The sequence below is a fragment of the Dendrobates tinctorius genome, unplaced genomic scaffold, assembly GCF_039654945.1.
Source record: "Dendrobates tinctorius isolate UK_male_01 unplaced genomic scaffold, ASM3965494v1 ptg000152l, whole genome shotgun sequence".
NCBI lineage: Eukaryota > Metazoa > Chordata > Amphibia > Anura > Dendrobatidae > Dendrobates > Dendrobates tinctorius.
Window position 1 is genome coordinate 113,335 of NW_027361819.1, and position 229,661 is coordinate 342,995.

A 229,661-nucleotide genomic window follows, 5' to 3' on the forward strand; every position below is an offset into this window, starting at 1 on the left:
TCATGCCACATAAAAACATTCATAAATAACATTTCCCACATGTCTGCTTTACATCAGCACCAGTTTTAAAACTCTAGTTTGCTTTGTTAGCCTTTTAGGAGGTTTAAAAATGTAGCAGTAATTTTTCATTTTTGTCAGGGAAATTTACAAAATGTATTTTTTTGAGGGGCCTATCCAGGTTTGAACGGACTTTGGGGGTCCTATATATTGTAGAACCCCAAACGTGATACCATTTTAAAAACAGCGCCCCCTGACATACTGAAAACTGCTGTCAGATAGTTTATTAACCCTTCAGGTGATTTTCAGGAATTAATTCAAAGTGGTATAGCCGGAATGAAAAAGTGTTTTGTTTTTTTTTACCACCTAAATGTCGGTAACTTCTGAACTGACCGCTAGAGACGGGAGACTCTAAAGCAGTGGTCCCCAACCTTTTTTGCACCAGGGACCGGCTTGAACCAAGACCATTCTTCCATGGCCCGGCAGGGCGGGGATGGAGGTGTGACAGGGGCGGGGCTTTGGTCATAAGGGGGCGGGGCTATGGACGCGGTTGTAGTTTAGCAGTGCATATTTATCATTTAATTATAACATTTTTAATGTGACTCAACTCACCATAGGTTTTGAATGAGTGGGAGCACCTGGCTTGTTTCTCTGTTTCAGTGGGAGCACTGGGCTACTTCTACTGATGACCGTCACTGCTAATGATGATTGGAACCTACAAGGAAATGGAGCATTGAGCACTTAAGAACAATTGTACTGGAGTACTGTACATGCTGATTATTTTCTAATCATCAGAAAATGTATGTGTGGTTCCCCCCGTCCAGCTCTGTGTGGCTCCCCCTGTTGTATGCATGGCTCCCCTGTCCCATCCTGTATACATGGCTCTGCTCCCACTCTCCCATCCTGTATACATGGCTCCGCTCCCATCCTGTATGCATGGCTCTGCTCCCACTCTTCTATCCTGTATACATGGCTCCCCTGTCCCATCCTGTATGCATGGCTCCGCTCCCACTCTCCCTCCCTTGTATATATGGCTCCGCTCCCACTCTCCCTCCCCTGTATATATGGCTCCGCTCCCACTCTCCCTCCCTTGTATATATGGCTCCGCTCCCACTCTCCCTCCCCTGTATATATGGCTCCACTCCCACTCTCCCTCCCCTGTATATGGCTCCGCTCCCATTCTCCCTCCCCTGTATATATGGCTCCGCTCCCATTCTCCCTCCCTAGTATATATGGCTCCACTCCCACTCTCCCTCCCTTGTATATATGGCTCCACTCCCAATCTCCCTCCCCTGTATATATGGCTCCGCTCCCACTCTCCCTCCCCTGTGTATATGGCTCTGCTCCCACTCTCCCTCCCCAGTATATATGGCTCCGCTCCCATTCTCCCTCCCTAGTATATATGGCTCCACTCCCACTCTCCCTCCCTTGTATATATGGCTCCACTCCCAATCTCCCTCCCCTGTATATATGGCTCCGCTCCCACTCTCCCTCCCCTGTGTATATGGCTCTGCTCCCACTCTCCCTCCCCAGTATATATGGCTCCGCTCCCATTCTCCCTCCCTAGTATATATGGCTCCGCTCCCACTCTCCCTCCCCTGTGTATATGGCTCTGCTCCCACTCTCCCTCCCCAGTATATATGGCTCCGCTCCCATTCTCCCTCCCTTGTATATATGGCTCCACTCCCAGTCTCCCTCCCCTGTATATATGGCTCCGCTCCCACTCTCCCTCCCCTGTGTATATGGCTCTGCTCCCACTCTCCCTCCCCAGTATATATGGCTCCGCTCCCACTCTCCCTCCCCTGTATATATGGCTCCGCTCCCACTCTCCCTCCCCTGTATATATGGCTCCGCTCCCATTCTCCCTCCCCTGTATATATGGCTCCGCTCCCACTCTCCCTCCCCTGTATATATGGCTCCGCTCCCACTCTCCCTCCCCTGTATATATGGCTCCGCTCCCATTCTCCCTCCCTTATGGCTCCGCTCCCACTCTCCCTCCCCTGTATATATGGTTCCGCTCCCACTCTCCCTCCCCTGTATATATGGCTCCGCTCCCACTCTCCCTCCCCTGTGTATATGGCTCTGCTCCCACTCTCCCTCCCCAGTATATATGGCTCCGCTCCCACTCTCCCTCCCCTGTATATATGGCTCCGCTCCCACTCTCCCTCCCCTGTATATATGGCTCCGCTCCCATTCTCCCTCCCCTGTATATATGGCTCCGCTCCCACTCTCCCTCCCCTGTATATATGGCTCCGCTCCCACTCTCCCTCCCCTGTATATATGGCTCCGCTCCCACTCTCCCTCCCCTGTATATATGGCTCCGCTCCCACTCTCCCTCCCCTGTATATATGGCTCCGCTCCCACTCTCCCTCCCCTGTATATATGGCTCCGCTCCCATTCTCCCTCCCCTGTGTATATGGCTCCGCTCCCACTCTCCCTCCCCTGTATATATGGCTCCACTCCCACTCTCCCTCCCCTGTATATATGGCTCCGCTCCCACTCTCCCTCCCCTGTATATATGGCTCCGCTCCCACTCTCCCTCCCCTATGTATATGGCTCTGCTCCCACTCTCCCTCCCCAGTATATATGGCTCCGCTCCCACTCTCCCTCCCCTGTATATATGGCTCCGCTCCCACTCTCCCTCCCCTGTATATATGGCTCCGCTCCCATTCTCCCTCCCCTGTATATATGGCTCCGCTCCCACTCTCCCTCCCCTGTATATATGGCTCCGCTCCCACTCTCCCTCCCCTGTATATATGGCTCCGCTCCCACTCTCCCTCCCCTGTATATATGGCTCCGCTCCCACTCTCCCTCCCCTGTATATATGGCTCCGCTCCCACTCTCCCTCCCCTGTATATATGGCTCCGCTCCCACTCTCCCTCCCCTGTATATATGGCTCCGCTCCCATTCTCCCTCCCCTGTGTATATGGCTCCGCTCCCATTCTCCCTCCCTTATGGCTCCGCTAGGCTCCCCCATCCTCCCCATCATACTTACCCTCACGTCGCTGAACTTCCTTCCCGTCGCTGCACGTCCCTGCATCTCGCGGCGCTTCAGCTTCTTCCTGTGCGGAGCGGTCACGTGATACCGCTCATTAAGGTCCATGAATATGGACGCCACGCCTATGGGAGATGAGTGGCGTCCATATTCATGACCTTAAATGAGCGGTAGCACGTGACCGCTCAGCGCTGGATGAAGCCGCTGCTGGATGCAGGGTGAGTATCAGCTGCTGCACCGCCCCCCGGCTCCCCTTGTGTCCGCGGACCGGCAAGGGCACTGCAACGGCCCGGTGCTGGGCCGCGGACCGGCGGTTGGGGACCCCTGCTCTAAAGGACCTGTCACACTAAGCGATATCGCTATAACTTGTGTCGTAGCAGCGATATTGCTAGCGATATCGCTGTGTGTGATACTTACCTACGACCGGCTCCCCCGCTGGTTATCGCTGATCGCGTGGGAACGTCCTGGACCGTTTCTCGTCGTCAGCTTCCTGCGGCGCTTCCTGTGGAGAGACGAGCGACGCGTGGAGCCGGGCGGGAGGACGTCAGAATCGCCTAGTGTGACAGGTAAGTAGCGACCCCCGACCCCTGCGATGTCGCTGGTGAGATCTGCCTGTGTGGCAGCTCACTAGCGACCACTTAGTGATGTACCAGCGATCCTGACCGCGTCATATCGCTGGTCGGGATCGCTGGTACATCGCTAAGTGTGACACTACCTTATGGCCGCTATTTGGCCATGAACTGCTATGGCAAAAATCAGGACCACACAATCATAGTCCCAGTGTGTCAATTAGATTAAAGTGGAAGCCCCCACAATCTATTAACCATTTATTTGATGTAGTCACTTTTGACAGCAGCAACCAAGGGGTTAAGCAGATATGGACGGTGCCAACACTGATCGCTTGTGATACAGCAAGTTGTCAGCTATAGTGGACAGCCGACAGCTGCTGGATTGTCACCTGTATGGGGATGACATTCTCATATATATTAGGTCAGTAAAAAGACATATTAGCGGTCATTAAGGGGATACAATACGCGCCTTTAGGCCGGGGTCACACTAACCGATGCAAAATACGGTCCGTAGTTTACAGGTGTAAAACGGATGAATGGCCCCTAAACAGTGCTCCGTATGTCATCCGTAATCAAGGTGTGGTCGCGTATTTTGCGCATGTAAGCATCCGTATGTAATCCGTATGTAATCCGTATGGCGAGATTTTCTCGCTGGCTTGCAATATGGACATATAATGGAGCCCTATGACAGGGTTTATAACAGAAACCAAAGAATAGATATAGACACATAGAATGCATATATATAGATATATATATATACACTCACTGGCCACTTTATTAGGTACACCTGTCCAACTGTGTGTTAAGACTTAATTTCTAATCTGCCAATCACATGGCGGCAACTCAGTGCATTTAGGCATGTAGACATGGTCAAGACAATCTCCTGCAGTTCAAACCGAGCATCAGTATGGGGAAGAAAGGTGATTTGAGTGCCTTTGAACGTGGCATGATTGTTGGTGCCAGAAGGGCTGGTCTGAGTATTTCAGAAACTGCTGATCTACTGGGATTTTCACGCACAACCAGCTCTAGGGTTTACAGAGAATGGTCCGAAAAAGAAAAAAAATCCAGTGAGCGGCAGTTCTGTGGCCGGAAATGCCTTGTTGATGCCAGAGGTCAGAGGAGAATGGGCATACTGGTTCGAGCTGATAGAAAGGCAACAGTGACTCAAATTGCCACCCGTTACAACCAAGGTAGGCAGAAGAGCATCTCTGAACGCACAGTGCGTCGAACTTTGAGGCAGATGGGCTACAGCAGCAGAAGACCACACCGGGTACCACTCCTCTCAGCTAAGAACAGGAAACTGAGGCTACAATTTGCACAAGCTCATCGAAATTGGACAGTAGAAGATTGGAAAAACATTGCCTGGTCTGATGAGTCTCGATTTCTGCTGCGACATTCGGATGGTAGGGTCAGAATTTGGCGTAAACAACATGAAAGCATGGATCCATCCTGCCTTGTATCAACGGTTCAGGCTGGTGGTGGTGGTGTCATGGTGTGGGGAATTTTTTCTTGGCACTCTTTGGGCCCCTTGGTACCAATTGAGCATCGTTGCAACGCCACAGCCTACCTGAGTATTGTTGCTGACCATGTCCATCCCTTTATGACCACAATGTACCCAACATCTGATGGCTACTTTCAGCAGGATAATGCGCCATGTCATAAAGCTCGAATCATCTCAGATTGGTTTCTTGAACATGACAATGAGTTCACTGTACTCAAATGGCCTCCTCAGTCACCAGATCTCAATCCAATAGAGCATCTTTGGGATGTGGTGGAACGGGAGATTCGCATCAGGGATGTGCAGCCGACAAATCTGCGCCAACTGTGTGATGCCATCATGTCAATATGGTCCAAAATCTCTGAGGAATGCTTCCAGCACCTTGTTGAATCTCTGCCACGAAGAATTGAGGCAGTTCTGAAGGCAAAAGGGGGTCCAACCCGTTACTAGCATGGTGTACCTAATAAAGTGGCCAGTGAGTGTATATGTACACACACAAGTCATTGATATATATATATATATTTATTTCTCAGAGTTCTTCATAGCAGAATAGCCGCTAATTAATTTGCCGGCTTCTATCAAATCATTCCCCAACCCGACATGAAATGACACATGGTTACATTCAGTAAAGCATTTCATTTCATGTTTTGTTATAAGTCCCTGAGTAATAATTAGATGCGGGTTTGTGTGCAAAATGTGGGAGTTGTAGTTGTTATTTTAAGGGGTTAATTCGTTGTTAAAAAATGCCTGGGCTTCCCATTGCCCTATAGTGGTGGCGAATGGGTTAATCTAACAAAGGGTTAATGTCACCTTACATTCGAATGGTGACATTAACCCTTTGTTAGATTAACCCACTCGCCACCACTATAGGGCAATGGGAAGCACACGCATTTTTTAACAACGAATTAACCCCTTAAAATAACAACTACAACGCCCACATTTTGCACACAAACCCGCATCTAATTATTACTCAGGGACTTATAACAAAACATGAAATGAAATGCTTTACTGAATGTAACCATGTGTCATTTCATGTCGGGTTGGGGAAGGATTTGATAGAAGCTATTGAATTAGCAGCTATTCTGCTATGAAGAACTCTGCGAAATATAAACATATATATATATGTTTGTCACAATGACATGTAAGTATATATATATATATATATATATGTATTCTATGTGTCTATATCTATTCTTTCGTTTCTTTATTAAACCTGTCAGTGTGAGTTTACTGTATCGTGCACTGAATTTCCGGCTTTTCTAAAAGACACCGGGTGCGTATTTCTCGCAAGTCACACGTCTGGTCCGTGTGTAATCCGTATTTTTTGCGCACCCATAGACTTGCATTGGCGTACTACGGCCGTAGTACACTGACAATCGCAGCATGCTGCGATTGGCACGGACCGTAGAATACGGATGAGAAATATACGGCTGCTGGGAGCTGCCCCATAGAGAATCATTGGTCCGTGTCTAATGCGTGCTTTTAGCGCCTCTCACTCGCCCGTATTCCTCGCCAGTGTGACCCCGGCCTTACTTGCTCCCTGTGGGTTTTTTCTACTTGACCATAAGCACTTTATGTTCCTGTCACGGAGCGCCACCTGGTGGTTTAAGAAGGATGTTGATGGATGTAATAAGGCTGGCTAGTAACTTTCTACTCACCTGATGTATTCAAGATTCTTGTTTTCAGAATATGTGCCATTGTCTTCATTTATTGGATACAATTTTTTTTATTTATGGTGAATGATAACCTTGTACAGAAGTCTGTATGACAGGCTGTTACTGTTGGTGGTGTTTCTGTACGCACAAGCACTTTATATTATTATTATTATTATTATGTGCCATTTGGTAACCTTAGCTATAAATGACGGCTCTGTAGCAGGCATATAACCCCCATTTTTATGTATCCTTAAGTATATAACCTTGCAGCGATGTATACCCTTTAAGAGTTACTCAAGCCTCCCTTTTCTCCTGTACCTATTCATGATTTTTATTTGATACTTTTTTTTAATCCATATATCAATAAAATATACTAAATTTTATTTAATTCTATACGTCACTTCTATTTGTTTGCTTTCATGTACCCAGTATGGGGTTTATGGCAAATAATCTTTTGTGGTCGTCTATGCTAATATAGAAGTGCTGCTCATTTATGAGCAAGTGCTGAGGATGACTTTGTTATATACTAATTGCATATTTTATTGCATTTTTAGTACTTTTTTTCATCATTCGTCATTCTTTCTGCTATAATCATTATCTCTTTGGTTACTTTGATAAAACATTTTTTGATGAAGTTATCCTGGAATATTCATAATCTCTAAAGACCTTTTAAGACTGGTTCACGCAACTGCTGGAGTGTTCAGCAAATATAGCGCCTTGCTAACACATGCTTTAGCACCAGCTGTCTTACCTTGCACTAGAGTCAGCTCCATCTAATTACCTTCCAAGCAAATCCTGTCTGCTTTCTAATCATCAACTATTACTGACAAACTCAGACCAGTGATTCTCGTTGCTATGTGTCTCTCAGCTCTGTTGTGTCAAGCCACAAGTTGCACCTTCATCTATATCAGATGTTGTTCACACCTTTGTCTCTGCCAGCAAGGTGCCCATTTATATTATTCTATGGTGTCCACACTTGTAACTCTTCTGTTTCTGTGAATCTCTACTGAAATATACCCGATTGCCTTACATCTTCCTCAGGAAGAAGTATTATACACTTCGAAACGCGTTGGGAATTAAATAGTTAAACTTCTCATGTCTTGTTAAATTGAACTTTGTCAAGCAGCGCACAGTAAGTCCGAGAAAATCATTTTATCCATAAGGATTCACTGTCCAGTCATAAAAAGGCCGTGTCATAGGGAGGAAAAACTAGACATCGACAGTTCTGACTGAAAAAAGGCACCCATTGAGGTCAGAACTCTGCAAGCAAGGTTACGTGAGACTTGTCTATCGTGACCATGTTGACAACAACTAACTGTCCTTCCGATCAGTAGTAGTAGGTCTTCAGTCTTCGACTACTCCAGTGATGCCCTCACTCTGATGACGATACCTGTCTTCTCTCCTAACATTTTACTAACAGAAAGTCCCACGAGGGAGGCGTGATCACAGGAGACTGAGAAAGTCTTGTGCTAACCTCTATCTGTCTCATGTGACAATACCTCCAGCTTGGGACTTCCTCTTAGTAAAGGGGTTAGGAGAAGTGGTGGACAGCAGCATTAGATTGAGGAGCATTGTAGGAGCAACTGAGGACTGAAGAGCTATTACATGTGGTACTAATATGGAGGAACAGTGGTGTGGTCACATGACTATGCTTGCACAGTTCTGACCACAGTGGGCAAATTAATGTGGCTGTCCACTTCTTACCACCCACCTTTCGTGTCTACCTCTTTCCTCATAGACTGTAAGCTTGCGAGCAGGGCCCTCACTCCTCTTGGTATTTGTTATAATCTACTGTATGTGATTATTGTTATGCTGTAATGTCTATTGTCTGTACAAATCCCCTCTGAAATGTAAAGTGCTGCGGAATATGTCGGCGCTATAAAAATAAAATTTATTATTATTATTATTACTACCCATCCTGCTTTATTATGATTGGAAAGTATTATAGTGGGAAGGGAGTACACTCACAAAGCTGAACAGCATCAAACAGTTGAGTGATAAAAATAGTGATCGGTCGCCAGTAGTTTTAGTATTCTGTATCTCCACAATGGGGCAGAGAAAAAAAATGTTTTAATGTATATTCCTGAAACATTTTGCAGAAATGTACAGCTTATAACACTAAAATTGTTGAAAGATCCTCGTTAAAGACGAAATTTAACCACATTTTTTCAAGTTGACCTGGAGACACAATGTAATAAAGGCCAAAGAGTGCAATACAGTTTTTATTTTTTTTTTTAATTTAGCCTCCCCATTTCAGAAATATTAGCAAACAACATATTTGTCTCCCAATGAGTTAATTTTTGAAATGTCCATGTGAGCATTATCAAATAATTGTTATTGGAGGTGTGTCCTTTTACTCCTGAATTATGTTGCACAGTCATATGCAGCCAGCAACACACAGGAGAAAAAAAGAACACGCCCCCACCACAGCTTAGAGCAGGTTTCTCAGTGCGTGAGATGTAATTATACAGCCCTGATGTCCTTGTAGAAAACCACCGGTGTAATTACAGACAAAAAGAGTCCAACACACCACCAAAGAACCAAGATGAAAAAGGTCCGTTAAAATTTTTTTTAAACTTTATTGACATAAATATCCTTTATATAAAATGAACCAATTATTCCAGGAAATAAGCAGAACACAGTGCCTAAATACAAAAAAGGACGTATAAGCACTGAATAGTGCATAAAAATAGAAAAAACATACTGCAAAACACAAATGTTGCTAAATAACATATCAGGCAGATTGCATATGGGGATCAGGTTAAATATTCAAACAGAGCGTAAATGTAGGGGAAGAGTAAATTCTCCTAAAAATCTCCCATGCAGCTGTTTAACATAAATAAATACTTATGATCAACCATAATACATATTACCTCGATAATTCAGTTAGAAGTTGCAATAGTGTCCTACAAATTCATAAAGTGCAGCAGTGCCGATAACGTCCTTGTACCCCGACGTACGTTTCGTCAGCTCTTCCTCAGGGGGCATGTGTGAGTTTGAAAAGTTACCTAGTTTATATAGAGGCAGATGGCCAATAGCGCATCGCTTTGAAAATTGTATACTATGCACAGCTGTGAATAGATGACCAATAGCGTGTCATTCTAAAAGGATTGCATATTGTGCGCAGCTGTGAGTGAAGCAGTTGTCCAGATCTAAGTAGCGCACCACTCACCCTGCGCATAACCGCATCATGTGAATAGATGACCAATGGCGTGTCATTCTAAAAGAATTGCATGTTGTGCGCAGCTGTGAGAAAACAGTTGTCCGGATCTAAGTAGCGCGCCACTCACCCTGCGCATGACCGAATCATGGACCCTCCGTCCTCGGTAATTGGCATGAAGAAAACCAGCGCCATCAGTCTAATGATGGCGGTGCGTTCCAACGGCCATGGAACCGGGAGCCGTTGGATCCCAGTCACCGCTAGACGAGCAGCGCGCAAAGAGCAGGACAAGTGTTAGTAAAATGATTCAATGAGGCAATTGCCTATCATATTTATATAGTCTGCGGATTGCATTGCAAACAAAAAAAAGGAAGTCGCTCCATGGAGCAAACTTATCCATTATATACCCCTTTAGTCTACAAATTAAATTGCAGATCAAATGGGATCGCAGAAAAACGTTTCATATGCACACAGATCTAATAGCGCACAAATTAGCATCTCCATGTTAAGGAGTATTTCAGAGCGATTTCACCAATAAGAGATAGAAGCAATAATAAAAAGCTCCACTAATACAAACCTAATTAGATCACAAAAACGCGCTCCTTGTGCATATGGCCAATAGAATTAAAATTGAAAGTAGCCCAAAGAAAGAAAACCAATTTTATATTAAGGGCAACTAAAACAATTTTCAAGCGGCCAAATATATTAAAATTCTACTTTGGATATTAAATACATAGTATATAACAATATATTTCAATGTGCCACCATAGTGTAAAATTACAAAATACCATAAATATAATTACAAAACAAAAAATAAATAAGAAATTATACACAAAAAATTATACATATAGTGTAAAATATCAGAAACTCATAATAAGTTGTATCGTAAAAATGAATATGATATAGTGCATAAAAATAATAAAAAACGTGAAGGCAGTAATATAAAGAACAGAAACTACACAGCAACCACATATGTGAAGATATCCAAGGAGAGAATAATTTGCTTGTAGTGTCTTCAGTTTCATGGTCATGTACCATCTAGCCCTTGAAGTATGGTTCAGAATATCAACACATTTTAAAGAACGATGTGTATCTATAAATTATGAAAAGACAAAATGTCAAAATAAATAAAACCAAAACCAAACCCACCCATAAAAATACCACTGGAAGGAACAACATAAAATAACATAAAATAAGAACATATGCACATAAATACCTCTATATAAACTAGGTAACTTTTCAAACTCACACATGCCCCCTGAGGAAGAGCTGACGAAACGTACGTCGGGGTACAAGGAAGTTATCGGCACTGCTGCACTGTATGAATTTGTAGGACACTATTGCAACTTCTAACTGAATTATCGAGGTAATATGTATTATGGTTGATCATAAGTATTTATTTATGTTAAACAGCTGCATGGGAGATTTTTAGGAGAATTTGTACTCTTCCCCTACATTTACGCTCTGTTTGAATATTTAACCTGATCCCCATATGCAATCTGCCTGATATGTTATTTAGCAACATTTGTGTTTTGCAGTATGTTTTTTCTATTTTTATGCACTATTCAGTGCTTATACGTCCTTTTTTGTATTTAGGCACTGTGTTCTGCTTATTTCCTGGAATAATTGGTTCATTTTATATAAAGGATATTTATGTCAATAAAGTTTAAAAAAAATTTTAACGGACCTTTTTCATCTTGGTTCTTTGGTGGTGTGTTGGACTCTTTTTGTCTGTAATTACACCGGTGGTTTTCTACATGTAAATTATTGAACCTCTAATTTATGGACTTTTTCTATTGATACTTAGCCCTGATGTCCTTGTCTAACCTCTTGCATGATTAGAAATTGCTGGCAGGAGAGCACAGATGAGGAGCACCTTCCGGAATAGAATCTGGCAGTCAATGTTTGATATATTATATCAAAGGTTTATAGTATTATTGGTGAACCTCAACTGGACCAGGACCTTAGTGTGAGGCAGTAAACTCAAAGCATTTAGATAGTAACTCATACTATTATATGCCATCAACACAAAACTACATTTATAATAGAAACTGCAACACCATAAAGGAAAAATTGTGGAATTATAGAAGTCACAAGATTTTCTAAATATCTGGATTTATTCAGAATCGGCTGCTATCAGTGAGGTCATTAATGGTCGTCTGAGGAAGGCTCTCCCACTGTAAAAACTTTGACAAATCATCAAAATCCGCTGCTGGCAGCTCCTCTGTAATCACCTATCAATGACGTCCCCGATGTGCTCGATGGGAGACAAGTCCGGAGACGCTGCAGGTCATGGGAGCATGTAGCACGAGCGACATGCGGCCTGCTCTGGGTCACAACAATGAAAATGGATTTTACATTGGAACATTGTCCAATCTCACAGTTCACATGGTAAATATGTAAAAATGCAAGAAGGGTAGTAAATGAAAGCGGAAAGAGGGAAAATGGCTCGGTCACAGTGCAACCCTCACTACTATGGTGCAGCACTCTACACCTCCATAAGTGCCATTGTGTTGGGAACTAATCACTTGCATTAGATAGACCGTGCCCAAAAATGGGTGAAAATCTTCTTTATTCTACCATGAACTGCAACGCTTCGACCAACCACAGGTCTTTTTAAAGCACAAGAAATCTCTTCTGTTTTACTTTTCTCCTGTTACAGAAATTTGAAAAAGTTAAAATTTAAAGAAGTCAAAGATACAGAAATGCAACTAAAAATGATAAAACGAACATTCCCTGGGAGAAATATGGTATTCCTTATGGGAGAAGTGTCTTTTATCTACAGAAATAATAGCGGTTAGAGGTCCTGCAATGGATATTCACCACTGTCCACAGGATACGTGACCAATATCTGACTGATGGGATCCGATCTCTAGGGCAGGTGCACTGCTCGGCTTTCCATCGACCACATAGAGTAGAGTAGCCAGACACACGCGCGACCACCGCTATCCTTCCCACTGTGGTCGTGCCAGGCCTCCCTCCCGCTTGGAACCCCCAGTATTGTGATTAGTGGGAGTCCTGGCTTTCAGGTCCCTCATAAACAAAGCTTTATTGAGTATCTTGTTGATCATTTTCCATTGTTGGAGAAATCTTCTAAATTTTCCAGCATTCTCTCTTGTATTGAAAGAAGTGCAAATTCTCTTATGTCCCATCCCCGGTATCAGTGTTGCCCGTTTGATTCTTTTCTGGACAATTTACTCAAAAATCATAGACACGCCAACATATTTTACTGACACATTATTATCATCATTATGGGGCCATTTTTCATAGATGGATATGACGGATAATGGTTGTAAAAACAAGCACATTAGCAGTTTGCGGCTTATTACACTTTGCAGCTGGTCTTGAGATATTATCACTTTTCTTTGTGTTTGCAGTTCATTGCCCAGGAGACCGACCACCGCTGCCGTCTCACTGTCCTGGCCAGCTTCAAAACAGCGCTTACTAGCTTTATAGAAAAGGTCTTGGTGGCACCGGGTATGTTAGCAGTGGTGGTCGGTGTCCAAGGCAACGGGATGTGAGCAAAAGTATTAATATCTCAGGTATGAACGAAAAAATTGCAAAATTGCTTCTATTTACAAGTACTATCCAACAATACTATACTATTATTAGGGCTGTGGAGTCGGTAAGCCAAACCTGCGACTCCGACTCCGACATTTCCCTTACACCGACTCCGACTCCCACATATATTGCTTATATTTAAGTGAAAAATTTATTGTAGTACATACATACAATAATCAAGATATTTAGATATTATGTTCTATCTATTTATTGGAATACAACTTTAGAACACAAAAAACTGTAATAAATTGTAAATATGTAATACACTATGTAATATCGATTACATACATACGGTACAGACCAAAAGTTTGGACACACCTTCTCATTCAAAGAGTTTTCTTTATTTTCATGACTATGAAAATTGTAGATTCACTCTGAAGGCATCAAAACTATGAATTAACACATGTGGAATTATATAATTAACAAAAAAAGTGTGAAACAACTGAAAATATGTCTTATATTCTAGGTTCTTCAAAGTAGCCACCTTTTGCTTTGATTACTGCTTTGCACACTCTTGGCATTCTCTTGATGAGCTTCAAGAGGTAGTTACTGGAAATGCTCTTCCAACAGTCTTGAAGTAGTTCCCAGAGATGCTTAGCAGTTGTTGGCCCTTTTGCCTTCACTCTGCTGTCCAGCTCACCCCAAACCATCTCGATTGGGTTCAGGTCTGGTGACTGTGGAGGCCAGGTCATCTGGCGTAGCACCCCATCACTCTCCTTCTTGGTCAAATAGCCCTTACACAGCCTGGAGGTGTGTTTGAGGTCATTGTCCTGTTGAAAAATAAATGATGGTCCAACTAAACGCAAACTGGATGGAATAGCATGCCGCTGCAAGATGCTGTGGTAGCCATGCTGGTTCAGTATGCCTTCAATTTTGAATAAATCCCCAACAGTGTCACCAGCAAAGTACCCCCACACCATCACTCCGCCTCCTCCATGCTTCACGGTGGGAACCAGGCATGTAGAGTCCATCTGTTCACCTTTTCTGCATTGCACAAAGACACGGTGGTTGGAACCAAAGATCTCAAATTTGGACTCATCAGACCAAAGCACAGATTTCCACTGGTCTAATGTCCTTTCCTTGTGTTCTTTAGCCCAAACAAGTCTCTTCTGCTTGTTGCCTGTCCTTAGCAGTGGTTTCCTAGCAGCTATTTTACCATGAAGGCCTGCTGCACAAAGTCTCCTCTTAGCAGTTGTTGAACTCTGTGTGGCATTGACCTGGTCTCTATTCTGAGCTGCTGTTAACCTGCGATTTCTGAGGCTGGTGACTCGGATTAACTTATCCTCCGCAGCAGAGGTGACTCTTGGTCTTCCTTTCCTGGGGCGGTCCTCATGTGAGCCAATTTCTTTGTAGCGCTTGATGGCTTTTGCCAATGCACTTGGGGACACTTTGAAAGTTTTCCCAATTTTTCAGACTGACTGACCTTCATTTCTTAAAGTAATGATGGCCACTCGTTTTTCTTTACTTAGCTTCTTTTTTTTTGCCATAATACAAATTCTAACAGTCTATTCAGTAGGACTATCAGATGTGTATCCACGAGACTTCTGCACAACACAACTGATGGTCCCAACCCCATTTATAAGGCAAGAAATCTCACTTATTAAACCTGACAGGGCACACCGGTGAAGTGAAAACGATTTCCGGTGACTACCTCTTGAAGCTCATCAAGAGAATGCCAAGAGTGTGCAAAGCAGTAATCAAAGCAAAAGGTGGCTACTTTGAAGAACCTAGAATATAAGACATATTTTCAGTTGTTTCACACTTTTTTGTTAATTATATAATTCCACATGTGCTAATTCATAGTTTTGATGCCTTCAGAGAGAATCTACAATTTTCATAGTCAAGAAAATAAAGAAAACGCTTTGATTGAGAAGGTGTGTCCAAACTTTTGGTCTGTACTGTGTATATATATATATATATATATATATATATATATATATATATTGTGGTGTAACAGGTGATCACGTGGTTAATGGGAGATATGTCACATGGAGGGATGCTCCCTGTGATGCAACCCGGAGTATTTTGCCTATAGTGTACATGAGCACTAAAGATGTCATTTAGTGCACTGGGTGCGGAATGTTCTCCGTTTTGCCTGAAGATATGTGTATATTCAGGACCTGTGCTGAGGTCCTGACCATGTGACCAGCTCATGTGATCCATACCTCACCTATGGGTGTGGTTACAGGGCTATGTAATTGAGGTGTTTAGCACATGTGAGAGAGACTGTGAGGGAGTCTGTCAGAGTGTGGACAGACTTCCATGTGTCCAGGTGGGACACTACAGAAAGTGGTCTGTGTTCCAAGGAAGGAGAAGCCTTCCTGTGTCTGCGGCTGCAGATAGAGCGCTGCTCTGGACATTGCCCTGGCCTGTGTGCACAGGACCTGAGGGAACGCAGCCCAGCTAAGGACTGTTTATGTGCTGTCTATGGTTTATGGAGTAATAAACCCTGTGAAATTTTAAAGGAACGTGCCTCATGTTTGTCTCCCGCTTCACCTAAGCGAGTTGAATCCTTACAATTGGTGAAAGACTGCGGGCAGCGATTCCCAGGAGCACAGACGGTATGGAAAATCGTAATACTGACCGAGGTCAGAGGAAATGACTGTATGGAGATTTGTGGGATGCCTATGAGGAGAAGAGGTACCCGAGAACCTGTGTGGCTGACTCCAGCAGGTAACGGACAGGAATCCATGTTGCACTGACCAGAATCAGTGAGAGACTGTGAATGTGTTTTTTCTTTTCCTCTGCAAAACCTGAAGGTGCTTGCTGTGGCTCAGTGGGGTCACGAAGATCTCGCAGCACAGGGACCTGGTGTTTTCTTTTTTGGATCTGCCCTGGGAGCATTGGTAGCAGACGCTGTCTGTCTACGCCATCCTGCTGCAGCTTTATGGCATGTGGCTAAGCGGATACAGTAGTTGTGGCTTTACACAACTATTGAGGGTGAGTACCCTGCATTATTGCTTCATAACCCATTATACCTGCACTGGTAAGGCCCTATGGGCGCGCTTTTGTGGTTTTTTTGTCTTTGAGGGTGACAAGCGGCTTCTGGTAACCTGGCGGGGTTACGAAGGGGACAAGCGGCTTCCGGTGGATCAGCAGGTCCATGAAGACGGCGCAGCAGGAGCTGCAGTGACACCAGCCGCTGTGTGTGTGAACAGCAGCCGGAGGTGCCGATGGTTTGTGACAGCTGGAGCTGTGCCAGTGCCAGAAGGAACTGGTGTGGTGTTGTGCTTAAAGGGCCAGTACCAGCCTGCAGAAAAAAAAAAAAAACTGTACTGTGTGAACTGTGGCAAAAGAAGCTCTGTAGAACGGTCATGGGGAAATCCCGAAAAGGGGGTGGTGGCCCAAAAGGGGGTGGAGTCCCAAAAGGGGGCGGTGACCCAAATTGGAATGGTAACCCAAAAGGGGGTGGAGTCCCAAAAGGGGGCGGTAACCCAAATTAGCATGGTGGGAAAAAAAGAGGCGGCGGCGAAGGCGCCATTGGACTGTAGCCGGGAGCAGCGAAGTTCCTGCTGTACTGTGAGTAGCTCGGTCAGTGAACCGACACTACAGTGCCCCTTCTGGCTGGATGGAGAACGGGTGATGGGATTGTTAGACCCTGGGAGTCCGGTATCTGTGCTAAGAACCACTCCTGGACGTTCTGTGTCGCCTGGGTCGGTGACAAGAGTGAATGGCTTTGGTGGGGACGATAAAGAACTTTTGACAGCATACCTCTACATTGACATGACTGAGAGTTCCACGTACCATGTAGTGACAGTAGACCCAGACTTGCAGTATACTATGGTAATAGGGAGGGACTTAGAAGCCCTGTGGGACTGGTGGACAAAAGGAGAAGTGTCTGTTGATATAATGTGTATGAGAGGTAATGGTGTGAAAAGTCCGCCTCCTAAAGTTGACAGGCCTAAGTTAAGCATGACCAGAGAGAACAGTGCGTCGGCCCCACTTACGGACATGATGTCACCTGACGGGTACCACAGGGGGACTGATAGTGGTGTGGTAATTAAAAAGAGTGGACCTGACACCCGAACAGAGAGCAACATGAGCGTTTCCCATACGGTGGGGTGTGACACAGGTACCAGGAGTGACTGTAATATGTTATTGCCAGTAGCAACCACTAGGGCTGAAGACAGTGTTTGTCAGACAGAAGCACAAACCCAGTGTAATGACAGTTTGCACCAGGTAGAAGTGCACCTACGAGACTTGGAGCAAGGGCGCGAAGAGATGTGTCAGCAGCTGGCGATGGAGTGTCTGAAGGTGGCGAGTCTGGAAGTCGCCAACTCCGCGCAGGTGGAGTGGTTGCACCACCTAGAGTCCGAGCTCTTGGCAGGAAAAGCACTGAGACAAGTGACTGAGCACAGAGTGGATGAGCTGGAGAAGGAAGTCTCTGAGCTCAGAGGTCAACTGTCAGCGGGTAAAACCATGAACAAGACCCTGTTGGAAGATATGGAGGTGCTCAGAGAGGCCCAAGAGAAGCATCAACAGGAGATTCTCAGGAGAGAGGATGAGCATCGCTACCTGGCAGAGGAGCGAGATAAAGTTCTGCAAGAACTCAGTGGAGTAGTAAAAGGTCTTCTGCAGGAGAAGTGGATGGGCGAAGACATACAGCGGCCGTGCCCGACTGATAGCAAGGCAGAACTGCCGAAGCCCATCTTGGAAAAGGGTCCTGAAGACTGTAAATCTCAGGAAGATGGTGAGCCAAGGGCTGCACAAGACAGTCATCCGATCGTGACAGATATCTTGAGGGAAGTGTCCGTAGGGAACCCAGAGCCATCTGTTCAGGATGAGAGCAAGTCCACGACCTTCAAGGTTGTAATTGATGTACCAGAAGACATGCAGGAAGCCTGTGCTGAGGAAGGTGTGCATGAGGCCTTTAGGAAGGCTATAGAAGCATGTAGTGTGATCTGGGCACCAGAGACGAAGCAGCTGGTCATACTGTCATCTAAGGAAAAAAAATTTTTGTCAGCTCACCAAACCGTAGCAGAAAGAAAAACAAGAGATGATTATTTGGAAATAAAATCAAAATTTAGTAATTTTCAGGAGAAACCAGTTTTTATTACTAAATATAGTGATAAATTTAATCAAATAACGGAAATTATTAAATCAAATCTACCTATTTTACGGGTGGATCCAACTTTGAGAACTATATTGGATAAAGGCTGCAATTTTATTCCTAAAAAAGGAACTACAATTGCGAATATTTTGTCCCCCAGTGATCACACTTTGCGTCTTTCATCAGAAAATAATTCAAGCTGGTTATCTGTCTCTGGTAGCTATCGTTGTGGAATAAGATCATGCGGTTTATGTAAATACATGTATAATACGTCTACATTTAAATCCACAGTTACAAAAAATGAATATGTTATAAATATGTTTGCCAACTGTAGTTCCACATATGTTGTTTATCTAATAACATGTGAAACATGCTGTATTCAATATGTGGGCAACACCACACGTTCTCTCCGCAAAAGGATTTCTGAACATCTTTATGATTCACGTAATAAAACTACAAGGAGTCCCTCGGGAGCCTCTCAGCATTTTATTTCTGTACATGGAGGAGATGTCAGTACTTGTAGGGTTAATATAATAGAAACTGTCCCAAACCCCAAGAGGGGGGGTGATAGAAAAAAGGAATTGCAGCGTAAAGAAGCAATGTGGATTTTTAAGTTAAAAACACGATATCCCGCAGGCATGAATTTAAAATCTGATCATTTATATATATATGATTAAGATGATGTGGTGATTTCCTCCATGTTCAGATACAATGCTTTATGGTATGGTGGAGAAAATCCTCCCTTCCTGCTATTGTGGACCTCCGCCCATTTTATTTCCCTCCCACTTTACCTCAGCCAGCAAGTGTATATAGGTACATGTTTATTTGTAAGATGTTAAGCTATGAGTAAGGACCCTCTAGTCCGAAACGCGTAAGCGTCTGTCACATTGGTGAACCATATGTTTTTTATGCACCTAGCTTGTTTTTAATCATTTTTTTGGAATAAAGTCTTTTGATTTTAACTATCCTTTGGTCGAAGTTGCTGGAACATCTCCTAAGTATTGTGTCATCTAAGGAAGTCACAAGGAAGCGGGTTACTATCCTGAGGGATATGCATCTACAATGCCTCCGCACAAGGCAGATGATCCTGTTGGAAAAAAAAGAAGCCGCTCGATGTCTAGAGTGTGCGAGGAAAGTTCAAAGTCAGCAGGGCATTTCAGAAGACATCATTCAAGTGCCCGGAGGTCTGGTGAGGAAAGTCATCGGAAGGTTTGGGAAAGTGATGCAGGACATGGTGAACAGGTCTGGCGTGATGAGAGTGAGGATTCCGGCTGATGACGAAGCCCAGGACAAGGGTGAAGATGGGATGGTTCCATTCCTCGTTGTCGGGTCCATGGAGAGCCTTGGGAATATCCGGATGCTCCTGGAGTATCGCGTGTCATACCTGAAAGAAGTAGAGCAGCTAAGACTTGAGAGGAAGCAGATCAGTAGAGAGCTGGAGGAAATAGAAAGAAGATGGCCGCCTCCTTCAGCTCGTGGTATAGAAAGGCAAAGAGGTTCACTTAAGACTGGAAGTCCTCAAGCTGGAGATAAGAGAGTACACAGAGATAAATGGAAGGGCTGCTCTCGGGACCTTATAGACCTTAGGAGAAATGGCCAGCAGAGAGAGGACAGTAGGTGGCCTGATGGAAGAGGAAGTAGTGATGGCTCAGTTAGCTCAGAGCTGAGTGACCTAGGTGGGAGACCCTGTAGAAGACGTGGTGACAAAGAGTAAGTCCAGACAAGAGGTATGGGGGCAAGGGAGTCGCAACACCATACTGACCGCCGGGGATGCGGGTGGTCTGACATGGGCCCATCTTTATCAAAGAACAAGACAGAGTCGGATAATGGACGCCTACTGAAGGGTTCACAAGCAGGGCCTGACATTGATAGACGATTTGACTGGCAGAGACGACCGAGAAGGATCTCTGGTCGAGTAATAGAAAGTGCCAAGCCCCACGGCTTTAGGCAGAGGAGGGGGATATGTGGTGTAACAGGTGATCGCGTGGTTAATGGGAGATATGTCACATGGAGGGATGCTCCCTGTGATGCAACCCGGAGTATTTTGCCTATAGTGTACATGAGCACTAAAGATGTCATTTAGTGCACTGGGTGCGGACTGTACTCCGTTTTGCCTGAAGATATGTGTATGTACAGGACCTGTGGTGAAGTCCTGACCATGTGACCAGCTCATGTGATCCATACCTCACCTATGGGTGTGGTTACAGGGCTATGTAATTGAGGTGTTTAGCACATGTGAGAGAGACTGTGAGGGAGTCTGTCAGAGTGTGGACAGACTTCCATGTGTCCAGGTGGGACACTACAGAAAGTGGTCTGTGTTCCAAGGAAGGAGAAGCCTTCCTGTGTCTGCGGCTGCAGATAGAGCGCTGCTCTGGACATTGCCCTGGCCTGTGTGCACAGGACCTGAGGGAACACAGCCCAGCTAAGGACTGTTTATGTGCTGTCTATGGTTTATGGAGTAATAAACCCTGTGAAATTTTAAAGGAACGTGCCTCATGTTTGACTCCCGCTGCACCTAAGCGAGTCGAATCCTTACAATATATATATACACATACACACACACACTATGACTTATCTCGGCTAAGATAAAGCCTAGATCCTCAGGCTACATTCACACTATGGGCGTAGCCAGGATCAAACCTGGGGGGGGGGGGCAGACCCTCATACTGTTCCGCAGAATTTTATACTGCACACCTCAGCTGCTGCAGAGCCTCATACTTCACACCCCTACACTTGAAAATAAAGCCTGCACCTTAAGAAGATGTGGTGATGAATGCAGTGTATTTATTCCAACTATCAATTGATGTTGATGTTACTGAAGACGAGCAATGCCTGTCCTGGGCGTCCTTTTGGGCAGCTATGAGGTATACCTGACTGGTGCTAAAAAAAAGGAGTGTTAGTCTGTGTGCTATCCGGCTTTCATTCTTTTTGGTACAGATATGATATGGATAGACAGATATGGATAAATGGATATATAGATAGAGCAGATTTCTAATCTGCTTTTGCTATTGAAAACATTATCTATGAGCTCAAAAATCTTTCAGGTGATGCGGTTTTTTAAAAAGCTGATCTGCTTTTGCAACTGAAAAACGTATCCTCAAAAAACGCAGGAAAAACGCTGTGTGTGAATGTAGCCTTAGATCAGGAATAGAATAGTCATTTATAGGACGTTTCATAACTTTCCCAAGTTCCTATGAAAAAATATTCAGCACATTCTGCATTGAATTACTGTACCCAATTTATTACATATTTTAGGAATCGGAGTCGGTCCATTTTATACCGACTCCAACTCTGACTCCACCAAAATGAGCAACAACTCCAACACCACAACTCCGACTCCGACTCCACAGCCCTGGGGAAAAGAATAATAATAAAATTGTAAATGATATTTGTCTGCAGCCTATAAATCTGAGAGCATACTCTGATGACTTGCACCATCTGTCGTTGCTACACCCGGGACCCACCCCAGGGGACAGTGTCCTCATATGCCCCATACTGGGGAGTTGTTGTAATGTAACTGGCTATTTGTTATATATTTCTACCACATAACTCACTCACCGATGGGTAGGGGTCCGGTGCTCCGCTCTATGGGACGCTCCTCGCTGGGATGCTCCACTCTGCAGAGGATTTCTGATCCTTGGTGTGAACTTATTTTGGGGGTAAAAGTCAATGACGCTTCACGGGAATAAGTGTTATCTTTCTGTCTCGTCTTTATCTCTGACATCTTGTAAGTTCTGTTTATATGAAATGATGATTGTCTGGGCAGTTCCGTCACATTTCCGTCTTTCTTTGTGAACCACCTAACAGATAGAAGATCCGGGAAATATCCGGAGATATCACAGGTCAGGGTGGCTGATTTACCATCTTCCAGCTCGGAGACATTGATAGATCCGACATGTGGACGCCAGGGAAGATCTGTATAAAATTATTAAGATGATTTTGACATATAATTGACATTAGATAAAAAAGGAAATAGATAATAGATAAATAACAGATAGATAATAGATAGATAGATACATACAGGGCCGACATCAGGGCATTACTCACCTGACTGGGGCCCCCATCGGGCCCGTCTCTTCTCATCGGGGCCCCAGTGGCAGGCTTCCGCTGGTCGGCAGCATTCTGCCGATGCAGTAACTGAACCTGCGTCTGAGACGCTGCTAAACAGCCTGAATACATGTGGGATCTGCCTGTTTGTTAGGAAATCCTAACATGTATTCAGGCTGTCTAGCAGCCACAAATCATGCAGTTTTGGGGACTCAAACTGAATTTCCAAGCATGCCAAAAATACTCAGAGACCACCCGAGCATGTTCACTCATTACTAGTGGTAATATGTGGTCTGGTCATGATGTGGTGGTATTTGTTCCTTGCATATGGTATTATTGGTCACCATGTGGTGGTAATATGGTTACTGGTCATGGTGCGATAGTATTTGTCCCTTGTATGTGATATTATTGGTCATTTTAAAAATTGAAAAATAAATACAAATATACCTAAATTGTATTGGATATTTTAACAAATGATTAATGGTAGATCTCATCTCCTGAGATCTTGGTGCTGAGATCTCCATTTGCGCATGCGCTCCACCCGACACCCATTTTCCCAGAGTTCACTGCATAGGAAATCATTTAACTACGGGGGGTCTGGCATTTCACAAAATGTAGGCAGAGCCCCAACAAAGGACACCTGCAGCATTGGAGACCCGCAACACCGGAAACCTGCTGTGGCATGCCACACATCGGAACACCCCCTCATCCCAGCCTGTGGCCTGCAGAAACGCTCCACTCTTGCCTGCGCCAGCAGCGACTCTGGGTCCCCGCTTCACCGAAGTCACCACCCCCGGTAAGCAATAAGACCGTTTTATTAAAAAAAAAGGTTTTTTTCCTATTTTTCTCCTTAAAATTTGGGCTGCGTCTTATAATCCGGAACTTCATATAATCCGCAAAATAAGGTAGATAAATAGATAGATAATAGAAAGATGGATAGATACTGTAGATACATAGATATATCATGATGGATAGATAATAGACAGATATCCTCTTTACCTCTGACTCTCAGTGATCTCCTCTCTGACGTCTCTGTCCTCTTGTGGATCCACTCTACAATGATTTTCATCTTTGGATCTTTGAATTGATAACCAGGAATCTGGACGGCACTGGTGACCTCATATGTCAGATCCTCGTCCTGTGCACTGATTGTCTCCACAGCTGATAATCCATATTTACCAGACTGATCTTCCCAGCTCCAGGAGATTTTTATATCTTCAGGGTAAAACTTCTGTAGATTCAGAGAGAACCGAACACGAGATTTATCTGCCGTAGTGATCTCTATAGGGGCCGACATCTGGGGTTTACCTGGAGGAGAATAGTAAAAGATCTGATGTAATAGTTGCTGTGAAAATAGTCATATAAAGTAAATGTATACATTAGATACAGGAGCTTCTCATAAAATCAGAATATCATCAGAAAGTGAATTTATTTCAGTTCTTCAATACAGACAGCGCCTCTCCTCTATTCTATAGAGTCATTACACACAGAGAGATCTATGTCACGGGTTTATTTCTGGTAATGATGATGATTACGGCTTACAGCCAATGAGAACCCAAAAGTCATTATCTCAGTAATTAGAATACTTTATAACACCAGCTGGAAAAATGATTGTAAAATCTGAAATGTCGTCCTACTGGAATGTGTGATCAGTAAATGCACTCAGTACTTGGTCGGGGCTCCATGTGCATCAATTACAGCATCAATGCGGCGTGGCATGGAGGCGATGCAAAAATGAGTACACCCCACATCAAAATCTACTTGTCTAGTATTTTGTGTGACCTCAATGATTTTTAAGGACAGCACCAAGTCTTCTACAGCCTGGACATCTCTGTGATATAGCTGCAGTTTCGTTGCTGCGTGGACTTTAGGAGAGTCTCTCTTCTCCCCCATGAATGCCATTTCTCTGCAGTGCACGCCGTATTGTGTCACGGGAAACACTCACTCTGGTTCAGCTTTCTACTACTTTAGATAACTGCAGTGAATTTGCATGTCGATTTTCTTCAACCCTTCTCATCAGACAGTCCTTATGTTTGGGTGGTAACTTCCATGAGCGGCCTGGATCTTTGTTACATTTTTGCATCACTTTTCCTCCAGTATCTGACTGATAAGTAAAACTTCACTGATGCTCTTGTAGCCTTTACCTTTCTTGTGTAAAGAAATTATTTTCCTTCTCAGGTCTTGGGACATTTCTCTTCCACATGGTGCCATTGCTGACAGCATGAAATGGGAAGGGGTGTTCTTTGCGTCTGCTGGACACCTGTGCAACATATAATTAGACTTACCTGTGGTTGAATTCTTATTAGTTAGAATTTTATAGTCTAAACTTTTACTTTGCTCCTAAGACTTTCATTGGAGTGTACTCATTTTTACAATGTGGTCCTGAATTAATGTATTAGGAAAATTACTTTTTGGGCTGTGCAAAATAACAAATCTTGTTTGCAATCAATGGCACACATTTCTGGGAGTATTTTGTAGTATGGAATCCCATAGAAAATGGTGATTCTGAAAGAAATGTAAAGGTTTTCTAACAAACCTGTTGGGGTGTACTCATTTATGCGGGGCACTGTATATATACATATGTGTGTATATTTTAATTGTATGTTTCGTTTTAAGTGAAAAAAGCTGTACAAAAATGATTCATACACTCACCATAGACTTGTAGCCGCCCCGTTCTTCTCTCTATGGGTGTCTTCAGGGAGGGGTGCTCCACCAGACATATATATTCTGCCCCCTGATGTGTCCGCAGGTCGGGGGTGATGGTCAGACTGGCTGTACGGCTGTAGGTGTTATCGGCCGCTCTCCTGGATGTTATCCTCTGGTTATCGTCAGTCTCTTCATGTATCTGATCTCCATCACATCTCATCCATTTCACAGTGACGGCATCCGGGAAATACTCCGAGATATTACACTGCAGGACGGCCGGGGAGCCGAGAAGGAGACGGGGGATCTGAATCTCTTCTACAATGGGAGTCCAGGGATAATCTACAGAACAAGAACATGGCATTAGGATGTATACTGTACATATATTTTTCTTTTCACCAGAGTCTCCCAACTGTAGTCGCCCTGTACTGGCTGGAGCAGAGCTGCTGAATCTCTCACTTTAGAGAAACAGTAACTTGTTCACCAAGCGCTAGACTTTGATCCCGACACAAGGATATTCCTCCATCAGCTCATCCATGTGTGTCTGCTACTAAAGACTAAAAATAGGAATCTTTTGAGGACATGCACACATTTGTCATAACCCTCGGCTTTCAGCAATTTTAAAGAAGTATTTCTGTCTCATAATACATAATAGCATATTACTAGGATATGCCATTGGTTTATGATCAGAGGAAATCCAGAGTTACCCACTTTTGGAAGGCATGAAGAAAAAAACAAAAATGGAAAAAGGAGTTAAACTCATCCACTTCTACATGCCCTTCCACAACGGTGTGTTACAATAAAACCTCCTGAGTCAGGGAAGCTTGAATAACCCCATATATCTCTCCTCTCACCTGAGTCTCTGATAGACGGCTCCGGGATTCTTATATATCCCCATATATCTCTCCTCTCACCTGAGTCTCTGATAGACGGCTCCGGGATTATTATATAACCTCCATATATCTCTCCTCTCACCTGAGTCTCTGATAGACGGCTCCAGGATTCTTATATAACCCCATCTATCTCTCCTGTCACCTGAGTCTCTGATAGACGGCTCCAGGATTCCTATATAACCCCCATATCTCTCTCCTCTCACCTGAGTGTCTAATAGATGGCTCCAGGATTATTATATAACCCCCATATATCTCTCCTCTCACCTGAGTCTCTGATAGATGGCTCCAGGATTGTTATATAACCCCAATATAGCTCTCCTCTCACCTGTGTCTCTGATAGATGCTCCAGGATTCTTATATAACCCCTAAATATCTCTCCTGTCACCTGAGTGTCTGATAGATGGCTCCATGATTCTTATATAACCCCCATATATATCTCTTCTCACCTGAGTGTCTGATAGATGGCTCCATGATTCTTATATAACCCCCATATATCTCTCCTCTCACCCGAGTCTCTGATAGAAGGCTCCATGATTCTTATATAACCCCCATATATATCTCTTCTCACCTGAGTCTCTGATAGAAGGCTCCAGGATTCTTATATAACCCCCATATATCTCTCCTCTCACCTGAGTCTCTGATAGACGGCTCCAGGATTGTTATATAACCCCATATATCTCTCCTCTCACCTGAGTCTCTGATAGATGGCTCCAGGATTGTTATATAACCTCCATATATCTCTCCTCTCACCTGAGTCTCTGATAGATGCTCCAGGATTCTTATATAACCTCCATATATCTCTCCTCTCACCTGAGTCTCTGATAGACGGCTCCAGGATTCTTATATAACCCCCATATATCTCTTCTCTCACCTGAGTCTCTGATAGACGGCTCCAGGATTCTTATATAACCCCATATATCTTTCTTCTCACCTGAGTCTCTGATAGATGGCTCCAGGATTCTTATATAACCCCATATATATACACAGTTGTGGCCAAAAGTATTGACACCCCTGCAATTTTGTCAAATACTACTCAGTTTCTTCCTGAAAATGATTGCAAACACAAATTTCTTGGTATTATTATCTTCATTTAATTTGTCTTAAATGAAAAAACACAAAAAGAATTGTCCTAAAGCCAAATTGGATATAATTCCACACCAAACATAAAAATGAGGGTGGACAAAAGTATTGGCACTGTTCGAAAAATCATGTGATGCTCCTCTAATTTGTGTAATTAACAGCACCTGTAACTTACCTGTGGCACCTAACAGGTGTTGGCAATAACGAAATCACACTTGCAGCCAGTTGACATGGATTAAAGTTGACTCAACCTCTGTCCTGTGTCCTTGTGTGTACCACATTGAGCATGGAGAAAAGAAAGAAGACTAAAGAACTGTCTGAGGACTTGAGAAACCAAATTGTGAGGAAGCATGAGCAATCTCAAGGCTACAAGTCCATCTCCAAAGACCTGAATGTTCCTGTGTCTACCGTGCGCAGTGTCATCAAGAAGTTTAAAGCCCATGGCACTGTGGCTAACCTCCCTAGATGTGGACGGAAAAGAAAAATTGACAAGAGATTTCAACGCAAGATTGTACGGATGTTGGATAAAGAACCTCGACTAACATCCAAACAAGTTAAAGCTGCCCTGCAGTCCGAAGGTACAACAGTGTCAACCCGTACTATCCGTCAGCGTCTGAATGAAAAGGGACTGTATGGTAGGAGACCCAGGAAGACCCCACTTCTTACCCCGAGACATAAAAAAGCCAGGCTGGAGTTTGCCAAAACTTACCTGAAAAAGCCTAAAACGTTTTGGAAGAATGTTCTCTGGTCAGATGAGACAAAAGTAGAGCTTTTTGGGCAAAGGCATCAACATAGAGTTTACAGGAGAAAAAAAAGAGGCATTCAAAGAAAAGAACACGGTCCCTACAGTCAAACATGGCAGAGGTTCCCTGATGTTTTGGGGTTGCTTTGCTGCCTCTGGCACTGGACTGCTTGACCGTGTGCATGGCATTATGAAGTCTGAAGACTACCAACAAATTTTGCAGCATAATGTAGGGCCCAGTGTGGGAAAGCTGGGTCTCCCTCAGAGGTCATGGGTCTTCCAGCAGGACAATGACCCAAAACACACTTCAAAAAGCACTAGAAAATGGTTTGAGAGAAAGCACTGGAGACTTCTAAGGTGGCCAGCAATGAGTCCAGACCTGAATCCCATAGAACACCTGTGGAGAGATCTAAAAATGGCAGTTTGGAGAAGGCACCCTTCTAATATCAGGGACCTGGAGCAGTTTGCCAAAGAAGAATGGTCTAAAATTCCAGCAGAGCATTGTAAGAAACTCATTGATGGTTACCGGAAGTGGTTGGTCGCAGTTATTTTGGCTAAAGGTTGTGCAACCAAGTATTAGGCTGAGGGTGCCAATACTTTTGTCTGTCCCATTTTTGGAGTTTTGTGTTAAATGATCAATGTTTTGCTTTTTGCTTCATTGTTTTTTTGTCAGGAACACCGCACTGTACTTGCTCACTGAGCCAGTGCACGTGTCCTGAGTGTCAGGATCCTGTCAGCGCCGACATGCAGCCTCCGCTGAGCAGGGACTCACCAGCAATGTAGGGATACCGGGGTCAGGTACAGCCAGAAAGTACCGATGCACAGGACCTGTGGATGCTGAAGTTTAGCAAGCCGGCATAGGACCTATGGTCATGTGAACGGTAATGTGACTGCAAGGGGGCGGGGCTTAGCGTCCTGCTTTCAGAGAAGGAAGAGAACTCAGAGTCAGACAAAGCAGCGGTCATGCACAGTACAGGCAAGCGAGGTACAGGAGGGACAAACAGACGGAAGGTCAGACAAAGCCAAAGGTCATACACAGGATCACAGTACAGTACCAGGGATGAGACAGAGCGGATAATCAGGGCCAAGCAGAGATCAAAACCAAACAGACATAGAAGGTACCAGGCAGAATCCAAAGCGATATCCAGAGAACAGACCGAGTCATACACAGAGAATCAAGCAACCAGAACACAGCACTAACACACTCAGGGGTCACCACACAATGCCAAGGGCAAGAGTATAACTGACGGGGGATGGGAGCGTCCTGAGGCTATAAGAAGCCTCCCCCAGAACCAGGGAGAGGCCACAATCATAGCCCCAGGTGTGCAGGTAAGCCTGCACCGGGATCACAACCTTTAACCCCAGAAATGCCAGTCATCAGCACTGGTTCCAGACATTAACCCCACGTGTGCGAGTCAAACCCGCACTGAGATCATGACACTTTTGTGTTTTTCCATTTAAGACAAATTAACCCCTTAACGACCAGGGGTATTTTCGGTTTTACATTTTCATTTTTCCCTCCCCTTCTTTCCAGAGCCATAACTTTTTTATTTTTCCATTTATATGGCCATGTGAGGGATTATTTTTTGCGGGACGAGTTGTACTTTTAAATGACATCATTGGTTTTACCATATCGTGTACTCGAAAATGGGAAAAAAATTCCAAGTGTGGTGAAATTGCAAAAAAAGTGCAATCCCACACTTGTTTTTTGCTTGGCTTTTTTGTTAGGTTCACTAGATGCTAAATCTGACCTGCCATTATGATTCTCCAGGTCATTACGAGTTCATAGACACCAAACATGTCTATGTCCTCTTTTATGTAAGTGGTGAAAAAAAATTCCAAAGTTTGCTACAAAAAAAAAAAAAAATTTGCGCAATTTTCCGAGACCCGTAGCGTCTCCATTTTTCATGATCTGGGGTCGGGTGAGGGCTTATTTTTTCCGTGCCGGACTGACGTTTTTAATGATACCACTTTTGTGCAGATATGTTCTTTTGATCGCCCGTTATTGCATTTTAATGCAATGTCTTGGTGACCAAAAAAACGTAATTCTGGGGTTTTGAATTTTTTTCTCGCTACGCCGTTTAGCGATCGGGTTAATGCTTTTTTTTTTATTGATAGATCGGGCGATTCTGAACGCGGCGATACCTTATATGTGTATGTGGGATTTTTTTTTTACTGTTTTATTTTGATTGGGGCGAAAGGGGGGTGATTTGAACTTTTAGGTTTTTTAAATTTTTTTTATTTTTAAACATTTTTTTTTTTTTTACTTTTGGCATGCTTCAATAGCCTCCATAGGAGGCTAGAAGCTTGCGCAACCCGATCGGCTCTGCTACATATGGGCGATGAGCAGATCGCCCATATGTAGCAGATTTACTGCTGTGCTTTCACTGCCGACCACCGGGTGGCGCTGAAAGCCATATGCCTGGAACAACCATAGAGGTCTCATAGAGACCTCTGGTTGTCCAGGCAACGTGACACCGATCACGTGACGGGGTCGGCGATGACGTCATTTCCGGCCCGGTGGCCGGAAATGCTATTTTAATGCCCGCTGTCAGCTTTGACAGCGACATTTAACTAGTTAATAGGCGCGGGTGGACGGCGATTCCACTCGCGCCTATTGCGGGCACATGTCAGCTGTTCATAACAGCTGACATGTCCCGGCTTTGATGCGGGCTCAGCGCCGGAGCCCTCATCAAAGCAGGGGAAATGTCTGATGACGGACTGTGTCCGTCATTGGACATTAAGGGGCTAAATGAAGATAATAATACCAAAGAATTTGTGTTTGCAATCATTTTGAGGAAGAAACTGAGTATTATCTGACAGAATTGCAGGGGTGTCAATACTTTTGGCTACAACTGTATCCTCTCACCTGAGTCTCTGATATACAGCTCTAGAATTCTTCTATAACCCCCATATATCTCTCCTCTCACCTGAGTCTCTGATAGACGGCTCCAGGATTCTTATATAACCCCATATATCTCTCCTCTCACCTGAGTCTCTGATAGATGGCTCCAAGATTCTTATATAACCCCCATATATCTCTCCTCTCACCTGAGTCTCTGATAGACGGCTCCAGGATTCTTATATAACCCCATATATCTCTCCTCTCACCTGAGTCTCTGATAGACGCTCCAGGATTCTTATATAATCCACATATATCTCTCCTCTCACCTGAATCTCTGATAGACGCTCCAGGATTCTTCTATAACCCCCATATATCTCTCCTCTCACCTGAATCTCTGATAGACGCTCCAGGATTCTTATATAACCCCCATATATCTCTCCTCTCACCTGAGTCTCTGATAGACGCTCCAGGATTCTTATATAATCCCCATATATCTCTCCTCTCACCTGAATCTCTGATAGACGCTCCAGGATTCTTATATAACCCCCATATATCTCTCCTCTCACCTGAGTTTCTGATAGATGGCTCCAGGATTCTTATATAACCCCCATATATCTCTCCTCTCACCTGAGTCTCTGATAGACGCTCCAGGATTCTTATATAACCCCCATATATCTCTCCTCTCACCTGAATCTCTGATAGACGCTCCAGGATTCTTATATAACCCCCATATATCTCTCCTCTCACCTGAGTTTCTGATAGATGGCTCCAGGATTCTTATATAACCCCATATATCTCTCCTCTCACCTGAGTTTCTCATAGATGGCTCCGGGATTCTTATATAACCCCATATATCTCTCCTCTCACCTGAGTGTCTGATATACAGCTCCAGGATTCTTATATAATCCTCATATATCGCTCATCTCACCTGAGTCTCTGATATTCAGCTCCTGGGATTCTGATTTCTCCAGAGATTCATGTTCCCAGGTCACTCGTACTCTGAATCCTGGATCCTTGTGTTGCTCCTCGGGAATGTCAAGCTCACTGGAGACGCTGTAGGTTTTGTCAGGATTCTCTGATACTTTGGTTGATGCCGCTTTTTCTGTCATTTTTGCTCCACACTTCCAGACGATCTTGATATTTTTAGGATTGAAATGATCCAAGCTGAGCAAATACGTCATCATTCCTGGTTTTGATAGAATTCTATTTTTTGTCTTTGACACCTTGGGTTTTACTGAGAAACAACAAAAATAATGAGTTCTGACGTCTTCACAGCTAAGCTGAAGCGACGCCATGTTCCTTCATAACATTCCCTTATTTTTAAGATTTTGTTTCAGCAAACTTCTTGAATGGTGTGTATAAAAGTTTTCTAAATATATATTTAAAGCTCGTGCACATAAAGTTCAAATATAGATCGGTATGGTGCTACAGTATGAGAACATAGACACATTGAGAGATGGGATCTCTGTAATAAGCCGTGTTCTTCTCTAGTAGCAATATTTGTCGGGAAGAGTGTAGCATGCCATGTGTAAAACCATACACAGATAGAGATCCACCATAGGCCACAGAAGTCTACCACATGCCTCTCAATAGTTAACACTCTTATTGCAAGACTGTTTAAGTCCTGCCCCTGTCCCCACAATGCCTTCCCAAAATGTCCTCTTTTTGCACATGTGCAGAAGCTCAGGCCTTTCTAGGATCCTTTCCACTGAGCACTTCAATGACAAAGCGGACTGTTGGGATGTTCCGTAATTGGTATCCTGTTTAACCTCTATTTTATCCCAAGCCCAGCTCTGTGTATTTGGCCTTATGTTCCTGACTACAGTTTGCTTCTGCTCCCATTTTTATGTTATTTTCTATTAATTTCTACAAACTGGTGATTACTTTCTGTTCAGTGGGGTCTGAACTTCGGGACCTTCTCTCATCCCCCCAAACAATAGGCTCTGAAATTTGCTGTCATAATGGACCTCCATTTATTATCTATGGGACGTCCAGAGATATCTGAGTCCTATACAGAATAAATGGAGGAAAAGTTAGATGCCAGGAACAATTTTGTACACACATCTGCCTCCTGTCCCTGAGGATTTTTCCAATCTTGGTTTATATACATTGTAGCAAGAAAACTAATAAAGCTCTACAACATTTTATTCAAGTCAAATATGTGAAACGTAGGGAGAATATTCATCCTTCATTAGTCATCTATTCTATTATTTCTAAACACTTTTTCGGTGATTCATTTGTACCCCCGTTCATACTGCACCCCCATACACAAATAATACACCATTTGAAAGGTAAACTTGCCCCCTTCAGCAAGAAAATAGCCAAACAAGCCACAAATCCATAATTTGATCACAAAATACAGTTTAAACATTAATTTTCTTAAACCTGCAGTAAGGAAAAATGACCTGCAGGTGGCACCACAGTACCCCAAAGCACACTACCAACACATTTGCAAACATGCACTGGTTTTTCGCTGACTATTTCGCCCCACACACACACACGATACACCATTTGAAAGGCAAACTTGCTCCGTTCAGCAAGAAACCAGCCAAACAAACCACAAATCAACGATTTTATCACTAAATACAGTTTAAGCATTACTTTTCATAAACATGCAGAAAGACACAATGACCTGCAGGTGGCACCTCAACTGGAAAACATTTTTTGGCCTCTACTTATCAGAACAATTTATTGTATTACCAATCTACATACAGTATATACTCGCGTTTAAGCCGACCCCCCTAATTTTGCCACAAAAAACTGGGAAAACTGACTCATGTATAAGCCAAGGGTGGTGCTGCACAAGGGTTAATGGTAGCCCAAGTAGATGATCCATACCTAAATACCCCCCATATGCTGCACAAGGGTTAATGGTGGCCCAAGTAGATGCTCCATACATAAATACCCCCGATATGCTGCATAAGGGTTAATGGTGGCCCAAGTAGAAGCTCCATACATAAATACCCCCCATATGCTGCACAAGGGTTAATGGTGACCCAAGTAGAAGCTCCATACATAAAATAACCCTCATATGCTGCTGCCACTGCTGCTATATATATATATATACACTCACTGGCCACTTTATTAGGTACACCATGCTAGTAACGGGTTGGACCCCCTTTTGCCTTCAGAACTGCCTCAATTCTTCGTGGCAGAGATTCAACAAGGTGCTGGAAGCATTCCTCAGAGATTTTGGACCATATTGACATGATGGCATCACACAGTTGGCGCAGATTTGTCGGCTGCACATCCCTGATGCGAATCTCCCGTTCCACCACATCCCAAAGATGCTCTATTGGATTGAGATCTGGTGACTGAGGAGGCCATTTGAGTACAGTGAACTCATTGTCATGTTCAAGAAACCAATCTGAGATGATTCGAGCTTTATGACATGGCGCATTATCCTGCTGAAAGTAGCCATCAGATGCCTGTTCTTAGCTGAGAGGAGTGGTACCCAGTGTGGTCTTCTGCTGCTGTAGCCCATCTGCCTCAAAGTTCGACGCACTGTGCGTTCAGAGATGCTCTTCTGCCTACCTTGGTTGTAACGGGTGGCAATTTGAGTCACTGTTGCCTTTCTATCAGCTCGAACCAGTATGCCCATTCTCCTCTGACCTCTGGCATCAACAAGGCATTTCCGGCCACAGAACTGCCGCTCACTGGATTTTTTTTCTTTTTCGGACCATTCTCTGTAAACCCTAGAGATGGTTGTGCGTGAAAATCCCAGTAGATCAGCAGTTTCTGAAATACTCAGACCAGCCCTTCTGGCACCAACAATCATGCCACGTTCAAAGGCACTCAAATCACCTTTCTTCCCCATACTGATGCTCGGTTTGAACTGCAGGAGATTGTCTTGACCATGTCTACATGCCTAAATGCACTGAGTTGCCGCCATGTGATTGGCTGATTAGAAATTAAGTCTTAACACACAGTTGGACAGGTGTACCTAATAAAGTGGCCAGTGAGTGTATATATATATATATAAAAAAAAAAATGTATTCACCTTGCTGTTGCTGGGGGCAAGGTGCCGGTGTAGCCGCTGGCTCAGGCCCCCGGCACTGGCTATATTTACCGTTCCCCGCTCCATCTCTTTCTCCCGGGTCCTGTGCAGTGACGTTAGCAGAGGGCACGCACTGACTATGTCATCGCGTCCTCCGCTGGAGACAGCGATGGAACGGGGACCAGTAAATATTGCTCTGCTCCCCGTCCTCCCCCGTCATACTCACCCCCCTCCTGGAGCATGGTCTCTTCAGCCCCTGCTTTCCGCATGATCTCGGCGTCCCAGCTGTTCCTGCATTCAGCGGTCATGTGGTACCGCTCATTAAATATGTGTGGCGCCCCTGAGGCTCAGTCGCCACAGAGGTACTGTACCTCCTCCTGAGGTGTGGTACCCCACCATCCAGGTAAGGTGGGAACTCTTGACCACGCTCCAACACTCGCACCCCACACAACAGGGTAGTTCAGCAAAGCCACATTGCGGCTCTTGCTTAGAGTGTAGCAGAGCACCTTTGGTGGCTCCCTGCTTGGAACGCGAAACGTGCTGGGAGATGGGTGGAGTTGAGAATAAATAAAAGAGTGGGAAGGTTTAGGATAACAGGTCAGTCAGTCAGTAGGAGAGTCGGAGAGAGGAGGTCACTCAGCGAGGAGTGAGGGAAGGAGATCCCTGGAAGAGGGATGGAGGAAGGAGTGCTGCAGCTGCCTCAGTGATCTGAGCCAGCTGGCACGGGAAAGGAAAGAAGGAGAAAGACGTTGAACTGAAGCCTGAGCTTCCATAGGAAAGAGGGACAAGTACGGAACATAGGAGAAAAAGGGAACACAGAGGTCGTGGGTTAGAGGAAGAACCCTGCCTAGAAGTTCTAAGCGTAAGGCCGGGGCCCGGTCCCCGAGGTTGTATGGACACTAACGGTTCTGCAGCAGACACCGGTGGAGTAGTGGGCTGTAAATGCACTACTCCCATCTAAGACTTGGGGGCACAACAGCAACACGGATAGAGAGTCAGGACTCAGGAGTAAGGAGTCCCCGAAGTAGGCTACAGCTGTCTGCCGTACAAGTAGAGTTCTTGGGAACATCTGTTAGGAGGAACTCCAGAGTAACTCAGTACTAGGAGATCTTCACACAAAAAGGCGCTATAAGAGGAGACGTTCAGAAAGGCACATGTTGGCGGAGCGTTGGAAGGGAGCCTTCCATCTTGCCTGGAGGTTGACTGAGTCCCTGACCCGGAGGACACGGCACGGAAGCCGGCACCTGTGTGTACTACAGACTGTGAGTAAAGCTTTGGAACTACAGGCCCTGGTGTCCTCCATTGATTCTTGCGTCAACACACTCAGCACCGCTACATCTGGGTACCAGCTTCTACACCGCCTGCGCCTCTCCTCTCCCCCTACATCTACACTGCCCTGGGGCTACAGCTCCACCTGTGGGGAGCTTCACCATCTTGGCTGCAACACACCACCAGCCTCAGAGGATCTGCATGCAGCGTTGGCCTAACATCTCACTTGACGAACACCACAGGTGGCGTCACAAACTTTTCCATTCACTACATCCTACCATTCAATTTCCCCCATTAATTGGGCGCCCAGGGCCACGGACCGGGTCACCGCTGCTGTGACACATCCCGCCGACACCGGTCCGGTACCAAGTACCCTACGGCCCTGGGAGGGCGACCCAATTGCGCATATTCATGAGTTTAATGAGCGGTACAACATAACCGCTGAATGCAGGAACAGCTGGGACGCTGAGATCATGGGGGAAGCAGGGGCTGAAGAGACCGTGCCAGGAGGGGGTGAGTATGGTCTCTGACACCCCTCAATCCCCCTACCCCTCCGACCCCTGTGGTGTAGTAACCACTGTGTCCACTAGGGGGTGCTGTGTGGATGTCCCAAGAGAGAGGATGAGTGGCAGAATCCTGAAGGACGCTTGTGTATCTCAAGGTGGGTGGCCTTGAGATGGAGACTTATGTGTGTGTGCTGATCAGCAATGATATTGCTGAGGTGTTGCTTTAATGTGTCAGGGAGAAGTCTCCAGGTAACTAGGGAGATGGGCGGCCCTAGTTACCTACAAACCACCCAAGGGGTGTGTTTAAAGAACACTGTTGTAAAGAGTGTGTAAATGCTTGAAGGACCTGTGATGAGGTCAGAGTCATGTGACCCGGTGGGCATGGCTATGAACCATATAATGTGGCCAGGGTGAGTCACATGTGGTGAATGCTGGGACCTGGTTGGTCTAGTGTGGAAGGTCCCGTCTGAGAGAGATGGGGCTGCCTTCTGACAGCAAGTGAACGCTGTGTGTAATGGCTGCATGTGCCTGGTAATTCCCTGGAGGGAATGGACGTCTGCCGCATGATGGTGAAGGAACAATGAGTGACGCTGACGTGGGTGAGATAACGTTGAGGCTGAAGAGCCTGTGTAATGGACATTTGCTTGACCTGTGTGATATAAGGATAACCAGAGTGAAGCTATAATGGACGCTATGCTGTATATGAACTTTATGTTGCTTCTATGGGTTTATGCTGCTGAATAAACCGCATGGACTATGTTATGTTGTATGGAAAACACGGTGCCAGATGTGTTTTGTTCGCTGCCTAGCGAGGATCCATTAACTGAATGACAGCGCTACCTCACACCCCGTATATGACTCGCGTATAAGTAGAGAGGGGGACTTTCAGCCCCCAAAAATGGGCTGAAAATCTCGGCTTATACACAAGTACATACGGTATATAAATACCTGTCTGTGTTCATCAGCTCATGAAATACATTTACATTTGACCAGCTTGCTTTTTTGAAATTGCCTGCGCCCCTGACAACCAATGTGCGAAAATTTTGCACGGGCCAAGCTAGTAAGTTCACAATGTATTTTATAACTTTATGTATTTTAGGTCATATAATAGAAATATCTCACCATAAATAATCTTGTAGTTAAACGTCTTCTCTGTCTTATGATGACCGGAGACCCCTCTACAGATGAAGGTCACGTCTTTATGTCTCTCCATATGGGGTATGAAGCTCAGTGATGATGAATACTGACGTCCCACCACTTGTGATTTGATCACATAGGATGTATCCAGTAAACTCTCCTCCTCTTCTTCTGAATGTTCTCTCTTCTGAGACGTCTGGATCTCCTGCTCCTGTCCAGCTCTTCTTATCAGCCAGGTCACACACAGGTCCTCGGGGGCGTTATCCACGGTGCAGTGCAGAGTGGCCTCCTCTCCATCGATCAGCTTAGGAGGACCCACAATGTCTCCTACTGTGAGTGGTGCTGTCAGAAGAGCATAAAAGTATGAAACTTTACATTTAAGGTAAAACAACAGAAGGTTGCAATTTTATTTTATTTTCCATCTCTTTAATATGGCTACATTATTATTATTATTTATTTATATAGCACCATTGATTCCATGGTGCTGTACATGAGAAGGGGTTACATACAAATTACAGTTATCACTTACAGTAAACTAACAATGACAGACTGATACAGAGGGGAGAGAGGACCCTGCCCTTTCGGGCTTACATGCTACAGGATGGTGGGGAGGGAGACAGTAGGTTGGTGGGTTGCAGCAGTTCCGGTGTTGGTTGAGGTGATATCACCGGTAGTGGTGAGAGAGAAGGAGGTAGCGGGGTCATTGCAGGCTGTAGGCTTTCTTGAAGAGGTGGGTTTTCAGGTTCCGTCTGAAGTATCCAAATGTGGTTGATAGTTGGACTTGTTGGGACAAACAATTCCAGAGGATGGGGGCTATTCGGGAGAAGTCTTGGAGGCGGTTGGGTGAGGAGCGAATAAGTGTGGAGGAGAGAAGGAGGTCTTGGGAGGACCGGAGATTACGTGAGGGAAGGTATCGGGAGAGTAGTTCAGAGACATATTGGGGAGACAGGTTATAGATGGCCTTGTAGGTCAGTGTTAGTAATTTGAACTGGATACGCTGAGGGAATGGGAGCCAGTGAAGAGATTTGCAGAGGGGAGAAGCGGAGGAGTAGCGAGGAGAGAGATGAATTAGTCGGGCGGCAGAGTTAAGGATGGACTGGAGAGGTGCGAGGGTGTTAGCAGGGAGACCACAGAAAAGGATGTTGCAGTAGTCGAGGCGGGAGATGATGAGGGCATGCACAAGCATTTTAGTAAATTGAGGGTTGAGGAAAGGACGGATTCTGGAAATATAACAGGAGGTAGAAAGAGCTTGGATGTGCGGTTTGAAGGACAGGGCAGAGTCAAAGGTTACTCCGAGGCAGCGGACTTCTGGTACTGGGGAAAGTGTGATGTCATTAATTGTTATAGCTAGGTTGGGTAAGGAAGATCTGTGAAATGGAGGAAAGATGATGAGTTCAGATTTGTCTACATTGAGTTTGAGGAAGCGAAAGGAGAAGAAGGAGGATATGGCTGATCATAATGTGATTGTAATCTCTGTACATTACCTTTACTCTTCGGTTTTAGTTTCCACCACAGAGCACCAAGGATGATAATTATCAGTATAACCACAAGGACAGAACAGGCAGCGATGAGCCCGACCGAGATTCTGTCTGCAGAAATGGAACCAGAAATGAAAGTATTCCAATCATTAATTGTCATGACATAATGATTTAGTATCCAAAAAATAATAAAGCACCAAAACGTTTGGGATACAGCTAATAATTAAAGCATTTGCAGCTGAGGATCTCTAAGTTCTTCCCACCCTTCACAGTCACACAGCATCCTTGGAACATAATTCATTTAGTCTCAAATATTCACTTTATTTTAACATTCAAGTAAATGCAAAATGAGAATATTCTTTGATGTCATCAATAGTGCAATCTCTGAGGTACTAGTCTATCCTAAAAGTCCATAAATACAAAAGCTGAAATCTAAATGCAGTCTCTGTAAAAAAGAAGTGGACTGAAGTTGACCGCATGCCTAAGGGTCCCGTCACACACAGCGATCTCGCTAGCGAACTTTTTTGTTGAGTTACCTTGTGCCTTGGCGTTTCTCACCAGCTCTCTCAGCTGCAATCATCTCGGAAAACTCCTCTTTGTTTCTACAATCTGCAGACACTTTCCCCCTAAAACCTGTCACAAACTCTTCTCTGGACTTGTTCACACTAGAAACAATGCTTCAAGTCCTGTGCTGTCTATAAATCTTCAAATCCTTTTTGTGTTACTACTGGCTCTATGTCTTCTGGATTTCCGTGCTCTGCTTGTTTGTCTGCTGTCCTGGTCCTCATTGTTTCCAGTGCCATCCGGCAAATCCTGCCTACTGTCCCATCATCTTTGGTCTCTGTTGCAGCTTAGAAAATTTGCCCCACTGCGTGAGCTCATAACATTATCATGTATTATTAGTGCTGCCCACCTTTGATAATATTAGGTCAATAACTTTACTTATGTTTTTCATTATTATTGGGAGATAATCTTATTGCATGACTTACATTACATTTTTTTCCATTTCTATATGTTGCAACAGCACCAGTTAGCGTGAACTCCCACGCGCCAATTTGGTCTAAGGTTTTTTTCATTTTTTTTTACATATTTCAACTAAATCATGGCAGAGGAGAAGACAGCCATGTTAATGTAAAGTCAACAGGGGAGTTTTCGCGGTGACCTATGGATAACCAGTGTTGACAGCAGCATAAAAACAGACTACGAAGGTTACCTTCATACACCAGACGGAAGTCATTCTGGAGGGGTTGATGTAGAAAGTCATGATAGACTCTACATGAGAAGATCCGCTCTCTGTCATCTTCAGTGGGTGTAATGGTCACGGTGCTGTTCACACTGTAGGTTTTATCCAGGTTCCTCTGGGGATGATCCATAGTAACATCACTCAGCCTCTCTGTGTCCTTGAACCATTTAACATCAATGTCCACGGGGTAGAATCCAGTGATGGAGCAGCGCAGGACACTCTCTGCCTTCACTACAGCCATCTTATCTGTGACTGTCACCTGCGGAGGAGCTAAAAGTTTTTGTGTAAAACATCATTGACAAAAAAATCTAAAAAACAAATCTACAGGTAGACCTAAAGTTGTATAATTACATGTGTACCCTGATTCTAATAATCTTTGCGCAATAGGGAGGAGAGTACTGGGAACTTTGTGGTTAGTCTCTTTTATGGCTTATGGAAATGTTAACAGTATAAAAAACTCATTAAGGGATAACACTGAAGAAAATAGTCGAAGTCTACCTCTGTTAGGAGAGCAGAGAGAGGGGTGTGCAGCACTGAGGAGAACAAGGTGCTACTGGAAGATGTAGTTTTAGCTGATAAGCATAGGACCACCCATTCAGACATAAGAAGCTGGAAGCACAAAAGGGCAAAGGGAGATGAAAAAAGACAGAGGTAAAAGAAAGAATTTTCATGTTGGGCTTGTACTGTGTATTACCAATAATGATGCGGATTCTGTTCTTTGTAAAAGATAATGTGATAGTGGTAATAACCCTTTAAGCAATTCGTCTGTGTTGAGTGACATGTGAATGACCATAGCAGCATGCAAATAGGAGAGAGGATAGGGAAAAAGAATTGTTATCTGAGCTAGCAGGATTGTAGTGACCATGACCGTTGACTGGACTTGTGTTTTTAATGGGACAGACCACTGCTCCCTTAAGCTAGTGAACAAATAAGGAGAGATCTGCAGCACAGACAGCTGGAGTTTGATTTGAAAGGTGTCAGGAACACCGCACTGAACTTGCTCACTGAGCCAGTGCGCGTATCCTGAGTAAAGCGAACTGTGCCCAAAGATACCTGTGGAGCGGGCAGCAGCCGAGTAGATGCGTACTTCAGAACAGCAGGACCTGAAGCATGTGACTGCTAGGGGCGTGGCCTAAACTCCAGAGAGCTAGGAGCTGCAAGAGAACTCCTAGCAGGGAAACTGTGAGACAAAGTTACCAAGGGACTTAGAATGGGAGGATAGTCAGGATGTAGCCAATGAGTCATACATAGAGATAGCTGCAAGGTACAAGAGGGGCGAGCAGAGAGTAGTCAGATCACAGGCAATGAGTCATACACAGAGAGGATAGCGCAGTACAGAATCAACAGGCAAACTCACAACGGGGAACAGAACCGGGTCAGAACCATATAAACAAGCTATAGCAACAAACAGGCACACGGGGGTCAGCACACTAGGCCAAAGGCAAAAGTATAACTGGCAGGGATTGGAGCTTCCCAGGGGTTTAAGAAGCTCTCCCAGAACCAGAAAGAGGCCACCATCATTAACCCCTTAATGACCAGGGGTATTTTTGGTTTTACATTTTCATTTTTCCCTCCCCTTCTTTCCAGAGCCATAACTTTTTTATTTTTCCGTTTATATGGCCATGTGAGGGCTTATTTTTTGCGGGACGAGTTGTACTTTTAAATGACATCATTGGTTTTACCATATCGTGTACTCGAAAATGGGAAAAAAATTCCAAGTGCGGTGAAATTGCAAAAAAAGTGCAATCCCACACTTGTTTTTTGCTTGGCTTTTTTGTTAGGTTCACTAGATGCTAAAGCTGACCTGCCATTATGATTCTCCAGGTCATTACGAGTTCATAGACACCAAACATGTCTATGTCCTCTTTTATCTAAGTGGTGAAAAAAAATTCCAAAGTTTGCTAAAAAAAAAAAATGTGCGCAATTTTCCAAGACCCGTAGCGTCTCCATTTTTCATGATCTGGGGTCGGGTGAGGGCTTATTTTTTCCGTGCCGGACTGACGTTTTTAATGATACCACTTTTGTGCAGATATGTTCTTTTGATCGCCCGTTATTGCATTTTAATGCAATGTCTTGGTGACCAAAAAAACGTAATTCTGGCGTTTTTAATTTTTTTCTCGCTACGCTGTTTAGCGATCGGGTTAATGCTTTTTTTTTATTGATAGATCGGGCAATTTTGAACGCGGCGATACCTAATATGTGTATGTGGGATTTTTTTTTTACTGTTTTATTTTGATTGGGGCGAAAGGGGGGTGATTTGAACTTTTAGGTTTTTTTAATTTTTTTTTATTTTTAAACATTTTTTTTTTTTTACTTTTGGCATGCTTCAATAGCCTCCATAGGAGGCTAGAAGCTTGCGCAACCCGATCGGCTCTGCTACATATGGGCGATGAGCAGATCGCCCATATGTAGCAGATTTACTGCTGTGCTTTCAGCGCCGACCACCGGGTGGCGCTGAAAGCCATATGCCTGGAACAACCATAGAGGTCTCATAGAGACCTCTGGTTGTCCAGGCAACATGACGCCGACCCCCGATCATGTGACGGGGGTCGGTAATGACGTCATTTCTGGCCCGGCGGCCGGAAATGCTATTTAAATGCCCGCTGTCAGCATTGACAGCGGCATTTAACTAGTTAATAGGTGCGGGCGGACGGCGATTCCGCTCACGCCTATTGCGGGCACATGTCAGCTGTTCATAACAGCTGACATGTCCCGGCTTTGATGCGGGCTCAGCGCCGGAGCCCTCATCAAAGCAGGGGAGATGTCTGATGACGGACTGTGTCCGTCATTGGACATTAAGGGGTTAACCCCATGTGTGCAGGTCAAAACCTGCACTGAGCTCCAGACATTAACCCCTGCCATGCAACTCAAAAACCTGCACTGGGATCATGACAAAAGGCTTCATAAAGGTTCAGCAAATGAGGATCTAAGAGCAGTCAGGAATTCAAAGCATGCTTAAATATGTGTTATGTGTGCATTGTCTTCCATCAACAAAATCGATAAGAGAGAGGATTACCTACACCCTGGAAAGACCATGGATTAAAGGTGTTTTCCAGTACTACATATTCATGGCCTGTCATCAATATCAGATGAGTGAGGATGTGCCACCCAGCAGCCCTTCTGTTCCCGGTGTCGGCAGCTGCCAAAAGTGATCAGTTGCTGAGTGGAACAGCACAGATCTGTCAACTGTATAGTGGTTGTGCCACGTAATACAACCCTAGTCAAATGAGTAGGGGTGGATCTGTGGTACCCGCTGTGGCCACTATATAGTTGACTGAATTGTGCTGCTCAGCCCCACAACTGATCACTTCTGGCTACCACTGGCACAAGGAACAGTTGGGAGTGTAGGGTATTGCTCCTCCACTGATTAGATATTGATGACCTATATGAAGGACAGGTCATCAATATGTATAATTGGACAGCCCCTTTAGGCTATGTGCACATGTTGTGGATTGGGCTGCGAATTTGGCAAAATCCGCAGGTAAATCCGCAGGTGAAAAGACCTGCGGATTAGCCTGCGGTTTAGCCCTGCGGTTTAGCCCTTCGGTTTCACACCTCTACAATGTTAAAGGTGTGAAACCGCTGCAGATTCCGCACAAACAATTGACATGGTGCGGACTGTAATTCACGGCAAATCCGCGTGAAAAAAACCCAGCGTGGGCACAGCGGAGTTTAAAATCCATAGGCTGACATGGTACTGTACCATGTCAGCAGAACTGCTGCGGATCCGCAGGGCCAAATCCGCTGCGTATCCGCAGCAGAATCCGCAACGTGTGCACACAGCCTTAAGGTCCTTTTACTAACTTGTTTACATAATTCAAGGGTACCACTGCCGATAATATTTTACATCTGAAATTTTGATTGGTGTGGATCTTCATCCTGAGACCCCCGTCATGATGACCAAAACAGAGTGTGCATGTGCTGTGTCCCATTTTTTCTGATAAGGTCTACTCTGTTCTTCGAGGAGAGCCAACTGAATAGTGTACAGATCGATCAGAAATTAAGGACCTTGTGCCTCACTGAGTATTTCTGTCCCTTTAAATAACTTACCAGAATCTCAGAACCTGGACCTCACTGATCAATACTTTCAGCATGCTACTAGCTATTATGACAACATTGAAAGTAATAGGCACCTCTGAACATTAGTGTTATTGGTTATTGTGGCTAATTTATGGTAATGGAAATCATAGACTCACCTCCGATATCCAACCTGACCTCCTTCTCCTTCATCCCCGATCTGTAGACCACTGAGCACTTGTACATCCCACCATCAGGTATTTGTATGTTAGAAATAGTCAGATTAGCAATTCCCATTCCTAATAGTCCTGCGCTCAGGGAATATCTAGGAGATGTTGTCCTCACAGAGTTATCATAGCTCAGGATTTCCTTATCTTGAAAATACCAGAGTATTGTGAGATGATTGGGATCTACAGGAGGATTGTCCACTGTGAATGGGCAAGGAACCCGAGTGTCAGATCCCAGCCTGGCAGCGTGTACGGGGGGTCCGGTCAGCTCCAGTGACGACACTGTGGACAATAACAGATTTAGCGTCTTTATGTGCCATTTAGCATTGGGGTCAAAAGCTTAAATCCAGACAGGGGCAACAGCTACAGACTGTACCTGACCTTTGTATATTATCCCCATGATAAAATGGGTTTTCTGTAGTTTCTTTAGTTTTTATTTTGTCTCAACTTACTCCAAATACATATTTACAGGATAACTGACTTATCACCAAACACAGTCCTTTTGTAACAAAACCACCTCAATTCAAGTAATTTAAAAATTCCTGGTTAACCAGACCACCCGGGCGTAACCCCCCCCCCCCCGACATAATTGCCCCTGTTTGAGGAAGCCGGTCAGGCGAAACAGTGCTGTCCGGGGTACGCCCGGGTGGTCTGGTTAACCAGGAATTTTTCACTGTAATACATTTGGATCAGTTTGTGATATATAATGATTGCTGGATCAAGCATTTTTGTCTGGTAGCTTTTTGGAGCAGTGCACCGAGCACCTTCATTTTTATCATGCCATTTTTGTTATATGCAGTATGATACATTTTGGCCAGGAAATTACAAGGAATGGTGTACTATACACTGCATTTCACTAACTGGCCCTCATATAGCGCAGTGGCACGGTGCACTTTATATTGCTTATTTTGATTGCAAAAAAACTTTTTCAAAAAAATTTTTTTTTTTATATTTTTTGTACTGATTATTATGTGGCACAACTGCACGGTGCACTTTTTATTGTTCTGTTAATTACATAATATATGTTCATATATATGTCTTTTTTGCTATGTGTGAAACTATATATCTCATGACATTATAGCTTTCCTGGTATTTCTATACCTCCGGTTTTTTACCTATGAGGATTCCTTGTTTAGGTGTCATTATTTCAACATATTTGAATAAAGTTATTTTACTACTGTGTCAATGCCTCTATATCCCCGTTCATGTTTGGGGATGTTGTTTAAATTAGGATAATTGACTCGCTGTAAAACGCACTGAACGCATCTGAAATTAGGGAGGAAACGGTGTCCCTCAATTGTCCTTTCTGCAACAGCAAACTTCTAAATGCCCACTTAGTCAGAATTATTTTGACCCATTATTGAGCAGGGATTTATAAGTCAATCAGTGATTGTTTCCTAATTGCTTTTTTTTGTGTGAGTACTGGTTCGTACAGACAGCCATAAAAATATTATCTCAAGATACCCAAGATCGCAGCCTAGTTATGGAGTCAGAAACTGCTCGCTTACGTCCTGAGCATACCGCGTGTGCTCGGGAATTGCAAACAAACTTAAAGATGAGGAACCTCATACACAGAAGCTGGGGAAGTGAGGAGATCGCTAGGTCTATTGTACATTGCAGCTGTAATAGGAGCACTGGACATCACATGCAGGGGTGCTAGCCGAAATAATTAGTTACAAAAATAGTTAGGCTTGTATAATAGAATGGACACAATGGATCCCCGCAGCGGTTCCGGGCACATGTCAGTTGTTCAAAACAGCTGACATGTGCGGGGAAAGATTTGGGCTCTGGCGGAGGGAGTCATACTATTACGCCTGATGTCGGAAAGGGGTTAAAGTCTAAAATCTTTAATAAGTTTGACCTTGTACGCTCTAAAAGAATCCAGAGCCTTTAAGAGGGTGTGAGACCATTTTTGATTGTCTGACAGTAATATATTTTGGGGACTCATCACCCCGTGTATTTGATGAGTGGTGGTAGTGATACGGTAAGTGATCGGGGTGTGCTGAGTGTCGGGGTGCTCACGTTATAGCCTAAAACAGAGGTTGAGTGCTGGATTGAGTGAGAGGAGATAAATTAACCCCTGCAGGCGCAGTCCACGTCATGTATTTTATTTTTGTTAGTCATTAAAATGTATCATAACTACAAGATTATCTTGTTCTAGATGAATTTACATATAAATGTTTCTGTTCTTTTCCTCACTGCGGGGAGAACGTCTTAATGGGTTCTCAGGGTTTAGGGTAGCGAAGGCTTTAACGTTTGCGTCCGTGGACGTCTCTGGCAGTAAAGCGTTAATGTGTTAGAATTGATATCCGGTCCTGTCCGGTGTCAGGAGACCAAACACTTATTGATTTCTAATTTACTTTCTGGGTGTAACTGAAATGTCTCCAAGCATTCAATAATTATATACTGGACAGTAGGAAAGACGACTATGGAGATGGCGGGGGGCAGGTGGTAAGTCTGCGAAGGCGAAGCAGCTGCTCAATCTAGGCCCAAACTATGACAAACAAGGGTCTTCTAGAAGAGCAGGTCCTCCAGGTCACCAGCATTGTCCTCCTATTCAGGGCCGCTCCCTATGCAATCATGACTTACCTGAATGACGCAGAACCAGGCAGAAGAGGATCGTCCCCACAGCCTCCATTATTTCTAAAAGGGCAGAATATTTCCTTCTCTTGGAATCTCTTCTACTTTCACTTTCTTATTCTCAGAGTCTGAGATCAGGGGAGTTACCCTATCCCTTACATGTTGCAGATCTCTCTCCATAATCCTAAAATATTGTCTCTAACTATTCAGAATTTCACTGTGTATCTTTATGTGTAAAGTATATATATATATATATATATATATATATATGTGCCAGCACCACCATTATTAGATATATCTGTCCGGTGCACTCATTGGGCAGAAGACATTGAAGGGAATCTGTCACCTATTTTTGGCCTATAAGCTGCAGCCACCGCCATCAGGGGCTTATCTACAGCATTCTGTAATGCATTCTGTAATGCAGTAGATAAGCCCCCGATGTAAGCTGAAAGAGAAGAAAAACGAGTTATATTAGATTCACCCGGGGGAGGTCCGATCCGATGGGTGTCGCGGTCTGGTCCGGCGCCTCCCATCTTCTAGAGATGCCGTCCTCCTTCTTACTTCTGCCGCGGCTCCTGTGCAGGCGTACTTTATCTGCCCTGTTGAGGACAGAGCAGAATACTGCAGTGTGCAGGCGCCGGACCTCTCTGACCATTCCCGGCGCCTGCACACTGCAGCACTCTGCTCTGCCCTCAACAGGGCAGATAAAGTACGCCTGCACAGGAGCCGCGGCAGAAGTAATCGCTAGAAGATGGGAATTGCCGGACCAGACCGCGACACCCACCTCCCCCGCGCCCCTGGTGAGTATAATCTAACTCATTTTTCTTCTCTTTCAGGTTGCATCAGGGGCTTATCTACAGCATTACAGAATGCATTACAGGATGCTGTAGATAAGCCCCTGATGGCGGTACCGGCAGCTGATAGTCAAAAAAATTGGTGACAGATTTCATTTAAAGCAGAGGCGTAGCTAGGGTTTTGGTTCAGGGGGGCGAAACTTCTGAGTGGGCCCCCTACCAGGTAACTTTGATTACAACTCGGTGACGAACCTCAGCAGAGGACAGCGCTGTTGCTGAATATAATTTCTAAATAAAGACCAATATTGATATTACCGCCATATAGTGAGTGGTAGATACCCGTCCTACACAACATACCGTATAAGAGATCACAGCACAGTTACAGATGGTAATTTACAGCTGACGTTCTTTCTGATGGAATCGTTCACTTTTCCATCTGGCCCAGACCAACATGACAACTTCTTCCAGCCAGGACTCGTCTGCAGAGATTACAACAATGATACATTTCATGTCTCATATTTTCAGCACTGTCACCAATGGGACTACTCCCTACCTGCACAAACTCCTTACCCTGCTGATACCCCAATGCTGAGCCGCTGCTGCCGTAGGTGTCCCTATTACTGCACCTGCTGTGTGGTTCTCTGTGCCCTCTAAATTCTAAAGCAACTCTCGAAAACAGTGCCCATATTTTGTCCCCTAGAAAGTAATAGCGCCATTTGTGCCCCTTTGACAGTCACAGTTACCCGAGTTCCCTATAACAATAAGTGCCCACTTTACATTTAATAATGTCATGAGTCTCCCCCCCGTACAGCTCCCCTATACACTGTATGATGCTCCCCTATACACAGTATGATGCTCTCTTATACACAGTCTAATCCCCCCTCACTGTATATACAGTGACCGCTTATTATTCCCCAAATTGTTTGATAGCTCCAACACTGTAATCTCCACACTGTATGATGGCCCACTAGATAGCCTCCATATAGTATAATGCACCAGACAAGTTCACTATAGTCCTCAATATAGTATAATGCACTCCCCATAGGCAGACCCTATAGAATAATGCAGCCCTTTATATAATGCACCCCATAGGCAGCCTCATAAAAAATAAATCCAAAACTCACCTTTCCTCCTGGCTTCTTCACTGCTGCGAGCTCCCGCACATCTCCGGACTGTAGGCTCCGAGTAGTGACGTCATTGCGACCCCCTGTCAGTGTTGGCATTAGTGACATCAGAAGCTGATGAGAGGGGGATGACGGGAGAGGGAGCGTAATGCTCCTTCTCTCATCAATGTAGTCAGCTGAAATGGCATCCAACCAACACAGTTGATTTTGCAATGACAGGTGGGGACCCACTGCTGGCGCAGGGCCCTAGCGCCTGCTCACGGGCCCCATAGCGGCTGGGTGACAGAGCAGGGAGATCGATTCTGCCTGATCTGCCGCAGAATGTAACACTATCGGCGTGCTGCGGGTGGGTCCCCTCAGAGCGCTGGTCCCGGGGTGACCTTCCTCCCCCTGTAGCTCACCACATTGTAGGATTCACTCCAACAATAAGTCACCTGCATTACTGATACTAATATATTATATCACACTAGTAACATGTCCATGCCACTAACAATCGCTGTATAGATAAACACTATTCCACAGCTATTTGTCATCAAGCACTAACTGCTGCTGTGGCACTACAAGTGCCAGACTTAACTTCCCAGTAGGAGCTCTACTCTGGGAGCAGCAAACACTAGTAAGGCTACGTGCACACGCTGCAGAATGTGGTGCAGATTTGGCCGCGCGGATTTTGTAAAATCCGCGGGTAAATCTGCAGGTCAAAAGACCTGCGGTTTTGCCCTGCGGTTTTTCATCTCCACAATGGAGGAGATGGCAAACCGCAGCAGAATCCGCAGAAAGAATTGACATGTCAATTCTTTCTGCGGATTGAAAACCGCAGATAATCCGCGCGGAAAATTCCGCACCGTCTGCACTGCGATTTTTTATTCCCATAGGGAATCATTGTACTGTACACCGCAGCAAAAACTGCTGCGGACCCGCAGTGGCCAAATCCGCTGCGGAACCGCAGCAGAATCTGCAGCGTGTGCAAACACTAGTTAGGCTGTGTGCACACGTTGCGGATTCTGCTTCGGATCCGCAGTGGATTTGGTCCTGCGGATCCGCAGCAGTTACTGCTGCGTTGTACAGTACAGTCTATGAGAAATGAAAAACACAGTGCACATGCTGCGGATTTTCTGCAGATTTAAATCCGCAGTATGTCAATTCTTTGTGCGGATTCCGCAGCGTTTTGACACCTGCTCCATTATAGGAATCTGCAGGTGTAAAAACACAGGCGAAATCCGCACAAAACCTGCACTAAATCCGCAGGTAAAACGCAGGGCATTTAACCTGCGGATTTACCTGTGGATTTGGCCAAATCTGCGCAGAAAAATCCGCAGAGTAATCCACACCGTGTGCACATACCCTAATCCTCTAGGACTCACTGTCAGCCTGGTAACGGGTAGGTTAATAATTACATGCCAGCACAAACAGCGAGATAAGGTGATACACTGGGTTAACCCTCTGCCTGTCAGGGAGGATGCGCCGCTTTCTCTGCACAGCTCAATGACTGCAGCCAGCAGTGCGATCTCTAGTTTGCACTTTTCCTGGTTTTCTCTCAGTCCCAAAGTGCAGTAAATTCCCAGGCCAAGACAAAGCATCGCCATATAGCGCATCAGTGACCACTGCAAAGTGCCTGAAAACTATGTAACACGTAAGGAGAGCATCATGTAATGAATATTACACCCAAATAGCAGTAAGTTGTATGTATATATTCAAAGCAACAGACTAGACACTTCAAATAGTAATTAACATAGATACTCATCAATCCCCATGCTGTGTGCAGTGTCCACTGGTCCTGGAGCAGCAGCTCCTCGGCTTTCAGGCTCCTCTCAGTGAGAAGCAATCAAGTAATACAAAAAATCTCCAAATCATAATACCTAATTAATAGTGGAAAAATTCCACCATGTTCAAACATGAACATATAAGCAACGCCTCTGAATACAATTAGAACAAGACAGAAAAGATTGAGTCTAAGCTAATATACAAAAATAGCAAATTTTATTTAATAAAAAGGCTGACATGTACAGACATGGGTACAAGCAACATAGAATAACAGACATGAGCAGAACAGATAAAGAAGGGTCAAGGATCAATCCTCAATGTAGTGACCTATATACCCTAGATCGTAGCAAATACCCTACCCATGGTAGAAGTACATGTAAGACGGAAAAAATGCCAGTGAATCATATCAGCTGTCTATATGCGGAGAAAGTATAATACAAAGAGTGTATCACCCAAATAGTAGACCGCATCTTCCAAACAAGCCTGATGATAAAAATAAATACCTAAAGGCAAGAATAAGAATAATTACCCGTCATAATGTAGTTCCCAGGGGCAGGAAAGAAGACCCCAACGCACGTTTCGGTGTGGATGTCCTTCTTCAGGGGGCATGGCTTTAATGAGCCCACATTCCCATTTAAATACCCACTAAATATGCTGTTTAGCCAATCAGCGCATAGATAACCGGTGACACTGCTACATCGTCATTAGTAAGTGTCCCATATATCTGTGTTGACCAATGGTATTATACAAATGTCGACATGTCCTCCAATATCGTGCTAAAGCCTCATTAGCCACTTCCCAGGAAGTCAACGAGAGGGAGGGCAATGACTTCTATTGCCAGCTAAACACCACAACGTCACTTCCGCCCACACTGGGGCGGAAGGGCGTCACTATCACCCGGGAAACCCGATAACATACGGCAGCCAAAGCATGATAATGATGGAACAGGAAGACCATTACTCCTGCTGCCAGCTTAGTGCCGTAACGTCACTTCCGCCCATTGGAGGGCGGGAGGAGGCGATGTCAGAAGGAGGGAATAACATGTCCTCCAATGGCAGATCAGCGCGCACCTACCACCCGAGGAAACCAAGTCACATGGAGCGGCCGGCGCCTGGCCGTAACCAGGCAACATGGCAAACAAAGGTAGCAGGCGCGCGCCGGAAATGCCCGGCAGAGATACTCTGAATCTAATAGAATCAGGCAATGAAAAGAAAGGGGAGGCAAGGTAAAACAGGCAGCAGGGGTAATCAGCATATATATATCAATGCATCTTTCTATAAAAGAGCAGGCAGGATGAAGAATCTCTATACATAATATAATAAGTAATGGACTAAGTGAATATAAATAATTCTAACTGCAATTCTATAGATGCATAAATCAAAATGGAAGTTAATCAGATTTGATGATATATTATCACTTCATTGGATTAGTTGTTAATGCATATATATCTATATACAAAATAAATCCAAGGAAAAGTACAAACATCTAATAGGTTCATGCTACACAATGTATTTAGACAGAGAATATAATATACAAAACATCCAAAGACATATTATATAGATGGCACTAAGACATAGTGCTCAATCTGAGTCCAATTTTAGAAAGTGTGTATGAGAGAGCCTGTTCAGAGATGCCAAAACTTGATAAGATGTCCACAGACTTTTGATAGCAGCAACTGATAGCTCGTGAGAAGATCATCAATGGGATAAGGGGTAAGATGAAGATTTGTCACTGAGGAAAATATAAATAAACAAGTAAACCACATATAAACATCAACATAGAATTAAAAGCCAGATTAAAACTCAGGTAAGGTAATTTATGGATAAGTATAAGATCATAGTGGAACACGGGACTGAGGCACAGATGGTTCACAGGAATGAAGCAAAACCCTGTGATTCATTTAAACCTTGTGGACACATGGTTCCCAAGATAGTAATCCATCTGCATTCTTTCTGCGCTAGTAGGCGCTGTATATCCCCACCTCGTATTCCACTATGAACGTGTTGGATACCCCTAACCAGAAATGATTTTGGGTTGCATTGGTGGAATGCTTTGTAATGTTTTGGTATGGTCTTAAGAGTCGAGAGGTCTGTGACGGTAGCTGCTGCCATAATGTCCCGTACATGCTCCCGTGTACGGGTTCGAAGTTGGCGTGAAGTTAAACCAATATAGATTTTATTACATCCGCAGGTGGCATAGTATATCACGTGTGTCGTACTGCAGGTAATATATTGTCTGATTGAAAATTGTTGAAGACCATCAGATGACACAAAATTATTAGTGCGTATGATATTTTTACAGGACATGCAATTTCCACAGGGAAAACATCCCTGTGGTGGGCCTTTAGAGTTAAAAATATTTTTTATCCGCGGGACGTAATGGCTATGTACCAGTATATCAGACAAGTTATTACCTCTCCTGGCTGTCATAGAGGGCCTTTCTGGTAAAACGGTAGCTAGAGATGGATCAATCTTTAAAATATTCCAGTGCCGTTGCAGACACTCCCTCATGGTTGACCATTCACTATTATATGTCGAGATGAACCTAATGTGACTCTCAGTTTGTTTACTTTTTCTGTTCTTTGAATACAGGAGGGAGGTCCGATAACTCCTCTTAGCCCTCTCATATCCAAACTTAATGTTCCTATTGCTATAACCCCTCATTTGAAATCTAGATTTAAGATCCTTGGCCTGATTCTCAAATCTTTGGTCCGATGAACAGACCCTCCTTAATCTGAGAAATTGTCCCGTAGGAATGGCCCTGATGGTAGCCTCTGGATGGCAGGAGCTGGCATGGAGTAATGAGTTTACTGATGTAGGTTTCCGATATATATCTGTTTGTAGTTGAAAATGTTCATCGACTAAGATTTTAATATCAAGAAAATCTACCTCGGTCTTACTGACCATATAGGTAAGTTTAATATTGAGATTATTATGATTTAGTCTCTCCATAAATCCATGCAAATCTGGTTCAGTCCCCTGCCAGACGATAAATACGTCATCTATGTATCTCAGCCAGCACTGCACATGGTCAGCGGCCTGGGCGCCCTCCCCCCCAAAAACCTCCCTCTCCCAGAGACCCAGAAAGAGGTTAGCGAAGGAGGGCGCACAGGCCGCACCCATTGCAGTGCCGCATCTCTGTAGATAAAAACATTCCTTGAAAACAAAGAAGTTTCGAGTCAGAATGAATTCAAGTAATTCCAGAATCAGATCACAGAGGGGACCATCAGGGCCACTACTAGTCAGAAAAAATCGACAGGCTTCAAGGCCATCCTGATGGCGAATGGATGTGTAAAGAGCCTCAATATCAGCAGTCACCAGGATCATATCATGTTCCAAAGTCATGCCATCGATCCTAGCCAGGACATCCATTGTGTCTCGGGCATAGGAGGGCAAGGCTCCGACCAGGAGCTTAAGATAATAGTCAATAAATTTACATATAGGTTCGCATAGCCCCCCTATGCCCGACACAATTGGGCGTCCCGGCGGATCGGCGGCATTCTTATGAATTTTGGGTACAAAGTATATCGTTGGTATTTTTGGAAATTTAGTCAGTAAACCCTCTAATATCTTTTTAGGAATGATGCCTTTTTCAAAGGCTTGATTTAAAATGATTTCAAGTTCTACTGAGAAGGCCTTTAGAGGACTATGATCAAGTTTGAGGTAAGTGTTTTTATCTTTAAGCTGTCTGTATGCCTCCTTTTCATACATATCCTGCGGCCAAAGCACTATGTTTCCCCCCTTGTCTGCTGGTTTGATGATTATATCATCTAAAGAACGTAATTCTCTCAAAGCCCCACGTTGTGTATTCGTGAGATTGTCTTTCTTACGTTTATGAGAGATTTTCTTAAAATCTTCTATAACCAGTCTCGTAAAAATGTCCACTGAGGGACATAAAGACAAGGGGGGAAACCTAGTGGAGCATGGACAGAATGATTGGGGGAACATACCTTCAGGCAGCATGTCTTGTTCTTTAAGTAGTTCTTCTAAAGCCTGTAAGGCCTCTTCCTCCACACCCATCAATTGCTTTTGATCAACATTTCCTTTTGCGTGTAACTTCTTAAGGACCAATTTTCTTGAAAATAAGTATAAGTCCTTTATTGCTGTAAAGGAGTCATAAGGGTTAGTAGGAGAGAACGTAAGGCCTTTGGATAATACCTCAAGTTGAGCCATAGTAAGAACATGTTTAGATAAATTTATTACCTCCAAATTATTCTTCATATCTCTCTTGTCTTGTTTATTTGGAAGTGTAAATTTCCTTTTTGTTGCCCGCATATCTCTAATAGGGAGTGAGGCAACAGATTGGTCTTTGGCTGACATGGATTTGGAAGATCCCTCACTAGAGGCATAAGATGTATAGGAGGTAGATCTCTTCCTAGGTGGATTCCTGGGCCGACGTGGTCTCCTATTCCACCTATACATAGTATTAGATTGTCTGTCACTGGTATCTCTTTGGAACTTTGAGGTTTTATTAGCATAAATTTCTTTCTCCCACTTTTTAAATTCATTGTCAATCTCTTGGTTTATTGCCTCCAGATCACCATCGGAGATTTCCTGTTTGAGTTTCTTTTGAATACCCTCTATCTCTTGATCTAGGACGTCAATTATTTCCTGATTTTGGACCGCCAGGAGCTCCATAAAGCCTTTCGAACAATTGTTCGCCAGGTCCTCCCATTTATGACGAAACACTATATCCTCCACTTCGAATGAAGGAAACACCTGGACATGCAGACCTCTCGGTACCAGACCTCTCTCAATATACTTAATTAAAAAAGCTCGATTCCACCAAATGCGTGTCCGTTTATTCAAGAGGTTTTTAAGCCTCTTGATCAAATCCTTTGTATCCTTACCACCATTTGCTACTGATACTGTGGGTTGGTCACTAAAGACCTCATTAATACGTGTCAACCACGTCTGCTCACGCGTCTTAAAGTTCATTGAATTTTTGGAGACAGTAGCTGTGAAAAACACAGAAAATACAGATAATACAAAAAATCTCCAAATCATAATACCTAATTAATAGTGGAAAAATTCCACCATGTTCAAACATGAACATATAAGCAACAACTCTGAATACAATTAGAACAAGACAGAAAAGATTGAGTCTAAGCTAATATACAAAAATAGCAAATTTTATTTAATAAAAAGGCTGACATGTACAGACATGGGTACAAGCAACATAGAATAACAGACATGAGCAGAACAGATAAAGAAGGGTCAAGGATCAATCCTCAATGTAGTGACCTATATACCCTAGATCGTAGCAAATACCCTACCCATGGTAGAAGTACATGTAAGACGGAAAAAATGCCAGTGAATCATATCAACTGTCTATATGCGGAGAAAGTATAATACAAAGAGTGTATCACCCAAATAGTAGACCGCATCTTCCAAACAAGCCTGATGATAAAAATAAATACCTAAAGGCAAGAATAAGAATAATTACCCGTCATAATGTAGTTCCCAGGGGCAGGAAAGAAGACCCCGACGCACGTTTCGGTGTGGATGTCCTTCTTCAGGGGGCATGGCTTTAATGAGCCCACATTCCCATTTAAATACCCACTAAATATGGTGTTTAGCCAATCAGCGCATAGATAACCGGCGACACTGCTACATCGTCATTAGTAAGTGTCCCATATATCTGTGTTGACCAATGGTATTATACAAATGTCGACATGTCCTCCAATATCGTGCTAAAGCCTCATTAGCCACTTCCCAGGAAGTCAACGAGAGGGAGGGCAATGACTTCTATTGCCAGCTAAACACCACAACGTCACTTCCGCCCACACTGGGGCGGAAGGGCGTCACTATCACCCAGGAAACCCGATAACATACGGCAGCCAAAGCATGATAATGATGGAACAGGAAGACCATTACTCCTGCTGCCAGCTTAGTGCCGTAACGTCACTTCCGCCCATTGGAGGGCGGGAGGAGGCGATGTCAGAAGGAGGGAATAACATGTCCTCCAATGGCAGATCTGCGCGCACCTACCACCCGAGGAAACCAAGTCACATGGAGCGGCCGGCGCCTGGCCGTAACCAGGCAACATGGCAAACAAAGGTAGCAGGCGCGCGCCGGAAATGCCCGGCAGAGATACTCTGAATCTAATAGAATCAGGCAATGAAAAGAAAGGGGAGGCAAGGTAAAACAGGCAGCAGGGGTAATCAGCATATATATATCAATGCATCTTTCTATAAAAGAGCAGGCAGGATGAAGAATCTCTATACATAATATAATAAGTAATGGACTAAGTGAATATAAATAATTCTAACTGCAATTCTATAGATGCATAAATCAAAATGGAAGTTAATCAGATTTGATGATATATTATCACTTCATTGGATTAGTTGTTAATGCATATATATCTATATACAAAATAAATCCAAGGAAAAGTACAAACATCTAATAGGTTCATGCTACACAATGTATTTAGACAGAGAATATAATATACAAAACATCCAAAGACATATTATATAGATGGCACTAAGACATAGTGCTCAATCTGAGTCCAATTTTAGAAAGTGTGTATGAGAGAGCCTGTTCAGAGATGCCAAAACTTGATAAGATGTCCACAGACTTTTGATAGCAGCAACTGATAGCTCGTGAGAAGATCATCAATGGGATAAGGGGTAAGATGAAGATTTGTCACTGAGGAAAATATAAATAAACAAGTAAACCACATATAAACATCAACATAGAATTAAAAGCCAGATTAAAACTCAGGTAAGGTAATTTATGGATAAGTATAAGATCATAGTGGAACACGGGACTGAGGCACAGATGGTTCACAGGAATGAAGCAAAACCCTGTGATTCATTTAAACCTTGTGGACACATGGTTCCCAAGATAGTAATCCATCTGCATTCTTTCTGCGCTAGTAGGCGCTGTATATCCCCACCTCGTATTCCACTATGAACGTGTTGGATACCCCTAAAAATTGTTGGCTGAGATACATAGACGACGTATTTATCGTCTGGCAGGGGACTGAACCAGATTTGCATGGATTTATGGAGAGACTAAATCATAATAATCTCAATATTAAACTTACCTATATGGTCAGTAAGACCGAGGTAGATTTTCTTGATATTAAAATCTTAGTCGATGAACATTTTCAACTACAAACAGATATATATCGTAAACCTACATCAGTAAACTCATTACTCCATGCCAGCTCCTGCCATCCAGAGGCTACCATCAGGGCCATTCCTACGGGACAATTTCTCAGATTAATGAGGGTCTGTTCATCGGACCAAAGATTTGAGAATCAGGCCAAGGATCTTAAATCTAGATTTCAAATGAGGGGTTATAGCAATAGGAACATTAAGTTTGGATATGAGAGGGCTAAGAGGAGTTATCGGACCTCCCTCCTGTATTCAAAGAACAGAAAAAGTAAACAAACTGAGAGTCACATTAGGTTCATCTCGACATATAATAGTGAATGGTCAACCATGAGGGAGTGTCTGCAACGGCACTGGAATATTTTAAAGATTGATCCATCTCTAGCTACCGTTTTACCAGAAAGGCCCTCTATGACAGCCAGGAGAGGTAATAACTTGTCTGATATACTGGTACATAGCCATTACGTCCCGCGGATAAAAAATATTTTTAACTCTAAAGGCCCACCACAGGGATGTTTTCCCTGTGGAAATTGCATGTCCTGTAAAAATATCATACGCACTAATAATTTTGTGTCATCTGATGGTCTTCAACAATTTTCAATCAGACAATATATTACCTGCAGTACGACACACGTGATATACTATGCCACCTGCGGATGTAATAAAATCTATATTGGTTTAACTTCACGCCAACTTCGAACCCGTACACGGGAGCATGTACGGGACATTATGGCAGCAGCTACCGTCACAGACCTCTCGACTCTTAAGACCATACCAAAACATTACAAAGCATTCCACCAATGCAACCCAAAATCATTTCTGGTTAGGGGTATCCAACACGTTCATAGTGGAATACGAGGTGGGGATATACAGCGCCTACTAGCGCAGAAAGAATGCAGATGGATTACTATCTTGGGAACCATGTGTCCACAAGGTTTAAATGAATCACAGGGTTTTGCTTCATTCCTGTGAACCATCTGTGCCTCAGTCCCGTGTTCCACTATGATCTTATACTTATCCATAAATTACCTTACCTGAGTTTTAATCTGGCTTTTAATTCTATGTTGATGTTTATATGTGGTTTACTTGTTTATTTATATTTTCCTCAGTGACAAATCTTCATCTTACCCCTTATCCCATTGATGATCTTCTCATAAGGCAATCAGTTGCTGCTATCAAAAGTCTGTGGACATCTTATCAAGTTTTGGCATCTCTGAACAGGCTCTCTCATACACACTTTCTAAAATTGGACTCAGATTGAGCACTATGTCTTAGTGCCATCTATATAATATGTCTTTGGATGTTTTGTATATTATATTCTCTGTCTAAATACATTGTGTAGCATGAACCTATTAGATGTTTGTACTTTTCCTTGGATTTATTTTGTATATAGATATATATGCATTAACAACTAATCCAATGAAGTGATAATATATCATCAAATCTGATTAACTTCCATTTTGATTTATGCATCTATAGAATTGCAGTTAGAATTATTTATATTCACTTAGTCCATTACTTATTATATTATGTATAGAGATTCTTCATCCTGCCTGCTCTTTTATAGAAAGATGCATTGATATATATATGCTGATTACCCCTGCTGCCTGTTTTACCTTGCCTCCCCTTTCTTTTCATTGCCTGATTCTATTAGATTCAGAGTATCTCTGCCGGGCATTTCCGGCGCGCGCCTACTACCTTTGTTTGCCATGTTGCCTGGTTACGGCCAGGCGCCGGCCGCTCCATGTGACTTGGTTTCCTCGGGTGGTAGGTGCGCGCTGATCTGCCATTGGAGGACATGTTATTCCCTCCTTCTGACATCGCCTCCTCCCGCCCTCCAATGGGCGGAAGTGACGTTACGGCACTAAGCTGGCAGCAGGAGTAATGGTCTTCCTGTTCCATCATTATCATGCTTTGGCTGCCGTATGTTATCGGGTTTCCCGGGTGATAGTGACGCCCTTCCGCCCCAGTGTGGGCGGAAGTGACGTTGTGGTGTTTAGCTGGCAATAGAAGTCATTGCCCTCCCTCTCGTTGACTTCCTGGGAAGTGGCTAATGAGGCTTTAGCACGATATTGGAGGACATGTCGACATTTGTATAATACCATTGGTCAACACAGATATATGGGACACTTACTAATGACGATGTAGCAGTGTCACCGGTTATCTATGCGCTGATTAGCTAAACAGCATATTTAGTGGGTATTTAAATGGGAATGTGGGCTCATTAAAGCCATGCCCCCTGAAGAAGGACATCCACACCGAAACGTGCGTCGGGGTCTTCTTTCCTGCCCCTGGGAACTACATTATGACGGGTAATTATTCTTATTCTTGCCTTTAGGTATTTATTTTTATCATCAGGCTTGTTTGGAAGATGCGGTCTACTATTTGGGTGATACAATCTTTGTATTATACTTTCTCCGCATATAGACAGCTGATATGATTCACTGGCATTTTTTCCGTCTTACATGTACTTCTACCATGGGTAGGGTATTTGCTACGATCTAGGGTATATAGGTCACTACATTGAGGATTGATCCTTGACCCTTCTTTATCTGTTCTGCTCATGTCTGTTATTCTATGTTGCTTGTACCCATGTCTGTACATGTCAGCCTTTTTATTAAATAAAATTTGCTATTTTTGTATATTAGCTTAGACTCAATCTTTTCTGTCTTGTTCTAGAAGCAATCAAGTGCAGAGCAGACAGTGAACTCGGCTCACAGGCAGAGACCCCTGCGTCCAGGCTGCTGCTGGAGCTGATGACTTTTCTGCAGCAGGGAGCTTTCAAGGAGAGCGCGCTCAGCCAGGATTGGGTGAGTGACCTCCCCTCTCCTCTGCAGAAGAGCGGTCACATGACTCACTCCCTGCTGCAGCATGTAGTTGTATCGGCGCGATCTGCACGCCGATATAGTTACATAGCATAGCTCGGGTGGGCCCCATCAGAGTGCGTGGCCCGGGGCCACCACCACTCTGCCCCCTGGGTAGCTACGCTACTGATTTAAAGGGATCCTGTCAGCAGGATTGTGCACAGTAACCTACACCCAGTGTCAGGACGGCGCCGTTATACTGAGTACAATGATACAAGAAAAAATTGGATCAACTTGCTGATTATATAAAAAAAAAATCACTTTTTTATTTCACACTATTTAAAAAAAGAGAACAACTGTGTCCAAGTGAATATAAAAATGTGATCTCTGTATTTATATTCACTTGGACACAATTGTTCTCTTTTTTATATGGTGTGAAATAAAGAAGTGATATTTTTGTATAGTATACCGTATTCAGCAAGTTGATCCCATTTTTTCTTGTACCTATATCCGATGATCAGACGGACTATGGATCTTTGCTGCAGCATTCCAGGCTACCAAGCACTGATTACACGGTGAGGCAAGTTCCCCTTTTTCTCTTTTTCATTTCTGTTGATTACACTGATACCTGGTGATGAAATCCGTCTTGTGGTTGTTGTGGAATCTTTATTGTCAGTTTTGAGTTAATGATATCCTCGTGCTCCGGGGCGGCCTGTGGGGGGGTCTTCACGTGGTCTATGATTAGGTATTCATCTGTTTGGCTCCTGACAGGTCACTGATCCCTGACTGCCCCCTAGTTTACATAATGAATATTATATCTATATCTTGGAAAAAGAAAAACCCCTCTGCAGGCAGGTACCAGCCGTGGCTCCTGCGCAGCATCATTACTGCATGTTTAGTGTCCAAGTAATCACTGTTCTTCATGTTATTGATCAAGTACAAAAAAAAAATCAGTTTGAAAATGGTGACTGCCATGCCTGCGCTGTAGCAGCTATTGGAGAACAACCAACCACAAGACAGATTTCATCACCAGGTATCAGTGTAATCAGTATAACAGCGCTGACCTGACACTGTGTGTAGTAACTGAGCACATTCCTGCTCACAGGTTCCCTTTAAAGTCTCCAAAAATTGTCCCCAATCCACTGAGTAGGGGATAATTTTTAGATCTGTGTGGGTCTGTGACCACCATAATAGGGGAAATATAATATATAGTCAATCGCTCCTGCCCCCTGCATGTCTATGGCAATGATGAAGATATCCGATTTATGGGCTCTCGTCACTCACATAGATATTTAATTGAGAAGCCAGTTAAAAGAGAGGGGTCAGATCCACTCTTCTGCTTTTATATCTGCCATCTCATTCTTAAAAATATGTTTACAGCCTGAAAGTGCTCTCTTCTTCTTGACCTGCCCATGTAGCAATCTGACAATTGCCCAACAATTAGCAAAATGCTTAGCCTTCATGTGAGATTTATAAAACTGATTTAAAAATCATCGTACTTGGCAGCACATCATCTTGTGTAAACAGTAATGTGCTGCCGAGAGCCTATGTGCATAGAACAATATATTACAGATCGTTCCGTCCACATGAGACGTGCCGTCAGCCTCTATAATCTGTCTATTAAATGACTGTTGGTGGACAAACATAAGGCCGATCACCGTTAAATGAGCTGTGTAAACCTGGTATTAGAATACGAGTCAAACTGTTTGGCTTCAACCCGGATAAGAACATGAAATACGTATCTGAGAAATGTAGATGACCACAGTCCTGGCAATACAGACCCTTCAGGAGTGAAAGTTGTGAGCGATCCATGGAGTCTTTACCAAGAAAGACACTAGGCCCATAGAGGTACAAGAGGTTGATCACTTTTGTTGTTGATTAGGGGGCTATGTTGGGGCTCGTGTTGTATGTAGGGGGCTATTTGGTGGGTTATATTGTATTTATTTACCTATTGGCAATGACTGATAACACCTCTATATACAGTAGATAACACTGATGGGTCGAGTTATATATATATATATAACATAGAGGTGACCCAACCGTGATGATCAACTGGCTTCTGAAAGAAGACAGAAAGTTTGAGTCTAATATAGGTCCAGTGGTCAGCATGACAAGCCAATCTTGTGAGATCACCTCTCCCTGTAGTAAAAAGTAGGGCGTAGTCAGCTTCTGGTACACAATGAAGACTCAATAGGCTGCAATCTGTTTAGATTGGGGGTCTCAAACACGTTGGCCATATGTGGATCATGAGGCTACATTCTGAGGCCCACATGGCACCGGAGTCTAAAGACAGAACCATAACCAGGAAGGAGGCCACTGATGCCAGTGACTTCTCTAGATGGATATGTCCTCCGATGAACATTCAGCTAAAAACATATTGGAGGAGCAAAGAGCCGGTGGCTCTCTGCACTGCAATCATTACACACGACGCCGGCAAATCAGATGCCAGCAGCTGACATCAGCATGTGTGTTGCTGATGGTGCTTGATGCCACTGGCTATAAAGCAGGATGAGGACACCGCACGTTGTAGGGGTGAAGAGAGGTAAAATGGGTCAGTTATTTATTTTTTATGTATGTGTAGATTGGCAGGGTGGGGACATAAGGACATTATAACAGGATGGGGGTGAGGAAGGGTAACATTAATACAGGAAGGGAAGCGAGGATGGGATATAATTACAGGATGGGGCCATGATGGGAAACATTATTATTTGGGCCTATATTATTGTTTTAGTGACACTATATTTGCCATAGTAATACCCTTTGAGTCATCCAGTCACAGTGGTCTGTAAGGCCCTGCAATAAGTAGAATCAAACAGAAGTGTCAGTGTAAGGCCATGTTCACAATATCAGTATTTGGTCAGTATTTTACATCAGTATTTGTAACCTGGAGAGGAACAATCAGAGGAAAATTATAATAGGAACACGTCACCACTTCTGCATTTATCACCCACTGCTGGTTTTGCCTTACAAATACTGATGTAAAATACTGACCAAATACTGATGTGTGAACATGGCCTAAAACTCACAAATCTAATATCTTGCGGTACAGAAGTATTGAAATTGTATTAGCAATCAGGCAAGTAAAAAAGTTAAAATCCCATATAGTGACTAAGTAAGAAGCTTAAAAAATGCCAAAATAAAATCAATGGGCATTAGAAATATTGTTTTATGTAAAAGGCTAAAGTAAACAAAAAAAATACAGCTACGTGATATAGTCACATACGGAAGGACTCAAGATATACAACTGCACCATAACCCGTGTCATCAGCACCATATAACACATTCTGACACAGAAAAAATAGAACAAAAAGCCGTATAGAAAAAATAAATGATATCACTGAAAAAAATCATCGTGTGTCGGCCAAGTGTGAGAACCCTGGTTTAGACCAAGCGGTTTGGAAGTTTATCCCACAAGTTGCAAAACACAGAAAAATAAAATACTGATTACACTAAATAAAACCAGTCCCTGTGTTTGGATAAGGCCGAGCTAATCCCAGCCCTTTTTAGTATTAACTTTTATTAGTCACAGTCTCCATAGTGGCCTTGAATGTGTGATCATTTGACCCCTTGTACTATATATCTATTATATATAGTGCAATATCACAGTATCGCAGTGTATCGTTCTAATCAGGTTTTATATGAAGCTCAGCCTTTCTGGGCTTCATAGGTTTACCAACATGGAGGTTATTCCTCAGGCCTCAAGCTGACATGGCAACCCATAGGCACCATGTGATAACGTCACGAGGGGCCGATGTTGTTTAGCCAAAATGTTTGTGAAACTATAGATACTAGAATATTTATTACTTCTCCAAGGAACTTGAACATGTGATCCTTTGTTCCTGTAGGCGATGCACTGCACTACACAAGTGCAGAAGTAGTGCAGTGTATCACCTGTTCCTGTCTGTGCTATAAATGCCATTGGAAGGGACTGATAGCCAAAGGTGCACAGTAGACAAGAGGGCATTGTTAGGCCTCCAATTTGTAAGAGAATGGTCAGCTATAATATACTGATCTGCCATTATCAACCAGGCAGCCATCTTGTGAAAGTTAGGAAAGAATATATTCAACTTTTACAATAGAACTAATAAGATGTACTTTGGAAAGCAGATGGAGGATGTAAAATGAGATCATGCCCATTAACAAAATTAGCAGACGTGCATGCAGGTAAATTGGATCAGCCTCAGGGCAATGAAAAAATAGAACCAATGAATATATGGTCAATATATGTATTTATGATAGTGTTAGTAGAAAACAGACTTCTACAATTGGCAAATGTATAAATTTATGGGTTTAGTCTAGGAGGAGTAATAAAAATAATGTCAGTAGCTAGAGAGAATATTGAATTCATGGGTTCCCGTCTTGAACCCTGTTTTGTGCCTGCATGCTTCAACTTCACTGACTAATCCGCACCTGTTCTGCCGTGTATCTCTTAATAATCTTCGACCTCAGCTTGATAAGAGGATTGTCTATGACCTTTTTCCCGGCTCTTCCAGCTCTCAGTAGGACTTTTTCTTACACAATTGCCACAGCAACCCAAAATGGGAGGCCGATGGGTTGACAGAGGGAGTGCTCGCGATCGCTCAGATTTCTGGCATCGCTGTCACTATTGGCTCTGCTGGGAGAACCATAGATGATAAACCAAAGAGTGAACTAAAAGGACAGCCGGGGGTGCTACAGCGTATAATATCTGCACGCAGAAACAGGATTTGTAATGGTTTCTACTGAGAATTGTATTTTTTTTCCAGGGCTAATCCATCATAAAAATAGTGACATGTAAGACATTATAAGTAAAACATCTTATTTCTATACGTTCCCATCAGCTAAAGGCGCAGTGCGGAGACCAGATAACCGAATCATTATCTTCCATCGTCTTCCTCCTCGTATCTTCGCAGTAACATCTTTTGTTGCTCCAATATCTTACATGAAAATTCAGAATATATATCATTTTATACCTTTTTCTAAAGCCATGATGGACGATCTTCCTTGACATGTCAGGGTTATTCTGTATATAGATGTCAGAAGAAATGTGCAAATAAAGGTAATTGAACATTTCATTATTTTGCACAAAATTCATGAACCATCTGCACCATTTTAAAGAATTTGGTGCAAAAAAAAAACGGCAACAATAAACACAAGACATAAAGCAAAAGTGACTTTTAAAAACTTAAATGATAAATCAGGGCCAATATCTTAAGCAAAACAAAACAAAAGCTCAACTAAAGGTTGTAATATTCTTCTATCTTATGGTCTTATATGTGAAAGATGTGAGAAAGGACACAGCCAATCTTCACCACCGGCTCTTCAAATCCATCTAATATTAGAGGGTGGAAGGCATTGTAACAGGATGGGGGCCAGTACCGAGGACATTATTACAGGATGAGGGTCTGGACAGAGGACATTATTACAGGATAGTGGCCAGGAATTGGGACTTTATGAAAGAAAGGAGCCAGGAAGGAGGACATTATTACAGGATGGGCCAGGATGAAGGACACTATTATAGTGTCACTGTCCATCTGACCAACATGATCTTGGGCGCTAATGTCAAAATTTTGCACCGATGTCCATAGAACTGTAGTTACGCTCCTGGTTAAACTAGTGGCAAATATACACTTAAAGAGCTTCTCCGGGGAAATAAAAGTTAGAATGGATTGTCATATTCAACCACTACTTCCATCCATTCCCTATGTGGCTGTTGAGCACTGCCCTTGGCATTTCCTGGAAGCCCCAAAGAGGATGAGGTTCAGTTTTAGGACCCCTGTTCTTCTCCATCTACACCTTGAGACTGGGACAACTCATGAAGTCTCATGGCTTTCAGTATCACCTCTATGCCGATGACACACAGATCTACCTCTCTAGACCTGATATCACCTTCATTAACCAGAATCCGACAATTTCAGTCCTCTATTTCATCTTTCTTCTCTGCTAGATTTCTAACACTTAACATGGTTAAAACCAAATTCATCATCTTTCCACCATTTCATTCAACCCTCCAATTGACCTATCCATCAAAATCAATGGTTTGACTCTGATCTCCTCTTCCTGATGAGTTGAACTCAAAAATATCTCCCGAATCTGCAGATTCCTCAACCATGAATCTGCAAAAGCACTAATGCATAAACTCATCATCTCCCGCCTCGACTACTGCAACCTCCTGCTCGGTGGCCTCCCTTGTAACACTATCGCACCCATCCAATCTATCCTAAAATTTGCTGCCCAACTAATCCACCTGTCACCCTGCTATTCCCTGGCTTCTCCCCTCTTTCAATTCCTTCACTGGCTCCCCAATACCCAGAGACTCCTGCTCAAAACCCTAACTTTGGCATACAAAGCCATCCACAACCTGTCTTCATGCAACCTCCGATCATCACAAGATGTCCTTCTCTACTCCTCTTTTATCTCCTCTTCCCACAGTCGCATACTAGATTTCTCCAGTGGTTTCCCTCTACTCTGGAACTGTGTACCCCAACATATCAGACTCTCGCCTACCATGGGAACCTTCAAAAAGGAACATGAAGAAATACCTCTTCCGACAAGCTTACAACCTACACTAAAAATCTCTCCACCATACAGATGCTCAAGCATCTCTACCCTCACCTACTGTATCTTCACCTATCCTTTGTAAACTGTGATCCCTGGTGAGCAGGGTCTTCTCTCCTCCAGTAGCAGTTGGTGATTTGTGTTTTTTAAAGATTATTGTACTTAATTTTATGCATACCCTTTTCACATAAATGGCGCTTTAATAATAAATAATAATAATACTGCTGTGCAGCTGTGAGCAGGTTTCGGAATGCAGTGATAGAAAAGAGACAGAGCAAGGGTTAACACTTTTAATTAACACAGGGATACTCCACGCAGGGAGATAAACAGTTAAATGAGGGGAAAACAACCAGTTCAGATGTAAAGGATATACTTATACTGATTGAAGGAACAACGGATATAGTAGTAGTAATAGTTCTGGAAGGCTTAACTTATCCAGTCAGTCGGTTTTCCGGCAGTGGGATTCACAAAGCAAGCGATGGTGCCAACAACGGCTGGCACGGGGTTGGTCTGGTGAAGTCCTGGAAATAACGATGATCCGTTAGTCTCTGATACCTTCCGCTGAGCCCTTAGTCCATATGTTGATGTGGCAGGAAGGGTATGGGCCACAGCACTGTCTGAGCCCAACGTGGCTCGGCAAATATACAACGGGGGGTCAGGGAGCAGTTCACGGTCACACACCCAGTCTCTCTTAGGCGGCACACGCACAGCACTCATGGGCCCAGGGCGTTTGGCACCTTGCTCTGCGCGGGCCAACTGGCACATGGCACGTCTCTGCTCAGTCTTTGCGGGTGGCAACGGGGATGCTCGAGCATGGGCCTGCGCTGCTATGGTGCTCGAGGGATGGCGCACTCACTTCTCCCTTCTGCAAGCTGTCTGTTCCCGCCAAGTCTGACTGCTTCCGCGCACACTGAGACTTCATCAACTTTGCCAAAGCCCCTGCTTCCAGATGCAAAGGTCGGTCCGGTCCCTAAACTTCCCCCCGGCAGTTCCAGACCCGGTGCAGAGCAGGTACCCATGGCCTGGTCCTTCTTCCTCCACAGCTGGAAAAGAAAGGGAGTCGAGTAGACCATAGAGCATTTGAAGTTTTAAAAAAGTGCGCAATTATATTTCTACTCTGGGAAATTGATGACATTGCTTGTCAATAATTTGGGGAAATGTTTGTACTCCAAGTTGGGTCTCTTTCATGTGTGTTGCCTGTAGCAGTATGGCTCCCACACCGGCAGGCCTGCACTTACTTTCAGTGAACTACCAGTGTTACTATCCTTACATTTTTATAACATTTGTGGTCTACCAAGCTGATATCTGTGCCACCTGAGTGTGGCTGATCAAAAATCACGTTTAAGATGTTGCATGAGGTATCAGGGCTCCCAGCACAGCCGGGCTACACTCTCACCCCCCTTGTCTTAATGTAAACTTAAATTCCAAGCTTTAAATGCTGGTCAGACCTTGATACCTTGTGCATGTCCCATGGCTGACTGCTGTTGTGCCATTATCAAATTTGTACTATGGGTCAATTGATGGCACTTTTCAGGTGTCTGCCCCTAATTCAAGCTTTTTACCCACCCTGAAGGTGCTGTCTATGCGTTTGGTTTTGCCTCCCATTGAATTCAAAGAGGTTCGGATAAGTTCGACGAACATCGGTCTGTTTGCGGAATCCAAACCTTAAAAGATTCTCTCATCTCAACTTGTTAGGAGGGGCCTACGTCCATCTTTTTTCTGCGAGTGGAATACTGGAAAATTCCTGCTCAAGTGCTCTGATCATAGGGCACTTTAACCCTTTTTGCGTAGACACATCCACATCTCCAGCAGCGTTTAATGGCACAGATGATGAGTTTGAGGTGTGGGATATCAGTGGTCAGGGGGGGTCTTTACACGACCAAGACAATGTGACCAAGCAGTATGCAGACATGGACTTCCCACTGTCAGGGTCACACGCCATCCTCAGGCGATCATTGGTAAATGACTACACCAATGGCTCAAGGTGAGTGATGAGGTATGGAGACTGGTGGTGGTGGATGGACACCCTGGGTAATCCTAGAAGGGTAAATAAAGCCGCTCTGCCAGGCTCTCGTGTGAAATCAGTATAAGACAAGGAGCCGCTGAGTGGGGACATATAGACAGCTGTGACATCTCCGCCCACATGCAATGACTGACAGGTGCCCCCTCCGTATCTTGCCAGAGGAGGCTTGGAAAAAACATCTCTCCATCCTATGCTGCCATCAAATACATATAGTCATATGTTAAAGTTTGGGCACCCCTATTAATGTTAACCTTTTTTCTTTATAACAATTTTGGTTTTTGCAACAGCTATTTCAGTTTCATATATCTAATAACTGATGGACTCAGTTATATTTCTGGATTCAAATGAGGTTTATTGTACTAACAGAAAATGTGCAATCTGCATTTAAACAAAATTTGACCGGTGCAAGAGTATGGGCACCCTTATCATTTTCTTGATTTGAACACTCCTAACTACTTTTTACTGACTTCCTGAAGCACTAAATTGGTTTTGTAACCTCATTGAGCTTTGAACTTCATAGCCAGATGTATCAAATCAGGAGAAAAGGTATTTAAGGTGGCCACTTGCAAGTAGTTCTCCTATTTGATTCTCCTATGAAGAGTGGCATCATGGGCTCCTCAAAACAACTCTCAAATGATCTGAAAACAAAGATTATTCAACATAGCTTTTCAGGGGAAGGATACAAAAAGTTGTCTCAGAGATTTAACCTGTCAGTGTCCACTGTGAGGAACATAGTAAGGAAATGGAAGAACACAGGTACAGTTCTTGTTAAGTCCAGAAGTGGCAGGCCAAGAAAAATACCAGAAAGGCAAAGAAGAATGGTGAGAACAGTCACGGACAGTCCACAGACCACCTCCAAAGACCGGCAGCCTCATCTTGCTGCAGATGGTGTCACTGTGCATCGGTCAACAATACAGCGCACTTTACACAAGGAGAAGCGGTATGGGAGAGTGATGCGAAAGAAGCTGTTTCTGCCAGCACGCCACAAGCAGAGGCGCCTGAGGTCTGCAAAAGCACATTTGGACAAGCCAGTTACATTTTGGAAGAAGGTCCTGTGGACTGTTGAAGCAAAGATTGAGTTGTTTGGTCATACAAAAAGGCGTTATGCATGGAGGCTAAAAAACACAGCATTCCAAGAAAAACACTTGCTACCCACAGTAACATTTGGTGGAGGTTCCATCATGCTTTGGGGCTGTGTGGCCAATGCCGGCACCAGGAATCTTGTTAAAGTTGAGGGTCGCATGAATTCAACTCAGTAACAGCAGATTCTTGACAATAATGTGCAAGAATCAGTGACGAAGTTGAAGTTACGCAGGGGATGGATATTTCAGCAAGACAATGATCCAAAACACCGCTCCAAATCTACTCCGGCATTCATGCAGAGGAGCAATGACAATGTTCTGGAATAGGCATCCCAGTCCCCAGACCTGAAGATCATTGACCATCTGTGGGATGAATGAAGCGGGCTGTCCATGCTCGGCGACCATCAAACTTAACTGAACTGGAATTGTTTTGTAAACAGGAATGGTCACAAATACCTTCATCCAGGATCCAGGAACTCGTTATTAGCTACAGGAAGCGACTAGAGGCTGTTATTTTTGCAAAAGGAGGATCTACGAAATATTAATGTCACTTTTATGTTGAGGTGCCCATACTTTTGTACCGGTCAAATTTTGTTTAAATGCAGATTGCACATTTTCTGTTAGTACAATAAACCGCATTTGAATCCAGAAATATAACCGAGTCCATCAGTTATTAGATATATGAAACTGAAATAGCTGTTGCAAAAACCAAAATTGTTATAAAGAAAAAAGGTTAACATTAATAGGGGTGCCCAAACTTTAACGTATGACTGTAATGTGTCAGCAACGTGAAAGGGGTTCTCCATCTGTACAAGTGTTTACCACTGAAATATATCCAATTACTAACTTACCTCCATTGTCAAACCTCCATCCAAGTCCACTGTCAGCGCCAATCTCGGAAGCTTCACTTACCATGTCTGAGGAGAGTGCTTACTATATAGATAGGTGACCAGTGCAGTATTTGAAGGGGGCTGTATCTAAGCCTGCCCCCTTCCCTGACTATGAATCAGAAGGGAAAAAGGGTTGGTCCAACTCCAAGACGGGAGGTGTACTCTGCAGTGTACATATACACACACACACATACATATGTATATACACATATACATATTTTGCGGGGGTTTCGGCTCTCTGGCAGCCCCTAGGATATACACAGCCACATTGTTGATTTCTGCCGCACTAGGGTGTGGCCCGTCTTAATTGTCTGTGGCCAAATTGGATCTTTGGTAAAGATTGTACGTGCACGTAGAAAAGAATACACAAGACAAGATGTATCGTGTCAGTATGATTCTTCTCTGTCTTTAATCCAAAAATGAACAGCTTTTATACAGAGTTTGTGTTATTACATCATGGGTACATTTCTAAGTTATTATTTACCGTTCCCATGCCGCTACATATCACTATGTACGTTTCTGAGTTACTGTTTACTATTCTCATATGCTACATAATCACCGTGTACATAAGTATTGTTCTTTAGCCCGATCCACCCTTATCCACCCAATATTGCGGTATTACATGAAGCCTAGGTGGGTCCTATACAGAAATAATTCAGCAGAAAATCAGAAATATCTTAAAGCAACTTGATCCTAAAAGCGTCTATATAGTGGTACAGTTTTGATTCTTGTATATATTCATATGCCATATATTTTCCCCTTAACAGTCCCTCCTTTGGAGATATGCAAAATCAAAATCCTAATCTCGTCGAACCTATCGATCTGTCCTCCCGGCCTACCTATCTCAACAGTGCTGGAACCTAACTAACTAATCTTCACCGTATATACGAGACGACCCATCTCTAGTAGATGGACCCCCTCCTAACGGACTTTGCACTGGAGGAAGTCAGATCCTGGACTTTCCCTCGTTGGCTTGCTTCAGGCAGGCATATTCCGGAGGTGGTGCTTGCATGTTTTCATCGGGACATTTTTCATACAGGGGATCTTCGAAATCGGCATGCATGGTCATCACTGTGGTTTCCATAGTTTTCATCGTCATCATTTTCTTAAGGCATGGAGCTATGCAGCATAGAATTAAAGAAGATATGATCAAAGAACATAAAATAACTTTTGCAAACTTAATGGGTCAATAATTGCCTTTATGACATCCCCAGTATATTTTATAAACCGTTGTTGATTATTGTATAAATAGTTTATCCGCTTTGCATTCTTATTTACGGGGATGGTGGGTTTAAACACAACTATTGTCTCGTTCTCGACTTTGAATTTGTCAGGTGCTCCCTGTGTGCCCCCACTGGTATCTATGCTTCTTAGCCAAAATTTACCTTTTGTGTCACCATTTTCCCTCCCAAGTTTAGTACTTGAGCCTAGTACATATAACCCTTGCTCATACTCTGAAGGGTTGTCAATAGTAAGGTACAGAACTATGCATCCCTCCTTGGGGCAGTAAGCGGTAGTGACGGGGAGTATTGAATCTGGAAGGCCACTCTGACCCTTAAAATGGGCTTTGGACAGGGTCATGCGACTTAATAGGCTTGTTCCCCATTTGTCCCTTCGCTGTAGGGCCTGGGCTGGTTGATGTCTCCAGTCACTTTCACCAGTGTGCCACCCAACAAGAGACTAATCCTCCCAGTTTGACCCTTCCCCTATTTCAGCAGTAGTGACACAGATGAATTGTGTATTAAACCTGATATGAAACTGTGCCATGGGGCCTGGACATTCTTATTGTGAGACAGTAGTCAAATTGATATGTTACTCTTGGGGTGGAGACATTATACCAGAAAGTCAGTATGCCCTTCTCATGAGTGACTACCCCTTGGTGACTGACTACCCCTTGAGCTAGGAGAAGGATAAGTGCAGACGGATGAAGAGTGGCAGCCGCTACTGGACTCTGGATCCGGCATCTCCTTGCAGTGGGAAGCGAGGACCCATGGACTGCTGCGATAGTTGACAGGACTTGGAACAGGCTGTCATCTCTAAGTTCAAGGGTACGTCTGTTGGACCTCTTGGTGATGAGGACTCAGTCACCGGGCAGGATCTGGTGGGCTCCTATGTCCTCAGGATCTGGGATGGATGAAAAGACTCGAAAATGCATTTTAGTCACATGTTTTTAAACTTAGTCTACATATAGGCAATTATACTTGTGCGTGTATGTGACCCAAGGGAAAGCCTAAACTCTTATGCTATGACCCCTGTTTCCTGTATAGCATCAAGTATGTAGAGTTTTGTTCGAGGCCTTAAATTTTCCTTGTTCATCCTTTGGCGTATTTCATCCTGTATAACTTCATCTTAGGTCCATTTCTTCTTTTCTTCCTTGGATACTTGTTTCTGGAGTGTTATTCCTTTTCCTCTGTTTCCGTGTCAACCGGTATTACTGCTGCTTCTTTTGCTGTTACCTCAGCTAGCCTGTTGCCCACTGCTTCCCTTGAAGTGTCTCCAGTGTGTGTGCTTTTACTTTTACCACCGCAACTCTTCCTGGCATCAACAAGGACTCCATTAATTCTTGCATGGCTTTGTGGTGTCTGACCGGCGTTCTGTTAGCCGTGATGAAGTCTCTTTCCTTCCAGATTGATCTTGACAGCTTCATGTTGAGTGGACCTCTCGTATGCTTCTGTCGAGGCCTGCGGTCCTGCCTTTTGGATATAGGCAGTGGTTTTGCTGGCAGCATGTATCTTCTGTGGCTCCTGCTATACCAGTGTGCAAACCAAACGGCCTTCTTGGTCTGCATACCTTGGTCTATCCACAAAGAGCATCAGGTCAGGATCTTCCAGGTGTTCTCTTGCCTCATGACAGCAAGACAATTGCGTTCAGCCATTTCAGAGTCGACTACCTCTTCCACTAATGTGTCAGAGATGTGGTTTTCATCCTCCATCTTCCTCCCCCCTTTGGCAGAGGTAGAAGAGTAGCTGGATTATGGACAGCACATCTGGAGATGGTGACGTTGTCCGGGAGCAGAGTAGGGCATTGCAGACAGGTGCTTTGGGCCAGGATCTTCAACTGGTGACCCATAAAAAATATCAGAAGCTTTGTCCAGCACAGGTGGGTTGCAAACACGGTTCTCATGCAGGTTTGGACTTCACGAGTCACTTGGTCAAGTCTTGGAGAGGAGAAGCCAGGAGGGCATTGTCTTCCTCCGTGAAGCTGTGTTAGGACTCCATTTACATGGTCAGGCTTCTTCATGACAAACAGACAAAACAGTTCGGTATAGCCTGACAGTCCTAGAGCTGTGAAAATGTGATTGCAATTTAGTATATAAAACGCATTGATGCCTTCTTTGGTTAACCTTAAAATAGTTATAAAAAGGTTGCATGTGTAGAAGAGCAGTATTGTCTTGGCTGTCTTCAGTCAGGGTCAGAGGTCATCCATATGTATTGTAAAACGAAGTGGCTGTGGGATGTATCCTCTTCCAGGGCTCCTGGACCGTGGTCATGGCTCGGGTGAACATAGAGAGGCTATACTGTGCCCCTTGAGGCATCATAGTCCAAATATATTGCTGGCCCTCGTGTGAAAACAAACAGGTACTGGCTTGCAGCATGTAGTAATAAACTGAAGAAAGCATTGGCCAGGTCAATCACCGTGAACCATAGAAAAATAAATAGAATTGTTTCAAAAAAAAAAAACATAGTGTGTGGGTTTGGTACCATAGATGTGTTCAGTACTATAACTTCATTGACAGCACATAAGTCATGTATTATCCATAACTTCATAGAAATAATTACAAATTATGAAATGGAGGGTGAATATTGCAATTTCCTTGGCAGCTGGGCTACTGGCTTCGGCCCCACCTTTACAAACTGAATTTTCAGCCTGCCAATATTGAGTCTGGGATCAGTGCCATTAGTTCAACGCCCACATGATCTACAGATGTGTCCTGTAAAAAAAGAAAAGACTACATACTTCTTCAGCAAGTAGATCAATGTCCCTGATCACTCTTCTGATTGCATCGGGACCCACCAGGAATTTGAGAGGAGTATCCTCAACCTCTGTCTGGGTGAGAGATGTTGTTTCTCTATTGTATTTTTGTGGGGGGGGTCTGCAAGAGTATACATACTTTCATGGGTTGTGGAATCAGTATGCCAATACCCTATTAAAATCTGGAGCTCGGTATTGGTGGGTGTCAAGCTTCTTCCAAATGGGGACTAATTTGCATTTCAAATCTGAGATCCAGAAACTTTTTGTTACATCGGTGGAAGAAACTATCCACAGGTTCTCCTTTTCCCTGCATGACATCCTGGAGAATGGGGGTCTGGCAAGCTGCTTACTAGAGTATCTGTCTCCTGGTATTTCCAGGAGTCCTTGCGTAGAGTAGATTGTGTACAAAAGTATGAGCTTTGAGGCTTAAAAGATGATGATGATAATTATGTCCCCTCACCATATAACGATAAATACTGTAGATTATCAGTCTGAGCTATTTATTTCCTGTCTCCTCCGGTTCTGTTTACTTATATACCTCCATGTCATATTCATCTTTTTCTTCATTATTCTTTTCATAAACGACATTAATTAATAAACCTATAATGGATGCTGGACAGGATGTAGCATAAGACGTGCCGTCTATATAAATAATTGGAAAGAAGGTACGGCTCTTTGGGTTGGTCATCTGACAGTCAGAACAAGTCTCACGATATTCTGCATTCTGTGTTTGACAGCTGGCACACGTCCAGTCATCGGGAATGTATATAAGAAGTATGAATGAATGTAATGCAGATATTGCAACTGACATCTTCCTGTGTAAATATTTGTTTTGCACAAAATTCAGCAATCTTGTTATATTCCTCTCCTCATCCCTTTTTTCCTAACTTCCTCTGCCATCTTATAAAATGCTTCAGGGTCCTGTAACACCTCATAATACCTGAGGCTGGGACGCTGCTCTCCACTCATTAACACATTCTTCTATCCCTTATCTAATGCTCCTCCCCTCGTGATCGGAGGGTTTCTTAACGTACATTTTCTTTCTCACTCCACTATGGGTCATATCTGTCTTATAGATATTGACTGACTGCTCCCACCCATTCTATCATCTGAATTCTGAGTATATCTGAAAAACATATGTATGTGTGCGTCTTAAAACAAATTCTCACGGGGTTATGAACAGTGGGATATGTGACTGTAAAAGCTGTATGTACTCCTTATGTCCGAGTAAAGGGGTCTTCAGTGAACATAGTGATGTCTAGCTATCTTGAACACAGTAATATAGGGAATTAACCAACAACTAACACCAGAGTATTTCACAAATCTTGTGTATCCAGAAACTGCGTAGTATAAAAATACCTTATAAATTGTTAAAATTTCTGTTTCCTCAAAACTTTCGCTGTAAAACATTGCAAAGAAAACATCTCACAGAGAAATGTAGTGACATTAGTAAAACAATAACTAAAAAGTAACAATAGACCTCGGATCTCACAGAGATATCTGTACAAATCAAGCAATTACCATTCAAGTAATTCTCTTTCTACCTGAACAAATTTTTTTAACAACGAACCTTATAATTATAGTATGCAGAACAAAACTAGTTTATCCAGTTCTCTAATTTCACAACATATATATATGTATACACACATAGAATGCATTCAAAAATTTTAACCACATGCTAGTACGCCTCCTGCCGGCAAATCATACACACTACAAAAGACAAAAGACAATGAATTTAAAACTGGTACTGACATCAAATACTGCGAATCCTTGACACCAAAACAATTCACAATTTACCTATCCATATGTCAGCCTGATTTGTAGAGGTGAAAAAAATCTACACCTGGGCAAACCATACTTTTCAGGGAGAGAGCAATCACTCAGTCACATCAACACAGTAATTGAAATTACCTTTCCACCCATATAACTTATGAACCTATGCTGCAGCTAAAACACCATCACCTTAGCCAGGTGATGTCCGGTGGGAACCCCGCAAGAAGTCATCAACCACTTAGAGGTTGGAAAATCACTGAGAGTAATCAAGCCCCTACTCCCACTTGCCCACTGGGAGAGACACAGTTCAGACTTCTGCGATCATCGGTCAAGCCGAGAGCAGGACCGGAACCAGAGTGACAGTGAATTTGCTCAGTACGTCTCCCTATCTATATTTTTTCCTTTTCAGGCTGGCTGAGGTAACAATCACGTATGCAAACAACCAAAACAGCAAAGCAGAGAGGCAAAGCAGATAAGGCAGACAATTAAACTTTTAGATTACCGTAATTATAAATATGCTTGAAGGGTTACTGTGTGTATACTATAAAACAACTTATTACACTCTATATTTTATATCCTCCGGACTGAATACAGATAATGTAGCGGGATTGTTAAACACTTTGGATTCAGGAAATGCAGCTGAAATAGCAGTCTAACCAGTATGGCAGTATATCCAATATGAGAGCTGCGGACAGGCGTGTCACAACAATGCATCAATACTTCAAAACATAAAAACTATTATGTATTCCTTATCCCTTTCACTGTTCTTTGTTACCAAGGCAACTAGGGCTGGGCTTTTTGTCACTTTAGGTATAGTAAATAGTGGTAATCACCTCTAGATAGGTGGTTGATATTTCAGCAGAGGGGGGAAAAATTAGTAATCACCTCTTTCCTTAAAAACTACCGTGTCATTCACGTCACCGGGCCCAGTTTATACTGTGGGCGTATGGCCGGACGTGAGCACCTATATGTGTATATATATAATATATATATAACTTCTTCGACCGTCTAAGGTCGGAACCAGGGTGATAACCCAGTGTGAACACCCCCTTTGTACTCTGCTCTGTTTTGTTTCTAGTAGCGCTAGTGCAGTATGAAATAGTTTTTATCAGATACTTGACAGATTCTAGACACACCCTCTGAATTGGTTAGACCGGACAATACACACAGACAATTAAGGAATTATATACCTGACCGGGTCCGTAGGCTCAGGACTTTCAAACGTCAGTTTAAGGGTTCAGAGAAGACAGCCAACTATCTCCTCCCAGCCGGACGTGAATACAGAAGGGTAGGTATGATGATATATTTTCTCACCAGGTCTCGAGCTGCAGCCTCGTCCTGCTGGAAAGACGTCCGTCCTGGGGGAGATTTTGTTGCGGCTGTGATCGTCTGGTATCGTCCTGAGCCCCACGTTGGGCGCCAACTGTTGATTTCTGCCGCACTAGGGTGTGGCCCGTCTTAATTGTCTGTGGCCAAATTGGATCTTTGGTAGAGATTGTACGTGCACGTAGAAAAGAATACACAAGACAAGATGTATCGTGTCAGTATGATTCTTCTCTGTCTTTAATCCAAAAATGAACAGCTTTTATACAGAGTTTGTGTTATTACATCATGGGTACATTTCTAAGTTATTATTTACCGTTCCCATGCCGCTACATATCACTATGTACGTTTCTGAGTTACTGTTTACTATTCTCATATGCTACATAATCACCGTGTACATAAGTATTGTTCTTTAGCCCGATCCACCCTTATCCACCCAATATTGCGGTATTACATGAAGCCTAGGTGGGTCCTATACAGAAATAATTCAGCAGAAAATCAGAAATATCTTAAAGCAACATGATCCTAAAAGCATCTATATAGTGGTACAGTTTTGATTCTTGTATATATTCATATGCCATATATTTTCCCCTTAACAACATGATTTTTGTTTACAAGAAAGACTAAGGTTTATTGTCCTTTACTTTACAGCTCCAAAGACAAACGCAGCCTTTCTTCAGCACAAATGAATAACAAAACAGTCCTTTCTCTGGGTAAGTGTTAACGTATTTTGTATATTTATTTATTCAGGACTCTTTACCAGATGTGATACTCTAAAGAAAATGTCACAATGTTTCTTATAAAATATGTAGTGGTTTATTGGATTGTCAACCGAAAAGAATCATTGCACGAAAACACAAAATAGGTGAAGTAGTTAAGATTGTCCATTTGTCCATATCAAAGTTTGTTCCCCATCTTTGCTGTGATCCTGAATGGTAGGTTGTGTCTGGCTTTGCCAATAGCATGGCTGAATGAAGAAGCACATGGTTAACTTACATATGAGCTGTTCGGCGTCGTATAACCTCCGCCTGGTGCCCGTGTAAAGTGTGCGCCCCTTCCTGTGGGTCACGTGGTTAAATATGTCGCATATAGCTCGTGTTTCCTATATATGGCGTTACCATCTGCCCTGAGCTAAATAGACAGGAATAACACATGTAATGTCAGCTAAACCTTCCATGAGGCAATGTGTTCAGTACAGAATTGAGAATAAGAACAATGCATTCCCAGAATTAATATATATCTGAGCTGTCTTTTGTATAAATATAGGATTAATGGTCACCGCACACTCAAGTGGAATAACTTGCATAAAGAATTCATTTATTGTGATACAAATATTAAGCCAGGGAGCAGATTTACAAATGCGATTGTAAGTGACGTTTCGACCCTGCCAGGGTCTTAATCATATATCGCTGTAAGAAAATAAAACAAATATAAATAAAAATAAAACACAATACACCAGAAGTTGATTAGATATACAGAAAAAGAATCACCCGGGTACATAGTCAAGCAAAAAACAGAGTAGATGATATATACAGTATATACAATATATACAAAATGAGCACAGCTCTAATTAATCAATAAATTTGAACAGTTCATAGCATAACAAAGCATAAGGTCCAATGCACGGAGCAGGTCAGAGACATGAAAAAAGAGGTATATATTACCTTAAATTATAGTGCATACATGAGTTAGAGCACAGTGGAGCAGTGAGGGTATAAAGCGATCCCACAGGCTGCAATGAATCATAACATAATGAGGATTTGAATTAGAATGAAACCATAATGAGGAATAGAAAATGTAGAAAAAATGTAAAAGCTGGATACCTAATGAAATTAGGATGGTGCCAAAGTAGCCCTATTAAAGCACTAAGCTGGTTATTGGGCGCTTTGTGTACTGCAGGACCTAAAAAAGTCATGGAAATGGTCACTAATGTTGCCTATGTGACAGGTATAAAGTAAGGCAGTATGCAGCAGAGGTAGTACCTTAGTCCCAATATGTGGCTGAGCGGCGCTCCCGCGCCTGGCTGTGGCAGTGTGCATCTGTGTGGAATAACCCACTGTTTTTTGCTTGACTATGTACCCGGGGTGATTCTTTTTCTGTATATCTAATCAATTTCTGGTGTATTGTGTTTTATTTATATTTGTTTTATTTTCTTACAGCGATATATGATTAAGACCCTGGCAGGGTCGAAACGTCACTGACAATCGCATTTGTAAATCTGCTCCCTGGCTTAATATTTGTATCACAATAAATGAATTCTTTATGCGAGTTATTCCACTTGAGTGTGCGGTGACCATTAATCCTATTGACACGGGGCCTTTGGTCCGTTACACCAGCACCTCAGAAATTCACACAGTGTGCACGCTAAACCAGTTATCTGTTTTGTATAAATATGTTATCCTTCACATTTTGTATTAGTCTAGCCTGATGAAGAGACCTGCGTAGTCTCAACAGCTTGCAACTTGTTACCATCGTTTCAGTTCGCCATTAAAAGGTATCAACCACTGAGGACTCTCAATCCTGAATATTCTTCTACCCAGAATTAATATTTAGCAATAAAGCAGAGTAAATCAAATGGCCTCACCAACTTAGTATTACCAGCACTTCTCAGTCTCTAGCACAGACTTTCTCCAGCCCCAACACATCACATGCATGCTTTGAGCTAATCCAGTTGCCTGATATTAGGAATGTAACACCCGGACTGGAGAATGGGAGCGACCGTTCCCACAAAGGCTCTTTTGGTCATTCCTAAATCCCGAACCCAATACACAGTTACTGTAAAATAAAAACCATCTCAGTCACACATACTGTATATATCATATGGTGCACTTTACATCTCAGCACAAATCAGACATTAAACTAAGTAACACTGAGAACAGTGGAGGTTAATGTTTATTAATGCTATCTTTGTGTTTTCAACTCTGCAAGCTTATATCTGGTAACCAGCTTTTCCAATCTCTGCTCTGAATCCACTCCTGTGTCTCCATTCAATGTCAGCAAGCAGTTAATCCTGAATGCTATCTCTGTGTTTTCAACTCTGCAAGCTTATATCTGGTATATAGTTTTTTTTCAACTTACTCTGCTTGTCCCCTTATGTTGTGAGGTCAAGAAACTTTTCAAAGTGCTTTATGATCCATGTAGTGCTGGACATGTGTTTATTTGACCACAACATTTTATTGGGTCCTGGTGTCTCAATTTAGTGTGATTGATTAACGAGAAGAGAGAGCCAACAAAAAAGAAAAAAAAAAAAAACTTAGCCTTAACCTCCTATATATTCAGACCTAGCTAGGGGGAGCATTTATGCACATGTAATCGAAGTACATGTATCAAAGTACTACTGGCAGTTATAACATGGCAGTGAGACATTTATATACATCTACTCCCTGTACATTTGGAGTACAACAAATATGTACCATATGCATTTGTGTAATTTTAATCCTGGCCGCTGCATTCACACACATCCACTGCCCTGGCATTAACTCTCTACACTCCATCCATATTGGCCCCTCGCTTCTTTCCTCTCCTATGTATAGCACTCACGCTCTTTTCTCGTTGTTAAATTGCACAGATCCAGTCAGTCCCACCATTCAACATCAGAGACACTCTCACAAATCACTTAACCATCTGCTCACTCTTTCTATCCTCCTTCTCCTAGTCGCAGGAGACATTGCTCCCAACCCTGGTCCCCCATGTTATAGAAAGTCAAACCCCCCGACTGCTACACTTAGAAACCACAAGCAAAAAGGCAGCAACACTTACCTGCCCAGGTCTAGAACAAATGCACTGCAGGGTGCAGCCAGCCCATATAGCAAGATGTCAGCAACACAGGTGCAAAATACCAGATTAACAGCCACTCTCCACATACCCATTCCTGGAGGGGGTGACTGCCCAGTATACAATTGCACAATGAGGGTCCGCATAGGGTACCGTTCACACAAGGGAACTTCATGGTGTCTGGTTCACAGCCTATTAGTAACGCCCCTACTATTCGATTAGGCGGGCTGGCCAGCACCCTCTCAATGCATCCCAGTGTGAACACCCCTCATACGAGACCAAACGTGTCTGGGCTCGGCTGCACCCCGAATAATATAGTGCAAAAAATTTTTTTACCAATTAGTGAGGTATTAGCTGATATTTTGGCCAAAATACTTGAGCCCGTAAACTGCGCCAAAGTTCCTCACGCTTACGGGTCCCTACACTAAACTAAACTAAATAGCAAAGCCATTGAAGAAGACTCAGGTTTTCAAAAATTCATTTATAACAACAAGCAAAAAGGCAGCAACACTTACCTGCCCAGGTCTAGAACAAATGCACTGCAGGGTGCAGCCAGCCCATATAGCAAGATGTCAGCAACACAGGTGCAAAATACCAGATTAACAGCCACTCTCCACATACCCATTCCTGGAGGGGGTGACTGCCCAGTATACAATTGCACAATGAGGGTCCGCATAGGGTACCGTTCACACAAGGGAACTGCATGGTGTCTGGTTCACAGCCTATTAGTAACGCCCCTACTATTCGATTAGGCGGGCTGGCCAGCACCCTCTCAATGCATCCCAGTGTGAACACCCCTCATACGAGACCAAACGTGTCTGGGCTCGGCTGCACCCCGAATAATATAGTGCAAAAAATTTTTTTGCACTATATTATTCGGGGTGCAGCCGAGCCCAGACACGTTTGGTCTCGTATGAGGGGTGTTCACACTGGGATGCATTGAGAGGGTGCTGGCCAGCCCGCCTAATCGAATAGTAGGGGCGTTACTAATAGGCTGTGAACCAGACACCATGCAGTTCCCTTGTGTGAACGGTACCCTATGCGGACCCTCATTGTGCAATTGTATACTGGGCAGTCACCCCCTCCAGGAATGGGTATGTGGAGAGTGGCTGTTAATCTGGTATTTTGCACCTGTGTTGCTGACATCTTGCTATATGGGCTGGCTGCACCCTGCAGTGCATTTGTTCTAGACCTGGGCAGGTAAGTGTTGCTGCCTTTTTGCTTGTTGTTATAAATGAATTTTTGAAGACCTGAGTCTTCTTCAATGGCTTTGCTATTTAGTTTACACTTAGAAACCCCCTAATCTGATTAATATTCCCTGCCTGCCATCTGTCTCTCTTAATTGTGCACTTTGGAATTCTCGCTCAGTGTGTAACAAACTCTCCTTCATCCATGACTTCTTCCTTTCTAATTCTCTTAACCTCCTGGCACTTACTGAAACCTGGATCCAGCAGACACTACCGCTGCGGCTGCTCTTTCATACGGGGGGCTACACTTCTCTCATACCCCAAGATCAGACAATAGAGCAGGTGGAGGCGTTGGTCTGCTCCTATCATCAAAATGTACCTTTCAGGTTATCCCTCAAGTACCCTCACTTGTCTTCCCTTCTTTTGAGGCCCATGCCGTCAGACTCTACACCCCCCTCTCCATGCGAGTGGCGGTGGTGTTTCGTCCTCCCGGCCCCTCCCATCAGTTCCTGGATCATTTTGGCACTTGGCTTCCACATTTTCTCTCCTGTGACATCCCTACCCTCCTCATGGGAGATTTCAACATCCCCATTGCTCTTCCCCTCTCACCATCTGCTACTCACCTTTTATCTCTAACCTCCTCATTTGGCCTTTCGCAGCTTACTAATTCTCCAACGCATGAAGACGGAAACTCCCTCGACTTGGTCTTCTCTCGGCTTTGTGCAGTGGATGATTTTGCAAACTCCCCTCTCCCGCTCTCTGAGCACAATCTTCTTTCATTCTCTATAAAGAACTGCCAGGCTGCTCAGGTCACCCCCACTGTCCAGACTTATAGAAACATACAGGCCATTAACACCCAGAAACTTATGAAGAACTTGCAGTCTTCATTGGCCCCTATCTCCTCCCTCTCATGTCCTGATTCTGCATTGAAGCATTACAATGAAACACTTCAAAGTGCCCTGGATGAATTTGCACCCCTTATAAATAGAACACCACAACGCAGACAGCGACAACCCTGGCACACGGTGCAAACACGTTTCCTGCAGCGGTGCTCCACGTGCGCCGAACGTCTGTGGAGAAAATCCAATCTACACGAAGATTTCATCCATTTTAAGTTTATGCTTAGATCATACAACACTGCCCTTCACCTCTCCAAACAAACCTATTTCAAACACCCTCATCACTTCACTGTCAAATAACCCGAAACGTCTCTTTGACACTTTTCATTCTCTACTCAATCCAAGAGTACAGGCCCCAACCACAGAGCTCAGAGCTGACGATCTGGCCAATTACTTCAAAGAAAAAATTGACCAGATTCGACAGGAAATTATCTCCCAATCACCTCATACCACGCACTGTCCTCCCTCCCCCACTGCATCTAGCTCACTCTCTGATTTTGAACCAGTCACAGAAGAAGTAAGCAGGCTCCCTGCATCTTCTCGCCCAACTACTTGCACCAGTGACCCATTTCCGTCACATCTCCTCCAGTCCCTTTCCCCTGCTGTCACCCCTCACCTAACTAAAATATTTAACCTCTCTCTCTCTTCTGGTATTTTTCCCTCCTCATTTAAGCATGCCATCATACATCCACTACTTAAAAAACCATCCCTCGACCAAAACTGTGCCGCTAACTATAGACCTGTCTCTAATCTTCCCTTCATCTCTAAACTCCTGGAACGCCTGGTCCACTCCCGTCTTATCCGCTATCTCTCAGAAAACTCTGTTCTCGACCCTCTCCAATCCGGTTTCCGCTCTTTACACTCCACTGAAACTGCCCTCACTAAAGTCTCTAATGATCTCCTAACAGCTAAATCAAATGGTCATTACTCCATGCTAATTCTCTTGGATCTCTCAGCAGCATTCGACACTGTGGATCATCAGCTCCTCCTCACTATGCTCCGTTCCATTGGCCTCAAGGACACCGTTCTCTCCTGGTTCTCCTCCTATCTCTCTGACCGCTCCTTTACTGTATCTTTTGCCGGTTCCTCCTCCTCTCACCTTCCTCTTACTGTTGGGGTCCCCCAAGGATCGGTTCTAGGCCCCCTCCTCTTCTCCTTGTACACTGCCCCTATTGGTCAAACAATCAGTAGATTTGGGTTCCAGTACCATCTCTATGCTGATGACACCCAATTATACGCTTCTTCTCCTGACATCACGCCAGCCTTTCTAGAAAACACCGGCGATTGTCTAAACGCTGTGTGTAACATCATGTCTTCACTATATCTGAAACTGAACCTGTCAAAAACTGAACTCCTGGTGTTTCCTCCCTCTACTAATGTACCTATACCCGACATTGCTATTTCTGTGGGTGGCTCCACTATTACTCCCCAGCAACAGACCCGCTGTCTTGGGGTCATACTTGATTCCGAGCTTTCCTTTGCCCCCCACATTCGATCACTGGCTCGCTCTTGTCATCTGCACCTCAAAAACATTTCTAGAATTCCACCTTTTCTTACTTTTGACTCTGCAAAAACTCTTTCTGTTTCTCTTATTCATTCTCTTCTCGACTATTGTAACTCTCTTCTAATCGGTCTCCCTCTTACCAAACTCTCCCCTCTCCAATCTGTCTTGAATGCTGCAGCCAGGATCATATTCCTCACCAATCGTTACACCGATGTCTCTACCTTGTGCCAGTCATTACACTGGCTACCCATCCACTCCAGAATTCAGTATAAACTTATTACCCTCACCCACAAAGCCCTCCATGGCTCAGCACCACCCTACATCTCCTCCCTTGTTTCAGTATACCACCCTACCCGCGCCCTCCGTTCTGCTGATGACCTGAGGTTAGTATCCTCAATAGTCAGAACCTCCCACTCCTGTCTCCAAGACTTTACACGTGCCGCTTTGGAATGCACTTCCCAGGTCAATACGATTAGTCCCCAATCCCCACAATTTTAAGCGTGCCCTCAAAACGCATTTATTCAGACTGGCCTATCGCCTCAACACATTAACCTAATCTATCCCTGTGTGGCACAGCCAAAAGTTTTACCATAACCAGGTTCCCCGCATCATGTTCCCACATGCTTTATGCATCCATTAGCCCTCTGTGTCTGTACTGTCACACACTTAACATTATGGCTGGTCCATACAATCAGGGCAACTGTTACCACCCACCTTTCGTGTCTACCTCTTTCCTCATAGACTGTAAGCTTGCGAGCAGGGCCCTCATTCCTCTTGGTATTTGTTATAATCTACTGTATGTGATTATTGTTATGCTGTAATGTCTATTGTCTGTACAAATCCCCTCTGAATTGTAAAGTGCTGCGGAATATGTCGGCGCTATAAAAATAAAATGTATTATTATTATTATTAATGAGAGCTTACAACCTACGAGGACACAGAGGTAAATGTTCTGTATAATGGCTCAGGTTGGTACATAAAGCTGCAGGAGCCGCCATCAGTACAGTCTGTGTGTGCAGATATGGAGGGACAGGAGAAGACACATAGTGGGGGGAAGTGATAGAAAGGAGATCAGATAATTCTTCATCTTCATTTTTCTGACTTCACACTTTCCTGCCGTCCCCACAATACCGTGCAAGGCTCTTATTATGGGTAACTCTCCGCTTCTTTCACAAGGACCTCAGTGTATAAAGACCGTGGCTGCAGAATGGATCCACATATCATCCAACGCTCAGCTCGGCCCTGACACATCGTCAATATAACACCTATATCTGTGGGGAGTGATAACAGGAGACAGTCGCTGCTTTCTGTATAACCCCAGATATAGAAATACAGGGACCACAGTAACGTCCTCCATCCTTCTCATGAGTCAGGATTTTCCCCTTGAGGTTCTGCTCCTAATTTGACTCCCAGATTGTGGACCCTTAAGGCAAAGGTAGGAACCTGGAATAAATTGCACCTGTCGGTAGTGGGCCAAGTCAACCTTATTAAAATGATTCGGATGCCCAAAATACTGTGTGTCTTACATAATACGCCTATATGGATTCCTCAGGAGAAATTTATACAAATAAATTCTCTGTTTAGAGACCTGGTGTGGGGGGAAAAAGTATCCCCAGAATTAAGTTAGAGACCCTTCAATGACCCAAGGATGATGGGGAACTGGCTTTGCCTAATCCTGAAGTATATTTCCTTGTGGCCCAGTGTCAACATCTAAGGGGCTGGGCGTATGAGGCGATTGCCAGCACGGTACAACTTATATTAGAAAAACTGATGAATAGACGTCCTGTGGTTCAATGCTTGGAGGATGGTTCTCTAGGGACACTTGGGAAAACATACCCTACACTGTCTCTGATATATAAAGTATGGGGGAAGGTTAAATATATTCGTGGGGTTACCTGCATGACTCGGTTCTCGCCAATATGGAATAATAATAATCTTCCAGAATTCAGGGTCTTGGGGGGTTTGACGGAATGGCTGGCTAAAGGGATTCAGTATATTTACCAGGTGATGGATCAGCAGGGGTTGAAAGCTTTTCCTCAGTTACAGTCAGAATTTGGGGTTTGCACCTCAGGGAGCTTCCAGTATACACAAATGAAACATGCATTTAGGGCTCAGAGTAGGGCTGGGCATCTCACTATTCAGGGGGACATTGTGCTGGATTATATACAGTATGTGGGAATGGGTCCACTAGTGGGTTAATATCCTCCTTATATGGGGATTTGCTACATACCTTTTTTCTTAAATTTCCAATAAAAGCCATGGCTAAGTGGGAGAGAGAGATGTTCTGGGCTAATGGGGTTGTTCTCTGGAAATTGATTGTATTTTGTCAGATTGTGTTATGCTTTATTTATCTTTAATAAAAATCTATTTGAAGAGGTTCTGCTCCTGTGTCCTCAGTGGTTTCTTGTCCAATCTCCTTGTGCTTGGAACCTGTATTCAATGGTTTTTTCATGCTGCAAAACAAAACAGAGACTATTTATTTCTGTTCTTAAAATCCCAAACCATAAAAGCTCCAAATGTTGTTCCTCATCATGCCAAGGTTCTTTACACAGAAATCTGTCTGTGGTTCAGTTAATTAGAGTGACTTGAATTTAAGATACACAGATCCTATAGAAATCTAGGGTCACAAAGGAAACGAGAGAAAAGTAATAGTTCAGCTCACACGCTTAGTAGACGAGCAAAAAAGCTCAAAGCAGAAAGTAAAGGAAGAGACGAGCCCTCGCTTTATTCTACGTTCTCACTATCAATATTTGGTCACTATTTCAGATCAGTATTTGTGTCCAAAACCAAGAGTGGGCGATAAATACAGAAATGGTGACGTGATTTTGGCTGATAAATACTGATGTAAAATACTGACCAAAAACTGAGTGTGTGAACATGGCCTTAAGATAAAGTCAGGAACAATTCACACAGCAGTACCCCATGAGTCAAAGAGGGAAACCATAAAGATAAGGCAGTGATTAAAGGGAATCTGTCACCTATTTTTTCAACTATCAGTTGCCGGCGCAGCCATCAGGGGCTTATCTACAGCATTCTGTAATGCATTCTGTAATGCTGTAGATAAGCCCCCGATACACCCTGAAAGAGAAGAAAAACGAGTTATATTATACTCACTCAGGGGCCGTCCGGATCCGATGGGTGTCGCAGTCTGGTCCGGCGCCTCCCATCTTCTAGCGATGGTGTCCTTTTCTTTGCTTCCCGTCGCTGCTTCTGTGCAGGCGCACTTTATCTGCCCTGTTGACGGCAGAGCAGAGTACTGCAGTGCACAGGCTCTGAGAAAGGTCAGAGAGGTCCATCGTCTGCGCACTGCAGGACTCTGTTCTGTCCTCAACAGGGCAGATAAAGTGCGCATGCGCAGAAGCAGCGACAGGAAGCAAAGAAGAGGACATCATCGCTAGAAGATGTGAGGCGCTGGACCAGACCGCGACACCCATCAGATCCGGACTGCCCCTGGGTGAGTATAATCTAACTTGTTTTTCTTCTCTTCAGGTTGCATCGGGGGCCTATCTACAGCATTACAGAATGCATTACAGAATGCTGTAGATAAGCCCCTGATAGCGGTGGCCGCAGCTTGAGGTAGAAAAAAAAGTGACAGATTCTCTTTAAGGACCACATAGGTCACAAACACCTTGCCTTATCTTTATGGTTTCCCTGTATCCTTCATATAGTACTGCTCTATGAATTGTTCCTGATTTTATCTTTATTGGAATAAAAAGCCATTTTATGGATGAAGTGAGTGCTGGTGTCTTCCTGCACATACACAAAGGAGACTCCATGGCCATCAGGGACCGAACTCAGGAGATAACCAAGAAAGGTGGACAATCCACCTTGTAGGGAGAACAGTCAGTGTGTATACCGGGAAATACCGAGGCGGCAGAAATCACTGGGGACAAAGGGAGAAAATGGATAATACATGGTGTAGTGATAATAGTAATAAGCTGTATAAATGACACCAACATGATCACCGCTCCTCAGAATCAGACAGGAACATCTGGAATATGGAACCAAAGTAGAGGAGGACCCGATCCTAAGAGTTTACAGTCTAAAGTAGATGATATACAGTAAATATTATATGCATATGGAAACATGATGGTATCCTCGTAGTGAGATCACCATTTCATGAACCCCTTAAACAGCTAACATAGAAAAAATTCAAAAAAACTCACACAGCAAGATATGGCCTTACCAAAACCCTGTCTGATGACAAATGCACATATAGCAGGATGCAGCGGGCCTCCACTAATAGAGGCAAGGGGCAGCTCAGGTGCAAACTACTGATAAAAACAACCACCCCACACCTACCAAACCATGGAGAGGTTGGCTGCCTAGTAGGAAAAATGCACAAGCCTTATCTATGTGCATTTTTCCTACTAGGCAGCCAACCGCACCATGGTCTGGTAGGTGTGGGGTGGTTGTTTTTATCAGTAGTTTGCACCTGAGCTGCCCCTTGCCTCTATTAGTGGAGGCCCGCTGCATCCTGCTATATGTGCATTTGTCATCAGACAGGGTTTTGGGAAGGCCATATCTTGTTGTGTGAGTTTTCATGAACCCCATAGACCCCATAGATGTCAGACACAATCCTCACACTACAGAATGTCTGATATCAGTGTAGAGATGTCTCAGCGATCACTGACTGTCTCCTCACCGGCCGTCACCGGTAACACTGATCACACGCCGTCATTTACTGCACGATGTCAGGAGTGATAGGAACTTACAATAGCGAAAGCATCCCCTTATTTCTTTTTTTTTTCATCTGAAATGGAATAAGATAAAATTTATCATCAGATGGGGACGGACGTGTCCTCGCTGTACGAGGCTGCAGATCTCACGTCTCCACCACTGGTCTCGCATACCGCCATTATCATTATGTAGGATTGTGCCCCCCTTTATCATCAGATGGGACGGACGTGTCCTCGTTGTACGAGGCTGCAGATCTCACGTCTCCACCACTGGTCTCACATACCGCCATTATCATTATGTAGGATTGTGCCCCCCTTTATCATCAGATGGGGACAGACGTGTCCTCGCTGTACGAGGCTGCAGATCTCACGTCTCCACCACTGGTCTCACATACCGCCATTATCATTATGTAGGATTGTGTCCCCCATTATCATCAGATGGGGACGGACGTGTCCTCGCTGTACGAGGCTGCAGATCTCACGTCTCCACCACTGGTATCACATACCGCCATTATCATTATGTAGGATTGTGCCCCCATTATCATCAGATGGGGACGGACGTGTCCTCGCTGTACGAGGCTGCAGATCTCACGTCTCCAACACTGGTCTCACATACCGCCATTATCATTATGTAGGATTGTGCCCCCCTTTATCATCAGATGGGACGGACGTGTCCTCGCTGTACGAGGCTGCAGATCTCACATCTCCACCACTGGTCTCACATACCGCCATTATCATTATGTAGGATTGTGCCCCCCTTTATCATCAGATGGGGACGGACGTGTCCTCGCTGTACGAGGCTGCAGATCTCACGTCTCCACCACTGGTCTTGCATACCGCCATTATCATTATGTAGGATTGTGCCCCCCCTTTATCATCAGATGGGACGGACGTGTCCTCGTTGTACGAGGCTGCAGATCTCACGTCTCCACCACTGGTCTCACATACCGCCATTATCATTATGTAGGATTGTGTCCCCCTTTATCATCAGATGGGACGGACGTGTCCTCGTTGTACGAGGCTGCAGATCTCACGTCTCCACCACTGGTCTCACATACCGCCATTATCATTATGTAGGATTGTGTCCCCCATTATCATCAGATGGGGACGGACGTGTCCTCGCTGTACGAGGCTGCAGATCTCATGTCTCCACCACTGGTCTCACATACCGCCATTATCATTATGTAGGATTGTGTCCCCCTTTATCATCAGATGGGACAGACGTGTCCTCGCTGTACGAGGCTGCAAATCTCATGTCTCCACCACTGGTCTCACATACCGCCATTATCATTATGTAGGATTGTGCCCCCATTATCATCAGATGGGGACGGACGTGTCCTCGCTGTACGAGGCTGCAGATCTCACGTCTCCACCACTGGTCTCACATACCGCCATTATCATTATGTAGGATTGTGTCCCCCTTTATCATCAGATGGGACAGACGTGTCCTCGCTGTACGAGGCTGCAAATCTCATGTCTCCACCACTGGTCTCACATACCGCCATTATCATTATGTAGGATTGTGCCCCCATTATCATCAGATGGGGACGGACGTGTCCTCGCTGTACGAGGCTGCAGATCTCATATCTCCACCACTGGTCTCACATACCGCCATTATCATTATGTAGGATTGTGTCCCCCTTTATCATCAGATGGGGACGGACGTGTCCTCGCTGTACGAGGCTGCAGATCTCACGTCTCCACCACTGGTCTCACATACCGCCATTATCATTATGTAGGATTGTGCCCCCATTATCATCAGATGGGGATGGACGTGTCCTCGCTGTACGAGGCTTCAGATCTCATGTCTCCATCACTTGTCTCACATACCGGCATTATCATTATGTAGGATTGCGTCCCCCGTTATCATCAGATGGGACGGACGTGACCCCGCTGTACGAGGCTGCAGATCTCACGTCTCCACCACTGGTCTCACATACCGCCATTATCATTATGTAGGATTGTGCCCCCCATTATCATCAGATGGGGACAGACGTGTCCTCGCTGTACGAGGCTGCAGATCTCACGTCTCCATCACTGGTCTCACATACCGCCATTATCATTATGTAGGATTGAGTCCCCCTTTATTATCAGATGGGGACGGACGTGTCCTCGCTGTACGAGGCTGCAGATCTCACGTCTCCACCACTGGTCTCACATACCGCCATTATCATTATGTAGGATTGTGCCCCCCATTATCATCAGATGGGGACGGACGTGACCCCGCTGTACGAGGCTACAGATCCCACGTCTCCACCACTGGTCTCACACACCGCCATTATCATTATGTAGGATTGTGTCCCCCTTTATCGTCAGATGGAGACAGACGTGTCCTCGCTGTACGAGGCTGCAGATCTCACATCTCCACCACTGGTCTCACATACCGCCATTATCATTATGTAGGATTGTGCCCCCAATAATCATCAGATGGGGACGGACGTGTCCTCGCTGTACGAGGCTGCAGATCTCACGTCTCCACCACTGGTATCACATACCGCCATTATCATTATGTAGGATTGTGCCCCCCATTATCATTAGATGGGGACGGACGTGTCCTCGCTGTACGAGGCTGCAGATCTCACGTCTCCACCACTGGTCTCACACACCGCCATTATCATTATGTAGGATTGTGTCCCCCTTTATTATCAGATGGGGACGGACGTGTCCTCGCTGTACAAGGCTACAGATCCCACGTCTCCACTACTGGTCTCACATACCGCTATTATCACTATGTAGGATTGTGTCCCCTTTATCATCAGATGGGGACGGACGTGTCCTCGCTGTACGAGGCTGCAGATCTCACGTCTCCACCACTGGACTCACATACCGCCATTATCATTATGTAGGATTGTGTCCCCCTTTATTATCAGATGGGGACGGACGTGTCCTCGCTGTACGAGGCTGCAGATCTCATGTCTCCACCACTGGTCTCACATACCACCATTATCATTATGTAGGATTGTGTCCCCTTTTATCATCAGATGTGGACGGACGTGTCCTCGCTGTACGAGGCTGCAGATCTCACGTCTCCACCACTGGTCTCACATACCGCCATTATCATTATGTAGGATTGTGTCCCCCTTTATTATCAGATGGGGACGGACGTGTCCTCGCTGTACGAGGCTGCAGATCTCACGTCTCCACTACTGGTCTCACATACCGCCATTATCATTATGTAGGATTGTGTCCCCCTTTATCATCAGATGTGGACGGACGTGTCCTCGCTGTACGAGGCTGCAGATCTCATGTCTCCACCACTGGTCTCACATACCGCCATTATCATTATGTAGGATTGTGTCCCCCTTTATCATCAGATGTGGACGGACCTGTCCTCGCTGTACGAGGCTGCAGATCTCATGTCTCCACCACTGGTCTCACATACCGCCATTATCATTATCTAGGATTGTGTCCCCCTTTATTATCAGATGGGGACGGACGTGTCCTCGCTGTACGAGGCTGCAGATCTCACGTCTCCACTACTGGTCTCACATACCGCCATTATCATTATGTAGGATTGTGTCCCCCTTTATCATCAGATGTGGACGGACGTGTCCTCGCTGTACGAGGCTGCAGATCTCATGTCTCCACCACTGGTCTCACATACCGCCATTATCATTATGTAGGATTGTGTCCCCCGTTATCATCAGATGGGGATGGACGTGACCTCGCTGTAAGAGGCTGCAGATCTCACGTCTCCACCACTGGTCTCACATACCGTCATTATCATTATGTAGGATTGTGTCCCCATTATCATCAGATGGGGACGGACGTGTCCTCGCTGTACGAGGCTGCAGATCTCACGTCTCCACCACTGGTCTCACATACCGCCATTATCATTATGTAGGATTGTGCCCCCTTTATCATCAGATGGGGACGGACGTGTCCTCTCTGTACGAGGCTGCAGATCTCACGTCTCCACCACTGGTCTCACATACCGCCATTATCATTATGTAGGATTGTGCCCCCTTTATCATCAGATGTGGACGGACGTGACCTCTCTGTACGAGGCTGCAGATCTCACGTCTCCACCACTGGTCTCACATACCGCCATTATCATTATGTAGGATTGTGTCCCCTTTATCATCAGATGGGGACGGACGTGTCCTCGCTGTACGAGGCTGCAGATCTCACGTCTCCACCACTGGTCTCACATACGGCCATTATCATTATGTAGGATTGTGCCCCCCATTATCATCAGATGGGGACGGACGTGTCCTCGCTGTACGAGGCTGCAGATCTCACGTCTCCACCACTGGTCTCACATACCGCCATTATCATTATGTAGGATTGTGTCCCCTTTATCATCAGATGTGGACGGACGTGTCCTCGCTGTACGAGGCTGCAGATCTCACGTCTCCATCACTGGTCTCACATACCGCCATTATCATTATGTAGGATTGAGTCCCCCTTTATTATCAGATGGGGACGGACGTGTCCTCGCTGTACGAGGCTGCTCATCTCACGTCTCCACCACTGGTCTCACATACCGCCATTATCATTATGTAGGATTGTGCCCCCCATTATCATCAGATGGGGACGGACGTGACCCCGCTGTACGAGGCTACAGATCCCACGTCTCCACCACTGGTCTCACACACCGCCATTATCATTATGTAGGATTGTGTCCCCCTTTATCGTCATATGGGGACAGACGTGTCCTCGCTGTACGAGGCTGCAGATCTCACGTCTCCACCACTGGTCTCACATACCGACATTATCATTATGTAGGATTGTGCCCCCAATTATCATCAGATGGGGACGGACGTGTCCTCGCTGTACGAGGCTGCAGATCTCACGTCTCCACCACTGGTATCACATACCGCCATTATCATTATGTAGGATTGTGCCCCCCATTATCATCAGATGGGGACGGACGTGTCCTCGCTGTACGAGGCTGCAGATCTCACGTCTCCACTACTGGTCTCACATACCGCCATTATAATTATGTAGGATTGTGTCCCCCTTTATCATCAGATGTGGACGGACGTGTCCTCGCTGTACGAGGCTGCAGATCTCATGTCTCCACCACTGGTCTCACATACCGCCATTATCATTATCTAGGATTGTGTCCCCCTTTATTATCAGATGGGGATGGACGTGTCCTCGCTGTACGAGGCTGCAGATCTCACGTCTCCACCACTGGTCTCACATACCGCCATTATCATTATGTAGGATTGTGTTCCCCTTTATTATCAGATGGGGACTGACTTGTCCTCGCTGTACGAGGCTGCAGATCTCACGTCTCCACCACTGGTCTCACATACCGCCACTATCATTATGTAGGATTGTGTCCCCTTTATCATCAGATGTGGACAGACGTGTCCCCGCTGTACGAGGCTGCAGATCTCACGTCTCCACCACTGGTCTCACATACCGCCATTATCATTATGTAGGATTGTGTCCCCCTTTATCATCAGATGTGGACGGACGTGTCCTCGCTGTACGAGACTGCAGATCTCACGTCTCCACCACTGGTCTCACATACCACCATTATCATTATGTAGGATTGTGTCCCCTTTATCATGAGATGGGGACGGATGTGTCCTCGCTGTTCGAGGCTGCAGATCTCACGTCTCCATCACTGGTCTCACTTACCGCCATTATCATTATGTAGGATTGTGTCCCCCATTTTCATCAGATGGGACGGACGTGTCCTCGCTGTACGAGGCTGCAGATCTCACGTCTCCACCACTGGTCTCACATACCACCATTATCATTATGTAGGATTGTGTCCCCCTTTATCATCAGATGGGGACGGACGTGTCCTCGTTGTACGAGGCTGCAGATCTCATATCTCCACCACTGGTCTCACATACCGCCATTATCATTATGTAGGATTGTGTCCCCCATTTTCATCAGATGGGACGGACGTGTCCTCGCTGTACGAGGCTGCAGATCTCACGTCTCCACCACTGGTCTCACATACCGACATTATCATTATGTAGGATTGTGCCCCCAATTATCATCAGATGGGGACGGACGTGTCCTCGCTGTACGAGGCTGCAGATCTCACGTCTCCACCACTGGTATCACATACCGCCATTATCATTATGTAGGATTGTGCCCCCCATTATCATCAGATGGGGACGGACGTGTCCTCGCTGTACGAGGCTGCAGATCTCACGTCTCCACTACTGGTCTCACATACCGCCATTATAATTATGTAGGATTGTGTCCCCCTTTATCATCAGATGTGGACGGACGTGTCCTCGCTGTACGAGGCTGCAGATCTCATGTCTCCACCACTGGTCTCACATACCGCCATTATCATTATCTAGGATTGTGTCCCCCTTTATTATCAGATGGGGACGGACGTGTCCTCGCTGTACGAGGCTGCAGATCTCACGTCTCCACCACTGGTCTCACATACCGCCATTATCATTATGTAGGATTGTGTTCCCCTTTATTATCAGATGGGGACGGACGTGTCCTCGCTGTACGAGGCTGCAGATCTTACGTCTCCACCACTGGTCTCACATACCGCCACTATCATTATGTAGGATTGTGTCCCCTTTATCATCAGATGTGGACGGACGTGTCCCCGCTGTACGAGGCTGCAGATCTCACGTCTCCACCACTGGTCTCACATACCGCCATTATCATTATGTAGGATTGTGCCCCCCTTTATCATCAGATGTGGACGGACGTGTCCTCGCTGTACGAGACTGCAGATCTCACGTCTCCACCACTGGTCTCACATACCACCATTATCATTATGTAGGATTGTGTCCCCTTTATCATGAGATGGGGACGGATGTGTCCTCGCTGTTCGAGGCTGCAGATCTCACGTCTCCATCACTGGTCTCACTTACCGCCATTATCATTATGTAGGATTGTGTCCCCCATTTTCATCAGATGGGACGGACGTGTCCTCGCTGTACGAGGCTGCAGATCTCACGTCTCCACCACTGGTCTCACATACCGGCATTATCATTATGTAGGATTGTGTCCCCCTTTATCATCAGATGGGGACGGACGTGTCCTCGTTGTACGAGGCTGCAGATCTCACGTCTCCACCACTGGTCTCACATACCGCCATTATCATTATGTAGGATTGTGTCCCCCATTTTCATCAGATGGGACGGACGTGTCCTCGCTGTACGAGGCTGCAGATCTCACGTCTCCACCACTGGTCTCACATACCGACATTATCATTATGTAGGATTGTGCCCCCAATTATCATCAGATGGGGACGGACGTGTCCTCGCTGTACGAGGCTGCAGATCTCACGTCTCCACCACTGGTATCACATACCGCCATTATCATTATGTAGGATTGTGCCCCCCATTATCATCAGATGGGGACGGACGTGTCCTCGCTGTACGAGGCTGCAGATCTCACGTCTCCACTACTGGTCTCACATACCGCCATTATAATTATGTAGGATTGTGTCCCCCTTTATCATCAGATGTGGACGGACGTGTCCTCGCTGTACGAGGCTGCAGATCTCATGTCTCCACCACTGGTCTCACATACCGCCATTATCATTATCTAGGATTGTGTCCCCCTTTATTATCAGATGGGGACGGACGTGTCCTCGCTGTACGAGGCTGCAGATCTCACGTATCCACCACTGGTCTCACATACCGCCATTATCATTATGTAGGATTGTGTTCCCCTTTATTATCAGATGGGGACGGACGTGTCCTCGCTGTACGAGGCTGCAGATCTCACGTCTCCACCACTGGTCTCACATACCGCCATTATCATTATGTAGGATTGTGTCCCCCTTTATCATCAGATGGGGACAGACGTGTCCTCGCTGTACGAGGCTGCAGATCTCACGTCTCCACCACTGGTCTCACATACCGCCACTATCATTATGTAGGATTGTGTCCCCTTTATCATCAGATGTGGACGGACGTGTCCCCGCTGTACGAGGCTGCAGATCTCACGTCTCCACCACTGGTCTCACATACCGCCATTATCATTATGTAGGATTGTGCCCCCCTTTATCATCAGATGTGGACGGACGTGTCCTCGCTGTACGAGGCTGCAGATCTCACGTCTCCACCACTGGTCTCACATACCGCCATTATCATTATGTAGGATTGTGTCCCCTTTATCATGAGATGGGGACGGATGTGTCCTCGCTGTTCGAGGCTGCAGATCTCACGTCTCCACCACTGGTCTCACATACCACCATTATCATTATGTAGGATTGTGTCCCCTTTATCATGAGATGGGGACGGATGTGTCCTCGCTGTTCGAGGCTGCAGATCTCACGTCTCCATCACTGGTCTCACTTACCGCCATTATCATTATGTAGGATTGTGTCCCCCATTTTCATCAGATGGGACGGACGTGTCCTCGCTGTACGAGGCTGCAGATCTCACGTCTCCACCACTGGTCTCACTTACCGCCATTATCATTATGTAGGATTGTGTCCCCCTTTATCATCAGATGGGGACGAACGTGACCCCGCTGTACGAGGCTGCAGATCTCACGTCTCCACCACTGGTCTCACATACCGCCATTATCATTATGTAGGATTGTGTCCCCTTTATCATGAGATGGGGACGGATGTGTCCTCGCTGTTCGAGGCTGCAGATCTCACGTCTCCATCACTGGTCTCACTTACCGCCATTATCATTATGTAGGATTGTGTCCCCCATTTTCATCAGATGGGACGGACGTGTCCTCGCTGTACGAGGCTGCAGATCTCACGTCTCCACCACTGGTCTCACTTACCGCCATTATCATTATCTAGGATTGTGCCCCCATTATCATCAGATGGGGACGGACGTGTCCCCGCTGTACGAGGCTGCAGATCTCACGTCTCCACCGCTGGTCTCACATACCGCCATTATCATTATGTAGGATTGTGCCCCAATTATCATCAGATGGGGACGGACGTGTCCTCGCTGTACGAAGTTGCAGATCTCACGTCTCCACCACTCGTCTAACATACCGGCATTATCATTATGTAGGATTGTGTCCCCATTATCATCAGATGGGGACGGACGTGTCCTCGCTGTACGAGGCTGCAGATCTCACGTCTCCACCACTGGTCTCACATACCGCCATTATCATTATGTAGGATTGTGTCCCCAATTATCATCAGATGTGGACGGACGTGACCTCGCTGTACGAGGCTGCAGATCTCACGTCTCCACCACTGGTCTCACATACCGCCATTATCATTATGTAGGATTGTGTCCCCCTTTATCGTCAGATGGGGACGGACGTGTCCTCGCTGTACGAGGTTGCAGATCTCATATCTCCACCACTGGTCTCACATACCGCCATTATCATTATGTAGGATTGTGCCCCCATTTTCATCAGATGGGGACGGACGTGTCCTCACTGTACGAGGCTGCAGATCTCACGTCTCCACCGCTGGTCTCACATACCGCCATTATCATTATGTAGGATTGTGCCCCAATTATCATCAGATGGGGACGGACGTGTCCTCGCTGTACGAAGCTGCAGATCTCACGTCTCCACCACTCGTCTAACATACCGGCATTATCATTATGTAGGATTGTGTCCCCATTATCATCAGATGGGGACGGACGTGTCCTCGCTGTACGAGGCTGCAGATCTCACGTCTCCACCACTGGTCTCACATACCGCCATTATCATTATGTAGGATTGTGTCCCCAATTATCATCAGATGTGGACGGACGTGACCTCGCTGTACGAGGCTGCAGATCTCACGTCTCCACCACTGGTCTCACATACCGCCATTATCATTATGTAGGATTGTGTCCCCAATTATCATCAGATGTGGACGGACGTGTTCTCGCTGTACGAGGCTGCAGATCTCACGTCTCCACCACTGGTCTCACATACCGCCATTATCATTATGTAGGATTGTGCCCCAATTATCATCAGATGGGGACGGACGTGTCCTCGCTGTACGAGGCTGCAGATCTCACGTCTCCACCACTGGTCTCACATACCGCTATTATCATTATGTAGGATTGTGTCCCCCATTATCATCAGATGTGGACGGACGTGACCTCTCTGTACGAGGCTGCAGATCTCACGTCTCCACCACTGGTCTCACATACCGCCATTATCATTATGTAGGATTGTGTCCCCCATTATCATCAGATGTGGACGGACGTGACCTCTCTGTACGAGGCTGCAGATCTCACGTCTCCACCACTGGTCTCACATACCGGCATTATCATTACGTAGGATTGTGCCCCCATTATCATCAGATGGGACGGACGTGACCTCGCTGTACGAGGCTGCAGATCTCACGTCTCCACCACTGGTCTCACATACCGCCATTATCATTATGTAGGATTGTGTCCCCCATTATCATCAGATGGGGACGGACGTGTCCTCGCTGTACGAGGCTGCAGATCTCACGTCTCCACCACTGGTCTCACATACCGCTATTATCATTATGTAGGATTGTGTCCCCCATTATCATCAGATGTGGACGGACGTGACCTCTCTGTACGAGGCTGCAGATCTCACGTCTCCACCACTGGTCTCACATACCGCCATTATCATTATGTAGGATTGTGTCCCCCATTATCATCAGATGTGGACGGACGTGACCTCTCTGTACGAGGCTGCAGATCTCACGTCTCCACCACTGGTCTCACATACCGGCATTATCATTATGTAGGATTGTGTCCCCATTATCATCAGATGGGGACGGACGTGTCCTCGCTGTACGAGGCTGCAGATCTCACGTCTCCACCACTGGTCTCACATACCGCCATTATCATTATGTAGGATTGTGTCCCCCATTATCATCAGATGTGGACGGACGTGACCTCGCTGTACGAGGTTGCAGATCTCACGTCTCCACCACTGGTCTCACATACCGCCATTATCATTATGTAGGATTGTGTCCCCCTTTATCATCAGATGGGGACGGACGTGTCCTCGCTGTACGAGGATGCAGATCTCACGTCTCCACCACTGGTCTCACATACCGCCATTATCATTATGTAGGATTGTGCCCCCCATTATCATCAGATGGGGACGGACGTGTCCTCGCTGTACGAGGATGCAGATCTCACGTCTCCACCACTGGTCTCACATACCACCATTATCATTATGTAGGATTGTGCCCCAATTATCATCAGATGGGGACGGACGTGTCCTCGCTGTACGAGGCTGCAGATCTCACGTCTCCACCACTCGTCTAACATACCGGCATTATCATTATGTAGGATTGTGTCCCCATTATCATCAGATGGGGACGGACGTGTCCTCGCTGTACGAGGCTGCAGATCTCACGTCTCCACCACTGGTCTCACATACCGCCATTATCATTATGTAGGATTGTGTCCCCCATTATCATCAGATGTGGACGGACGTGTCCTCGCTGTACGAGGCTGCAGATCTCACGTCTCCACCACTGGTCTCACATACCGCCATTATCATTATGTAGGATTGTGTCCCCCATTATCATCAGATGGGGATGGACGTGTCCTCGCTGTAGGAGGCTGCAGATCTCAAGTCTCCACCACTGGTCTCACATACCGCCATTATCATTATGTAGGATTGTGTCCCCCTTTATCATCAGATGGGGACGGACATGTCCTCTCTGTACGAGGCTGCAGATCTCACGTCTCCACCACTGGTCTCACATACCGCCTTTATCATTATGTAGGATTGTGTCCCCCTTTTTCATCAGATGGGGACGGACGTGTCCTCTCTGTTCGAGGCTGCAGATCTCACGTCTCCACCACTGGTCTCACATACCGCCATTATCATTATGTAGGATTGTGTCCCCCATTATCATCAGATGTGGACGGACGTGACCTCTCTGTACGAGGCTGCAGATCTCACGTCTCCACCACTGGTCTCACATACCGCCATTATCATTATGTAGGATTGTGTCCCCCTTTATCATCAGATGTGGACGGACGTGACCTCGCAGTACGAGGCTTCAGATCTCATGTCTCCATCACTGGTCTCACATACCGCCATTATCATTATGTAGGATTGTGTCCCCCATTATCATCAGATGTGGACGGACGTGACCTCTCTGTACGAGGCTGCAAATCTCACGTCTCCACCACTGGTCTCACATACCGCCATTATCATTATGTAGGATTGTGTCCCCCATTATCATCAGATGGGGACAGACATGTCCTCGCTGTACGAGGCTGCAGATCTCACGTCTCCACCACTGGTCTCACATACCGCCATTATCATTATGTAGGATTGTGTCCCCCATTATCATCAGATGGGGACAGACGTGTCCCCACAGTACGAAGCTGCAGATCCCACGTCTCCACCACTGGTCTCACATACCGCCATTATCATTATGTAGGATTGTGTCCCCCTTTATCATCAGATGTGGACGGACGTGTCCTCGCTGTACGAGACTGCAGATCTCACGTCTCCACCACTGGTCTCACATACCGGCATTATCATTATGTAGGATTGTGTCCCCCATTATCATCAGATGGGGACAGACATGTCCTCGCTGTACGAGGCTGCAGATCTCACGTCTCCACCACTGGTCTCACATACCGCCATTATCATTATGTAGGATTGTGTCCCCCATTATCATCAGATGGGGACAGACGTGTCCCCACAGTACGAAGCTGCAGATCCCACGTCTCCACCACTGGTCTCACATACCGCCATTATCATTATGTAGGATTGTGTCCCCCTTTATCATCAGATGTGGACGGACGTGTCCTCGCTGTACGAGACTGCAGATCTCACGTCTCCACCACTGGTCTCACATACCGGCATTATCATTATGTAGGATTGTGTCCCCTTTTATCATCAGATGGGGACGGACGTGTCCTCGCTGTACGAGGCTGCAGATCTCACGTCTCCACCACTGGTCTCACATACCGGCATTATCATTATGTAGGATTGTGTCCCGTTTTATCATCAGATGGGGACGGACGTGTCCTCGCTGTACGAGGCTGCAGATCTCACGTCTCCACCACTGGTCTCACATACCGCCATTATCATTATGTAGGATTGTGCCCCCCTTTATCATCAGATGGGGACGGACGTGTCCTCGCTGTACGAGGCTGCAGATCTCACGTCTCCACCACTGGTATCACATACCGCCATTATCATTATGTAGGATTGTGCCCCCTTTATTATCGGATAATGGGAATATTAGACGTTCGGCCCCATTCACACAATCTGGCTCCTGGTCGGTGCGCTGCTCCCGTCCACAATGAGCGGCACACGGACCCCAATAGTCAGTGGAGAGCGGCCGATGAGCGATTGTGAGATAAAGACACGCGGCCGCCCATGTATAATCAGATCCGACCTATGACCGATGAAGGCGAAAGACACAACAGCGGGAGCGCTGCGGACAGGATTACAGGACACGGCCTGCAGGAGCGTCCACTCCCCAGAGGTGACAAGGACAATCCGTCACATGGTCGGGTATCATTGATTATATCCCGAATGTCGCGGCTGCTGCAATGTAACAAGAGCTATAAACGGATTTCACTTCTGACATTTCTTCTCTCTCCGTCGTCGTCGTCGCTATTTCTATGACATTTACAGAACATTGATTATTACAGAACTGGAGATAAATGTGAGATTACTGAGAGTCCAACGACTGGGACCCTTGGCTATTTACTAGAAGTAAGTACTCCCTGCCCTCCCAGAATAACTCTATATAATGGACTGGATTCATTTTTTTTCCCAAAATCAGGATTTGGAAATCCACATGTAAGTCTGGGGCACTCACCGATATGTAGGGGTCGGGTGCTCCGCTCTATGGGGCGCTCCTCGCTGGGATGCTCCACTCTGCAGAGGATTTCTGATCCTTGGTGTGAAATTATTTTTGGGGTAAAAGTCACTGACGCTTCACAGGAATAAGTGTAATCTGCATGTTTCGTCTCCTTCTGTGACATCTTGTAAGTTCTGTCCATATATGATGATGATGTTCTTGGCAGTTCGGTCACATCTCCGTCCTTCTTTGTGAACCAGCTAACAGATAGAAGATCCGGGAAATATCCGGAGATATCACAGGTCAGGGTGGCTTCTTCACCATCTTCCAGCCTGGGGACACTGATAGATCCGACGTGTGGACGCCAGGGAAAATCTGTAACATGTGGAAGAAGATGAGGAATTTACACTGAGTCCTGTATAAATGTCACAGACACAGACTCGATAATATCCAAAAAGAGTAGTGGAAGCAGCGCTCCAGAAGAACATCTCACACACAATATTTACATCCAGAATGCATCTTGAATTTGAAACATAGAGTTTATGATGTTATTTTGGAGAGCTGCCTCCAGTTTTTTTTTTGCATTCATATTTAGGTGGATACATTGGAGTCCACCAGGCAGGACCCATTAAGCTTTTGATATTGGGAGTGATGTGAATATTATATAATAGATGTAAAATAACAAAATCAAATATTACGAGATGCTGAGCTGAGCGGTGATGTGCCATGCACACATTTGTCTCTGCTGCATCTATAGACCTGCATTTCTGGAGACCTGAGTATAAATCCATCTTCGGTTACAAGGAAGGAAGGAAGGAAGGACGGACGGTGGAAGGAAGGACGGACGGTGGAAGGAAGGACACCATATCGGAAGCTTCTGCTGTCCAAGAAAACCATTGCTGGAGTCCTTCTGAGACCCCCGAGATGTCCCTCAATGCTTCTGGGAATATTCTATGGACTAAGGTTAGGTATGGAGTAAAAATCCTGCTCTACACCAATACAGACATAGAGGAGAAGGCACCATGGATCCCGGGTGTTTGATGTCGGGCCTGGATGTCTTGTGATCATTGAGGAAGCAATTAATTCACAAAAGAGTAAAAAACCAGGAGAATTGAGGACAGTGCGCACAACCTGCAGCCGAGCAAGACAATGATCAGAAGCAGGGAGACAAAGAATGAGACAAAAAGAAGGTTGGAGAGTGGTCACGGCCTAATGTGAAGCGGCTTCTGTCACCATGAAACTGAGATTGTACAATATAGACCTTTATAGAGGAGACTTAGCCCCTATAACAATCATACTGGCACTGTAGAGTTTACTGAATATGTTTTATAGAAAAACAGAATCTAATAGAAAGACAGAGGTTAGAGGATAGAGATAGATAAATAATAGATAGATGATAAATCGATATCGTCTTTACCTCTGACACTCAGTGATCTCCTCTCTGATGTCTCCATGCTCTCGTGTTCCCACTCTACAATGAATTTCTTTTCTGGATTTCTGAATGAATAATTAGAAATCTTGATGACACTGGTGACATCGTATGTGAGGTCATCATTCTGTGTACTTTTTGTTTCCACATCTGGTCGTTTCCCATAATTATCATTTGTATTTTCCCAGCGGCAGGAGATTTTTATATCTTCAGGGTAAAACTTCTGTAGATTCAGAGAGAACTGAACACGAGATGAATTGGCTATAGTGATCGCTATAGGGGCCGACATCTGGGGTTTACCTGGAACAAGGAGCAGAAGTTTGTCTCATTGTCTGCCCTCGGGGTCATGTAATGTCTTATACATCGTCCAATTCTCCCTCAGAACCAGGAATCATCCTCCGGTCATTACACCCCCCAGTATGGAGGAGAACGGTCACCTTCTACAGGAAAGAAACCAAATCCAAAGAAATGACAGCCATTATTATTATCGTTAGTGTATAATGATCTCCCTGTACACAGTGGAGGCAGCGGCACATTATGGCCGGGCGATCTCAGGGTCGGTGCGTTAGGATTGGAGGAGGCTGATGTGGTACCAATATATAAGAAAGGTAAGAAGGTGGATCCAGGTAACTACTGTCCGGTAAGTCTGACATCAGTAGTGTGACATATATGAGGGCGTTATAAGAGATGACCTGCAGAGATATATTGTAGAGAATAATATAATAACTGACAACCAGCACAGATCCATGAAGGATAAGTCGTGTCTGACATGTTGGATTTCTATGAGGCGGTAAGTGCAAATCTGGATGATGGTAATGTAGCTGATGGGATTTATCTGGACTTTATAAAGGTAATTGATCCTATTCCACATAGCAGCCTTATATTGAAGCTACTGAAGCAAGGTTGATGTGTGGATGACGCGTCCCTGCATCATCCACACAGTCTGCTCGGCATTGCGCTCCTGCGCAGGTGTACTTATCTGTCCTGTCTTATCTTATCCTGTTTGCTTCGAGCCAGGACCAGATCCACATGGTTGCCACGCCACCAAATTTCTTTAACCTACTCCCTAGGAAAGGGAAGGGTTGGCTCAAAATTGTGAGTACTTCCACACTTTAGTGTGCTTCAACAGAGAGCCAATCTGTGAAGGTCCCTCCATCAGTGTAATATTTCTTGGACTACACATAAAACTTCCTCTAATAGCAAGTGAACAGCACTCTGCTCCAGCCGCCATAACCTCGCTTGTCTCATGAGGAGAGAACCAATACTTTCATACGTACAATATACTGTGAACTTTACCTTTAACAGAGAGAGACTGTACCCCATTACCTCTTTCAGTAAAATTGTTATGTTTACAAGTTCACCTGCATGTCTGGCTGCTTGAGATTGCACGAACACCATGGGTGCTCCAAACCTGCATCCAGACACAACTACGGTGAGTCCCCGTTGGGTCCTATATATACCATCTACAAGTGCCACCTCCCACTATTGACAATTGTGGACACGAGGGAAGTGTTGAGGGGTCCAGCGACCCACTTCAGCTACCGTGACATCATTATCTGCTGCCAGTGAGACTACATGCCCCAGCTGGCCCTTCTGCAACATCTGGCGCCTCCCCAGTGGCCCACCACAATTTTTGATGTCACCAACAGGATTCATCTGTCTGCCTATATCAGAGACTCTGTCCGATTGTGAGCAGTCACCTCAGCATCTACATAATGAGTGAACTCAGCGACAACAGCCAAGCTGGTGCTAGCAGCCCTTTTCTGCTCATCGTGTGCAACATGTCATTCTCTGTCCCATTTTATCCGAAAGCTCCCTGGTTGCCACGCTACAAAGGGGAGCCACACACCTTCAGGGGCTTCCATGACAAGTTGCTAGCTCTCTTTCTGTTTTACCCCCTTGCTGCAGAACAGCAGGTGCAGATCCTGCTGGGTCAGCTTCAGGGAGCTGCTTCCAGGGAAGTTCGATCCTGGCCCCCTTCAGAGAGTAGAGCGTCTGAACAAATCCTTGCAAAACTGAAGGATGCCTTTAAAGTTACATCCATCTCTGAGGTGCCAGTTCGACTGACTAACTTAAGTGACGCACCTGTTAACCTCCACAAATTTTATCCAGTAGCACAGTTATCTCAACTCTCACCAGAAAACATCATGTCAAGTGAGGTAACAGTTAATCAACATTCCACCCAAGCTGACCAAGGCAATAAGAAGGCTACTTCAGACCCCTGGTGCACCAAGCTGAATTTGGGAGATGCCACTACTCCAACAGAGAGAATCAATGGAGTTCTGAACCTTGCCAAGCGTCATCATCAAGCATTCAGAAAGCTCCCGTTGGATTTTGGTAAGACTACTCTGATTCAGCATTGAATCCTCACAGGTAATCATCCTCCCATCAAGGAGCGACATCGTCCTGTATCAGCCTGTCAAGAAAATGCTTCAAGACATGAAAGAGGCTGATGTCATACGTGAAAGTGAAAGCCCTTGGGCTGCACCGCTGGTCCTTGTGAAAAAAATAAATGGTTCCATACGTTTCTATGTGGATTACCGCAAATTGAACATCACACACAAAGAAGCCTACCCCTTGCCACGAATTGAAGAGTCCCTGATTGCTCTCGGATCTGCATCCTACTTCTCTACCCTTGACTTAACCTGCGAGTACTGGCAAGTTCCCGTAGCGCCAGAGGACAGAGAGAAGACTGCCTTTACCACATCAATGGGGCTCTTTGAATTTAACTTCATGCCTTTCGAACTTAGCAATGCTCCTGCTACATTCCAACGGCTAATGGAGAAATTTCCTGAGTGTCATCCTTTACCTTGATGATGTCATTGTCTATTCAAGGACATATGAAGACCAGATTCATCATCTGTTCGAAGTCTTCAAGGTACTAAGCCAACATGGCCTCGAAGTCAAACCCTCCAAATGCCACTTGCTAAAACCATGAGTCAACTACCTTGGACATGCGGTAAGCATGGAAGGGGTACAACCTGATCCCGACAAAATTGCTGTAGTTTAAAACTGGAGAACGCCAACTATCGTCAAAGAAGTCGGAAACTTTTTGAGATGTGCAGGATACTATCGCCGCTTTATTCCTCACTTTGCTCAAGTGTCTAAACCACTTATTGAGTTGCTACAGGGATGTGCCAAGGAAAACTACAACCGAAGGCTTCCAGTAAACTGGACAAGATCACCAAGATCTCGCCACCAAGATCTCAGGAAATGAGATCTCAGCTGGTGGACTCCGGGAAAATGGCTGCCTGGGGGCGAAGCATGCGCAGATGGAGTTCTCGGCTGAGATCTCATCTCCCGAGAACTCCATATGTGCATCTGCCACCCCCTGGTGGCCATTTTCCTGGAGTCCACCCCACAGGAAACCATGGAACTTCCGGAGGCTCTGGCCTTTCACAAAATGTTGGCAAAGCCCCCCGCAGCATCGCCACTGGACACAGGGCAGTGGCAGCATGGGACACAGGGCAGCGGCAGCATGGGACACAGGGCAATGGCAGCATGGGAAACAGTGCAGTGGCAGCACCGGACACCCGCAGCGGTGCGCCGATAAGGTATATCCACATTATAAGACGCACCCCCATTTTCCCCCTAAATTTGGGGGGGGAGTGCGGCTTATAATCTGAAAAATACGGTACTTTTCTTCCACCTGAAGAGACCACAGAACCTGAACTGATCTCCAGTCATTGGACAGTACCTTTGAGACGCTCTGAGCGGAGTACACAAGGTATCCTACCTGCTCGGTACAGGGACTAGGTACCTCACCATATATCCTTCTTGAATCATATGCCCTCTTGGCATTTATATACTCAGATTTACCAGATTAATATGTGTTCTTTTTCTAGTTCATATAACAGGTCAAGAACTGTGTCTGGCTCACAAAGCCAAGAAATCCTAAACTTCATTAACCCCATTTACAAGTATTAGTATTATAGTTATTACTAAGAATGTTGTACATACTCATGTTTATCTACTATTGTATTTTTCTAGGCATGGACATTTACATCAAATGTCTAGAGACTATATCCCAACAATGTTCTGAATATTTCTCATATTCACATCCTGTGTTGGTTTTACTAGTAATTATTCCATTCTGCTCTGCAGTTGTGTATAGCACTTCTTCCTCTGTATCTCTAAATTTGTCATTTGTACAAGGCTTCAGCATCCAACTGTACGCCGAGGATGGCTTTTCTTAAGAGGGGGAGTTTGTGGTATCCCAGAACCCGTTCTACTGCTGCTGAATGAAACAGTTGTTGTGTGGCAGTAGATTTGTTCCAGTGTGTCAGGATTAGTTTGGGTGCTGTGAGTTAGGAGATGTAATACAGTGCATAGTAAACCAACGATTCATAAATGTGCTTTGCTGACATCTACTGGCGATTTTTACCACCAGAAGCGGAAAATCACTATTTCCTCCATATACAGATCCTCGCTGTACGTCGACAGATAGAGAACTTATATACGGTAACTGTGACTGTAAATTGATGGAGGAAATATAAAGACGAGTGCAGGACTTTATATCTAGAAATAAAATAATTACACAGAGACGGAGGAAACTTCATATTTCTCCAGAATATATAACCACTCACCATAGACTTGTAGTGGCTCCGTGCTTCTCTGTATGGGTCTCTCCAGGGAGGGGTGCTCCACCAGACATACATATTCTGCCCCCTGATGTGTCCGCAGGTCGGGGGTGATGGTCAGACTGGCTGTACAGCTGTAGGTGTTATCGGCCGCTCTCCTGGATGTTATCCTCTGGTTATTGTCAGTCTCTTCATGTATCTGATCTCCATCACGTCTCATCCATTTCACAGTGATGGCATCTGGGAAATACTCTGAGATATTACACTGCAGGACGGCCGGAGAGCCGAGAAGGAGACGAGGGGTCTGAATCTCTTCTACAACCGGAGTCCATCTGTAATCTACAGAACGAGACGTGACATCACATATAATATCGTCACATATATAATGCACATGGATTTATTACTAAATTTGAAGAATGGAAGAAATGAGGGAGATCAGACAGTAAAATAACCGAGGGGTTCACCGAGACGAGAAACCGTTACCAGAGTCATTATTAGATAAATAGAGGATATACAGAAGACCAGCCAGCCGATATATTGTATCCTGTGAGGTCCTACATGATTACTATTCCCAGCTATATTGTGTATAAGGACAAAGTTATATGCCTGCAGACATCTCAGAGATTCTTATATAACCCCTTATATCTCTCCTCTCACCTGAGTCTCTGAAAGACGGCTCCAGGATTCTTATATAACCCCATATATCTCTCCTCTCACCTGAGTCTCTGATAGACGGCTCTGAGATTCTTATATAACCCCTTATATCTCTCCTCTCACCTGAGTCTCTGAAAGACGGCTCCAGGATTCTTATATAACCCCATATATCTCTCCTCTCACCTGAGTCTCTGATAGATGGCTCCAGGATTCTTATATAACCCCCATATATCTCTCCTCTCACCTGAGTCTCTGATAGACGGCTCCAGGATTCTTATATAAACCCATATATCTCTCCTCTCACCTGAGTCTCCGATAGACGGCTCCAGGATTCTTATATAACCCCATATATCTCTCCTCTCACCTGAGTCTCTGATAGACGGCGCCAGGATTCTTATATAACCCCATATATCTCTTCTCTCACCTGAGTCTCTGATAGACGGCTCCAGGATTCTTATATAACCCCCATATATCTCTCCTCTCACCTGAGTCTCTGATAGACGGCTCCAGGATTCTTATATAACCCCATATATCTCTTCTCTCACCTGAGTCTCTGATAGACGGCTCCAGGATTCTTATATAAACCCATATATCTCTCCTCTCACCTGAGTCTCCAATAGACGGCTCCAGGATTCTTATATAACCCCATATATCTCTCCTCTCACCTGAGTCTCTGATAGACGGCGCCAGGATTCTTATATAACCCCATATATCTCTTCTCTCACCTGAGTCTCTGATAGACGGCTCCAGGATTCTTATATAACCCCCATATATCTCTCCTCTCACCTGAGTCTCTGATAGACGGCGCCAGGATTCTTATATAACCCCATATATCTCTTCTCTCACCTGAGTCTCTGATAGACGGCTCCAGGATTCTTATATAACCACCATATATCTCTCCTCTCACCTGAGTCTCTGATAGACGGCTCCAGGATTCTTATATAACCCCATATATCTCTCCTCTCACCTGAGTCTCTGATAGACGGCTCCAGGATTCTTATATAACCCCATATATCTCTCCTCTCACCTGAGTCTCTGATAGATGGCTCTGAGATTCTTCTACAACCCCAAACAGGGTCGGACTGGCCCACCAGAGAATTCTCTGGTGGGCCCTGGCACCTGCTGGCATGCAGGGCCAGCAGTTGGCTAGGGCCTCGTTGCTCCAGGGGGCCCCAGCCAGTGGCGTGTCGCTAATAGCGGCACTCCACGTAGCTGCTATGGGGGCCCCATGCCAGCGGAGCAGCAGCGGGTGACAGGAGGCAGAAGCCCATTCCCGCTGCTAAAGAGAAATGAATATTCTCTGCTCCCCACGCTCAGATGGGCGTGGAGAGGGGTGAATATCATTTCACTTTAATAGCAGTCTCCGGTCAGTGACAGTGCACACTATCTGGGCGGGGAGACCAGGGCCCCCCCCGCCCCCAGGGGCTCCCAGCCCACGTGGCCGCTATGCGGCAGTAAGTCAGGGCTGCTCTCCGTGCGCGCCGCCCTCAATTGTAATGGAAGAGAGAGCGTCTGATGACGCTCCCTCTCCCATCAGTCCCCTCTGCTTCTGACACACAGCCGGTGCGCAATGACGTCACTTCATCGCACACCCACTGTGTGTCTGGCAGACGGCAGCGCAGCTCCTGACACCAAAGCAGAGCCGCCGCCGGAATCAGCGTGGGAGCGAGGAGATGTGAGTATTGTGTTTTGTTTTTTTATATCTCTATCTATATCTATCTATCTATCTATCTCTATCTATCTATCTATCAATCTATACCTATCTATCCATCTATCTATATATCATATTTCTATCTATCTCTATTATCTATATCTATATCTAGCTATCTGTCTATATATATATATATATACCGTACCCTATGGGGGGCAGCATTATAGCCTGTGGGGGGCAGCATTATACCCTATGGGGGGCAGCATCATACTATCAGGATCCTGACAGCGCCGGCGTACAGCCTCCGCTGAGCAGGGACTCACCCGCACTGTAGGGACCCCTGGGGACCAGAATAGCCAGAAAGTATAGGTGCACGGGACCTTAGTGGTGAAGTTTAGCAAGCCGGCACGGGACCTACGGTCATGTGACTGCAATGGGGGCGGGGCTTAGTGTCCTGCTTTCACAGAAGACAGCAAACTCAGAGTCAGGCAAAACGGAGGTCGTTCACAGTACGGACAGCGATGTACGGAAGGGGTAAACAGACGGGAGGTCAGACAAAGCCAAAGGTCATACACAAGAGGGCGACGCGGTACCAAGGGGACGAGCAGAGAGAAGTCGGGTCACAAGCAGAAAGTCATACATGAGAGGTAGCGCAGTACAAGAGGGACAGGCAGAACTCGTAACAGGGACAGAACCGAATGAAAACCAAACAAGCAGGCAAGATATCAGGCACAAGGCACACGTACGCACAAGGTCAACTAACTCAGCCGAGGGCAGGAGTATAACTGACACTGGATCTAGGTTCAGTGAGCATTAAATAGCCGCCCTCTGCCAGGGAGAGGCGGAATAATTAACCCCCAATCAGACCAGGACGGGCCAAAGCGAAACCCCGTCCTGGATCATGACACATACCCTATGAGGGGGGCAGCATTATACCCTATGAGGAGGCTACATTATATTCTATGGTGGACCAATTTATATTCTATGAGGGGGGATACATTATATTCTAAGAGGGTGCTGCATTATACTAGATGAGGGCTGCATTATACTCTATGGAGAGCTATATTATATTCTATGAGGGGGCTATATTATATTCTATGAGGGGGCTGCATTATATTCTATGAGGAGGCTACATTATATTTTATAGTGGACAACTTATATTCTATGAGGGGAGCTACATTATATTCTAAGAGGGTGCTGCATTATATTATTTGAGGGCTGCATTATATTTTGGGGAGGGCTGCATTATTTTCTATGAGGGGGCTGCATTATATTCTATGAAGGGGCTGCACTATATTCTATGAGGGGTCTACATTATATTCTATGAGGGGGCTGCTTTATATTTTATGAGGGGGTCTACATTATATTCTGTGAGGGGGCTACGTTATATTCTATGAGGGGGCTGTTTTATATTCTATGAGGGGGGCTGCCCCAACTCCTGCTACATAATTAAGACATGTACTACCTTATACCCGGATATTAGCGTGATTTACCACACAATTGGTGGTCTTGTATTTATTTCTATGTAGCTACATAGTGGGCCCCAAGAATGATTTTCTCTGGTGGGCCCAAGGTGCTCCAGTTTGACGCAGACCCCATATATCTCTCCTCTCACCTGAGTCTCTGATAGACGGCTCCAGGATTCTTATATAACCCCATATATCTCTTCTCTCACCTGAGTCTCTGATAGACGGCTCCAGGATTCTTATATAACCCCATATATCTCTTCTCTCACCTGAGTCTCTGATAGACGGCTCCAGGATTCTTATATAATCCCCATATATCTCTCCTCTCACCTGAGTCTCTGATAGACGGCTCCAGGATTTTTATATAACCCCATATATCTCTCCTCTCACCTGAGTCTCTGATAGACAGCTCCAATATTCTTATATAACCCCCATATATTTCTCCTCTCACCTGAGTCTCTGATAGACGGCTCCAGGATTCTTATATAACCCCATATATCTCTTCTCTCACCTGAGTCTCTGATAGACAGCTCCAATATTCTTATATAACCCCCATATATTTCTCCTCTCACCTGAGTCTCTGATAGACGGCTCCAGGATTCTTATATAACCCCATATATCTCTTCTCTCACCTGAGTCTCTGATAGACGGCTCCAGGATTCTTATATAACCCCATATATCTCTCCTCTCACCTGAGTCTCTGATAGACGGCTCCAGGATTCTTATATAACCCCATATATCTCTCCTCTCGCCTGAGTCTCTGATAGACAGCTCCAATATTCTTATATAACCCCCATATATTTCTCCTCTCACCTGAGTCTCTGATAGACGGCTCCAGGATTCTTATATAACCCCATATATCTCTTCTCTCACCTGAGTCTCTGATAGACAGCTCCAATATTCTTATATAACCCCCATATATTTCTCCTCTCACCTGAGTCTCTGATAGACGGCTCCAGGATTCTTATATAACCCCATATATCTCTTCTCTCACCTGAGTCTCTGATAGATGGCTCCAGGATTCTTATATAACCCCATATATCTCTCCTCTCACCTGAGTCTCTGATAGACGGCTCCAGGATTCTTATATAACCCCATATATCTCTTCTCTCACCTGAGTCTCTGATAGACGGCTCCAGGATTCTTATATAACCCCATATATCTCTCCTCTCACCTGAGTCTCTGATAGACAGCTCCAATATTCTTATATAACCCCCATATATCTCTCCTCTCACCTGAGTCTCTGATAGACGGCTCCAGGATTCTTATATAACCCCATATATCTCTCCTCTCACCTGAGTCTCTGATAGACGGCTCCAGGATTCTTATATAACCCCATATATCTCTCCTCTCACCTGAGTCTCTGATAGACGGCTCCAGGATTCTTATATAACCCCATATATCTCTTCTCTCACCTGAGTCTCTGATAGATGGCTCCAGGATTCTTATATAACCCCATATATCTCTCCTCTCACCTGAGTCTCTGATAGACAGCTCCAATATTCTTATATAACCCCCATATATCTCTCCTCTCACCTGAGTCTCTGATAGACGGCTCCAGGATTCTTATATAACCCCATATATCTCTCCTCTCACCTGAGTCTCTGATAGACGGCGCCGAGATTCTTATATAACCCCATATATCTCTCCTCTCACCTGAGTCTCTGATAGACGGCTCCAGGATTCTTATATAACCCCCATATATCTCTCCTCTCACCTGAGTCTCTGATAGATGGCTCCAATATTCTTATATAACCCCATATATCTATCCTCTCACCTGCGTCTCTGATAGTCGGCTCCAAGATTCTTAGATAATCCCCATATATCTCTCCTCTCACCTGAGTCTCTGATAGATGCTCCAGGATTCTTATATAACCCCATATATCTCTCCTCTCACCTGAGTCTCTGATATACAGCTCACTGGATTCTGGTTTCTCCATAGAATCATGTTCCCAGGTCACTCGCACTCTGAATCCTGGATCCTTGTGTTGATCCTCAGGAATATTGATCTCACTGGAGACATTGTAGGATCTGTCAGGATTCTCTGATATGGAGTCAGTGGATGATACGACTTCTACTTTTCCTTTCTCTCCACACGTCCAGGTAATCTTGATGCTTTTAGGATAAAATTTCTCCAACTTGAGTAAATACTTCATCTCCCCGCAGTCAGACAGACTTCTCGATACTTTCTGTGACATCTTGGGCTTTACTGAAATGTGATGCAATAAGCAGATATAATGTGAGTTATAGTAATTACTGGAAGCAGAACGTATTACAGACGCAGCTATTGGAGAACATTCAGACATTTATAAAGTCTTCTGTGCAGTACAGTTGGTTTTATATCAAACTTATTACATCACATGTTGTTCTTGTCCCTGTCTTTGATGAGGGCTCAGGAATTGATCCTGCATCTTTCACAGCAGATAATGGCTGCGTAATACCTCCATCATCTGCCTCTAACAGCCATAGGTGGAGCCAAGTACATCTTGTTGCCCCTCCCACGTGAAGCGCCAGTCAATCTCTGACAGCGGTATTTACTGATGTGCCGATGGGTTGCTATCACAGCCTGGGACCTACTGAAGACCCCCATGCCTGTCATTATGGTATGATGTTAAAGTCTAGCCTGTGCTTCATAGGAGACCATGATTCTTACTAAAGACTGCAAAACTGTAAAAATTAAAAAAGATTTTAAAATATGAAAAAAAAAATGTTTGAATCATCTCCCATTTCTCCCATTAAAAATAGAATAAAAAAGCATACACATATTTGGTATTACTGCGAGCATAAAAGTCCAGTCTATCAAAACATAAATTAACCCAATGAATGTTGTGAAGGAAAAAAAGAATTGAAACAGAATGAGAATTGCAATTTTTCGGTCGTCTCAAAATCTTAAACAAGTCTAAAATGTGGTATCTTCCTTAAAATGGTATCAATAAATTGTTAACTCGCAAAATACAAGCCCTCGCACAGCTCCATCCCCAAAAAATGAAAATGTTATGGATGTTGGAAAATGGCAACACAACAAAAAGTGTTTGGTTTTTTAATTTTTTTCACCATTTAAATAAAAGTATCTAGAACAAAAAACTTAGCAAATTTGGTATCCCTGAAAATGCACTGACCTGAGGAATCATAGTCCCAGGAGGTAATTTTTGCAGCACAGTGAACATCACAAAAATAACACCCAAAAAAACAATTGTGGAATTGAGGCTGCAATTTGAATTTGGAGTTTATTTTCTCGTTTTTCAGTAAATAGAATGCTAAGATGAAAGGCGCCATCAAAAGTCAACTCCTCCCACAAAAAAAGCATACAGCAATAAATAATGTAATATAAAAGTCATATCTCACCATAAATCGTCTCACAGGGAAACGTCCTCTCGCCCTTGCGTTTACCAGAGACCTCTCTACAGATGAAGGTCACGTCTTTATGTCTCTCCATATGGGGTATGAAGCTCAGTGATGATGAATACTGACGTCCCACCACTTGTGATTTGATCACATAGGAAGTATCCAGTAAACTCTCCTCCTCTTCTTCTGAACGTTCTCTCATCTGGGGCGTCTGGATCTCCTGCTCCTGTCCAGCTCTTCTTATCAGCCAGGTCACACACAGGTCCTCGGGGGCGTTATCCACTGTGCAGTGCAGCGCGGTCTCCTCTCCATCAATCAGCTTAGGAGGACCCACAATGTCTCCTACTATGAGCGGTGCTGTCAGAAGAGCATAAAATGATGAAACTTTACATTTTACAGCAAAATAACATAAATCATCAGTCCGGATTTATAATTTAAAGGGCTTGGACATGGACTTATCTGAACGTTCTCCTAATGTCACTACATTACCTTTTCTTCTCCGTTTTAGTCTCCACCACAGAACACCAGTGATGATAATTATCAGCATAACCACAGGAATAAAACAGCCAACGATGATCCCGGCCGAGCTTCTGTCTGCAGAAATGAAAGAAGAAATGGAACTGTAGGCAGAAAGATCCTACAGAGTCACCATCACCTGATCCTGACTTGTGGCCGCTCTCATCTCTTTACAGATCTGTCTTTCTAGGTTTAAGAGGAGAAATGGATGACACCTAACAAGGAATTTCTACTGTAGACCCCACTTTAGCTGAGGATCTTTCTGACCTGGTGATTTTACAAGGCAGATCAATTAAAGAAATACCTGAACCTATAGACGCTACAAAAGTAAGGTAACCTGCCTTGTATATAATGAGGGGGACTCGTTAGAGAACCGTGGCACCTTCATACAGCTGACTGGCGTGAGTGCAGGGAGTCAGATAAGCAAATGTAAAATGCCAGGGGACCCCAATAATAATAATAATATTACCTTCATATGTGGTGCTAGCAGCAGGTACGCAGGATGCAGTGACGAGTCGCAAGACAATTTGGTGCTTACTAAGATAACGTTTATACGGCCAGAGGGGTCTTTCCTCAGTCCCGGCCTGTTCACCAGAAAAGGGGGTAACACAGGTTGCCCTCGCAGGGGCTCTACACAAGCAAACACACAACGATAGAACACGACTACTTCCGGCAGTTGCCGGTCACTATAAGGCCGTGGTATGGCCGACTACAGGTCCGTATTATATAGCCACTTAGCTGTCCAGACGTCCCACGCCGGTCGGGATGGTGGTCCTTCGGCGTAGTAGTTGCTGGGCCCAGTTGCTGAGGCGTTGACAAAAGCTTCGCGCGTTCCGGCGCGCTGATGACACGGGGGCCCCTCAGGCCTCGGCGGAGTCCTTGGCTGGATAAGCCGCAGCCCCCGGACTGGGGCAAGCGGCGGCGGTGAGGGGTGGCGAATGGCAGGCCACCTGCGCAGCTAACGGCTGCGAAGGGGAGTTCGTGACCAGCAGAGGACCGACCCCTGCTGTGGACCGGGGTGGGGCAGTGGCCGCCAACAGCACTGTACCAGCTGTGGCCACTGGTGGGAGCGGGGCAGCTGCGGCGGGCTGGAGCGTGGAGGCAGCGGCCGCGGGTGACCGCGGGTAGGCTGCAGCCGCTGGCTGAAGTGTGGAGGCGGCAGCAGCCACGGGCTGGAGCGGGGCGACAGGTCTCGGCTGCTCGTCTTGGTGCCGTCCCCCTGAAGTCCTCGGTAAGCGTCTTGTCTCGCCCTGGTAATCTACACTTACTGACAGTCGCTCCCACCGTCTCCAGCTGCCTAGTGTAGGTCTGCTGACTCATTGTCCCGGGAATTCCCCTCCTGGGTTCCTATCTCTAAGTTGCTGTTGAGTCCTGAACTACTCCCCCTGCCATCTTGTGGTTATTTCTAGGTACTGCACTCTCTTGTCTATCTTTCCCAGCTATCACCCTTCTGTCCTTGACAATCTCCATCCCTAGTGCACCAACCACCGATCCGGACACTCAACGGTGACCCTCTCTCCCACACTCCCCCACCCTGTATGCTCGCCAGTCCTCGGGCGAGGGCTTTCGTAGACCCGAGCTAGTCTTTGGAGATGACAGTTCTTGTCGCCACACGAACTGGTCCTGTTGGTAACGTTCAGGGGGTTTGCCAGCTGTTGACCGCTCGGAGCGTCTAATTTCGGTCGCGGTGGTGCTTTCTGTGGTGGTGGATGATGGTGGATTGGTCGATTCTGGCAGGCTGACTGGATCTGCTGTAATGTCACTACTTGGAGGGCCTGCGGATGTGGCTGGGAAGTCTTCTTCGTCGTCCAGGTCCCAGACTGCTGGCGGGGGGTCGGGAGCCTGAGTGATCAGCTTGGGTCGCATGGGATCAGTGGACGCACAGGTGCGCAACATATTTCGGTGCACAGTACGAGTGAGAGGTGTACCGTCTCTTTCCGATTGTATTTCGTACACAGGCCCGTCGGGGCTTATCCGGCGCAACACTTTGTACGTGGTCTCCTCCCACCATGATTCTAATTTGTTTTGGGGGCACTGATCTAGTACGAGTACCCGATCTCCAGCTTGGAAGTCAATTGGTGGGGGCAGTGCTGCCCCCCGGTGTTCTAGATCCTGGAGCTTTGTATGGACGATTCGGTGGAGGGTCTGCAGCCGGTGCCGGTGGTTTCGGACCCACGAGGATACTCCGGTCCAGGGTAGAGGTTCCTCCGGGTTTAACTCCACTTCTGTGATTTCTTTGCCTTCCCGTCCAAACAGCAATGAGTAGGGGGTGTAACCAGTCACTCGGTGCACCCGGTTATTATATACCCACACCAGCTCAGGGACATATTCAGGCCAGCGGGCCTTGCGGTCGCTCTCCAGGGTGCGCAGCATTTGGATTAGCGTTCGATTGAATCGTTCGCAGGCTCCGTTTCCCTGTGGGTGCTATGGCGTAGTCCGTGATTTATCAATGTCTTAAAGATGACGTAGTTCTTCCATGACTCTTCCTAGGAAGCACGCCCCTTGGTCTGAATGTATTCGTTGTGAACAACCGTACACTTGAATAAAGTTCTTGCAAATTGCATAGGCGGCTGACTCTGCTGTTTGGTCTCGAGTGGGGGTCACTACGGCAAACTTGGTGAAGCGGTCCACCATAACAAGGCAATGTTCATACCCCTGATAGGCAGGACCTATGGTTAGATAGTCCACAGTAAGAAGCTCCAGAGGGGCTGATGTTACAATAGTTTGCACCGGGGCCCGCTGTGCGGGGGTTTAGACAACTCGCACGGGCGGCAGGTTCAACAAACTTCCTCTACCGCAGCGTGTAATCGTGGGTGCAGCCATCTGCTGCAGCCATTGTAAAGTCTTTTGTGCACCAAAATGAGCCCCCTTCTCATGGGCTTCCCGGGCCAGTTGGTCGAGATGGGCCCCGGGGACGATCACCTGCCATATTGTAGCTGACATGGTTCGCGACAAGGCTTTTCGATATAAGAGTCCCTTTTTGATGGTTAGCTTTTCCCAATGGCGTAACATTAGCAACATATCTTGGGTTAAAGTCTGCCTTTGTGAGCCCGTGGGCAATTTGCCGGTGGCCACCCATCGGTGCAGGATTCCAATTTCCGTATCCTCCTGTTGCTGCTGGATCCAGTTGTCACGGGGATGTTCCAGCATCCCTCCTAGGGGTCCTGGATGAGGCGCTTCTTGCGTGCGGACTGCCGGTGCGGTGGTGGGGAGGGCGAACGGCGTCTCATCTGCTTCCAACTCGTCGTCTCGACTTCTCCCTGGGATAGTGTGTCAGATTCTGGAGAGCGCGTCGGCGTGCACGTTTTCAGCTCCCCGTTTGTAAATGATCTTATAATTGAATTTGGCCATCCGAGCTACCCACCGTTGCTCGAGGGCCCCCAGTTTGGCATTTTCCAGATGAGCTAGCGGGTTGTTATCGGTCCACACTACCACCTCGGAGCCCGCCAGGTACTCTGCGAACCGCTCCGTCATTGCCCACACTATCGCAAGGAGCTCGAGCTTAAAGGAGCTGTAATTGTCCAGGTTGCGTTCTGAGTCGTGCAGCGACTGGCTACCGTAGGCGATCACTTTCTCGCGGCCATTCTGCACCTGTGACAACACAGCTCCTAGTCCCTGGAGGCTCCCGTCGGTATATAGGATGAACGGCAGCAAAAAATCCGCATATGCCAATACTGGGGTGTCCGAGAGAGCAGCCTTGAGATCTTGAAATGCTTCCTCTTGCGGTTGCTGCCACTGGATCTTTCGTCCATTCGCCCCAGCGGGAGCCCCCTTCAACAGGTCTTGCAGGGCTCAAGTTCGGCGTGTAAAGTTCTTCACGAACCGACGGTAGTAGCCGGCCAACCCCAAGAAGGTCCGCACGTCCTTCACCGTCTCGGGGGTGGGCCACCCCTGGATGGCAGCAACCTTTCCCAGAGAGGGTCGGACACCCTCCGCCGAGAAGGTGTGCCCCAGGTACTCGATCTGGGTGTGGCACAGGTGGCACTTCTGGGGCTTCACCTTTAACCCGTACTTTTGCAGCTGGCCGAGCACCTGTCCCAACCGCTTCAGGTGGTCCTCAAACGTGGCGGAATAGATGATAATATCGTCTAGGTAGATCAATGTGGCTTCAAAGTTGAGGTCTCCTAGACACCACTCCATCAGCCGCTGGAAAGTTCTGGGGGCGTTGGCCAGCCCAAACGACATCCGATTGAACTCGAACAGTCCCATGGGAAGGATGAACGCCGTCTTGGCCCTATCTTCTTCCGACATCGGCACCTGCCAGTACCCACTGGCCAGGTCAAGGGTTGAAAAGTACGTTGCGTTCCCCAGAGCGGACAGAGACTCTTCGATGCGGGGCAGTGGATACGAATCCTTGATGGTGCAGGCGTTTAACTTCCGGTAGTCCACGTAAAAACGCAGCTTGCCATCTTTCTTCCGAACCAGGACTATAGGGGCCGCCCAGGGGCTTTGGCTCTCTCGTATGACCCCCTTCCGGAGCATTTGGGCTAATAGAGTCTTTACTTCCTGATATAGCTGTGGTGGTATTTGCCGATACCGCTCCCGGATGGGGGCCGCTCCTGCCGTGGGGATCCCGTGCGTGATGGCTGTGGTACATCCGAAGTCGTCCTCGTGGCCGGCAAAGACGCTGTAAAATTGCCCAAGAAGTGTCTCTACTTGGAGAAGCTGGGCCGGCGCCAGGCCGGAGAGTTCGGCCCGCATTCTTTCCAGGATGACCCGACCTTTTTCTTGGGCCGAGGGTGTGGCAGCTTGTTGGATCCGCACCGCTACTGTCCAGGGGTCTTCGGGTTGCGCCCTCAGCTGGACAGCAGGGTCCGGCAGCATCTCCTCCAATGTCCTCACCAGCTTGGCCATTTCGGCCCAGGGCTTCAGGGTGACATCTTGATCTTCCAGGTTGACACAACGTACCAAGACAGTGCCTTCCTGCACGGTGGCCAGGGAGCGAGCCACCAGGATGCCAGGGTGTAGGCGCTCCGAGTAACATGGCTCTACCGGCACCTCCACGCCCTCCAGTGGTTTCAGAGTGCGGATCGGCAGAGCCACCACTGTCTGCCCCGGAGGGAGCGAAAGCGGAGGTGCCGCCGGTGCGATGACCTTGCCCAGCGCCTCACCCTCCTGACACTCCTGGAGCACTCGCTCCTCCCGCACCAACCGCTGGAAGACCTGCCCCTGGGCCATGCGAGAACCCCACTGACTTAGGGTCTCCTGTGTGGAATCGTTGAGGAGCAGATTGCCGAACTCCCGCAGTACGTTCATGCCCAAGATGACCGGATGACGGTCGTTAGTCTCTCCTTGGGTCAGGACCACTCCCCGGCAGCCGAGGGGTTTACCACATAAGGTCATTTGCAGCCACACCACTCCAGCGACAGGTACCGGCAGTTGGTGTGCGGCCACTAGTCGTATCATGGGCCCCCACTGGGGCCTGGCCGCTTCCTGGAAATGCTGCCGGAAGTACGCTGCCGGCATGGTCGTCACCTGCGACCCCATGTCCACCAGGCATCGCACCGCACAACCCTCAACTTCGGTCCATACTATTGGGCACATAGCGACCAGTTCTTTGGGACTTCCACCACCCCTTGTTGCGGCTTCTGGCTCCGAACGGCGTCCCCCATGCCCGGAGCCCTCTAGTTTAATGCCCGCTGAGGTGGGTATTTCCCTCGCCGCGGACACTCCCGGGCGAAGTGACCCAATTCCCCGCACTCATAGCACCGGGGAAGGGAGGCTCGGCCACCCCGGGTATTACGTGACCCCCAGGGCCTGGGATTGTAGCTGGGCCGACCGGGTGCGGGCTCCGTTCTCTTCTTTACTTCGGCCAGCTCGCCCCGGATGCTTTTCAGCTCTTGTCTCATTTCCGCAATCCATTGGGGTTCTTCGACAACACTTACGGAAGACTCAATGCTCCGGACCTTCCCCACAGGAGCCGTCATCCCCTGCTCTTGCTCTCGCACCCGGGCCTGACTCCCCACCTCAGAGAAGGCTAAACGTGGGTTCACTCGGATCTGCTCCCGCAACGCCTGCTTGATTAGCGGGTCCCGGAGTCCAGTCACTAGCAGGTCACGCAGGGTAATGTCGATGGGCCCCACCCCCATTCCGTCCTTCCTTTCTATGGCGGTGTGTAACTCCTGGAGGGTGTTCATATACTGGGTGATGGTCTCCCCCTCCCCCTGCATCCGACTAAACAACCGGGTCCTCAACTCCCCCACGTCTGTTTGGTCCCCGTGGGTCTCTTCCAGAATCTGCAAGACCCTGGTGAAGGTATTAAGACGCCCCGGGGGTCTCAACATTACCAACTTCTGGGCTTCTCCATGCAGCGCCATAAGGGCTACCTCAGCCTCTAAATCAGGGGTCATGGGGTGCATGCGGAAAAGGCCCCGCATCCGTTCTGTCCAGCTCCACAACAGCGCATCGGTGCCAGAAAACCGGGGCAGGTTACTTAGCATGGCCCCCAGAGAGATACTGGAGTGGGGACCCCCATCATCGGCAGCGGCCGCAACCCCACTCTGATCAGGAGCACCGCCGTCTGCGCTCGGAGACTGCATCCTGCCGACTATGCCAAATGTGGTGCTAGCAGGTACGCAGGATGCAGTGACGAGTCGCAAGACAATTTGGTGCTTACTAAGATAACGTTTATACGGCCAAAGGGGACTTTCCTCAGCCCTGGCCTGTTCACCAGAAAAGGGGGTAACACAGGTTGCCCTCGCAGGGGCTCTACACAAGCAAACACACAACGATAGAACACGACTACTTCCGGGAATTGCCGGTCACTATAGGGCCGCGGTATGGCCGACTACGGGTCCGTATTATATAGCCACTTAGCTGTCCAGACGTCCCACACCAGTCGGGATGGTGGTCCTTCGGGCCCAGTAGTTGCTGGGCCCAGTTGCTGAGGCGTTGATGAAAGCTTTGCGCGTTCCGGCGCACTGATGACACGGGGGCCCCGCAGGCCTCGGCGGAGTCCTTGGCTGGATAGGCCGCAGCCCCCAGACTGGGGCAAGCGGCGGCAGTGAGGGGTGGTGAAAGGCAGGCCACCTGCGCAGCTAACGGCTGCGACAGGGAGTTTGCAACCTGCAGAGGACCGACCCCTGCTGTGGACCGGGGCGGGGCAGTGGCCGCCAACAGCACTGTACCAGATGCGGCCACTGGTGGGAGCGGGGCGGCTCCGGCGGGCTGGAGCGTGGAGGTAGCGGCCGCGGGTGACCGCGGGTAGGCTGCAGCCGCTGGCTGAAGTGTGGAGGCGGCAGCGGCCACAGGCTGGAGCGGGGCGACAGGTCTCAGCTGCTCGTCTTGATGCCGTCCCCCTGAAGTCCTCGGTATGCGTCTTGTCTCGCCCTGGTAATCTACACTTGCTGACAGTCGCTCCCACCGTCTCCAGCTGCCTCCGTGTCCGTCTGCTGACTCATTGTCCTGGGAATTCCCCTCCTGGGTTCCTATCTCTAAGTTGCTGTTGAGTCCTGAACTACTCCCCCCTGCCATCTTGTGGTTATTTCTAGGTACTGCACTCTCTTGTCTATCCCAGCTATCACCCTTCGGTCCTAGACAATCTCCATCCCTAGTGCACCAACCGCCGACCCGGACACTCGACGGGGACCCTCTCCCACACATACACCAGTCTGAAGTCTTCTTGGAGTGGTACCCGTAGAGAGTTATGATGGACTCTACAAGAGAAGTTCTGCTCTCGGTCCTCCTCAGTGGGTGTGATGGTCACGGTGCTGATCACACTGTAGGTTCCGTTTGGGTTTCTCCAGGGATCACCAAGAAAATTGCTATCCTCAAGTTTTTCTCCATCTCTGATCCATTTAATATCAATGTCCGGAGGGAAGAATCCAGTGGTGGAGCAGCGCAGGACACTCTTTGCATTCAGTACAACCTTCTTATCTGTGATTGTCACCTGCGGAGGAGCTGATAACAAGTGAAATGTTTAATATGAAGATGGATATACATTATAAAGTGGGTAAAGTACCGTAACATTTGTCAGTCATATGAAGAGGGAACGGAGCTAAAATATTCCCTAGTTTTAGGTCCATTCCCTCTTGATGTATCTGACTGGCAGAGATTACATAACTAGGAATCTTAAAGGAAAACTGTCCAGGGCAAAAACACGATTTACCTGCAGATATAGGGTTAATTTGCAGGTAAATAGCAGTAAATCCTGCCTGGCAACCTTACTGAAAGCTGCAGAGTGTAAATTAACTTATTTGCTCCTGGGAGCTGCTGGTTATGAGTCAGAGGTGCAGGCATGAAGTGGCTACCGTCACTATAGTGTGAACGTGGCTGTAATCACTCCTCTGTACATTGATTGACTGCCTGCCCCGCAGCGAATGTTCAGCACATCTGTGTAGAGCGGATCATCAATCATTGTGCTGGAGAGTTGTTACAGACTGATCCGCTCACAGTAAAGTGGGTGATGACTGTTATCACTCCATGTGTAGGGAAGTGGACTGACCCATGGACCTGTCTGAAGAAAAGTGAATGTAAAGATGTGCAGTAAATATACTTGACATGAATTTGTATATACGTGTGGGGAAACAGCTGGAATCAGGAAGAGATGGTGTAGGACCGGGTTTTGGCCACTAGGGGGAGACAAAGAATAGCAGGAAAAGGAGACAATGCAGTACTGAGGTTTGGCCACTAGAGGGAGACAAAAGAAACCAGGGAAAGGACAAAACAGCAGCTAATGCTTAATAAACCGCAGTCATGGTGGGCGGAGTTTCAGAGACTCGGGAGGGGAATTCCCAAGCAGGGGAATAAAAAGAGAGAGTCTGGAGGAGGAATCCAGTCCAGGAGGAGTTCAGCACAGCTCAGCTCAGGAGGATACTGAAGAAGGGCGAGCTCCGGAAGGGACTGGAAGAAGAGACAGTCAGGGGAGGTGGCCCTGACAGGATAGCCACAGGACAGAGGACGCCCGGGGTACCAGATAGACAGACTCGGCCAGGGGAAGCACTGTGGTGGTGGGCCTAAGGCAGCCACAGTGAAAGAACCATGAGGGACGTCGCTTTAGGGAAGAGGGGGAGGTGAAAGGTACCTGGGCCTGTGCGTAGGAGCTGTTGTGGTGCTGTGGTCGTCGAGAGGACGGCCAATAAAGAGGACCTGTTTGAACGCACGTTGGTTTCTGTCTCCAATCTGTTCGTTGCCGAAAGGGACCACCCCCAGTCGGCACACGTACCTAGAAGTGGTGTAGTTGGCAGGATCATCACTGCCAATACACCAACGTCAGCGCTGAGACCGCGTCGAAGATTTAAAGGACCTTAGCTGAAACAGGTTGAAGATGGTGCCTGAGTGGAATACAAATTGGGACTGTGATTGGAACTATCGGAAGAGAACCCGAAAGACACTTTGCGCCTCTCCAGCGCTGGTGACTGTCGGGAAGGAGGAAGTTGGCATTAAATTGGACTATCAGGGGCAGCTATGCCGAGCCCGCCCCTGGGGACAGCAGTGTATATCAAGTGACAGTCGCCCCTTCCCACTGAATGCTGGAAAATGGGTGGAGAGGCCGGCCCATGCCCCACCCTGGAACGGGAGTGACCCTGGTGTAAAGGCTGGGTGCAGCTGTCTAGCGCCATTGAGCTCCGGGACATCGGACACGATGAGACGCTGCAGCTGCCGAGGCCTTGGACGGATGGAGTGGCAATGGCGGCGGGAGATCGAGGGCCGCCGAGTAACCTGCGCCTGGGAGTCACTGCCGGTGTACTGGACACTCACCCTGGAGGAAGACCGACCTGGGACCCCACTGAAGCTGCCGACGGTTGGACCTGCGGAGCCGGAGGTGATGGTGTGCTCGCAGGCGGCACAGGCCATGCCAGGGCAGCCGCTGGAGGAACCATTGCCGACTCTCCCTACGGAACCATCGGGCCTGGAGGCTAGTCCTGCCGGACAGCGGATGAAGAGCAGCGGGAGCAATGGAGGAGCGATGGAGACCAGCGACACTTCGGACCCTACGGTCGCACAGATGCACCGATTCCTGGAGGAACTGCGGGACGGCCTGAAGGAAGCCACAGCATCGGGGAAGGTGAGCGTCCCCCCTGCCCAGCCGGCAGCACTGCAGGCAGTCCCCACCCCCACGCCCCATACACAAGCTAAGCCCAAGAGCCCCGACACCGGCTCTCAGCCTCCCCGCTCAGCCTCCCCTCGTCCAGCGTCCCCGGCTCCCGATGGATCCGCGGCCCGTGCAGGGCCGACCGATGTCCGCGCCATCAACCCCGAGCTGCTCCAACCTGCAGCACGCCGTCCCACGTCTCTGGTGCAGAGCGGATCCGCGGCCTGCTCACCGAGACCCGTGGACACCTCTGCCGAGCTCCATACCACGGCTGTGGCCTAGCCATCGAGGCCCGCTGTCGCTCCGGCCCCACTCCAGATCGTGGCTGCGGCCAGGTCGCCAAGCTCCATGGGCAATACCGGGCCCTCTGGATTGCTGGCGTCATTTCGCAGAAGAAGGCCAAGGAGCGGGAGGTCTGGGCGCTGCTGCCCGAGAAGGGGGAGGCAGCCATGTCTGTCCCTCGGAGTACCGGGTGTCACGGTCCTGTTAGGGTCGGCGTGCAGCCACCGCTGAGCAAGAACTCACCCACGCTGCGGAGGGGCCTGGGGTCAGACACGGCCGGACTGCTCAGTCAAACAGGACCTGGAGGAGCTGAAGTCAGTAAGCAGTGAAGGACCTACGGTCATGTGACTGAAAGGGGGTGGGGCTTAGCGTCCTGCTGCCAGAGATGGCAGGACACTAATACAGGAGTACTCAAAGTCAGACAAAACCGGGTCATACACAGAGATAGCAATAAAGTACCAGGGATGAGACAGAACGGAGAGTCAGGGACAGGCAGTGGTCAGAGCCAAACAGACATAGAAGGTACCAAGCAGAATCCAACAAGCAGTATCCAGAGAACAGACCGAGTCATACACAAAGTATCGGGCAAACAAGAACACAGCACAAACACACTCGGGGGTCAACACAACTCTGCCAAGGGCGAAAGTATAACTGACAGGGATGGGAGCGTCCTGAGGTTATAAGAAGCCTTCCCAGACCAAGGGAGAGGCCACAACAATAAGCCCCAGGTGTGCAGGTAAGCCTGCACTGGAATCATAACATTTAACCCCAGAAGTGCCAGTCATCAGCACTGGTTCCAGACATTAACCCCACATGTGCGAGATAAACCCGCACTGAGATCATGACAGTACCCTCCTCTCAACTGGGGGTCTCTGGACCCCCAGGCTTGCCCGGGTACTTAGCATGGAAAGCCCGCACCAGGCGATCCGCATGCATCAACCGGGCCGGCACCCAGGACCTGTCTTCTGGTCCATACCCCTAACAATGAACCAGGTACTGTACCGACCGCCGTACCAACATGGAATCTACGATATGACCAATCTCGTACTCCACCTGCCCCTCGACCAAAACCGGAGGAGCAGCGGACTCGGAGTCTCCCCGGACTGCTTCAAAAGATTTCAGTAGAGATTTATGGAAGTCGTTAGGGATTTTGAAAGAAGGTGGAAGGCACAGCCTGTACGCCACTGGATTGATTTTTTCCACAATCTTGTAAATGCCAATGAATTTGGGCCCCAACTTGGCTGAAGGAACCTTCAACTTAATGTTACGCGTGGAGAGCCAAACTTTCTCTCCAACCTGAAACGTGGGACCTGGTGTTCGTTTCCTGTCCGCGAAAAACTTACACCTGCCCTGAGACCTAGATATATTCTGCTGGACTTCTGCCCACGTATTCTTTCATTGCTGAACAGAGCCCTCAGCCCCGGGACACCCCGAGTCCAGACGAGAAAACTCACCAAAATGAGGACTGAATCCATAATTGATCAAGAAAGGAGTCATACCCGTGGACTGACTCACCCGACTACTGAAGGCAAATTCAGCCAACAGCAGTGCATCGCACCAGTCATTCTGTCTAGCAGAAGTTAGACACCTGAGGATCTGTTCCAGGGACTGATTAGTGCGTTCCGTCTGACCATTGCTCTCAGGATGGTATGCAGACGAAAAGGACAGAGACATCCCTAATTTTTTGCAGAAAGCACGCCAAAACTTAGCCACAAACTGCACACCACGATCAGACACCACATTCAGGGGTACCCCATGCAACCGGATCACATGCTGCGCAAACAAATTGGATAAAGTCTCAGCTGACGGTAGTGCGGACAGGGGTACAAAATGAGCCTGTTTAGAAAATCTGTCTACCACTACCCATACCACCGTATTACCCTTAGATGGAGGGAGATTGGTAACAAAATCCATGGACAAGTGAGTCCATGGTCTCTCGGGCACTGCCAAGGGCATCAGCTCCCCTGCCGGCTGGCTATGAGAGCTTTTAGAACGAGCGCAGATCCCACAACCAGAAATGAATTTTTTTATGTCAGAACTAAGGGTAGGCCACCAAAAGATCCTAGCCACCGCTAGACGCATGACTGATATACCAGGGTGAGCACTCAGCTTGGATTCATGGAACTCCTGCAAGAGTTTCAGGCAAAGTTGCTCTGGGACAAACAATTAACCCCCCGGCTTGGCTGCCGGAGCCAGCGACTGGGCCCCGTGAATCTCCCATTCCAATTCAGACGAGACCCCTGCTAACACAACCCCAGGGTGAAGAATGGAGGACGGTGGCTCAGGGGGAGACACCGGCTGAAAACTGCGAGATAAGGCGTCAGCCTTGACATTCTTAGACCCTGGCCGAAATGTAATAGTAAACTGAAAACGGGAAAAAAAAGTGACCAACGGGCCTGTCTGGGCATTAGTCTTTTAGCAGATTCAATGTATGACAAATTTTTGTGATTGGTGATCACAGAAACCGGATGACTGGCCCCCTCCAAAAAGTGCCTCCATTCTTCAAACGCCAATTTGACCGCAAGAAGCTCTCTATTGCCAACGTCGTAATTTCTTTCCGCAGCAGAGAACTTCTTGGAAAAGAAAGCACATGGCCTGAGGTTGGTTAGAGTGGCAGGCCCTTGGGACACCACCGCCCCCACCTCGGAGGCGTCCACTTCCTCAACGAATGGTTTGGACGGATCTGGCTGTACTAACACAGGAGCAGACATAAAGTATCTTTTCAGAGTCGCAAACGCCTCTTTTGCGATCAATGACCAATTTCTCATATCCGCACCTTTACATGTAAAATCTGTGAGTGGTTTAACCACCTGTGAAAACCTCCAAATAAATCTGCGGAAATAATTGGCGAACCCCAAGAAGCGCTGAAGACCCTTAAGTTCTTGGGGTTGCACCCAATCCGCAATGGCCTGCACCTTCTTAGGATCCATGCGAAAACCCTCACAGGACACAATCCCAAAAAAGACAAGTCTTGAACAAAATACACACATTTCTCCAATTTGTCATACAGATGATTTTCCCTCAGTCTTTGGAGAACGGTTCGTACATGATTCAGATGAGACTGACTGTCGGGAGAATATATCAAAATATCTTCTAAGTAAATGACAACAAAACGACCAATGAGATCCGAGAATACCACATTGATGAAATTCTGAAATATGGCGGGGGCATTGGTAAGACCAAACGGCATGACTAAATTTTCAAACAGTCCCTCGGTCGTGAGGAACGCGGTTTTCCATTCATCCCCCTCCCGGACCCTTATCAAAATATATGCCCCCCGAAGATCCAGTTTGGAGAACCATTTTGCCCCTGAAAGTTGGTTGCACAAATCGGGAATCAACGGAAGGGGGTACGTATTCCGTACAGTAATCTAATTGAGCTCACGAAAATCGAGGCAGGGACGTAAACCGCGATCTTTTTTCTTTACAAAAAAAACCCTGCCGCCACAAGTGAGACTGAGGGACGTATGTGTCCTTTGCGAAGACTCTCAGCAATGTAATCTTTCATGGCCCAGCGCTCAGGGCCAGATAAATTAAACAGATGGGCTTTAGGCAATTTAGCCCCCGGGACTAACTCGGTCGCGCAGTCAAAGGGTCAATGTGGCGGCAACGTTTCGGCCTCGCTTTCAGAGAATACATCTTCGAATTCTTTCAGGTACTCCGGAATACCTTCGAGCTCGACAGATGACACAGATACAGATTTAACAGGTTCGACCAGTAGTGCAGATTTATCACATAACATCGAATCATTAAACCTCCATTGAACAATCTCCCCCGTTTTCCAGTTAATAACTGGGTTATGGCGTTGTAACCAGGGCATGCCCAACACCAATCCTGCTGGCAGATTGTCCAGAACCAAACAACTTAAGTTTTCCACATGGGTAGCACCCACTCTGAGTGAAAACAAGTCAGACATGAAGAGAATTCCCTCTTTAGTGAGGGGGGAGGAGTCAATGGCCACCACCTTGATCGGAACCTTGAGTCTAACTGTCCCTATCTTACAGCGTGTGACCAATTGGGAGTCAATAAGATTGATGGATGATCCGCAGTCCACGAAGGCTGTAGAGGGAAAAAAACAACTGTCCACTGACAGTTCCACATGAAGCAACACCTTAGAAAACGAGGAAAAGGGTACATGAGGGTCTGAGTAGTCTCCCCGCTGACTACCCAGACCTAGTCGTTTCCCGCGAATCGGGTCGAGGATGGACAATCAGGAAACTTTTTCCAAGTTCCCGTTTTACCACAGTAGAAGCATAACTGCTTTTCTCTCCGGCGTTGTCTCTCCTTTTCCTTCAGAGAGAGAGCCCCTACGTCCATGGGCACAGAAACAGTCTCTTTTCCACTAGGGAACAATGGAGTTTCCACCTGCATCACCCCCCTGGCCCGCAACCTGCGGTCCATCCAGACGGCCTGGGTCATGACGTCCTCGAGTGAGTTAGGTGGGGGATGTAATGCCAAGGCATCCAGTAGCCGCTCGGACAAGCCTCTGCCAAAGAGTCCTCGGAGTGCGGCGGCGGCGTCCCAAGAGACCTCTGCGGCCCATTGGCGGAAGTCCGTACAAAACCACTCAGCCGAGTGTTTCCCCTGTCAGACACTCATCACCATGTCCTCTGCCAATCGCACTCGGTCCGAGTTCATCATATATGTGCCCAAGGGCCTCAACAATGCATTCACAGACACTCTCTCAGGGGCAGTGGGAGGAAGGGAGAAAGCCCAAGCTTGGGAGGACCCTCTTAATAAAGACAAAATGACCCCTACCTTCTGACTTTCGTCCCCAGAGGAACATGGCCTCAAACTAAAGAAGAGTTTGCACCCCTCCATGAAGATCCTGAACTCCTTTTTGCTCCCAGAAAAGAAGTCAGGCAGTTTAACAGGTGGAATGGAATCATGAGCAATAAATAAAATGTAAGAATTTTTTATTAACCTCAAATGAGATAAAAACAGTATATAGATACAAAAATAACAATAAATACATGTAAAGGGAATCAGCAACATCTATTTACCACATACAGATATTGGTCATGAAGTTAATAATATTTGCTCAAATAAAGGCAGATAACAATTAAGCAGTAAATTTTGAGCGTTTCGCTTCTTGCTTCATCGGGGGGGCGTGATGTCAGAGTCTGAAATACTGGTTTTTATATGCTGGTAATCTGTCGGGGTAGCGGGAGTGCGGCGCCGATGAAGCAAGAAGCGAAACGCGCGTAGAGGTCCTCCTTCCACTTTGCAGATAGGTTGGTATTATTATCTTGTTATCTCCAGGCATGTATTTATTCATCTTGGCTTATTTATGCCTGCAGTTCTATTTGGTTCCATCTATACTACCTTATTAGCCTTTTTTATCGCTGGTCTTGTGACCTTCACTTGAATATAACTAAACACTTTATGCACTATGCACTTTCCTGTGGGTTGTTACAGATCATTATATTTTAAGGCTGAAAGGGAAGAAATTTACTGCTTTATTGTTATCTGCCTTTATTTGAGCAAATATTATTAACGTCATGACCTATATCTGTATGTGGTAAATAGATGTTGCTGATTCCCTTTACATGTATTTATTGTTATTTTTGTATCTATATACTGTTTTTATCTCATTTGAGGTTAATAAAAAATTCTTACATTTTATTTATTGCTCATGATTCCATTCCTTTTTTGGCTTTTTATGACTTAGATGGTTGAGCTTTAATGATAGCCATTTTTTGGTAGTTTAACAGGTGGTTCTGGAGACACCAAAACAACATCACTCGCCCCAGCTCCCAGAGACCCAGCAGCTAAAGCCCCCCCGCACTGTCTCAGAAACCTTCTGCTGAGAACGAGAAAGAGCTTGCTGCTCCAGAGATAAACCCTGAAACATCTGACTCAGATTTTGCATCTGTTCAGCCAGAGATTGTATGGGATCCATAGTTCTCAGCAGAGAAAAAAAAAAGCCCAAAAACTTAAAGGTCAGTTATAATGTCACGGTCCTGTTAGGGTCGGCGTGCAGCTACCGCTGAGCAAGGACTCACCACGCTGCGGAGGGGCCCAGGGTCAGACACGGCCGGACTGTTCAGTCAAACAGGTCCTGGAGGAGCTGAAGTCAGTAAGCAGTGAAGGACCTACGGTCATGTGACTGCAAGGGGGTGGGGCTTAGGGTCCTGCTGCCAGAGATTGCAGGACACTAATACAGGAATGCTCAAAGTCAGACAAAACCGGGTCAAACACAGAGATAACAATAAAGTACCAGGGATGAGACAGAATGGAGAGTCGGGGACAGGCAGTGGTCAGAGCCAAACAGACATAGAAGGTACCAAGCAAAATCCAACAAGCAGTATCCAGAGAACAGACCGAGTCGTACACAAAGTATCGGGCAAACAAGAACACAGCACAAACACACTCAGGGGTCACCACAACTCTGCCAAGAGAGAACGTATAACTGACAGTGATGGGAGCGTTCTGAGGCTATAAGAAGCCTTCCCAGAACCAGGGAGAGGCCACAACAATAAGCCCCAGGTGTGCAGGTAAGCCTGCACTGGAATCATAACATTTAACCCCAGAAGTGCCAGTCATCAGCACTGGTTCCAGACATTAACCCCACATGTGCGAGATAAACCTGCACTGAGATCATGACACCGGGCAGCTTGTGTACATGAATGTTGAGAGGGGCTATGGCTTCATCAGAGAAACGGAGACTGGCCACAAGGTGTACCTGAATGCGGTCTCCATTAAGCATGGGAGGGCCCTGCGGATGGGAGATCAGGTATTCTTTTACAAGGAATACTGTCCCTGCGGCTACTATGCCGTGGCAGTTATTGTGTACCCTGAGGAATGCGGGACCCTATGAAGGGGAGGTGGACTCCTGGGTCTCGGGCACTAAGGACACTCGGAGCCCAGGAACAGTCAATACATCCCGGGGGCTCCACGGCTGCGGAGTTCCTTGCTGCTGGCGGAACATCGGCCATCAGGAGACAGCCCGGAGTACCGCTGAGATCGGACTACCGGGACTGCTGTGCGCTGTTGCGCAGTATGGGGACTGTTCCACGTCCCCTCGGGGTAAGAGACCCTATCTCCTAACATGGCAGGGATGTGTGGGGGTACTTCCTACAAAGGAAGGGGGTGCACCACTGTTTATAAATGTTGTTGACAAATGTTTGAAATGTTGCATCATGAAGAGTTTAATAATGATGTACAGCTTAATAAGGATGTCTAATGGTTAATCGATGAGTAAGGTTGTAGAAATGGTGCCCGTGATATTAAAAAGCGGAGATAGTGACTAGTTTAAATGTTGTCTATAATAAAATGAAAAAAATGTTCAACAGGTCCTAGGTACTAAATTAGAGGAAAATGCTTGCCATGACAACCACGTAAAGAAGGTGTATAACGATTTGTGGTATGGGACAGAAAATACTTGGTGAACAATACCCCAAATGCAAAAGCATCCAGTAGTGTAAGATACCTGGGGGAGAGCACCCGTTGAAGAGTCCGGGTGGTCCAACCCCAATGAAGGAAAGTCGTCATAGAGGTGCAAGCGCCTGCGAGTAGCTGTCAGCTACTGGGAGCTTAATAGTTCCCAGCCCCGCCCAGCACCCCGTGTTGAGCTAGGAAGCTCTGGGCTCTGCTCAGCAACCGGCCTCGCAGACAAAAGCAAGTGGGGAAGTACCCAAAAAAAAAAACATGAAGGTCACGGGATTGTCAGGGACGACAATGGTAAAAGGAAGGGGGTATGTAGGGAAGTGGACTGACCCATGGACCTGTCTGAAGAAGAAAAGTGAATGTAAAGATGTGCAGTAAATATACTTGACGTGAATTTGTATATACGTGTTGGGAAACAGCTGAAATCAGGAAGAGATGATGTAGGACTGGGTTTTGGCCACTAGAGGGAGACAAAGAATAGCAGGAAAAGGAGACTGTGCAGTACTGAGGTTTTGCCACTAGAGGGAGACAAAAGAATCCAGGGAAAGGACATAACAGCAGCTAATGCTTAAGAAACTGCAAAGTCATGGTGGACGGAGTTACGGGGACTTGGGAGGGGAATCCCCAGGCAGGGGAATAAAAAGAGAGAGAGAGAGTCCCGGGGAGGAATCCAGTCCAGGAGGAGTTCAGCGCAGCTCAGCTCAGGAAGAGACTGAAGAAGGACGAGCTCCGGAAGGGACTGGAAGGAGAGACAGTCGGGGGGGTGGCCCTGACAGGATAACCGCAGGACAAAGGACGCCCGGGGTAACAGACAGATGGACTCGGCCAGGGGAAGCGCTATGGTGGTGGGCCTAAGGCAGCCGCAGTGAAAGAACCGCGAGGGACGTCGCTTTAGGGGAGAGGAGGAGGTGAAAGGTACCCGGGCCTGTGCGTAGGAGCTGTCACGGTGCAGTGGTCGTCGAGAGGATGGCCAATAAAGAGGACCTGTTTGAACGCACGTTGGTTTCTGTCTCCAGTCTGTTAGAGGCCGAAAGGGACCACCTCCAGTCGGCACACGTACCTACACATGCACTCCCTTATGACTGAAAGCCAGCAGCTCCTGGGAGGATATAAACTAATTTCCTCCCTGTAGCTTACAGTGTGACGGTCAGGTGCTAATTTAATGCTATTTATCTGCAGATTTACTCTAAATCTACAGGTAAAATTCATTTTTGGGTATTGCAGACTCCCTTTAAATAGGACACCTAGGCTCCTGATTAGCTTCCCGGTAAGCCCTCTAATTAATCTGCTGACCATGTTCCTTAATTAGCTGTTTACTTAGATCGTTGCCTCACCAAGGCTGTTGGATCCCTACGTGGATGGTTGAGCTATCCTTTACATTTTGCAAGGTTTAGCTCTTTCCAAGTCTGGAATTTGCAAGTATAGCTACATATCCACCCACGCTTATTACATGACACCCATCCATCACTTATATCGCAGCTTTACACCTTTATAGTTGTTCACAGTCTTCTCAGGTAGATTCAGTGAGAAGTGGAGACATAGCTCCCATTCCTTTTTTTATACATTCTCGTTAAATATTAAGTTTATGGAAATAATATCAAATCAGAGGACCTGTGACCAGGGCAGACATGGACACTCTTCACTCTTTTTATTTCTGTTGCTCCACTGTGTATTACATTCTATAAATATGCCATATGCCTTATAAATATGCCATACTGTCCCTCGGGGGAGTGTCTTCTGGCTGTTCTGCATTATCACAGTGTGAACAACCAGGTATGGACTGGGGCTGAAATTCAGCACTGGCATTTGCAATCACACAGGCCCATGTTGTCCCCGTCCCCAAGCACCAGATGGGATATATAACTAATATTACACTGGATTGGAGGAAAGGAAGATTTTCTACAAGACCAGTATTTCTAATGATACACGTGGCCTGCTGGGGTAAGTGACGGAGTCAGCGACTTTGTGCTTCGTCACAACTCTCAACAGTATGGATGTCTTAAGAACACTGGTTCTGTTAAAAACGTAGCAGACAAGGCAGCCCACGACCAGACAGGCCCTTCTGGCATTTGCCAGATGGCCAGTCCGGCCCTGAGAACAATGCCCCCTTGGTAAAAATCAGCACCTAAATAAAAAATGCCCATATCTTTGGAACCGAATGGTTTACTAAAAAAACAAAAATTGGATTCCTCAGGGAAGCAAAGGAATGAAATAAGAGCAAAAACAAAATGTTACCACTATTAACCTGGTGACGGATCTTTTTTAAAATAAGATCTACTGTGGGAAATTCTGAGATAATCTTCGATCTCTATGGTGGGTTAGAATAAGATAACTGTGGGATAGAGATCCAAACGAAGAATAACTAAAGCTGAAACTAGAATTAAGAGCTACTGTATATTAATAAGTTATTCCAACTTTAGATATTTAAGTGGAATCTTTTACATCATATTTACAGATTACAAACAGCCATGTGGAGTGGCCATGGAATCCATTTTACGTCTAGACAAATTTAATCTAAGAATGAGTGACGTGGACCCCGTTTTTTTTCTTATTTCTTCCCTAATGGTTCCATAGGTGAGAGCACTACCCATCAGTCCTTCATGGCAAATCTTGTGGAATTGTAATATATAACTAAGATGGAGAAGTGATAATTTTTTAACTGAAATAATGTTAAAAATCATAGTTTGGAATAAAAATATTCAGGATTGAGAGTCCTCAGTAGTTGATACCTTTTAATGGCTAACTGAAAAGATGGTAACACATTGCAAGCTTTCGAGACTACTCAGGTCTCTTCATCAGGCTAGATGGAGAAATAATTCTGAAAACCACTAACAATAAAAAGTGTCTAAAAAACACAAAAGGAAGGTCAATAAAACACCCAATATTGATATGTGGAGAAAGAGATAGTATAGTAGCTTACCCATATATATGAGCTGGAAGTGTACCTGGAGAGGATCAGTAAGATAAAAATGTCGGACTCTACATGAGAAGTTCTGCTCTCGGTCCTCCTCAGTGGGAGTGATGGTCACGGTGCTGTTCACACTGTAGGTTCTGTCCGGGTTCCTCTGTGGCTGATCCATAGTAACATCACTCAGCCTCTCTGAGCCCCTGAACCATTTAACTTCAATATCTATGGGGAAGAAGCCAGTGGCGGAGCAGCGCAGGACACTCTCCTCGTTCACTACAACTGTTCTCTCTGTGATTGTCACCAGTGGAGGAGCTGAAAAATGCAAGAATAAAACATCAATAATGTATCAACATATGTGACTGTATATGAAGAATCAAGTCCAAATGTTGGATGGATGATGGAAAAGATGGCTCTGGTGTTTGTTTGATTTATAATCAAGTGTAACAAAAATCCTGAGCAAATTTTTTAACCGACAGTCCACATCTACCTTCTTTTTTTAGATAAGATTATTTTTATTAAACAGTTTTAACTTACAAAATTGAGACAAGGCACACACAGTTTTAACATACAGATTTGAGACATACCTCTTATACACAACCCAACCCCCCCATTATCAAATTATAACTAATGTAACCGTGGGTCCCTTAGAATGTGACCTATAAATGTATATCAAACAGATATTCAAAACGAACATAGTTGTCACATGTGGCCAGGAATTGGTTAGAGACCAATAAAGTTCCCCCATCCAGTGTGCGGACAAACAGGTAAATGTGGAGTACTCCCAACAACATGCAAGCAGAAGGAAAATGGAGTAACCATAAACCACAAGAAGAAGTTTATAAATTGCATAGAAAATAAATCTTTATTATAACATGTTAAAATTTATCAAACATTCATAAATGTATATGAGGTAGATTGGAGGAGCAATCCAGAAAAAAACAACAAGCGAGGAGTCACCATTATAAATAAAGTATAGGACAAAAAACAATGATATAGGTGAAACTACAGCGCATTTCGCCATGGCTTTATCAAGACGCCTCACTGTAACCCCTTGATAAAGCCGTGGTGAAACGCGCGTCGGGGTTACAGTGAGGCGTCCCCCTTCTTATACTGACAGCATGGTTAAGTGGCAATAAGCATACATGATATTGTGGGTATTATCCCTTGGGGCCTTACATGGTGACTATTTGCACATGGTGTAACTGCAATGTGTATGTGGTGATTCTTTGATTTTGGCACCTTTGTGTAGCGCTTTATTGTTACAATTCGGGCATGTTGTAATATTTTCGCAAGATTTTGCACACTAGGGTCTGCTTTGTAGTTGCACCTATATCATTGCTTTTTGTCCTATCCTTTATTTATAATGGTGACTCCTCGCTTGTTTTTTTTTTCTGGATTTCTCCTCCAATCTACCCCATATACATTTATGAATGTTTGATAAATTTTAACATATTATAATAAAGATTTATTTTCTATGCAATTTATAAACTTATTGTGGTTTATGGTTACTCCATTTTCCTTCTGCTTGCCTATAAATGTATAGTAGAAAAAAAAACAAAAAAAAAACATTCTTAAGGGGGACAATATGAAACAAGATAGGACTTGTACAGCATAGAACTACGAACAGTCAGGCACATAGTACAAAATGAGCAATAGACATATTCATGAAACCTATTCATAAAGCAAGAGATCATATGGAACCAAGAGGGAATAAGGGGAACCATAATTAACGAAGCATAGGGAACAGATTCTCCAGCAGCAAAATTTGGGATGGCAAACCCGGGGTGTTAAGCCAGGGGCTCCAGATTTTATCAAATTTTCCGATAGCTTTTCTTTTTATATACACTCCTTTTTCCAGCCTTATAGAACTTTTGACTTTATTAATAAACTCCTCCACCGTCGGGGGTGCAGATTGCTTCCAGTGCGAGGCAATAGTTTTCCGTGCTATATATAAAATTCTAGCCATACCGATCGCCAGCGGGTCTTCCACAGGAACATCCAGTACAATACCCAGCACACAGACCTTTGAATCAGGGAGCAATCTTGTACCATAAACTCTTGCCAATGTATTCAGAACATTATTCCAGAACTGTCCAAGCCGAGGACACTCCCAGAACATATGCATAAGGTGTGCATCAGGTAGGCTACATCGGCGGCAGCACGAGTCACTCCTTATCGCGATCTTGTGCAAGAACGCAGGCGTTTTATATTTCCTATGTATTAGATACACCTGCGATAATCTCTGGGCCTCCCATAACGAAAGACAGGGCACTGAACAAAACACATAGTCCCACTGATCATCTGAGAGCTGGCCAACATCCTCCTCCCATCTAGTTTTGGTGCAAAGAGGGTACTTATCGTGGAATGCATTGAGAAGTATTCTATAGATGGAGGAAATCAGTCCTCTTCTGGAGCCCAAGCCCCCCACCAACATTGTCAAGGGATTAGGGTCTATACTAAGATCTCTAGTTTTGATTTGAGCTGCCAACGCATGTTGGAGCTGTAAAAATCTGTAGGAAAACCTATGAGGAATGTCAAATTCAGTGCGCAGTTGTTCAAACTGTTTTAATGTATTAGACTGAATGTGTGCCACCATCATCACCCCCTTCGCCTCCCAATCAGAGCACCCTTCTAAAGTTCCAGAAGACTAGGATTATGCCACAATGGTATAAACAAAGAGCCATCAGAACCACCCAACAGGTGCTTTCCTCTATCCCAAACCTTATAGATCATGGCCAGAGTTGGAGCTTGAGATAATTTGTTTCCCCCTCCCCAGGCGTCTACCATATACATTGGTACTCTCCAGGGGCTATTCTGAATTGCCAGTCGCCCATTTTTCTCCAGTGCACCACACTGATCCCAACCCTTCAGTTGCTGAATCTGAGCCGCCAGATAGTAGATGCAAGCATTCGGGATAGCCAGCCCCCCATTTGTTTTTTCTCTTTGTAGGTACTCCAGACGGATTCGAGCCTGCTTTTTTTCCCAAAGTAATTGTCTGAATAACCTATGAGCCCACTGAAAGCACCATGCCGGGATCCACACCGGGGAGTTGTGAAGTATATAGAGCAGTTGGGGCAATAAAACCATTTTGATGAGATTTCCTCTCCCAACAACTGATAGGGGAAGTCTACACCATGCATCAATTTTAGTTACAAATCTATCTAACAGGGGTGTCAGATTAAGAGGCACATAGTAAACAAGGTTTAGCTGTAACATTGGTCCCCAGATACTTAAATTCTGTTACCAGTTTAATATTGGTTTCCTCCAACCTCTGCGTGTCTACACACAGGTCTATAGGCATAAGTACCGATTTGTTCCAAATTATAAGGAGGCCCGACCACTTACCAAATTCCTCAAGGATAACCATAACTGGTCTAATAGAGGAAGAGGCATCCCCCAGATACAGAAGCATGTTGTCTGCATAGAGCGAGATGCGTTCCTCCAGGTCCCCCCCCCTAAATCCATGCACTTCCTTAGAGGCCCTAATAATACATGCTAAGGGTTCAATAGCGATGGCAAATAGGAAGGGCGATAGAGGACATCCCTGTCTTGTTCCCCTCCCCATCGCCACCACCCCAGACAACTCACCATTGACCCTAATCCTAGCTGACGGACCATTATAGAGTAGCTTAATGAGGGCCAAGAACTTAGAGCCAAACCCCATTCTTTCTAAAATCTTCCAAAGATAACTCCACTCAACCGTATCAAAGGCCTTAGCTGCGTCGAGCGATAGCACCGCCCTGGCCCCCGCCTCAGGAGAACTTAACTGCATATTGAGGAACAACCAACACAAATTAATGGCAGTAGACTTCCCCGGCATGAACCCCGACTGATCCTCATGAATGAGCCCACCAATAACCTTAGCCAGTCTGACCGAGAGAACTTTGGCAAGAATTTTAACATCCGTCTGGAGTAGTGATTTGGGCCTGTAAGATTCAGGATGGAGAGGATCCTTACCCTGCTTAAGGATGACCACTATAATAGCCTCTAGCATGAACGGAGGGAGCTGACCCTTATCACTTGCAGATTGAAGACTTTTAGCAGCAGAGGCAGTAAAACACTACTGAAGCGTTTGTAAAATTCACCAGGAAACCGTTCGACCCTAGGGCCTTCTCATTCGGAAACCGTGAAACCGCATAATCCAGCTCCTCAATCGTCAGGGGCCTATCCAACTCCTCAACTGCCTGCTTAGAAAGTTTAGGAAGTTTTATCTTAGACAGATATGTGTCCATTTCGCCCTCGCAAGGCGGGGCCCTAGAAGCATACAGTTCAGAATAGTACTTTTTAAACTCTGCTAAGATGTCCTTATTATCTGTGATAGTTACCCCCTCTGTATTATGTAAACTCGATATATGGGCCAAGCCCTCCTGTGCCTTAATAACAGAAGCCAATAGGTGTCCCGTACTTTCTCCCGCCTCAAAGAACTTCTGCTTACAGAAAAAACGTTTATGCTCAGCTTTGTCAAGTAAATGGTCCGAGTATACTTTCTGAGCCTCCTCCCACTGCCTCCTACTGGAGTCTGATAGTGTATTAGTAAATTCAAGTTCATATTTATCTACCTCTTCACGGAGGAAGGATGTCAACCTTCTGGATTTGGACTTAAATTGGTAAATTTCTCTTGAAAGAACCCCTCTACAAAAAGCCTTAAGAGCATCCCAGACAATGTTTAGCGGGGCGGTGTCAATATTATGATGTAGATATTCCTTAATACACCCTTCTATAGTATTCCCATTAATCAGAAGAAGCCAATTTGGGTTTAGCCACCATGGGGCCCAACTCCTCACTCTGTCAGCTCCCCATCTCAGCTGCACTCTAATGGGTGAGTGGTCCGAAACACTTCTTGTTAAGTATTCGACCTCGGCCACCAGAGTCAGCATCGAATCAGAACCTATCGCCAAGTCAATTCTTGACAATGTGTGGTGGGATGAGGAGTAACAGGAATAGACTTTAAGTTTAGGATTTTTTAACCGCCAAATATCATGAAGACTCAACTGAGTAAGTGCAGCAGCCATTTTCATGGGGGGGAGAGCTCTGATATATTGCCTGAGTGGAATTTATCCCAGAAGGGATGGAGGTAGTTGTTAAAGTCCCCCAACATTAGGACTGGGGCAGGAGGGCTTTTGGTAATAAAAAGAGATATTTTCCTAAGAACTTCACCAGAGTAGGGGGGTGGGATGTACATATGAATACCATAAACAGAACAGACCAGATGAACATATCTTCCATCTGCATCAATAGAAGAGCTGTCACACACAAACGGGATGGAGCGATGAATTAGAATGCTAACCCCTCGAGCATGCGCGGAATACACTGAGTGGAATGACGCACCCACCCAGGGGTTTCTAAGTGTCTGGAGATTGTCCCTGACTAAAAGTGCTTCTGTCAAGCAAACAATAGCTGGGTGATATTTACGGATGGATTAAAAAATTGCATACCTTTTATTGGCGTTCCGCAACCCTCTTACGTTTCAGGCCAATAGGTTCACGTTTTGAGCCATATCATATTTATATAATTGTTTACCAAAATATCCAAATTATCTAAGTTGAATATGCCTGCATAATATAACTGAAACCTGGGCCCCCTAGGGAGCATCTGTTCCATACTGAAACCCCCACACACAAACTCAAAACAATATCCACACAACAAAACATTTCTCTCTAGAAGAGAGATTAGGGGCCTTTCAGAAAACTAGGCCAACACCGCAGTTAAGGCAGTGTGTCATGCACATAGGCAGGTACAAAAATGTCCACACAGGGAGACCCGCCATCCGGCGGGATTAGCTGGCACTCAGCCCCTCCTCAAGTTCAAGTCAACCAAAAATCTGCGCAAGTTTTGGTGTGGTAGGACAAACAATTTAAGGCAATCCCGCATATCATCCAGATCCACAGCTGCAAGGATGAAAAAATCCAAGTGCAAGTGGATATGAGAGCCACCGGCTTAGCAACAGATGCCGTACAAGTTGCCAGAACGTGCTGGTGTCAATGTATGCGCCTCCGTAAGTCTTTCTCGTTATCATCAATCCAGTCCAGGGCGGGTTTTGGAGAGTCAAAAAAATGAGTAGTCCCCTTGGCCACCACACGTAGCTTGGCTGAGCAGAGCATAGCATAGGGAATTTGGATATTCCTCAGACGTTTCTTGATATCTAGAAATTGCGCCCTCTTTTTCTGCACCTCCAGGGAAAAGTCTGGATATATAGAAACCCTATTGCCATCAATGGTGAGTTACTGAAGTTCTCTAGCCCACCTGAGGATGGCATCTCTATCTTTGTAATGCAGGAGTTTCAGGAGAATGGGCCGTGGGGGTGTCCCAGGTGGGGGAGGTCAAGCCGGGACCCTATGCGCCCTCTCTATGGAAAAAAACAGGGAGAGAATGTCCTTTCCCATGGCACCTGTCAGCCATGTCTCCAGAAAGGCAGCTGGATTTTGGCCTTCCGCTCTCTCCGAGACCCCCGCCAGGCGCAGGTTGCCTCTGCGAGAGCGATTTTCCAAATCATCAACTTTGCTGATCAATACAGATATATTGTGGATAGCTCTACCCAGGTCTCGAGTCACAGGGGTCAATTTATCTTCAGTTACGCCCACTCGTCTCTCCAACTCACCCACTCTCTCATTCACTGTGTGTAGATCATGCTTTATACAGTATATGTCCGCTTTCATCTCTGCCATCTGAGTGGTTACATCCTTCAGAGTGGAATTACAGGCATTGATTGCTGCTAGGATCTCACTCAGCGTGGGTTCAGACATCGAGGAGTTAACCTGTGAACTGTCTTTCTTGGCCTCTGCATTCTTCCTGCTAGTCTTATCAGCCTGCTTTGTGGAGCTAACAGGGACTTTGGTACTCACAGTCTCTGCAGATAATTAACCCCTTAAGCCCCAAGGGTGGTTTGCACGTTAATGACCGGGCCAATTTTTACAATTCTGACCACTGTCCCTTTATGAGGTAATAACTCTGAAACGCTTCCATGGATCCCGGTGATTCTGACAGTGTTTTCTCGTGACATATTGTACTTCATGTTAGTGGTAAAATTTCATTCATATAACTTGCGTTTATTTGTGAAAAAAATGGAAATTTGGCAAAAATTTTGAAAATTTTGCAATTTTCCAAATTTGAATTTTTATGCCCTTAAATCACAGAGATCTGGCACACAAAAAACTTGATAAGTAACATTTCCCACATGTTTACTTTACATCAGCACAATTTTGAAGCCAAAATTTTTTTTGTTAGGAAGTTATAAGGGTTAAAAATTGACCAGCGATTTCTCATTTTTCCAACACCATTTTATTTTTACGGACCACATCACATTTGAAGCCACTTTGAGGGGTCTATATGATAGAAAATACCCAAAAGTGACACCATTCTAAAAACTGCACCCCTTAAGGTGCTCAAAACCACATTCAAGAAGTTTATTAACCCTTTAGGTGCGTCACAGGAATTTTTTGAATATTTTAAAAAAATGAACATTTAACTTTTTTTCACTAAAAAAATACTTCAGGTTCAATTTTTTTTATATTGCCAAGGGTAACAGGAGAAGTTGGACTGCAAAAGTTATTGTGCAATTTGTCCTGAGTACGCTGATACCTGATATGTGATCCCTGTTTCGGCGCATGGCAGAGCTCAGCAGGGAGGAGCGCCGTTTGACTTTTTCAATGCAAAATTGGCTGGAATTCAGATCGGACGCCATGTCGCGTTTGGAGAGCCCCTGATGTACCTAAACAGTGGAAACCCCCCCAAGTGACCCCATTTTGGAAACTAGACCCCCAAGGAACTTATCTAGATATGTGATGAGAACTTTGAACCCACAAGGGCTTCACAGAAGTTTATAACGTACAATTAAAAAATCATATTTTTTCCACAAAAATGATCTTTTCACCCCCAATTTTTATTTTTCCAAGGGTAAGAGGTCCCTAAAAGTTATTGTGCAATTTGTCCTGAGTACGCTGATACCCCATATGTGGGTGTAAATGACTATTTGGGCGCATGGCAGAGCTCGGAAGGGAAGCAGCGCCATTTGACGTTTTTGGCTGGAATTGAGATCGGACACCATGTTGCGATTGGAAAACCCCTGATGTACCAAAACAGTGGAAACCCCCCACAAGTGACCCCATTTTGGTAACTAGACCCCCTAAGGAACTTATCTAGATGTGTGGTGAGCACTTTGAACCCCCAAGTGCTTCACAGAAGTTTATAACGACCGGGCGTGAAAATAAAAATATCGTATTTTTTCAACAAACATCATCTTTTAGTCCCCATTTTTTTTATTTTCCCAAGGGTAACAGGAGAAATTGGACCCCAAAAGTTGTTGTCCAATTTGTCCTGAGTACGCTGACACCCCATATGTGGGAGAAAACTACTGTATGGGCCCACGTCGGGGCTCGGAAGGGAAGTAGTGACGTTTTGGAATGCAGACTTTGATGGAATGGTCTGCGGGTGTCATGTTGCCTTTGGAGAGCCCCTAATGTACCTAAACAGTGGAAACCCCCCACAAATGACCCCATTTTGGAAACTAGACCCCCTAAGGAACTTATCTAGATGTGTGGTGAGCACTTTGAACCCCCAAGGGCTTCACAGAAGTTTATAATGCCCAGGCATGAAAATAAAAAAATCGTATTTTTTCCACAAACATGATCAATTAGTCTCCAATTTTTTTATTTTCCAAAGGGTAACAGGAGAAATTGGACCCCAAAAGTTGTTGTCCAATTTGTTCTGAGTACTCTTATACCTCATATGTGGGAGAAAACTACTGTATGGGCACACGCGGTGCTCGGAAGGGAAGTACTGACGTTTTGGAATGCAGACTTTGATGGATTGGTCTGCGGGTGTCATGTGAGAGCCCCTGATGTACCTAAACTATTGAAACTCCCCACAAGTGACCCCATTTTGGAAACTAGACCCCCCACGGAACTTATCTAGATGTGTCGTGAGCACTTTGAACCCCCAAGTGCTTCACAGAAGTTTATAACGCCCGGGCGTGAAAATAAAAAAATCATTTTTTTCCACAAAAATGATATTTTTGCCCCCAATTTTTTATTTTCCTAAGGGTAACAGGAGAAATTGGACCCCACAATTTTTTTTGCAATTTGTCCTGAGTATGCTGATACCCTACATGTGGGGGTAAAACACTGGGCGCATGGCAGAGCTTGGAAGGGAATGAGTACCATTTGACTTTTTCAACGCAGAATTGGCTGGAATTGAGATCAGACGCCATGTTGCATTTGGAGAGCACCTGATGTGCCCAAACAGTGGAAACCCCCCAATTATAACTCCAACCCTAACCCCAACACACCCCTAACCCTAATCTCAGCCCTAATCCTAGCCCTAACCCTAGCCCTAACCCTAACCCTAGCCCTAACCCTAATCCTAATGGGCAAATGGAAATAAATACTTTTTTTTATTTTATTATTTTTCCCTAACTATAAGGGGGTGATAACGGGGGGTTTGATTTACTATTTATGGCGGTTTTTATGTTTGGCGGCTGTCGCACGCTAAAAGACGCTTTTTATTGTAAAAATAGTTTTTGCATCACCACATATTGAGAGCTATAATTTTTCCATATTTTGACCCACCGAGTCATGTGAGGTCTTATTCTTTGCGGGATGAGTTGACGTTTTTATTGGTACCATTTTCGGGCACGTGACATTTTTTGATCGCTTTTTATTCTGATTTTTGGGATGCAGAATGAACAAAAACCAGCGTTTCATGAATTTCTTTTGGGGGGTGCGTTTAGGCTGGTTTCACATTAGCGCTTTTTAAGCGCACGCACGGCCGGGGGTAGCTCCGCCCCCGAGTCGGCTCTCTGCCCGGCGTGCCCGCCCCTTGCTTGTAGCGCCGCCTCCTAGCGCACAGTGGCGCCTGCGATCGGCGCACCCTATCTTTAGCATAGGGTGCGCAGATCGTGCGCAGGCCGTGCGCTAGTTGCGCTTTGACCTGCGCTGCGCACTTTTGACGGTGCGCCGTGCGCGCCAAAATCAAACTTTCCGGATTTTGGCGCGCACGGCGCACCGTCAAAAGTGCGCAGCGCAGGTCAAAGCGCAACTAGCGCACGGCCTGCGCACGATCTGCGCACCCTATGTTAAAGATAGGGTGCGCCGATTGCAGGCGCCGCTGTGCGCTAGGAGGCGGCGCTACAAGCAAGGGGCGGGCACGCCGGGCAGAGAGCCGGCTCGGGGGCGGAGCTACCCCCGGCCGTGCGTGCGCTTAAAAAGCGCTAATGTGAAACCAGCCTTACACTGTTCCGCGTGTGGTAAAATTGATAAAGCGGTTTTATTCTTCGGGTCAGTACGGTTACAGCGATACCTCATTTAGGTAGTTTTTTATGTTTTGTCGGTTTTTTGCAAAGAAAACAATTTTATATAAAAAATAATTATTTTTGCATCGCTTTATTCTGCGAGCTATAACTTTTTTACTTTTTTGCGGATGACGCTGTGTGGCAGCTCGTTTTTTGCGGGACACGATGACGTTTTCAGCGGTACCATGGATATTTATATGCGTCTTTTTGATCACGCGTTATTACACTTTTTGTTCGGTGATAAGATAATAAATCATTATTTTTTGCTTCGTTTTTTATTTTTTAAGGGGTTCTCTAAAGGGGTTAACTAATGGGACAATTTTATAGGGCGGGTCGCTACGGACGCGGTGATACCAAATATGTGTACTTTTATTGTTTTTTTTTTTTCAAAAAATGAATTTATTGGGGAATATTTTTTTTTTTTTACTAATTTATTTAGCGATTTTTTAAAATTATTTTTACACTTTTTTTTTTTTTTTTTTACTTTATTACATAGTCCCAGGTGGGACATCACTGTCCTGTGACAGATCGCTGATCTGTCACATCACAGATCACTCTGACAGATCAGCAATCTGTCACAGGCAGTTCTGCAGACTTCCTCATGCCTGCGCTTTGCAGGCAGTGAGGAAGTCAGCTCCCTACAGGCCCCCGAAGGCCCCCGTCGCCATCTTGGATCCGGGGGCCTGTAGGGAAGGAGTCCCCCGCAGCAGCGCTGCACATTGCGCTGCCGTGGGGGGCTCAGGGAAGCACGGAGGGAGCCCCCTTCCTGCCGATGCTTCCCTTTAACCCCCGGTACACCGCGATCGTGTTTGATCGCGGTGTACAAGGGGTTAACGTGTCGGTGGCGGTCCGTGACCACCCCTGACACATTGTGCCAGGTGTCAGCTGTGATAATCAGCTGACACCCGGCCGCGATCAGCGGCGCTCACCAGGTGGGCGCCCCTGATCGCATTAGACGTACTATCCCGTCCTTGGGAATTAAGTCCCAGGGCACATGGACGGGATAGTACGTCTAATGGCAGAAAGGGGTTAAAGCTGCTTCTCCTCTCCTTCAGGGTGTTCATGAAGAGGAACTCTGGCAAACTTCTCAAGTGTAGCACATGCATCTGAATTCCTGTTTGCAGGAGAGCAGTGTATAGTCACCATCTTACATTGTCCTCTCTTACCCCTTGCTGAGTCCATATCAGTCCTCCTGCTTTGGGAAGAAGCCACACTCATTCCCCAGATAATCTCTTTGTACAGGAGGATTTGGTGAAAGAGCAGAGGGGTCACAGATAGCAAATATCACCGGTGGCAGGATAAACACAGGCTAATCTGGGGGAGCTCACACTTTGCAGTCTGCCCTACATGCCGTCCTGGCCACGCCCCCCACATCTACCTTCTACCATCTGCCTCCACCGTCCTCTAACAAAGTCCTAGCTGGTTCTTCAGTGCAGACAGCAACTCATAGCTAGCAGACAGCACCATCTGGGCCTTGTTCATGCTACTTGCCAGGTCCTACAAGCTGGGCTGGACTGGCGATCTGGCAATTCTGGCAAATGCCAGAGGGGCCTGTCTGGTCGTGGGCTGACTTGTCTGCTACATTGCTAATGGAATCGGTGCTCTCATGACACCCATACTGTTAAGAGTTGTGATGGAGCACAAAGTTGCTGACTCAGTCACTTACCCCAGCAGGCCACGGGTCCCCGTCCCCAAAAACCAGATGGGATAAATTACTAATATTACCCTGGATGGAGGAAAGGAAGATTTACTACAAGACCAATATTTCTAATGATCCCCGTGGCCTGCTGGGGTAAGTGACGGAGTCAGCAACTTTGTGCTCTATCAAAACTCTTAACAGTATGGGTGTCTTGAGAACACTGATTCTTTTAGCAATGTAGCAGACAAGTCTGCCCACGACCAGACAGGCCCTTCTGGCATTTACCAGATGGCTAGTCCGGCCTTGGTGCCAGAAGATTAACCCTATGAAACTGCTTGGTCCAGGCTGTATTGGCCTTGCTGACCCAGGTCAAGGAGACAGTAGGGCACAAGATGGGAGACTGCAGCTGAAAAGGCTACTTATCCAGCAGGTTACTGGGACGCCACATCAATGCAAAACAAGGTGGTGATTACAGAAAGATGAGCAACCTGGGGGTGACATTGCCTATTTGGTAACTAGTTCCTTCTCAAAAGTGAAAAGTACCTCAGACTGTTTAGAGGAAGACATATTTTCATTCCTCATTGAGGAGATCATCATAGTCTGCGTGGTTAGGAAAAGACACCTGTTGTCAGTGATACAGAAGGAAACCGCCTGTCAGAAAGGAGAGGCAAAGTCATACTTAACCTGGAGTGTGTCTCCCACTGCTGGAATAAGGTCCTCCTAGATCAAGAGCAGCTAAGAATCCTGTTTGAGATTAAGTCTGAGGTGTTACTCAAGTATTTGGACTGGTTAGTAGGAGAAAAGGTCTTGTCTGCAATAACTTTGTCTGGGGAATGTTCTTGAAATGATGAAGCAGATCCATGGGAAGAGACACTTTGTCTCTTGTGAGACAAGGTCTGCAGTTAGGAGAAGAAGTCTGCTCAAGCAACATGTCAAAAGTGGCTGAAGAACACATTTAGGTGAGATGGGCTGCAAACACTCCATAAATTTAACTACTGATTGGGAACGGTTGGATAGGTTACTTATGGCCTGGGTCAAAGATGCAGATGGGGGGATAAGGCACTGTACACATAGGAGCCTGGCTGAATGCAAAGCAATAATTTGTTAAATTTTGATCACACTAAATAAGTGATGACTGCATTGTGGAGGATCTGGAGAGTGGATTTCCCAAGCAAAAATATTTTGTGTTTGGAAAGAAGCCAAAATTAGTTCAGAAGAGCACCTACTGATACCCAGGATGTATGGAGCCGAATAACCTCAGGACTAGGTCTCTCAATGATGGTGGTGGCAGGGAAGCAGCTAGCTATTCAGGCTTGAGACTTGTTGAGTGCAAAAGAGCTAGGACAGGATTAGATGATGCAGATGAGAGACTAATGAGGAGAGAGATTGGAGCTCAATAGAAAAAAATGAGGTAAAATATGACTCCCAGAGTATATAGCTTGAAAAGACATTTATTGGTCGAAGGAAGCCCCTGACACCACCTGAGCACAGAGAAGCATCAGGAGATCTGGTCTACGAGCACTTGGAACGAAAGAGGTACACTTACACTAGCCATGAGAGAACCTGTGGCCTGAAACAGTTGGACATTGCATGGCAACCCCTGTGTGGAGGTTGTGAATTAAAGTCAACAAAAAGAAAAGTCCTATAGGCAAGCATAGATGAGACTATTGGTCTAGGAGCTCACCCCAACAGCAGAACCTTCCATCTTCTCAAGAAATGAAAAAAGGGCCCCATACAAAGAGCAAGGAGAAAATACAGGCTGCCGGCAGATTACTTAAGGCCCCGTCTCACTAAGCAATCTCGGTAGCGAGATCGCTGCTGAGTCACAACTTTTGTGACGTAACAGCGATCTCACCAGCGAGATCGCTGTGTGTGACAGCGATCAGCGAGCGGCCCCCCTGCCGGTATCGCTGGAAGAAACCTCTGGACATTTCTTTGGTCGCTGGTCTCCCGCTGGCCAGCACGCATCGCTGTGTGTGACAGCGGGAGACCAGCGATCAGGTGTAAAAAATAATAAAAAAAATAAAAAATATAGTTATTCTCACCTTCCGATGTCCCGTTCAGCCATCCTGCCTCTCTCCACGCTCTGGTGCCAGTGATCCTTTGCACGAATGACCGTGAGACTTTGTTATCCCGCGAGACCGTGACATCTCGCGGTCATTCATGCAAAGGATCACTGGGACCGGAGCGTGGAGAGAGGCGGGATGGCTAAACGGGACGTCGGAAGGTGAGAATAACTATATTTTTTATTTTGATTCTATATTTTACAGGATGGCCAGCGATGCCGGGCGCTCGGCATCGCTGTGCTGATCGCTGGTGAAGCTGTCTGTGTGACAGCTCACCAGCGATCACATAGCGACTTACTAGCGATCCTGACACCTTGATATCGGTGTCGGGATCGCTGGTAAGTCGCTTAGTGAGACGGGGCCTTTAGAAGAGTAAACCCTGGAGTAAAAATAACAAAGGGGGAATAAAAAGATAAAGAAAAACAAATACTGACCCCAGGAGGGACCATGTTGGGTAAATGACTATGAGCCTAAGATATTAGAAGGGTGCAAAAGTTTAATGATGGACTTTTGATGTTTTATATGAGTATAAAACAGTCCTTCTTAGTTGGGTGAGTGCAGTTGGTTATTTCTGATTCAGCTCTGTTATTGCGGCCTTACCTCCAACATCCAACCAGAGCCTCTTCTCCCTCCTCTCCGAGTTATAGATCACTGAGCACTTGTATCTTCCACCATCAGGTAATCTTACATTAGAAATAGTCAGGTTAGCTACCCCGGTTAGTAATTCTTCTGTGCTCAGAGAGTGTCTAGAAGAATTTGTCCTCACAGTTTTGTTATAGCTCAGGATTTCCTTATCTAGGAAGTGCCAGAATATTGTGAGATGATTGAGATCTACAGGAGGATTGTCCACTGTGAACAGACAAGGAACCCAAGCGTCAGATCCCAGCCTGGCAGCATTTGTGGATGGTCCGGTCAGCTCTAGTGACGACACTGTGGACAATAACAGATATAGTCCATTACTGAAGAAAGTATACATACACAAATTAATACAAAGACTGTAAATATTAGTGTTTCCTAGCACAGGCGTTAGGAACATTGTTTTTGGTTACGTTGGGGTTTCCAAAAATTGTGAAGGCAAGAATACTGCAGCCAAAGGAAACAACTGAAACAATGACGACGCACAACCCAGTAACGGTATCCCCTATTCCCTAAAGGGGGCTTTACACATAGCGATATCGCTAGCAATATCGCTAAAGCGTCACCGATTTTGTGACGTTGCAGCGATATTGCTAGCGATATTGCTACATGTGATACTTATCTCCGACCGGCTCCCCCGCTGGTTATCGCTGATCACGCGAGAACGTCCTGGGCCGTTTCTCGGCGGCGGCTTCCTGCTGGCGCTGACGAGCGACGCTTGGACGCGGGCGAAGGACGTCATCATTGCCGCATCTGACAGGTAAGGCGAGTTTTACACTAGCGTATCTTCCACGCAGCGCACGGCGCCGCTAAGCCCCGCCCCATCCGGTCATCTCTTACTATCGCACACGGCTACATACGATCTGTGCACCCTATCTTTAGCATAGGGTGCGCAGACCGTGCGCTGGCCGTGCGCTAGTAGGATTTTTGTGTGCGCTGCGCACTTTTGAAGGTTCGCCGGTGTGCGCCGAACGCACCATGTTGCATTTTGAGCGCTCGGCGCACCTTCAAAAGTGCGCAGTGCACGCCAAAATCCTACTAGCGCACGGCCAGCGCACGGTCTGCGCACCCTATGCTAAAGATAGGGTGCGCAGATCGCATGCAGCTGTGTGCGATAGGAGGAGATTACCGGATGGGGCGGGCGGGGGGAAGGGTTTAGCGGCGCCGTGCGCTGCGTGGAAGATACGCTAGTGTGAAACTAGCCTAAGTAACGACCGCTGCTGCATCGCTGGTGAGATCTGCCTGTGTGGCAGCTCACTAGCGACCATTTAGCAATGCACCAGCGATCCTGACCACGTCGTATCGCTGGGGCATCGCTAAATGTAAAGGGGCCTTAAGCCTTGACTCCTATCTATCCAGTAATGGCCATAAAACCTTTTGCGAAGACCTGTGGTGCATATTTGCATATCAAGGCCCGTCGGATGGTGCGGAGATGTTGTTTATTTAGCCCAGTGAGTTATTATGAATTTTTATAGATTGTCTGTAAAATATTGCTGGGTAAATATCGTGTTACAGAGCAGATCAGAGAACTGCAGCTTCCAATCCTCTAATAAAATAAAAAAAGCATTATTATTGCTGCAATAGTAACTACCAGTGAAATAAAGTGCTCATATATTTTATGCTGCATGGCACACAGTAATAGCAAAAAAATAACTGTAATTTCAATTGTATTTTCATACTAAGGAGTTTATGCAACTTAGAAAAACAACAAAACAAAAAGCTGCCAATGTTATTGTAGTGAAATATGTCTATGTATGGATGTATGACCAGCAGTAATTAACAACTGTCCTTACACTGCAGCTCTCCACACAGATCATGACCTATGTTATCCTGGGAAGGCAGTCTCCTGTCTCCAATCTCACCAGAGGGCTTTACAAGAAAGGTTACACCAAGAGTTTTCAGAGAAAATAATGTATTCATTGGTAGAGTCGCCACGGTCCAGTCACAAATCAGCAATTAGAATATTAACATGAAAGGCTGGTCTAGAAATCGAATCTCCATGTCAAATCTAAAAATTAGGCCTTTACACAAAGAAAGATGTTCACAGTGAGGGTCAGCCAAGCTGATGTGTTCCAGTTCATATTTCTCCCTCCCTCAGGGACAGAATACCAGAATGCAAATTTTTGATATTTCTGTAAGTTTTCTCCCTTTTATTTTATCACTGTTTTGCATATTTGTAGGTCACTTTTTATTTCCATTTTTATATCCTTTTTAGGCCGGGATCACACACAGCGAGATACGGCCGAGTCTCGCAGGTTAAAACCAAGCTCTGGCGCCGGCACTCCGGAGCGGAGCGTGCAGCCGCATAGCAATACATGGAGCTGCACGCTCCGCTCCGGAGTGCCGGTGCCAGAGCTTGGTTTTAACCTGCGATACTCGGCCGTATCTCGCTGTAGTGTGACTCCGGCCTTATTGTAAGCGCTGTACCTTTTCTATTAAAGCTTAAAACTTTAATAAGTTGAACCTTGTATGCTCTAAAGAATCCATAGCCATAAAGTGTGTGACCCTGGTGAACGGCAGACAGTAGAAGTAATATTTCCGGGACTCATCGCCCGTGTGTTCGGTGAGTGGTGGCAGCGTACGTGGTCTGTGTCGGGGTGTGTGGTCTGTGTCGAGGTGTGATTTATGCTCTCACTGCAGCATAGAACAGAGGTTGAATGCTGAACTATGTGAGAGGAGATAGATTAACCCTTGCAGGCGCAACCCCAAATCACGTGCTGAGAAGCGGGTATGTGACAGTTATAAAATAGCAACGCCAATATAAGTCATCAGCTGTCATGTACGGGAAAAGGTGCAGGCTCGTCGCCGAAGCCCGCACCAAACAGGGGGAGGCACCCTATGACTGACACTGCACGTCATTGGGTGTTAAGGGGTTAATGGTTCTATATAAGCAAGTAAAATAAATATAATTCTGTATCATATAATGTCATGTAATATTTCCATATTGAAGCATGTAGAAAAATGACAATCTCTTATGAAGCTCAGTCATAGAGAGTCTTATGTCTTTTTGAACACAAGCTAAAGGAAGTGTCCGTTTTACTTTTTATTTTTAAAAATCTACTATAATTTTTTTGTTATGATTCTGCCCCCAACACATGTGACAGTTTGCAGTGCAGGGAGCTGTTGCCATAATCTATTGGAGATAACGCGTGCCGTGGTCTGTTGAATGTCTGCCACATCTGATCATTGAAATTCATTAAGGTGTCCACAGTCGGTCAACAGCTATTCGTCCCAAATCCCCCACTCTCACCTACAAAGCTCGTGACAGTTGTGTACCCGAATCTCTTTTACCACTCTACCTTTGCTCTCTGTTTTGCTGTTGACCTAAGACTAACATCCTCCATAATCCAAACCTAACATTTCGTCTCCAGATCTCTGGCATGCACTATGACGGAGACATGCGGTTATTTCTCAGCAGTGGCATAACAAGAGTCTAGTGGGCCCTAGTGCAAAATTTGGACCTGGGCCCCTACCTTCATTTTGGGTCCTTGTAGCGTTCTAAATCCTTCAAAGACATATGTATTCCCCCCCCAACAATGTAATAATGTCCTGCATCCTATACTAATGTCAGCATTGTCCTCTTATTCAGGGCCGCGCCCTATGCAATCATGACTTACCCGAATGACACAGAACCAGGCAGAAGAGGATCGTCCCCACAGCCTCCATTATTTCTAAAAGGGCAGAATATTTCCTTCTCTTGGAATCTCTTCTACTTTCACTTTCTTATTCTCAGAGTCTGAGATCAGAGGAGTTAACCCTATCCCTTACATGTTGCAGATCTCTCTCCATAATCCTAGAATATTGTCTCTAACTATTCAGAATGTCACTGTGTATCTTTATGTGTAAAGTATATATATGCCAGCACCACCATTATTAGATATATCTGTCCTGTGCACTCATTGGGCAGAAGACATTAAAGGGAATCTGTCACCCCATTTTTGCTCTATGAGCCGCGGCCACCGCCATCAGGGGCTTATGTATACCCTTTAAGAGTTACTGAAGCCTCCCTTTTCTCCTGTATCTCTTCCTGATTTTTATTTGATACTTTTTTTTAATCCATATATCAATAAAATATACTAAATTTTATTTAATTCTATACGTCACTTCTAATTGTTTGCTTTCATGTACCCAGTATGGGGTTTATGGCAAATAATCTTTTGTGGTCGTCTATGCTAATATAGAAGTGCTGAGGATGACTTTGTTATACACTGATTGCATATTTTATTGCATTTTTAGTCCTTTTTTTCATCATTCGTCATTCTTTCTGCTATAATCATTGTCTCTTTGGTTACTTTGATTAAACATTTATTGATGAAGTTATCCTGGAATATTCATAATCTCTAAAGACCTTTTAAGACTGGTTCACGCAACTGCTGGAGTGTTCACCAAATATAGCGCCTTGCTAACACATGCTTTAGCACCAGCTGTCTTACCTTGCACTAGAGTCAGCTCCATCTAATTACCTTCCAAGCAAATCCTGTCTGCTTTCTAATCATCAACTATTATTGACAAACTCAGACCAATGATTCTCGTTGCTATGTGTCTCTCAGCTCTGTTGTGTCAAGCCACAAGTTGCACCTTCATGTATATCAGATGTTGTTCACACCTTTATCTCTGCCAGCAAGGTACCCATTTATATTATTCTATGGTGTCCACACTTGTAACTCTTCTGTTTCTGTGAATAACTGTATCTCTACAGCAATATACCCGATTGACTTATATTACTGTTATTGTTATATCTACTATTACTTTGTGTAAGTGCATTTCTGTTGCAAAATACATGATTGTCTATACATCTACTGTTTACTGTGTATAAGAATAACTCAGTCACAAGATATCAATTACCCTATACATTTATGTTGCTTTTTCTGCTGTATCTGGTGCTTCCAGCTGTGCTTTCTCATCTCCATCCTGAATAACCTGATGTCACTATTGCTGTCTGGCAAATCCATTACCATTGTATCATCACCTCTGGAATATGCTGATCACCCTGACCTACAACCAAGAGAACCCACCTCACCAGGTGAACCCATAACTCTTAAAAAAAAGCCTTTGCCATTTAAACTCACGTCGCAATTGCTGCAGTCGCTTATGTCGTTCCAAGGTTCTTAGGAAATGTATTGTTCAGGTCTAAGATGCCAGGTTACACCATCTTATTGATGATTGTACAGCAGCTTTTAAAAGGTAAAGCTCTAAACCAACACTATGGCTTTGGCCATGCTATATAATCAGTGGCGGATTATAATGAGGTCAATTTGGGCAGTTGCCCCGGGCCCAGTGGGGTTAAGGGGCCCACAGCCCAGGCCAGTAAATTGCCCCATTATAATCCGCCACCGCGCAGGGCCGGATTATAGGCAGGGCAGGCGGGGCTTCAGCCCCGGGGCCCCCACCACAAGAGCTTCTAAGGGGGCCCCCACCACATTCCTGCTGGCTGCTGCAATGGCACTCCATCTTCTCCCCACCTAAAAGTGAGTGACCGTGGGGGCGGCATTATGTGCTCTGCTACCAGCAGCATCTACAAGTAGCATGCAAAGGCTTGTGATGACATCACAGGAGGGAAGGTGTCAGGGCCCCCGATCATGTGACCCCTGTCTCCTCCCCTCCTGTGACCTCATCACAGGTCCTGTGCGCACAGCACAGAGCAATGAGAGCAGCCATGTATGTGGAGTGCGGCTCTGCGGGTGGAGGTCGGTGCTGGAGGCTCCATTATTCTCTATGTGGAGTGTGGCTCTGCGGGTGGAGGTCGGTGCTGGAGGCCCCATAATTCTCTATGTGGAGTGTGGCTCTGCGGGTGGAGGTCGGTGCTGGAGGCCCCATTATTCTGTATGTGGAGTGCGGCTCTGCGGGTGGAGGTCGGTGCTGGAGGCTCCATAATTCTCTATGTGGAGTGCGGGTGGAGGTCGGTGCTGGAGGCCCTATTATTCTCTATATGGAGTGCGGCTCTGCGGGTGGAGGTCAGTGCTGGAGGCCCCATTATTCTCTATGTGGAGTGCGGCTCTGCGGGTGGAGGTCGGTGCTGGAGGCTCCATAATTCTCTATGTGGAGTGCGGGTGGAGGTCGGTGCTGGAGGCCCTATTATTCTCTATGTGGAGTGCGGCTCTGCGGGTGGAGGTCAGTGCTGGAGGCCCCATTATTCTCTATGTGGAGTGCGGCTCTACAGGTGGAGGTCGGTGCTGGAGGCCCCATTATTCTCTATGTGGAGTGCGGGTGGAGGTCGGTGCTGGAGGCCCTATTATTCTCTATGTGGAGTGCGGCTCTGCGGGTGGAGGTCGGTGCTGGAGGCCCCATTATTCTCTATGTGGAGTGCGGCTCTGCGGGTGGAGGTCAGTGCTGGAGGCCCCATTATTCTCTATGTGGAGTGCGGCTCTGCGGGTGGAGGTCGGTGCTGGAGGCTCCATTATTCTCTATGTGGAGTGCGGCTCTGCGGGTGGAGGTCAGTGCTGGAGGCTCCATTATTCTCTATGTGGAGTGTGGCTCTGCGGGTGGAGGTCTGTGCTGGAGGCTCCATTCTCTATGTGGAGTGCGGCTCTGCGGGTGGAGGTCGGTGCTGGAGGCCCCATTATTCTCTATGTGGAGTGCGGCTCTGCGGGTGGAGGTCGGTGCTGGAGGCTCCATTATTCTCTATGTGGAGTGCGGCTCTGCGGGTGGAGGTCGGTGCTGGAGGCTCCATTATTCTCTATGTGGAGTGCGGCTCTGCGGGTGGAGGTCAGTGCTGGAGGCCCCATTATTCTCTATGTGGAGTGCGGCTCTGCGGGTGGAGGTCGGTGCTGGAGGCTCCATTATTCTCTATGTGGAGTGCGGCTCTGCGGGTGGAGGTCGGTGCTGGAGGCTCCATTATTCTCTATGTGGAGTGTGGCTCTGCGGGTGGAGGTCGGTGCTGGAGGCTCCATAATTCTCTATGTGGAGTGCGGCTCTGCGGGTGGAGGTCGGTGCTGGAGGCCCCATTATTCTCTATGTGGAGTGCGGCTCTACAGGTGGAGGTCGGTGCTGGAGGCTCCATTATTCTCTATGTGGAGTGCGGGTGGAGGTCGGTGCTGGAGGCCCTATTATTCTCTATGTGGAGTGCGGCTCTGCGGGTGGAGGTCGGTGCTGGAGGCCCCATTATTCTCTATGTGGAGTGCGGCTCTGCGGGTGGAGGTCAGTGCTGGAGGCCCCATTATTCTCTATGTGGAGTGCGGCTCTGCGGGTGGAGGTCGGTGCTGGAGGCTCCATTATTCTCTATGTGGAGTGCGGCTCTGCGGGTGGAGGTCAGTGCTGGAGGCTCCATTATTCTCTATGTGGAGTGTGGCTCTGCGGGTGGAGGTCGGTGCTGGAGGCCCCATTATTCTCTATGTGGAGTGCGGCTCTGCGGGTGGAGGTCAGTGCTGGAGGCCCCATTATTCTCTATGTGGAGTGCGGCTCTGCGGGTGGAGGTCAGTGCTGGAGGCTCCATTATTCTCTATGTGGAGTGTGGCTCTGCGGGTGGAGGTCGGTGCTGGAGGCTCCATTATTCTCTATGTGGAGTGCGGCTCTGCGGGTGGAGGTCGTGCTGGAGGCCCCATTATTCTCTATGTGGAGTGCGGGTGGAGGTCGGTGCTGGAGGCCCCATTATTCTCTATGTGGAGTGCGGCTCTGCGGGTGGAGGTCAGTGCTGGAGGCTCCATTATTCTCTATGTGGAGTGCGGCTCTGCGGGTGGAGGTCAGTGCTGGAGGCCCCATTATTCTCTATGTGGAGTGCGGCTCTGCGGGTGGAGGTCAGTGCTGGAGGCTCCATTATTCTCTATGTGGAGTGTGGCTCTGCATGTGGAGGTCAGTGCTGGAGGCTCCATTATTCTCTATGTGGAGTGCGGCTCTGCGGGTGGAGGTCGGTGCTGGAGGCTCCATTATTCTCTATGTGGAGTGCGGGTGGAGGTCGGTGCCGGAGGCTCCATTATTCTCTATGTGGAGTGCGGCTCTGCGGGTGGAGGTCAGTGCTGGAGGCTCCATTATTCTCTATGTGGAGTGTGGCTCTGCGGGTGGAGGTCAGTGCTGGAGGCTCCATTATTCTCTATGTGGAGTGCGGCTCTGCGGGTGGAGGTCGGTGCCGGAGGCTCCATTATTCTCTATGTGGAGTGCGGCTCTGTGGGTGGAGGTCAGTGCTGGAGGCTCCATTATTCTCTATGTGGAGTGCGGCTCTGTGGGTGGAGGTCAGTGCTGGAGGCTCTCTCTATGTGGAGTGTGGCTCTGCGGGTGGAGGTCGGTGCTGGAGGCCCCATTATTCTCTATGTGGAGTGTGGCTCTGCGGGTGGAGGTCGGTGCTGGAGGCTCCATTATTCTCTATGTGGAGTGCGGCTCTGTGGGTGGAGGTCAGTGCTGGAGGCTCCATTATTCTCTATGTGGAGTGCGGGTGGAGGTCGGTGCTGGAGGCTCCATTATTCTCTATGTGGAGTGGGGCTCTGCAGGTGGAGGTCGGTGCTGGAGGCTCCATTATTCTCTATGTGGAGTGCGGCTCTGCGGGTGGAGGTCGGTGCTGGAGGCTCCATTATTCTCTATGTGGAGTGCGGCTCTGCGGGTGGAGGTCAGTGCTGGAGGCCCCATTATTCTCTATGTGGAGTGCGGCTCTGCAGGTGGAGGTCGGTGCTGGAGGCTCCATTATTCTCTATGTGGAGTGCGGCTCTGCGGGTGGAGGTCGGTGCTGGAGGCTCCATTATTCTCTATGTGGAGTGTGGCTCTACGATTCGTGACCCCCGTCACGTGACGAGGGGGGCCCACAGAGTCTGAACTGCCCCGGGCCCTGGCTACCCTTAATCCACCCCTGTATATAATAATAATCTTTATTTTTATATAGCGCTAATATATTCCGCATCGCTTTACAGTTTGCACACATTATCATCACTGTCCCCGATGGGGCTCACAATCTAAATATATCTGATGTCTGGCTTAAATCTTGACTTGCAGATATTGATTTCAAATACAACCTCTGGCTTCTTGCCCGTTTACACTGGTGGATTTCAGGTCACCAACAAAGGCAAAGTCAAGTCATACAGCACCTGTTTCCCTGTCTGTATACAACGATGGCAAGCAGTGATGGGAAAATATTGCTCATCTTCATATACATTACAAGTTACTAGCAGCATATCCCCTGTTTGCACAGGACAGGCGATGTGCTGTTGATAAATTAACTTTTTATACATGTATAAAATAAGCGTTTTGGTCGTTCGGCGCTTGGTTGCTGGCCTGTTTACACCAGCAGATAATCGGGAATGAGCGTTATGGAACTCATTTGCTGATTATTTTCTCCTGTAAATGGGCCAATTGAGTATGGATCAGGGACACTCTTTGGTGTTTACCTGAATAAGATCATGAAGAGATTATCTGATGTGAAAAGAGAATTAGCAAAGTCATTTTCATAATAAAGATCCATTAGGAACAAAGATATCCTAAGATGTCCCTGAGGTCAACACCAAGGCATGCAATGGTTCCTTAGGCGGGGAACAACGGACAAAGGTTCTTCTGGAGGCAGCTCTCCGGAGCCGCTCCTCCTGGCTGGCAATCGCCACTTGTAAGAAATAGTCCTACTGAGAGCTGGAAGAGTCGGGAAGAAGGTCGTAGACGATCTCTTATCAAGCTGAGGTTGAAGTTTATTCGCAGATACACGGCAAAACAGATACAGAATAACAGAGGAGTTGGAATATGCGGGCAAAAACAGGAGTGCAGACAGGCAGAGATTCGCTAGGAAATCTGGCGATGATAAGGCCCCGTGCTAGATCATGGTGTGGCACGACAGCATGATGGCGATGGAATGGCATCAAGCAACAGTAACAGGAGCTTCTTATACATTATGAGAACAAAGAAAGCTGCATTTTGCCGCAGCGGGCGTTAACATTATAATTCAAAGGCGTTTTCATGGTAATCGACAGAAACGTGGTTTAGAAAAGAGAATATAATGACATAATACGAAGATATTAATTAACGTTTCTCCAAGCAACACTAAAACCCATAAGTCATTGGTATCTATGGCTACTGTCCTAAAATCTTATCACTGCTTTCAGACTTGATCCATAAATTCATGCATTTGACATTCTAATTACTTTACCTTTCGCTGCCACACTATCACGTATAAGCATATTGACCATATATTTGGTGACCTGTGGCCCTATTGATTGATCCAATCTTCTTCTATGCACATCTGCTGAAGTTGGTAAGAGACGTGATCTCATTTTCCATCCTCCGTTTAGTACATTTTATTAGCTCTTTTGTGAAAGTTGAATCTTCTCTAACTTTCGACAAGATGGCTGCTAGAGACAACATGGCCGCTCAGTATATTATGGCTGACCATTCTCTTACAGACTCCAAAACTAAAGATTCTTTATTCAGACTCTTTGGATCCTGTTGAATAAAAATGGGCCTCCACTAGGTTGAGGAGTACATCTAGCGGAGAATACAGTCCATGGCTCATGGAATACCTTTGAGAGGACTCTGTCCTTTCTTCCCAATATGACACTGTCCAGTCATAAAAAGGCCGTGTCATAGTGAAGAAAAACTAGACATTGACAGTTCTGACTGAAAAAAGGCACCCATTGAGGTCAGAACTCTGCAAGCAAGGTTATGTGAGATTTGTCTGTCGTGACCACGTTGACAACAACTAACTGTCCTTCCGATCAGTAGTAGTAGGTCTTCAGTCTTCGACTACTCCAGTGATGCTCCTCACTCTGATGATGATGTCTGTCTTCTCTCCTAACATTTTACTAACAGAAAGTCCCACGAGGGAGGCGTGATCACAGTAGACTGATAAAGTCTTGTGCCAACCTCTATCTGTCTCATGTGACAATACCTCCAGCTTGGGACTTCCTCTTAGTAAAGGGGTTAGGAGAAGTGGTGGACAGCAGCATTGGACTGAGGAGCATTGTAGGAGCAACTGAGGACTGAAGAGCTATTACATGTGTTACTAATATGGAGGAACGGTGGTGTGGTCACATGACTATGCTTGCACAGTTCTGACCTCAGTGGGCAAATTAATGTGGTTGTCCATTTCTTCCTACCTATCCTGCTTTTTTGCGATTGGAAAGTATTATAGTGGGAAGGGAGTACACTCACAGAGCTGAACAGCATCAAACACTCAGTTGAGTGATAAAAATAGTGATCTGTCGCCAGTAATTTTAGCATTCTGTATCTCCACAATGGGGCAGAGAAAAAAAAATGTTTTAATGTACATTCCTGAAACATTTTGCAGAAATGTACAGTTTATAACACTAAAATTGTTGAAAGATCCTCGTTAAAGATGAAATTTAACCACATTTTTTCAAGTTGACCTGGAGACACAAAGTAATAAAGGTCAAAAAGTGGAATACAGTTTTTATTTATTTATTTTTTTTAATTTAGCCTCCCGTTTTAGAAATATTAGCAAACAACATATTTGTCTCCTATTAAGTTAATTTTTGATATGTTCATGTGAGCATTATCAAATAATTGTTATTGGAGGTGTGTCCTTTTACTCCTGAATGATGTTGCACAGTCATAAGCAGCCAGCAACACACAGGAGAAAAAAAGAACACGCCCCCACCACAGCTTAGAGCAGGTTTCTTAGTGCGTGAGATGTAATGGGAGACGTTTTGCCCTTTTCTCATCATGGAAACGACAAAAACCCTCACTGTAGCATTGATCCACTCCCGGCTGGATTGCTGCAATGCTCTATTAATTGGCCTCCCCGCTACTCGACTCTCCAGTCCATACTTAATGCAGCGGCCAGGGTCGTCCATCTGGCTAATCAGTACTCGGAAGCGTCCGCTCTTCGCCAGTCCTTACATTGGCTGCCAATTCATTATAGGATCCAATTCAAAGTACTTGTTCTCACCAACAAAGCTCTCCACGGTGTGGCACCCCCCTACATCTCCTCCCTTATTTCTGTCTATCGGCTTAGCCGATCGCTGCGCTCTGCAAATGACTTTCGACTAACCTCTGCCCTAATCCGTACCTCCCACTCCCGACTCCAAGACTTCTCCCGTGCTGCTCCTATCCTCTGGAATGCTCTACCCCAAGAAATTAGGATTAACCACAATTTTCACAGTTTTAGGCGCTCCCTCAAAACACATTTGTTCAGAGCGGCTTATCACGTTCACTAATCAAAGTCATTCTATGTGTAAGTGTGCGTATGTAGCCCATTCACTATCTCCATCCATCTTTCACTCCCTCAAGATGGCTGGACCATCATTATAAATACACCATTGTAAATACACCCCTGTACTCTGTATCTCCCCCACCTCATTGTAGATTGTAAGCTCTCACGAGCAGGGTCATCTTATTTCATCTTATTTTGCTTTAATTATTGTATTGTTAATGTTGTTACTAATGACTTGTGTTTTGAAACTGTAAAGCGCTGCGGAATATGTTGGCGCTATATAAATAAAGATTATTATTATTATTATTATTAATTATACAGCCCTGATCTCCTTGTCTAACCTCTTGCATGATTAGAAATTGCTGGCAGGAGAGCACAGATGAGGAGCACCTTCCGGAAAAGAATCTGGCAGTCAATGTTTGATATATTATATCAAAGGTTTATAGTATTATTGGTGAACCTCAACTGGACCAGGACCTTAGTGCGAAGCAGTAAGCTCAAAGCATTTAGATAGTAACTCATACTATTATACGCCATCAACATGAAACTACATTTATAATTGAAATTGCAACACCAAGAAGGAAAAATTGTGGAATTATAAAATTCACAAGATTTTCTAAATATCTGGATTTATTCAGAATCGGCTGTTCTCAGTGAGGTCATTAATGGTCGTCTGAGGAAGGCTCTCCCACTGTAAAAACGTTGACAAATCATCAAAATCCGCTGCTGGCAGCTCCTCTGTAATCACCTATCAATGACGCCCCCGATGTGCTCGATGGGAGACAAGTCCGGAGACGCTGCAGGTCATGGGAGCATGGTTAGGCCATGCAGGCTGCTCATAGTAGCACGAGCGACATGCGGCCTGCTCTGGTCTACAACAATGAAAATGGATTTTACATCGGAACATTGTCAAATCTCACAGTTCACATGATAAATATGTAACAATGCAAGAAGGGTAGTAACTGAGAGAGGAAAGAGGGAAAACGGCTCGGTCACAGAGCAGCCCTCACTACTATGGTGCAGCCTACACCTCCATAAGTGCCATTGTGTTGGGAACTAATCACTTGCATTAGATAGACCGTGCCCAAAAATGGGTGAAAATCTTCTTTTTTCTGCCATGAACTGCAACGCTTCGACCAACCACAGGTCTTTTTAAAGCACAAGAACTTTCTTCTGTTTTACTTTTTTCCTGTTACAGAAATTTGAAAAAGTTAAAATTTAAAGAAGTCAAAGATACAGAAATACAACTAGAAATGATAAAAGAACATTCCCTGGGAGAAATATGGTATTCCTTATGGGAGAAGTGTCTTTTATCTACAGAAATAATAGCGGTTAGAGGTCCTGCAATGGATATTCACCACCGTCCACTGGATAAGTGACCAATATCTGACTGATGGGATCCGATCTCTAGAGCAGGTGCACTGCTCGGCTTTCCATCGACCACATAGAGTAGAATAGCCAGACACACGCGCGACCACCGCTATCCTTCCCACTGTGGTCGTGCCAGGCCTCCCTCCCGCTTGGAACCCCCAGTATTGTGATTAGTGGGGGTCCTGGCATTCAGGTCCCTCATAAACAAAGCTTTATTGAGTATCTTGTTGATCATTTTCCATTGTTGCAGAAATCTTCTAAATTTTCCAGCATTCTCTCTTGTATTGAAAGAAGTGCAAATTCTCTTATGTCCCATCCCCGGTATCAGTGTGGCCAGTTTGATTTTTTTCTCGACAATTTACTCAGAAATCATAGACACGCCAACATATTTTACTGACACATTATTATCATCATTATGGGGCCATTTTTCATAGATGGACATGTTGGATAATGGTTGTAAAAACAAGCACTTTAGCAGTTTGCTGCTTATTACACTTTGCAGCTGGTCTTGAGATATTATCACTTTTCTTTGTGTTTGCAGCTCTTTGCCCAGGAGACCGACCACCGCTGCCGTCTCACTGTCCTGGCCAGCTTCAAAACAGCGCTTACTAGCTTTATAGAAAAGGTCTTGGTGGCACCGGGTATGTTAGTGGTGGTCGGTGCCCAAGGCAACGGGATGTGAGCAAAAGTATTAATATCTCAGGTACGGATGAAAAAATTGCTTCTATTTACAAGTACTATCCGACAATACTATACTATTATTAGGAAAAGAATAATAATGAGATTGTAAATGATATTTGTCTGCAGCCTATAAATCTGAGAGCGTACTCTGATGACTTGCACTATCTGTCATTGCTACACCCGGGACCCACCCCAGGGGACAGTGTCCTCATATGCCCCATACTGGGGAGTTGTTGTAATGTCACTGGCTATTTGTTATATATTTCTACCACATAACTCACCGATGTGTAGGGGTCCGGTGCTCCGCTCTATGGGACGCACCTCGCTGGGATGCTCCACTCTGCAGAGGATTTCTGATCCTTGGTGTGAACTTATTTTTGGGGTAAAAGTCAATGACGCTTCACAGGAATACGTGTTATCTTTCTGTCTCGTCTTTATCTCTGACATCTTGTAAGTTCTGTTTATATAAAATGATGATTGTCTGGGCAGTTCCGTCACATTTCCGTCTTTCTTTGTGAACCACCTAACAGATAGAAGATCCGGGAAATATCCGGATATATCACAGGTCAGGGTGGCTGATTTACCATCTTCCAGCTCGGAGACATTGATAGATCCGACGTGTGGACGCCAGGGAAGATCTGTATAAAATTATTAAGATGATTTCGACATATAATTGACATTAGATAAAAAAGGAAATAGATAATAGATAAATAACAGATAGATGATAGATAGATGATAGATAGATAGATACATACAGGGCCGACATCAGGGCATTACTCACCTGACTGGGGCCCCCATCAGGCCCGTCTCTTCTCATCGGGGCCCCAGTGGCAGGCTTCCGCTGGTCGGCAGCATTCTGCCGATGCAGTAACTGAACCTGCGTCCGTGACGCAGGTTCAGTCAAACTCTATTGCCGTGCGGGCCCTCACGGCAATAGTTAAAAACCGCCAGCCAATCGGAGGCTGGCAGCTGACGTCAGCGCGCATGTCGCCGGCGTATGACGTCATTGTCGTTCGCCGGCGAGTGTGCCCTTGAACTGTATGGAGGAAGCATCGGCGCAGGAGCGCGGCCAGGTAAGGAGAAAGGTTTTTTTCTAATTGCAAGTGGCACGAGACACTGGGAGCCCCTGTGGCAGGATGGGAAACACTGTGGCAGGATGGGAAACACTGTGGCAGGATGGGAGACACTGTGGCAAGATGGGAGACACTGTGGCAAGATGGGAGACACTGTGGCAGGATGGGAGACACTGTGGCAGGATGGGAGACACTGTGGCAGGATGGGAGACACTGTGGCAGGATGGGAAACACTGTGGCAAGATGGGAGACACTGTGGCAAGATGGGAGACACTGTGGCAAGATGGGAGACACTGTGGCAGGATGGGAGACACTGTGGCAGGATGGGAGACACTGTGGCAAGATGGGAGACACTGTGGCAGGATGGGAGACACTGTGGCAAGATGGGAGACACTGTGGCAGGATGGGAGACACTGTGGCAGGATGGGAGACACTGTGGCAGGATGGGAGACACTGTGGCAGGATGGGAGACACTGTGGCAGGATGGGAGACACTGTGGCAAGATGGGAGACACCGTGGCAGGATGGGAGACACCGTGGCAGGATGGGAGACACTGTGGCAAGATGGGAGACACTGTGGCAGGATGGGAGACACTGTGGCAGGATGGGAGACATGCTGGCAGGATGGGAGACACTGTGGCAGGATGGGAGACACGCTGGCAGGATGGAGACGGATGGGGCAGGATCATGGGGCAGGATGGAGACAGATGGGGCAGGATCATGGGGCAGGATGGATACAATGGAGACAGATGGGGCAGGATCACGAGACAGATGGGGCAGGATCACGGCACAGATGGGGCAGGATGATGGGACAGGATCACAAGACAGATGGGGCAGGATCACGGCACAGATGGGGCAGGATGATGGGACAGGATCATGAGACAGATGGGGCAGGATCACGGCACAGATGGGGCAGGATGATGGGACAGGATCATGAGACAGATGGGGCAGGATCACGAGACAGATGGGGCAGGATCACGTGGCAGGATGGGACATCACATGGGGGCAGAATGGATACTCATGAGGGCAGGATGGGAGAACGTATGGCTGGAGCCAGGAATGAGACACACGGGGGCCAGGATGGGGGATATTATTACCATAGGGGATAATTAAAGGATATTATTACTGCAGTGATGTGTTTATTTTATTTTTTGAGGATAATGTTTTAAATAGGGGGGCGGTCCTGTTACTGTGTAGTGTGACACTATACACCAGATGAAGAAAAAAAGGTGACAGTTTAGAAGTTGGGAAAAAATTAAGTAATGTGTTCTGCAAGCAGTGCTCTAGATAACTGTGTTATTTCCTGCAGAGACGAGTTCTGGCTGGAAGTGATGAAAAGCAAAGATGAAGGACTTCACCTACAGACGTCACTGGTGAGTCAGTGTGTTACCTGTACACTGACACTATACTATGTACAGAGATCCTGTGTACAATGTAACCAGTGATCCCTGTATTACCTATACACTGACAATATATACAGAGCTCTTGTGATAAATGCCACCGGTAAACACTGTATTACCTGTACACAGACACTGCATACTAAGTATAGATCTCCTGTGTATGATGGCACTTGTGGTGATATTAGTATTGTGTTTTTTTAATTAATGATCAGTATTGTAGTATTCAGTCACAATGTGGTGGTAATTAGTGATGAGCGAGTATGCTTGTTACTCGAGATTTCCGAGCAAGCTCGGGTGGTAACCGAGTATTTTGGGTGTGTTCGGAAATTCAGTTTGAGTCCCCGTAGCTTCATTATTTACGGTTGCTAAACAGCCTGAATACATGTGGGATCTGCCTGTTTGTTAGGAAATCCTAACATGTATTCAGGCTGTCTAGCAGCCACAAATCATGCAGTTTTGGGGACTCAAACTGAATTTCTGAGCATGCCAAAAATACTCAGAGACCACCCGAGCATGTTCACTCATTACTAGTGGTAATATGTGGTCTGGTCATGGTGTGGTGGTATTTATTCCTTGCATGTGGTATTATTGGTCACCATGTGGTGGTAATATGGTGACTGGTCATGGTGCGCTAGTATTTGTCCCTTGTATGTGATATTATTGGTCATTTTAAAAATTGAAAAATAAATACAAATATACCTAAATTGTATTGGATATTTTAACAAATGATTAATAGTAGATCTCATCTCCTGAGATCTTGGTGCTGAGATCTCCATTTGCGCATGCGCTCCACCCGACACCCATTTTCCCAGAGTTCACTGCATAGGAAATCATGGAACTACGGGGGGTCTGGCATTTCACAAAATGTAGGCAGAGCCCCCACAACACAGGACACCCGCAGCATCGGAGACCCACAACACCGGAAACCTGCTGTGGCATGCCACACATCGGAACACCCCCTCATCCCAGCCTGTGGCCTGCAGCAACGCTCCACTCTTGCCTGCGCCAGCAGCGACTCTGGGTCCCCGCTTCACCGAAGTCACCCCGGTAAGCAATAAGACCGTTTTATTAAAAAAAAGGTTTTTTCCTATTTTTCTCCTCAAAATTTGGGGTGTGTCTTATAATCCGGAACTTCATATAATCCGCAAAATACGGTAGATAAATAGATAGATAATAGATAGATGAATAGATAGATACTGGAGATACATAGATATATAATGATGGATAGATAATAGACAGATATCCTCTTTACCTCTGACACCCAGTGATTTTGTCTCTGATGTCTCCATACTCTCGTGTTCCCACTCTACAATGATTTTCATCTTTGGATCTTTGAATTGATAACCAGGAATCTGGACGGCACTGGTGACCTCATATGTCAGATCCTCGTCCTGTGCACTGATTGTCTCCACAGCTGATAATCCATATTTACCAGACTGATCTTCCCAGCTCCAGGAGATTTTTATATCTTTAGGGTAAAACTTCTGTAGATTCAGAGAGAACTGAACACGAGATTTATCTGCCGTAGTGATCTCTATAGGGGCCGACATCTGGGGTTTACCTGGAGGAGAATAGTAAAAGATCTGATGTAATAGTTGCTGTGAAAATAGTCATATAAAGTAAATGTATACATTAGATACAGGAGCTTCTCATAAAATCAGAATATCATCAGAAAGTGAATTTATTTCAGTTCTTCAATACAGACAGCGCCTCTCCTCTATTCTATAGAGTCATTACACACAGAGGGATCTATGTCACGGGTTTATTTCTGGTAATGTTGATGATTACGGTTTACAGCCAATGAGAACCCAAAAGTCATTATCTCAGGAAATTAGAATACTTTATAACACCAGCCTGAAAATGATTGTAAAATCTGAAATGTCGTCCTCCTGAAATGTATGATCAGTAAATGCACTCAGTACTTGGTCGGGCTCCATGTGCATCAATTACTGCATCAATGCGGCGTGGCATGGAGGCGATGCAAAAATGAGTACACCCCACATCAAAATCTACTTGTCTAGTATTTTGTGTGACCTCAATGATTTTTAAGGACAGCACCAAGTCTTCTACAGCCTGGACATCTCTGTGAGATAGCTGCAGTTTCGTTGCTGCGTGGACTTTAGGAGAGTCTCTCTTCTCCCCCATGAATGCCATTTCTCTGCAGTGTACGCCGTATTGTGTCACGGGAAACACTCACTCTGGTTCAGCTTTCTACTACTTTAGATAACTGCAGTGAATTTGCATGTCGATTTTCTTCAACCCTTCTCATCAGACAGTCTTTATGTTTGGGTGGTAACTTCCATGATCAGCCTGGATCTTTGTTATATTTTTGTATCACTTTTCCTCCAGTATCTGACTGATAAGTAAAACTTCACTGATGCTCTTGTAGCCTATACCTTTCTTGTGTAAAGAAATTATTTTCCTTCTCAGGTCTTGGGACATTTCTCTTCCACATGGTGCCATTGCTGACAGCATGAAATGGGAAGGGGTGTTCTTTGCGTCTGCTGGACACCTGTGCAACATATAATTAGACTTACCTGTGGTTGAATTCTTATTAGTTAGAATTTTATAGTCTAAACTTTTACTTTGCTCCTAAGACTTTCATTGGAGTGTACTCATTTTTACAATGTGGTCCTGAATTAATGTATTAGGAAAATTACTTTTTGGGCTGTGCAAAATAACAAATCTTGTTTGCAATCAATGGCACACATTTGTGGGAGTATTTTGTAGTATGGAATCCCATAGAAAATGGTGATTCTGAAAGAAATGTAAAGGTTTTCTAACAAACCTGTTGGGGTGTACTCATTTATGCGGGGCACTGTATATATACATATGTGTGTATATTTTAATTGTATGTTTCGTTTTAAGTGAAAAAAGCTGTACAAAAATGATTCATACACTCACCATAGACTTGTAGCCGCCCCGTTCTTCTCTCTATGGGTGTCTTCAGGGAGGGGTGCTCCACCAGACATATATATTCTGCCCCCTGATGTGTCCGCAGGTCGGGGGTGATGGTCAGACTGGCTGTACGGCTGTAGGTGTTATCGGCCGCTCTCCTGGATGTTATCCTCTGGTTATCGTCAGTCTCTTCATGTAACTGATCTCCATCACGTCTCATCCATTTCACAGTGACGGCATCCGGGAAATACCCCGACATATTACACTGCAGGACGGCCGGGGAGTCGAGAAGGAGACGGGGGATCTGAATCTCTTCTACAATGGGAGTCCAGGGATAATCTACAGAACAAGAACATGGCATTAGGATGTATACTGTACATATATTTTTCTTTTCACCAGAGTCTCCCATCTGTAGTCGCCCTGTACTGGCTGGAGCAGAGTTGCTGAATCTCTCACTTTAGAGAAACAGTAACTTGTTCACCAAGCGCTAGACTTTGATCCCGACACAAGGATATTCCTCCATCAGCTCATCCATCTGTGTCTGCTACTAAAGACTAAAAATAGGAATCTTTTGAGGACATGCACACATTTTGTCATAACCCTCGGCTTTCAGCAATTGTCACAATTTTAAAGAAGTATTTCTGTCTCATAATACATAATAGCATATTACTAGGATATGCCATTGGTTTATGATCAGAGGAAATCCAGAGATACTACCTTTTGGAAGGCATGAAGAAAAAAACAAAAATGGAAAAAGGAGTTAAACTCATCCACTTCTACATGCCCTTCCACAACGGTGTGTTACAATAAAACCTCCTGAGTCAGGGATGCTTGAATAACCCCCATATATCTCTCCTCTCACCTGAGTCTCTGATAGACGGCTCCAGGATTCTTATATAACCCCCATATATCTCTCCTCTCACCTGAGTCTCTGATAGATGACTCCAGGATTCTTATATAACCCCCATATATCTCTCCTCTCACCTGAGTCTCTGATAGACGGCTCCGGGATTCTTTATGTAGGATTGTGCCCCCCAATTATCATCAGATGGGGACGGACGTGTCCTCGCTGTACGAGGCTGCAGATCTTACGTCTCCACCACTGACCTCACGTACCGCCATTATCATTATGTAGGATTGTGCCCCCCATTATCATCAGATGGGGACAGACGTGTCCTCGCTGTACGAGGCTGCAGATCTCACGTCTCCACCACTGGTCTCACATACCGCCATTATCATTATGTAGGATTGTGTCCCCCATTATCATCAGATGGGGACGGACGTGTCCTCGCTGTACGAGGCTGCAGATCTCACGTCTCCACCACTGGTCTCACATACCGCCATTATCATTATGTAGGATTGTGTCCCCCTTTATCATCAGATGGGGACGGACCTGTCCTCGCTGTACGAGGCTGCAGATCTCACGTCTCCACCACTGGTCTCACATACCGCCATTATCATTATGTAGGATTGTGTCCCCCTTTATCATCAGATGGGGACGGACCTGTCCTCGCTGTACGAGGCTGCAGATCTCACGTCTCCACCACTGGTCTCACATACCGCCATTATCATTATGTAGGATTGTGTCCCCCATTATCATCAGATGGGGACGGACGTGTCCTCGCTGTACGAGGCTGCAGATCTCACGTCTCCACCACTGGTCTCACATACCGCCATTATCATTATGTAGGATTGTGTCCCCCTTTATCATCAGATGGGGACGGACCTGTCCTCGCTGTACGAGGCTGCAGATCTCACGTCTCCACCACTGGTCTCACATACCGCCATTATCATTATGTAGGATTGTGTCCCCCATTATCATCAGATGGGGACGGACGTGTCCTCGCTGTACGAGGCTGCAGATCTCACGTCTCCACCACTGGTCTCACATACCGCCATTATCATTATGTAGGATTGTGTCCCCCTTTATCATCAGATGGGGACAGACCTGTCCTCGCTGTACGAGGCTGCAGATCTCACGTCTCCACCACTGGTCTCACATACCGGCATTATCATTATGTAGGATTGTGTCCCCCATTATCATCAGATGGGGACGGACGTGTCCTCGCTGTACGAGGCTGCAGATCTCACGTCTCCACCACTGGTCTCACATACCGCCATTATCATTATGTAGGATCGTGTCCCCCTTATCATCAGATGGGGACGGACGTGTCCTCGCTGTACGAGGCTGCAGATCTCACGTCTCCACCACTGCTCTCACATACCACCATTATCATTATGTAGGATTGTGCCGCCCTTTATCATCAGATGGGGACAAACGTGACCCCGCTGTACGAGGCTGCAGATCTCACGTCTCCACCACTGGTCTCACATACCGCCATTATCATTATGTAGGATTGTGTCCCCCTTTATCATCAGATGGGGACAGACGTGTCCTCGCTGTACGAGGCTGCAGATCTCACGTCTCCACCACTGGTATCACATACCGCCATTATCATTATGTAGGATTGTGCCCCCCATTATCATCAGATGGGGACGGACGTGTCCTCGCTGTACGAGGCTGCAGATCTCACGTCTCCACCACTGGTATCACATACCGCCATTATCATTATGTAGGATTGTGTCCCCCTTTATCATCAGATGGGGACAGACGTGTCCTCGCTGTACGAGGCTGCAGATCTGACGTCTCCACCACTGGTCTCACATACCGCCATTATCATTATGTAGGATTGTGCCCCCCATTATCATCAGATGGGGACGGACGTGTCCTCGCTGTACGAGGCTGCAGATCTCACGTCTCCACCACTGGTATCACATACCGCCATTATCATTATGTAGGATTGTGTCCCCCTTTATCATCAGATGGGGACAGACGTGTCCTCGCTGTACGAGGCTGCAGATCTGACGTCTCCACCACTGGTATCACATACCGCCATTATCATTATGTAGGATTGTGCCCCCCATTATCATCAGATGGGGACGGACGTGTCCTCGCTGTACGAGGCTGCAGATCTGACGTCTCCACCACTGGTCTCACATACCGCCATTATCATTATGTAGGATTGTGCCCCCATTATCATCAGATGGGGACAGACGTGTCCTCGCTGTACGAGGCTGCAGATCTCACGTCTCCACCACTGGTCTCACATACCGCCATTATCATTATGTAGGATTGTGTCCCCCTTTATCATCAGATGGGGACAGACGTGTCCTCGCAGTACGAGGCTGCAGATCTCATATCTCCACCACTGGTCTCACATACCGCCATTATCATTATGTAGGATTGTGCCCCCCATTATCATCAGATGGGGACGGACGTGTCTTCGCTGTACGAGGCTGCAGATCTCACGTCTCCACCACTGGTCTCACATACCACCATTATCATTATGTAGGATTGTGCCGCCCTTTATCATCAGATGGGGACGAACATGTCCTCGCTGTACGAGGCTGCAGATCTCACGTCTCCACCACTGGTCTCACATACCGCCATTATCATTATGTAGGATTGTGTCCCCCTTTATCATCAGATGGGGACGGACCTGTCCTCGCTGTACGAGGCTGCAGATCTCACGTCTCCACCACTGGTCTCACATACCGCCATTATCATTATGTAGGATTGTGTCCCCCATTATCATCAGATGGGGACGGACGTGTCCTCGCTGTACGAGGCTGCAGATCTCACGTCTCCACCACTGGTCTCACATACCGCCATTATCATTATGTAGGATTGTGTCCCCCATTATCATCAGATGGGGACGGACCTGTCCTCGCTGTACGAGGCTGCAGATCTCACATCTCCACCACTGGTCTCACATACCGCCATTATCATTATGTAGGATTGTGTCCCCCATTATCATCAGATGGGGACGGACGTGTCCTCGCTGTACGAGGCTGCAGATCTCACGTCTCCACCACTGGTCTCACATACCGCCATTATCATTATGTAGGATTGTGTCCCCCATTATCATAAGATGGGGACGGACGTGTCCTCGCTGTACGAGGCTGCAGATCTCACGTCTCCACCACTGGTCTCACATACCACCATTATCATTATGTAGGATTGTGTCCCCCTTTATCATCAGATGGGGACGGACCTGTCCTCGCTGTACGAGGCTGCAGATCTCACGTCTCCACCACTGGTCTCACATACCGCCATTATCATTATGTAGGATTGTGTCCCCCTTTATCATCAGATGGGGACGGACGTGTCCTCGCTGTACGAGGCTGCAGATCTCACGTCTCCACCACTGGTCTCACATACCGCCATTATCATTATGTAGGATTGTGTCCCCCATTATCATCAGATGGGGACGGACCTGTCCTCGCTGTACGAGGCTGCAGATCTCACGTTTCCACTACTGGTCTCACATACCGCCATTATCATTATGTAGGATTGTGTCCCCCTTTATCATCAGATGGGGACGGACCTGTCCTCGCTGTACGAGGCTGCAGATCTCACGTCTCCACCACTGGTCTCACATACCGCCATTATCATTATGTAGGATTGTGTCCCCCATTATCATCAGATGGGGACGGACCTGTCCTCGCTGTACGAGGCTGCAGATCTCACATCTCCACCACTGGTCTCACATACCGCCATTATCATTATGTAGGATTGTGTCCCCCATTATCATCAGATGGGGACGGACGTGTCCTCGCTGTACGAGGCTGCAGATCTCACGTCTCCACCACTGGTCTCACATACCGCCATTATCATTATGTAGGATTGTGTCCCCCATTATCATCAGATGGGGACGGACGTGTCCTCGCTGTACGAGGCTGCAGATCTCACGTCTCCACCACTGGTCTCACATACCGGCATTATCATTATGTAGGATTGTGTCCCCCATTATCATCAGATGGGGACGGACGTGTCCTCGCTGTACGAGGCTGCAGATCTCACGTCTCCACCACTGGTCTCACATACCGCCATTATCATTATGTAGGATTGTGTCCCCCTTATCATCAGATGGGGACGGACGTGTCCTCGCTGTACGAGGCTGCAGATCTCACGTCTCCACCACTGCTCTCACATACCACCATTATCATTATGTAGGATTGTGCCGCCCTTTATCATCAGATGGGGACAAACGTGACCCCGCTGTACGAGGCTGCAGATCTCACGTCTCCACCACTGGTCTCACATACCGCCATTATCATTATGTAGGATTGTGTCCCCCTTTATCATCAGATGGGGACAGACGTGTCCTCGCTGTACGAGGCTGCAGATCTCACGTCTCCACCACTGGTATCACATACCGCCATTATCATTATGTAGGATTGTGCCCCCCATTATCATCAGATGGGGACGGACGTGTCCTCGCTGTACGAGGCTGCAGATCTCACGTCTCCACCACTGGTATCACATACCGCCATTATCATTATGTAGGATTGTGTCCCCCTTTATCATCAGATGGGGACAGACGTGTCCTCGCTGTACGAGGCTGCAGATCTGACGTCTCCACCACTGGTCTCACATACCGCCATTATCATTATGTAGGATTGTGCCCCCCATTATCATCAGATGGGGACGGACGTGTCCTCGCTGTACGAGGCTGCAGATCTCACGTCTCCACCACTGGTATCACATACCGCCATTATCATTATGTAGGATTGTGTCCCCCTTTATCATCAGATGGGGACAGACGTGTCCTCGCTGTACGAGGCTGCAGATCTCACGTCTCCACCACTGGTATCACATACCGCCATTATCATTATGTAGGATTGTGCCCCCCCATTATCATCAGATGGGGACGGACGTGTCTTCGCTGTACGAGGCTGCAGATCTCACGTCTCCACCACTGGTCTCACATACCGCCATTATCATTATGTAGGATTGTGTCCCCCTTTATCATCAGATGGGGACGAACATGTCCTCGCTGTACGAGGCTGCAGATCTCACGTCTCCACCACTGGTCTCACATACCGCCATTATCATTATGTAGGATTGTGCCGCCCTTTATCATCAGATGGGGACGAACATGTCCTAGCTGTACGAGGCTGCAGATCTCACGTCTCCACCACTGGTCTCACATACCGCCATTATCATTATGTAGGATTGTGTCCCCCTTTATCATCAGATGGGGACAGACGTGTCCTCGCTGTACGAGGCTGCAGATCTCACGTCTCCACCACTGGTCTCACATACCGCCATTATCATTATGTAGGATTGTGTCCCCCTTTATCATCACATGGGGACAGACGTGTCCTCGCTGTACGAGGCTGCAGATCTCATGTCTCCACCACTGGTATCACATAAAGTCATTATCATTATGTAGGATTGTGTCCCCCTTTATCATCAGATGGGGACAGACGCGTCCTCGCTGTACGAGGCTGCAGATCTCATATCTCCACCACTGGTCTCACATACCGCCATTATCATTATGTAGGATTGTGTCCCCCTTTATCATCAGATGGGAACAGACGTGTCCTCGCTGTACGAGGCTGCAGATCTCACGTCTCCACCACTGGTATCACATACCGCCATTATCATTATGTAGGATTGTGTCCCCCTTTATCATCAGATGGGGACAGACGTGTCCTCGCTGTACGAGGCTGCAGATCTCACGTCTCCACCACTGGTCTCACATACCGCCATTATCATTATGTAGGATTGTGTCCCCCTTTATCATCACATGGGGACAGACGTGTCCTCGCTGTACGAGGCTGCAGATCTCATGTCTCCACCACTGGTATCACATACCGCCATTATCATTATGTAGGATTGTGTCCCCCTTTATCATCACATGGGGACAGACGTGTCCTCGCTGTACGAGGCTGCAGATCTCACGTCTCCACCACTGGTCTCACATACCGCCATTATCATTATGTAGGATTGTGTCCCCCTTTATCATCACATGGGGACAGACGTGTCCTCGCTGTACGAGGCTGCAGATCTCATGTCTCCACCACTGGTATCACATACCGCCATTATCATTATGTAGGATTGTGTCCCCCTTTATCATCAGATGGGGACGGACGTGTCCTCGCTGTACGAGGCTGCAGATCTCACGTCTCCACCACTGGTCTCACATGCCGCCATTATCATTATGTAGGATTGTGTCCCCCGTTATCATCAGATGGGGACAGACGTGTCCTCGCTGTACGAGGCTGCAGATCCCACGTCTCCACCACTGGTCTCACATACCGCCATTATCATTATGTAGGATTGTGTCCCCCATTATCATCAGATGGTAGACGGACGTGTCCTCGCTGTACGAGGCTGCAGATCTCACGTCTCCACCACTGGTCTCACATACCGCCATTATCATTATGTAGGATTGTGTCCCCCGTTATCATCAGATGGGGACAGACGTGTCCTCGCTGTACGAGGCTGCAGATCTCACATCTCCACCACTGGTCTCACATACCGCCATTATCATTATGTAGGATTGTGTCCCCCGTTATCATCAGATGGGGACAGACGTGTCCTCGCTGTACGAGGCAGCAGATCCCACGTCTCCACCACTGGTCTCACATACCGCCATTATCATTATGTAGGATTGTGCCCCCCATTATCATCAGATGGTAGACGGACGTGTCCTCGCTGTACGAGGCTGCAGATCTCATGTGTCCACCACTGGTATCACATACCGCCATTATCATTATGTAGGATTGTGTCCCCCGTTATCATCAGATGGGGACAGACGTGTCCTCGCTGTACGAGGCTGCAGATCTCATATCTCCACCGCTGGTCTCACATACCGCCATTATCATTATGTAGGATTGTGCCCCCCATTATCATCAGATGGTAGACGGACGTGTCCTCGCTGTACGAGGCTGCAGATCTCACATCTCCACCACTGGTCTCACATACCGCCATTATCATTATGTAGGATTGTGCCCCCCATTATCATCAGATGGTAGACGGACGTGTCCTCGCTGTACGAGGCTGCAGATCTCATGTGTCCACCACTGGTCTCACATACCGCCATTATCATTATGTAGGATTGTGCCCCCCTTTATCATCAGATGTGAACGGACGTGTCCTCGCTGTACGAGGCTGCAGACCTCACGTCTCCATCACTGGTCTCACATACCGCCATTATCATTATGTAGGATTGTGCCCCCCTTTATTATCAGATGGGGACGGACGTGTCCTCGCTGTACGAGGCTGCAGATCTCACGTCTCCACCACTGGTATCATATACCACCATTATCTTTATGTAGCGCACGCTGGATACAGGAGAGCGCCGAGCGCACACTGGGAAGCATGCTGGATAAGAAGAGCCGAGTGCGCATAGGAAGGCACACTGGGACCTGAGTATCAGAAGAGCGCCCACGCTGGAACCAACATTGGCCCAGAACAGATGCTGAAGTAATAATCAGGCGCTTCCTATAGCAGGAAGAGCCTGATATACCTGTTGCAGCTGCACGTGAGGGAGGACTTCTGGGTCAGGCCTCATAAGGAATGGAGGAGCAGTGCTGTCACGGCCTAAGCAGCCGGGTGCACGGCGGATGAGATCCCCGACGCGCCCGCCAAGACGGAAGATGAGGAGGGACCCCCGGAGGAGCCCGGCCAGCGACACACCAGGGAACAAGGTGAGTATCCCAGGACCGGGGGGGCAGATGGCGTCGTAACACCCCCTTTATTATCAGATGGGGACGGATATGTCCTCGCTGTACGAGGCTGCAGATCTCACGTCTCCACCACTGGTCTCACATACCGCCATTATCATTATGTAGGATTGTGTCCCCCTTTATTATCGGATAATGGGAATATTAGACGTTCAGCCTCATTCACACAGTCCGGCTTCTGGTCAGTGCGCTACCCCCATCCACAATGAGCGGCACACGGACCCCAACAGTCAGTGGAGCGCGGCCGATGAGTGATTGTGAGATAAAACACGCGGCCGCCCATGTATCATCAGATCCGACCTACGACCGATGAAGGCGGAAGACACAACACCGGGAGCGCTGCGGACAGGATTACAGGACACGGCCTGCAGGAGCGTCCGCTCCCCAGAGGTGACAAGGACAATCCGTCACATGGTCGGGTATCATTGATTATCTCCCGAATGTCGCGGCTGCTGCAATGTAACAAGAGCTATAAACGGATCTCACTTCTGACATTTCTTCTCTCTCCGTCGTCGTCGCTATTTCTATGACATTTACAGAACATTGATTATTACAGAACTGGAGATAAATGTGAGATCACTGAGAGTCCAACGACTGGGACCCCCGGCTATTTACTAGAAGTAAGTACTCCCTGCCCTCCCAGAATAACTATATAATGGACTGGATTCATTTTTTTTCCCAAAATCAGGATTTGGAAATCCACATGTAAGTCTGGGGCACTCACCGATATGTAGGGGTCGGGTGCTCCGCTCTATGGGGCGCTCCTCGCTGGGATGCTCCACTCTGCAGAGGATTTCTGATCCTTGGTGTGAAATTATTTTTGGGGTAAAAGTCAATGACGCTTCACAGGAATAAGTGTTATCTGCCTGTTTCGCCTCCTTCTGTGACATCTTGTAAGTTCTGTCCATATATGATGATGATGTTCTTGGCAGTTCGGTCACATCTCCGTCCTTCTTTGTGAACCAGATAACAGTTAGAAGATCCGGGAAATATCCGGAGATATCACAGGTCAGGGTGGCTTCTTCACCATCTTCCAGCCTGGGGACACTGATAGATCCGACGTGTGGACGCCAGTGAAAATCTGTAACATGTGGAAGAAGATGAGGAATTTACACTGAGTCCTGTATAAATGTCACAGACACAGACTCGATAATATCCAAAAAGAGTAGTGGAAGCAGCGCTCCAGAAGAACATCTCACACACAATGTTTACATCCAGAATGCATCTTGAATTTGAAACATAGAGTTTATGATGTTATTTTGGAGAGCTGCCTCCAGTTTTTTTTTTGCATTCATATTTAGGTGGATACATTGGAGTCCACCAGGCAGGACCCATTAAGCTTTTGATATTGGGAGTGATGTGAATATTATATAATAGATGTAAAATAACAAAATCAAATATTACGAGATGCTGAGCTGAGCGGTGATGTGCCATGCACACATTTGTCTCTGCTGCATCTATAGACCTGCATTTCTGGAGACCTGAGTATAAATCCATCTTCGGTTACAAGGAAGGAAGGAAGGAAGGACGGACGGTGGAAGGAAGGACGGACGGTGGAAGGAAGGACACCATATCGGAAGCTTCTGCTGTCCAAGAAAACCATTGCTGGAGTCCTTCTGAGACCCCCGAGATGTCCCTCAATGCTTCTGGGAATATTCTATGGACTAAGGTTAGGTATGGAGTAAAAACCCTGCTCTACACCAATACAGGCGTAGAGGAGAAGGCACCATGGATCCCGGGTGTTTGATGTCGGGCCTGGATGTCTTGTGATCATTGAGGAAGCAATTAATTCACAAAAGAGTAAAAAACCAGGAGAATTGAGGACAGTGCGCACAACCTGCAGCCGAGCAAGACAATGATCAGAAGCAGGGAGACAAAGAATGAGACAATAAGAAGGTTGGAGAGTGGTCACGGCCTAATGTGAAGCGGCTTCTGTCACCATGAAACTGAGATTGTACAATATAGACCTTTATAGAGGAGACTTAGCCCCTATAACAATCATACTGGCACTGTAGAGTTTACTGAATATGTTTTATAGAAAAACAGAATCTAATAGAAAGACAGAGATTAGAGGATAGAGATAGATAAATAATAGATAGATGATAAATCGATATCGTCTTTACCTCTGACACTCAGTGATCTCCACTCTGATGTCTCCATGCTCTCGTGTTCCCACTCTACAATGATTTTCTTTTCTGGATTTCTGAATGAATAATTAGAAATCTTGACGACACTGGTGACATCGTATGTGAGGTCATCATTCTGTGTACTTTTTGTTTCCACATCTGGTCGTTTCCCATAATTATCATTTGTATTTTCCCAGCGGCAGGAGATTTTTATATCTTCAGGGTAAAACTTCTGTAGATTCAGAGAGAACTGAACATGAGATGAATCGGCCATAGTGATCGCTATAGGGGCCGACATCTGGGGTTTACCTGGAACAAGGAGCAGAAGTTTGTCTCATTGTCTGCCCTCGGGGTCATGTAATGTCTTATACATCGTCCAATTCTCCCTCAGAACCAGGAATCATCCTCCGGTCATTACACCCCCCAGTATGGAGGAGAACGGTCACCTTCTACAGGAAAGAAACCAAATCCAAAGAAATGCCAGCCATTATTATTATCGTTAGTGTATAATGATCTCCCTGTACACAGTGGAGGCAGCGGCACATTATGGCCGGGCGATCTCAGGGTCGGTGCGTTAGGATTGGAGGAGGCTGATGTGGTACCAATATATAAGAAAGGTAAGAAGGTGAATCCGGTAAGTCTGACATCAGTAGTGTGACATATATGAGGGCGTTATAAGAGATGACCTGCAGAGATATATTGTAAATAATATCATAACTGACAACCAGCACAGATCCATGAAGGATAAGTCGTGTCTGACATGTTGGATTTCTATGAGGCGGTAAGTGCAAATCTGGATGATGGTAATGTGGCTGATGGGATTTATCTGGACTTTATAAAGGTAATTGATCCTATTCCACATAGCAGCCTTATATTGAAGCTACTGAAGCAAGGTTGATGTGTGGATGACGCGTCCCTGCATCATCCACACAGTCTGCTCGGCATTGCGCTCCTGCGCAGGTGTACTTATCTGTCCTGTCTTATCTTATCCTGTTTGCTTCGAGCCAGGACCAGATCCACATGGTTGCCACGCCACCAAATTTCTTTAACCTACTCCCTAGGAAAGGGAAGGGTTGGCTCAAAACTGTGTGTACTTCCACACTTTAGTGTGCTTCAACAGAGAGCCAATCTGTGAAGGTCCCTCCATCAGTGTAATATTTCTTGGACTACACATAAAACTTCCTCTAATAGCAAGTGAACAGCACTCTGCTCCAGCTGCCATATCCTCACTTGTCTCATGAGGAGAGAACCAATACTTTCATACGTACAATATACTGTGAACTTTACCTTTAACAGAGAGAGACTGTACCCCATTACCTCTTTCAGTAAAATTGTTATGTTTACAAGTTCACCTGCATGTCTGGCTGCTTGAGATTGCACGAACACCATGGGTGCTCCAAACCTGCATCCAGACACAACTACGGTGAGTCCCCGTTGGGTCCTATATATACCATCTACAAGTGCCACCTCCCACTATTGACAATTGTGGACACGAGGGAAGTGTTGAGGGGTCCAGCGACCCACTTCAGCTACCGTGACATCATTATCTGCTGCCAGTGAGACTACATGACCCAGCTGGCCCTTCTGCAACATCTGGCGCCTCCCCAGTGGCCCACCACAATTTTTGATGTCACCAACAGGATTCATCTGTCTGCCTATATCAGAGACTCTGTCCGATTGTGAGCAGTCACCTCAGCATCTACATAATGAGTGAACTCAGCGACAACAGCCAAGCTGGTGCTAGCAGCCCTTTTCTGCTCATCGTGTGCAACATGTCATTCTCTGTCCCATTTTATCCGAAAGCTCCCTGGTTGCCACGCTACAAAGGGGAGCCACACACCTTCAGGGGCTTCCATGACAAGTTGCTAGCTCTCTTTCTGTTTTACCCCCTCGCTGCAGAACAGCAGGTGCAGATCCTGCTGGGTCAGCTTCAGGGAGCTGCTTCCAGGGAAGTTCGATCCTGGCCCCCTTCAGAGAGTAGAGCGTCTGAACAAATCCTTGCAAAACTGAAGGATGCCTTTAAAGTTACATCCATCTCTGAGGTGCCAGTTCGACTGACTAACTTAAGTGACGCACCTGTTAACCTCCACAAATTTTATCCAGTAGCACAGTTATCTCAACTCTCACCAGAAAACATCATGTCAAGTGAGGTAACAGTTAATCAACATTCCACCCAAGCTGACGAAGGCAATAAGAAGGCTACTTCAGACCCCTGGTGCACTGAGCTGAATTTGGGAGATGCCACTACTCCAACAGAGAGAATCAATGGAGTTCTGAACCTTGCCAAGCGTCATCATCAAGCATTCAGAAAGCTCCCGTTGGATTTTGGTAAGACTACTCTGATTCAGCATTGAATCCTCACAGGTAATCATCCTCCCATCAAGGAGCGACATCGTCCTGTATCAGCCTGTCAAGAAAATGCTTCAAGACATGAAAGAGGCTGATGTCATACGTGAAAGTGAAAGCCCTTGGGCTGCACCGCTGGTCCTTGTGAAAAAAATAAATGGTTCCATACGTTTCTATGTGGATTACCGCAAATTGAACATCACACACAAAGAAGCCTACCCCTTGCCACGAATTGAAGAGTCCCTGATTGCTCTCGGATCTGCCTCCTACTTCTCTACCCTTGACTTAACCTGCGAGTACTGGCAAGTTCCCGTAGCGCCAGAGGACAGAGAGAAGACTGCCTTTACCACATCAATGGGGCTCTTTGAATTTAACTTCATGCCTTTCGAACTTAGCAATGCTCCTGCTACATTCCAACGGCTAATGGAGAAATTTCCAGAGTGTCATCCTTTACCTTGATGATGTCATTGTCTATTCAAGGACATATGAAGACCAGATTCATCATCTGTTCGAAGTCTTCAAGGTACTAAGCCAACATGGCCTCGAAGTCAAACCCTCCAAATGCCACTTGCTAAAACCATGAGTCAACTACCTTGGACATGCGGTAAGCATGGAAGGGGTACAACCTGATCCCGACAAAATTGCTGTAGTTTAAAACTGGAGAACGCCAACTATCGTCAAAGAAGTCCGAAACTTTTTGAGATGTGCAGGATACTATCGCCGCTTTATTCCTCACTTTGCTCAAGTGTCTAAACCACTTATTGAGTTGCTACAGGGATGTGCCAAGGAAAACTACAACCGAAGGCTTCCAGTAAACTGGACAAGATCACCAAGATCTCGCCACCAAGATCTCAGGAAATGAGATCTCAGCTGGTGGACTCCGGGAAAATGGCTGCCTGGGGGCGAAGCATGCGCAGATGGAGTTCTCGGCTGAGATCTCATCTCCCGAGAACTCCATATGTGCATCTGCCACCCCCTGGTGGCCATTTTCCTGGAGTCCACCCCACAGGAAACCATGGAACTTCCGGAGGCTCTGGCCTTTCACAAAATGTTGGCAAAGCCCCCCGCAGCATCGCCACTGGACACAGGGCAGTGGCAGCATGGGACACAGGGCAGCGGCAGCATGGGACACAGGGCAATGGCAGCATGGGAAACAGTGCAGTGGCAGCACCGGACACCCGCAGCGGTGCGCCGATAAGGTATATCCACATTATAAGACGCACCCCCATTTTCCCCCTAAATTTGGGGGGGGAGTGCGGCTTATAATCTGAAAAATACGGTACTTTTCTTCCACCTGAAGAGACCACAGAACCTGAACTGATCTCCAGTCATTGGACAGTACCTTTGAGACGCTCTGAGCGGAGTACACAAGGTATCCTACCTGCTCGGTACAGGGACTAGGTACCTCACCATATATCCTTCTTGAATCATATGCCCTCTTGGCATTTATATACTCAGATTTACCAGATTAATATGTGTTCTTTTTCTAGTTCATATAACAGGTCTGGCTCACAAAGCCAAGAAATCCTAAACTTCATTAACCCCATTTACAAGTATTAGTATTATAGTTATTACTAAGAATGTTGTACATACTCATGTTTATCTACTATTGTATTTTTCTAGGCATGGACATTTACATCAAATGTCTAGAGACTATATCCCAACAATGTTCTGAATATTTCTCATATTCACATCCTGTGTTGGTTTTACTAGTAATTATTCCATTCTGCTCTGCAGTTGTGTATAGCACTTCTTCCTCTGTATCTCTAAATTTGTCATTTGTACAAGGCTTCAGCATCCAACTGTACGCCGAGGATGGCTTTTCTTAAGAGGGGGAGTTTGTGGTATCCCAGAACCCGTTCTACTGCTGCTGAATGAGACAGTTGTTGTGTGGCAGTAGATTTGTTCCAGTGTGTCAGGATTAGTTTGGGTGCTGTGAGTTAGGAGATGTAATACAGTGCATAGTAAACCAACGATTCATAAATGTGCTTTGCTGACATCTACTGGCGATTTTTACCACCAGAAGCGGAAAATCACTATTTCCTCCATATACAGATCCTCGCTGTACGTCGACAGATAGAGAACTTATATACGGTAACTGTGACTGTAAATTGATGGAGGAAATATAAAGACGAGTGCAGGACTTTATATCCAGAAATAAAATAATTACACAGAGACGGAGGAAACTTCATATTTCTCCAGAATATATAACCACTCACCATAGACTTGTAGTGGCTCCGTGCTTCTCTGTATGGGTCTCTCCAGGGAGGGGTGCTCCACCAGACATACATATTCTGCCCCCTGATGTGTCCGTAGGTCGGGGGTGATGGTCAGACTGGCTGTACAGCTGTAGGTGTTATCGGCCGCTCTCCTGGATGTTATCCTCTGGTTATTGTCAGTCTCTTCATGTATCTGATCTCTATCACGTCTCATCCATTTCACAGTGATGGCATGCGGGAAATACTCTGAGATATTACACTGCAGGACGGCCGGGGAGCCGAGAAGGAGACGAGGGGTCTGAATCTCTTCTACAACCGGAGTCCATCTGTAATCTACAGAACGAGACGTGACATCACATATAATATCGTCACATATATAATGCACATGGATTTATTACTAAATTTGAAGAATGGAAGAAATGAGGGAGATCAGACAGTAAAATAACCGAGGGGTTCACCGAGATGAGAAACCGTTACCAGAGTCATTATTAGATAAATAGAGGATATACAGAAGACCGGCCAGCCGATATATTGTATCCTGTGAGGTCCTACATGATTACTATTCCCAGCTGTATTGTGTATAAGGACAAAGTTATATGCCTGCAGACATCTCAGAGATTCTTATATAACCCCTTATATCTCTCCTCTCACCTGAGTCTCTGATAGACGGCTCCAGGATTCTTATATAACCCCATATATCTCTCCTCTCACCTGAGTCTCTGATAGACGGCTCTGAGATTCTTATACAACCCCAAACAGGGTCGGACTGGCCCACCAGAGAATTCTCTGGTGGGCCCTGGTACCTGCTGGCATGCAGGGCCAGCAGTTGGCTAGGGCCTCGTTGCTCCAGGGGGCCCCAGCCAGTGGCGTGTCGCTAATAGCGGCACTCCACGTAGCTGCTATGGGGGCCCCATGCCAGCGGAGCAGCAGCGGGTGACAGGAGGCAGGAGCCCATTCCCGCTGCTAAAGAGAAATGAATATTCACTGCTCCCCACGCTCAGATGGGCGTGGAGAGGGGTGAATATCATTTCACTTTAATAGCAGTCTCCGGTCAGTGACAGTGCACACTATCTGGGCGGGGAGACCAGGGCCCCCCCCGCCCCCAGGGGCTCCCAGCCCACGTGGCCGCTATGCGGCAGTAAGTCAGGGCTGCTCTCCGTGCGCGCCGCCCTCAATTGTAATGGAAGAGAGAGCGTCTGATGACGCTCCCTCTCCCATCAGTCCCCTCTGCTTCTGACACACAGCCGGTGCGCGATGACGTCACTTCATCGCACACCCACTGTGTGTCTGGCAGACGGCAGCGCAGCTCCTGACACCAAAGCAGAGCCGCCGCCGGAATCAGCGTGGGAGCGAGGAGATGTGAGTATTGTGTTTTGTTTTTTTATACTGTATCTCTCTATCTATCTATCTATCTATCTCTATCTATCTATCAATCTATACCTATCTATCCATCTATCTATATATCATATTTCTATCTATCTCTATTATCTATATCTATATCTAGCTATCTGTCTATATATATATATATATATATATATACCGTACCCTATGGGGGGCAGCATTATAGCCTGTGGGGGGGCAGCATTATACCCTATGGGGGGCAGCATCATACTATCAGGATCCTGACAGCGCCGGCGTACAGCCTCCGCTGAGCAGGGACTCACCCGCACTGTAGGGACCCCTGGGGACCAGAATAGCCAGAAAGTATAGGTGCACGGGACCTTAGTGGTGAAGTTTAGCAAGCCGGCACGGGACCTACGGTCATGTGACTGCAATGGGGGCGGGGCTTAGTGTCCTGCTTTCACAGAAGACAGCAAACTCAGAGTCAGGCAAAACGGAGGTCGTTCACAGTACGGACAGCGATGTACGGAAGGGGTAAACAGACGGGAGGTCAGACAAAGCCAAAGGTCATACACAAGAGGGCGACGCGGTACCAAGGGGACGAGCAGAGAGAAGTCGGGTCACAAGCAGAGAGTCATACATGAGAGGTAGCGCAGTACAAGAGGCACAGGCAGAACTCGTAACAGGGACAGAACCGAATGAAAACCAAACAAGCAAGCAAGATATCAGGCACAAGGCACACGTACGCACAAGGTCAACTAACTCAGCCGAGGGCAGGAGTATAACTGACACTGGATCTAGGTCCAGTGAGCATTAAATAGCCGCCCTCTGCCAGGGAGAGGCGGAATAATTAACCCCCAATCAGACCAGGACGGGCCAAAGCGAAACCCCGTCCTGGATCATGACACATACCCTATGAGGGGGGCAGCATTATACCCTATGAGGAGGCTACATTATATTCTATGGTGGACCAATTTATATTCTATGAGGGGGGATACATTATATTCTAAGAGGGGGCTGCATTATACTAGATGAGGGCTGCATTATACTCTATGGAGAGCTACATTATATTCTATGAGGGGGCTATATTATATTCTATGAGGGGGCTGCATCATATTCTATGAGGAGGCTACATTATATTTTATAGTGGACAACTTATATTCTATGAGGGGAGCTACATTATATTCTAAGAGGGTGCTGCATTATACTATATGAGGGCTGCATTATATTTTGGGGAGGGCTGCATTATTTTCTATGAGGGGGCTGCATTATATTCTATGAAGGGGCTGCACTATATTCTATGAGGGGTCTACATTATATTCTATGAGGGGGCTGCTTTATATTTTATGAGGGGGTCTACATTATATTCTGTGAGGGGGCTACGTTATATTCTATGAGGGGGCTGTTTTATATTCTATGAGGGGGGCTGCCCCAACTCCTGCTACATAATTAAGACATGTACTACCTTATACCCGGATATTAGCTTGATTTACCACACAATTGGTGGTCTTGTATTTATTTCTATGTAGCTACATAGTGGGCCCCAAGAATGATTTTCTCTGGTGGGCCCAAGGTGCTCCAGTTTGACGCAGACCCCATATATCTCTCCTCTCACCTGAGTCTCTGATAGACAGCTCCAATATTCTTATATAACCCCCATATATTTCTCCTCTCACCTGAGTCTCTGATAGACGGCTCCAGGATTCTTACATAACCCCATATATCTCTCCTCTCACCTGAGTCTCTGATAGACGTCTCCAGGATTCTTATATAACCCCATATATCTCTCCTCTCACCTGAGTCTCTGATAGACGGCTCCAGGATTTTTATATAACCCCATATATCTCTTCTCTCACCTGAGTCTCTGATAGATGGCTCCAGGATTCTTATATAACCCCATATATCTCTCCTCTCACGTGAGTCTCTGATAGACAGCTCCAATATTCTTATATAACCCCCATATATTTCTCCTCTCACCTGAGTCTCTGATAGATGCTCCAGGATTCTTATATAACCCCATATATCTCTCCTCTCACCTGAGTCTCTGATAGACGGCTCCAGGATTCTTATATAACCCCATATATCTCTCCTCTCACCTGAGTCTCTGATAGACGGCTCCAGGATTCTTATATAACCCCATATATCTCTCCTCTCACCTGAGTCTCTGATATACAGCTCCAGAATTCTTCTATAACCCCGATATATCTCTCCTCTCGCCTGAGTGTCTGATAGACGGCTCCAGGATTCTTATATAACCCCCATATATCTCTCCTCTCACCTGAGTGTCTGATATACAGCTCCAGGATTCTTATATAACCCCGATATATCTCTCCTCTCGCCTGAGTGTCTGATAGACGGCTCCAGGATTCTTATATAACCCCCATATATCTCTCCTCTTACCTGAGTGTCTGATTTACAGCTCCAGGATTCTTATATAATCCTCATATATCTCTCCTCTCACCTGAGTGTCTGATATACAGCTCCAGGATTCTTATATAACCCCCATATATCTCTCCTCTCACCTGAGTCTCTGATATACAGCTCCAGAATTCTTCTATAACCCCGATATATCTCTTCTCTCGCCTGAGTGTCTGATAGACGGCTCCAGGATTCTTATATAACCCCCATATATCTCTCCTCTCACCTGAGTGTCTGATATACAGCTCCAGGATTCTTATATAACCCCCATATATCTCTCCTCTCACCTGAGTCTCTGATATACAGCTCCAGGATTCTTATATAATCCTCATATATCTCTCTTCTCACCTGAGTCTCTGATAGATGGCTCCAGGATTCTTATATTACCCCATATATCTCTACTCTCACCTGAGTCTCTGATAGATGCTCCAGGATTCTTATATAACCCCCATATATCTCTCCTCTCACCTGAGTCTGATATACAGCTCCAGAATTCTTCTATAACCCCGATATATCTCTCCTCTCGCCTGAGTGTCTGATAGACGGCTCCAGGATTCTTATATAACCCCCATATATCTCTCCTCTCACCTGAGTCTCTGATATACAGCTCCAGGATTCTTATATAATCCTCATATATCTCTCCTCTCACCTGAGTCTCTGATAGACGGCTCCAGGATTCTTATGTTACCTCCATATATCTCTCCTCTCACCTGAGTCTCTGATATACAGCTCCAGGATTCTTATATAACCCCCATATATCTCTCCTCTCACCTGAGTCTCTGATATACAGCTCCAGAATTCTTCTATAACCCCGATATATCTCTCCTCTCGCCTGAGTGTCTGATAGACGGCTCCAGGATTCTTATATAACCCCCATATATCTCTCCTCTCACCTGAGTGTCTGATATACAGCTCCAGGATTCTTATATAACCCTGATATATCTCTCCTCTCGCCTGAGTGTCTGATAGACGGCTCCAGGATTCTTATATAACCCCCATATATCTCTCCTCTTACCTGAGTGTCTGATTTACAGCTCCAGGATTCTTATATAATCCTCATATATCTCTCCTCTCACCTGAGTGTCTGATATACAGCTCCAGGATTCTTATATAACCCCCATATATCTCTCCTCTCACCTGAGTCTCTGATATACAGCTCCAGAATTCTTCTATAACCCCGATATATCTCTTCTCTCGCCTGAGTGTCTGATAGACGGCTCCAGGATTCTTATATAACCCCCATATATCTCTCCTCTCACCTGAGTGTCTGATATACAGCTCCAGGATTCTTATATAACCCCCATATATCTCTCCTCTCACCTGAGTCTCTGATATACAGCTCCAGGATTCTTATATAATCCTCATATATCTCTCTTCTCACCTGAGTCTCTGATAGATGGCTCCAGGATTCTTATATTACCCCATATATCTCTCCTCTCACCTGAGTCTCTGATAGACGCTCCAGGATTCTTATATAACCCCCATATATCTCTCCTCTCACCTGAGTCTGATATACAGCTCCAGAATTCTTCTATAACCCCGATATATCTCTCCTCTCGCCTGAGTGTCTGATAGACGGCTCCAGGATTCTTATATAACCCCCATATATCTCTCCTCTCACCTGAGTCTCTGATATACAGCTCCAGGATTCTTATATAACCCCCATATATCTCTCCTCTCGCCTGAGTGTCTGATAGACGGCTCCAGGATTCTTATATAACCCTCATATATCTCTCCTCTCACCTGAGTCTCTGATACACAGCTCCAGGATTCTTATATAATCCTCATATATCTCTCCTCTCACCTGAGTCTCTGATAGACGGCTCCAGGATTCTTATGTTACCCCCATATATCTCTCCTCTCACCTGAGTCTCTGATATACAGCTCCAGGATTCTTATATAACCCCAGTATATCTCTCCTCTCACCTGAGTCTCTGATATACAGCTCCAGAATTCTTCTATAACCCCGATATATCTCTCCTCTCGCCTGAGTGTCTGATAGACGGCTCCAGGATTCTTATATAACCCTCATATATCTCTCCTCTCACCTGAGACTCTGATATACAGCTCCAGAATTCTTCTATAACCCCCATATATATCTCCTCTCACCTGAGTCTCTGATATTCAGCTCTCGGGATTCTGATTTCTCCAGAGATTCATGTTCCCAGGTCACGTGTACTTTGAATCCTGGATCCTTGTGTTGCTCCTCGGGAATATCAAGCTCACTGGAGACGTTGTAGGTTTTGTCAGGATTCTCTGATACTTTGGTTGATGCCACTTTTTCTGTCATTTCTGCTCCACATTTCCAGACGATATTTATATTTTTAGGGTTGAAATGATCCAAGCTGAGCAAATACGTCATCATTCCTGGTTTCGATAGAATTCTATTTTTTGTCTTTGACACCTTGGGTTTTACTGAGAAACAACAAAAATAATGAGTTCTGACTTCTTCACAGCTAAGCTGAAGCGACGCCATGTTCCTTCATAACATTCCCTTATTTTTAAGATTTTGTTTCAGCAAACTTCTTGAAAGGTGTGCATAAAAGTTTTCTAAATATATATTTAAAGCTTGTGCACATAAAGTTCCAATATAGATCGGTATGGTGCTACACCTAGCATTGCACCTAGGATTTCACTGTGATTGAGCGCCTTTGCCGGCTGCCGCAGTGTTTTCTTTGACTGGTCTCCCTGAGGTCAGTGATTGTTTCGTGATGTTGGTCTACTAGGCATTGCTCCCACCTAGCCAGAATCCTACTCCACACTGATGAGGGGCAACACCCCGAAACAGCTGTCTGTGGATGGATACCTGGCCTTGGTATTTCCCTTGTCATATCTGTAAACTCGTAAAGAGCTGGATATTGACTTAAAGGGCCACTTAATATGGTGGTAATGGTGGTTTCCGAAAGGAGCCACCCCTTGGCTGGGTCCTTCCCTGGAGGAAGATCTGGCTAGTCCCGTGTTTGAGACTCTTAAATGAGGCTCCACGGACTTTATTTGCATATTCATATTTCTCAGGGAGCAATGCACCTAGGATTTCACTGATTGAGCGCCTTTGCCGGCTGCCGCAGTGTTTTCTTTGACTGGTCTCCATGAGGTCAGTGATTGTTTCGTAATATGAGAACATAGACACATTGAGAGATGGGATCTCTGTAATAAGCCATGTTCTGCTCTAGTAGCAATATTTGTCGGGAAGAGTGTAGCATGCCATGTGTAAAACCATACACAGATAGAGATCCACCATAGGCCACAGAAGTCTACCACATACCTCTCAACAGTTAACACACTTATTGCAAGACTGTTTAAGTCCTGCCCCTGTCCCCACAATGCCTTCCCAAAATGTCCTCTTTTTGCACATGTGCAGAAGCTCAGGCCCTTCTAGGATCCTTTCCACTGAACACTTCAATGACAAAGCGGACTGTTGGGATGTTCCGTAATTGGTATCCTGTTTAACCTCTATTTTATCCCAAGCCCAGCTCTGTGTATTTGACCTTATATTCCTGACTACAGTTTGCTTCTGCTCCCATTTTTTGTTATTTTCTATTAATTTCTACAAACTAGTGATTACTTTCTGTTCAGTGGGGTCTGAACTTCGGGACCTTCTCTCATCCCCCCCAAACAATAGGCTCTGAAATTTGCTGTCATAATGGACCTCCATTTATTATCTATGGGACGTCCAGAGATATCTGAGTCCTATACAGAATAAATGGAGGAAAAGTTAGATGCCAGGAACAATTTTGTACACACATCTGCCTCCTGTCCCTGGGGATTTTTCCAATCTTGGTTTATATACATTGTAGCAAGAAAACTAATAAAGCTCTACAACATTTTATTCAAGTCAAATATGTGAAATGTAGGGAGAATATTCATCCTCCATTAGTCATCTATTCTATTATTTCTAAACACTGTTTTTCGGTGATTCCTTTGTACCCCCGTTCATACTGCACCCCCATACACAAATAATACACCATTTGAAAGGTAAACTTGCCCCTTCAGCAAGAAAACAGCCAAACAAACCACACATCCACGATTTCATCACTAAATACAGTTTAAGCATTCATTTTCATAAACCTGCAGAAAGACACAATGACCTGCAGGTGGCACCTCAACTGGAAAACATTTTTTGGCCTCTACTTATCAAACCAATTTATTGTATTACCAATCTCCATATATAAATACCTGTCTGTGTTCATCATGAAATACATTTACATTTGACCAGCTTGCTCTTTCTGAAATTGCCTGCGCCCCCGACGACCAATGTGCAAAAATTTCACACGGGCCAAGCTAGTAAGTTTATAATGTATTTTATAACTTTATGTATTTTAGGTCATATAATAGAAATATCTCACCATAAATCATCTTGCAGTGATACACCTTCTCATCATTATGATGACCGGAGACCCCTCTACAGATGAAGGTCACATCTTTATGTCTCTCCATATGGGGTATGAAGCTCAGTGATGATGAATATTGACGTCCCACCACTTGTGATTTGATCACATAGGATGTATCCAGTAAACTCTCCTCCTCTTCTTCTGAATGTTCTCTCTTCTGAGACGTCTGGATCTCCTGCTCCTGTCCAGCTCTTCTTATCAGCCAGGTCACACACAGGTCCTCGGGGGCGTTATCCACTGTGCAGTACAGAGCGGCCTCCTCTCCAGCGATCAGCTTAGGAGGACCCACAATGTCACGAACTATGAATGGACCAATAAAACACCATGAAATGATAATTCTACATCAAACTGGGAAATAACATGACATTGCTGCATGGATTTCTATGTGTTTATTGTGGACATGTAGATGCAACAGGAAATAATCATATCCTGACTACATTACCTTTTTTCCTCGGATATAGTTTCCACCACAGAACACCAGCGATGATGATGATTATCAGAATAACCACAAGGATTGAACAGACAGCGATGATCCCGGCCGAGCTTCTGTCTGCAGAAATGGAAGAATAAATTACTATAGAGAGCAGAGACTTCTACAGAGTCAGTATCGAAGGGATTATTAATGTTGGCGTAAGGTTCGGAGATCCCATCACATTATAATCAGGGAGGGTTTTACCTTGGAAACTTTATTTTTAGGGTCTTAGAGGTCTTGGTAGTTGGACCCCAGAGTATCAGAAAGTGATGGCCTCATTTATCGATAAGTCATTACATTTACATTGTAAAGACGGGAAAACCCAATATGGAGGAATTTTGAAAATTTTTGTTTTAGATTTCTTTTATGTAATCCTCTATTTAAAGCTATTATTGGCCGAACTATCACTACCAATTTTTAACGTTCTGGTCAAACAGCCATAATCTGATAACGGCGCACACATAATAATTGCGTTCACAGACTATAATGGGACCGGCAGCTCAACGTGGTCTTCTACAGTCAGACTCTGCCCGGGCCCCCTTATAAGAAATAAGGACCTCTCTGATATTTATACTTTGAAGACCAATATAATCCCTGTTCACATTACATACGGTAATAATATATTGTGAGAAGCAAAAAACTTCCCAATAAAATTTCACTTTTAATTAAAAAACAAGAAAACCAGCTACACATGATTGCGAAAACATAATGCAAAAATATGAAATGTTTAATATGAAGATGGATATACATTATAAAGTGGGTAAAGTACCGTAACATTTGTCAGTCAAATGAAGAGGGAACTGAGCTAAAATATTCCCTAGTTTTAGATCCATTCCCTACCAAGGGAAAAACACGATCTACCTGCAGATATAGGGTCAATCTGCAGGTAAATAGCAGTAAATCCTGCCTGGTCGCCTTACTGAAAGCTACAGAGCGTAAATTAACTTATTTTCTCCTGGGAGCTGCTGGCTGTCAGTCAGAGGTGCAGGCATGAAGTGGCTACCGTCACTGTAGTGTGAACGTGGCTGTAATCACTCCTCTGTACCTTGATTGACAGCCTGCCCTGCAGTGAATGTTCAGCACATCTGTGTAGGGCAGACCATCAATCATTGTGCTGGAGAGTGATTACAGACTCCTCCGCTCACAGTAAAGTGAGTGATGACTGTTAGCACTCCATGCACTCCCTTATGACTGAAAGCCGGCAGCTCCCGGGAGGATATAAGCTAATTTCTTTCCTGTAGCTTTCAGTGTGACGGTCAGGCGCTAATTTAATGCTATTTATCTGCAGATTTACTCTATCTGCAGGTAGAATGCATTTTTTGACATGGCAGACTCCCTTTAAATAGGACACCTAGGCTCCTTATTAGCTTCCCAGTAAGCCCTCTCATTAATCTGCTGGCCAGGTTCCCTAGTTAGCTGTTTAGTTAGATCGCTGCCTCGCCAAGGCTGTTGGATCCCTACGTGGATGGTTGAGCTATCCTTTACATTTTGCAAGGTTTTGCTCTTTCCAAGTCTGGAATTTGCACTTATAACTACATATCCACCCACACTTATTACATGACACCCATCCATCCCTTATATCGCAGCTTTACATCTTTATAGTTGTTCACAGCCTTCTCAGCTAGATTCAATGAGAAGTGGAGACATAGCTCCCATTCCTTTTTTATACCTTCTTGTTAAATATTAAGTTTGTGGAAATAATATCAAATCACTGTGACCAGGGCAGACTTGGACACGCAGATAAGATCTACTGTGGGCAATTCTGAGATAATCCTCAATCTGTAGGGTGGGTTAGAATGAGATGACTGGAATAAAGATCCACATGAAGATTAACTAGAGATGAAACTAGAATTAAGATCTATATAACTAACAAGGATAAGTGATCATTTTTTTTAACTGGAATAACATTAAAAATCTGAGTTTGGAAGAAATAATTCTGAAAACTACTAACAATAAAAAGTGTCTAAAAAACACAAAAAGAAGGTCAATAAAACACACGATTTTGATATTTGGAGAGAGAGATAGTAACGGTAGCTTACCCATATATATTAGTTGGAAGTGTACCTGGAGAGGATCAGTAAGATAAAAATGTCGGACTCTACATGAGAAGTTCTGCTCTCGGTCCTCCTCAGTGGGTGTGATGGTCACCGTGCTGTTCACACTGTAGGTTCTGTCCGGGTTCCTCTGGGGATAATCCACAGTAACATCACTCAGCCTCTCTGAGCCCCTGAACCATTTAACTTCAATATCTATGGGGAAGAAGCCAGTGGCGGAGCAGCGCAGGACACTCTCCTCGTTCACTACAACTGTTCTATCTGTGATTGTCACCAGTGGAGGAGCTGAAAAATGCAAGAATAAAACATCAATAATGTATCAACATATGTGACTGTATATGAAGAATCAAGTCCAAATGTTGGATGGATGATGGAAATGATGGCTCTGGAGTTTGTTTAATTCATAATCAAGTGTAACAAAAATCCTGAGCAAATTTTTTAACTGACAGTCCACATCTACCTTCTACCATCTGCCTCCACCGTCCTCTAACAAAATCCGAGCTGGTTCTTCAGTGCAGACAGTAACTCATAGCTAGCAGACAGCACCATCCGAGCCTTGTTCATGCTACTTGCCAGGTCCTACAAGCAGGGCTGGACTGGCGATCTGGCAATTCTGGCAAATGCCAGAGGGGCCTGTCTGGTCGTGGGCTGACTTGTCTGCTACATTGCTAATGGAATCGTTGTTCTCAAGACATCCATACTGTTAAGAGTTGTGATGGAGCACAAAGTTGCTGACTCAGTCACTTACCCCAGCAGGCCACGGGTCCCCGTCCCCAAAAACCAGATGGGATAAATTTCTAATATTACCCTGGATGGAGGAAAGGAAGATTTACTACAAGACCAGTATTTCTAATGATCCCCGTGGCCTGCTGGGGTAAGTGACGGAGTCAGCAACTTTGTGCTCTATCAAAACTCTTAACAGTATGGGTGTCTTGAGAACACTGATTCTTTTAGCAATGTAGCAGACAAGTCTGCCCACGACCAGACAGGCCCTTCTGGCATTTACCAGATGGCTAGTCCGGCCTTGGTGCCAGAAGATAAACCCCATGAAACTGCTTGGTCCAGGCTGTATTGGCCTTGCTGACCCAGGTCAAGGAGACAGTAGGGCACAAGATGGGAGACTGCAGCTGAAAAGGCTACTTATCCAGCAGGTTACTGGGACGCCACATCAATGCAAAACAAGGTGGTGATTACAGAAAGATGAGCAACCTGGGGGTGACATTGCCTATTTGGTAACTAGTTCCTTCTCAAAAGTGAAAAGTACCTCAGACTGTTTAGAGGAAGACATATTTTCATTCCTCGTTGAGGAGATCATCATAGTCTGCGTGGTTAGGAAAAGACACCTGTTGTCAGTGATACAGAAGGAAACCGCCTGTCAGAAAGGAGAGGCAAAGTCATACTTAACCTGGAGTGTGTCTCCCACTGCCAGAATAAGGTCCTCCTAGATCAAGAGCAGCTAAGAATCCTGTTTGAGATTAAGTCTGAGGTGTTACTCAAGTATTTGGACTGGTTAGTAGGAGAAAAGGTCTTGTCTGCAATAGCTCTGCCTGGGGAATGTTCTTGAAATGCTGAAGCAGATCCATGGGAAGAGACACTTTGTCTCTTGTGAGACAAGGTCTGCAGTTAGGAGAAGAAGTCTGCTCAAGCAACATGTCAAAAGTGGCTGAAGAACACATTTAGGTGAGATGGGCTGCAAACACTCCATAAATTTAACTACTGATTGGGAACGGTTGGTTAGGTTACTTATGGCCTGGGTCAAAGATGCAGATGGGGGGATAAGGCACTGTACACATAGGGAGCCTGGCTGAATGCAAAGCAATAATTTGTTAAACTTTGATCGCACTAAATAAGTGATGACTGCATTGTGGAGGATCTGGAGAGTGGATTTCCCAAGCAAAAATATTTTGTGTTTGGAAAGAAGCCAAAATTAGTTCAGAAGAGCACCTACTGGTACCCAGGAGGTATGGAGCCGAATAACCTCAGGACTAGGTCTCTCAATGATGGTGGTGGCAGGGAAGCAGCTAGATATTCAGGCTTGAGACTTGTTGAGTGCAAAAGAGCTAGGACAGGATTAGATGATGCAGATGAGAGAACAATGAGGAGAGAGATTGGAGCTCAATAGAAAAAAATGAGGTAAAATATGACTCCCAGAGTATATAGCTTGAAAAGATATTTATTGGTTGAAGGAAGCCCCTGAGACCACCTGAGCATAGAGAAGCATCAGGAGATCTGGTCTAGGAGCAGTTGGAATGAAAGAGGTACACTTACACTAGCCATGAGAGAAGCTGTGGCCTGAAACAGTTGGACATTGCATGGTGACTCCTGTGTGGAGGTCGTGAATTAAGGCCAACAAAAAGAAAAGTACTGTAGGTAAGCATAGGTGACACTATTGGTCTAGGAGCTCACCCCAACAACAGGACCTTCCATCTTCTCAGGAAATGAATAAAGGGCCCCATACAAGGAGCAAGGAGAAAACACAGGCTGCCGGCAGATTACTTAGAAGAGTAACCCCTGGAGAAAAAATAACCAAGGGGGAATAAAAAGAGAAGGAAAAACAAATACTGACCCCAGGAGGGACCATGTTGGGTAAAGGACCATAAGCCTAAGATATTAGAAGGGTACAAAAGTTTAATGATGGACTTTTGATGTTATATATAAGTACAAAACAGTCCTACTTAGTTGGGTGAGTGCAGTTGGTTATTTCTGATTCAGCTCTGTTATTGCGGCCTCACCTCCAACATCCAACCAGAGCCTCTTCTCCCTCCTCTCCGAGTTATAGATCACTGAGCACTTGTATCTTCCACCATCGGATATTCTTATATTAGAAATAGTCAGGTTAGCTACCCCGGTTAGTAATTCTTCTGTGCTCAGAGAGTGTCTAGAAGAATTTGTCCTCACAGTTTTGTTATAGCTCAGGATTTCCTTATCTAGGAAGTACCAGAATATTGTGAGATGATTGAGATCTACAGGAGGATTGTCCACTGTGAACAGACAAGGAACCCAAGCGTCAGATCCCAGCCTGGCAGCATTTGTGGATGGTCCGGTCAGCTCTAGTGACGACACTGTGGACAATAACAGATATAGTCCATTACTGAAGAAAGTATACATCACAAACTAATGACACATTCCATTCTCTTTCACATTAATACAAAGACTGTAAATATTAGTGTTTCCTAGCACAGGCGTTAGGAATATTGTTTTGGGTTATGTTAAGGTTTCCAAAAATTGTGAAGGCAAGAATACTGCAGCCAATGGAAACAACTGAAACAATGACGACGTATATAAGCGAGTAGAATAAATACAATTCTGTGTCATACAGTGGGGCAAAAAAGTATTTAGTCAGTCAGCAATAGTGCAAGTTCCACCACTTAAAAAGATGAGAGGCGTCTGTAATTTACATCATAGGTAGACCTCAACTATGGGAGACAAACTGAGAAAAAAAAATCCAGAAAATCACATTGTCTGTTTTTTTTTCATTTTATTTGCATATTATGGTGGAAAATAAGTATTTGGTCAGAAACAAAATTTCATCTCAATACTTTGTGATATATCCATTGTTGGCAATGACAGAGGTCAAACGTTTTCTGTAAGTCTTCACAAGGTTGCCACACACTGTTGTTGGTATGTTGGCCCATTCCTCCATGCAGATCTCCTCTAGAGCAGTGATGTTTTTGGCTTTTCGCTTGGCAACACGGACTTTCAACTCCCTCCAAAGGTTTTCTATAGGGTTGAGATCTGGAGACTGGCTAGGCCACTCCAGGACCTTGAAATGCTTCTTACGAAGCCACTCCTTCGTTGTCCTGGCGGTGTGCTTTGGATCATTGTCATGTTGAAAGACCCAGCCATGTTTCATCTTCAATGCCCTTGCTGATGGAAGGAGGTTTGCACTCAAAATCTCACGATACATGGCCCCATTCATTCTTTCATGTACCCGGATCAGTCGTCCTGGCCCCTTTGCAGAGAAACAGCCCCAAAGCATGATGTTTCCACCACCATGCTTTACAGTAGGTATGGTGTTTGATGGATGCATCTCAGTATTCTTTTTCCTCCAAACACGACAAGTTGTGTTTCTACCAAACAGTTCCAGTTTGGTTTCATCAGACCATAGGACATTCTCCCAAAACTCCTCTGGATCATCCAAATGCTCTCTAGCAAACTTCAGACGGGCCCGGACAACAACAGGCTTAAGCAGTGGGACACGTCTGGCACTGCAGGATCTGAGTCCATGGTGGCGTAGTGTGTTACTTATGGTAGGCCTTGTTACATTGGTCCCAGCTCTCTGCAGTTCATTCACTAGGTCCCCCCGCGTGGTTCTGGGATTTTTGCTCACCGTTCTTGTGATCATTCTGACCCCACGGGGTGGGATTTTGCGTGGATCACCAGATCGAGGGAGATTATCAGTGGTCTTGTATGTCTTCCATTTTCTAATTATTGCTCCCACAGTTGATTTCTTCACTCCAAGCTGGTTGGCTATTGCAGATTCAGTCTTCCCAGCCTGGTGCAGGGCTACAATTTTGTTTCTGGTGTCCTTTGACAGCTCTTTGGTCTTCACCATAGTGGAGTTTGGAGTCAGACTGTTTGAGGGTGTGCACAGGTGTCTTTTTATACTGATAACAAGTTTAAACAGGTGCCATTACTACAGGTAATGAGTGGAGGAAAGAGGAGACTCTTAAAGAAGAAGTTACAGGTCTGTGAGAGCCAGAAATCTTGATTGCTTGTTTCTGACCAAATACTTATTTTCCACCATAATATGCAAATAAAATGAAAAAAAAAAACAGACAATGTGATTTTCTGGATTTTTTTTTCTCAGTTTGTCTCCCATAGTTGAGGTCTACCTATGACGTAAATTACAGACGCCTCTCATCTTTTTAAGTGGTGGAACTTGCACTATTGCTGACTGACTAAATACTTTTTTGCCCCACTGTATAATATCATGTAATATTTCCATAGTGAAGCATGTAGTAAAAATGACAATCTCTTATGAAGCTCAGTCATAGAGAGTCTTATGTCTTTTTGAACACAAGCTAAAGGAAGTGTCCTTTTTATTTTTAAAAATCTACTATAATTTTTTTGTTATGATTCTGCCCCCAACACATGTGATAGTTTGCAGTGCAGGGAGCTGTTGCCATAATCTATTGGAGATAACGCGTGCCGTGGTCTGTTGAATGTCTGCCACATCTGATCATTGAAATTCATTAAGGTGTCCACAGTCGGTCAACAGCTATTCGTCCCAAATCCCCCACTCTCACCTACAAAGCTCGTGACAGTTGTGTACCACCCTACATCGCCTCCCACATTATTTTTACCACTCTACCTTTGCTCTCTGTTTTGCTGTTGACCTAAGACTAACATCCTCGATAATCCAAACCTAACATTTCATCTCCAGATCTCTGGCATGCACTATCACGGACAATGTGGTTATTTCTCAGCAGTGGTATATCAAGAGTCTAATGGGCCCTAGTGCAAAATTTGGACCTGGGCCCCTACCTTCATTTTGGGTCCTTGTAGCATTCTAAATCCTTCAAAGACATATGTATTCCCCCCCAATAATGTAGTAATGTCCTGCATACTATACTAATGTCACCCATCCTGGGTCTCTTCCTGGTATAATGTGTTTCATCCAGGTCCTATTTTGGTAATAATGTCACCCATCCTGTGTCCCTTCTAGTAATAATGTCCCCCATCATGTGTCCCTTCTAGTAATAATGTCCCCCATCCTGTGTCCCTTCTAGTAATAATGTCCCCATCATGTGTCCCTGCTAGTAATAATGTCCCCCATCATATGTCCCTTCTAGTAATAATGTCCCCCATCCTGTGTCCCTTCTAGTAATAATGTCTCTCATCCTGGGTCACTTGCAGTTATAATGGCTAACATCATGTGCCCCTTCTAGTAATAATGTCCCCCATCCTGTGTCCCTTCTAGTAATAATATCCCCCATCATGTATCCCTTCTAGTAATAATGTCCCCCATCATGTGTCCCTTCTAGTAATAATGTCCCCCATCCTGTGTCCCTTCTAGTAATAATGTCCCCCATCCTGTGTCCCTTCTAGTAATAATGCCCCCCATCATGTGTCCCTTCTAGTAATAATGTTCCCCATCCTGTGTCCTTTCTAGTAATAATGTCCCCCATCATGTGTCCCTTCTAGTAATAATGTTCCCCATCCTGTGTCACTTCTAGTAATAATGTCCCCCATCTTGTGTCCCTTCTAGTAATAATGCCCCCCATCATGTGTCCCTTCTAGTAATAATGTTCCCCATCCTGTGTCCCTTCTAGTAATAATGTCCCCCATCCTGTGTCCCTTCTAGTAATAATGCCCCCCATCATGTGTCCCTTCTAGTAATAATGTCCCCATCTTGTGTACCTTCTAGTAATAATGTCCCCCATCATGTGTCCCTTCTAGTAATAATGTCCCCCATCCTGTGTCCCTTCTAGTAATAATGTCCCCATCATGTGTCCCTTCTAGTAATAATGTCCCCATCCTGTGTCCTTTCTAGTAATAATGTCCCCCATCCTGTGTCCCTTCTAGTAATAATGTCCCCCATCCTGTGTCCCTTCTAGTAATAATGCCCCCCATCATGTGTCCCTTCTAGTAATAATGTTCCCCATCCTGTGTCCTTTCTAGTAATAATGTCCCCCATCATGTGTCCCTTCTAGTAATAATGTTCCCCATCCTGTGTCACTTCTAGTAATAATGTCCCCCATCTTGTGTCCCTTCTAGTAATAATGCCCCCCATCATGTGTCCCTTCTAGTAATAATGTTCCCCATCCTGTGTCACTTCTAGTAATAATGTCCCCCATCCTGTGTCCCTTCTAGTAATAATGCCCCCCATCATGTGTCCCTTCTAGTAATAATGTCCCCATCTTGTGTACCTTCTAGTAATAATGTCCCCCATCATGTGTCCCTTCTAGTAATAATGTCCCCCATCCTGTGTCCCTTCTAGTAATAATGTCCCCATCATGTGTCCCTTCTAGTAATAATGTCCCCATCCTGTGTCCTTTCTAGCAATAATGTCCCTCATTCTTGGTCAATTGCAGTAATAATGTCCCCCATCATGGCCCCTTCCAGTTATGATGTCCAACATACTTGGCCCTTTCCTGGTGTAATGTCCTCCATCCAGATCCCCTTCCCGTAATAATGGATACACATCCAGGTGAAATAGATGCTGGCGATGGTGGGAACCCCTAGCACGGGCCCGGTCATGGTTGTGACTGCGATAGTTAATCCATTTCTCAGTATCCACAGTTTAAATTTTCACTGGCCTATCACCTCATCTCATTATTCTAATTATTCCCTGTTCTCATTTCCTATCTTGTCCTCAGTATCTGGTCCCTCTGATCATCTGCTTCCACACCCGCCATGCACTCAGTAGCACTTTGGTCTTAGGCTACTTTCACACTTGCGTTTTTGCGCATAAATGCGCATGCGTTTTTTCCCTATATTTAACATGGGTGCGCATTGTCATGCATTTGTATGCACATGCGTTTTTTTGTAGTGTGCGCCCAGGTGCACAAAATGCATCCTGTTGCATTTTTTGTGCGTCTGACCTGTCTAAAAAAACCCGCATGCGCACGAAATTCACCCAAAAACACATTAAAGTCTATGGGAGTGCTGACGTGTGCATGGTCATGCGCACATCAGCGCAAAAAAAGCATGCGTTTTTTTGCAAAAACCATGCGCAAAAACAAGAAAACGCATTAAAAACGCATGATGTGCTTTTATGTGCGTTTACACTGCGCACGCAGCGCAGCGCAAAAAAAACGCAAGTGTGAAAGTAGCCTTACACAGATTCTGGCTGATGACTGACTTATCCAGCGTTATTTGAATATCCCTATTTATGTGTTATATCGATGGCTGGGCCGCACATGACAAGCACTTTTCTACCTTTTTTGTCCCCCCCACCCCCTCATAGACTGTAAGCTCTGGTCCTCACTCCTCTTGGTTTGTGTTTTTCTGTAATGTCTGCCATTGTCTGTACAAGTCCCCTCTGAATTGTACAGCGCTGTGGAATATGTTGGCGCTAGAGAAGAATGATTATTCCTATATTATTATTATCACTGACCTGTAAATACTTTCTTAGGGTAAGTTCACACTGGGCGTTTTTTCAGCATTTTTTTTCTGCAGCAAAATCTGATCTCTTGGCAGGAAAGCTACAGAAAAAGCATGTTTCCTGGTTTTCTTTGCATTTTCGCAGCGGTTTTGGAACGCTAGATTTCTCTCTTGTGGATGCTGATAAAGTTTAGTGTTGAAAAACAAAGTCCTGCTCCATAGAATCAGATCTTGGCACAAAAAACGCAGCAAATCCTGATACCTGCGTTCTTGGTGCATTTTTTCACCAACCAATCAAGTCAATGGGTGAAAAACACTGAAAAAACACAGAAAGAAGTGACATGCTCTGTGTCCAAAAAAACATGCAAAGCACAAAATATTGATGACAAAAAACCAAAGTGTGTGCGTGAGATTTCTGAGATCTCATAGACTATGCTGATACTGTAAAACACAGTTGAAAATTAGCATAAAAAAGCAGCAAAAACGCCCAGTGTGAACTCAGCCTTAGGATATGTGCAAACGTTGCGGATTCTATTGTGGATTTTTCCGTGCGGATTTTGCTGAATCCGCAGGTAAAATGACCTGCGTTTTACCTGCGGATTTTCTGCAGATTTCCTGCGGATTCCACCTGTGTTTTTACACCTGCGGCTTCCTATAATGGAAGAGGTGTAAAAACGCTGCGGAATCCGCACAAAGAATTGACATGCTGCAGAAAATAAACCTCAGAAAATCTGGGCGGAATTTTCCACAGCACGTGCACAGCGGTTTTTGTTTTACATAGACTAACATGGTGCTGTACACCGCATGAGATTCTGCTGCGGATCCGCAATGTGTGCACATACCCTTAGTGTGGGAGATTTACTTCTGGTTATCAGCCCCTCCCTATATTATCCTATTTAGGTCGGGATCACACATGCGAGACACACGGCCGTCTCGCATGTTAATACCCAGCACTGCAGCCGGCACTTGGATCGGAGCGTGAGGCCACATAACAATAGAAACATAGAATCGTAGAGTTGGTCGGGACCTCCTGGGCCATCTGGTCCAACCCCCTCCGCTCCCGAGTGCCAGCGGCAGTGTCAGGTATTAACATGCGAGACTCGGCCGTGTTTCTCGCATATGTGATCCCGGCCTAACTCCAATTATGGGATTAATAAAATCACAGGAACATCTAAACCAAACCATAAACAGTTAATGCAGAGTCACGCCCAAACCATTACACCTGTCTTATTACGGTTCTCGGTGTATTAGGAAAGTTCATACAGAATCCGTATAATATAATGTAATATATCGGGAGGAATCGTGATCCGACCGCCTCCGTCCAGAGATAAATTATTGGGGTTTGTTCTCACAAACCTTCATGTGAAGAGAGAAGGGGAAGCGCTGACCTGAGAGAGCGAGGAGCAGGAGGCTGAGGAATCCCTTCATGGCCGCGCAGTTCTTCTCCTGTAATTTCTCGCTGTTCCCGGGATTCCCTGAAATGATCCGACTCTTCACAGATCAGATTTTCTCCTTGGTCTCTGATTCCCAGGGCAGATATGATCCAGCTCACAGCGAGGCCGACAACACTTCCCAAATAACTTCCCAAATATCTTTCACTTTCTCTTTCCTATTTGGGAAATCAGCATTAGGCCGGAGTCACATTAACGATTTTAAAATCGGTCCGATTTTGTTCCTGCAAAGTCAGACGAGTATAATGCGAGTGTCAAGCGTTTCTCATGCGAGTGCAATCCGATTTTTCACACCTGGTATCTGATTTACATCCGATTTCAGTGCGATTTTAACACGAGCTTTTACATAAAACAATTCTCTATGTCATTTACACATCGCTTTCAGAGGAAATATTCTTCAAAACACACAGACACATACAGGGGCTTCTCACAAAATCAGAATATCATCAGAAAGTGAATTTATTTCAGTTCTCCAATACAGTGACTCTCCTCTATTCTATAGAGTCATTACACACAGTGGGATCTATGTCACGGGGTTATTTCTGGTAATGTTGATGATTATGGCTTACAGCCAATGAGAACCCAAAAGTCATTATCTCAGGAAATTAGAATACTTTATAACACCAGCCTGAAAAATGATTGTAAAATCCGAAATGTCCTCCTGAAATGTATGATCAGTAAATGCACTCAGTACTTGGTCGGGGCTCCTTCTGCATCAACTACTGCATCAATACGGCGTGGCACGGAGGCGATCAGCCTGTGGCACTGCTGAGGGGTTATGGAAGCCCAGGTTGCTTTGATAGCAGCCTTCAGCTCATCTGCATTGTTGGGTCTGGTGTTTCTCATCTTCCTCTTGACAATATCCCGTAGATTCTCTATGGGGTTAAGGTCAGGCCCCTTACCAGCTTGAGAATACCAGCCCCCAGCTGTCTGCTTTAGCAAGGCTGGTTGTAAAAAATGGGGGGACCCCACGTCTTTTTTTTAATTATTTATTTAAATAATAAAAAAACAGCGTGGGGACCCCTCTATTCCTGATAACCAGCCTTGTTGAAGCTGACAGTAGGGGTTGCAGCCATCAGCTGTGAGCTTTGCCTGGCTGGTTACCAAAAATGCAGGGGAACCCCATGCTGTTTTTTTAATAAAATTATTTATTTACAGCACAGGAGCGGATGATGAATACTCCCATCAGCCGCTCCTGTGCTCCGTTATTAGCAGCAGCAGGTGTCGGATGATGGGAGCTGTAGTCCCATCAGCTGACACCAGTGACCGGAGGTAAACTTTATACCTCTGATCACAGCTGAGCGCTTACGATGTCTTTTGACAGCGTGGGAACCGCGGCTCTCTAACAGGCAGGGATGATTTCACTGTCGATCCGAAGCGGTGATTGCCGCTCAGTCATGCACATGACAGCATTGCAAACACTGGATGTCTGGTCGGGGCTCGGGTCCGGGTACTGTTCTGGTGCACAAGCACAAACTTTTTGTAACTGTTTGGCTGAACCTGCCGGACCTGAACATCCAGGTGTCCGCCCGTCTCTACACATGTGGGAAATGTTACATATTAAGTATTTTCTGTGCCATATCTCTGTGATTTAAGGGCATGAAAATTTAAGGTTGGAAAATTGTGCAATTTTCACCAAATTTCCATTTTTTTCACAAATAAATGCAAGTCATATCAAAGAAATGTTACCACTATCATGAAGTACAGTATGTCACGAGAAAACAATCTCAGAATCACTGGATCCATTGAAGAGTTCCAGAGTTATTACCTCATAAAGTGACAGTGGCCAGAATTGTAAAAATTGGCCCGGTCATTAACATGCAAACCACCCTCGGGGGTAAAGGGGTTAATGTTTTTAAACCAAAACAGTAAGGTGCAATAAATACAAGAGCCTCAAAAGCTCATGCCACCACATGTAATATACTATCAGTAGACACACAGTGTAGATTTGTAACCACAGTAAATAAAGTGCATAATGAGTTTATGTTACCAGGGACTGCTGCATCTCCCACCCTAACGCGCGTTTCGCCTATTCTTCGTTTCCGGGGGCCTGCTCAAATGGATAGGCTCATGATTATTTAAAAAGCCTGTGAACCAATCCGAAAATGCCTATGCTGACATGTGATGTTTGTGTCAAGTGGCGGCTAATCCCGATAATTAACATCCCATGCCGTCATGGCTGTGTAAACTGAACTGCTCCGGGCCAATTTATTAAATTCTGACCAGTGTCACATTATGTGGTGATAACTCTGGAACGCTTCAACAAATCCCAGTGATTTTCCGATTGTTTTTTTCGTGGCACATTATAATTTATGATAATGGCAAATTTAGGTCGATATGTTTTGTGTTTATTTATAAAAAAATATCAGAAACTTGACAAAAATGTAAAAAAAAATTGCCATTTCCAAACTTTAAATGATTATCCCTTTAATCCAGATAGTCATGCCACATAAAAACATTCATAAATAACATTTCCCACATGTCTGCTTTACATCAGCACCATTTTTAAAACTCTAGTTTACTTTGTTAGCCTTTTAGGAGGTTTAAAAATGTAGCAGTAATTTTTCATTTTTTTCAGGGAAATGTACAAAATTTATTTTTTTGAGGGGCCTATCCAGGTTTGAACGGACTTTATGGGTCCTAGATATTGGAAAACCCCAAACGTGACACCATTTTAAAAACAGCGCCCCCCCTGACATACTGAAAACTGCTGTCAGGTAGTTTATTAACCCTTCAGGTGATTTTCAGGAATTAATTCAATGTGGTACAGCCGGAATGAAAAAGTGTTTTTTTTTTACCACCTAAATGTCGGTAACTTCTGAACCGACCGCTAGAGACGGGAGACCGACCCTAAGGCCGCTATTTGGCCATGAACTGCTATGGAAAACATCAGGACCACACAATCATAGTCTCAGTGAGTCAATTAGATTAAAGCGGAAGCCCCCACAATCTATTAACCATTTATTTGATGTAGTCACTTTTGACAGCAGCAACCAAGGGGTTAAACAGATATGGACGGTGCCAACGCTGATCGCTTGTGAATTGATACAGCAAGTTGTCAGCTATAGTGGACAGCCGACAGCTGCTGGATTGTCACCTGTATGGGGATGACATTCTCATATACATTAGGTCAGTAAAAAGACGTATTAGCGGTCATTGAGGGGTTAACAATACGCGCCTTTACTTGCACCCTGTGGGGTTTTTCTACTTGAGCATAAGCACTTTATATTCCTGTCACGGAGCGCCACCTGGTGGTTTAAGAAGGATGTTGATGGATGTAATAAGGCTGGCTAGTAACTTTCTACTCACCTGATGTATTCAAGATTCTTGTTTTCAGAATATGTGCCATTGTCTTCATTTATTGGATACATTTTTTTTTTATTTATGATGAATGATAACCTTGTACAGAAGTCTATATGACAGGCTGTTACTGTTGGTAGTGTTTCTGTAAGCACAAGCACTTTATATTATTACTATTAGGTGCCATTTGGTGACCTTAGCTATAAATGACGGCTCTGTTGCAGGCATATAACCCCCATTTTTATGTATTCTTAAGTATATAACCTTGCTGCGATGTATACCCTTTAAGAGTTACTCAAGCCTCCCTTTTCTCCTGTACCTATTCCCGATTTTTATTTGATACTTTTTTTTAATCCATATATCAATAAAATATATTAAATTTTATTTAATTCTATACGTCACTTCTAATTGTTTGCTTTCATGTACCCAGTATGGGATTTATGGCAAATAATCTTTTGCGGTCGTCTATGCTAATATAGAAGTGCTGCTCATTCATGAGCAAGTGCTGAGGATGACTTTCTTATATACTAATTGCATATTTTATTGCATTTTTAGTACTTTTTTTCATCATTCGTCATTCTTTCTGCTATAATCATTATCTCTTTGGTTACTTTGATAAAACATTTATTGATGAAGTTATCCTGAACTATTCATAATCTCTAAAGACCTTTTAAGACTGGTTCACGCAACTGCTGGAGTGTTCAGTAAAATATAGCGCCTTGCTAACACATGCTTTAGCACCAGCTCTTACCTTGCACTAGAGTCAGCTCCATCTAATTACCTTCCAAGCAAATCCTGTCTGCTTTCTAATCATCAACTATTACTGACAAACTCAGACCAGTGATTCTCGTTGCTATGTGTCTCTCACCTCTGTTGTGTCAAGCCACAAGTTGCGCCTTCATGTATATCAGATGTTGTTCACACCTTTGTCTCTGCCAGCAAGGTACCCATTTATATTATTCTATGGTGTCCACACTTGTAACTCTTCTGTTTCTGTGAATCTCTACTGCAATATACCCGATTGCCTTACATCTACTATTACTTTGTATAAGTGCATTTCTGTTGCAAAATACATGATTGTCTATACATCTGCTGTTTACTGTGTATAATCATAACTCAGTGACAAGATATCAATTACCTTATACATTTATGTTGCTTTTTCTGCTGCATCTGGTGCTTCCAGCTGTGCTTGCTCATCTCCATCCTGAACAACCTGATGTCACTATTGCTGTCTGGCAAATCCATTACCATTGTATCATCACCTCTGGAATATGTTGATCACCCTGACCTACAGCCTAGAGAACCCACCTCACCAGGTGAACCCATAACACTTAAAAGGAGCCTCTGCCACCTAAACTCACTTCACAATGGCAGCAGTTGCTTATGTTGTTCCAAGGTTCTTAGAAAATGTATAGTTCAGGTCTAAGATGCCAGTTTACACCATCTTATTGATGATTGTACAGCAGCTCCTAAAAGGTAAAACTCTAAACCAAGACTATATCTGCTGTCTGCCTTAAATCTTGACTTGCAGATATTGATTTCAAATACAACCTCTGGCTTCTTGCCCGTTTAGGCCTTTTTCACACATCAGGTTTTCGGCGTCAGGCGCGATCCGGCGCTTTTGACTAAAACCGGATCCGGCGAAATGCAATGCCGGATCCGGTTTCCCCCCCATTGACTTGCATTAGAGCCGGATCGAGCCGGATGGCCATGCGTTTCATCCGATTTTCGCCGGATCCGGCAATGTGACGCGATCCGGCGTCTGGAAAAAACGTCTACTGTAACGTTTTTTGTCTCCGGCGAAAAAGCCGGACACGCCGGATCCGGCGTGTCCGGCTTTTTCATACAATGAAAGCCTATGAGCGCCGCAATGCGCCTGATCCGGCGACAGCCGGATCCGGCGGCCGGATCCGGTTTCTTTGGTCTGAGCATGCTCAGTAGCTCTGCCCACAGGACATATATAAAAGCAAGACAATGGGACCCTCAGCCACACCCAACATGCCACCCAAGCCAAGAACCAGGAGCAGGAGAAGGCAGCAGACATCTGCAGCAGCAGCACCATCAGCACCACCCCAAATGGAGCAGCATGCTGAACAACGGGAGGGGAGTCCAGCAGCAGATGAGAGACGGTAATTATCAAATTCCCCATTCCTCCAAACTAGGGCTATGGAATATCAAGATATTCATTGGCCCTTTGTTTCTCTTTATTCAACAGCCGCCCAATAGATGCAGCAGCAATGGCAGCAGCAGAAACACCACCCACAGCCATGGAGTCTGGCCATGAGGAAGACAGCACATCTTCTGGGAGCCCTCCCTCGCATCGTCAGCGTTTGACGGTAAGTTTTTTTTTCCAAAATCCATCATCTCTGTAATATATGTGTATTCATTGCTTTTTATTTCAAAACAGGAATCACAAGATGAAGAGGAGCTCCCAGAAGAAGAAGGAAGGGGTGGACAGACACTTGGAGTGGGCTCACAATTGGTAAGTTTTTTGCATCAAACGCAGAAACACAACATCACACTACACACAACACATAGAAAAGAATGTTATGCAGACCACACACAGCAAACAAATGCCTACATCCAAAGACATAACATTTTTTGTTTTCTTCTCTAGTCTTCCCAATCTGGTGCTCGGCCAAGAGGTCCTCGCAGTGCCTCCCAGGGTCGTCGGCGACAGCAACGCGGCGGTCACCAGCGTGTAAGTATAAATATTTTTGCTTTGTTTTTTTTGCACTTTTTATTTCATTTCTTTTGTGGAGGCTAATTATGTTATTTTTGTCTTTTTCTTTAACAGCCTTCACAGCGTGCTCCCGACTCTGACGGTGAGGATGGAGGGATTGATGTGGACCACCTCATCGATCTCATCAGAGAAAGGGAGCCGCTCTGGAATATGGCTGACCGCCGCCACGCTGACCTGATCGTTACCCGACGACTCTGGGAGGAAATCTGTTCGCTCCTTGTGGACCGCTGGGAGGACCTCGAAGCTCGGGCCCAGATTAAAGAGCGTAAGTATATACAGTACCGGTTGCTTGATTTAAACCAGTGTTTCCCGAACTCCAGTCCTCGTGGTCCCCACGGATCATGTGTTCAGGATTTCTATTTACTTTGGAAATCCTGAAAACATGACCCCTGGGGACCATGAGGACTGGAGTTTGGGAAACACTGATGTTGTATACTAACCACTTTGTCCTTTCTCGTTTCAGGGGAGAGAATTGTGAAGCGGTGGCGGTCTGTGAGGGATCGTTTCAAGAAGGAGTTCAATAAAGAGATGCGGGCCCCGAGTGGATCTGGAGGACGCAGGAGCAAGTACAAGTACGCACGAGCCCTGTCGTTCCTCCGGGAGACAATGCTCACCAGAAGGTAAATATTACACACCACATGTGACAAAAAAATGTTTAGATGTAACTTTTTTTTTTCAGCCAGGGCCATACCATGTCACTATTTTAATTGTTTTTTTTTTCTCTTTATTCCACAGCACGGTGAGCAGCACTCGGGAGCCTGCACGATTGGACCCTTCTGAGGCGATCCCTGAGGAGACCGGCACCGAGGGACACTTCGACCGCCCCGGTACATCTGCACCTTCCCAGCCTTCCCACACATTCGACCCATCTGTCCCATCCACCAGCACAGGAGCATCGTGGCCGCCTACATTACATGAAGCTGCTGGTGAGGAGATCGCTTTCCCTTTACCCCACCCTTCTGCCCCTGCCACCTCTAGTACACCTGCGGGTACTGGGCGGCAGCGGCAGAGGGGTCAGGAAAAGAGTTATGCGCCAGAGTTCTTGCATCTGAATGCATCTTTCCAGAACTGTCTAAAAGTCTTGTCAGAGCAAATCTCCGCAGGCTTTCAGCAGATCAACTCCAGCATTCTGGAGGTGAAGACACTTCTGCAAACCATGCATTCAAAGCAAGTTCTTCGCCAAACCACACCTTTTTCAGGTCTGTTGTGGAGCACATGGCAACACTATCTCCTACCCAGCAGATGCATGTAATGCATTCGTGCCACGGTGCTCTACAGCAGGTTACCTCCCAACCTCCACCTCCCACCACTGTAGTTCCTCCACCTGCACCCCCTCCAGCCACTTTCCATCCTCCCCCTCCTATTACATCTGCACCCCCTCCAGCCACTTTCCATCCTCCCCCTCCTATTACATCTGCACCCCCTCCAGCCACTTTCCATCCTCCCCCTCCTATTACATACCAGCAACCTCCCCAGTACCAGCAACCTCCCCAGTACCAGCAACCTCCCCAGTACCAGTCATCTCCCCACTTCCAGCAACCTGCCCCGTATCAAACTCCTTCCCCGTACCAAACTCCTTCCCCATACAACTTTCCATCAACATCATCTGCTCCTACAGTCCCTGCCCAACCCTCCACTCCACCACCCACCACCTCTTCTGCCTCCCACATGTCCACCCATTCTGTAGCTTTTTCCACACCATCACCTCTAACTGTTCCTTCCCCACTACGATCCCAATCCTCTCTCCACACTCCCAGTGTCGAAGTGTCCCGCAGCCCCTCCAGCAGTATTTCCACCCCACACTACACAGATTTATGATGTGTTTTGTAATAAAAATGCCCATGTTTTTTTCAAACCTTTATTAAAAAAGTTTTTTTAACTTTAAAAACAGTTTACAAACAAAAAAATATTTTAAATAAAAGTTAAATTATTGTTTACACTGGTTGTCTGTCATTTCTTTCTGCGGCGAAATATGTTTAAAAAAAAGGTTAAATAAAGGGTATTTAAAAGGTAAAAAGGTATTCAAAACCAGGTATATAACTGTGGGTAAATTTTAGCTTTTTGCCACAGTTGTGTTCCTGGTTGTGTTTGAAGCAAAGTATTTCACCTAAAAAGTTGTGTTTATTGTTGGTGATTTCCTAACAATGTACACAACTTTTGTTAAAAGGTGAAATACTTTGCATAAAACACAACCAGGTTCACACCTGTGGCCTAAAGCTAAAAATAGAGACCATGACAAGATAGCCAACTTTGGTTGGCAAAGGTATATACTGTTGGTACAGAAGGTACACAAGTTTGGTTAGGGCACAAATCTTTCACACTCTGTCATCCTGCCAGTGTACTCTGCCTTGAGGTGACATAAAGTATAGTGCAAAATTGTCCCTCATTACTGAAACCGTCACAGAACTTCTAGTGGTAATGTCATGGTAATCTTGCAAGGTGGTTTCTTCAGAGGTGTCCTCAATGGAAATGGGTTCCTTGCAGATAACAAAATTGTGGAGTACCACGCAAGCTTTGATCACCTCGTCAACAGTTTCTGTCTTGAGGTTGATCGCAGTCAATAGGACCCGCCATTTGGCTGTCAGAATACCAAAGGTACATTCAACCATTCTTCTTGCTCTTGTGAGGCGGTAATTAAAAATGCGTTTTGGTCTTGTCAATCCTCTGCTAGAGTATGGTTTCAAAAGGTGTTCTGACAGCTGGAAGGCTTCATCCCCTACACAGACAAATAGCATAGGTGGACCAGATGTTTGCGGCAGCGGTCTAGGGGGTGGGAACTGGAAGGTGTTTCCATACAGTTTACGCCCCATGGCAGACAGTTTGAAAACTTGAGAGTCATTGGAGCGGCCATAGGCCCCAATATCCACAGCAATAAATTTGTATTCCGCATCAGCGATGGCCATGAGGACAATTGAAAAATATTTCTTGTAATTGAAATATTCCGATCCCGATCCGGCTGGCTTTACAATGCGGATATGTTTCCCGTCCACAGCGACCAAGCAGTTGGGAAACTGACATATCTGTTGAAACTTGTCAGCAATTTCAATCCACCTCTCTGTTGTGGGCTCTGGTAAAAACTCTTCAGCTAAGGAGTCCCACAGTGTACGGCATGTGTACTTCACTATTCCAGATATGGGGGAAATCCCGAGTCTGTACTGGAAATGCAGTGACGAAAGGGATTCTCCAGTTGCAAGAAATCTGTGGGGAATTAAAAAACAATCAATTAGTTTAAAATCACAGCATTACATACCAAAACTGAGCTATAACACTTGGAGATACAAACTACCACCAACAAGATTGCAGTGAAAGTGTGCTCTGATGCGAGCATATCCAATAAATGTGGCTTACCTTAAAGTCACCATCAGACGCTCTGCGGGTGAAACAGAGAAGCGGCAATAGGTGTCCGCTTTTCTTATGAAGTGTGCAATGCGCTCCACCAAGTAATCAAAATTCTCCATTTTCATCCGAACATATCCAAAAAATTTATCCGGGTTTCGTCGAAGGTCCATGCAGAGTGTAGAATAGACCCCACGCGTCATTCTCTTGGCTGTGATGGGGTGGATCCACAAACGTCGTCTACGATGCCTGATGCGCTGCTGTCTCGCTCTCTCCTTCTCCAGAACAATCACCCTCAAACGGTTCGCCTCCGCTATAAAATCCGCCAAATTCTTCAAAATATTTCCAATGACAACATCCATCTTCGCCAGTAACTTGCTCTTCTCTCCAACCTGCACTTTCTCCTCGACAACCTGTCAAAGAAGGGCTGTAGGAACACTCTATATATAGTTTTCCAGTAGCCAATCCCGTTCGGAAGGCCACAAGGGTCAATTTTAAAATCCGGATCCGGCGTAATCCGTCGAAAAACGGATAGAAAAACGGATGAACCGGATGAGACGGATCCGGTTTTGTCTGTCAAGAAAAAGACGGATCCGGCAGAAAACAGGATCCGTCACATCCGGTTTTACTAAACATTTGCCGGATCCGGCGTTCCGGCACGACGCCGGATCGCGCCTGACGCCGAAAACCTGATGTGTGAAAGTAGCCTAACACTGGTGGATTTCAGGTCACCAACAAAGGCAAAGTCAAGTCATACAGCACCTGTTTCCCTGTCTGTATACAACGATGGCAAGCAATGATGGGAAAATATTGCTTATCTTCATATACATTACAAGTTATTAGCAGCATATCCCCTGTTAACACGGGACAGGCGATGTGCTGTTGATAAATTGACTTTTTATATATGTATAAAATAAGGGTTTTGGTCGTTCGGCGCTTGGTTGCTGGCCTGTTTACACCAGCAGATAATCGGGAATGAGCGTTGCGGAACTCATTTGCTGATTATTTTCTCCTGTAAATGGGCCAATTGAGTATGGATCAGGGACACTCATTGGTGTTTACCTGAATAAGATCATGAAAAGATTATCTGATGTGAAAAGAGAATTAGCAAAGTCATTTTCATAATAAAGATCCATTAGGAACAAAGATATCCTAAGATGTCCCTGAGGTCAACACCAAGGCATGCAATGGTTCCTTAGAAGTGGAACAACGGACTCCAAAACTAAAGATTCTTGATTCAGACTCTTTGGATCCTGTTGAATAAAAATGTGCCTCCACTAGGTTGAGGAGTACACCTAGCGGAGAATACAGTCCATGGCTCATGGAATACCTTTGAGAGGACTCTGTCCTTCCTTCCCACTATGACACTGTCCAGTCATAAAAAGGCCGTGTCATAGTGAAGAAAAACTAGACATCGACAGTTCTGACTGAAAAAAGACACCCATTGAGGTCAGAACTCTGCAAGCAAGGTTACGTGAGACTTGTCTATTGTGACCACGTTGACAACAACTAACTGTCCTTCCGATCAGTAGTAGTAGGTCCTCAGTCTTCGACTACTCCAGCGATGCTCCTCACTCTGATGACGATGTCTGTCTTCTCTCCTAACATTTTACTAACAGAAAGTCCCACGAGGGAGGCGTGATCACAGGAGACTGAGAAAGTCTTGTGCCAACCTCTATCTGTCTCATGTGACAATACCTCCAGCTTGGGACTTCCTCTTAGTAAAGGGGTTAGGAGAAGTGGTGGACAGCAGCATTAGATTGAGGAACATTGCAGGAGCAACTGAGGACTGAAGAGCTATTACATGTGTTACTAATATGGCGCGGTGTTGTCACTTGACCATGCTTGCACAGTTCTGACCTCAGTGGGCAAATTAATGTGGTCGTCCACTTCTTCCTACCCTTCCTGCTTTATTACGATTGGAAAGTATTATAGTGGGAAGGAAGTACACGCACAGAGCTGAACAGCATCAAATGCACAGTTGAGTGATAAAAATAGTGATCGGTCGCCAGTAATTTTAGCATTCTGCATCTCCACAATGGGGTAGAGAAAAAAAAGGTTTTAATGTACATTCCTGAAACATTTTGCAGAAATGTACAGTTTATAACACTAAAATTGTTGAAAGATCCTCGTTAAAGACTAAATGTAACCACATTTTCTCAAGTTGACTTGGAGACACAATGTAATAAAGGCTAAAGAGTGGAATACAGTTTTTATTTATTTTTTTAATTTAGCCTCCCCGTTTTAGAAATATTAGCAAACAACATATTTGTCTCCTAATGAGTTAGTTTTTGATATGTCCATGTGAGCATTATCAAATAATTGTTATTGGAGGTGTGTCCTTTTTACTCCTGAATGATGTTGCACAGTCATAAGCTTCCAAGAACACACAGGAGAAAAAAGAACACGCCCCCACGATAGATTAGAGCAGGTATCTCAGTGCGTGAGATGTAATTATACAGCCCTGATCTCCTTGTCTAACCTCTTGCATGATTAGAAATTGCTGGCAGGAGAGCACAGATGAGGAGCACCTTCCGGAATAGAATCTGGCAGTCAATGTTTGATATATTATATCAAAGGTTTATAGTATTATTGGTGAACCTCAACTGGACCAGGACCTTAGTGTGAGGCAGTAAACTCAAAGCATTTAGATAGTAACTCATACTATTATACGCCATCAACACAACTACACTTATAATTGAAATTGCAACACCATAAAGGAAAAATTGTGGAATTATAGAATTCACAAGATTTTCTAAATATCTGGATTTATTCAGAATCGGCTGCTATCCGTGAGGTCATTAATGGTCGTCTGAGGAAGGCTCTCCCACTGTAAAATCTTTGACAAATCATCAAAATCCGCTGCTGGCAGCTCCTCTGTAATCACCTATCAATGACGTCCCCGATGTGCTCGATGGGAGACAAGTCCGGAGATGCTGCAAGTCATGGGAGCATGGTTAGGCCACGCAGGCTGCTCACAGCAGCACAAGCGACATGCGGCCTGCTCTGGTCCACAACATTGAAAATGGATTTTACATTGGAACATTGTCCAATCTCACAGTTCACATGATAAATATGTAAAAATGCAAGAAGGGTAGTAAATGAAAGAGGAAAGAGGGAAAACGGCTCGGTCACAGAGCAGCCCTCACTACTATGGTGCACTCTACACCTCCATAAGTGCCATTGTGTTGGGAACTAATCACTTGCATTAGATAGACCGTGCCCAAAAATGGGTGAAAATCTTCTTTATTCTGCCATGAACTGCAACGCTTCGACCAACCACAGGTCTTTTTTAAAGCACAAGAAATTTATTCTGTTTTACTTTTCTCCTGTTACAGAAATTTGAAAAAGTTAAAATTTAAAGAAGTCAAAGATACAGAAATACAACTAAAAATGATAAAAGAACATTCCCTGGGAGAAATATGGTATTCCTTATGGGAGAAGTGTCTTTTAACTACAGAAATAATAGCGGTTAGAGGTCCTGCAATGGATATTCACCACTGTCCACAGGATACGTGACCAATATCTGACTGATGGGATCCGATCTCTAGGGCAGGTGCACTGCTCGGCTTTCCATCGACCACATAGCGTAGAGTAGCCAGACACACGCGCGACCACCGCTATCCTTCCCACTGTGGTCGTGCCAGGCCTCCCTCCCGCTTGGAACCCCCAGTATTGTGATTAGTGGGGGTCCTGGCGTTCAGGTCCCTCATAAACAAAGCTTTATTGAGTATCTTGTTGATCATTTTCCATTGTTGCAGAAATCTTCTAAATTTTCCAGCATTCTCTCTCTTGTATTGAAAGAAGTGCAAATTCTCTTACGTCCCATCCCCGGTATCTGTGTTGCCCGTTTGATTTTTTCTGGACAATTTACTAAAAAATCATAGACACGCCAACATATTTTACTGACACATTATTATCATCATTATGGGGCCGTTTTTCATAGATGGACAGGTCGGATAATGGTTGTAAAAACAAGCACTTTAGCAGTTTGCTGCTTATTACACTTTGCAGCCGGTCTTGAGATATTATCACTTTTCTTTGTGTTTCCAGTTCATTGCCCAGGAGACCGACCACCGCTGCCGTCTCACTGTCCTGGCCAGCTTCAAAACAGCGCTTACTAGCTTTATAGACAAGGTCTTGGTGGCACCGGGTATATTAGTGGTGGTCGGTGTCCAAGGCAACGGGATGTGAGCAAAAGTATTAATATCTCAGGTAAGGATGAAAAAATTGCAAAATTGCTTCTATTTACAAGTACTATCCGACAATACTATACTATTATTAGGAAAGGAATAATAATGAGATTGTAAATGATATTTGTCTGCAGCCTATAAATCTGAGAGCGTACTCTGATGACTTGCACTATCTGTCATTGCTACACCCGGGACCCACCCCAGGGGACAGTATCCTCATATGCCCCATACTGGGGAGTTTGTTGTAATGTCACTGGCTATTTGTTATATATTTCTACCACATAACTCACCGATGTGTAGGGGTCCGGTGCTCAGCTCTATGGGACGCTCCTCGCTGGGATGCTCCACTCTGCAGAGGATTTCTGATCCTCGGTGTGAACTTATTTTGGGGGTAAAAGTCAATGACGCTTCACAGGAATACGTGTTATCTTTCTGTCTCGTCTTTATCTCTGACATCTTGTAAGTTCTGTTTATATAAAATGATGATTGTCTGGGCAGTTCCGTCACATTTCCGTTTTTCTTTGTGAACCACCTAACAGATAGAAAATCTGGGAAATATCCGGAGATATCACAGGTCACGGTGGCTGCTTTACCATCTTCCAGCTCGGAGACATTGATAGATCCGACATGTGGACGCCAGGGAAGATCTGTATAAAATTATTAAGATGATTTCGACATATAATTGACATTAGATAAAAAAGGAAATAGATAATAGATAAATAACAGATAGATGATAGATAATAGATAGATGATAGATAGATAGATACATACAGGGCCGACATCAGGGCATTACTCACCTGACTGGGGCCCCCATCGGGCCCGTCTCTTCTCATCGGGGCCCCAGTGGCAGGCTTCCGCTGGTCGGCAGCATTCTGCCGATGCAGTAACTGAACCTGCGTCCGTGACGCAGGTTCAGTCAAACTCTATTGCCGTGCGGGCCCTCACGGCAATAGTTAAAAACCGCCAGCCAATCGGAGGCTGGCAGCTGACGTCAGCGCGCATGTCGCCGGCGTATGACGTCATTGTCGTTCGCCGGCGAGTGTGCCCTTGAACTGTATGGAGGAAGCATCGGCGCAGGAGCGCAGCCAGGTAAGGAGAAAGGTTTTTTTTCTAATTGAAAGTGGCACGAGACACTGGGAGACACTGTGGCAGGATGGGAGACACTGTGGCAGGATGGGAGACACTGTGGCAAGATGGGAGACACTGTGGCAGGATGGGAGACACTGTGGCAGGATGGGAGACACTGTGGCAGGATGGGAGACACTGTGGCAGGATGGGTGACACTGTGGCAGGATGGGAGACACTGTGGCAGGATGGGAGACACTGTGGCAGGATGGGAGACACTGTGGCAGGATGGGAGACACTGTGGCAGGATGGGAGACACTGTGGCAGGATGGGAGACACTGTGGCAGGATGGGAGACACTGTGGCAAGATGGGAGACACTGTGGCAGGATGGGAGACACTGTGGCAGGATGGGAGACACTGTGGCAGGATGGGAGACACTGTGGCAGGATGGGAGACACTGTGGCAAGATGGGAGACACTGTGGCAGGATGGGAGACACTGTGGCAAGATGGGAGACACTGTGGCAGGATGGGAGACACTGTGGCAGGATGGGAGACACTGTGGCAGGATGGGAGACACTGTGGCAGGATGGGTGACACTGTGGCAGGATGGGAGACACTGTGGCAAGATGGGAGACACTGTGGCAGGATGGGAGACACTGTGGCAGGATGGGAGACACTGTGGCAGGATGGGAGACACTGTGGCAGGATGGGAGACACTGTGGCAGGATGGGAGACACTGTGGCAAGATGGGAGACACTGTGGCAGGATGGGAGACACTGTGGCAGGATGGGAGACACTGTGGCAAGATGGGAGACACTGTGGCAGGATGGGAGACACTGTGGCAGGATGGGAGACACTGTGGCAGGATGGGAGACACTGTGGCAAGATGGGAGACACTGTGGCAGGATGGGAGACACTGTGGCAAGATGGGAGACACTGTGGCAGGATGGGAGACACTGTGGCAGGATGGGAGACACTGTGGCAGGATGGGAGACACTGTGGCAAGATGGGAGACACTGTGGCAGGATGGGAGACACTGTGGCAGGATGGGAGACACTGTGGCAGGATGGGAGACACTGTGGCAGGATGGGAGACACTGTGGCAAGATGGGAGACACTGTGGCAGGATGGGAGACACTGTGGCAAGATGGGAGACACTGTGGCAGGATGGGAGACACTGTGGCAGGATGGGAGACACGCTGGCAGGATGGGAGACACTATGGCAGGATGGGAGACACGCTGGCAGGATGGGAGACACGCTGGCAGGATGGGAGACACTGTGGCAGGATGGGAGACACGCTGGCAGGATGGGAGACACGCTGGCAGGATGGGAGACACGCTGGCAGGATGGAGACGGATGGGGCAGGATCATGGGGCAGGATGGAGACAGATGGGGCAGGATCATGGGGCAGGATGGATACAATGGAGACAGATGGGGCAGGATCACGGCACAGATGGGGCAGGATCACGAGACAGATGGGGCAGGATGATGGGACAGGATCACAAGACAGATGGGGCAGGATCACGAGACAGATGGGGCAGGATCACGTGGCAGGATGGGACATCACATGGGGGCAGTATGGATACTCATGAGGGCAGGATGGGAGAACGTATGGCTGGAGCCAGGAATGAGACACACGGGGGCCAGGATGGGGGATATTATTACCATAGGGGATAATTAAAGGATATTATTACTGCAGTGATGTGTTTATTTTATTTTTTGAGGATAATGTTTTAAATAGGGGGGCGGTCCTGTTACTGTGTAGCATGACACTATACACCAGATGAAGAAAGAAAGGTGACAGTTTAGAAGTTGGGAAAAAATTAAGTAATGTGTTCTGCAAGCAGTGCTCTAGATAACTGTGTTATTTCCTGCAGAGACGAGTTCTGGCTGGAAGTGATGAAAAGCAAAGATGAAGGACTTCACCTAGAGACGTCACTGGTGAGTCAGTGTGTTACCTGTACACTGACACTATACTATGTACAGAGATCCTGTGTACAATGTCACCAGTGATCCCTGTATTACCTATACACTGACAATATATACAGAGCTCCTGTGTATAATGTCACTGTATTACCTGTACACTGACACTATATACAGAGCTCTTGTGATAAATGCCACCGGTAAACACTGTATTACCTGTACACAGACACTGCATACTAAGTATAGATCTCCTGCGTATGATGGCACTTGTGGTGATATTAGTATTGTGTTTTTTTAATTAATGATCAGTATTATAGTATTCAATCACAATGTGGTGGTAATTAGTGATGAGCGAGTATGCTTGTTACTCGAGATTTCCGAGCAAGCTCGGGTGGTCTCCGAGTATTTTGGGTGTGTTCGGAAATTCAGTTTGAGTCCCCGTAGCTTCATTATTTACGGCTGCTAAACAGCCTGAATACATGTGGGATCTGCCTGTTTGTTAGGAAATCCTAACATGTATTCAGGCTGTCTAGCAGCCACAAATCATGCAGTTTTGGGGACTCAAACTGAATTTCTGAACATGCCAAAAATACTCAGAGACCACCCGAGCATGTTCACTCATTACTAGTGGTAATATGTGGTCTGGTCATGGTGTGGTGGTATTTATTCCTTGCATGTGGTATTATTGGTCACCATGTGGTGGTAATATGGTGACTGGTCATGGTGCGCTAGTATTTGTCCCTTGTATGTGATATTATTGGTCATTTTAAAAATTGAAAAATAAATACAAATATACCTAAATTGTATTGGATATTTTAACAAATGATTAATAGTAGATCTCATCTCCTGAGATCTTGGTGCTGAGATCTCCATTTGCGCATGCGCTCCACCCGACACCCATTTTCCCAGAGTTCACTGCATAGGAAATCATGGAACTACGGGGGGTCTGGCATTTCACAAAATGTAGGCAGAGCCCCCACAACACAGGACACCTGCAGCATCGGAGACCCGCAACACCGGAAACCTGCTGTGGCATGCCACACATCGGAACACCCCCTCATCCCAGCCTGTGGCCTGCAGCAACGCTCCACTCTTGCCTGCGCCAGCAGCGACTCTGGGTCCCCGCTTCACCGAAGTCACCACCCCCAGTAAGCAATAAGACCGTTTTATTAAAAAAAAGTTTTTTTCCTATTTTTCTCCTCAAAATTTGGGGTGCGTCTTATAATCCGGAACTTCATATAATCCGCAAAATACGGTAGATAAATAGATAGATAATAGATGAATAGATAGATACTGTAGATACATAGATATATAATTATGGATAGATAGATAATAGACAGATATCCTCTTTACCTCTGACTCTCAGTGATCTCCTCTCTGATGTCTCCGTCCTCTTGTGGATCCACTCTACAATGATTTTCATCTTTGGATCTTTGAATTGATAACCAGGAATCTGGACGGCACTGGTGACCTCATATGTCAGATCCTCGTCCTGTGCACTGATTGTCTCCACAGCTGATAATCCATATTTACCAGACTGATCTTCTCTATGCCAGGAGATTATTATATCTTTAGGGTAAAACTTCTGTAGATTCAGAGAGAACTGAACACGAGATTTATCTGCCGTAGTGATCTCTATAGGGGCCGACATCTGGGGTTTACCTGGAAGAGAATAGTAAAAGATCTGATGTAATAGTTGCTGTGAAAATAGTCATATAAAGTAAATGTATACATTAGATACAGGGGCTTCTCATAAAATGAGAATATCATCAGAAAGTGAATTTATTTCAGTTCTTCAATACAGACAGCGCCTCTCCTCTATTCTATAGAGTCATTACACACAGAGAGATCTATGTCACGGGTTTATTTCTGGTAATGATGATGATTACGGTTTACAGCCAATGAGAACCCAAAAGTCATTATCTCAGGAAATTAGAATACTTTATAACACCAGCCTGAAAAATGATTGTAAAATCTGAAATGTTGTCCTACTGAAATGTATGATCAGTAAATGCACTCAGTACTTGGTCGGGGCTCCATGTGCATCAATTACTGCATCAATGCGGCGTGGCATGGAGGCGATGCAAAAATGAGTACACCCCACATCAAAATCTACTTGTCTAGTATTTTGTGTGACCTCAATGATTTTTAAGGACAGCACCAAGTCTTCTACAGCCTGGACATCTCTGTGAGATAGCTGCAGTTTCGTTGCTGCGTGGACTTTAGGAGAGTCTCTCTTCTCCCCCATGAATGCCATTTCTCTGCAGTGTACGCCGTATTGTGTCACGGCAAACACTCACTCTGGTTCAGCTTTCTACTACTTTAGATAACTGCAGTGAATTTGCATGTCGATTTTCTTCAACCCTTCTCATCAGACAGTCCTTATGTTTGGGTGGTAACTTCCATGAGCGGCCTGGATCTTTGTTATATTTTTGTATCACTTTTGCTCCAGTATCTGACTGATGCTTCACTGATGCTCTTGTAGCCTTTACCTTTCTTGTGTAAAGAAATCATTTTCCTGCTCAGGTCTTGGGACATTTCTCTTCCACATGGTGCCATTGCTGACAGCATGAAATGGGAAGGGGTGTTCTTTGCGTCTGCTGGACACCTGTGTAACATATAATTAGACTTACCTGTGGTTGAATTCTTATTAGTTAGAATTTTATAGTCTAAACTGCATGCAAATTGCCTCTTCAGAAAGAAAGAGGACTTTTACTCTACAGCGCCACCTATTGGTAGTAGCGATCCTACAAGTCACAATCAACCCTTTAACGAGTCTTGTAGTATGACTTAGGATACAAGCCAAATCAGAATCTCAATTTGCAGACACGGTGTTTCGAGCTGTTGGCTCTCGTCAGTGCAAAGTATGAGATCTGATTTGGCAAGGTGAGAGGCTCTGGACTAGGGTCTAAGAAGTAAGGTTTCTCCTTGCGGAGAGTGACATGCCAGCTGTGGCTTGTCAAGGTAAGGAGACTTATTCGCCGTGCAATGCTCCTCTGGGAAAATAATATGCAAATTGCCTCTTCAGAAAGAAAGAGGACTTTTACTCTACAGCGCCACCTATTGGTAGTAGCGATCCTACAAGTCACAATCAACCCTTTAACGAGTCTTGTAGTATGACTTAGGATATTAAACTTTTACTTTGCTCCTAAGACTTTCATTGGAGTGTACTCATTTTTACAATGTGGTCCTGAATTAATGTATTAGGAAAATTACTTTTTTGGGCTGTGCAAAATAACAAATCTTGTTTGCAATCAATGGCACACATTTGTGGGAGTGTTTTGTAGTATGAAATCCCATAGAAAATGTTGATTCTGAAAGAAATGTAAAGGTTTTCTAACAAACCTGTTGGGGTGTACTCATTTATGCGGAGCACTGTGTATATACATATGTGTGTATATTTTAATTGTATGTTTCGTTTTAAGTGAAAAAAGCTGTACAAAAATGATTCATACACTCACCATAGACTTGTAGCCGCCCCGTTCTTCTCTCTATGGGTGTCTCCAGGGAGGGGTGCTCCACCAGACATATATATTCTGCCCCTTGATGTGTCCACAGGTCGGGGGTGATGGTCAGACTGGCTGTACGGCTGTAGGTGTTATCAGCCGCTTTCATGGATGTTATCCTCTGGTTATCGTCAGTCTCTTCCTGTGACTGATCTCCATCACGTCTCATCCATTTCACAGTGACGGCATCCGGGAAATATTCCGAGATATTACACTGCAGGACGGCCGGGGAGCCGAGAAGAAGACGGGGGATCTGAATCTCTTCTACAACCGGAGTCCAGGGATAATCTACCGAACGAGAACATGGCATTAGGATGTATACTGTACATATATTTTTCTTTTCACCAGAGTCTCCCATCTGTAGTCGCCCTGTACTGGCTGGAGCAGAGCTGCTGAATCTCTCACTTTAGAGAAACAGTAACTTGTTCACCAAGCGCTAGACTTTGATCCCGACACAAGGATATTCCTCCATCAGCTCATCCATCTATGTCTGCTACTAAAGACTAAAAATAGGAATCTTTTGAGGACATGTACACATTTTGTCATAACCCTCGGCTTTCAGCAATTGTCACAATTTTAAAGAAGTATTTCTGTCTCATAATACATAATAGCATATTACTAGGATATGCCATTGGTTTATGATCAGAGGAAATCCAGTTACCCACTTTTGGAAGGCTTGAAGAAAAAAACAAAAATGGAAAAAGGAGTTAAACTCATCCACTTCTACATGCCCTTCCACAATTGTGTGTTACAATAAAACCTCCTGAGTCAGGGATGCTTGAATAACCCCATATATCTCTCCTCTCACCTGAGTCTCTGATAGAGAGCTCCGAGATTCTTATATAACCCCATATATCGCTCATCTCACCTGAGAATCTGATATACAGCTCCGGGATTCTTATATATCCCCATATATCTCTCATCTCACCTGAGAATCTGATATACAGCTCCAGGATTCTTATATAACCCCATATATCTCTCCTCTCACCTGAGTCTCTGATAGACGGCTCCAGGATTCCTATATAACCCCATATATCTTTCATCTCACCTGAGTCTCTGATAGACGGCTCCCGGGATTCTTATATAACCCCCATATATCTCTCCTCTCACCTGAGTCTCTGATAGACGGCTCCCGGGATTCTTATATAACCCCCATATATCTCTCCTCTCATCTGAGTCTCTGATAGACGGCTCCAGGATTCTTATATAACCCCTAAATATCTCTCCTCTCACCTGAGTCTCTAATAGACGGCTCCAGGATTCTTATATAACCCCTAAATATCTCTCCTCTCACCTGAGTGTCTGATAGATGGCTCCATGATTCTTATAAAACCCCCATATATCTCTCCTCTCACCTGAGTCTCTGATATACAGCTCCAGAATTCTTCTATAACCCCCATATATCTCTCCTCTCACCTGAGTCTCTGATAGATGGCTCCATGATTCTTATATAACCCCCATATATCTCTCCTCTCGCCTGAGTGTCTGATAGACGGCTCCAGGATTCTTATAGAACCCCCATATATCTCTCCTCTCACCCAAGTCTCTGATAGACGGCTCCAGGATTCTTATATAACCCCCATATAGCTCTCCTCTTACCTGAGTGTCTGATAGACGGCTCCAGGATTCTTATATAACCCCCATATATCTCTCCTCTCACCCAAGTCTCTGATAGATGGCTCCAGGATTCTTCTATAACCACCATATATCTCTCCTCTCACCTGAGTCTCTGATAGACGGCTCCAGG

At 45.6% G+C, this 229,661-nt stretch overlaps 4 protein-coding genes and 1 long non-coding RNA gene across 6 annotated transcripts; 1 reads left to right on the forward strand and 4 right to left on the reverse strand.

Moving 5' to 3' along the window:
- Nucleotides 1–21,705: 21,705 nt before the first annotated feature.
- LOC141050651 (uncharacterized) lies at nt 21,706–47,277 on the reverse strand. Its single transcript, XM_073547240.1, has 10 exons — nt 47,199–47,277; nt 44,562–44,891; nt 40,336–40,635; nt 39,129–39,233; nt 37,630–37,986; nt 31,664–31,969; nt 25,185–25,517; nt 23,532–23,840; nt 22,044–22,400; nt 21,706–21,837 (listed from the first exon to the last, which is right to left on the reverse strand). Exons 1-10 carry the CDS (start codon nt 47,245–47,247, stop codon nt 21,737–21,739), a joined length of 2,547 nt encoding a protein of 848 aa, XP_073403341.1. The 5' UTR covers nt 47,248–47,277; the 3' UTR covers nt 21,706–21,736.
- Nucleotides 47,278–75,266: 27,989 nt separating this feature from the next.
- On the forward strand, nt 75,267–196,005 carry LOC141050654 (uncharacterized). Its single transcript, XR_012220516.1, has 3 exons — nt 75,267–75,375; nt 79,044–79,105; nt 195,753–196,005. It is a non-coding gene; the product is annotated as an uncharacterized lncRNA (long non-coding RNA).
- On the reverse strand, nt 87,957–156,628 carry LOC141050652 (uncharacterized). Its single transcript, XM_073547241.1, has 10 exons — nt 156,561–156,628; nt 152,908–153,237; nt 138,330–138,629; nt 117,680–117,784; nt 117,191–117,547; nt 115,743–116,054; nt 110,081–110,413; nt 105,483–105,794; nt 104,084–104,440; nt 87,957–88,209 (listed from the first exon to the last, which is right to left on the reverse strand). The coding sequence occupies exons 1-10, from the start codon at nt 156,607–156,609 to the stop codon at nt 88,205–88,207; spliced, it is 2,460 nt and encodes an 819-aa protein (XP_073403342.1). The 5' UTR covers nt 156,610–156,628; the 3' UTR covers nt 87,957–88,204.
- Nucleotides 164,986–210,041, reverse strand: LOC141050653 (uncharacterized). 2 transcript variants are annotated; one of them, XM_073547242.1, is made up of 14 exons: nt 209,837–210,041; nt 207,784–208,004; nt 201,079–201,408; nt 198,332–198,631; nt 196,263–196,370; nt 195,776–196,120; nt 193,539–193,844; nt 187,671–188,003; nt 183,103–183,414; nt 181,704–182,060; nt 172,448–172,780; nt 170,796–171,104; nt 167,353–167,709; nt 164,986–166,208 (listed from the first exon to the last, which is right to left on the reverse strand). In XM_073547242.1, the coding sequence occupies exons 2-14, from the start codon at nt 207,821–207,823 to the stop codon at nt 166,198–166,200; spliced, it is 3,441 nt and encodes a 1,146-aa protein (XP_073403343.1). In that variant the 5' UTR covers nt 207,824–208,004; nt 209,837–210,041; the 3' UTR covers nt 164,986–166,197. The 2 variants fall into 2 exon arrangements, with proteins under 2 accessions (XP_073403343.1, XP_073403344.1); XM_073547243.1 differs by having other exon boundaries at nt 207,784–208,070.
- A 9,935-nt stretch (nt 210,042–219,976) lies between these two features.
- LOC141050633 (uncharacterized) lies at nt 219,977–229,233 on the reverse strand. Its single transcript, XM_073547221.1, has 5 exons — nt 229,209–229,233; nt 227,870–228,202; nt 225,762–226,070; nt 221,709–222,065; nt 219,977–220,554 (listed from the first exon to the last, which is right to left on the reverse strand). The coding sequence occupies exons 1-5, from the start codon at nt 229,231–229,233 to the stop codon at nt 220,544–220,546; spliced, it is 1,035 nt and encodes a 344-aa protein (XP_073403322.1). The 3' UTR covers nt 219,977–220,543.
- Between the last annotated feature and the right edge of the window lie 428 nt (nt 229,234–229,661).

Excerpts from the sequence above, each read along its gene's own strand:
- LOC141050651 (XM_073547240.1), bottom strand. The coding sequence starts at position 47,247 with ATGGAGGCTGTGGGGACGATCCTCTTCTGCCTGGTTCTGCGTCATTCA. Across the intron at positions 40,636-44,561 it reads GGTCAGGTTGGATATCGGAG|CTCCTCCGCAGGTGACAGTC; the intron begins GTGAGTCTATGA and ends AAAAACTTTTAG. Across the intron at positions 21,838-22,043 it reads CACCGGACCCCTACCCATCG|GGCTGTGGAGTCGGAGTCGG; the intron begins GTGAGTGAGTTA and ends TCTTTTCCCCAG.
- LOC141050652 (XM_073547241.1), bottom strand. The coding sequence starts at position 156,609 with ATGGAGGCTGTGGGGACGATCCTCTTCTGCCTGGTTCTGTGTCATTCG. Across the intron at positions 138,630-152,907 it reads GCTCTGGTTGGATGTTGGAG|CTCCTCCACTGGTGACAATC; the intron begins GTAAGGCCGCAA and ends TGCATTTTTCAG. Across the intron at positions 116,055-117,190 it reads TCCCTGTGAGACGATTTATG|TAAAGCCCAAGATGTCACAG; the intron begins GTGAGATATGAC and ends ATCACATTTCAG.
- LOC141050653 (XM_073547242.1), bottom strand. The coding sequence starts at position 207,823 with ATGAAGGGATTCCTCAGCCTCCTGCTCCTCGCTCTCTCAG. Across the intron at positions 201,409-207,783 it reads CCTGCTCCTCGCTCTCTCAG|TGTCGTCACTAGAGCTGACC; the intron begins GTCAGCGCTTCC and ends TATTGTCCACAG. Across the intron at positions 196,121-196,262 it reads ACTATATCCGAGGAAAAAAG|TTCGTGACATTGTGGGTCCT; the intron begins GTAATGTAGTCA and ends GTCCATTCATAG.
- LOC141050633 (XM_073547221.1), bottom strand. The coding sequence starts at position 229,233 with ATGGAGCCATCTATCAGACACTCAG. Across the intron at positions 228,203-229,208 it reads GCCATCTATCAGACACTCAG|ATTATCCCTGGACTCCGGTT; the intron begins GTGAGAGGAGAG and ends CTCGTTCGGTAG. Across the intron at positions 222,066-225,761 it reads GAGATCACTGAGAGTCAGAG|ATCTTCCCTGGCGTCCACAT; the intron begins GTAAAGAGGATA and ends AATTTTATACAG.